General features: G+C 42.0%; 4 protein-coding genes and 1 long non-coding RNA gene across 10 annotated transcripts; 2 read left to right on the top strand and 3 right to left on the bottom strand.

Moving 5' to 3' along the window:
• Positions 1-17,911: 17,911 nt before the first annotated feature.
• Positions 17,912-51,199, bottom strand: LOC144728870 (uncharacterized). Of its 3 annotated transcripts, XM_078608581.1 has the most exons (23): positions 51,067-51,199; positions 47,807-47,922; positions 46,205-46,337; positions 44,989-45,670; positions 43,780-43,925; positions 42,162-42,313; positions 41,485-41,639; positions 41,265-41,338; positions 39,460-39,590; positions 38,543-39,287; positions 36,528-36,629; positions 34,489-34,602; positions 34,220-34,385; positions 33,189-33,284; positions 31,053-31,145; positions 30,092-30,426; positions 29,618-29,659; positions 28,881-29,267; positions 27,925-28,092; positions 26,580-26,809; positions 23,912-24,063; positions 22,535-22,691; positions 17,912-18,598 (listed from the first exon to the last, which is right to left on the bottom strand). In XM_078608581.1, exons 1-23 carry the CDS (start codon positions 51,092-51,094, stop codon positions 18,521-18,523), a joined length of 4,482 nt encoding a protein of 1,493 aa, XP_078464707.1. In that variant the 5' UTR covers positions 51,095-51,199; the 3' UTR covers positions 17,912-18,520. The 3 variants fall into 3 exon arrangements, with proteins under 3 accessions (XP_078464707.1, XP_078464698.1, XP_078464714.1); XM_078608572.1 differs by lacking the exon at positions 17,912-18,598 and having other exon boundaries at positions 18,663-22,691; XM_078608588.1 differs by lacking the exons at positions 17,912-18,598; positions 29,618-29,659 and having other exon boundaries at positions 18,663-22,691.
• Positions 51,200-53,250: 2,051 nt separating this feature from the next.
• Positions 53,251-61,020, top strand: LOC144724149 (leucine-rich repeat-containing protein 72-like). The gene is made up of 8 exons (XM_078603069.1): positions 53,251-53,294; positions 54,877-54,950; positions 55,434-55,503; positions 57,836-57,917; positions 58,183-58,296; positions 59,191-59,280; positions 60,103-60,246; positions 60,980-61,020. The coding sequence occupies exons 1-8, from the start codon at positions 53,280-53,282 to the stop codon at positions 61,018-61,020; spliced, it is 630 nt and encodes a 209-aa protein (XP_078459195.1). The 5' UTR covers positions 53,251-53,279.
• Positions 61,021-62,143: 1,123 nt separating this feature from the next.
• On the bottom strand, positions 62,144-79,796 carry LOC144728863 (uncharacterized). Its single transcript, XM_078608560.1, has 4 exons — positions 79,740-79,796; positions 73,932-74,010; positions 73,580-73,687; positions 62,144-63,997 (listed from the first exon to the last, which is right to left on the bottom strand). Exons 3-4 carry the CDS (start codon positions 73,645-73,647, stop codon positions 62,836-62,838), a joined length of 1,230 nt encoding a protein of 409 aa, XP_078464686.1. The 5' UTR covers positions 73,648-73,687; positions 73,932-74,010; positions 79,740-79,796; the 3' UTR covers positions 62,144-62,835.
• Positions 79,797-105,645: 25,849 nt separating this feature from the next.
• Positions 105,646-254,609, bottom strand: LOC144728829 (RNA-binding motif, single-stranded-interacting protein 3-like). 4 transcript variants are annotated; one of them, XM_078608516.1, is made up of 16 exons: positions 254,403-254,609; positions 253,477-253,573; positions 223,223-223,369; positions 145,859-146,016; positions 134,079-134,137; positions 130,220-130,311; positions 117,943-118,100; positions 117,072-117,151; positions 113,566-113,681; positions 113,300-113,346; positions 112,534-112,630; positions 111,408-111,458; positions 110,757-110,867; positions 109,908-109,976; positions 108,344-108,427; positions 105,646-108,197 (listed from the first exon to the last, which is right to left on the bottom strand). In XM_078608516.1, the coding sequence occupies exons 1-15, from the start codon at positions 254,471-254,473 to the stop codon at positions 108,350-108,352; spliced, it is 1,431 nt and encodes a 476-aa protein (XP_078464642.1). In that variant the 5' UTR covers positions 254,474-254,609; the 3' UTR covers positions 105,646-108,197; positions 108,344-108,349. The 4 variants fall into 4 exon arrangements, with proteins under 4 accessions (XP_078464642.1, XP_078464651.1, XP_078464666.1 ...); XM_078608525.1 differs by lacking the exon at positions 254,403-254,609 and having other exon boundaries at positions 130,208-130,311; positions 253,477-253,989; XM_078608540.1 differs by lacking the exons at positions 223,223-223,369; positions 253,477-253,573; positions 254,403-254,609 and adding an exon at positions 159,804-159,899.
• LOC144728858 (uncharacterized) lies at positions 253,215-256,780 on the top strand. Its single transcript, XR_013587573.1, has 2 exons — positions 253,215-254,229; positions 255,472-256,780. It is a non-coding gene; the product is annotated as an uncharacterized LOC144728858 (long non-coding RNA).
• Positions 256,781-288,358: the final 31,578 nt, after the last annotated feature.

The following is a 288,358-nucleotide window of genomic DNA, read 5'->3' as shown; positions in this document are numbered from 1 at the left end:
CCCGGCTGGGGTGTCCGTCTCGACTCTGGGTCCCACAGCCTCGTCCCACATGGACGTCAGACCACGGGTCCCACAGTCTCGCCTCCGAGCCACACAGGGTCCCGGCCCTTACAAGGACAGCGGGACTAGGGGTCTCAGGGCCCTACCTCTTTAACTCCGTCTTCGATCTTCAACTGGTTATCAACTCCCCGAGTGCTCCCGCGCGTCCCCCTTTATAGTCCTTCATGCGGACGTCGCTGAGAGCACCCACCCCAGTTGACCAATCACTGCGCGCTGCCCACGATCCTATTTCCCACCTTGTGTCAGCGCGCATAACCACGCACCCCGCGCCGCCCCGTGATCTATCACTGTCGGCGCGCGTCAACACCACCACTACACAGGCCCCACACCCTGACTGTTAAATGTACACCAGTAGACCATTAATGAGATTTTTCATAAATATGAAATCATAATTAATTCATGGATATGTACAGCATGCTACATATTGGATACATGTCATGTTTTTTTCATGAAAACTTAAGTTATATGCAATAAATTTGTTTCCCAAAGATTTTGGATCATTTTTTCCCCCCTCCACGAAATGTATCTGGCTGCGCCACTGAAAATGTCGTCCACAACTGTCAACATAACAACGTTAATAACGAACGATTCGTTTTAATTGTTTTACAGTGTAATTAATTTACAATACCATATGTACTTTTTTTACTCCATATGACAGAAGAAATAAGCAGACATTGTTTCCATCACATATTCCTGTCTCCACATAAAAATGTTTTTAAAGGTATTTCCAACACAAGTGGCCGATGATGACTTGTGTAAGACATACTTTTATTTTTATACGGAGAGACGGACATATAAAGGAGACACATTGCCTCCTTATTTATTTTGCTATTTTTATACGGCTATAGTATTACAATATGGTGCCATCATATTCAGACGTTGGACATGTCCCAGTGCACCAAAAGGCCAAGAACTGTACAGGGCTTTTAACAACACAGCTGGTTTGAAACGTGCAGCCCTACATCACTGCTGCTTTGCTAGTGTGGCCTGAGAGACGGTCGCGGCTGAGATAGATGAGATGGCATTAAGGGGACAACGATTGAATGGAAACCAAAGCAGATTGCATTTCAATTTTCGGGATCTGTTACATTGCCTGTCACACGCTATTCCCAAGAGCCGTTCACACCCTTCATGGGGTTATAACCAGCGATGCGTTGCCATGCACCGCAACACTGTATTCAGGGGATATGCCATCTAAGTGAGCGATAACCTAACGTACATTGCAACAAGGTGTGTGTTTTCCGTGCAATGCTTTTAATGAATCGCATCATAGGACAACACTGCGTCAAATATAAACTGACGTGCATTGGAGACAAAAAAGGGCGTTTTCGTCACACACGTATTTGTTATCAGATCCAAATATCTATCTGTGGATCAGAGCTGGGTCATGTTATTGTTTAGCTTCTTGGTTATAGTACCGTACTGATTATTAGCACGGTTGACTATGCACGGTGCGAAATTAAGTTCAACATGCATACATACGAATAGCTTCAATTACTGGACTAATCAGAAAACATGCAAACTGTTAAGAAGGCCTCTCAGTCTGTGCTCGCGTGCGCTGTTGGACGCGAGGTGATTGGCGTTGCTCGATTCAGCTCTCGGCATCTTCAGCCGCGATGGCCGTGGCTTGCAAGGGGGCTTCTTGACTTGGGCAGGCAGAATGTTGAGGTGGCCACCATACTTAAAGCGGCCAGAGCAGTTGACCGCATAGAAGCGGTCGATTACAATTTGTAGTCGATAAATAGACGGGAACGTGTAATTGACTATTGTTTTGTTTTCTATCATGCCCACGGGGTAATTTTCACCGTGAGATTTGTTCACGTCCATATCTCACCACCCGAACTTAAGTGACGCCTTACTTTATCCAATGTTTCTCCAAGGCTCTTACAATATTGTTCATTTGTAAATATATATTCCTATTTTATTAGTACGGTATTATTCAACCGCACCTCCGATTAGAACGGTTGGCAATGTACGGTGCTAAAGAAGTTCAACATGCATACATAAATCCATGTTAGCAAACACATCTCAGGTGAATGGATGTTATAAAACCTGAACGGGAAATATTATTGTAAATCGACCTCTCTTCACTCGCAAAGGTACAAAGCAGCGCAAGGTCACGGGACGCTCGGTGCAGAGAGGAACTTTGTTGGGAACCGCTCGTGTTTTACGCAGCAGTGGAGTTTCTGCAATGAGGGCGAGTGTTGTATCTGGCCCTGTTTTGGAAACTGGAGTGTGTCAGGAAAAAGGAAGAACAACAAATACACATCAGATGAGAATGTGGCGTTATACCCACGAGGAGCTTGTTCAACGATAACGAAATTTCCACATCACTGCCAATTGCGGAATAGATTTAGATGTTGGGGTTAACCATTTTTCAACATTATGAAGTAAATCACTTGATACATTACTCACCTTACAAGACAGTAATGGAGAATTTATACAACTATACTTTTTTGTGAAGAATATTTGGGCCGGTTAACTCGTTCACTGTTTTCATCAATGAGCTCGATTGCGCTAAGAAGCTTGAAGAGATGCATGCTGAGAATTACACTGAGAGACCAAAATAGGAACGCGTGGATAATAGAACATTACGCAGCTTAATGGTATCCTTCATATTTTGAGGAAAAGTAGAGTGGACTTGGGCAGAACATTTCACGAGAAGAGATTATGGCTCATGATAAAGAATAATAACAGTGGCAGTCAAGGGAAAACGCATATTGAGGAGATTGAGGAATGAAATCAGCTCATGTGCAGGTGCTACGTAATTACTGAACATCGCAGCCTGGGAAGGCCTTAATTCAGCAATTGATTGATCATGGCTGATGATGATGATGATCATCCAGATCGCATTGAATGTGCAATTAAAAATAGGCCATCTCAGCTTAGTGTCAGTAGCTTTATGAAATGAATAAGCTGTCATTTGTTAGGTGTATGATGTGCTACTCTTTTTATACATACAGTAGGATTTGTACTTATTATGTGGAAGTAGAAATAAACTGTCACAGATTACGCTGAAATCATGGGTAATCCGATCACGAGGAAGTGCACATTAATCGTAATGTGATAGGTAATCCAAAATGCCACGAAAATAAATTACATTGAGATGAAGGGTGCATTATCAGAACACATTAAAACTGCATATGTGGCCTTGGCAATACATGTCAGCTGGAGTTTTATATCAGAGTAAAGTCAAGAATGGTCTTCAGAGATTGTTGCAGGCTCTAGCATGAGTCACTGGTGATATTCCCAGCATACAAATTATACATAAGCATCTGTTCTTTTTTTAATTAAAAATTTTCCATTTCAGCTTCAATCATAGAATAATATTTCATATAATGGCCACAATTTAAACAATGCGAGCAGCTGATAGACTGTTACTGATGGGATGTGAGAGGGAGTATGCTCACATTTAAAACGTTTCACTGCCATTTCTGAATATCCAGGAAGCAAGAAAAATGTGTTGAAAAAAACTGGAAAAATTTAAATTCGTTAACACAACAGTTTAAATTGAGTGCTTCTAAATATGACTTTGAAAAATTTCTTAAAAATTGGTTGTGAAATAACACATTTCAAAATAACACACTAAATAAGCATTCAAGTTGACGACCAATTGTGGAATGAAAATCGATATTTTGCTAAAGTGCCCCAGAATGAACATCTGTGCTGCCCTTTGGAAAGTCACGTCAAACCTGAGGGACAACACAGTATCTACAAATATCTGCAAAGCTTGAGGGCGGAGCTAATCCTCTGATTATTTTTAGAAACATGGCCTCAATTTATTATCAACTGCTCAATGTCATGAAAGGTTTCCCAGGGAACGATGACATCAGACTGTGTGCTCCCCTCTCTGCAAGTTTTACAGTCGACTAGTTTGCCCTCACGTTGCAGCCAAGCGTTGCCCACGCGTTGTGCCTTGCCACGTTTACCGTACGAGCAGCAGGCTCGTGAGACATGGGAATGTGTCATAACAACTTTGGAAGAATGCATCTGTAATCGAGTTTGCTTTATCAGCGTAATGGGGTTGTATATTTTGCCGTGTGTACTGAAGGGTGAAAAAACTTGGAAATGGGAAGAAATTTTTTTTCGTATCATTTAAAGCTTTCGTGACTGCAAGGATTCATACTCTTTGGGTTTTTTCGGTAAAGTCACGTAGGTAAAAAATTAAATAAATGAAAACTACATTAAATTAGTGATTTAATTTAGTTGTTTTCATTTATTTACCGACAAAACCAACGAGTATTATCCACTGTTGTATGAAGACCTCCTGCAGCCGTCACCATCTCTCACATTCTCTTGATGCAACAATCTATGAAGGTCCTGCACCACCAGCTAATATCGTTTAATCTCCTCTCGGGTGCGTTCCCTCCTTTGCAGAGGTCGCAACCGGGTACCCGATACCCATACCCTACCCGATACCCGGCTACCCGTACCCTGCCGGGTACGGGTACCCGTTTGCGACCCTGGTGCGGCCGGGTACAGGTACGGGTAGACCATGAGTCACTGGTGAGTAACCGTTTGTCACTCATTTCGGGTAGGGTACGGGTACCCATTTGCGACCCTGGTGCGGCCGGGTACGGGTACGGGTAAGGAATCAAAACCCTTCTTAGGTTTTTTCGGTAAAGTCACGTAGGTAAAACATGAAAATTTTGATGTTTTACCTACGTGACTTTACCGAAAAAACCTAAGAAGATGATTCCTTGCAGTCACGAAAGCTTCAAATCTAGAATCAAAACCCGTTTGCGACCTCTGCTCCTTTGGCTGCCATTCTGATATTAGTCTCGACCACTGGGCGTCATCACTTCTACTGACATGTCCTGCCCAACTCCACTTGTTTTTTTTTTAACGGTCATTACGATGCCTCGAATTTGTGCATAGTCTCTGATCCAAGTGTTCCTCTTTCAATCTCTGAGTGGAATTCCAAGCATCCACTTCTCCATGCTTCTTTTCACACTTTTCGTTGTTTTCCATTTCCTTTGACATTGTCCATGTTTCTGATTCATGTTATGGCAGGTAATGTAATAACTATGTCATCGGCAAATCTGACACGGTTAACGTATTTCTTTCCCGTTATGTCCACTCTTTTATTTCTCAACCAAATTATTGGAATTTTGTGAATCACTTTGGTGAAAAAGTGTCTGCTTGTCTAACTCCCATGCCAATACATATATTGAGACTGCAAATGGTTTTATTATTTCGATGGGGCCCTTTTTGCTGGTATCAAAGTTATGAAAAACAGAAAAGGCTCTTGCCCTTTCCAGCAATAATACAGGTGTTATTATTCAAATGTTTTTATGTAGGCCTTGCTTTGTGGAAGCTTGGATGACTCTGCCACTTTCAACTGAGTCAAATTACTTTTCGTAGACTACAAAGGCCAGGCATAATGGTATTTTCTGTTCATTTTAGCTTTTTTTGTTATCTATGCATACGTTCGATAAACTAGTTTCGGTATAGCGAACATTGCATTTTGTATCATTATTTTACAAAGAAATATAAAAAATAAATACACTGAAATCGATAAAAATGTAAACATCGATCTATGGTGCTATTTTAATGAGAATAAAGTTATGTTTCTTCACTATGTTTCTTTTATTTGTCAGTTTTCAATTGTATTACTGTGCAGTATAAAATATATTATTTTCAATATAAATTGTCTTTGTTTACAATATGAATGTAAGTTATGAAGGATGTATAGTATGAAATGGTACTAATGTACTCCGGTGGCGAGGTGTTAACTTTCTTGCCTAGTATACAGGAGGACATGGGTTCCATCCCAATCCTGACGCCTGTATCTTTGGAGTTTGCATGTCTCTCTCCCTGTGGTCGTGTGGATTTTTCTCCGGCTCATCCCGCAACATTTAGAAACATGCGTTTCGAGTATTTGGCTGCTATACATTTCCACTTGATAAGCCACTTCGAGGGACTATCATTTGTGGCCAGATCGCTTCTGAAAAGAGCTATATAACTCAGTGGGCCTCACCTGGCAAAATAAAAAAGTAGTTAAATAGTTTAGTTCTAAGTTATTCAATATACGAAATTTCAATACATGAACGAAGCTGTAGGAACTTCGAATATCGGGGTATTACTGTACTGTACATGGTCAATGGTAAAGGCAAAGTTCCCGTAAACTTACCTAGTCCATGGAGCTGGTTGTCATCTGCGTTTTTCCATTATTCCGTTCAAATTGATCATCATAAACAACTGTTATGTACACGCGTTAAGAGGCTGACGCAACCGCATTTCTTCAAGCCAGTTCCATCACCCTTTTTTGATCCAGCGAGTAAGATATTGTTACATGATTGAGGCTTTTCATTTCTGTGTCAGCATTTAAAATAAGTCTCATATTTGAGTTCAACATCTGGTCCCACTTTTCCGATTGTCGACTCTATTGCCATCTCATTCGTTCAGCGAAAAGCAGTCTTAACTTCTTCGAGTGTAAAAGTAGGAGCTTACTCTTCTTCATCTGAGAAATGGCTTCAATCCTTAGATGTATACATTTTTCTCCACCGATATCCAGAACATTCCGCCCACTCATTTTAATATTCTGTCTCTATAATGAGTTTTAGTTCCACCTTTCTCTGATCGGGTTCCCATTTGTGAATTGACAACCATTAACCTCCTTGTTGCTGCTGCTGCTTTTCTGCTCTCATTGTTTGCTATGATGTCTTCAATCATGGTTGTGTTCTCTGATTACTTTCTCATTCTTTAGCCAATATTTTACAGGGTTTTGTATGTTCAATCTTTTGTTTAGCTCCTCTGTCAATTTCATATCTCCTTTTCCACAATGTCTTTTGTGCTTGCAGATAATACGTTCTCCGCTTATTAACAGATAAGAATTAATGGAATGAAAATCGTATTGTTTACACTGTATCCATTATAACGACAGCTATTACAATACCGAGGTGTTTGAATCGACACCACTGGTATGAATAATGATATCTCTATATGCAATATGTTCAATCAACATTTTAGTGACAGTACAATTCTATTTCCAGCCATGTCCCCCAGGCCTGATTTACCTTGACAGAGCAAGGTGCAGAGACATTGTTAGAAGCTTCATATCCCCACCGGATTTCTCTAATTTTCCCAACTCGCAAAGGAAATTACAATTTCTTTCCTTGTCTGCATCACGTTGAAAACAAGGCTTCCCGTCGTTATGGCATCACGCCATCAAAAGCAGTTAATGCTCATTGTGAAAAAAATTCGGGGCTATATTTAACATGTAAATATATATTTTTTTATGGCCAGCTGCAGTTTCCTTTATACAAAATTGCATTGAATACAATACCCCTTCCATTACACTATGCAATCAGATGTGTGGAGGAAATGCAAGGAATTCCATTGGCTGCTTACTCCTAGGGGTCCCCAGTAAGGGTATTAATGTGTTTTTTTAAGGAATGGCGTAACGGAAACTGGGCGAGCTACGTTAAGTAAACCTTGAATACCAATAAAATTGGCCAGTCGAGTGTTCAGATATTCTGCTCAGCATCATAATAGACATAAAAAGGTTGGTGATAAATCTTGTACGTGCACCAAGTTTTTTTTTCTTCTGAAGAAAACTTTTAATGGCTTGAGACCACTCTGTTCCTGGCCAAATGGTCACCTCCCAAAAGCACAGTTAGAGCACCACTCGCAGTCGTTGAGATGCCGTCTAGAATTTCCCCAATTATTCATGAAAACAAAAACAAACATGGGCGCAAATAAACACTTGTGTAATTTCCAAAGCAAAAATGAGCAGCATTTAAAAATACACAATTTTCCATTCAGCGTGGCGAGCGCATTCGTCTTAAATAACCATTCACACAGAGCTTAGCGATGTGTGTGTGTAGCTGCACGCCATGGAATCCTATGGGGAAGCCCGCGCGCCTTCAGGGGGAAGAAAGTGGCACGTCAAAGGTCAAGTTCATTAGTGACCAGCAGGAGAGGGCCCGGGTCAGATCCAACCTGCTGAGGAGCCCTGGCAGCACACGCAAATGATAACACTTTATTTTTACACCTTGCCCTCATGTGACATTTAACCAATCAACTTGCCGTTCAACAACACATTCATTACAACCAAGAGTTATATTACATGTACAAAAAAAACAAGCATTTAGATGTGTGTAATGAGTACTTCCAAATGAACATGTTATCACATATTCTTGGTTCTTTCGGTAAAGTCACGTAGAAGGGAAATAATAATAAAATAAAAATTATTTTATTGCCTTATTTTTTTTTATTTCCCTTCTACGTGACTTTACCGAAAGAACCAAGAATATGAATCCCTGCAGTCACGAAAGCTTTAAATCGAAATGTTATCACATATTTTATATCGCCGGTTCCTTTCAGGTCCGTTTGGCTGAAGACCGTTGAGTATATTAAGGTGTCCAATGAGCTCATTGCACTCGACTATGATGCCACGATTCGAGTACACAATACCGTAATAAATGTACCTCTGTAGCTGGACGGCACCATCTGGATGAGATAATGTAAGGGCTGTGGTGTCCTTGGCCAAAGCTTTTTTCAAAACAGTAATTGAAAGGTTCTGTTGTGTTACGTGCACTGGCAGCACACCGTAAAAACACATTAATAGGGTAAATTAATATGAGGAACAAATATTAAAAAGAAAAATAAGCCGCGATGTCCAAGTAATTTTTCTGGTAAAAACTTTTTTTTTTTTACATTTTCAGCGTTGCTTATTTGAAATGATTTTTTGGGTGTAAGATTAAGTGTTTTTCTAATTGTTTTTAACAAAATAAAATTGTAAACATCTGGACTATCAATTAGAGTTGAGAAATTGCCCACATTTTACATACCATATATCTTCTGGCACATCTGTTGTTATAAACTGTGCAAACATAATACTCACTCACGAACTGATATTTAATGTATACTTTTCACGACTTCATTCCTCTAGAGACTCAAATCTAATGGAGTTTAACAAAAAGATTCAAACAATTCTATAGGAAAAATAATACAATACAGTGTAATGAATACGTTTCACTGTTGATTGATTCTATTTTCTTTGCACATTTATGCTTGGAATTTTTGCATTTTGGGTCCTCCAATGACCTGTAATACATTAACAGCAAGCTGTGTGGAATGTTTCCTGTTCAGCACACATGGACAAAAGCATTACAAATAAATAGTGTTCGCGTTGTAAAACCCAATTCAAGCAGTGAATTTTTGGTTCTTAGCTAATCTTCAAATAAACATACCTGAATAGAATTTGCCACAAAAAGACAGACACTTAATCCCACAGAAATGCACAAAATACAAAGGCGGTATCTTCGTGCATTAAACCATTTCCAATTATCGCACACTGCACAACAGCAAGTTTATTGAAATTATTGAAACATTAGTTGCACAACCGAAATGTGTGCAGTATTGTCACCCACAGCAAAGCAATACCAGCTTCTAGTGCCATTGTATTCTCGAAGTGTTCCATTTAAATTTGCAGATAACCCCATGGTTTATTGGATGTGACAATTGAACCTTATGGCGGTACCCCGGGGTACCACATAGTACCACAGTACTCTCATTTAATGTTCGTGATGCAGTCATTTTTAGTCTGTTGATGGTCGACGATGCGGCAATCGACTCATCTCGACGAGCTGTACACGATGCACCGCTACGGTGCGTACGGGCGTTCAGGGTTTCAGCGCAATCGTCTTCGCTGCGTTTCGACATCGTGGAGTAGCACCACCGAATTCGGATTGATTGGTACCCCAGTCGCGGAATGAAGTAACACCCCTGGATAAAAATAGTGTCCCAGAAATAAAATATTTAATTGCCTCGGCTATTTTGTATTATTTGGTAACCCGGGGTACCGCCATAAGGATCATTTGTTTCCTACATCACTGCAGATAAGAAGAGTTCCCTTCTGTACATTCCGAGTATAAATCTTACATTCCCTAGTTTTTTTTGTACGTAAGATAGATATATGAAAACATCCCGGTAGTAAACACGTACTTGACAAAATGCCTTTAGGCCATGGTGTTGACACTTGCATTTCTGTCGATGTTAAACGCATATGGCTGGAATGTGCAGTTTTTCTTTTGTGCTGGATGGGCAATACATGAAATAATAAAATTATTTTTTTTAATTGCCTAATTTTTTTTTATTCCACTGCCTGCATAGTATTGGGGCGCCACGGTGGCGAGGTGTTAATGACCTTGCCTGGTATACAGGAGGTCGTGCGTTCGATCACGACCCTGGCGCCTGCTGTATATTTGGAGTTTGTGTGTTCTCCCCGTGGGCGCGTGGATTTTTATCCGGGTTCTCCGGTTTTCCCTCCATATTTAAAAACATGCATTTAGAGTATTTGGCTGCTATACATTTCCACGTGATAAGCCACTTTGTTGAGCTATCATTTGTAGCCAGGTCCCTTTCTGAAAAAGAGATGTACAGCTCTGTGGGCCTTACCTGGTAAAATAAACAAACAAAAAATTTGTATCTCACAATTCTATGACTTCAGTAAAAAGGTGAATTGGACAAACTTGCAGGCTGCAGTTTCAGCAAAAACAACAACACATGCAAAGACTGTTCCATAGTTAGCCATGTTTTAATTTTATAACTCAAACGAATGCTAGAATTTTCACACATCACCAATTTCCAGTTTTTAAAAGCTGATCTTTTTCGGATAACATATCCTCTGGATTCCACAGCTTTGCATGCCTGTGTTGTATGCATCGAGGTTAACATTTGAGTCACAGCTACAGTTGCAGAGGTCGTCAAGAGATTTTATTCTGTTGTTGCAGCAAAATTGCCTAAGTGCGGAACTAAATATTGGTTTCCAATATTTATTCTGATACCTCCTGATTGTGTTTGCTCATTAGAGCCTTTTATATGATATAAGCAAATTACGAAAATGGAGGAACATTTAATAACCCATTAAATTATTACAAAGAATCACCAACACGATTGTAGTAGAATTTAATGTCAACATTGAAAGCCAGGATACAATATGCAACCCATCCTCACATAAACTCTTTATACAAATAAAGTATGCATTATATGGGGCGATCCATTTATTGATAACCCATTTAAAGGGGGCATTATAGAAAAAACATAATTGTATTTAAAATCCCCTGCACGTCTCCCACCAATCTCAAGACACATGTTATAAGTTTTACCACTCTCCTCTGTCGTATATGGAGCCATCATTTTTACAAAACAGTCTTCACTCAGCTGTTGAGAAGAGAGTATGAGGGTCATTGTAAATCAGTGGGGTGCCTACAAATGGACCACCTAAAATATCGTTGTAACTGTTCGAACTTCGGATACACCGACTGTTCATTCAAATTACTGACTCAACCCTTTGGGTCAGAGACAAATGACACGATTGGTCCAAGAGCCCAGGCCAACATCACTACCACATTTAGGTGGCATAACTTTAGCGGTTCCAATTTCATCGTGGTCAATGACAGTTCAATATGTGATATAATTCACAATTATTAGCCAAATAAATAAATGTGTATGACTCGTGTTTGCTCTGGCCCATGGACTCTATGTCGAATGGAAGTTATAATTGCCATGCAGACAACATGAATCACATATTTGTCAACGCACATTTATTTTCCTGCTCCTCCCTCTTCAGAGGCTGTGGTAGGTTTAGATGGGAGAATCATGCGCTACACCAATGCAACACACACACATGACAGAAGCATTATCACGTGCGCTATTCCGTCCCTTGCTCCATCCTACTTTCTCTTCCTATCTCTGCACATTGTAATTTCCTAAGGGCAACGCTGGATGATTATCTGGCAGTATGGAGAGACAGCATCTTCTATCCATCACAAACAAGGGATATCAGCGATAACCCTACGACCTCTGCAGACCGGTTACACACACACACATAGAAACCGGGTAGTTCGATTGTAATCGTCCAATTCCAGTATTCCATAGGTTCCCACAAAACAACCATTTGTGACAAGATTAATGCGTCCTTCATCAACATTTTGGAGCAGCGGTGTTGTACAGTAGTTCCAACAATTTGAAAACAAACCCGGCTACCTGATTAAATTCCTGGCCAAGACCGACAAGGTGTGGAAAGGCCTTCAATCCAGCAGTGGCTTGAGAGAGGGCTGTTAATAATTACACTTTGAATTAAAAATGATGGACCAGAAGGAAATGTAAAAAATGGGACACCTTCAATTCCAATGACCGAATAAGTAGATTTATTTGTATGAAGTTGAGTGTGCTTTTACACAAATGCATCACTGCGTTTATAGTCGCACATATCCTTTGGCAGTTGTAAACTGGCACAATTTTGTCTCTTTTTTAATTGTGTTTCAACTTCATAAATCCCTAAACGACAGCACGGAGGAGAAGCGTGAGTAAATGCACCTTGTTGTGAGCGCGATTAGCTTTGAGGATGTTCTTAATTAATCTGCAAGTTCTGCTTCGTGGAGACCTCGTAAATTCAATACAAATTCTCTGAAAGGGCCACTTTAACAACCGATTCTTGTCTATTTCTACAGCAGACAAACAGCTGTGCAGGTGGTTTTAGCTTCATTCGTCGAGACATAACAAGGCATTTCTCAAATCGTGACTGCCCTTGGATGAGTCATGCAATCTGAAAACCACTCTGCATGGATGGCTCAAAATATTCAACTCAAAATGGATGATAAATATTTCAAAGGAGGGACATTCGCGGCAGGTGCAGAGATATGCAATCGTGCGCCAATTTTGATAACAGTTTACACTTTCATCGTAAACATACACCTTTCAGTTTTGTGACAGGTTAACAGGACACATTGTTTTTGTCTCGTGAAAAGGAGGAATTGCAAAAAAGGACTCCGTGCATTCCTATATTACACACAAATGTGGCCCTTCACATGAACAAGATGTTTCTGCTTTCCTCCAGAGGAAACCATTCCACCTCAATATAGAATTCCTCCCTCTTTAAATCACTTGTAAGTCTGATTGAGGTGCGTCTTGCAGGCCCTGTATAGCTAATGTGCTGTTTGCCTTTGCTTCTATCCAGTATATTAACATTGAGCTCAGGCATTTTTTTTTCAAAGGCATCCAAGTCATTCGTGCATTTGTTACAGCATTGTGGATAATGTATAAATTTCATTTGTATTGTTACCCCTTAACTACAATATCATATTAGGGCTTAAAAGAAATCCAATTTGATTTTCATCTGTTCCATCAATAACCCTTTTAGTTATGTAGTACATTGCATTTCTTGTTTCCAATTAAGTGGGCTTGTGGCGATATGAATTATATCTGGAAAATCACTTCATGTTTATACTCTTTGGTTCTTTCGGTAAAGTCACGTAGGAATAAAATAAATCACGACGTTTCGGGTGCAACACAAGCGTCCATCATCAGGTGGGGCTTTCCCACCTGATGGACGCTTGTGTTGCGCCCGAAACGTCGTGATTCATTTTGTTATACCTACGTGACTTTACCGAAAGAACCAAAGAGTATGGATTCCTGCAGTCACGAAAGCTTCAAATCACTTCATGTTTACTCACATCTTATATTAAATTACTGTGTATGGCTAAGATGTGTATATTCATGTTCACGTGACCGGTGACACGCACCTTTAATCGAGTAACTTGGAGACCAGGTTGGTAGATCACGTGGGAATGTTGAGTCCTAAATCAGCAGAATCATCTTCCAGAAGATACTCTTACAAAAGATGATTCTGCAATATACTCGCCACTGGACAGAAGGCACCACCATTTTCAGAAGCCACCTCTCCACATTTTAAAGCGGAGCATTCATAATCGTCTTCTGGAAGACGCCTACCGTAGTACCTTTTTTCTCACAATCATAATACACCCTTTTTTTGCAAATTGACCGCAGATTTTGGGGTACATATTACTTTACGGAGAATTATATATAATCCGGGGATTAGTCTGCATCCCCCCACCCGCATATTTCAATTTTCCACACTCAAAAATGAATTGCCACATCTCATTCAGCATCCTGCTTACAAAACCAAGGCTTTAATTGCAGAGCAAAACTAAAAAAAAAAATCTCTTTTTTCTTTTCAAGACAATAAAATAATGTCTGCTTGCTTGCATTCATCTGTAGACAAAACTGAAATAACTTTCATTGTCATAGTTACTATTTTAAATTATGCTACCATATACATCAGTTGATTTGACACATGTCTTACACAGAGTGTTCCAAATGATGATACAATTATATATGCCAAAATACTCATCTTATTTATACAATGGTTTTCCCTTTCCCCCATAACTAAACACATCCATTGAGAAAGTGCTTGCTTTGGCAACAGTCATGCGATGCACAACATAAAACATGTTACCATAATACTTTTGGTTTCCAAAATATACACCAGAAGTTAACTGTATTATACAAAATGTATGTTTCACCTTATCAACAAAAGTCTGTGTATGAGCGATGCTACGGGAAGAAATTCGTCATCTTTTTAAGCCGAACATTTATTTTGAAACAGGCGGGATAGAATACACTCCTTAGCAATTTGTTTTGGTCTTACATCCAGTGGCGGCTCCTGCAAAATCTCTCAGGGGGGGCAAATGTCTGGATGATTGATAAGGATAAGGTCCACCCATGCAAAGGATAAATTAACAGCTTAAGCATGTAAAGGCAACTTCACTTATTTAATATTAATGAAAAATAAAGTGACTCTTACAATACATCTTGTTTGTTTCTATACTCACTATTAATACAATCCACTCAAGTTTCTTTTATTAAAGATTCCACTAGGTGGCGACAAATAATATTGTTGGATGCAATATGATGACGTAAGCACGTTAGTGCGAGCCTTCCCGGAAGCCATAGAGAATGCATTGCAGCGCCCCCCGTTCGAAAAAAAACATCTTTGAATGTAAGTCTATGGGACCACTCGGGGCGATTCTCAGCCGGAGGGAAATCGCCCAAAAAGAGGCGGTACTCCACAGAACGTAGCATGACGCTGATTGGACTATATCCAGAGGCACAGTGACGGCTAGCGTGACTCTGTGGTTGAATGACATTGGTGGTGCGTCGCCCAATCGCCCTAATGAAGAAACCGCCCCTGCTTACATCCAAAATAAAACCACCACTACAAAGTAAAAAAACAACGGTGATTTCAACAAAACTTAACAGACGTACTACATTGACTATAAATGCATACTCTGCTTTTTCACAATCGCAAACACGCGGCAGTGCATCACTCAAATAAACACAAGTTATCGGATTATAAAATATTACAACATAAAGTGCCGTAAATTGCACAAGGTTATCTAGTTTTTATTATGCGCGCTGGCGTAAATTTACTTGCCCTACTTTGAAGGCGAGAATGAGGTTCTCTATAAGTGCTCGTCAATTAACAACGGCGACAAGCCACTGCTTGTGTATCCACACCTTAAAGAAACTGCGCCAAAGTGACAACAGCTGGCACCGGGACACAGCAATTCTGCCATCTGGTGGCCATATAGCTACTGCGTGTACATTGAACTTCTTTTGCACCCTACGTTGCCAACCGTGCTACTCGGAGGTGCGGAGGGATGGACAACAAACTCAAGACACAAATCCGTCCTAAAGAAATTTGTTTTCAATCTAGATTTAAAAAAGCATAAGCTCCAGTTGCTTCCTAATATCGGAACAGCGTTCCAGGCGGCCACACAATCGCATCTGAAAGCGCGCGATGCGGTGATGGCAAGCCAAACGACGCTGCGAGGATGACGAGTTCTCGTGATGTTTTATAGTGTATTGTTTTCCTTTTAAGGCAGTGTTATTGACTGTATTGATTTTTTGTATTTGTGCACCACTACCAACGCAACGGCATCACCCAAATAATGTGTTCACTACTCCTGCGTTTTACAGGAATAGAACATTCCAGTCGTCACAATATATAAACGCCTATGGAACATCGTTGGGTATAATGGGCATATAACTAAGTATAGTTTCGGCCTAAAGACGGCTCAGATTTAACCCAGACGCAGTGCCTATTAGTCTCATGTGTGGCAACAGCGCGATTACTCAAACCCTGATTCTCCCATGAGCACTCATTCCCAAAGGCAACGATGGAAAATTGGAAAGCAATACAGCTCAGTGGAGAGCAGCAAGGGCCCCCCCTCACACCTGCCTACTCTTATTCGCAATCTCTACGGTACACCCGATCGTGTTTGCCACTTTTCACCCTCCCTGCACTTCCGTTTCAGACTCGGGGTTTTAATCACATTTTTTGGTTGATAGTTTTTTTTTTATATAAACGAAACTTCACCTAAACATGTAGTCTGCACGATCTTACCTTGCCTAGAGAACTCAGGACTTGAATTGCCTGTGCTGAAGAAGTTAAACGCGGCACAGATTGCGGTTTAGAGACTTTGGGGCCATGACGGTAAATCCCCGTCTCATAACCAGCCATGAATAGCTTAAACCAGTGGTTCATAAACCTTGAATGCAGTCTTTGCACCCCTTTAGTTCTCAATCGTAAAAAATGTATGTTAATACGCAGGTTTGATAAAATAAAGTAGTTGTACTTACGTGCGCGTGCTTAATTTGTTTCGATGATTTACCTTCTAAAAAAATCCGCCATGCCTCGCACCCCCAGAAAGGGCATCTCTCTTATCCCCAGGGGAAGCGTGCACCCCAGGTTAAGAACCACCGCCCGAAACCGTTGTCCCAGTTTGCCTTCATCGGGTCTAGATTGCCATGAAAAGTTGTCGTCAGAAAGGAGGCTCTCCCCTCTTGATATTGCGTTTCATTATTCTGGTGACCAAACACGTGTGTACGAGCACACATTGTTCATTCACAATTGCCCATGCAAGACTGACACGAACCCCCCCTCCCGAGTGCCCCCCAAGGTGTTGGATAACTGGTGCAATAGTAATAACACGGCAGCCTTCCAAAACTATGTATTGTACAGCCTTGATGGGGTTTTTTCTCATTCTCTGCAGTCACAGGACTCCCTGACCTGGGGTCAACTTCCACGAGTCAATGGTGAATTCTGCAAGCCCACCCCTTGTGACTGCTGCACACGGCAGTGCGATGAAGAGCACGTGTGGTTTTATGATTTGAAGCATGCATCACGTTATATCTAAAATAGACAACAAAACCATCCTGAACAAAGCAATCGAGAATAGTGATCCCCGAGCTCTTGAGTATTGTATACTCAACGTAGTTTATAAACAGCTGCAACATCGGTGGCCTCTAGCATTTACAGCTTCATTAGGGTCATACATTTTTGTACTACCCGAGTACAACATAGATCGGGTAAAAATGGTCTCGGAAGTTTAGGTCCCGGTTAACAGTGTAAAAAATGGTAAATATTAAGCTAAATTGTAAGCTACTTTGCAGAGATGTTTGGAGATAATATACAATGTTTATTGGAATGCAGATTTTTTTCAATCACTTCAAACACGTATGTCTGTGTTGCAAGAAAGGATGAGACGGCTAAAAACGTAGATGCAAGAGTAGACATTCAGATAAACGGAGACCAGACAGTGGCACTGATTCGTTCATTTGTTTCCCAATCTGCTTGTCCTTGTAAGGGTCACACGGCAGCAGCATACCGAGTAGGGCGGTCCAGACCTCCCTTTCCCTGGCAAATAACTCCAGCTCTTCCTGGGGAATTCCCAGGCAGTCCCGCCAGTGTCCTGAGCCGGCCCTAGGGTCTTTGCCCAGTGGGACATGCCCGGTAGAGTTCCAGGGGGTGAGTCTACCGGGGGGCAACCTTACAAGGTGCCCGAACCACCTCCACTGGCTCCTCTCGATCTAGAGCAGCAGCTCGACTTTGAGGCTCTCCCGGATTACCGAGCTCCTCACCCAATCACGGAGTGAGCCCGGCAAGACTGCGGAGAAACCTCATTACGGGTCCTTCTGCCCGCAATCTTATCCTTTCGGTCATTACCCAAAGCTCATGGCCATAGGCGAGGGTGGTACAGTGCCCACATCACTGCAGATTGATGGAACTGCAAAACAATATTAAGCCTTCACTATTTTTATTTTAGCGCTAATTTTACCGATAAGATCGATAACGTATTCATATTTCGTCTATGCATTTTTGCAAACGCTAAAGTACATGTTCAATAATGCACACAAATCAATAAACGTTCAATATTGCAGTTTAGAAAATTTACTTTAATTCGTAATTGAATGTCTGTTGTCGGTAACAAGTTAACCCTTTTAAAATGTAAGTCAAATATGCAAAGTTTTTATCCAATGCAATAGTCACTCTCCAGATCGTCTTTAGTCGAGCTTCAGTGCGTCCACATCACGTGATCATCTTGTGCCAACTGCTGAGCAAAAGTTGTCTCGGTCAGGGGGGCTCGTGGCCATGTTTTACTTTTAACACCCCAGATATAAATTGCCACGTTTTTTGTCACTTTTCATTGCGGCAAAAAAACATTTTATTTGGTTTTCAGCTTCGATTCTAGAAAATTATCCGTTTGTCCCGATTGCCAGTTCTCTGTTCACAGACTAGAAACGTTCAAGTTAAATTTGTTTAACAAAACTAAGGCCCCTCCATGACCTGCACGGCGTGGAAATGTTCTTATCTTGAAGTGGTTGACGAGAAAAGGTCTGTGCATAAAAGGGCACCACCTACAATATGGCAACAAAAAACACGCTGCTGCAACACGATGGAGAATGTTGTACGTTAACATCACAAATGAGACAAAAGTGGATGTCAGCAGTCTATCCCACACTCACATTTTTATTTTTCCAAGATGAGCACAACAGCTCATTTAAGCCATTTAACTTGCTGTTTATAACACAGATTAACTGCAAACATACGCATAACAGTCTGCGCAAACAACCAAGTCCAATATCAATACCAGCTTCCCTAAAAAAAAGGTTCGCGTGGAGATTAAGATCCACTAAATTTACGATTGTAGAATTAAGCAAATTGCCCATTATATACAGGAATCCGTCGCCAACCGCGGGATTCATGTATACACGGTTTATTATCTGTGTAGGACTTGAAATATCACGCCACGCGTTCTGTTGCTATGCAAGCGAGCAGCGTACAGTGGGGGGCATCTGAGGACGGGGTTGTTGTTGTCGTGGCATTGAGGGAGACGTCGTTAAGAGACGCGACAGGTGTTAGGGGTAACCGAGGAAGCAGGCCGGTGATTGGTCAGGAGGGTGAGTGGCTAATGACCAGGCGCCGGCCTGGCAGCAATAACATGGTCACGTGAGGCTGGGGGCCTGGGGGCGAGGAGGGTGGGGGGTGAGATAATTGATTGGGACTGATTGGTGCGGGGATAAAGGGCACAGCGTAACGGAGAGACGACAGTCTTGGTTGGGGTTGGAGTTGGAGTGGTTGGTGCCCGGGACAGAGACGGAGCAGCAGTGAGCAGGCATAGATACGATAAGGGTAGACAGAGAGAATACAGAGTACGGTAGCAGTGGATAGAGAGAATACAGTGTACGGTAGCAGTGGATAGAGAGAATAGAGTGTACGGAGTGAGTACAGAGTAGGGTAGCAGCGGAGTAACGGACCATGGGAGAGAGGGATAGAGAGCGAGCGAAATCGCGGAGCGAGCGAATGGGGAGACATGGAGTGTTGTTGATGACGGGTGGTGCATCGGAGCGAATGTAGAGACACGGAGCGATGATGAGGAGGAGGTGTGAACTCTAAAGCGTGAATAAACGAGACGAGAAAGACAACGAGAGTACGAGTCCTACATCTGTATACCATATTATTTGATTCTTTCCGTAAAGTCACGTAGATAGAAAATAACAAAATAAAATATATTACTTATTTATTTTTCTGCCAGCATGACTTTACCGACAGAACCAGAGTATAAAATGTATATAATAAATAAAACCAAAAACTCACGACGTTTCTCGATCGCAAAACAAGCGGTTGTCATGAGGCGGACAGAAAAGGGGGGGTAAAGCCTCGAATGCAACTGTTTATAAAGGTTTAGAAGTGGGCGTAGCCCAAGTGTCAGAACTGAGTGGGCGGGGCACAAAAGTCTAGGCTAGCAGTGGATAGAGCAAGCTATAGCCAGTAGTCTAGTTTTAAGTCAAAATTTATCTGTATACCAATTTACCAAACGCAGCCTGGTCCGCAACAAGCTCCTGCGGAGGGCTTCTCAGCGCTTCACCCCCATTATGTCCTCTTCTCACCCCGCCCCCCCCCCCCTTGTGCACATACTACTGCCTCTATTATATATAGGGTGTGTAGGAATATATACCTACAAAATAAAAACAATTGGGGGGGGGGGGTCGACAATTGTTGTAAACATGTTGGATTAACTTTTTACCCCCACATCTGGTGGGGGTCCACTTTGTGTAACTTTTTGATTCAGGCCTTTTGAAAGGCTCTCATAATTTATTTGGACAAACGGAATGCCAGGCTTGTACAACAGATTTTGCGGGGCCGTGGTTCTCCTCCAACGCCACCGCACCACCCATGGCTCTGCGTAGCTCATCAGCCGTTCCGTTTGTTATGTTGCGATCGTCGCAGCGCATACACTGCGTCGCATCGCAACAATACAGAGGTGTTCCGAGACTTACACAAAAAAGGCTTCTGCCATCCATCCTTACTTTTGTTTCAAAACCAGCAACCACCAATACAGGCAGCAGCGCCACTGTGCCTGCCCCCCTCACCTGTCCACTTGTATGTCATTGATAACCCGGAGGACGAGGATGGGCTGAGCCTCTCCTCCTTCTAACAACCCCTTCCCCCATAATCTCAATGTCATTAACATCACAACCATGGATTTCTACCCTCAATATTAAAGGTATGTAAAGCGAACGTAATGTATATTTGTTATTGTGTAATGTACTGTATTAGTGTTTAGTGAACAGGCAACTTAGTTCAGCCATGACAAGTCTGACCACAGCCGTGGTTCCCCTCACCCCCAATATCTCCCATAGGCCCTGCACTTCACCAACCACGGATTTGCCTACCACAGCCCTTTTACATGAACCGTAACCCCCACGTATGGCAAGGGATTACTGTACCTTCTTCATATGACATACAAACATTTCTAGGGAGGAAGGGCGAAATTAATCGACAAGAGCCAAGATAATTTGAAATGGGACCTGTACCAGCTTTGACGTTCTGTGCTGGCGACCAGAATCCTGCATTCACAGGTCGAGTTCCTGCGGGTCACTCATAAAGCCGGCCCGGTTTCGGGTCGGTCCAAAAACTTAAGGATGGCGGTTTCCGGAACACGTCGGGGGTCACATTCATCGCGGGTCGGCGGTGACCCGCGGCTGAATTGGGCAGAGCGGTTTTCGTTCAGTGGGCGGAACCACGTGCTCAATTGAGGGACGGTGTAGGGCTTGTATGCCAGATTGTTGATATTAACAATGTCTTCCACAGTCATTTAACATTAACTTAATACAAGTGCATATTCCCTTTAGTTTTTGTGAAAATGTCTGTTTGTCTCATTGCTACATACACACACATAGACACCTACATACACACAGGTACAAAAACAGACACCGATACAGACACGCAAGTCGCCATGTAAGTAGCGGTGACATTACAGCGCTTGTGCCACGCTAGATGCACTTTGAGGTCATGCGATGTGGCGAAATCTCTCTGGCAAGAACCTTGGATACACGCACATAAGAAGAAGATTCCCCATATAGCCTTTACCAGACTTATGGAAAGTGCTGTTAAAGAGCAACTACGAAGGTTGGCACGGCGCACAAGGGGGTGGGTGGCAACACCAAGCCCGGCCGCCTTTGTCTCGCTCGTCGCAATTACACACAGTAGCAGGTACTCATTTGACGCCGAGTCGACCTAGGGGAGGACCAAGACAGGTTCAAATAATCACTGGTCTTGGCTATGAATCGAACTCGAGTTGCCGGGCTTGTAGCGCCGCAGCACGCACACAGCTACACTTTACACGGTTACAGGTGAACATCATCTACTGATGGACACTCACGAAGCTGCTGCACGTCACAGGTCCCAGAAGACGACCCCTGCATGACAGACCGCGTTCGTAGCACTGCGCTACCTCTCCCCTAAAGACACAGATACACATCGAGATACATACACCTAACAGACAGGATGTACTATTCGTAAAGTATGTGCGCCATGTGGTTAAATGTTTTTCATTCTTTATACTGTATTTCGATTTCATACAAATTCTGGAAAATTTAGATTTTATTAAAAAAAATCCAGTATTTGAACTCTGAGAACTTATCCTAATTTAAACAAATTGAGGTATTTGCAAGTTAGGGTCGTATGTCTAATGAAAACGGGATGGGTCGGGGGTGTAACTGCACCTCCGATTAGCACAGCTGGCTACGTGCAGTGCGAAATAAGTTCAACATACATAACAAGTGGACCCAGGTTGGGTCAAATTGGGGGTCTTATTAAAGCGGGTCGGGTTGCAGATAAGACAGCGATGTTGAGAAGAAGGTTGCGGGGTCGGGTTGGGTGAGGCAGTAGCGGGGGTGGGGGACAGGTCTCAAAGTTAGAGACCTGCGCAGGACTTGACCGGTGACTCGGGGAGGTTAGCTAGCCTGGAAGCCATTGATAGTCCAACGTGGTTCTAGGTGAGGTCATTGCCACCAGCCGCTCACTAGCCCAGCACACCTTCTGACACCAGCCCTGCTGCACCAGCCAGCAGTTGAGCTCCTGTTTGTGGCCGTCACACTCGATGTCTGCGGTGACGTACACGACGTGCAGGGGTGACACGCTTTCTACGCGGGCAACCAGTACTCTGTCAAGCACCATGTCCCTGAAGATTGACCTGTGCAAATAAACAAAAGAAAGCCGAAGTTAACACTTTCCTGTCCCAATGACGTACACAAAACTGGAAGAACTAAAATATAATCTGTACCGCGGCTCCCACAAGGCCATGCGGGACGGCGTGTGACAGTTTGGCGCCAGCTATCATAGGGTGCGGTTGTGTCGTTAGAGTTCTCTGCAGTGAGTACAATGTCTTTATAAACAATGGCGCAATGCCACTCTAAATAAAATTCATGTTAACCGCTTGCACGTTCCGAGATTCAGTGGTGAACGGGACACCCACACTGCAACTAGCAGATGTCTCGGAAAGGAAAGAGGTTTAGGTTTTTCTTTAATATATTGCAAAATACAACTGTGAAATCTTAAACCATCTCAGGATTTTACATTATTAAAGTGTTGCTTTTTAAACAAAGTTGAAAATATAAAGCCAAAGTCAAAGCTATCTTCCATGCTGAAGTGAGATGTAGTGAAATCTTCAATGGCCAATGAACCAATGGTGAGATGTTCAGATTTGTATTGTAATGACCATCTTGTACACAGCAGAGCCACTTGTGACCTCTAACTGGTAGTGTAATTACAAAAAGAGATAATTAACCATTTGTCAACCCATGACAACCTTTTTAAAAATGTTACGATATTTTAACCGTAAACACAATCCACGAATGCACAACAAATATAAATTCGTAGCTTAATTTTATATATTGATAAAAATGTATAAGTAATTTAGAAACATATTACAATGATACCAATAGAATTACTTAATGTTTATCTATAATATAAATATTTGTGTGGTCACCACAACTACGCCTCTATATAGTTAGACTTATCCACAAATCTGGCTGTCGCCTGATGAAGCTAGTTGTAATTACTGGCGAAACGTCGTACTCAGATTGTAAATGTTGTGGCTTGGCTCTCCAACACATCGGTGTGCTGTACTAGTGACAAATTGGCATGTTCTGTTTACGTGACAACTCTTACTAGTTGGCTGTCGGGTGGTGGTGAATTTTAGCGACACTTTTATATATTTACACCATCTAACCCAAAAAACCTCTTATGGATATTGGTCACGAAAGCCTACGTATTAAACTGACTAAGTGTTTAATTACATACAATGCAACATATATCCTTCACAACACGACTCATAAAAAATTAGTAATCTTTCTTTTCATCATTATTCGTTACAGCTTTATAACTCATCGGTGTAGTTCTGCTGCCATTTACTTAGCGAGATCGCTTGTCCCTTCGCGAGTCAGAGAAACACCGTGCAAGCTACATTCGAGTGCCTGGAAAGGCACGTGAAGGAACTCGGGCTTCATGGCGTGCACCTGCGACTCGAGGACGCATTCCATCCTGCCCTTGTCCACGAGGAACACCTCCAACGCAAACAACAGTTGCAGCAAGAAGATCACAATATGCTCCTCTGACACCACAACACATATGGAGGGGGGGGACACTCAACAGGGTCTGGGAGACTGCAAAGCAGAAAACTCACTGACTCCAGACAGCAGCATGTTGAACTTCTTTCGCACGGTACGTAGCCAACCACGCTAATAAGGGGTGCGGGGGAGGGGGTTGAGCTTGATAGAGAACCATCGCTGCATTTCCTATTTACATCGATTAAAACACGCATCATTACACCCTGACCAACTTAACTAGATACAGTGGTTTCCACTACAGGGGAAGTTCTTAATTTTAGAACTTTCGTGACTGCAGGAATTATTATTTGTTTCTTTCGGTTAAGTCACGTCTAAAGATAAAATAATAAATTAAATTAAATAATAGAATACGACGTTTCGATTGCAACACAAGCAATCATCATCAGGTATAATGAAATAGCGACATAAAATCTAACCGGAAAACTATAGACAGACATATTAGCAGACAGATATCACCAAGATACATAGAGAGAGCAACACAGGTAACAGAGAGAGGTGGTCGTCTCTGTGGGGTGGCCTTAAATAGACAGAGGAGGGCGGACGCAGAGAGAGGGAGGGGGGTTAGAGAAAAAATTAGCATATCAATGAGTGGACAACAAAACGTGGTGCTGCAAGTGCGATGACACGGCAAGCAAGCCTGAAAATCAGAAGGACACACTAAAATTAAATAACCTAGTAAAAAATCGAAATGTAATGTAATACAACACAGAGGGTCGGTCAACACACAATTAACGCATAGCCTGGTTGATTACGTATTTCAAAGATTGCTAAGTTAGAATTTAAGTGTGAACATTCCAAAGAGAGGACACAGGCAGAGAGAACAAGTAGTCAGAGAGAGAGAAAAAAGAAGATAAGTTTCAAACTTCCCCGTAGAAGTGGTTCAATCTTAATTTTAGAACTTTCGTGACTGCAGGAATTAGTATTTGTTTCTTTCGGTTAAGTCACGTCTAAAGATAAAATAATAAATTAAATTAAATAGAATACGACATTTCGATTGCAACACAAGCAATCATCATCAGGTATAATGAAATAGCGACATAAAATCTAACCAGAAAACTATAGACAGACATATTAGCAGACAGATATCACCAAGATACATAGAGAGAGCAACACAGGTAACAGAGAGAGGTGGTCGTCTCTGTGGGGTGGCCTTAAATAGACAGAGGAGGGCAGACGCAGAGAGAGGGAGGGGGGTTAGAGAAAAAATTAGCATATCAATGAGTGGACAACAAAACGTGGTGCTGCAAGTGCGATGACACGGCAAGCAAGCCTGAAAATCAGGAGGACACACTAAAATTAAATAACCTAGTAAAATATCAAAATGTAATGTAATACAACACAGAGGGTCGGTCAACACACAATTAACGCATAGCCTGGTTGATTACGTATTTCAAAGATTGCTAAGTTAGTTTGGAATGTTCACACTTAAATTCTAACTTAGCAATCTTTGAAATACGTAATCAACCAGGCTATGCGTTAATTGTGTGTTGACCGACCCTCTGTGTTGTATTACATTACATTTCGATATTTTACTAGGTTATTTAATTTTAGTGTGTCCTTCTCCTGATTTTCAGGCTTGCTTGCCGTGTCATCGCACTTGCAGCACCACGTTTTGTTGTCCACTCATTGATATGCTAATTTTTTCTCTAACCCCCCCTCCCTCTCTCTGCGTCCGCCCTCCTCTGTCTATTTAAGGCCACCCCACAGAGACGACCACCTCTCTCTGTTACCTGTGTTGCTCTCTCTATGTATCTTGGTGATATCTGTCTGCTAATGTCTGTCTATAGTTTTCTGGTTAGATTTTATGTCGCTATTTCATTATACCTGATGATGATTGCTTGTGTTGCAATCGAAACGTCGTATTCTATTATTTAATTTAATTTATTATTTTATCTTTAGACGTGACTTAACCGAAAGAAACAAATAATACTACAGGGGAAGGTTTACCTCTTGAAAGATAGGTCTCCAAAACGAAATGTCCCCATCCCACAAAGCACGATTATCTGGGCACACCATTACTAGGAGCAAATTTTACAAGTTCAAGTTCATTTATTAGGTATAGCCCTGTGAGCAATTCGGCTCTTGAATCGGGTGCTATCGCAACAAACAGAAAACAAAAACATGAACAAGAAAACATCTTAAAGTGACTATGTGCAAACAAAACTTCCAAGAAAAGACAGCAAAATATTGCAAGTGAATAATGACATATCAAAACCATCTTTAACCAGGCAAACAACCCACTGCAGGGGGTGAAAATGTACAAAGGCAAGCATGAAACATCAGGAATTAACAGGAAACAGTGCCAAAAAGACAAAAGTCCAAAAATGCTAACAAAAATAAATCACATTCAAAAATATACAGATTGTCCATAAAACACAATATCACTGGTAAATCAGTTTGGAGTTGCGATCACCAGTATGTGGAAGCACAGTGAGAAAGGCCCTACAACTTACCTTGACCTGAAAGGGCGCTGGGTGAAGCTCACACATGCGAGCGCGATAGAACTGGTTATTTGAGCTCAGGCGCACCACCACCAGCTCGCCCAACGCTGGCAGTGTCGTGGTGGCCTCGTGGAGGCTATACTTGCTGTAATGCTCTTGCAGGTCGGCTATCATCTCTTTGTACGTGTCTAGGTCATACTGGTGTGTGACCACAGCATCCACTGCGCCTTTGCTGTGCTCGTCTGCGCGAGTAAAATCAAGGCGTAAAAAAAAGGGGGGGAAACTATTAAGGTGCAGTCCAGCGGTTTCTTGGTCATGCTACTGTTGGCGAAGAGGCCCTCCCACCACTAGAGACACCTCCAGACGGAATATATTTCACACCTAATGCGAAAATGTATTTTATGGTGTACAGTAATATAAAGAAAACCCTTGGAATTAGATGGACAATATAATTCTGAACACTTAACTTTCAATTATTTTGAATTATTGCATGGAAACGTCTAAAATATGAGTGCATAGGCTCCTCAAACTTAAGTAGCATGAGTGAAACGTTGGTCTTTTTAAAGAACCCATTCAATCGTAACTTAAACAGACTCCCATGCATTTTTCTGACTGCCAATCCATTTGTACACCTCAGTATATTATCAATACAATTTATTAAAGAAATGCAATTCACCTTTCATCAAAAACCAACATCTCAACATAACTATTATCACCACTAATAAAAAAAGGCTGCCCCTCTTCAGAATTATGGGGTTCTCTCTTTTCCTTGCCGATAGCAACCGTCCCAATTTATGTCTCCAATTTGACAAAGTTTGAGTCTGTGTTGTGCGTAGGGATGGTCAAATCCAGGAATTCAGGTGTCTAATTCATATCGAGTGAAAATTAGCTCCCCTGGTCCTTTTCACCTGCCCAGATATTGTCGTGGCTGTTGAATCTAGATTCGCTGGGGACTTGAAAGCCGTGGTTTAGGTGCGTCGATCATGGCGGGAGGGTTGACCATACTTCACAATGCTGGTCAATGTGGGTTGGGTGAAGTGAACACATTTTGTCTCCCCGAGTATCTAACTGATACAGGTGCCCATATCCAGTAGAGCTACTCAGGCCTGATAGGTGCTCAAAGCATCATTGCACCAAGCAGTGGTTCAATGAAGTAGCTTCGAGTTTCTTTGGGCATTTCAATTCCCTCCCAAATGCAAAATGCTCCTCAGAAAGGAACTGACATTATGTCAAAACAAGACCCTCTTCAAAAAAAGGTCTTAAAAAGTGTCTAAAAAAGCAGTGAGGATTTCCTCAATAACCAAATAATATTTAATGCTATGTTTCAATAAACTTAGCACAGCATAGGAAAACTCACTTGTGACCATCGTTGTGTTGTGGGACACTTTTTCAGGCGTTAAGTAAGCCCAAAAGCGACACAGGTCCTGGATGTTAGTGATGAAAAGGGACACCACAGATCCTTCTTGGGGCAGCTGCACATTGAAGGGTTTGCAGTACACCTTCTCTGTGCCTTCCATCAGCGCATCTGCAGTTCAGGACGTGCAATGCAAATAACAGCAGTGCTGTTACACTCTTGTACAAATGGCAAAGAACCCTCTGTGGTCAGACTGTTGATGGTTGCTGTTCACAAGCGCCTGTTAAGTGTAACACAATACATGAAGGGGGTCGTGTGGCCAAGGACACATGCCTTTGTCTCCCAAGGGCCGGCATTTACACATTGCACCAGGTACTCATTTAAGGCCGAGTCAACCTAGGTAAGGCCCAGAACCAGGTCAGATATTCGCCACTGACGTTAGCCGTGGTTTATGAGGGCAGTGCGCGAACCACTTCTCCACCACTCCCTCAACTCTTACACAATCACTATTTTAACGACAATTCCAATTCGAAAAAGATCCGTCACATTCATCTCAAATCATCTTACAACCAAACGCTTTGTGCATTTTCACTGTAAGTAAAGCTTGTCCAAAAAACACACAAAGGGGGAAACTCTCATAACTGCACCAATGTAGACAACTGTTCTGGTTTGATAAAATGTGAAGAAAACCTCAATAGTTGAATCACAGCATTACTTCCTTAAATCATTCCTTTAGATATGAATAAAAATGTTGCACTTTTAACATTTAGACATTACGCACGATTCAACACAACTGCCATAAATATGCAAACTACGGAATATGGAAGACAGAAAACGCAAAAACTAAATTCGAAATATACAAAAGGGAACGGCTGTAGATAAGATACCCGCAAAAACGGTTTCCCCGACCAACTAAACCAAACTCTAATGCCCACAATGTCCCCTGGTGCGCCGCTCACCGCGTGACATCGGCGTGCAATGCAAGTAGCGGCAGGTAACCCCAAACGTGCACGCCCCTCGCCGCCACATTCGACAGAGCTCGGGGCTGGAGGAGGCTGCGTGGCTCGGCGAGCAATGCAAGTAGCGGCAGGTAACCCCAAACGTGCACGCTCCACGCCGCCACATTCGACAGAGCTCCCGGCTGAAGGAGGTTGCGTGTTGGCTCGTCATCGCCACACCAGGGTCGTCCGGCGACACGGCATAGCTGTTCCTTTTGGAGAGGAAATCCTGGGCGCGTGAATCCCAGCTGTCCAGTGCGTGGCGGTCGTCCGCGTCTCCCGCGTGCTCGTCGCCCGCTTGCACGGCTCCTTCCGTATTGAAGTGGGAGACCAAGGCCCTCTCCGATTCTAAACAACGGCAGAGTGGTGCAATTGCATAATTTTGTTGGCCCACCACCGCTGATTGGTGCGAATCATTAGACTCATCAATGCCTTCTATTTTTCGATTTAAAGCTTTCGTGACTGCAGAGATTCATCTTCTTGGTTCTTTCGGTAAAGTCACGTAGAAGGGAAATAATAAAATAATAAAAATAAAACATTATAAAATAATTCTCACGACGTTTCGGCCACAACGCAAGCAGCCGTCCTCAGGTGAAGAACAGGTCTGTCGGGAAGATACTGCCCTTCTATTTTGTTCCTCAATAAACTTATTTAATCAACTAATATAAATTTCGGATATTGGAAGGAATATCACGAACCTGTGACTGTTTTTGACAAACCCTCCATGCTCTTCTCTGCACCTGTGCCAATATAGAACAAGGATGAACATTTTATCGTGGAAAATGAATTCACCCGAGTTAGGTAACTTTACAAAACAGCAGTGCAAGTTTCATAATCACTCACATCTTTGCACAGAGCCAAACGGATGAAAATGTTGTGTAGATGTTGGATGTATGGCGAGTTTATTGCACAAGACATTCCATCCTCTATAACAGTATCAGATGTCCTCAGGCTCACGTGTGGTCGGATAGTCTTATTGGAGGACGTTTGCCATCTCATTATGTGGTCTATTTTCTGAATCTACACATTTTTTTATTTATGTGGCTCAAAAATGAATGAAAGCAATGTAAACTTGGTGCAAAAAATAACACTTTTCGATAGCCTTTGTAGATACATATTTGCATGCGATTTTAAGTCAAATGTCCAGTAAATAGACGACTTGCATCCCTTACCAGAGTGTGCAGTGTGAGGGGAGCCACTTCTCCTATGCTTCATTACTGTGCCACTTTTGTCAGGCACCTTTTGGATTCCTTCGGTTGGCTTTTCATCCGATGTTGCACCCTTACGGCTCGCTTCTCCAAGATTTCGGTGACTGTTGCACGCGTTATATTTTGACAAACCTCCTGAGAAGCTTGCGGGTGACCGTGTGTCTAAGGAGTTGCTTGAATTCCCTGTGGTTGGTGGTACAATGTATGTAGCATACCCTGAGAGAACCATAAACTCATTCACATTGATGAATTGGGTTTCTGAGCTTTCCAGCAGCACAATGTCAAGTCCTGTTGAAGCACTAGTGCACGAGAACAATAACAAAGATTAGCCACATGCAATGCCACACACACCGATCTAGATTTGTCCAAGCCTAGCTTCCAAGGGATGCATTGTGTCAATGGATTATCAAATGATTCAAGTAAAAACTATATTTGAAAATGAGTAAATATTGTGCTTTACTAAAACCACGTGAAAACATGCAAGTGAATACTGAAAAACAAACAGATCACAAGTCACGGCAGTGCATAAGCAAACATTAACGAGTAGACAATTGCCAAGCCTGAGATTATCGAGTTCAGCAGAGAAGACAGACAGTAAGACCCTGGCTTAAACAGAGTTCAACACATGCTCAACACAATGAGTATCATTTTATAGATTTAGTGTAAAATTTCAAGTTACACAGCATATCCACGTACCACCGTACAACACCCGGGGGGTCCTTAACTTAACAATCAGCACGACTGGACAATTAAGAGTGGCTCGTGCGGAAATACTTCATGATGGGCAATTCATGTGAATGAATTTCATTTTACAGGGCAGGGGCGCCATAGTTAGTATCTGAAAATGTTTAGTGTAAACATCACGGGGTAATTGTGTGCCTATGAGAAGCATTGTTAATGAAGAGGGTAAACTTTCTGTACTCACTTTCTGTTGCAGATTTTTCCCATGAAGCTTTTATTGTTGCTCGTTAGTTGGACAAAGTGGTATAGAGCTTCTTGGGACCACTTCCTGCCACTGCTGTAGAACGAGTGACCGTGAAACATTGCTTATGTGGACCTTTTGTGTTGCTTCCAACACTAATACGTTGGTAAACGTAAAGAAAACTTGCACAGCATAACACTAAATATCCACAATCATATCAATTAGAATATTATAAGCAGTCACGAACATTTCCATTGTATAACCACATTACATTACCCTTTGGTTCTTTAGGCAAAGTCACGTAGAAAGAAGTCACATTACATTACATTAGATCATAGCCATCGGAATAACCCACTCTTTTGCATTAAAGAAATGCACGTTATGTTTCACTAAATAAATCAAATGGCATGTTAGAAGTCAAATGTAAAATTAGCAAACAACTCAAAACACCAAATAACTCCTGTCTCACAGATACGTACACTAGGCTGTGTCCTGGGCTCTCCAACATAAGCTCGCGTGTCACTGTGATATCACTTGCAGAGTTTAATGCACCAAATAATAGTCACGTCGTTTCAGAGTACTATGGCAGAGACATTTTATGGCCATTTAAAGTGGATTTTCTCATCACTCAAGCTTAAAACTCCGAGTGACCCAAAACCAGGACACGCAGCCTTGTATCTGCAAGCGCCATTTGTATTTTGGGCTGAATATTGTATTTTTTTTATATCCATGTGCACGATTTAGTTTTATGGTAAGTGCTCATGTATGCAGGTCATTTAGCACACACGTAAAGCCACTGTGATGTAAAAGATAGCGCACAGGACTTGCTGGCATATTAAAACATTGGACACATTCTTTCCCACAGACTAAATACATGAAGCCAGCAAGCATGACGAAGGGAAACCTGGGACAAAAAATCTGTACTTAACCAACCACAATCATCATCATATTATTGAAGTATATAAACACTAAAAGAACAATTAAATAAAAAATAACAGCAGGCTAATAAAACAGTCACCAAGAGTAAAGCCAGTAAAATTGCTGGCTGATGATCGAGGACCGAATGTAAATACTCGACTTGGATTCCACAAGTGCTTCGTGTGGTCAAAGGGACTGTAACACGGATGAGAATTGTGGTTTTAAGAGGGCGTTGAGAACAGGACAAACTAACCAGTAAACCCGTGAAAACAAAGTTTTTCACTATAAATCCTTTATATGCGTGGCATCGGGGCGGCTAGAGTCCTCTCGTCCTCTGGCAGCATTAAATTGGTAATTCAATATTTAAAACATTTTCCCTAAACAGTGTAAAATTTTGGAAAAAAATTTCACGAAAATGCATTGTCACGCACAACGAGTCTGTGTGCAAAATGTCAGCTCGATTGGATCACGGGAAGTGGGTTAAAAAACGACCTAAAGATTTGCACGGTCCTAAGCAAGCAAGCAAGCGAACTTAATATAAAGGATTTAAAAATGGATGCAGTGCGAGGCTCACAGGGGTGCCCGACTGCCGTGCAGCCTCCTCGGAATAACCAAAGGCAGAACGGCAAGGAGGAAGCCAAAGGTGGCAGCGGATGTGAGAAGCATCGCAAAAGCCCGTGTTGAGAGTAAGTGCTGGCATATGTTGACCTCCGAACCCGCAGTTAACAACGATGAGCGAAGACAGAGACAGAAAACGACTACGATGGAGAAACTCGGAGAAACGGGTGTCATAGTTGACACAAAGTGTAAATGAAACCAGACAGAATACCAATTTGGTGCTACATATGAATCTTGATGGAACATGGAAAGCAATAAGTCAGAGAAACAGATCAAAGACATAGTAAGGACAGATCTGAAATAATAAAGTCTGGAGGAATCCTCTAAAGCAGCAAGACTGATTCAAGGCAGGAAAAAGTGTGAGGCATTCGTTACTGTGAAGCGGATGAAATGCAACTGAACAGAGGAAAGTGTGAGTGATCTTAGAGTGCAAGTTATCTTTTAATCCCTCAGTTAAGGCTGAAAAACAACAGTTCTTACATGCAATTAACTTGTTATTCTAAATATATTTACTGCAGCTGCTTGAGAACATATCATGTATTAAAACTATTTACAAATTCCTGTCCATAAAATAAAGCCTTCTTTACAACAGGCATCACTTACTCATTTTGTTCCGTGGGTTGGATGTTGAACATTGAGCATCTCTGAGCAAAAGCTGGATATTTCTCAAATTTCGGAAAAAGTATTTTCACTTCAAACCTGTAGAGATTAAATGGATTCATCTCAGAAAAGCATCAACACAAAAGCATAACAAAGCACAATAGTGCAACAAACTTGCATAGAACACCATTTCTTTCAATATTTTTTTACATTCAAAGCAATTTTAATAGTTTAGAAAATAACTATACAAGTGAATATGTTAACCATTATCTATTTAAATGTATTTAAAGACTGCTGTTAAAAACACTGCATAGTCTCACTCCGGTAATGTTTAAGTACAGTAAAACCTTGGATTGCGAGAAACTTGGTCTGCGAGTGTTTTGCAAGACGAGCAAACATTTTAAATAAATATTAATTTGATAAACGAGCTATGTCTTGCAATACGAGTACTATAGTACATACAGTATCTGCTTTGTCTGCCGAGCGTCACGTGATCACAACTGAGCCTTTGGTTCTTCTCTCTCTCGCTGCGGGATTGTGGGTAATCGTCTCCCATGCTCGGTCTCAGTCGGCGTGCCTCACTCGTATATAGTCAACATCCGTGCGAGCGTTTACTGTTTACTACAGTATAGTGTTGTGACCACGTGTGTGTGCGTAAAGCATTTTATTTATTTTGTATCCAAGTGTAGTGACTGTTCTTTAGTAACTGTACTGCAAGTGAAAGTCGTCCTACACAATAACCCTCCTCTCCTCTCGTCTCCCTCACACCAGCCACGATAAAATTTAATTAATTAGATTACTTTTTATTACATTTAAATAATAAAAATATAAAAAGGTATTTTGTATTAATCAATTTATATGAATACAGTATTTTGGGTTGTAGAACAAATAATCTGAGTTTCCATTATTTCTTATGGGGAAATTCGCTTTGATATACGAGTGCTTTGGATTACGAACACGTTTCCGGAACGAATTATGCTTGCAATCCAAGGTTTTACTGTCGCTTAGAAGTGCGCAAACGAAAAGAACGTTACCGTGGGAACCAATCGGCTTGGCCGACATCCACCAGTAGCACCTGCACCTGCTCTGGGGAGTACTCATTCTGCAAGCTGATCATGGTGACCAGGCCTCGGAACCAGCACTGCCCTGGGGAAATGCACACGCAGCAACTTTTCCCAATAAGATCCTCCGTCGCACCACCTGAAAGGACAATCCCAAACACGGGGTAAACGTTAATCCACACATGGCTGGCTCGCCATGGGCACAAGCTAAAACGCATTGTCGCAAGATAATCTTGACTCACCCAATTCCAGGTTATCTGTTGAAGTGCTGTAGGTTTGCTGAAGATCTTTAAACACCTGCTCCATATCAGAGGCCCAGTCGTTTTTGATGTGCACGTAAAATTCTTTTGGCGAGACTGAAAATGGTGTTAAATAGTTAGAGGTTTTTTTTTTAAGGAAAAATCATAAATGCACTTTAATGAAACTGAGTGAATTAAACGAAGGTTAAACATTGCTTTTTTATGGAACGATGACAAATTAACCTTACATTTGGATATTAAAATACTGAAATACAGTGCAGGCCTCCCTCGCTTAACACGCACCCCCTCCCCCTCCCCAATAGCGCGCATTTGCAATTACGAGATTAAGCTTTTCGGGACATACGTCACACTTACGCTATGCGTTTCACAGTTATATAAAAAATAGCAATGATACATTTTTGTAAATAAGAAAAGAAAAATATATATTTGTGGTGGTGCTCAGTGTCACGGGCTGGGCATATGGACACGAGGCAGTCAGTGGCACCTGAACCCTTGCTGTGCAAGCATCATGGGGCCAAAGACCACCCAACCTCCACACGTATAGCCTGAACAGACTTGGGGCGAGTGCGATTAGCGAGCAGCTATGAAGGCCGGCACGGCACACGAGGGGTGGGTGGCTCGCATCCCGCGCGGCCACCTTTGTTTCTCTAGTGGCGATGTTTACACATCACATCAGTTACTCATTAGAGGCCGAGTCGACCTAAGAGAGGCCCAGGACCGATTCAAATAATCATCACTGGTGTTGGGCGTGAGCGGGAATCGAACTCGGGTTGCTGGGTTTGTAGCGCAATGCGCTGCACACTATCGCTCCCTACTTGCGGGCAAACGCGCACACACACACACACCTGCTTTTTATCATCGGGAAATTTAACATTTATACTACTAGTTATTGTCTAAAAATGTTTTCTGAATAGGGTTTGTACATGTTTATTCAAATTATTTTGTTTTTAGTTTATTTTGCATACAGTACTTATTTGAATTGTGATGTCTATTTTTGGTTGCCATGTATCTAACCCCGTTATTTAGCTAAGGTCGTAAGCTTATTGCAGTTTTGGCTTTCGCGGTACTTTTCAAGAACGTAATCCCCGCGATATTCAAGAGTCTCCTGTATATGTACATTTTGGAGGAAACCTGATTACTCAAGACACCTAGACAAGTAGCTAACACTCAAAACCACATACAAATAAGATGGTAATTGAAAAACACAATTTCAAAGCTTCGTGTTGTTATTAATGGAAGCTATCAGGTGCGAATAAAGGAAATATAGGCCTAATCAAGAAGTTAAAATTCACAACCATTACCATCCATTGCTTAAGCAACTGTATACAGCCATGTGACCCAGACCGAATGACCAGAGTTCACGCAAACTCCGATCATCCTCGCAGCGGCTTTTGACTAGCCATTGAACAATTACCATCACTGCATCGCTCGCTTTCAGATGCGCTTCTGCGGCCATCTGGAATGCTCTTTCTTCCGATGTTAGGACGCCGTTGGAGCTATGTACTTTTAAATCGACATGTAAAAATAATTTCGTTCAAGCTGCTTTTTGTGTTTCATGTTGTCCTTCCCCCCCACCCTCGGTTAGCACGGTTGGCTACGTACACAGTGCGAAAGAAGTTCAACATATGTAGAGGTGTAGCACTGAAACAAGCGTATCCACATTAATTGCTAAACAACATGCAACCACTGGAACATGCCTCTCACAAATTAATCTTTGCAGAGTATATCACATATTCGTTCTGATCACTTGACGATCTACAACTGGTGGAGTACTTATGCATGGAGCAACTATCATTTTCTACAGATGTTCACAAATGCGACTTTCCCACGCAATGCATTCGTTTAATCTCGTGTACATTCGCTTGCTTCTAAAGTACAGTAAAAGCAGTTTTCATGTTTAAAGCGGACCATGCTTTAATATTTGTCTAGTGACCTCTTTGACCTTTTCACACATCTTGCCTTCAAACCCAAGTATCCCCTGCGAATTGGACGTGCGAAATTGCACCCTGGTATTAACTCACCTACACAGATCAAGGTGCACAGGAAGTATTCCTGTGAGGGGGAAACAAGCTCCACTTCTGGATACACAGGAGTGTCATGACCTCCACCTGCCGCGGACGGCTCTGTTAATAGACAATTACTCACAACGTGTTATTACGCACAGGGAAACGACATTGTAATGCAACTCTTCCCCAATGATTAATTGAACATTTCATGGTCACGATTTAACGAGGTTTTTTTGGTATTTACAGTCTAGACTGCATTGGTTTTCTTTTTTAGTTTCATTTGTAGTTTTATTTGCTTTCTTAACTTAAAAAAATCCGAAGCCTATTACATTTGCAGAAAATTTAAGTGTGCTTCGAGAAAATACATTTCAATTAAAACATGCAATAATACTGACAGAGTGAAACATATTGGGCCGTTTTCACTAAACATTGTAATACTAACACCATACAAAAATGCTCTCAGTAGCCCCGAGGGAAGAGATTGGCCAGGAAGCCTACAGGCCTGCACCATCCCCTTGGAAAATTCAAGGAATGGGCAGGTCTCAAGGATTCATATTCTTGGGTTTTTTCGGTAAAAGCAAAAAAGCAGGTCTACATGGCAGGGGCTTGGTCCCATTAGCAGCAGTTGCACTTTAACAACTCTGGCACCGCCCCCCCCCTCTCAGCCAGTCTACATAACAAAGGCTCAGTCTTTTGTTATGTAGACTAGCCGTAGTTTCAGCCGCACCAACCTTACCAAAATAATAAAAAGGAGGCCTGTCCTGGCACCTCCCCCCTCAACCAGTATATATACGGGGTAGGATCCTCTTGGAATTTCTCATTTACTTGATACAGCAAGCGTGCTGTGACGGTTCCACCTGAAGACGGAAGCTTGTGTTGCCTCCGAAACATCGTGATTTTTATTTTATTAATTTTAATTTAAAAATTTTACCTACGTGACTTTACCGAAAAAAACCCAAGAATATGAATCCTTGCAGTCACGAAAGCTTCAAATCTAGGTGTCAAGGAGGGTATGACGCAGGCCCCGTCTCTCTTCTTGTTACAGCCGGCAAGTTAAATCTATATATATAAAAGGGAAATTTGTGAATGTGTGTCTGTTCGAAATGTTTAGCATACTTTCCAACATGCAACAAACTTGAAATTTGGCATGTGGGCAGCTTCCAGACTGTACACAATGCAAAAAGTATAAAAATAGACTTTTTAATTTTGGGGGGGGGGGCGCAATGGATATATTTTGCACGGCAAGTGAGCGGTGACGTCACATCTGTGATGTAACCCGCATGCGGCAGCGTTACGCAGCGTGCCTGCTGACGTCACTCACCCCCCCAACCCTCCGCGTAGGCCCTGTATTAATCCAAGACAAGAATCCAAGTCTCGGGCGAAGCCGGGTAGTATAAAGCTAGTAGTAAATAAAGTTGTATTCTATTAACATGGTATTTATGTTCTTTGGGTCTTTCGATAAAGCCACGTAGATAGAAAAAAAATTATAAAAATATCACGTTTCAATCGCAACACAATCGTAATTTTTTTTCCACTAGATGACGATTGCTTGTGTTGCGATCGAAACGTCGTGATATTTTTGTTACAATTTTTTTCTATTCTACGTGGCTTTACCGAAAGACCCAAAGAATATTAATTCCTGCAGTCACGAAAGCTTTAAGTCAAGAATGGTATTTATGGGTGGGAGACCATTTAGTAAACCACTGTAGTCTGATGCACTCCTTCAACAGTCGCACAACTACACGATCTCTCTCCTAAAGACCTCATGTGACTAGCTCACACTGACAATGGTATTTAGCTCTTGAATATATTGCCTAGGCAGGAATGGAACATGTATTGATACCGTCTGTCGACTGCAAATAACAATTTGCATGGCGACAGAAATTCGTGCAGTGTAACTAACAGTCGGTTGAAAGGCACCATAAATTACATTTTATCTTAAGTAGAAATTAACTTCTTAGTCAATCTATGACTGACCTTTAAACATCTTTATCATAAGCGTAAGCAAGTGTTCATATTAGATGCAATACCTTGGTCTCCAGTGTACTGTTTAAGGAACTGATCAAGTTCTACTGCTACTTTTTCATCGATATCTTCTGAAAGCCTGATGCTGTCCTCAGAATCCATTCTTTTCGGATTGCTCAGTGCCCCCGGAGAGGTGTCCGTTGCAGACTCCGCTTGAAGTTGACCACCTTGTTGACAAATGCTGTTGATGCTACTTTTATGTATATCCATAGCGACCACTCTTCCTGAACTCTGCTGTTGGACTTGCATACAACTACTTTCTGACGATGGCAACCCATATTCTTTGGTCGTAGACTTGCGATCTTGAGCTAGCTCGTGCTCATCAGCAACACCTCTTTCCAAGTGGCTGTCACGAGGACTGCATGGATATTTGAAACTGAATTCAGACTCCAAGCCAACAGGGGCAGGCCTTGTGCTTTCCGCGCATTTGAACTTGCCATTGAAACCGGTAAAATTGTAACAATGTGCAATATCTGCATTATCCTGCGACGCTTGCCTCTCGCCATTAAAATGATGACCTCTTTTGATTTTAGGAACATCAGAACAACCGCCAGGCTTGTTCCCTGTCAGCGGCTCGCTGTCCTCCAAGTTGTGTGATTTTCTCACTGCTTTAGTGGCATCTGGGTCACCGACAGGCATGTAATGGTTGTTCCTGTCCTTGTCTTTACCTGCTGTCAATAAATGCTTAGCTTTTCTCTCCACTTCCAAGTCATTTTGGCAAGGCATCCCTGCAGGCACTTGCCCTTCATCCTTGTAAAAAACAACATAAACATTGTTAGTTACAAAAGAGTGCATTATTCAACTCTATTTCATGAAGGAAATACATTATAATAAATATGCTAAAGATTCACAGGCACAAAGCTAGGGGTTAAAAACGCCCCATGTAATGCATGTAATAATGCAGTGTGTAGTGGGGTATCACCTTTCCAGGGAAGATGGTACGGCGACATTTTTCCTTCATGAAACTATTTTTGCTGCTTTGCTGCAAGTGATTCAGATACTTAATAAAAGTACGACTGACTTTAGTCCTGCTTGGATGACACTGAGAGAGACCTGTGAGCAATTTGTTAATTAAAGTTCACAATCAAGTTAGTAACACTTCAGGATGTTATTGCTTACACTTTGATAGACAGCCCCACTATCTGCTTGGAAAAATACATTTTTCGAAACGTAACGAAATCACCAATAAACGGCTGATCTAAAATGTTGAGAAGGTATAGACATGAAATGACCTAAGGTACTTCCCAAAATAATGTATATTTTCAAATTCTACATGGCTCCATAGTAGATAAAAAAAACATTCTTAAAGATATATACAAGGCGAGTCCTCGCTTAATGCGTATTCACACAACGCGTGTTCGCTATTATGCGGTTCTACCATCAGGTAACACTTTTCGCACAATGCGGAACGGATCTGTTACAACACGGAACGCGCACCGTTATACCGCGGTATCCGAGCGGTTGATGACCAACTAATTTCTTGAGCTGCGCACCTGAGCGGTATGATAAGAGTATGGGGAATGCTACAGTAAGGCGGCGGCATTTCCCAAGTGTATGACTTCAATATGCTAGCCACTGACGTGCACGCCCTCACCTGTTCCACCTAGGCCTCGGCAAGGTAAGGTAAAAGTTAAAAAGTAAAAACGAGCCTACCTTCAACTTACCTTTTACCTTACCACAATACAATCACTCTACCCTACCTTTTACCCTTTAGCAGGTAAGGTAAAAGGTAAAAAGCAACGAGCCTACCTTTACCCTACCTTTTACCCTTACCTCATACAAATTACCTGATTACAGGGCAATTACTAGGGAACTACACATGAAAAAGGTTTATAACGGTAAATGCTAGGTAGAGCGCTTTATTCATATAGAATACTCTCGATGATTCCAATTTTATACGCTTGTTGTCATTGTTGTTGTCGTCGTATCCTCAAATCTTGTAACTCAATTTTAACCCACTTCCCAATGTGGTATCAACTGCAAACTTGGTATACTTATGTCATACTGATGACAATACTATATTCTTGGCTGTAATTGGCCACTGTCCCTTACGTTATGGCAATCTTCGGGGCCACTTCCTGGAGTCGTGGCGTTCTGCCATTACTAGTACATTTAATAAAAGCGTGTTTAAAAAAGTTTTTAAAATATTACTTGTTAAATGGAGGCCACGGACTGCGCCACGGAGCTTTTAGCAGTAAACAAGGTACCGTATTTACCGGGTAATACTTCACACTACCTTTACCCTACCGGGTAATTCTTCTGAGCTACCTTTACCCTACCCTTTACCTTACCCCTTGGCATGTCGAAACCTTTACCTTTTTACCCAGTCAAAAGGGTAAATTACCTTACCTTGCCGAGGCCTAGTTCCACCTCACACTTGCATTAGAGCTCCCTCTACCGGATCCTTTAGAAAATAGCAATACCAACTGCCAACCATATATTTACAGAACCAATAATCGATTTATTTCTTGGTTCATTATGTATAAAACATCGAGGCACATCAGTGACATGAATGCCGATACCTATGTTTTTTTAAAAAGCCGAATATCGGCCGATAAATCAGTTAAACCGTTGTATCAGTTGGGCTCTTAGATATTACTTCTAAACACATTCTCTACAGCCAATATATATTCATAAAAATGACTAACGAAAAACGAAAAGCATTATATAATATCCGGTAGTGTGTATTTTACTACAAGCCAAAATCACAAATGTAGGATGCACCACCTGATGATCCATGCAGTCCGTTTCTGCTTGCTATTCCATCACAAAGCATCATGTCAGATATGCTCGTTCCATGTCTGCAACATTAACAAGGACATTTCTTTCCATGACACCTTGCTTACAACACAGAGCAATATACAAACAATAACGACTTGCGCAATATGCCACAAGATTATTTTCAGATGACACCAGTAATGCCCAAAGCTGACTGACACCAACTCACTTGTACTTCCCGTTCACCTTGGGCGCAGTATAGAGTTCGACAGAGGTACGTCCTTCGCTGTGATGGAGGAGAGCATGAAAGGTCTTATTTTCCACTTGCTCAGCAAACCAGGTTATCTGTGACTTTGTCCACATCACCTCTTCTACTGGAGACACCTGTAGAGAAAACACAGAAGCCACTTTAATATACTCGAATCGTAAAGAAATGCATGCCGCGGATGATATGAATTAGGCTACTGAAAAGAACAGCTTTTGAAAGTTACTACGAATCCCATTGACAGCACGCTTAACAACTTTCAGCTACCATTATACAAAGAAAATTGCAGTCCTTTGGCAATATCAATAGATCCGGAAAACTATCTAAAACCATCCTACAAGGCACCAGGTGAGGGGACTAGACAAATCGGGCATCCAAGACACATGCCCCTTCACCACTCGCAGAGAGGTTCGCAATTCAATGATTCATACTGTGGCCGTTAAAGATCCCTTGACATTATTATAAAAGTAAATGATTGTGTGTCGGTGTCATGGTCCAACATTTGAAAAATGAATTGCAAATTACTTAATTGCATAGCAGATTTCTTTCCCCGACCGAGACAAAATAGCAAGACCATCCTGAAAATAGGCGTGCAACTTAAGTTAGGCTTTCCTGGGTAAAGAAGTGTATAAATAACGTACGTAGGCTAGAGACACACGGATGGATTGCTGTGGCAGCTGGCAGAACTCGGACTTGAGGTGGCGAATCCTCGACACTGGCAAACGCTCACGATTCCCGTAGTCGACAAACAGCACATGCACCATCAGCTTCTCCAAATTCAGCGGGTGTATATCTTGCGTGGAAAGAGACAAAAATCAAATGTTTATTCTTCAGTATGGTTTCTCAATTACAATGCGCCATGTTTGATTTACAAAGCAAGTTTACTATGAATTCTTAAGATCCTGGACAGTTAAGGTTTTTTTCACTTTCTTGATTTTACACAAGCCGTTATTAAACCAAGTACTATCCTTCAATCTGCTCACATCATACTTAAAGCTGCGACAGCAGAGGGAGTACAGCCAAATGCAGTTGTACTGTTTCTGTGCTCCTCACATTCACCATCCCACTGACCAGCATGAAGTGCCCCCCCCCCCCCATTAACTCCCATGACCCACACGGCACGGAGAGACCAATGGGCTGCACCTCACACCTCCAATTAGCACGGTTGGCTACGTAGTCTGAACTAAGTTAAACATACAAACAAAAATTACTACGGCACTTGTTTTAATTTTTTGTGACTTATCTTTCCTATATTTTGCGCTATCGGTTTTCGTAGTTTTCTCCTGCGACTTTCTGACCTGCACCTACTGGACATGTAGGCTCAGTCAACCATTCTACACAACAAAGACTAATTTCCTGGCAGTGATTTCAGCCGCATCATCTCTACATAACAAAAAAAGGCTCAGACCCTTTTACACGCACCTTCACATCATCCGCACCTAGTTTACACAACAAAGGTTAATTCCTAACAGCGTGCTTCAGCCGCACCGAACCTCACAAAAATAATATTCAGGGCCTACCTTGGCTCCTCCCACCCTCAACCAGTATATATATATAAAAATACGGTTTTTCTTGGAATTTCTCTCACTTGATACAGCTATCGTACTGTGACTGTTCCACCTGAAGACGGAAGCTTGTGTTGCGCCTCCGAAACGTCGTGATTTTTATTTTATTTTATTCATTTTAATTTTTTACCTACATGACTTTACCGAAAATACCTAAGAATATGTGAAAGAGAGCTTCAGAGCTCATTGGATTCCTCCAGGAATATTCTGATTCATAAAGACTGAACTGACGTACTGCTTGGTGAAAATTACTAACCGTTATTAAACATTAATCATATTTCTCCTGCCTCAGCAGTTCGCCTGCTGTATTTTTTCACCTCAAGACGATTTGCTCGTGTTGCCATCGAAACGTTGTGATTTTGTATTTTTCTATCTACGTGACTTTACCGAAAGACCAAAGAGTAAGAGTATTAATCATAGCATTAGGTTAGCCACATTCACAATCAATTAAAACACTTTAATGAACCGTGAATCACACTTCCAACATTTCGCCAACATCAAAAAATGTTTCCTCTCAAAATAGTTCTCCGCTCAAGCGAAGTGCAGTGTTGGTGGTGTCGGCTAGTGGCCCTCGCCACCGCTGCAAATTCTACTTGTAGCAGGGACCCCATTTCTCATGAGAACCACCTTGCCAGACTTAAAATAAAATCACAAAATTTTACCCATCAACAAAGGATGACACTCGTCGCCTTACCCAACACAGAGACGTTCTGCATGTCAGTCACGCTCATGATGCGAGCCCTGTACCAATAGTCATCTTCGGAGTATTTTGCCAAAACGTACAACCCGACAGATGGGTAGATGCCCCCTCCAAGGTGTTCATTCTGCTGGATTTCCCAACTAACAAAACACACACATGTACATCAATATCTTCATGACCTTGTAAATCCTATAATAGTAAATAATTCCGCAATACATTTGCACTTTTACAACATGCTTAATAAGTTACAGAAAATACAACAGGAAACACTAAACACTTGTGCATTACAAAATTGTTACTAAATATCCATTAGAGAGGAAATGTACATTTTTCCATCCGCTCATGCATCTACTAACCAGTTATACGATTGGCTGTGTGATTGTCTGCTTGCATGTATATATGTATGTGTTTTTGTGCATCTGTGTTTGTACACAAGGAATTCAAGGTCAGTTGAACAATAGACTCGCCCACTCAGAGCAGACAGGAGGTACGAATTTCCTTTTGGAGTAATTAAACTGAAATGAGTCGTATATTAGCGAAGTACACATCTAAACCACTGTCGTTAGATTATATATTTCACAAATACATCTCGCAAAATGTTTGAAATGGTATAGGTTAAATACTTATCCCATCATTATTTACTTCAAAACCATCATTATTTACTTCAACAATCCCAGAATATTTGCACAGTAGAAAACAAGATCTGGAATGTTATATTATAAACTGTTTCTATTTTTGGAAGAATGTTTACAAATGTGTAACCTGCCAACAGAAACAGGGGTAAAAAGTGGTCTTTACAGTAATAAACTAGGCTAGTTTATCGTCTCCTTCATTTAACTGCTTTTACAACAGTGAGACTGTGAGACTGCTTTCAACGTAGCCTCACTCATGCTCCACCCACAATTAAACTAAGTTACAAATCATCACTATATAAATGTCTTGTGTTCTGCATTGCTATGAGGGGAAAATACTAATTATATGGTAAAAGATTTGTCTCTATGAAATGGATTTACAGGGGGTGAAACAATAACAATGAATTAACATAATTTAACTCGCGATACATGCATCGCATTGGACTTATAATAATTAATCAATGTCTTTTTTTCCCCTAGGTTACATACAATGGGTTAATGTGACCGCTGCAGCCACAAGAGGTGCTACACCATTCAGTTTATGGGTAGAAATGCTGAAAATTGCACGCACTTGAAGGCTTCCATCATCTGGTAGAGTTGGGATCCACAGGGCTGGATGTAGAAGAAGGATGGGTTCACGAGGTAGCACACCGTGACCTCCATCTCGAACTCATCCTTTAGGAGAAGAGGCTGGATTTCTGCTCTGTGTTGAGTGTTGGAAAGCAATGACCTTTCTTCCCATATAACACCTGGCCTGTCCAGATCCAATTTGTCCATGCTGGCCGCAGCATTGCCAAAACATTCGCTAGTGACACTGCTGTCAATGTTGCTTTCGATGCTTTGATGCTTCACCATTTCACTTGTGTACCGATCACTGCTGTTATGTTGAACTGCATTTCGTTTGCAGGAATCCAATCCTGAAACACTCTGAAATCCCATAGAGCCATTCTCATCATTGAACACCATTTCCCTTGAGGATGAGCCTGTCGCAAAGCCTCTTTCACCACAATTTGCATCACTGTTTTTAACATAACTTTGAGGACAAATATCATGTTTCCCTTTTGATGAAATTGTCTTGCAAATTACATAATCATCCCAAATCTCGCAATAATCAGAAACTGTACACTCTACGCTATCTGAAGATGAATTGCTCTCGATCAAAACATTTGAATGTTCATTGCACTGATTTGCAGTCTTAAGGGATAATGCTTTATGAGGTTTCTTTTTCACAGGGTTGGATGCACCAATTCCTTCTGCAGATATAAAATTCAGTAAAAACACAAATCATGCAGATGAGTCACGAGCACCACACGTAGACTGCACATACCCACAAATGTTGCACATGTGCATACACACACTAAATACAAACAGCTCCAACACAAAATGAAAAACTATTGATACAAGCATATCATTTTGATTTAAAGCTTTCGTGACTGCAGGGATTCATATTCTTGATTCTTTCGGTAAAGTCACGTAGAAGAGAAATAAAAAAAATATTAAACAATACAAATTCTCACGACGCTTCGACAGCAACACAAGCAATCATCACAGGTGTGAATCCACACCAATAAAAAATTTAAATATTTCTATTATGTCCCTTCTCCGTGACTTTACCGAAAGAACCAAGAATATAAGCATATCATGTTCATAATTTGCAAGAGCTTCATTACTCTTAGTGCCAATGTGTGCGTGGACAAGTTTTAGGCTAAAAGGGATACGACTCTTAGTTAACTTTGGTAATGGGGTGCATAAATCCATTTGGGGTGTGAATTGCGTCAAGTTCTTACCCGTTTGTCCATCAAGCCACTTCAAAATCTGCTTGAATATTTCAGAGCTTCTCTGCAAATTCTGAATTATAGCAGGATACTGTTGCCTGAAGCGGAAAAGTTCCTTCATTGGCAGAGAAACTTCGTCCATCACCTACAAAATAGTTACGTAAAACAAACGTATTGTACTGAAAAACATTAATCTCTAATGACCACAAGCAAAAATGTTTTCTTGGCACAAGAGCCATGGTTCTCAACTTTCCAGAATAATTCTACATGGTCAAGGTTCAAAGGTGAAAATGCATCATCGCCTGAATAGTGTGCAGTGTCAACATCATCAAATGATGGCACTGGCTAATTTGTTTTGGCATAGATTAAGTGAGATCATTCACAAAAAAATATGACTTTGGCTCTGGGCTTTCCGCAGTTGAGGGTGGTTTGGATTCACTATGAAGAAACTACACTTTCCTTCCTAGCAGTCCTAACATTGATTGTATGTACCACACCATGAGCAATATTCATAATTACCATATCTGCACTGCGGCACACCTAGCTCATGCACAGGAGCTGATTTCATTGCTTGACATCACCAAGGGCATGTTACATCCTTTTAATGCCACTACTGTCATTTGTTTCAACCACCGGTCATCATCCCTTTTAGCAACAGGTTCTGCCCAAGCCTCTGAATTGCCTTTGCTCTCTGGTCCACATTCTTTCTGCCTCTCAGTGAAATTACAAATGGAGGAATGAAGCTGTTCATGATTGTCTACGTACTTTTGTGTGTGCTAATTTTTATGTTTAGGATGCATCCTATTCACATGACCGTTCCGTGCAAGACACATTTCGCATGTTCACGGTGATTGTCGGAGCCATGCTGCTGTGACAAAACACACACTAATACACAACATCAAATAAGCCTTACTAACCTCGCATTGATGACTATAGATGTGGACACGTAACGTCTCCCTGTCATGTGGCCTGAGTAACCCAAGTTGTTTTGGCGGCTGGGAGGATGGCACAAGGACCAGTGGGCTTGATTTGAGGTTGGGAACCACTGCACTCCTACATACTGTACCCTCTCGACTCCAGGTCTCTTCATCGCTGGTTTACCTTCCTTTCATCTCAATAATCATGTCTCACAGCAGGCCACTCGAAGAGCCTTCAAAGTTAAAATATGTCCCGTACTCTGCCAGCTTAAGAACCCTGATATATTCTAGATTTGAAGCTTTCGTGACTGCAAGGATTCATATTCTTAGGTTTTTTCGGTAAAGTCACGTAGGTAAAAAATTAAAATTAATAAAAGTAAAATAAAATAAAAATCACGACGTTTCGGAGGCAACACACGGAAGCTTGTTTTGCCTCCGAAACGTCGTGATTTTAATTTTATTTTACTTTCAATAATTTTAATTTTTTACCTACGTGACTTTACCGAAAAAACCTAAGAATATGAACCCTGATATACATCGTGTATAACGTAGGCCGTCATGTTCAGTATTGCAGCAAATTTAACTGCGAAATTTTACGACAGTATTACAACACGCTAAAAGCTCATGCAATGGAGATGTTTACTAGGCGGTCCAGTTACTGAAAAACAAAATCCACCACGTATATGTAAACACTCACAGGCTGCAGGATATTGCAGAGTCTTGCAACGATTGCCGTTTGTAGCTCCTCAGCCTGCTCCAGGTTTGAGAGGACGTGTTGTACCATGCCTTCCAGATCACCTTCACGGCACAAAGCTAAACAAACATGGCACATAAATCATTCTAGGCCCAATGCGGTTGAGTGCAAAAAGCCAAAACACAAAAACAGTCATATATATATCAATAATGATTGCATTAATAATAGCAAATATACTATCGGCTCGTATTTAGTGGTAGTATAATAATAACGTGCCTTTTAACAAAATCACATCATGGTAGGAGGCCCTCATCAACGATTTAATAAAACAATGGGCTGACCATGTTCATAGTCCTGTACAGTAAACCATATTAACAATTAATCGAAGCTGTAATGATTACACGAAATCAGATCAGTTCCGCACACATTTCTACGTAAATTTTAATTGTGTCCAGTTGGGCACTGGTATTGTCTATTATTTTTGTACTTTTTCCTGCAGCATACCTTACTAATCGAGTTGTTTAATGTGATTACACACTGGGGGTGGCCTCACGTGACGATAAATACTGGACATCTGTGAAAAAGAGCTTTATAGCTCATCGGATTTAATCTTAATTTTAGAACTTTCGTGACTGCAGGAATTATTATTTGTTTCTTTCGGTTAAGTCACGTCTAAAGATAAAATAATAAATTAAATTAAATAGCATACGACGTTTCGATTGCAACACAAGCAATCATCATCAGGTATAATGAAATAGCGACATAAAATCTAACCAGAAAACTATAGACAGACATATTAGCAGACAGATATCACCAAGATAAATAGCGAGAGCAACACAGGTAACAGAGAGGGGTGATCGTCTCTGTGGGGTGGCCTTAAATAGACAGAGGGGGGGGGCGGAGGCAGAGAGAGGGAGGAGGGTTAGAGAAAAAATTAGCATATCAATGAGTGGTCAACAGACGTGGTGCTGCGAATGCGATGGCACGGCAAGCAAGCCTGAAAATCAGAAGGACACACTAAAATTAAATAACCTAGTAAAATATCGAAATGTAATGTAATACAACACAGAGGGTCGGTCAACACACAATTAACGCATAACAAATAATAACTCATCGGATTTGTCCAGTATAAATACTCGGATTCTGAAATAAGCAAATAAAAAACAGTAAACGGCTCTTGAACAATAAGTGTTTACTAAACGACTTGGGGAGCCACAACAAAACGCTACCCCGTCCAGTAGCCGATCAGCACTATTGGCTACGTACGATGCGAAATAAGTTCAACATACCATACATATTTATTCTAGATTTGAAGCTTTCGTGACTGCAAGGATTCATACTCTTAGTTCTTTCGGTAAAGTCACGTAGGTAAAATTAATAAAAATAAAACAATAAAAATCACGTTTCGGAGGCAACACAAGTCTTCACCTAAAGACGGAAGCTTGTGTTGCCTCCGAAACGTCGTGATTTTTATTGTTTTATTTGTATTAATTTTACCTACGTGACTTTACCGAAAGAACTAAGAGTATATACCATACATAACCGTATCTCGTCTTCGCGTGGCTGACGTCGATGTAGAGTAGTCCAGATGTCTGATGACCCCCAATTAATTGACCCCTATTCTTTTTCCTTTGCGCATTCATTTCGGGGTTTTTTTAGATACATTACTTTAAAACAATATTACATTTCAGATAATTAAATTGGGGGGGCGAGGGGGGGTCATAAGACATCTGGACCACCCTGTAGATTGCAGAACTGTGATCTTCATCTCTCTATTGTGGAACGTGCGCGTCCTACTACAGCGTCCAAGCGAACGCGACCAATGCACGAACACATGTTATGTTGTACGAATGTATGGAGGTTCATGAAGGACGCTACTGGTCAGTTGGGAGGCAGTCGCCCTCCAACAACAACGGAGGAGGGCAGAGGAGCGACGCCCTCACAACAACGAGCGGAGGGCCGGGCGGATAAAATTCAGCAAGTTGGCACAGTAAGGGGGGGGGGGCACAGCTGTTGCACCTGCCAGTCATCTCAGTCAGTCAACCAATGGCACCTCCTGGGTCTGTCCCGTGACCTCCTCCAGCTGGGTGCCTTCCGACACTTCACGTGGCCTCACGTGCACTTGGCCTGGCACAGGCGCCGTGGCGACGTCACCGTCACTTAAGTGGCGAATGGCGTGTGTGTATGTACGTGCAGTGTGTTGAACTTCCTTTGCACCCGTAGTACGTAAGCCAACCCGTGTTAATCGGAGGTAACCGTGTGACAGTCACACGGTTAACTTCAGATGACGGCCCGCGAGAGAGCCGTGGAGAGCCAAAGCGGCCACATTTCAAACGGGAGTCATTTTCGTTACCTCCACTTCAACGCGCCCCTACAACAACGTGGCGAGACAAAAAATCGCAGCGGATTTCCAAAGCCCGATGAGCTCACCCGTCCCGTGCCATCCCGGGCACCGTCCCGGGCGCCCCCCCCCTAATTCCGAGATTCAAAGACGAAATTAAAACCAATTTACAATGCGCGTCCAGAACTGTCCCGACCACGAGCTTGCAGATTACGGCGCCAAACACGACAGTGACCAGAGCATCCCCCCCGTGTAATGTAGGAGACCTTGTCAGTGGTTCCGTCACTCACGTCCCGTTCTTCTACCTCGATCTCCACGAGAGTGAGCGAACACTGCGTGGCGTGTTACACGTTGGCATGAGTAAGACGCGGAGCTTGTTGTTGTACTAACATTGTTGTTATACTAACATTGTTGTTGTACTAACATTAAACCAACGTTCAAACCCGATTACTGTAAATGCGGCCTTTCCGGAAAAAATATCCCAACGTTGGCATTTGTGGTTGTAAACTTCGGCTCCCACGTTCTTCAGTGGGTTACGTCTTCCTTATCAAAGGGCAGCGTTCACAACGCGGTGGCGAAATGTCAACAACCTCGCCAGGAATACAGGAGGTCGTGTGGGTCCAATCTCGACCCCGACGACCGCCGTATATTGTGGTGTCTCTCGCCCCGTGGTGGCGTGGATTTTGTCTCCGGGTCCTCCGGTTTCTTTCCCCCCCTCAACATTTGCGAGTCAACAAACGCATATCACGTAGGTGGTGATAATAAACCACGACGCCGAGCTATAATTTGCTTTCGCCAGGTCGCTTCTGAAAAAATTGCTTTATAGCAGCTCAGTGGGCCTTACCTTGGTGAAATAAACGATAGTTATTGCGTGGTATTTGTATTTTTATACATATACAAAGTGCGTGCGTGTGCGCTGTACCCGTCGCTGCCTTGCCGCCAGAATCCATCGCCGCTCACACCGCCCGCCACGTGGTCGTGCGCGCCACGTGTGTGCCGGGTCCCGCCACGCGCATGCGCAGCCGCGACAAGCGATCACGTGCTGTCCCGTGCGCAGGGTGGGAGGGGGGAGGTCACGTGGCAACACACGCAAGGGGGGGGGTCACGTGGCAACGCGCGCTCGCGCCCGCCCTTCCGAGCACGCGGTCTTCCACGTCGACAAAAATAACAAATCGAGGCAGTGGAGGCGGAGGGGATTCGAATCGGAATATGTATTTATGACTGGAGGAGGAATACGATGAGCTATGAAGTTATTTTTCAGAGACGTCCGGGTCAGAACGTTCCAACAACAAACGATACGAAAACACAATAGGGGTGCACAGTATAGGAAAGGTAATCAAATTGCTTAAAGATATACAAATACAACTTAAACTATATATTTTTTTTATCTTACCAGGTAAAGCCCACAGGTATGAACTTATTGTTCAGAAGCGACCAAGCCACGAATGATAACTCAGAAAAATTAATGTTTCTTCAACGTTCTGACCCGCCTCTAAAGAGCTTTACAGCTCATCGAATTCCTCCAGTATAAATAAATATTCTGATTATGAATATGTATTAAGACTGGAGGAGGAAGCATCTGATGAGCTATGGGGGAAAAAACTTTATAACAGATTTCTAGTAAGTGGCGGGTCAGCAAAGTACATCGATTCAAAAATACAATAAAGGAAGCTAGAGCAAGATAGAGAAAAGTTAAACGAGTAATTTAAAGAAATAAATACAATAGAAATTACACATGGAAGTACAAATTGCACGAGTACGTACATTCCAAGTGCAAGACTGGGCAAGGCAGCAAGACAACAAGAAAGTTGCCCAGAGGTCGCCGTTTCTATGGAATCGAAACGCCGACCTGGATTGCAAGTGCAGCGTGCTAACCATGACACAACTGTAGAAGCTCCATTTGTTTCTTAGGGGAGGGGGGTTAAGGTTAAATTGTTATATTTATTGCTATGCGGTTACCGGTATTGAAAAAAAATCGATTTTAACAACCCGGATTCACAACACAGTGACGTGGCTTAGCGGTATCTTTGCGTGTTGCAAGAGGCTCACGGTGTGAATCCATTGACCTCCCTGAATAATAATGTGGGTGGATTCACGGTAAAAATACGTACCATCTGCTTCACAATGGACGTTAAAGATCCAGTTACATTATGGTTCAAAATTGCTACATTTGAGAGAGAAAATGTCATGCAAATTACTCAATTGGAATACCGTACGCGAATACAGTACATAGCAAACACGATGTCCCCCTATTGACAGAAGAATGCTCGTTTGTCGGCAATGTGCTGCTGTCTATGACCCCAGCTGCCACTGGGGGTGCCCTATCAAAAGTGTTGAGATGCCGTGTGATGCAGAGCACGCTGAGACGCTTATAAGGCGCTGTATTAAACAAATCGTTAACCATGCAAGAGCTATTTTAACTAATGATGCCAACACTCCCAGTATTCACTCAGTCTCGAGGACAGAGGACTACTCAAGAGGCGCGAAGAGGAACCACAGACGAGTAAAAAGGAAAGCCACGTGGTGAGCCGACGACAATAATTATCCAAGCTCTGCGGTCCTCTATATATGAAGGTGTTATAGGCAAATTCGTGTTTTTAATGTGGGAGGAAACCAGAGCACCCGGAGAAATCCACACGTGCGAAATCCACACCATCCTGCACAGACGGAACAGGTGGAGTCCACTTTGTGGCTGTACCCACATCTCCTGGCAAGCCAGGGGTTATGGCACCTCCTCGAAGCCCACGGGAGGTTGAGTTTCACAACGTGTGCGTGTGTGCGATAAACCACCAACCCTATAACATTGCTGCTGTAAATATCCACACGATGAGCCACTTCGTTGAGCTATCGTTAATGGCCAGGTCGCTTCTGAAAAAGAAACTAAAATTATTGGTTCTTTCGGTAAAGTCACGTAGAAGGGAAATATTTTATTATTATTCTTTCGGTGAAGTCCCGTAGAAGGGAAATATTTTATTATTATTTTATTATTTCCCTTCTACGTGACTTTACCGAAAGACCCAAGAATACGTTCAGCCCGAGTTATGTGTGTGGTTGTTTTGCGGCGTTCGACCCCCCCCTTCTCTCTGAGTCATCGCTGTCACTGTGGGCAACCGAACCCATCACAAACCAGCCAGCATGGCAGAGGACAAGGTGCGTCGCTTGGCTTCGCTTGGAACAGAGCGGCTTCCCTTGGTCGCCAATGCAGTCGATTTAAGCTCGAGCCTCGCGTTAACGTGGCCAAGGGGTTGAACGCACGAGACGAGACAAAGCACGACGCTTAATCGCGATGAGTATCCACTTACACACGGAACCACTGGCGAATTGTCAAACGAAGCCCAGGAATTATGGGCTGGGGGGAGCGGTGGCGCAGCGGTTAGCGCCTTGCGCTACGAACTTGTGGATCCGAGGTTGATCCGCGCTCACGAGCCATAACTGGCGAATATTTGATTGAACCCGTCCTGGGCCGACCTCTAGGTCGACTCAGCCTGAAACGGGTACTTGGCGCGGTGCCTAAACATGAGTACAGGGGAGGTAAAGGCGGCCGGGCGTGTTGCCATGATGGCCTTCATAGGTGCTCTAAACTTGCTCCAACAGTCTGTTAAGGCTATAATAGGGGAGGGGGGGGTTCTTTTTCTACATTATAACCACGTGCGAAGCCGGTCAGCTGAGTTCGACTAACGGCCACGACGCACATCAACAGCGAGTGGTATCAGAACGTGTCTTTGGTGTCATCTCGGTCGACTCAAGACTTTTAAATAAGCGCGGTGTGTAAACACCGCTGGGGAGACGAAACTTCACCACGATGGTCAGTGCAGGGTGCTAAAGGAAGGGAGGCGGTTATGCAGGACCGTCTCAGATATCATTCGCAAGAGGTTAGCCGTGGCTGGGAATCGAACTTTGGTGGCCAGCGTAATTGTTCAGTGCGCTACCCGCTGCGCCATTGCTCTGTGTGCGTATGGTATACGGATTTGTGTACATTACGTGTGCATGTTGCACTGCATCTTCAAGAAATACGTGATATGGGTGGTGGAGTCAATTCAGACACGATTTAGGAAAAACTCAACACCGCCAATAGCTTGACTTCAAGCTTTCGTGACTGCAGGAATTCATATTCTTTGGGTCTTTCGGTAAAGTCATATAGATGGTTCAAAGAAAATCACGTAGATGGTTTAAAGAAAAGAACAAAAAACTACGACGTTTCGATCACAACAACAGTCCATGTAGGTTTGTGGAGCAGGTTGTACGTATTTAATTCCAATTGTAGGATACAAGATACTGTTGCATTGAGATTCGATGTGCAGATTTATTGTACGGCTAAACATATCAATTGTCAATGCAATCTTAAAAAGTTTCTGTATATTCAGTACGAGCATTAACTATACGTACACCGCATGTTTTGAGTGAATAAAGTATGTCATGGGCTATGAAAGCCATGCAAGCCTTAGCAGTGCAATTGGAGGCTTGGACATGGCAGTTATCATGGAGACAAAGGTGATTTGTATCGAGTGTGCCATACAAGGCCGCGCAGAAGTACCTGATGATAACGCATTTAGAGTACATGTAATGCAATTGCAGTCTGAAATTCATGCAAAAATGTGACAGTGTCAGCCAATTATAAAGTGAGTTACAGTATTGTTTCGAACAATAATTGCTATACTGCACAGTAGATATCACAAAATGACATTATAAGATTACAGTAGAGTATGTAATTTTAACAATCTTTCCTTTGTAGGAAATTGGTGATGAACTGAAGAGACAGGGGTTTAAAAAGGTGGCAGATGTGAATGAACTTTGTCTGTCGCACAAGTAAGTGAAAGCGTGAGACATTTCCCCTCTTAATGAGTGTGTGATTGACAGTTACTTTTGCAATAGGTCTGGAGCAAGCTCAAGTGTCAAAATGAGGTTTTTAGCTGAGTAGCTAAGCGGTGCCAGTTCAGCTCAGTTGACACTCACCATGAAGCAATATTTAAACATGAATGAAATGGATATTAATTCTAGATTTGAAGTTTTCGTGACTGCAAACCAAAGAGAAATGGATATTACACTTCGTTGAGCTGTCATTTCTTCTGGAAAGAGCTATACTGTATACATCAGTGGGCTTCGCCTGGTAAAATATATTTTTTATAGTATTGCAATGGTACATGCTAAATATGGTGATTGGGGTTGAGTTGGAAGTAGCATTGGCCTGCCCCATGGTTTATTAACTTACTGTTATGTAATATCGATATCATACTTTTGAGTTTCGAGCATGGAACAATGGAACTCATTAAATGTGTATTGTCTGCGCAGAAGTTTGACGCATTTATCTGATCTATCAAGATTCCACAATTTAAACTATTTGTGGCTGAATGGAAATAAGGTAAGATATACTTACTTATTATCAGTTCAGTTTTCTAAAGCATTTGAAACTGATCTCATGTATTTCATAATTTTGATTATTTACCATCTTAATTGCCCTAAACATATATATGGCTATTCTTTGGGTCTTTCGGTAAAGTCACGTAGATAGGTTCAAAGAAAATAACAAAAAAATAACAAAAACTACGACGTTTCGATCGCAACGCAAGCGGTCATCATCAGGAGGAAAAAATTAACCCGTAAAAACAAAGTTTTTCACTATAAATCCTTTATATGCGTGGCATCGATTTCATTTTATTATTCATTTCTGTTTGTCTTGAGTAAGCAAGCAAGCAAGTGAAGTTAATATAAAGGATTTAAAAATGAAAGATCACCTCTTGACATGCCCCGTATATTCCCGAGGGCACTAGCGTTGACCCGTTTTACCACTTTCAAGAACCTGGCGGCTTCAATTTAACTGCTCTACAAGTAAACCCGTAAAAACAAAGTTTTTCACTATAAATCCTTTATATGCGTGGCGGCTAGAGTCTTCTCGTCCTCTGGCTTGAGATGGCTGCCACCTATGGGTCAGATGATTGTCTGCCAGTATTAAGCAATTGGTAATTAAATATTTAATTTGTTTTCCCTAAACAGTGTAAAATTTTGGAAAAAAAATTTCACGAAAATAAATTGTCACGCACAACGAGTCTGTGTGCAAAATGTCAACTCGATTGGATCACGGGAAGTGGGTTAAAAAACGACCGAAAGATTTGCATGGTCGTAAGCAAGCAAGCAAGCACGCAAGCACGCAAGCAAGCGAACTTAATATAAATGATAAAAAAAGATAGGAAAGCTGCTGAGGCAGACTGTTTTAAAGGTTTGAAATGGGTGTAGCCCAAGGGTCATAAACGAAGTGGGCGGGGCTAATAATGTTAATGTTAGAAATTAGCATGTTAATGGTAGATCCGAGGACGACCTCCACGACAAGCGCACGGAGGTGGCTCTGTTAATGTGAGAGAAATTAGCATGTAATGTAAGATCGCAGAGCCGCAGCCACATTGGCGCACGAGGTGGCTGAGAAATGTAACCTGTTAATGTAAAATCAGAGAGCCGCAAATAAATAACATCGGAAGGCGGTAGGATGGAAACATCACAGCCAGTTATGACTTAAACTGGTTAATGACGTCCTTCCAATGATTGTTCAGTTTGTACCCATCTTCTCGGTTGAAATTGTGTCGGTGTCTATAAACATGGATGGCTTTATCAACGAATCTTTGTTGATAGCCAGTGGGTTTGCAAAGTACCTTCGTATTGGAGAAATGAATTTCGTGTGAGGCCACCCCATTAAAACAATGATCAGCCATGGCCGATGTGTTGGTCCTACCGTGTTTCAGATCTGCCTTATGTTCACGAACACGGTCCGAGACATGTCGCTTAGTTTCCCCAATGAATCTACTGCCACAGACACAGCTTAGTTTGTAGACGCTGGGGTATTGCACATCCTTCACAGATGGGATCAGATCACGAATTTTACGTAGTGTTAAATCGCACCTGGATCTTGTGTTTGCTCATGATTTTGGAAATCCATACAATCTGGGTGGTATAGTAGCAGTGGGTTTTAAGGAAAACCGCTTGGTTGGTTCGATTAAAGATGTCGAATCAGTGATGATATTGTTGGTTTTCGTAACGAGGCGGTTGGTGGGATCTCTTTTAATGTTGGTATAGCTACCATCATTAAGTAAGTCCTGAATTTGTTTATGGTACACAGGTTACCCAGTCCACTGCTCTGAATGACCTCTTCACTCCCTCTAAAGACCCATATTTTGTGAGCTTCCTATGTCCTCCAGTTCACCTCCGATTAGCACGGTTCGCTACGTACGGTACGAAAGAAGTTAACCATAGATACATATACATTTGTAGCATTTATATTTCCTAACTTCGTGCATGGCGCACTAAGATCCGTGGATGAATTGCGCCTTAAAAATGCGAATTATTATTCACACCTACCCTCCGCGAACCAAACGTGACTGGTAACAGGCTCGATTAGACAATGGAAGATACCCAGCTTAGATATTCATTACATTAACTGTACAGCATCTTGAGATGCGGGAGCATGTAGGCACTGTTTTATTTCAAATGTGTAACAAGAGATCGAGAGCTCAAGGCCAGTGGTGACTCCAGTGTTGAGTCCATTCTTTTCGAGTCGATCAGCGTTTAGGGAAAACACACTTGAGCTGATCTCTTTATGAAAGTGGATAGTTTTCTGTAAGTTTTTGCAATGTTTAGTAATGAAAAATGACAATAACTGTCCGTTTGTCTACACATTCATTAATAAACACGTGTTTATTTCACAGCTGAAAACTGCCAACTTCTTGAAAACGAATTACAGACTTACTGAACTCTATTTGAATAATAACAAGCTGAAAGATATAACAGGTAATACATTTCAAAGTTGCAAGTACAATCGTGTACAGTACATTCAGCACGCAATACATTTTCATCATTGCAATAACAATTGATCATTGATATCTATCAATTATGCTAAATTGTATAATTTCAGCTACAATGGCACAAGGCATTTACTTAACAACAGATACAGCATTGTGATTTGTTGCCAACAACATACCAAGCAACAGTGGTGATACAAGATCTGACTCAATGACACTAACCACCACGTCTTTATTGTGTTTCCTGGGAGCAGGATGTTTGTTCCACCTTTCTTGCTTGCAAACTCTGTTCCTGAACAACAACCAGCTGACAAGCCTGGAGAACACGCTGATGGAATTCCGCAGGATGACCTGCCTTTTAACACTTAGTAAGTATCATGCAACAAAGCAATATTCTGGCAGAAGTGTTATCAATGACAATACTGTAATTCAGGGCTATGGCCATTTTCATATTTGAAGGAGCATTGCTACTGGGGATAAAATAGAATACTGGGAATATACCAGTGACGTGCGGTGAGGTCAATGGCTGGGGAGGCACTGGCTCGTGTCAGAGCCAGATTCACACACTGAGGAGGCGTGGCCTCACTGATGGGGGGCGTGTTAGACACGTCCCCCTCAGTGAGGCAGATGTGATAGCTGCCTCCCCTGGTGCTTTTTCATTGCAGTTTCATGACGAGACCAGCGAGCCTAAATATCTTTATACACATACGTGAAATAAGTTACATGGAGTATGAAAGGCGAGGACATGAAGTGAAGGGGTCTACAAACATTACATTGGTGACATACTGAGATAGTAACAGGCACGCGCTTATTGCCCGTGCTCCATCCAGTTACTGAGGGGTTGCGCAATCAGAGGGGAGGCTGAGCTTGTCGCTGCCTCACCTCTCGTCTCTTCCTGTATTTGCAGCGGAGCTCCGCAAATTTCATTTTGACCATAAACATGATTGGAATCGTACAGAAATGACATTTATAACACAAATCAGTGGAAAAATCTTAATATTTATTTTATTTTTTTATCCTTTTTTTTTACTTTTCGTAACAGCTATTTTCATTGGAGTATGATAGGTGTGAGGCTCTGCCTCCCCTGACCGCACGTCCCTGGAATATACCATGTGCATTTAATAAATAGCAATTTAAGCTGAAATATATATTATCTAAGTATTACAACTCTTCTCCAGCCGTTTCTACAAACAGCAGTACTATGCATACTAACTCGTACTTTCTTGCTCGTAAACGCTGTCAATTAACTTTGACTCCTATAGATCTATTTCACAATCCACTTTCCCAAGAGCTGACCTATCGGACAACCGTAATTCACCACGTACAATCCCTTCAGCTCCTGGACAGATGCGGTAAGATGGGTGTACAATTTTATTATTTACATTTGTACTGCATACTGATTTTGACAAACTGGTCTTTCAAATAACAAATTGTTCTCTTGTTCTAGATTTGAAGCTTTCGTGACTGCAAGGATTCATACTCTTAGTTTTTTCGGTAAAGTCACGTAGGTAAAAAAATTTAATTAAAATTAATAAAAGTAATCATAGAAATAAAATAATAATAAGTATAACCCGTAAAAACAAAGTTTTTCACTATAAATCCTTTATATGCGTGGCGGCTAGAGTCCTCTCGTCCTCTGGCTTGAGATGGATGCCACCTATGGGTCAGATGATTGCATTGCACCATTAAGCAATTGGTAATTAAATATATTTTGCCCCATAAAGTGTAACATTTTTGAATTTTTTTTTTCACGAACATTAATTGTCACGCACAACGAGTCTGTGTGGAAAATGTCAGCTCGATTGGATCACGGGAAGTGGGTTGAAAAACGACCGAAAGATTTGCACGGTCCTAAGCAAGCAAGCGAACTTAAAATAAAGGATTTAAAAATCACGACGTTTCGGAGGCAACACAAATCTCCGTCATCAGGTGGGACCGTCAGTTAGATTTGCTGTATCAAGTGATAAAGCAAATCTCACCTGATACAGCAAATCTAGCTGACGGTCCCACCTGATGACGGAGACTTGTGTTGCCTCCGAAACGTCGTGATTTGTATTATTTTATTTCTATTATTACTTTTATTAATTTAATTTTTTTTACCTACGTGACTTTACCGAAAAAACTACGAGTATGTTCTCTTGTTTTATATGAACGCATGGTGCTGCATCTCCCAGAGGTTAAAGAGGAAGAGAGGGCTGAGGGCAGCAGGCACTTCGAGGGAGAGAGAGAACGAGTGAGACTGTCGGTGGCGTTCGGCCGACGGGCAGAGTTGCCCCCCACTCCGTGTTGGCCGGCCAAGGCAGCCTCGACCGCACCAAGTGAGAATATGCGAGGGTTGCTTATCATTAGCGTTAAATGGGCACCATCTTGTTCCGGCATCCTTGTAGTTTTAGCAAAAGATGTTCACTCCCTCCCCTGGCAAACAGGAGCGTGTGGGTTCAATCCCAACCCTAATAATGCGTGTATATTTGGAGTTTGCATGTTCTCTCTCTCCGTGGTCGTGGACTTTTCTCCAAGTCCTCCGGGTTTTCCCTCGACATTTTGAAACCTGCATTTAAAGTAATTTAGCTGTAATGTTTCCATGTGATAAGTCACTTATTTGAGCTATCATTTGTGGCTAGGTTGCTTCTGAAAGAGCTATATAGCTCAGTGGGCCTTACCTGTCAAAATAAAAATTTAGTTGTATAGTTTAATGAAGTGAATTTCCTGGTCCACTTTCTGGACGTCCTGTTGTACACTATCTCAGGATGCAGTTGTTTTTGGATACATTACAATGCACGTTGTATAATAATTTGGTTTAGCAGCTGGTTGGGTATTAAGTGACATCATACAATTTCTTTGTCATTTACTCAATGTTAATTGTACCTGCACAACTATGAGAACATATGGATCTCAATATCATGGCAATAAAAAGCACAAGGAAAGCCAATAAATCTATCCTTTAGTTAAGGATCATATAAGTGTATTGCGAGTTATAAAAGTTATTATTAAATTATATGCTAGATTTGTGTACATTAAAAAATATTCTAATTCAACTTTTTGTTGTTGTAGGTTATGAGGTTGCTAACCACTATAAAAGGCAAGTAAAATAATATCAAGTGCTGTACGGTTAGCGCATTTTCACTTTTCAAGCACTCAGGCTCGATGTTTTTTCATACCATGTTCTACTTGTCAATCGCTTTGCTTGTTTTCAAGTGATACTGCAATTAAATGTAGTCGTAAACTTGTCCCAAAGTATGCTGCAAGTAGATGTGTTTTACCAAAAAGGTGTTGCATTGTAAAAGCAGGACATGACCTCTGACTACTATATATATGTACAGCATTAAAGTAATGCTGCACAAAAAAACTACTGTACGATATTCAAGGAAGAGTTTGTGCCTTCTTCCACATCTCTCGGCCCTGTACAGTAGATAACGAAATCAGAAGTCGAATCCCTCAAAATAAAAAATGCGATGCCCCAAAATTTCCAGCAATTCCCATAATACACAGGGTGCAAAAATCATAAAATCCACAAGTTTAGATTGTTGGTTTTTGTTGGAGGGCTGCTAGAAAAATAAAACACCCAAGTTTGCCAAAAATGTGTGGATTGTAGCAACTAATTCCCCCTAATTTTGCGAGACTCCACGATGGGATTTATTTTTAAGCACTCCAAGATGAAGACACTGCAATACAGACAACGGGGCACAGACAAATACCTTATCTATCTACTGCTCGATAAAGGCCTCCACAACCCAGCAATGCAAGTCGCGTTCCCTGGCTTTTTGGTTAAAGCACGATTGCATAACACAGCATGCAAATGTTAATTACCGCATGTTTTAAACAGATCTCCACGTGAACATCCAGAGGAAGCTGTTGTGGAGCGAGTCACCCAACGCTCATTGATGGAGCTCTCCCTGTTTGACTGGATTAATGTGCCCACAACTGAACAAAGGCGCCGTGATGAAAAGAAAGACCAGCCTCCACGCCTCATCGCAATACACTTTCGCTAAACACAATCAGCGTCCGCAGTGAACACATTAGCTGTACAGCACTTTCCACCTTCAAATATGTTCATCTGTAGCTATGGAGGTGAGTTCAAGTCACAAATTGATGTGGGCTGCAGAATTGAATTTCAAGGACCATGTTTTAGAGATTAAAACACCTCAATGTTTCTGAATGAACTGTCATGGGGTATCGACACTGATTGCTGACAATTTCGAAAAGGCATTACGTGTATTTAATTATTAAAACAAGAGTAACTTTATTTCACATATTTTAAGTCAGTATATACATGGTGGCACACAAAACAACATGTACAATAGTTTAATTAGATGTGAATACAATTTCAAGCACATATAAAAAAACAACTGCTTTTTGTGTTTAGTTCGTGGTCCTTCCCCTAGCAAAGTTGGCTCCGTATGTTGTTGGACTGCTTTGAAACCGTACATAGCCAACCGTGCTATTCGGAGGTGCGGGGAAGGACAACAAACTAAACATAAAAAAAATAGTTCTAAAGAAATGCGTTTTCACTTACGGTGCGAAAGTTGAACATGCATACAAAACAAAGCAAAACGTATGCAATGCACGTGGGAACATATCAAATAATCACTGTCCTTTTGATGAAATCCCAATATAATATAGGTCTCAAAGCTTTTGTTTAAAGGCAAAATGAATTGCAACTACATCACAGCGTATTTAACATCTATTTCAAACAACACATTGATCAAAGCCAATGTAAACAAATATTGTCACTTTCTCTACAATGTCAAATTTATCATAAAATATTGTTTTATAACAACTATTCTTCCTGAATAAAATGTTTGAATGAGACAGGAGTCTAGTCAAATGTTAGAACGTCAGGAACATTTAAAAAAAGATTTCCACTAAAATTATCCAAATAAATTGCACAACACTGAAGAATACAAGTATCAGTTTTCATTCACAAAAGACCACATTGTACTTCTTCTGGAATCAATGGCCCTAAAAAATAAAGAACGAAATGGTCCTGCAACAATTGGTTGCTGGGAGAGGGAAAATGCTTCATCCTCATCCTGGAAATGAGACGTACTGTTAACTTTCACTTGCCTAGACGCAGAGATTGCATCTGCTTCATCATCCCCATTTTCTTGGGTATCCATTTTGGACCCATTGTTTTGTAAAATAGGGCTGTCATCTTCATTGGCAAGAATATAGTCGACAGGCACACTCTGCTTCAGGGGTGAGATATTCTTTGGTAAACCATACAAGCTTTTGATACTCTGTATAGAAATGCTGCTTGACTGCGGCTGTGCATCTAGTTCTGTGTGGGAACGTAGCTTGTACCGTTTTGCAGACTGTGTGTTATCGGGTGTCTGGAAATCAATTGCTCCTCTGATTGAATTATCTGGATTGAGGTGTTTACCATGGAAACTTTGATCACCACTAAGCCCACTGTCATTTGGTCTTTTTCTTAGTCGCGAACTAATGTTATTCGAAGTTTCATTTTGAATTACTGTGTCAGCTATTTCAGAATCTTTTGGTAACTCATCAAGTGTTTGCTTTACATCACAATCCAAAGTTGTACCTGTTGACGTCTTCAACACATCAAGATTTGGAGGCGAGACATTTTTCATTTTCCTAGAAAGCAAATTTTTTCTCGATAAAGGAGCATTATTGTTCAACTGCTCTGCATGTGTGCTACATTTTGAAGGATCCAATGCTGACGACCTGATATCTAAGGCTACCTTGAGTATCTGCTGCCCCTCCAACTCTGATACATGCTGTCGTTGACAACTGTGCTCAGGCTGTATATTTGTGTCATTCTCAACTGAACATGGATCATTAGCCGAGATGTTTAACAGAAAATCTTCCTTCAAAGGTGCATTGGCAGTTGCCATTGACTCTCCAACAGCAATTGCAATGCCACTGACAGAAGTGTTCTGCTTGGATTTTTCTGCGCACTTTTTTTCTTCATCTGTTGTATCTTGTGACACTTCTTGGGCGAGTGTGCTCCGTTTTGGTGAATCTTCATGCTGCTGTTGACCGTGGATTTTGATTGAGATATTCTCATTCAAAAACCTCTGCACAGTCTTTTCTCCCAATTTCAGATTTCTGTGAACAGGAATTGAAACAAAATTTACTTCAATTAATTGACAACTGAACATATTCAATAATCTCTAGATGACTGAGTGGTAAGAGGGAGCGGCTCGCAATAAGATGGTTGCAAGTTCAAATCCTGATTTGGGGGTCGACTCAGCTTTATCCCTCCAGGGTGAATAAAATCAGTAGCCCTTTATGGCAGCCATAAGAATATGGAATTTCCACCACTGGTTCAGGGCTGTAAATAGATGAGCACCTGCTCCATGCTCATTAGAGCAGGAAATCAGACCTTTTTTGTATAAAAAAAAATTGAAGGTTCAAACAGTTTGTGCAAGCCCATCATTAAAAATGCACGTATTAAATATTTTGCTGTTAAAAAAATTAACATAAACAGTACCATTTAGTTACAAAATCTCATTACCAACGTTAGGTTGCTTTTCAAATAAAACTAAAGTTTTGCGTAAATATCAATCAGTACCATTTGATAAAATGAAGATGAAACCCCCCAAAAAACAGCTCTTGCGTCCCATACTATCTGGCACGTGTCAAACATTGTAGAAAAAAAAGTTGACCGTAGTTTAAAAGTTTATTTTTGCTTGTGAACGAAGTTCAAAACGTGTGTCATGTGGAAAAAGCACCCTCGGTACATATGTAGTGGTGATACGCGCTGGGTGTATATGTCGTGTGCCAGCGCGTATGTACGGGTGTGTGTGTGGTGACGCGCGCTGACGGGGAGGAGCAGGCGTCAGTGCGCGGGTGGGGGTAGTGCTGCTGATTGGCTGTGTGCCGGTGACGCGCCCAGAGGGAGTGATCGGGTAGCAGCGCGGTGTGATTGGTCGGGGAGTGGAAACACGCGCTGAGCGGAACCGGATCGTAGGGATAGCGCGTGGGGATTGGGTAACTGAGGAGCGGTGCCGACGTTGAGGTCCGCATCCGCTCCGTCTCCCGGGAAGAAGGGGTATATAAGGTGATGCACAGAGGAGCAGAGGGAGAAGTGGAACCATCTAAGAATGAAGACGAAGGTGCAGAGATAGAGCCCGGAGAGGAGAGTAATGGAGAGTAGAGGAGAGTAAGGTATAAGTGTGTAGCCAGCGAGAGAGAACGGTCTACACGAGCTGAGTAATGTATAGTGTGTAGCCAGCGAGAGAGAACGGTCTACACGAGCTGAGTAATGTATAGTGTGTAGCCAGCGAGAGAGAACGGTCTACACGAGCTGAGTAATGTATAGTGTGTAGCCAGCGAGAGAGAACGGTCTACACGAGCTGAGTAATGTATAGTGTGTAGCCAGCGAGAGAGAAAGGTCTACACGAGCCGAGTATGCATACGGTGTAGCCAGAGAGAGAGATGCAAAGTCTACACGAGGCGAGTGGAGAGTGTAGCAGAGGCGCAGAGTCTACACGAGGCGAGAGAGGAGTGTAGCCGAGGCGCGGAGTCTACACGAGGCACAGAGAGCCAGCAGCACAGAATCCAGAGTCAAGAGAAGCGCATTGTGAAGAAGAGAGGCCACGCGTTGTATTGTTACAAGTCAAGATTTAATAAAAGAAGTGTGTTCCCGTCAAGGAGTTTCCTGCCGTCATTTTCCAATACTTCATCTGGCGTCAGAAGTGAAACGGGCTTCCAAGTATGGAGACGAGGAAGACCCGTAGGACCCACGGGTTGACCGCGAGGAAGACCTGGACGACTCGGGGCCGCTGGTGGCGGGGGGTGAGGAAGAGGACTTGCCCACGCTGCAGGGTCCGTCGACGGCGCCGGCCGAGCGACCGGGGACAGACGCCGGGCTTCGTGAGGCGCACTCCCGACTGGCGGAGCTGCTGCTCGCCGCCGCGTCCATCTTGGCGGAGATCAGCTCGTCGGGAGGAGCGGGGACGGTGGGGGACATTTTACAAGGTCGCCCCGCAGATTCCCGCCAAAACGAATGGGGGATTCCCGCCATTGCGCCTGGGCCTACTTTTGGCGGGAACGGCGAGCGCCACGTGGTGGTGGGTTCCCAAGCGCGCGCATCGACGTCATCAGCGCGCGAGGGGGTCCGCCATCTTACGTCTGCTGCTGGAGCCGCCATCTTAGACACCGACGGACAGGCGGAGAGGAACCACGAGGCGGATGACTTCATTTTTCAGCAGCGCCTGCCCACGTTGTCAGCCTTCAAGGCGGAAGGCGGAGACTGGGGCCAATTTCAGCGAAGGTTTTTGGCGCATCAAGAGATGTCAGCGTGGTCCGATGCTACGGCGCTGCGGGCATTGCCCGCCATGCTGGACGACGATGCGCTCGCGGCCTTCAGGGCTGCACGGAAGTCGGACCGCTCCACGCTGAAGGATGCGCTGGGTTTGTTGGCTAGGGTCTACGGGCCTCCCTCTACGTGCCGCCATCAGTTCTACGCAAGACGGAAAGCGGCCACGGAGACCGCGCTGGCCTATCGCACGGCGTTGCTGGCTCTTGCTGATGCTGCGTTCCCTCGGATGGACGAGGAGGGCCAAGACGCGATGGTTTTGGAGCAGCTGCTCAAGTTGGCGCAGGACCTGGGGGTCCCTATCAACACAGCTGACGAGATTGATATTTCTTCTTTGAGAGTCGCCACGAGTATTCAAGCGCACGAGGCCCTACAACGGAAGCAAGGCGTTGGTTGCAACGCTGCTGTCGTCGCAGCCCCGGGTTTGGTGGTCGCCGAACCCCAAGTCGTCAGCCCACGAGAGGAGGCGTTCGCCACGGGACGACCAGGGGACTGGAGGCCGGGGGCCCGGTCGCCTCTGCGATCGGGCCGAAAGTCGGAGCAACCAAGATCTACTCCGACCCTCGTCACGTGCTATAACTGCGGCCTCCGGGGCCACGTGGCGTCCGGGTGCCGCGCTCCGCGGCAGCGCGCCATGGGAGCTCGGCTGGACGACGACCGAGAGCCCAAGTCATCTCTACAATCCCCGGCAAGTCGCGGCACCTCACACGCTCGGCCTGTTTATTCGGCACACATGGGACGCCGCGTTGCGGCGGAGGAGGGCCGGTTAAGGTTCGGGGATTCGGTTCGGCGAGGGGGGTTCGGCCGGGACCAGGGAGACATTGAATGGGCGGAATTGGGGCATAGAATTGTGGCTGCTTCGGCGGGTTCGTCCGTTGTTACGGGATCTATTGATGGGGTTGAGATTAGGGTGTTAGTGGACACGGGGGCATCGGCAACTATTATATCGGACCTCATTTATAATATTCTTCCGGTCCAATGTCGTCCGCTGCTTCCAGTGGATGTGCCATTTTACGCCGCTAATGGGGGATCGTTGGGCATTATCGGTCAGGTTAGGGCGTCCATTTGCATTGGAGATATCAAATTGTCGGGACCCGTTTTCGTTTCGTCTTCTTTGGCAGTTCCGTGTCTTTTGGGCACTGACTTTTTGGCTAAAATGCCCATTAAAATTCTTATCGATCAACGATGCATTGAACTGCCATCGGGTCGCCGGATTTCATTTTTGACGGGCCCTACTGACATTCGGACGGCGTGCGCTACGATACAAGCGGTGGCGACGCAGACAGTGCAAGTGCCCCCGGGTTCACAGATGTTGATTCCCCTCCGGTTGCGGAAACCATGGGTGAGGGAGGCTTCGGGACAGAGTATGCTTTTGGGTCCTTCTAACAAGGCTGTCGGGGGTCTTGATTTATCGGTGGCTCACACTTTGGTGCGGGCTGACAGGGATCCGTTTGTGATGGTTTTGAACGCGGGGTCGCGACCAGCTGTCATTCCGCAGGGCACCGTGCTGGCTCACGCGGCGCAGGTCCCTGGGGATGATGGGTTGGTTGCACAGGTGGGCTCGAGCCCCGCGCGGAACGTTGAGCCAAGGGAAGACCTTGAGTGGGTCCATTCGTTATGTGCCGCCTCGGACGATTTGTCGGCGGCGCAGTTGGGTGCGCTGCGCGAGTTGCTCATTGAATTCTCTGATGTATTCAGTAAACATAAGTATGACATTGGGTGCACGGATTTGTTGCACCATCACATTGAAACGGGCGATGCGGCGCCGGTCAGGCTAAATCCCTTCCGACTGAGTCCCGTGGAGAAGGAACATGTTCAGTCGGCTGTTAACGATATGCTAGAAGCCGATATTATTTCGCCCTCCTCTAGCCCGTGGGGAGCGCCTATTGTGCTGGTTAAGAAGCAGGACGGGTCCCTGCGATTCTGCGTTGATTTCCGTCGCCTGAATAAGATCTCTGTGGCTGACGCGTATCCGCTCCCCAGGATGGATGAGTCCCTCGATGCATTGTCTGGTGCGCGATATTTTTCGACTCTTGATTTGTTATCGGGGTTTTGGCAGTTGCCGCTCGACGAAGAGTCGAAACCTAAGACAGCATTTCGGACTCCAGGGGGGCTGTTCCAGTTTAACCGGTTACCCATGGGACTTCACTCCTCTCCAGCGACGTTTCAGCGACTTATGGAGCTGGTTTTGTCGGGCTTGCAGTGGGATACATGCTTGATTTATATGGACGATGTCATTGTTTTCAGTAAAACGTTTGAGGAACACCTCCGGCGATTGAGAGGGGTGTTCTTGCGAATGCGATCGGCTAAGTTGAAATTTAAACCGGCCAAATGTCACCTCCTTCGTAGGTCCGTTAGATACTTGGGTCACATTGTCGATTCTTCGGGGATCTCCACCGATCCCGCGAAGACGGATTGTGTCGGTTCGTGGCCGACACCTACGTCCGTTTCCGACGTGCGTAGTTTCATCGGGTTTGCTTCTTATTATCGGCGGTTCGTTGAGCACTTCGCCACTATTGCAAAACCCTTGCACGCTCTAACGGCGAAGGGAGTGAAGTTCAAATGGGGACCGGAGGAGGAGGCCGCGTTTCGCTCCCTCCGGGACGCCTTGGTGGGTGCCCCACCCTTGTGTTATCCCGATTTTGCCAGTCCCTTTTTGCTGGACACGGATGCTGGCAACACGGGCATTGGGGGGGTGCTATCCCAAGTCGTTGGGGGTGTCGAAAGAGTTGTCGCCTACGGTAGTAGGGTGTTGTCTCCGGCGGAGCAGCGCTACTGTGTCACCCGTCGCGAGCTGCTTGCCATTGTTTTTTTTGTGCAGCAGTTTAGGCCATATCTTTATGGTCGTCACTTTACAGTCCGAACGGACCACGCGGCGCTACAGTATTCATTGAGGGTCGCCCAGCCCTCGGGCCAGTTGTCGCGTTGGTTGGAAGTCCTCCAGGACTATCAGTTTACGACTACGTACCGTAAGGGGTTGCGACACACGAATGCCGATTGCTTGTCGCGGTTGTTGCCTTGTGATGAATGCGCGTGTTTGTCGGGATCGGCGCGCTGTAAACCGACGCTTGCGGGGGAGATGGGGGCACTGGCTGCGACAGCGGGCGCACCGATCGGGGATGATTCCACTGCCTCTCAGGGTCGGGACTCGCTGCTCTCGCTGTCGCTCAGCGAATGGGGCCGCCTCCAGATGGCGGACAGCTCGCTGCTAGCATTGCGCCGCAAGGTTGGGGGTCCCGAGGGGGACCAGGAGCGTACCGGCTCCTATGTACTTGAGCGGGGCGTGTTATTGAAATGGGACAGTTTGTCCCGGCGGAACGCACTCGTGGTGCCTTCCGCTGTGAGGGGGAGGGTTGTCTTGGCGGCACACGAACGCCTCTTGCACTTGGGAGTTAACAAGACGCTTGCCCTGCTTCAGCGTGACTATTACTGGCCGGGAATGGGAAGTGATGTGGTGCATATTCTGAAGGGGTGCGTTGAGTGCGCCAGGCGTAAACCACCGGCCGTGGCAGCTAATCCACCGCTGCAATCTATTCAGGTCTCGCGTACCAACGAGCTCGTTGCACTCGATATTTTGGGGCCCTTCCCAGTCACGCCGAGAGGGAATAAATATTTGTTAGTGGGGGTCGAATACTTTACCCGATGGCCTATGGCGTGGCCTCTCGCTAACCAGTCGGCAGCGGCTGTGACGGATGCCTTCGTCCAGGGCTATGTCCTGGACAAGGGGGCTCCCGAACGCCTGCTGACCGACCAAGGTAAAAATTTTTCGAGTAAATTGTTGCAAGAGGTGTGCGATCTGTTGGGTACCAAGAAGGTGCGTACCTCCCCGTACCACCCGCAGACTGACGGGATGGTGGAGAGACTCCACAAAACCTTGACTTCCATGCTGTGCCAGCAGGTGTGCGAGGCACATGTAGATTGGGACCTGCAGGTCCCGGGAGTCCTTGCCGCGTATAGAATGGCCCCCCATGCAGCTACGGGGTTTTCCCCATTCTATTTGATGTACGGTCGGGAAGCTGACCCGCCAATAGAAACGCAACTTGGCCTGTCCGCTCCACGAACTAATTCTAATTTGGCAGAACATATTAAGTTTAATATTCACAAGCTGACAGAGGCGAGGGAGGCCGCGCGGCTTAATTCGCGGGCTCGCCAAATTGCTAATGAACGGTTGCGGGCACGGAAGGCGTCCATGCACGAATGGAAACCAGGTGACAGGGCCTGGCTGCATTGCCCTCAGGCACCCTTGGCTACGTCGCCTAAATTGTTGAGACCGTGGAGGGGACCCGTGGAGGTCATGCGCGTTGCACGGCCCCAGTGCGTTCAGATAAAGTGGGGAAAGCGCCGGTGGTACGTTCACCCCTCCCGACTGAAACCGTTCTCGCCTCCATATGGCCTCCCCTTGTGTCGTGATGGCCGGGCGTGTGACGTGACCGGCGACCCAGAGGGGGAAATGTCTCTGCCTGATCCACACGTATTTTCGCCTGATCTGCTCCCAGGTGTCTCGGAACTGACAGCTGCCGATCACCGGCGGCCGGATCTCCGCGGCGGGGCCGGCCCTTTCAGGCCCGTTCCGCGCCGTCTGGAGCAGCCGGAACCGCCGGACGGTCGTCAGTGTCCCGCCCCATACGATGGACCAGCCAGACGGACTCGCGCCAGGTCGTGCTACTTTGCATGACCTGCCTCGTGAGGAGTCGGGGCAGTTGGAGCGCCTCGTCACTGCGTGTAGTCGCAGGGACGTGGGGCGCGTTCGTTTCGAATTTGCTCGTATCGTGTTATTGTTGACTTTTCGGGTTCATTGTCAATCTGTACATAGTTATTCTTGTTGTTGTTGTTGTGTTATGTTACGGGGCACACTCGGGGGGCTACGGGGTTTTTTTTGTTGGTTGTCGTTTTATCGTCGCGGTTGGTTGTTGTTAGCAGCCGGGCCGGCTGCGAGCTATGTGGGAGGGGGTGATGTAGTGGTGATACGCGCTGGGTGTATATGTCGTGTGCCAGCGCGTATGTACGGGTGTGTGTGGTGACGCGCGCTGACGGGGAGGAGCAGGCGTCAGTGCGCGGGTGGGGGTAGTGCTGCTGATTGGCTGTGTGCCGGTGACGCGCCCAGAGGGAGTGATCGGGTAGCAGCGCGGTGTGATTGGTCGGGGAGTGGAAACACGCGCTGAGCGGAACCGGATCGTAGGGATAGCGCGTGGGGATTGGGTAACTGAGGAGCGGTGCCGACGTTGAGGTCCGCATCCGCTCCGTCTCCCGGGAAGAAGGGGTATATAAGGTGATGCACAGAGGAGCAGAGGGAGAAGTGGAACCATCTAAGAATGAAGACGAAGGTGCAGAGATAGAGCCCGGAGAGGAGAGTAATGGAGAGTAGAGGAGAGTAAGGTATAAGTGTGTAGCCAGCGAGAGAGAACGGTCTACACGAGCTGAGTAATGTATAGTGTGTAGCCAGCGAGAGAGAACGGTCTACACGAGCTGAGTAATGTATAGTGTGTAGCCAGCGAGAGAGAACGGTCTACACGAGCTGAGTAATGTATAGTGTGTAGCCAGCGAGAGAGAACGGTCTACACGAGCTGAGTAATGTATAGTGTGTAGCCAGCGAGAGAGAAAGGTCTACACGAGCCGAGTATGCATACGGTGTAGCCAGAGAGAGAGATGCAAAGTCTACACGAGGCGAGTGGAGAGTGTAGCAGAGGCGCAGAGTCTACACGAGGCGAGAGAGGAGTGTAGCCGAGGCGCGGAGTCTACACGAGGCACAGAGAGCCAGCAGCACAGAATCCAGAGTCAAGAGAAGCGCATTGTGAAGAAGAGAGGCCACGCGTTGTATTGTTACAAGTCAAGATTTAATAAAAGAAGTGTGTTCCCGTCAAGGAGTTTCCTGCCGTCATTTTCCAATACTTCACATATATAGAACGACTTGGTTTTTTTCGGATGGAACCATCTTTAACGTTAACAGCACCTGATTACGTTTCATATAACTGCGATTTAGTTGTCATATTTTTACATTCACAGACGGCATCACAGAATCTTACAAAGGGTTATCTACAAATTATACACAAAATAGTAAATTCAGATTTATGAAGTGAATTTGTCTGCTCTGAAGTCAGATTTAACTTCATGCCATATATCACAAACAGGTGCTGTTACATCTGCAGATGATTTGAAGGTAACCACAGAAAATTGTACAATTGCAGAAAACACTTTGATATTGACAATACAGTTAGTATCCTCATATCTGTGATGGTTTGGGAGGACCCCCATCATGGGTTAACACATTCTTATAAAATAGCAATTTTCTTCCTGTCTGATGAAAAAAAACTGTATCGTCTGAAATTATCTGTTAAAATCACAGATAAAGGGGATAGGATGCAGCAACTTACAAATGCAGTTGCATACGCAGTAACTTGGAAAACGTTGTGAAGATGACATCCTCAACGTTTTTAAATATACAAAATCATAATAATCTTCATCAACATTACCATAACCACTTTCATCCATTGTCTTCACCACCATCTCAGACCGGTGGCAATTGGCACTCCTAATTGTAATCCTTATCCAGGCTGTAACTGACCACAGCGACATAATATAAAGTAGTATTGTATTTGAATCATGTGTGGTCACTAACCTCTCTGGGTGCCCTTCTAACACTTGTCCCAGTATACTGTCATAGCAGCAGTGACGTGAAAGCAGTGGAAATGATAAACCACCAGTAACTTACAACAAGTATTAATGCCAGCAACGACATTAGAGGATGGTGGCTATGGTAGTGACAATGTCTAATAAAGTGTTCTTCACTCAATTTCAGAGAGGGGGGGGCACTTTTGCCGATAAGACATCAGTGTGAGGGCTGCTAGACATTTGAAACTATTGGGTTTGACGGCACGAGGGGGTGTTTTTAAATGTGTGTATTGTTGGAGGCCGCATATCAGGGACCCCACTGAAGGCCACCAGGGGGCGTCAGTGGCCCGTGGGCCTGGCAATTAAGAACTATGGTCTATAATCTTCATCTTTGTCTTTAATTATCCAGTTGCCATCATTTATATTATCCACAAATAACTATAAAAAGGAATGTTAGCTGCTGTTTGATGCTTTCATTATCTATGGAAACGGTTAATGGGGGGAATCTTGCAGTTGTCAAAGGTTCTTGTTGGCAAAAATTCAAATGAAAACTCATTGGTAAGCAATAGGAAAGATTGTGGTTCAGCCCCACTAATAGGAAATGCAGATAAGGTTGTGCACAAGACAAATTTTACTCTATTTAGAAAATCGACCAGTTTAAAACATAACCAAGTTAAATAAAATATTACACGTGACGGCAAAATTACTTTGTTCAATGGACTTTACCTAAAATTAACAACGCAGAGAACAATGCATACCTCTTCAGGAAGACAGCACGACTAATCAAATGTATCCTTTTGTGCCTTTCCTTCAGCTGGATGGACATGGATGTATCCCGCAGTCTCTTTGACACCTCATCCACACTTCTATTACGAATAAAAGTTACAAAGCAATAATGCAAAGGAGATAAATATTAATATGGTATGCAGAACATTTTAAATAAATGTTAATACGAGTGCATGCACAATTTGCATTTAAATCGTTAAATAAAACAAACTTACTGCAGTATTTCAATTGTGTGACATAGATAATTAACAAAAATGCGGTTAAATTAAAGGAACAGGAGACAGTTTAAATCAAAACTTAAATGACATTGTTTTTTAGACTTACCTTCCAGAATATTTCTGTCCAGAATAAGGAAGTTTGGGTTTAATCAACACCCACTGATCACAAGATAAATCACTGGGATCTGCAAGGTCAAAGGTTCATAAAGAGTCACAAGACACTGAGCTGGAGCTGAAATTCACATTTAGGAAACTCCAAATTGTTCTTGAAATTGAAATGATAAAGAGATAGCCCACAAATTAAATCCCTTATGTGAAACATTTGAAGATTTTGTTGCATTTGCTTTGATATTACTTAAGGGTGCACCAAATAAAAAAGATTCGATTGAATACTGAACATCTTAATTTGGTGTCAACATGGTTCTTAAGTCAAATACGAATAGTAAACCTTTAAAAGGCAGACTCAAGATACACATTTTCATTAATGTCAAACAATTCCACGCATTAAACCAAATAAAACTAAACACTGATTATAATTGAAGGGTGAGATGCACAGGTATATATATTCCTTTTTCAAAAAATTCCACAACTAAATTAACATTAAATCTTGACTTAAAGCTTTCGTGACGGCAGGAATTCATATTCTTTGGGTCTTTCGGTAAAGTCACATAGACAGGTTCAAAGAAAATAACAAAAATATGGTATTATTTGTTGTTTTGTATGTAATAAATCTACAAAAGGTTAAACAATTTACTGAAACCACCAAAAATCACGAGCCAATTCTGGAAAGCACAACCCAATGGTCACAGTACAGGTATCCCTAGATTTACAAACGTTCATTCAACGAATTGTGGACGAAATCGAATTTCCAGGTAAACGAAATTTCGCATGGCACGCCCCATGAAACAAAACAAGAAGACCCAGGAGGGTGTATATACCTACTATAATCACCAAGGAATGTCCTTAACGCTCGTGACGTCACTCCACATCGACCATCCCCCCCTCATTAATATTCATGAGCAGGTGACGTCATCCAAATGGACCCCCCCCCCCCCACCATTAATCATAATTAGCAGGTGACGTCACTCCACATGGGGGGGCCGGGGCGCCTCCTCCCCTCTCCTCGGCGTCAACTTACAACCCTCACTACAAAAGCAGAACCCTCACGTCACGCGATCTCCGTAACGCTGTTGACACATCAAAGTAAAAAGGACGTCATGATGAACAAGGGATTATAACCTTAAAATTAATTAGGTCTGTGTCACCGCACTCTTATAAATTGCACACGCATTAATGCAATGAATATCAGGTCGCGTTCTGCTTTTCGCTTGCAAGTTTCAGATTTACTGCAATACACCCGTCCTTGGACGGGCAAAAGGCTAGTTATCCAAAAGCGACAGCGTTACGGTATCCCTTCACCATTGCAATCATTCCAACATGTAGATCTTTTGCGAGTTCCCCGTTTTAAATTATTATTCAATCCTTTAAATATTTGTTCTATGTTATATTTTGTATTGTGAAAAGTCATATCCGTATATTCTTAATTGAGTAGAGCTGTGAAAACTGTCCGAAACGCATCTCTAAATTTAAAGTCTTAAATTAATGGGGAAAGCCATTTCGATGTATGAAAATCTCGTTTTATGCATGTTTTTGTTTCACGCATCCCTTCTGTAAATCGAAGGATACCTGTAGTGACATCCCACCAAGCAGTCAAATTGCTCGGTCAAACTGTCCGGTCAAATGTACTATCCTGGTAGAGTATATTATATTTCTGAGCATCATGGAGACAATTCTGCATTGCTTTGCATACTGCGATTTTCTTTTTGAGGTCATCCCCCACCCCCAAAAAAAATCCCTATTAGTGTGGTATGTGGTTTATCGCCGACGTGATTTAGAGGACACGCTCTACCGGAAATCAATTAAAAACAAAAGTGGACATCTGGTACACCCCTAATATAATGTCAACTTTTATGGCACAACTCCAGTTGGAAGTGTTCATGATTGTACGCACGACAAATTAACATTATTTTACTTCAGATGATGCAACCTGTATGAGAGACCATACCATAACTGCTTGCTGTTGAACCATCACTGCTTGGACGAGGTGCAATTTTATCTTGATTTGTTTTCAAAGGGGATCCATGCTGTTTTTTTAAATGTTCTTGTTTGGTCACCTTTTTCAATATTCTAATCTTTTTTTCTTTAGGAGATTCAAAATCTTCATCTGAACTAAACTTCTCAATGTAGTCTACAGTTTTCAAACATCTCTTCGATCTCAGAGAAAAGCTAAACAGTTTATCAATTGCATTTTTCACAGTAGAACTCCTTAAATTAGTTTGTTTTCCAGTGGATTGCTTTCCAGGTTTTATTTCAAACTCCCGTGACACAGACCTTTGAGTAAACTTCCTACGGGGTGATGCATCGATCTTGCTATTAAGCCTCTTTGCCGATATTTTTGCATGCATTTCTGCATACAAATCGATATTATGCTTTGTTATATGCCTAGCAATGGCAGATACTCCGGTAAATATGGTGTATTTAAAATATATGCAGCTCCCAAATTAAATGTTTAAATTAGAAACTGCAAAACTGTCTCTGCAGCCTTTGATCCTTTTTGTAGAATATATGTGCACTCGTATTAACTTTTTCACCAGCCAATTATTTTCTGAAAAAACTTAGCACATTAACAAGTTCTTGTACGAGTAAAACATTGGGTTTCCTCAAATAAAAAGTATTTTGAACATGTCAAAATCTTATGAATGGACATGTACAATCTTCCAAAAAAAGGTTTCCCGTTTTCGTAAATTACTTCAAATCAATCTTCTCGGCATCAACGCCCAGCCTTGTGCTTGTCTAGTAGAAGTCTCTTATATTTGCACTTAATACGCTGCTTTTTTTGCTGGATTACAGTTTTGTTAAAATGCACCCATTGTCTCTCGACGCGTTGACGAAAAGCGGTCTGTTCGTGCAGCTCTTGCAATCTGCTTCAGATGCCAACTCCTCTTTGCAACTGTTGAAGGATCTGGAAAGTAAAAAGGCCATAATGTATTAGAATTGTGAACAATTTAAGAATAGTGACAAATGTTGGTCCCACACGTTGTTTGTATCCTCTCATACAATGGTATCAGAGTGCGAGCTGCACTGCACGTAAAGTCCCTTGTCTACGTTTAATAGCGTCACTTTATCACGAAAGCACACGATGCAAATGCATTGTATCTACAGATACAATGGGAGGCTGATCGATGCCCGGGTGCGGTCAAGGGATGGCTCCCTATTGCTCAACTATGTTATGTATGCCGATGATCTGGTAATTGCTGCTCACTCGGAGGAGGAGTTGGAGGCGCTGCTGTAGAACCTGGAGCTTGCCACGGAGAGGTGGGGCCTTATCATCAGCCCCACCAAAACTAAGCACCTGCCTGGGTATTTTGTACCATCGAACACTCCACAACTCCCAATTAGTGATAGGGCAGTTCTGGAGAGAGTAGAGAGTTTCCCATACCTGGGCAGTGTGGTCATGACCGGTTCCGGTTTAACAGTGGAGGTCTCACTCCGAATCAGTCGAGCGGCATTATATTTTCATCGGTTGCATAACGCTGTGTGGAAGCTACCTGGTCTGTCGCTCCGCACGAAGCTTCAGGTCTTCTCGGCCACGGTCATTAACGCTGTGTGGAAGCTACCTGGTCTGTTGCTCCGCACGAAGCTTCAGGTCTTCTCGGCCACGGTCATTCCCTCACTTCTCTATACTTGTGTAACGGGTTCCGGAGACACTTGTAGAGGTAACTTCTTTATTACAATCCAACAGCACTCCAACAGTCCAACAGTCCCAATCCTCTGTAACAACTCCCAGGTACACAGCCTAGGTACACAGCCTAGGTACACAGCCTAGATACACTACTCTGGCTACGCTCTGGAACTCGCCCTCACAAGGTCGTAGAGTCGGGAGTTCCAGAGTCCCACCACTGGCTCTCACAGCATCCCAGGGTCCTCACATGGCGGGTCTTGGGTCTTGGGTCTTGAGCTACAACTGGCCCTGATCGTCCAGGGAGATCCCCTTTTATGCCTAGTCCCCAACGAGGGGTGGGGCCGTGTGCGCCCCCAGATATCCCACAGAGCACACACAGCCCCCCCCTTTGGCGGCGCCAAGGGGCTTAAGCGCCTGGGAACCCAACGCCTGGCGCCAAGAGGCTTAAGCGTCTGACCCACCTGGGAACCCACGCCTGGCGCCAAGAGGCTTAAGCGCCTGGCCCGCCCAGGGTCCCAGAGCCCCCAGCAGCCCCTCCCTTCTTATGTCACTACACTTGTGAAACGTGGACCCCCCTAAGGGGCCGTCCATAAATGACGTCACGCACCTTGGGGGGGGGGCGGTCTGACTTTTTGTGACGCCGTGTGACGAAGGGGGGGGTCAAAAATCGTCCAAAATCGCGTGACGTCATTGATAGACGGCCCCTAATGGAACATCTTCGCCGGTTGGAAACATTTAGGCTGGCCTGCCTACGATCCATCCTGGGTTTAACCAGGCTGGATTGTGTGAGGAGCTCACAAATCCTTGAAAGAAGTGGACAAAGTCCCATCGGTGAGCTCCTCCGGCAGGCAAGGCTGCGCTGACTGGGTCATGTAGCTCGCATGCCCAGCCACCGCATGCCCAGCCACCGCATGCCCAGCCACCGCATGCCCAGCCACCGCATGCCCAGCCACCGCATGCCCAGCCACCGCATGCCCAGCCACCGCATGCCCAGCCACCGCATGCCCAGCCACCGCATGCCCAGCCACCGCATTCCCAGCCACCGCATGCCCAGCCACCGCATGCCCAGCCACCGCATGCCCAGCCACCGCATGCCCAGCCACCGCATGCCCAGCCACCGCATGCCCAGCCACCGCATGCCCAGCCACCGCATGCCCAGCCACCGCATGCCCAGCCACCGCATGCCCAGCCACCGCATGCCCAGCCACCGCATGCCCAGCCACCGCATGCCCAGCCACCGCATGCCTAAACAGCTTTTGTTCGGCCGGATCGAGGGGGCTAAACAGGCGCAGCACGGGCTAGAGAAGAGATGGAGTGATGTGGTACAGGAGGACGTGGAGCTGAGTGGACTTGCCGATGACTGGGAGCAGTGGTGTCAAGATCGGCCTCTGTGGAGGAGGCTGGTGAAGGACGCTACTGGGCAGTTGGAGGCAGTCGCCCTCCAACAACAACGGAGGGCGGAGGAGCGACGCTCACAACGAGCGGAGTGCCGGGTGCCAAAAGCACAGCAAGTGGACACAGTAGGGGGCACAGGTGGTGCATCAGCCAGTCATCTCAGTCAGTCGACCTGTGACATCTGGGTCTGCCCCGTGATCTCCTGCCAGCGAGCGTTCGACACTTCACGTGGCCTCAAGGTGCACCTAGCCTGGCACAAGCGTCGTGGTGACGTCACCGCCACTTAGTGGCGAATGGCGGTTGTTGTTGTTGTATGTCGACAGTTTCCTTGCACGTGTTAACGCAAGCTATTACTGTATAAACATGGCCTAATCGACAATGTCCGAGCAAAGTTTAACGTTAATTTGCTTCTTTGGGTAAAGTGACGTAGTTAGATAAATAGATCACGACGTTTCGATCGCAACACAAGCAATCGTCTTCAAGTGAAAAAGACGATTGCTTTTATTGCGATCTAAACGTGGTGATCTATTAGTTTATCTACCTACGTGACTTTACCGAAAGAACCAAAGAGTATTGATTTATGCAGTCACGAAAGCTTCAAACGAAAACTGCCAATTAAGTGACAATCGGAAATCCGTGGTGCGTGAGCTCGGAGATAACGCGTCGACCTTACACAGAGACACGAGCACAATGTTCCTCGAGCAACACTAGGACGATACAGATGAGCACACGCGCTCGTTAGTAATATTTTGCCACAGTTAAACGAACGTACTGTACCTTGTTTAACTTGCGATGTTGCGATGTTGAGTCTCTCTGTCCCCTCACGGCTCCAGCTCTCTGTTCAAACTGGCGGGAGAGACGCCCGCTACGGATCGCGCGCAGGCGCGGGTGTTGGTGGGGGTAGGTCAAACAAAACGCGATTTTTAAATAGAAAATTCGAGATTTGAAGCTTTCATGACTGCAAGGATTCATACTCTTGGGTTTTTTCGGTAAGGTCACATAGGTAAAAAAAAAATAGAAATAATAATAGAAATAAATTGAATATTAACGCGATATTTATATACTCTTGGGTTTTTTCGGTAAGGTCACATAGGTAAAAAACAATAGAAATAATAGAAATAAATTGAATATTAACGCGATATTTATATTGGTTATTTCGGTAAAGTCACGTAGAAGGGAAATAATAAAATAATTAAAATACAACAATGACATTCTCACGGCGTTTCTTTTATTTTATTATTTCCCTTCTACGTGACTTTACCGAAGGAACCAAGAATAAAAGCATATCATGTTCATAATTTGCAAGAGCTTCATTACTCTTCGCGTAAATTGTTTTATTATTTTATTATTTACCTTCTACGTTACTTTACCGAAAGAACCAAGAATATGAATCCCTGCAGTCACGAAAGCTTTAAATCGAAATATAATAACGCGATATTTCTATAACGCGGTGCTCCTCGGGAACGCAATTATCACGTTCTATGAGAACAGACTGGGTCCTGTCCCAGTCGTCTTTCTCACGGCCGATGGAGATCCAAAGCAACAACTGCACTTTCACATTCTCGACTAAACTAAGGGACCGTCCATAAATGACGTCACGCACATGGAGGGGGGGTGAGAAATGTGACGTCACATCAAATGCTCAACTTTAAATAAATATAGACAACACGTTCTACTTATATTCTTGGTTCTTTCGGTAAAGTCACGTAGAAGGGAAATATTAAAATTATCACGACTTAATTAAATAGACTTTTTCATAAATGTTTATTCATCAGAGTGCAGCGGCACATTAAATACGCACTACAATGACAATAGTTTCAAGAAATTTGAAGCATCTTTTTTTTTGGGGGGGGGGGGGGCAGAGCTTTGTGACGTCATATTTGAGGGGGGTTCTGACTTTTTGTGACGCCGTGTGACGAGGGGGGGGGGGTAAAAAATCGTCCAAAATCGCGTGACATCATTTATGGACAAAACAAAAAATAGCATTTGTATTTGTTACAGTATTGATTTAAAATAGATGACAAAAATTCGCGGGAAATGTGCATCACGCTCAAGTAAACCATTATTATTTAGATTATTTTCGCTGCTATAAATGTCCACATGATAAGCCACGTATCATTGAGCTACCATTGTAGCCAGGTCGCTGCTGAAGAAGAAGCTAATAGCTGCTATCGTGTTTGTGTATTTATTGTTTTAACGATTTGACCCGCCCCTACTGGACATCTGTGAAAAAGGGCTTTATAGCTCATCGGATTCCTCCAGTAAAATATTCAGATTTCGATTGAAAGTGCGCAGATCTAAGCAGGAAAGTCCATCAACGTTCTGCATAGTGTTAGCCACCAGGTAGCAGTGTTTCCCCTTGTGGGAATGTAACGTTTGCTCTTCGGGGCCATCCATAAATGACGTCACGCTCATAGGGGGGGGTTTGAGAAATGTGACGTCACATCAAAATGCGCAACATTAAATAAATATAGACAACACGTTCTACTTAATTAAATAGACTTTTAGTAAACGTTTTCTCCTACAACATCAGAGTAGCAGCGCCACATTAAATACGCACTACAATGACAATAGTTTAAAGCGATTTGAAGCATGTTTAATTTTTTTTTGGGGAGGGGGCAGAGCTTTTTGATGTCATATTTGAGGGGGGGTCTGACTTTTTGTGACGCCGTGTGATAAGTGGGGGGGGGGGTCAAAAATCGTCAAAAATCGCGTGACGTCATTTATGGACGGCCCCTTACTCTAAAACACTGCGCAGTTCCAAAATACAAAAAAACTGTGACAATTGTTTTTGCTATGATTTATATTTAATTAATTTGCTGGACTGTTTTAATTTTGATGACCCATGTCCCTCGTACAATGTAAATGAGATTATCATGGTTTCTTGGGTTCTCATCACCTGGTTAAACAAAATCAACTTGAAACTTGGGAGTTAATCTTGGCTCGCGTTTCAAATTAGGGAGATTTGGAAGACCACCGCGGTGCCTCTGAAGGAACCCACCGGCCCAGACAACACAGTGTAAACTAAACTATTTTATTTACCAGGTAAGGACTACTGAGCTACATAGCTCAACGAAGTGGCTTATCATGTGGAAATGTATAGCAGCCAAATACTCTAAACGCGGAAAGATAAGCCAGAGGACCCCGAGAAAAATCCATGCGACCACGGGGAGAGAGACCTCCAGATTACAAATATACAAGCGTCAGGGTCAGGATTGAACCCACTACCTCCTGTATCCCTGGCGAGAGAGTTAACATCTCACAACCGTGGCGCCCAATCACTGTCACTGACTGTGTCTTCCTAGAATCTGCATTGAATCCTCAGCACTCTCTCGATGAAATCTACTCAAAGCCGTAATTATAAAAAACAAAATTGTGGGACACACATCCCCCCCAATATTCAAATACTGTATCCTCAAAATGTCCCAATATATTGCTATAAAATGTATTTCTGTTTAAATGATTGTGGTTATGGTTGTATCTTCTTGGTTCTTTCGGTAAAGTCACGTAGAATGGAAATAGAGTCTTCAGACTCTGTCTCGTCGACAGACCTGTTTTCCACCTGAGGACGGATACTTGCTTTGTGGCCGAAACGTCGTGAGAATTATTTTATTATGTTTTATTTTTATTATTTTATTATTTTTCGATTTAAAGCTTTCGTGACTGCAGGGATTCATCTATTTTATTATTTCCATTCTACGTGACTTTACCGAAAGAACCGAGAAGATGAATCCCTGCAGTCACGAAAGCTTTAAATCGAAAGTTATGGTTGTACTTTATTAATCCCGAATCTCTGCCATTACATACAATGAAACAAGAAAAGGTAAAAAAGAAAAAACAGAAATGTAATACAATACACTATTAGACATTATTGTAAAAAATAAATAAAAAGGCCATCCTATGTGTTAGTGAATTTTTTTTTATATTTTAGGCAGGAAATGAGTTTTCAAATTTATATTTTTTTTCTGGGGGGGGACCCCCCGACCCCCTGGAAGATTTGGTCCTCCCAAATGTTGACTCCATGGCTACGCCTTGAATCTACTTGATAAATAAGATTGATTACGAATATGCATGTATATCTGCTTTTAATATGTAACTCACGATAAACCTGTCAAAACAATACAGTGCTTAGGGCAATCATCAAGGTAAATATAATCAACAAGCCGAGAGCCCGTCCAAGGACGGGTGTATTGCAGTACATCTGAAACTTGCAAGTGAAAAGCAGACCGCGACATGATATTCATCGCATCAATTCGTGTGCAATTTGTAAGGGCGCGGTGACACAGACTATTTCATTTAAATGTTATAATCCCTTGTTCATCATGACGTCCTTTTTACTTTGATGTCTCAACAGCGTTACGGAGATCGCGTGACGTGAGGGTTCTGCCTTTGTAGTGAGGGTTGTAAGTTGACGCCGAGGAGGGGGGAGGAGGCGACTCGGCCCCCCATGTGGAGTGACGTCAGCCGCTAATTATTTTTAATGGTGGGGGGGGGGGGGTCCATTTGGAAGACGTCACCTCTTCATGATTATTAATGAGGGGGGCTGTTCGATGTGGAGTGACGTCACCTGCTCATGATTATTAATAAGGGGGGGTGTTACATGTGGAGTGACGTCACCCGCTCATGATTATTAATGCAGGGGGTCCATGTGGAGGACGTCACCTGTTCATGATTATTAATGAGTGGGGCTGGCCGACGTTGAGTGACGTCACGTGCGGGACACAGACATTCTTGACTCATTATAGAAGTACATTATATTCTTTGGGTCTTTCGGTAAAGCCACGTACGTAGATAGAACAAATAATACAAAATAATAATATCACGTTTCGATCGCAACACGAGCAATCGTCATCAGGTGAAAAATATAGCGGGACAGCTGCTGAGAATATATGGTGGGAGCACTGCTAAGGCAGGGAGTTATAAAGGTTTGAGATGGGTGTAGCCCAAGGGTCAGTGGGCGGGGCTTAATTTCATTCTCTAGCCCCGCCCACTGACCCTTGGGCTAGTTATTTTTTATTTTATTCTTTTTATGTTCACCTACGTGACTTTACCGAAAGAACCAAAGAGTAGTAATCACGAATTGAAACATAATTCGGAGGAAACAGTCATGTCAAATGTATATATTCGGTTCTAGCAAAGTAATTTCAACCATGTTTAACATTTCCTGTCCCAGTAACCCTGATACCCACATTTGCCAGCTAAGTAGCCCAAGGGAACAACGTGATAACATGTTCGAAGAGATGCAAACAAAGTAGTTAAAGTAAAATGCTAAATACTGTTCAGGAATCAAGGAAATCAAACAGGCTCTCTCTTGAGCAAAGACACTTCTGGTAACACTGAAACCCATTTAAGAGTTAAACTATAGTGCTGTTCAAGGCTTGGAGAAATCAAGCAAAGTTTATCATAGGCAAGGGAGCAGCACTGACAGATAAATTCCCAGACAGTGATGGGGAGGTGGTAGGGTTGAGGAGTGAGGATGTAGATGAGAGGTTGGGCAAGGGCCAGGAGGCAGCATGGGGGTTAGGTACAGCGATGGTGGGTGGAACAAAAATAAACGAGGTTGAGAACAAAATAACAAAAATGTGAGTGGCAGAGACGTAGAGGGGGTGACTCTTGAAGCTTTGGGTAGGGCAGCTGCAACCTCATTGGACATATCAACCCAAGGTGAAGTCGGCAGTGCTCGATATGCACCATAAATGATCCGTACACTAGCTAACACTAGCTACTATCTCTAACCAATGAGAAAACCATCCATGAGTTAAACAGTGCTTCGCAACCAGTGTGCCGCAGCACACCAGAATGTAAGGTGTGTCACGGCAATATTGAAATGATCAACGCAAACAAAATAAACGCATAGACCCCCAGTCATCAATGTACAACAATTACATCAACACAACACCGACATTGGAATGGACACAGTAAACGGGCATCCAAATAAAACCACGAAATAGACGGAACAGATGGCCATCCTAACAATTACGAATTAAACACAAGACACGCACAAAACACACAACTCCCCCCCCCACCCCCACTTGATTGGCTGAGCAGGGTGAGTGATGAAACCCGAGCATCAAGTGTCTGCAGTTGTAATTGAGTAGCGTCGAGGCATGGTGGAACACGCGGTCATTGAGGGCAGAGCGATGTGTGTGGAAATTCCACACTTCCATGACGTGTGCACGTACACATCATCAGCCATGACCAATGCACTGCTGGATGAAGGGCCCACGATGATGTTTGCTTGTTTGGTGTGCCGCGAAGATCGAGCAAGCTCGAGAGAGGTCGGTGGAATGGAAAATGCTGAGAAGCACTGCACCAGTACCAGCCCTGCCACTGAATCTCAACGTGTAAACTATAAACCCACATCTGGCATGATGCCAAACTCCCTATTCATTCTTGTAAACTTTTCTAGATACAGTTCCTTTCACATGCTACCTGTCCCGTTGCTCTCAGTTGTAAATTACTGCAAAATGTAACTTTTTATTTTCTTTAATTTGGAAAATAATGCACAATGACTCTTTACTTATTTTATTTTTATTTCCTTACCATAACAAGGATTTCGCAATGATAAAGTTTCAGCAAACGTACAGTCATTCCTACATAATAAGGGTATGCAATCTAACGTCCCATGCATTTTTGGGGCGTTCCCAGTGGAAAGGTGAAGCAGGCTTCGTTAATGCAGATGTAACCGGCCCGCCCTATCCCTCTCCTCCCGTGTTCGTTACGAGGGGAAAGACCGGTTAATAAGTACAAAAAAAACCAACAACAATAATAGATGAGTTCGGAGGCGTTGAGTGGATACTCTGGGTTGTGTTCTGCCCTCCTGAGAATAGGATGACTCCACCACCAAGGGACACCAGAGGATTGTGTGACTGAAACTCTTTATTTCAAAGTGTTCTTCTGATGAGCATTCGTGCATCCGTAATTATGACCAGACGCACAACAATCAACCCCAATTCACACCATCTCACTGCTCAACCCCTGTACTGTACAGCGTCCACCCGAATCTGAATCGGTGCTCTGTACCCTGAATTGATTACTCTACTGGTGGGCGTGGCCTACTGTGCACTCACGTGACCCTATGGGCCTTATCCATGGTCATTATAACTTTAATTCACAATTATACTTGTGGTTAATTTACATTAAGCCCATACTGGCTGCACAGTCAAGAGCTAGAATATTGAATTCATCACTATCTTTAAGACAAAATTTATTGGAAGTGTATTAGTTATGCCAGAGCACAGCTCAAGTTTAAACAGGTACACCGATTGTGCAAATTTGCAGTTAATGGACAATCGTGGACACAAGGAAACAAATATAACTAACCAATCAACTTGATAATGAACAAAAGTGTTGACTCAGGTGCTGTTTGCCACGAATATGCATGTACTTTAAAGATGAACTAAAATCACGGAACCTAATAACATCCAGTTCAAATTAATAGTTATTTAACCTTCATAATATATATTTTAAACATATATTTTTCACATTGCAAGAAAATCATCCAAACAGTGCAATACAGTAGTTTAAAATCTGTCAACTTTCAAAACATACATACATGTAACATCTATAACAGAGCAAGCAACGATCAAGCAGGTTTCTGAATAATGCATTTACCATCACGATGACTCAGAGTATTGCTTCTTTGTGCAATACTCCGAGAAGTCAAAAGGTTCCACTTTGAAGGGAATCTCTGTCCACTTCTTGCAAAAAAGTGGGCGTCCATTGGAAATCTTCAGCAGAAAGTTTTCAACCGACAGACAAGGAAATAACTCCCCCACAAACAACATCAAAGATGTCCAAGGCTGTTGGGGCATTACACACAAAGCAGCGCAACCATTGGTCAAGCAACAAATACTGTATTATCATGATCATCATCACTTAATATGTACATCGTGTTGCCCATGCAGTAATCTTGAGGGGTACCCTGTGGCAAGGGATCCCTGGTGCTGTCTCTGAGGCACACGGAGAACAGAGCACGAGCCAGCAAGTGGGCATTACTCTGCCAGTAAGGGCAATGCTGCTATGTATCTTCCCAATTAAGCAATTTGTCAAATTTTGCAATTTGGACCACAGCGCCAGTAGATGTGGCCTACTCTTTTACAATGACGTCATGGGATCTATAGCGTCTACTATGAAGCAGACGGCGGCGTATTTTAATGGTTAACCAGGGCAGTGACTGGGCTTGATTTGCAACCTCTGCAACGAGTTGCAAACACACCAGTGCTGGGCCCTGTCACCGCTGGCCCGAGTACATACTTAGATATTGATCCCTGACGAGCTCTGCGCATGCCCAAGTCTCATTGACAGCGGCAGGAGGGGAGTCATTGGCGAATTGATGTAGCCGGGGTAGTAAGGATGACTGCAAGGTCTGACCAGGCTAATGAGGGAACATCTGCTTTGTTTTGACGTCGATGACGAGAGCCTAGGGGCTTTAAGAGCGGGGGTGGCTTCATCCAAGGGTGCAACATGTTCAAGGCACCCTGAGGTCCTCGTGGGAATTTCTGATCGCTATGACAGGGCCAATCTAAATTTGATTTCATCACCACATAGCACGCATGCATTTACTGACATTTCAGGCACAATAGGTTAGTTTCTGAGAGATTGCATGATATTGCACTTAAATACCCAATGTTTTACTAACTAACCTATATTCTGGCTTATCATCACAATAGTTAATGAGACAATAATATTATTTTTGAACATAATTTGAATATTATCCAGTGAATAACATGGGATTAGGCAGAGTCAAAATAATAATGTTTTAAAGTGAGAGCGACACACTCACAGATTTGCAGTTGGGGCATAAGATTTGTCCACCGATGTAATTATCTCCATCGCTTAGCAAAGATGCCTTGTTTGCACATGTGCCATTCCTGAGGAGAGAAATTGTTTGACATCAATTACCAATAAATCAGCATTTACTATCAGACAGCAAGTATAGCATATATGCATATGAATTACAAAACATTTGCCAATAAAACTTACTTAAAGTTTTCCTGGACATTCACATGGTGCATGTCATTGATGATCCTGATGTCTGTGGCACAGCAAACTTTTCCATTGCAGTGTCGGCAATGAAATATCACATCTCTCGCCTGGATGGTCTTACTCTTGATCTTCTTCTGTCTTTCCTTTGTTCCTCGTTCATGAATTGTCTCTGCAGATCTTTGACCTATAGGATTTCCCAAATAATAAATGAAAGCAAAAAAGTTATGTTTGTATTGAGGAAATACACGAAAAAAAAGTCTCTAAATTTTATGCTAACATGATTATAACCCAATTTTATGGATAAAACAAGCCATGCTTGTCCCCACACTGCCACGTGTAATATAACGTCATATTTCTAAATATTACATTTGTCTGACTGCATACATATATGACAATGTCTAATGCTTAACATCCACATTACTCTACGGAAAAGGATATTATATTAACGATTAGGAATGAATATTTAACTAAGTTCTACCTGAATGCCTTTGTGAAGCTATTACTATTATAAGGTATATAAACTGTGAAGTGTGCAATGCAGGTTGCCTATGCCTCGCGACTCCACATTTACCTTTTTAAGATAATCGTCGCGTTTCATAGACTGAACGGTCTCAATGGCTTTGTGCATCATCGTCTCACGGCAAATGTTGGTGTTTTCACGGTAAATGTTGGTGTTTTCACGGTAAATGTTGGTGTTTTCACGGTAAATGTTGGTGTTTTCACGGTAAATGTTGGTGTTTTCACGGTAAATGTTGGTGTTTTCACTGTAAATGTTGGTGTTTTCACGGTAAATGTTGTTTTTTTTACGGTAAATGTTGGTGTTTTCACGGTAAATGTTGCTGTTTTCACGGTAAATGTTGCTGTTTTCACGGTAAATGTTGGTGTTTTCACGGTAAATGTTGGTGTTTTCACGGTAAATGTTGGTGTTTTAACGGTAAATGTTGGTGTTTTCACGGTAAATGTTGGTGTTTTCACGGTAAATGTTGGTGTTTTCACTGTAAATGTTGGTGTTTTCACAGTAAATGTTGGTGTTTTCACGGTAAATGTTGCTGTTTCCACGGTAAATGTTGGTGTTTTCACGGTAAATGTTGGTGTTTTCACGGTAAATGTTGGTGTTTTCACGGTAAATGTTGGTGTTTTCACGGTAAATGTTGGTGTTTTCACGGTAAATGTTGGTGTTTTCACGGTAAATGTTGGTGTTTTCACGGTAAATGTTGGTGTTTTCACGGTAAATGTTGGTGTTTTCACGGTAAATGTTGGTTCTTAATTTAGGAGCTTTCGTGACTGCAGGAATTATTCTTTGGTTCTTTTCGGTTAAGTCACGTCTAAAAATAAAATAATAAATTAAAATAACATATTACGACGTTTCGATTGCAACACAAGCAATCATCATCAGGTATAAAAGAAATAGCAACAAAAATCTAACTAGAAAACTATAGACAGACATACAAGCAGACATACATCACAACGGCACACAGCAAGAGGACACACATCGGCACAAAGAGAGGGGTCGTTTCTGTGACGGTCCCTTAAATATAGAGAGGGGGGGGCGGGGATGGAGAGAGGGAGGGGGCAGAGAGAATTAGCATATCAATGAGTGTACGGCCACGTACTCCTGTTGCAAGTAAGATGACAATGTGGAAGGGGCACGCAAAATTGAAAATTAGGAGACAGGCACACGAAAATTAAATAACCTAGCAAAATATCGAAATGTGATGTAATACAACACAGAGAGTCGGTTAACACACAATTAACGCATAGCCTGGTTGATTACGTGTTTCAAAATTTGCTAAGTTAGAATTTTAAGTGTGAAAATTCCGAAGAGAGGACACAGGCAGAGAGAACAAATAGCCAGAAAGAAAAAGGATAAGCTTAAAACTTCCCCGTAGAAGTGGTTCAATCTTAATTTAGGAGCTTTCGTGACTGCAGGAATTATTCTTTGGTTCTTTTCGGTTAAGTCACGTCTAAAAATAAAATAATAAATTAAAATAACATATTACGACGTTTCGATTGCAACACAAGCAATCATCATCAGGTATAAAAGAAATAGCAACAAAAATCTAACTAGAAAACTATAGACATACATACAAGCAGACAGACATCACAACGGCACACAGCAAGAGGACACACATCGGCACAAAGAGAGGGGTCGTTTCTGTGACGGTCCCTTAAATATAGAGAGGGGGGGCGGGGATGGAGAGAGGGAGGGCGCAGAGAGAATTAGCATATCAATGAGTGTACGGCCACGTACTCCTGTTGCAAGTAAGATGACAATGTGGAAGGGGCACGCAAAATTGAAAATTAGGGTAAATGTTGGTGTTTTCACGCTCCACGACACCTGTGCCCTCCATGGCCACGAGGGCCCGAGCTCTCCCACGTGCCTGCCAGACAACAAACACACGTACCGACTTCTGTCACCAGGTGCAGTTGGATATCCTCAGTGGCTGTCAATATATTGTGCCTTCACTGATTATACGATAAGGTGGTAAATGCAGTTGTTGATACTCAAAAGCACATATGACAAACAAACGTAGTTTTTAGAATTTTTATTATTTTATTATTTCCCTTCTACGTGACTTTACCGAAAGAACCAAGAATATGAATCCCTGCAGTCACGAAAGCTTTAAATCGAAATTTAAACGTTGTGAACTCGTTCTCAAATTCAGATACAGCACATTTGCTCGCCTTTACAATAGGCATAGCACTAAGAAAATTTGCACCTTTATAATAAAAAGTTATTACTTCTGATATTTAAAAAAAAATGCTTCAAAACGATGTTATCATAAGCAATCATTTCGATTTAAAGCTTTCGTGACTGCAGGGATTCATCTTCTTGGTTCTTTCGGTAAAGTCACGTAGAAGGGAAGTAATAAAATAATAAAAATAAAACATAATAAAACAATTCTCACGACGTTTCGGCCACAACGCAAGCAGCCGTCCTCAGGCGAAGAATGAGAACATTATCAAGCTAGGAGCTTATGTAGGTGTAGCGAGGAGGAGCGCCTTAACAAAAGAATGTGCATATGAAGAGGAATTTAGCATACCAATGGGCAATGAGTAGGAGGTGGGCGGAGGGGTTTCAAAGTCCCATTATGCCCATGCATTATGCAGGATAAACAGCACCACGGGGGGGCGCAAGGAACAGCGTTAATAAAGGAAAGGAATGTTAATGATATGTAGCTGCATTTACCCAACAACCACGTAGAAAACCAAAGTAAAAACTACATAAAAAACTAAAATATAAACTGATACTTACTATACTCTACAATAAGCTGAGTTGCTAACAACAAATAATAACTTACAATTCTACGTCGTAAGAAGTATATAATATACTTCCATCTAAACTTTATTCTCTTAGCATATACAGTACTATATACTGCCATAGATAAACCCAACATTAAATTATATACTGTATTGCTGTAAACCACCCTATACTTTATACATTCTCTTCGTCCCATTGTCTCTACTATCAACTCCCCCACTTACAAACTGGCTCGTTTTTTGTCCGAAATCCTACGGCCTTTCACTGGAAAAACCACCTCTGCAGTACTAAACTCTACTGACCTGGTATCGACAATCAAGGGGATTGCCCTGTCCCCAGACGACCTGCTTGTCAGTTTTGATGTGGTTTCCTTGTTCACCAAGGTGCCTGTGCCTGACACCATCGCAATCATTGAAGACTTGGTTCATCAAGGACTAAATGCTGGGGTACCCCCCCTGGTGAGACACTGCTTAACCAATACATACTTCACCTGGAATGGAACCTTCTACAAGCAAATTGAGGGCACCCCAATGGGCTCCCCCCTATCTCCGGTTGTAGCCAACATCTTCATGGAGAAATTTTAGACGGACGCCATCCAGACTGCCACTCTACGCCCGACCTTATGGAAGAGGTACGTAGACGACACTTTTGTCATCTGGCCACATGGCCGGCCTGCTCTAGACCAATTTCTCGACCACATCAATTCCATACACCCAGCCATCAGATTCACCATGGAAGTCGAAAATGATGGCAAGCTACCCTTTTTGGATGTCCTAATCAAAAGGAGACCTGATGGTTCAATGAGCCACTCTGTCTACAGGAAAGCCACCCACACGGATGCTTATCTAAAACCGGATTCCCACCACCATCCATCCCAGAAGAATTCCCTCATCAAGACTCTATATCATAGAGCCCAATGCATCTCCGACCATGAACACATTTCCAGTGAACTCAAACACGTACGCCAAGCTCTTAAGGCTAATGGTTACTCCGACTACACAATCCGCAAAGCCATCACTCCAACCATCAAGAAAGATCCTGTTGAGGAGCCTTTCAAGACCATCACCTTACCCTACATTGCTGGGGTCACAAAAAAGATCTCCAAAATCCTGATTAAACACAAGATCCAGGTCCGATTCAACACAGTACATAAAATCCGTGATCTGGTACCGTCTGTAAAAGATGTGATTCCAGACATACAGTACCCTGGCGTCTACAAACTAAGTTGCCTCTGTGGTAGCAGTTACATTGGGGAAACCAAACGACACGTCTCAGACCGCATTCGTGAACATAAAGCTGATCTAAAACACGGTAGGACAAACACCTCAGCCGTGGCAGACCACTGTTACAACTCAGTGGGCTCACATGACATTGACTTCTCCAAGACGGAGGTTCTCTGCAAGCCATCTGGCTATCATGAGAGATTCGTTCATGAGGCGATCCACATATACAAACACAGAGACAATTTTAACCGAGAAGATGGATTCAGGCTTAGCAATCATTGGAAGGACGTAATAAACCATTTCGATACACATTAGGGTGAGTTGAATAATACATAGTGTTATATTAAAATGTATAAAGTATAGGGTGGTTTACAGCAATACAGTATGTAATTTTATGTTGGGTTTATCTATGGCAGTATATAGTACTGTATATGCTAAGAGAATAAAGTTTAGATGGAAGTATATTATATACTTCTTACGACGTAGAATTGTAAGTTATTATTTGTTGTTAGCAACTCAGCTTATTGTAGAGTATAGTAAGTATCCGTTTATATTTTAGTTTTTTATGTAGTTTTTACTTTGGTTTTCTACGTGGTTGTTGGGTAAATGCAGCTACATATCATTAACATTCCTTTCCTTTATTAACGTTGTTCCTTGCGCCCCCCCGTGGTGCTGTTTATCCTGCATAATGCATGGGCATAATGGGACTTTGAAACCCCTCCGCCCACCTCCTACTCATTGCCCATTGGTATGCTAAATTCCTCTTCATATGCACATTCTTTTGTTAAGGCGCTCCTCCTCGCTACACCTACATAAGCTCCTAGCTTGATAATGTTCTCATTCTTCGCCTGAGGACGGCTGCTTGCGTTGTGGCCGAAACGTCGTGAGAATTGTTTTATTATGTTTTATTTTTATTATTTTATTACTTCCCTTCTACGTGACTTTACCGAAAGAACCAAGAAGAAGCAATCATTTGTTTTCAACCACAATCTACTTTTAATATTACTATTCCATACCTTGTGTTTTAACAAAATATCCATTCATAATTCGTGTCCATCCTATGAAATGTATAATGTTATCTCCTCCCACAACTATCACAAAGTTAATATTTTCTATTCTATAACACATTTTACAAACCCATTAATGCCAGTAATTTGCAAATGTGTTAGCCTGTGTGTGACAAAGGCATTTCGTACCTGTACCATAGCCGTTTCGTTTGTGACCAAGCTGTAACGAATAACAAAATTGCATTATTTGATGTCCAGGCCTTCCTCAGCCACAGCGGTGGACACCAGCAGATTCAGTTGACCCATCCGGAATATTTGTTTTATGACATCTTGTTGTTCACTCTATTAAATATGACAATGAAATAAAAAAAGAGTAGCCAACTCAATTCAAAAACTATGTATAGGCTTTTTTATCTAAAAATGTAACAATAAAAGCACAGTATAATAAAGTATGCAATGCAGAATACCTGTGTACCAGCCGACAGGATTGTATGTTACAAAGATGTACATATTAAAAAAATAACGGTCGCAAAATAATTTTGAGTCATATATCTGGTAAACCAACAACATGCAAGTAATGTGGTTTTACACACTATTGTATGCCACATCACCTTTGGCCGTATATATTCAGGTGGTGGTACATGCCATATGACTGTGTACCCTGCTGAGTATACGACTTACTAACCTTGAGGATATGGGTCAAAGCCTGTTTTTGTTTCTTGGCCCCCAACAACGCCAGGAGAGAATGTGAGGCCCAAAATCTGCGGAAGATTCTTCTTCTGGTGTTTGAGTTTATCCCCCAAGTAGCGATACAACATCTGGTACTGGTAGGAACCTCCTGGTTACACCAGCCCACAGGAGATTATTGTGTCCGTCCGTCGTGCATCCAAAAATCGGAGGGGTGGGGCTGGGTGGAGAGGGGAGGGTGGGGAGGGGCTGGGTGGGGAGGGTGGGGAGGGGCTTGGTGAGGAGGGGCTGGGTGGGGGGTGGGGGGGGGTGGGGCTGGTTGGGGAGGGGAGGGTGGGGAGGGGCTGGGTGGGGCTGGGTGGGGAGGGGAGGGTGGGGAGGGGCTTGGTGGGGAGGGTGGGGCTGGGTGGGGGGTGGGAGGGGTGGAGCTGGGTGGGGAGGGGCTGGTCACCCCGTGGTGCCCTTATAAAACTCAACGTTTAACCTACTCACGCCGGCTTGTGCCCGCCCTCACAGTCGGGCATATTTGCGGAATACACCACGCCGCCGTTGACCCTGGCCATTGACCGAGCAACCCAACGTTTCTACCAGCTCCCTCCGCAGGAATGTGTTTATACACAGCCTCCTTTTGTGTGTGGTGGCACTCGACAATGATGAGCAGGGTAAACACTGTAGAAAGAGAACACTACATTTGTAAAGCTCAAGCATATAGTCGCTTCTGTCTACAGACCAATGCTATCCAGCAACATTAGCTTAATCAAATGCTGCTGAATAATATTGGTCTGGAAAGCCAAATGGCCAATTAACTTAAATATATTTATATTTGGACACAGAGAATAGAGTTTTGCTTATAGGTTTTTACCAAGATTTGTCCACAACAACACCTAATGCGTTTTTATACAATAAAGCATGTGGTAATTTTAATATACAAGTGTATGAAAAATAGCTACTAGTTACAGTACATATAATGTACAGACTATTGACAGGCAGATGCATACCTGATATAGAGCTTTCATGTATCCGTAACTTCAAATCACAGAATTTTGATTTAAAATACCGACGTTACAATACTGCCAAGCAATACCCACAACACATCCGCCTAACACAAGGTCTTGCTGATGAGTGAATATATGTTCCACTGATGTCGATTCCATCATTTTCCTCATTGTCCAATTTGCAAAGGGAATTTTCCAGGGTCTGAGCAGTGTAGACGAGCACGTCATGTTGCCTCACTATGTTATCCAGTGGTTCCTTGAGTGGAGGGTCCCCTCTCGTGGCTTGCACAGTGTAGCCTTTCAGCGGGGGCTTGAACTCATTTTTTGACAGCTGGTCCACCAGTGCCACCTGAACAACACCATCATGAAAGTGAAACGTACAATCTTCGTACAATAAAGAATAAAGTATAACAATGCATCAATGCATTAACTAATATGGACCCTTAAGCTCACAATATTACGTTAAATAACATACACAAAAATAGTGCAGGTCAAAGCACTTATCTTTCTCCGTCTTTCCTCGCACTGCTCGACTTTGAAATGCCCTCCCATTGTCTTTTTTTTTTACCAAGCTCCTGTAACCTCGCTGAAATCAAGAGACGTTTTAAATGTTATCGATGTCAACTGTCGTGCTGTTGCCAGCCATTTGATGTTTTTGAGCCTTTGGGCCTGTGCTCGGGAATTGTGTAATGGGTTTAAGTAACAGCTGCAACCACTAGCTTCAATCGAATCGCGACCCTGAATCCTAACAATTTTTATGAAATTGCCAAAAGGTCAATCGTTTCACCTCTGATCAGTACAGTATTATGACACATCATAAGTCATAACTTAACACGTAAGTATGAATGACCCTACAAGCATCATAGATAGTTTTAAGAACGGTGCTTCATTCAGATTGTAATGCATCTCTCAATAAAACCAACAACAGTTTACTTTTGTAATATGTACTGAATGTTCAATGCCCACTGATAATTACCCTGTTCACGAGGACGACGACTTTCCCTTTGCCCTGCAGTTTGTTCAAGTGATATTGAGTGATGTACACATCCACCCTGGTTTTCCCACTACCCGTCGGGACGCAGATGATAACATTTTCACCATGAAGTGCCAGTTGCGCCACCTCTCAGGGTTATCGCATTGGATGACGAGCCGGCACCTTGTTCATCCTCTTTTAATTCTGAAAAGGAAACACCGTATCACAATGCAATATGGCCTTTAGTCTCTATCTGATGCTTTCCCAATGCAAACTGCTCTTCCTTACCGATATTACACGATTTTGATCCCAGTTTGCCTTAAATACGTTGTGTCCCTCCAACAATTATAATATTATCTTCCGTGAACTTTGTTGTGTATGAATGTTGTTTTGCTATATTTTATCTTTAGCCAAACCCTGAAGCCTATCTTTATTAAAATAAAAGACTCAAACATATTATTCAATAATGCTGCCTTAATATGAAAACTACATATGATAGGCGAAGTTTCTGGCATTTTGTTGTTGTTAATTGTGCTTTTGCACCACTGCCTTCGCAGGATCACTAAATAATTTAAGACGAGACGAAATATCTGTGGATACCATTAAATAAACTGGACCAGCTGTTGGACCAACATTTACAGACCTGCTTACAGTATTAATTGTTTCCACAGAAATTAAATACCTGACATGGGACGATCTGTACCTCAATTGATAACCTATTCAAACTGGGAAATAAGACTGATAATTATAATAAGAATGACAGCACTATTAGCATTTTATCACACGTACTCCCCATACATTAATGATGTATTTGCAATAAGAGGATACAGTTGTTGCACTTAAAAGGCATGCTATTGTTTTCCAGTAACAAACACAATAACAATAATTGTACAGTAGTTGCAATAACAAAAACATCAACAAAAGTTTCGATTTAAAGCTTTCGTGACTGCAGGGATTCATCTTCTTGGTTCTTTCGGTAAAGTCACGTAGAAGGGAAGTAATAAAATAATAAAAATAAAACATATTTTTATATTTTTATTATTTTATTACTTCCCTTCTACGTGACTTTACCGAAAGAACCAAGAAGATCAACAAAAGTATTTTACTACAAGTATTTTTTGACATGAATGGCAGGCATCTGGTGCTTACATCCTCTACTAGGACAGCCTCTGATCAGCTATGGAAGTTGAAACGAAAAAAAGTGATAAACGTGCAACATTTACGGCCTATGCACTCGTCTGATTAAAAACGATACAGTAGTTATTATACTCACGGGATGGATTGCACGTTGGTCCAACACGGTCTTTCACGCTACATTCCAATGTATTGTTTGAGGCGGCATCCACGATCGAATTAATTCTAGATTTGAAGCTTTCGTGACTGCAAGGAATCATCTTCTTAGGTTTTTTTCGGTAAAGTCACGTAGAAAGTAAAATAAAATAAAAACAAAAATCACGACGTTTCGGAGGCAACACAAGTCTCCGTCATCAGGTGGGACCGTCACAGCCAGATTAGCTGTATCAAGTTACAGCTAATCTGGCTGTGATACAGCTAATCTGGCTGTGACGGTCCCACCTGATGACGGAGACTTGTGTTGCCTCCGAAACGTCGTGATTTTTGTTTTTATTTTATTTTACTTTCTACGTGACTTTACCGAAAAAACCTAAGAACACGATCGAATTCTCCGCAGAGTCACTGTTACCGATGCCAGTGCCAGTGTTTCGTGCTTCTGGATTTCCGTGTGCTTCCAATGCTGGAACTACAGGTTCACATTCTTTTTCAGGCTTTTTGGTCAGTTGTATTAGAACCTAAAGAAATAAGAGACGTAAACAAAAATGTACATCATTACCATGATAGAGCTCATAAATGCTGTGCCCACCAAAATTGGACTTTTCTTGGCTGGAGCTTTATTGCCTGAAAATATTTGTTGGTTTTAAAACAATGACAAGTAACAATGTATGTGATTATAACATATTCATAAAAGTGAAGACTCGTTTAAACATACCTGAGTCACTTCCCAGCAGATATATGGCGAGTTCTCCGTGGCAGTTACGGTGCAGCGCATTGATAAATTTGTCAAACCATCCTGGTGGCTTGCGCACTAAAATTGCCAGAAACTTCCTTTTTGGCCCTCGTCTCGGGTTCAGCCAGAATCTGCGGAGACAAAGAGCTATCAGCAGCAATTATACTGGTAGGAACCTCCTGGTTACACCAGCCCACAGGGGATTATTCTGTCCGTCCGTCGTGCAGGGAGGGGCTGGGTGGGGAGGGAGGGGCTGGGTGGGGAGGGGCTGGGTGGGGAGGGTGGGGAGGGGCTGGGTGGGGAGGGGAGGGGAGGGTGGGGAGGGTGGGGAGGGGCTGGGTGGGGAGGGTTGGGAGGGGCTGGGTGGGGCTGGGTGGGGAGGGGAGGGTGGGGAGGGGCTGAGTGGGGAGGGTGGGGAGGGGCTGGGTGGGGAGGGTGGGGCTTGATGGGGGTGGGAGGGGTGGGGCTGGGTGGGGAGGGGCTGGTCACCCCGTGGTGCCCTTATAAAACTCAACGTTTAACCTACTCACGCCGGCTTGTGCCCGCCCTTACAGTCGGGCATATTTGCGGAATACACCACGCCGCCGTTGACCCTGGCCATTGACCGAGCAACCCAACGTTCCTACCAGCTCCCTCCACAGGAATGTGTTTATTCATTAGGTATCGGCAACCAAAACAAGATAAAAAAAACATTTATTCGGTGTAAAAAAACAACAACAATATTTCAAGAGCCGCAGGCTGCCGTTCCCTGCGCTCGTATCTCGAATGGCCACGGAGGCTGTTTGGGGCAGAGCATCCCACGCCTGGGCAGCCCTCTCAGAGTCGAGTGTGATACATTACGTTTAAAAACACATTCCTGCGGAGGGAGCTGGTAGGAACGTTGGGTTGCTCGGTCAATGGCCAGGGTCAACGGCGGCGTGGTGTATTCCGCAAATATGGCCGACTGTGAGGACGGGCACAAGCCGGCGTGAGTAGGTTAAACGTTGAGTTTTATAAGGGCACCACGGGGTGACCAACCCCTCCCCACCCAGCCCCACCCCTCCCACCGCCCACCCAGCCCCACCCTCCCCACCCAGCCCCTCCCCACCCTCCCCACCCAGCCCCTCCCCACCCTCCCCTCTCCACCCAGCCCCAACCCTCCCATTTTTGGATGCACGACGGTCGGACGGACACAATAATCCCCTGTGGGCTGGTGTAACCAGGAGGTTCCTACCAGAAAAAAAGTAGTCTAAAGGCTGCAGCAGGCCTTTAATTGTAAGATTGGAGTGATGCCGTGGGCTACATTTAATGTGTCGTTGGGCCATTGTCATGGCCAGAGTGCCTGATTGTTATCGCTGAAGCTGTGATCAAGTCACGGCGTTGTCCGCTGCAACAAGGGGTAAACACAACCGTTTAGACCCCGTGGAAATGTCTGACAAAAGGAGCCAGGATATAGTGGCGTCAAAAATAGGAAAGGGCATCAATTAAAATGTCTTCGCAAGGACCATGTGAAAAATAACACTGAAGCTAACAAGAGATTTTAATACACCAACAGCAATAAATTCTAGAGGTGCACTAAAATATGCCACCAGCCGCAACCTATTAAATATTTCATTAAAACACACCTGCACATCATTATAGAGTGAATTATCTATGAGCTTGCGATGTGCACAATTAAATTATGTATTTACTTCTTTATTTACATGTCTGGATGTGATATTCATTGCATAAATGTAAACCGTGTTCTGAACAGATCTAAAATGTTTGTCATTACGTGCTTGCTATGTATGTCAATCGACACCCTTGCAAATGAGATCTTCCACCTCAAGGGATTTTTCATGTCAATTTTAATTGACTAAAACAATAGTGTTGCAATAAGTTGCGTGTTGAAATTAAAATATTTGCAATCCATACATCGTATTTAAACACCAGAACTAAAATAAACATGGTACCTATCAAATTAGTGTTTGGCTTTGGGTATGGGTTAACAGCAAAACAGTCCCAGGGAATTACATTATTATCCTGTACTGCACAAAGAGGGCATCCACAATTACAACAGCACTCAGCCCTCAAACACTTAATCCAGTGCCGGCCGTAGTCTGTGCCAGACAAAACACAAAATATTTTTTTTCTGCAAGCCATTCTTAAGCAACCTATTGTAAAAATAGTGATTGTTTACTGCACTGAAGTGAAAACTTGAAAAGTGGCTTTGTTCATTGGCAGCCTCACAAGCCGTAGACCATGACAAGATGCACAGCCTATACGTGACAAATTAATACCTGACGGATGTCTTCTTCATCGAACACATCATACATATCCATCATCACTTCATAGTACTTAATTTGTTTTATGATCATCGGAGCCAAAAGATTAATGAGCTCGACTTCCATCTCATAAACGTTCTCCTCCTCGGGTAGAGGAAGGTCGACACAACCATTCGAGTCGTCAGAAATATATGCCGCCACGTGCAATTGATTCGTTACTCGCAGGCAGAGTCGGCCCAGCCACTAAGCGACCCTTGCAATTGCAAAGGGCCCCGTGGCCAGCAGAGGGCCCCCTAGAGTCACTGCTAGCTCGTGGGTGAAAAAAATCATACATCAAAGGGGCCTCCAACCAAATTTTGCTTAGGGCCCCCAACGGTCTAGGGCCGGCTCTGCTCGCAGGGGCATCAGGAGCTCGGCAAAGCAGCGATGTTCTCCGACTTTCATCTTAATCTTGTCAAAGAGAAGCTTCGCGGCTTTGTTCTTACATGTTTTCTCCACGCTCTCGACCTGCTGGCGTTCTTACTCGCTCAATGTGACAATTAAAAGAGGCAACACAGGATGAGGCTGCACGAGCTTTTGTATTTCTGGCATAAAGCACTCGATCAGGTAGCGACGAGACTCTGGCGAGCATCCCTCCAGCTCCATTGCTTACGACGGAGGCATGGAAACGCAGGTACATCAACGCGCACGATTTGTAAACACATTGTCGGAAACAAATATTGTTGGCAGCTCAAATGCTCTCTACATCTGGTTGCAAACCCGATCGTTATCCCACAATGACAAATGACTGGCTCACATTTACGACATTCATTGCTGCTCTGTTTCGAACGGCGGTGTGCAGAGCCGGCCCAGCCACTAAGCGACCCTTGCAATTGCAAAGGGCCCCGTGGCCAGCAGAGGGCACCCTAGAGTCTCTGCTAGCTAGTGGGTGAAAAAAATTATACATCAAAGGGGCCTCCAACCAAATTTTGCTTAGGGCCCCCAAAGGTCTAGGGCCGGTTCTGGCGGTGTGCATGCTTGGGGTTACACTGGGAGACGAAAAGCGGAGCACATTAATGAGAGAGAACCCGCAAGGTTAGAGACAATTTGTACTGCTAGGAAAAGTAAGTCCGTGGGCGTGGCCAGGGAACAAGGCGAGAAGTGACGATGGCCGGCGGTGAAGACAAACCACAGCGTGGCAGCCACGTTAGGGAACATTGACCCTGTGCAAGATGGACCTTTGAATGAGCATGGCTGCTGCTGATGATAAAGCCAGACAGGTGACAGCTATGAGTCAGCTGTAGCTACACAGGTGACAGCTATGAGTCAGCTGTAGCGAGACAGGTGGCAGCTATGAGTCAGATATAGCCACACAGGTGACAGCTATGAGTCAGCTATAGCCACACAGGTGACAGCTATGAGTCAGCTATAGCCAGACAGGTGACAGCTATGAGTCAGCTATAGCCACACAGGTGACAGCTATGAGTCAGCTATAGCCAGACAGGTGACAGCTATGAGTCAGCTATAGCCAGACAGGTGACAGCTATGAGTCAGCTATAGCCAGACAGGTGACAGCTATGAGTCAGCTATAGCCAGACAGGTGACAGCTATGAGTCAGCTGTAGCCAGGCAGGTGACAGCTATGAGCCAGCTATAGCCAGACAGGTGACAGCTATGAGTCAGCTATAGCCAGACAGGTGACAGCTATGAGTCAGCTATAGCCAGACAGGTGACAGCTATGAGTCAGCTATAGCCAGACAGGTGACAGCTATGAGTCAGCTGTAGCCAGGCAGGTGACAGCTATGAGTCAGCTGTAGCCAGACAGGTAACAGCTATGAGTCAGCTATAGACACACAGGTGACAGCTATGAGTCAGCTATAGCGAGACAGGTGACAGCTATGGGTCAGCTATAGCCAGACAGGTGACAGCTATGAGTCAGCCGTAGCCAGAAAGGAAACAGCTATGAGTCAGCTATAGACACACAGGTGACAGCTATGAGTCAGCTATAGCGAGACAGGTGACAGCTATGGATCAGCTATAGCCAGACAGGTGACAGCTATGAGTCAGCTATAGCCAGACAGGTGACAGCTATGAGTCAGCTGTAGCTAGACAGGTGATGGCTATGAGTCAGCTATAGCCAGACAGGTGACAGCTATGAGTCAGCTATAGCCAGACAGGTGACAGCTATGAGTCAGCTATAGCCAGACAGGTGACAGCTATGGGTCAGCTATAGCCAGACAGGTAACAGCTATGAGTCAGCTATAGCCAGGCAGGTGACAGCTATGGGTCAGCTATAGCCAGACAGGTAACAGCTATGAGTCAGCTATAGCCAGGCAGGTGACAGCTATGGGTCAGCTATAGCCACACAGGTGACACATATGAGTCAGCTATGAGTCAGCTGTTAGTGATCTCCCGGCACAATGGATAGACAGTAGTAAAATCTACCCGACGAGTCTTATTCTCAGAACAAGGGCCACGTCGTTTCTCACACACACACGCATGCACGTGCGTCTGTCTGTCTGCTCTATACACCATCGCGATTGCTACTTTCGGGACTCGTGTTTAGTGTCCTACGAGTGTTTCTGGGGGCGATGGTGATGAGTGCATGACGTGGAAGACGACGAGCTGCTTCTCCTGCTGTCTGTCTGTCTGCGCCGGGGTTTCCCAGCAATGACCCCTTCCTCCTCCTCCTCCATCGCGCCGTCAATTTCTGGGCGGCTCGGTTGTCACAGTCATCAATTCGCTACAACGCAGCAAACGGATGGGGGTCACCGTGGGCTGTGCCACCACCAGAGGTCGCAATCGGGTACCCGATACCCGTACCCTACCCGATACCCGGCTACCCGTACCCGGCCAGGTACGGGTACGGGTACCCGTTTGCGACTCTGGTGCGGCCGGGTACGGGTAGGCCGTGCGTCACTGGTGAGTAACCGTTTGTCACTCATTTCGGGTAGGGTATGGGTAGGGAACGGGTACCCCTGGTGCGGCCGGGTACGGGTAAGGAATCAAAACCCCATTGGAACCTCATTTGCCAGTAGCAAAATATGATTATTGGTTGTTTACCCTTTTATCTGGCAACAAAACTGACACCTTTTTTACAAGGAGTCATGTTTGCATAGACCACAATACCTGCAGTCATAATGCGTCATCTGGTCCAACACCATGTGAGACTAGGCTCTAAGGAAAGCTGTCTCGGGTGTGGACCAATCAACTTCAAGGACAGTGCATACATTTTCAGAGTTGTGTTTTTTGTTTGCATTATGACTGCAGGTATTGTGGTCTATGCAAACATGACTCCTTGCAAAAAAAGGTGTCAGTTTTGTTGCCAGATAAAACGGTAAAAAACCAATAATCAAATCAAAACCCGTTTGCGACCTCTGGCCACCACCAGCACCGGCTACTTCGCGGGTCACGTCAGTGGCGAGTAATGATGATGATGTCGGTGGTTGGTGGTGGTTGGTGGTGGTTGGTGTATAGCTGTGGACCCATACGGGTTACCCCGTATTCTTGTACAGGGGAAATTGGGTTTTCAGGTCTATGCGGAGGTACAGCCCGTATCAATACGGGCAACATTTTTGTTGTCTATTTGTGTTTTTCCCTTGTGATGGGACTTTGTAGGATGGACGCTGAGATTTATAAGGGCACGAAGTGACCAATAAGCTCTGAATTGGTCTGTAATAAGGTAGGCAGTGATAAGGGGTTGACAGGTATCAGTGATGCAGTATGGTAATGACTTTTAAGGCCTATTGCCTATTATAGTACAGAATTCCTACTGTTATTTGGCAGTGTTGATTATGACACTACCAATGCAGTCCATTGATCAGTATCACTGAAACTGTACTACATGTAGCCTTGGCAATAAGTCGAAGATTTTCAATATTTCACGAATAAACGAAACCTCTTTGCTCTTATCTGTGACCTCCATGTTCTTCTTGAGCTCCTTCACTGGGTTGACAGGTGTGGTGATATTTGAACCGGTTTTTAGATTTGAGGGGCTCAATAGGTCAGAGTGCTGAGCTTGCACGACCGAGCTACGTGGGTTAAAATCCAGGCCAAGCTGCTTGTGATGTAAACTGGGTTCTCAAGTGTGGCGAGTTAATGGTCTCAGACTGGTCACACTGCACGAATACAAAAAAAAAACTCAATTACATTAAAGTTTGGACTTCACTTGATGTGGATAAATGCCAGCTCTGAGAACTAAAATATCGGGTTGACTGTCCAGTGACGAACTCTATTTTTGCATGCAGGGCGGAGAGGGGAGGTGCTTCCCCCGACTGAATCCAAGGGATAGAGTTACCTCTGTGGTGTTAGTTTCATTGGGTCGTCACCTGACGAAGCCTCACAATGCTCTCAGATCTGATGGACATTTCATCTAATGACATGATGCTCCGATTAGCACGGTTGAATACGTTTCGTGCGACAAAAGTTCAAAATGCAGTGCATACCAGTTGACGTGCGGTGAGGTCAATGGCTGGGGAGGCACTGGCTCGTGTCAGAGCCAGATTCACACACTGAGGGGGGCGTGGCCTCAGAGGGGCGTGGCCTCAATGAGGGGGGCATGTTAGACACATCCCCCTCAGTGAGGCAGATGTGATAGCTGCCTCCCCTGGTGTTTTTTCATTGCAGTTTCATGACGAGACCAGCGAGCCTAAATATCTTTATACACATACGTGAAATAGGTTACCTGGAGTATGGAAGGCGAGGACATGAAGTGAATGGGTCTACAAACATTACATTGGTGACATACTGAGATAGTGACAGGCACGCGCTTATTGCCTACGCTCCATCCAGTTACTGAGGGGTTGCGCAATCAGAGGGGAGGCTGAGCTCGTCGCTGCCTCACCTCTCTTCTCTTCCTGTATTTGCAACGGAGTTTCCGCAAATTTGGCAATTTTTACTATAAAAATGATTGGATATCGTACAGAAATAACATTTATAACAGATCAGTGGAAAAATCTTAATATTTATTTTGATTCTTTTTTTTTACTTTTCGTAACAGCTATTTTAATTGGAGTATGTCAGGTGAGGCTCTGCCTCCCCTGCCTCCCCTGACCGTACGTCCCTGGTATATACATACTGATAGCACATTTGTAAAATTTGGGTTCAAGAAAAATTTGTAACTATTAGTTTAAGTGATATGTAAAGAAGCAGTTTATTTTTTTTGCAGACATCACACTCATGTGGTGTGTGGACAGTCACGTGCTAAAATCTATCCGCACAATGTTACTACACAAAACAATCACTCGACGCAATGAAACACAGTACGGTACTACAATTGCAAAAAAAAACATCCACCACAACCAATGAAATATTCTTTTTATTCGTTTTTTTTTGTTGGCACAGAGCATTTCACTCTGAGCTCCAAACAGCATTAACCCCCACAATTCTACAGCAAAGTCATTTACCATCAGCGTGAAAATTCAAAAAATCATCCAAAAGGGGCACTGATACAATTCCCACTGGCAAGTCCAGGCAGCACAAACACAAATTAAAAAAACAAATCATTCACTCTTGTGATCATATACACGTATCTCATTCTGTACAAAAGGCCTTTCTTATAAATTATACTTTTGATAATTTAACATCTGTCTACATACGACAGTGGAAGCTGCTCTATGTACATAAAACAAGACATGGTGGAAATGGTGTATTGTTCGTAAACAACAAAGTCGCATAATTTAAAGCAGCATCAATGGGTATGTTAAAATATTTCTAATAATTACTTTAGTCAATGTATTTTAAACTGCATATATCCAATATCAATTAATCTATTCCACATTGCAAACGCGGTGAATGTGGCTATGGTGTTGCGTTTATTCGAATCGGCCAGCTTAACCAATCGATCTGTGACTAACTGGCCATTGAAAATATAGCAGCATAAATTGTAGAGCTTTAAAAAGGTAATTTGACATTTACAATCGAACACAATGAGCAGGACAATTTTCCCATTCTTTAAAGAACAGGGCAATGCTATCTGGATAGGCAGCCACACGAGAAGCACTTTTCAGTAAAAGCACACCTTGCAGACTCTCCACAAGTTGTATTACCATCATTGCTCCTTGGGATATACTCTTTTCTGTGCAACAACATCAGGCTTGCTTTAAAGACGTGCCCACATACACAACTTCAAACTCATGAATGCAGCGCTTACAACACGTGCCCATTGTGACCACGCAAGCTGCCGACATTGAAGAAACAATCTGAGGTAGATATCATCATCTGCATCTCCTGGTACAAAGCAGGAGGTATCCCCACTGGAAGACTTAATTCCCAGTAACCCTTCCAGCTTGAAGCATGATGGAAGCCTTTGCATATTCCAAGGGAACAAACCTGGGAGAGACTGCCCTTTAACTTTCAATAACTATGGTGCACACACCAGTTTTTTTATTTGTTTTAAGCCTTCATTTAAATGCACCTAGAAAAACAAAAGCGCACACTTGCCCTGCACATTCATGCCAAAACAAAACCAAAGATTTTACTTAGCTACGAGAACATCCAAGTCTTTGGTTAATGACCCAACCTGACCAAAGCATGTTCCACAACTGCAACTCACACAAGTGCTATTTTCTCCTCTTCTGGCTGAACAATCCTAATAATCGTGTCCTCATTGTTGTTTTCCAGAAACAAGTGACAGTCTGATTCCATGCCAGCACACAGCCCTTACACGTTCAAAACTAATATATATTATTACCATTACTGTAACGTTTTTTTTTAATGCATTGTTAAAAACATCATTATTTTGAAATCAACTAAAGTTTGTTGACCGTCTTCTTGCTGTGAAGGTTTAGGAAGTATTCAACACAAAGATAAACCTTATTTCTATTAAAACTAGTCTATGATTGGTTCAAAATAACTTCTCAAAAACATTCTCACTTAGATTATCAGCACTCATATCTAAACATACAGATTTCCACTCCAAATCCCGCTTCACAAAGGTATTTTTAGGTTTTTTTGTTTTGCTTTTTTGTTGTTTTTGTCATTTTATTTAAATAGCAGTATCTCTTTTTCATAAAATCTATCCTACAAGATTTCAGAATTAGTTTTCCCATTTAAAACAAGTATCAAACGTTAAATCAGAAAAATCCATAAATTTACTTTTGTAACAAAAACAATGAAGGAAAACATCTTCTAAGAATGAAGACCGCAATGACGTAACATACTATTACATCGAAAACATTACCTACAGCACGGCAAGAATATACACCAATCACCAGCAATTCGCATGTCCTACAGTCTCAATGACAGAAATTTTAATTGCAATCAATATTTCAGAGGACACACAAAAGCCAAAACTATAAAATAAGGCGAAAACAACTGCTGATCATTTTCTTTGAACATTCTTTGAAAGATTTACAACACCAATGACAAAATAAATAAATACAAATCACAAACACCATTGCCTTAAAGCCCCACCAGTTCCCACAAACAAAATGACCCAGAAAAGTTCTGATTATGCTATAAATGGATGTAGCAAAGCCAAAGACTGTGCTGTAAATGTTCCAGGATGTTTAGGAAATCCTGGCAGAGTCAATGTAACACTGATTTAAAAAAAAAATCAGTTATCACGGTAATATAAGCACCATCAGAACCCACAAAACAAAGATTTTATAAAATATATCTTTTGATAATTTCAAGTTTTTTTCTTTAAATGACTTTTGGTAAAATAAACATATTACAAGTACAGATGGTGTGAAAGTAGGGATGTGGAAAAGTTATTTGAATTGACATTTCGTGGATATTAAAATTTAACCTTTCCGTAGTGAACAATAATAATAAAATTGCATCCATGCCAAAAGCACTTCAGGTTGAAGGCAACTTTGATCTCTTCATCAGCCAGTTTTCAAGTCAGGCTTCATCTGAAAAAAAATACCGTACTTTTAATAGAAAAAAAGCAATCACGCTCAATATCAAAAAGAAACAGCTATGTTCAAACAGTTTAATTCCAAATTTCGGGAGTGTGCGATGTGGTACAATATCTCAATACAACAGTATATATTCATACCTTGCATCACTTTGCTTGTTGGTATGAGTACTGGGTATGCTCTGTGGCCTCCATAGAGACTCCTTGTTGCTGCCCGCTAGAGTCCTAAAAGAGAGAATTCCAATGTAAAGAAATGCATAAAATGTTATTTTATTTTCTACCTACGTGACATTACCGAAACAACCAAGAATATGGATTCCTGCAGTAACGAAAGCTTCAAATCAAGATTGAAATGCATATTGTTATAAAGAAAACAAATCCGAAAGGAACTCAGAATCTAAAGAGGCTTAAACAGGCACAGCCCTCTTCTTGGTTCTTTCGGTAAAGTCACGTAGAAGGGAAATAATAAAATAATAAAAATAAAACATAATAAAATAATTCTCACGACGTTTCGGCCACAACGCAAGCAGCCGTCCTCAGGTGAAGAATCCTTCTTGTGGCCGAAACGTCGTGAGAATTATTTTATTATGTGTTATTTTTATTATTTTATTACTTCCCTTCTACGTGACTTTACCGAAAGAACCAAGAAGATGAATCCCTGCAGTCACGAAAGCTTTAAATCGAAATTTAGGCACAGCCCTGCAAATGCTTGCTCCCACCACTGCTGGCGGAAGGCCTCCACTAGATGGAGCTTTATAGAGAGCCTCTCCTGAGGGCATTTTGAAAATTCTAAAGTTCACATTTTGGGGAGGGTGGCGAATTCTTCGTAAAATTCGGGAGACACTGTGATGGGAATGAGATGACGGGATATTTTCTACATTTAGGTTTTGGAAATAAATAGTGAAAATCCTACAATTTGTAATATTCTCACGACATTTGGAGTCATCTTCTTGGTTCTTTCGGTAAAGTCACGTAGAAGGGAAGTAATAAAATAATAAAAATAAAACATAATAAAATACGTATAAAAAAATAATTATTTTATTATATTATTTTATTATGTTTTATTTTTATTATTTTATTACTTCCCTTCTACGTGACTTTACCGAAAGAACCAAGAAGATGAATCACTGCAGTCACGAAAGCTTTAAATCGAGACATTTGGAGTGTTTATTAGTCACATTCCATGCAGTTCCTTTAATCTGCAAATGTTAAAATTTTGACTTAAAACTTTCGTGACTGCAGGAATTAATATTCTATGTATCTTTTGGTAAAGTCATGTAGATAGAAAATAACAACAATAAAATTTTAATTAAAAATAAAGTGAATTCACTTTATTTTTTATTTTTATTGAATTCACTTTATTTGTATTTTTATTATTTTATTGTTATTATTTTCTCTATCTACGTCCCTGCAAATATTTGTTGTGGATTTTTGGAGTAATTATTAGTTTGTCGCAGATTACAGGTTCCACTAAAAAACCATCCCCATATGGCCGCAGAGTTCAACTGTATAACTAAGTACATTTGAGATGGTTTTTTGAGTAGATGGCAAGCAACCTCCCAGAGAATATCACAATGTTATGATTTTGTAAAAGACAATAAGTACACAGTAGTTAGTGTACTTAATGATTCTGATAGGCAATGTCAGCACATGTGTATTATTAAAGGCCATATCAAATAATCTAAGAGTCAAAGGTAAAACTTACATCGATTGATGAGGCATTGATAGGGGTGTACTGGGGGATGTAAGTGCCCTGGTGTCCGGTTGTCATGTACTGTCAAAAAAAACAACATGGGTAAATATTTAATCCACAACAGCCCACCTTAATCATACAAAACTCTCCATATAGTCTATTACTTATGTAGCTATACCTGCAACCACAGAGCCGTGGTTCTCAACTGTCACAACCTTGTTGATGACCTTTGTCTCTGACCAGCATATCTCTACAGGTGCTGTATTAAGATGGTGCACCAGGTGGCAGTCTTTGATACAGGTGTCAAAGACATGTCTTCCAGCTTTCAAAAAAAGTCAATTTAACCCACTCAAATGTGAAGCCATTAGATAAATTCCAGCATGCATAAATTATTGATTAGGCTGTGTGCCTAATAATTAGAGAACAGAATTAATTACTTGGTTAATGTATAATTAGCTTAAATAGATACATGGATTTGCTTATGCTGTATGATGGAATTGTTAGAAATAACATGTAGTGTGGGAAAGGGAGATCACAGGGATTTTTAAAGATACTGCACGTTAAATTAGTACTGCATAGTAATGCATTCACAGTGTGTTATTAATTGTAAAAACGAAATAATATTTTCACAGGTAATATGGAAAAAGTAAAAAAAAATAAAGGTATATTTTGTTGCATCTTTTCAAATTAGATGTCAACTGCAGAAAAACGAAACATTATTTGTGATATGTGACCAATAAACATAACAAGAAAATGAATAAAGGGTAGCTTTTATTCATGAAAGGTTTTTTTTTTGTTATCCGAGCTCAACGCTGGCTTTCTTAAGGCCATCCGCGTCTGTGCTTTTATCACGATACTTACGGTGGGTGTGCTGCCCAATGACAGGTGACTCATCTGCTGGGCGAGGGGTCCCATCATTCCCGCCTGCTGCAAGGACATGGTGTGATCCAAGGAAGGAGATATCACAGCGCCCTGGAGGCCATACAAGCCACACAGTGCAGTGTTACGCTATCATGACAGGAAGATGGAAAACATGTTTGCGTGTAGCAGTATGCACAGGAGATGTTACTGTCCTTGATTAATTTATGAGGACACGAGAAATGACTCTTCCATGACCAACCTTGATTTTATTATTAAAATAGTATCAATAAATTATGTATCGACAGCTTGAAAGCTGTAGATAAATACAACATATACGTGGAGAAATTAATTTAAGGACATGTAGTGGAAAAGAAAATGTCCAGCAAAATAAACATAATTCGATCAAATAAACTATTTCCACACAATTACTTTTCATGCAAAACATATTACTTTGACTGATATGCTGTAAACAAAAGTATACCCACTGGCGTTACATTTAAGGGATAACTTGGCCTAGTTTAGTGAATGTCACCTGTGATGTTAATCCATTAAGAAATGCCAGTGTGCCTGAAGGAGGGCTGGTTTGGCTCTGTGTGCCTGCTCCCTAATTGAGGGAATTATTGCACCTCTGTTCCTGCTGATATGGCTTACCGCTGGTGGCATTACATACTGCTGCTGGGGCATCCAGGACGTGCTGTGAACCTGCAGAGCACATTCACCCACCATGTACATGCACATTAAAATACTCGCAGTCACACACCATGTATGTAAACATTGCAATGCTTGCGAGAGAGTCACGTACGTACACATTCGTTTGGCTATTTCGATGCCTTGCTTCCCACTTACCTCACTGTGAGTATGAACATTTCATGAAAAGCATGCATCCCAGAATTCCCAATGTGCTAATTAATGGTTCGTGTTGCTAAGCTTAGAGCGTTGGTATATTCTACTCATCATTTCACCTTTGGGTAATGTCCAACATCGTGTTGAATACTACTCGAATTGAAGTGTATATGCAGGTTTTTTTTTAATGGGGAAACAAATACTGTACATTTTTAATTATGAGTGTGTAATGAATTTGATTTGGAATTATTTGTATTGTAGTTATGTAAACCTTTGTTTAGTAAACATTTGTCTTATTTTAGCTTTTTAAAACACCGATCAATAAATTAATCGTTTTCAAGCAGACCACATTACCCACACCTATTAGCACACTTGTACCCTGTGTCCATGGAACAACCAACTCAAGTAACCCTGCGTTGGACTGGGTTGACCTTACTTCTCCCAGAACTAAAGTCGAGTGACAACTCAAGTTAGCAAATAAAGATTGGCGTTTTCATGATTTGCTGAGCAGGTCGAGTTATCACCAGTTGGGGAAATCTTTCCCAGAAACACTCCCAGATTAAGACTTCCCACAGGAAAAATGTCAAGACCATATCACTGACAAAATTAAACGTCAATTGTTTGATGTTAAAATCAATGTAAAATTATTATTCTTATTATCCCACCGCTTACAGCCTTTTTGTCTTAAAACATGTTTCGTGGTGTGTGTTCCCGTTCAGTTAGAATTCCGACTTCGGGAATTCAAGCCAGACCCTGAAAAAACCGTGGCCAAAGAGAATTCTGACCACGCCCTAATTAACAGCCAACTCCAGTTGACACAAACAAATTGCAACGTGCTGGCAGGATACAATATTTTTTTAATTCGAACTCGATTTACATGGCTCCTGGAAATGAGAATTGCGTAATGCAGTCTCGAGTGTAGGTGTTGTGGTACCTGATATGTGGAGATGGGGCTAGCAGCCAGGTACGGTGCCATCTGAGTGTGGGACACCATGCGGTTAGCTGCCATGCTGTACGGTGTAGAATAAAACCTATGACACGCAACAAAGTGTAACAACTCCAATCAGGGTTATGATTATACCAAGAGTAAAGCTGTTTTCTTGGTTCTTTCGGTAAAGTCACGTAGAAGGGAAGTAATAAAATAATAAAAATAATACATAATAAAATAATTCTCACGACGTTTCGGCCACAAGAAGAATTCTTCACCTGAGGACGGCTGCTTGCGTTGTGGCCGAAACGTCGTGAGAATAATTGTATTATGTTTTATTTTTATTATTTTATTACTTCCCTTCTACGTGACTTTACTGAAAGAACCAAGAAGATGAATCCCTGCAGTCACGAAAGCTTTAAATCGAGAAAGTAAAGCTGTTGTTTAGCATTTTCAAGTTTTCATTTTACTTGTTTTTGTTGAGTCGGGATTTGTCATCAATTTAACTTCACTTTCAGAAATAAGAATTGACAATGGCATGATAAAGTTTTGTTTACAATGATTTTATATATTTTACACCATATTCAACACGATATTCAACACCAGTAGTAAAAATTAGGATTAAGAAATTTAATTAAATGAAAAGACTGCTAAATTAGAGGTAGGCACAGAATTTCAAATATGTTAACATTTGGTAAAAAAAAACTGAATTTGCATGAACCACAAGGGCATAATTTCATAAAATGTGCACAATTGGTGCAATTAAGCTTACCCATTATGTAAAGCAGCTGCAGGATCATACGTTAAGGTCATCCCAGTCTGTGGTTTAAAAAAGAGGGCATCAATACAATTTTATTAAAAATCTCAGATAAAACAATACAAGTTAATTATTAGACAAATGGCAGCAGTATAAGATAGTAATGTGTTCCTTACTTGCTTTAATGACACTAATGCATTTTACGTTCCATTTCACTCTCAACGTTAGCTCATTTGATGTGTTGCAATCGTTGCGTGTGGGCATGAGAAGTGAAAGCTTACGATGCGGCCCTCAGCTTCGCGCTGCCATGCCCGTCCATTCTGCAGGTATTTGTTATGGCTTAGCCTCTTTTTTTGACCCCCGTCTGCAAACTTGCACAGCAGAGGTTCACTGGGCACTGTAAGAGGGAACAGAATACATACATTTCGATTTAAAGCTTTCGTGACTGCAGGGATTCATCTTCTTGGTTCTTTCGGCAAAGTCACATAGAAGGGAAATAATAAAATAATAACAATAAAACATAATAAAATACAATTCTCACGACGTTTTGGCCACAACGCAAGCAGCCGTCCCCAGGTGAAGAACAGGTCTGTCGGAAAAACAGCGTTCGATTATGTTTTATTTTTATTATTTTATTATTTCCCTTCTACGTGACTTTACCGAAAGAACCAAGAAGAAGGATACATACACTGAATTTGCATGAATCTAAATCTTTTCTGCAGTTGTTTTTGCCTGTATCCTACAATGGTTAAGTTAGTCGTCACTATCACTGTTAATCTCACGGTAAAGCTCTTACAGCATGTGACCTTGGTCCACACTCATGTAACCACTTCACCAGACTCTTTGGTTGCTCCTTGGCTGAACTCCTCAACCGTAACCCCAATTTCATCCAGCCTCCAGCATGCCTATGTATCTGGCAAGAAGTTTCGATGTACAATGGTGCAGGGATGAGGTGGAGTTGCTCCCTGCCTTAAAGAACCTTGCTTAATTGTAACACTGAAGAACATTGCCCGATCACCCGAGGAGTGGGCTATAACAATACAATGTTCTTAAATACCAGTGGGAGTACAACCTTGAGATTTATATATCTGTCATAAGTTTCTACGTGGTTATATATATTATGTAAATGTAATCCTACCCTGGGATACTGCATAAATGTAGGTATTTTAATATCGTACTAAAGCCCACAAACATTATGTAAATGCATAGTAAGAACAGGCTGAAGAAAGAAAATTAATGTATATACTGAATGGGATTTTTTTTTATTGCTGCACTCAGAGCACTGTTCACCTCAAAATCATTACTTCTCATGCTGCCGAATGCCGTAATAAATCAAAAAACAATTCAATATTGATGCCAAGTAGTTTAATTAAGTATACAACCATCATTAATAACAGTAGTAACATCAATATATTAACGGCCTAATAACAAACTTTTCAGCATTACTATTCTAAAATGTTCCAGTTAAGAGGCGGAATTATTATAGCATACATGCACTGTACATTATTGAAGCACATATTTGCTAACATTATTTGACAATGGCCGTAGATGACACGCAAACAATACGATTGTTCATAGACCAGCACAATATTCACTGCAGTGGCCGCATAGTCAAATTGTATGTGAATATATTCAGATAGATGCACATTGTGTTTTTTCATATTTTTATTTCTACACTTTATCACCAATGTACATTTATAAAATTACCACGATCAAAATGTTTGTATTTTGCTTATTTTGAATGTTATGCAATATGGTGTTTAATTGTTCAAATTTAGATACCACAACTATCCCATGCATATGGTGGCAAGAGGTGGGTAAAGCATAAAAGGTAATGCGAGAGGTGGAGCGTAATAGTTTGGTTGGAGATTAAGCAAATGCATCCTCATTTATTCCAGGTCAAGCCACAAGGGCCAGGATGTGGTTACCTCAATTTCCTGGCAACTGGAATATCCAGAGCCCCAAGGGAGAGTTGCAATCATTAATGTGCATTTCCATACACTAACTCTGCATTCCCTATACATATGTGCTTGATGTAATCTAAACAAAAATACACACTGGCGAAATATGCAATAAACCATATACAATATGACCAAGAAATATGTCACTGAAGACATGCATGAAGTTACAATAATAATAATGATCTACAGCCCATTGTCAATCCACTGCTGGATGGATGCTGTGTCAGCCCTGGAGGTTGTTTGAGCATATTTCACCGTGCAGGTCACTGCTGGTTGATGCAGGAGGAGGGTTTGCTCGAAATTATTCAGACATCACTTGCCACCCATGTCAGCCGTGGCCAGGAATCGAACTTAGGTGCCCATGTGTGCGAACCACTGCACCACCACTCTAGTGATATTTTAATATACGCAGTAGCCTTACTATGAGTGTATATTTATTTAATACTTAAATTTGTAATGCCATTATGTGCAGTATTTATAAGTAATATTACAGAAGGATTATTCGCATGGGAAACTAGGCACTATTCTTCTATATGCTCGCTAACCAGTGGAGCACAAGTATTGACTGAGCTCTACATTGCCTCAAGGTAGAGATCCATGCATGTGTTAATGCTTTTATCTGCTATGCCTTATCCTGTGCTGTAAATAGTAACAGAGAGGAGCACATAATTGATCCAATCAAATTAATTCTGGAAGGAGAGATTTTAATGGGAAGTAGGTCAGTAACATGCATACGAGTACGTCTGGTAACCAAATAAGTAAAACATAAAAAAATAAAGGTATACAGTATTTCATTAAACAGGCCTATCACTGTCAATGTGCCATTCAGCACAGCAGAAGGCAACTAAATATTCTAACAAAGATATTAAACAATAACTTTTTTTACATTTTAGGTTGCAAAAATAGTTACGTATTGTATATGTTGCAAATATGCAGAACACTGGGGGCATTTTTCTCTTACCCTTGCTAAGGCACAATTCTCTCTCTGATTCCGGCATCACTGATCAAACTATCTAAAACGGAAATACATCAATTTTGTATGTACATATGTTGAACTTCTTTCACAACATATGTAGCCAACCGTGCTAATCGGAGGTGTAGTGGAAGGACAACAAACTAAGCACCAAAAGCAGTTCTAAAGAAATGAGTTTTCAATCTCGATTTAAAAGTGCATAGCACTCTAGTCAGGCAACATCGACCAGTTCCAGTCCATAAAGCTGCCGCTGACCTTATGCAGCCGTTTCTGCAGCGAGACTGCCATGTTATGGATGCCAATTGCTTGCTTTTGCATGGCCTGGCGACCACTCTCATAGGGGTGTTACGGGCTGTCAAGGCATCGTTTTACAGACCTACTGGCTCCTCCACCCAACATTGGAGCCAGACGAGTGCGGGTTTTAAGCATGTGCTGTGTTTGGTGCACAAGTAGATGCCTGCTAATGTTTTACTATTAAGTGCTTTCTTGTATTCAGGTTATTATACTGGTAGGAACCTCCTGGTTACACCAGGAGGGGATTATTGTGTCTGTCCGTCCGTCGTGCAGGGAGGGGCTGGGTGGGGAGGGGTTGGGTGGGGACGGTGAGGCTGGGTGGGGAGGAGCTGGGTGGGGAAGGTGGGAAGGGGCTGGTCACCCCGTGGTGCCCTTATAAAACTCAACGTTTAACCTACTCACGCCGGCTTGTGCCCGCCCTCACAGTCGGGCATATTTGCGGAATACACCACGCCACCGTTGACCCTGGCCATTGACTGAGCAACCCAACGTTCCTACCAGCTCCCTCCGCAGGAATGTGTTTCTGTAAAACCATTATTAAGTGGCAAGCAGAACCCACCTGGTACCCCAGGAGGGGAGGTGAGAAACTTTCCATTAAACCGCTGAATGACAGCCTCACACTTTTCAGTAGACTCCATTCTGCAGAGATATATGCCGGACATAGAACGTCGCACATTGTGTTAACAAGTTGTCATCCAAACATTCTGATGTTAAGTACGCAGATATACGCGTGTCAAAGTGGTCAAGTTGGTAACCATGAGCTTGAATCTCAAACTAAATTCCAAACAGCAACATCACAGTATTCTATATCTAGTAGTTTTTTAAATGATTGCGTTGACTTTATCATCAGCTATATCCTCCCAATTGTCCACAGAAACACCAGAAGTGGCAAAAATATCAAGAATAAGGAGATATTGATAACATTGATAGGGAACCACTCCTGTGTCCATTGGTCATATATTTCAATGGCATTTCTGGTGAATAGGCCTTGAATGCCATGTCAGTTTCCACACAGCCCGGCATCCCCATGATTCGATGATGTTGCCGATTCCACAATCCGACTGGGAATCATATTAGATTCTGACCATAGAATTGTGATTCCAAGCTAGGAGTAATGAGACTTTCCCAGTTCTACAGGCCAAGCAACGTAACTTATTTGTCACGATTTCCACATTATTACTCTACCCACACCGCAACATGGCACTGACGCTTTGCACTATCTTAATTCCCACTGAATAAAGCTGTTAAACACGTAGGCTTTCCTGACAAGCCTTATACTAATAGGTTGTCGGGTGGTGGTGGGTATAATGACACATTCACATTTACGCGATCGAACACGAAAACAAAAACCTCCATTTATGGATGAATAAAGCTGGTTGCGGTTTTATTTTCCTTTTCCAAAACAGAGACGAAGCCTCCACACGGCTCACCTGGCAAAGCCAACTCCCCGGCTGGTGCCCACGATGTCACGCAGGATACGAGTGGAGATGACGTGGCCAAACTGCTTGAGCATCCCTTCCAGCTCCTGTTCATCGATGGTCACTGGCAGGTTGGAGATGTACAGGTTTGTTGGATCCTGTTCCTGTTGCTGCAAAGAATGTGGAAGAAAGGGATAAGGGGTGGGGTGGAAACAACCCAACAATCTCAGAATCTTTATTTAGAGTGGAGCAATCTGATGAGCTATGAAACTCTTCGTCACCGTTGAGACACGACACTTGAGCTCTGTGACAGCGTGATACCGCGTCGATGTTGGCGGTCGTGCTGCATTGCTCTCCAAGGTGCTTTCAGACTGCACCGCGTGTTGTTTCAGCACCATGCCGAACAACACACGGGACAACCCAAAATGACATCACAGAGCTAACCCCGGTATATAATTCTCCATCTTCAATGATAGTATTTAGTTCAAGTTCATTTATTAGGTATAGCCCTGTGAGCCATTCGGCTCTTGAATCGGGTGCAACCGCAACAAACAAAAAACATGAACAAAAAACATCTTAAAGTGAATATGTGACTAAGTGCAAACAGAAAATCCAAGAAAAGACAGCAAAATATTGCAGAAAAAAACACCGTACACCAACGCTGTCATGTCTACGTGGCTTTACCGAAAGAACCAAGAATATGAATCCCTGCAGTCACGAAAGCTTTAAATCGAAATAAAATTCATGTCTAAGAACTTTAATAATTGTATAAAATGGTTATACTTAACAATGTGCAAATAGTACCACAACATTTGCAGTCATTCTAGCAATCCATTGTACTTCTCCATGCTGGTCAGTGTCGGTTGGCAAAGGTGGGGAGCAAAGACATGGGAGCATAGTACAGTACAACGGTGGTTTACGTCGCATGGTCCTCTGCTGCCCAAAAGGAAGCCCAGCAGTGGAACACAACATGATTTTGTTCACGGCGCTTGCCCATTCCAAGTACTACGCAAGCTCAAACAATGCCTAGCTCTGAAAATCTGACACAACTGGGCGCATTCCACGTGCTATGCTCATGGCCAGTACCATAGCCATTTATAATAACACGTGTGAACATTTCCTTCAGCGTCTTGGCATAAAAAATGGAAGCGATCCTCAGCAATGAGATCACTAAAACGTCTCATTATTGCCTCGTTATTTCCATGCACAATTGTTTTTGTATCTTCTCATTGCTTTGGTCTCTGTTGTTGAGAGCCAGAATTACACTTTCAATTAAATTTCTTTACTTCAAGATTTGTGTTTCTTTCATTTTTATTTAGTTTTCTGTTCTGCTGTTATGTTTGACCTTCTACAATTTATATTATTTTATTATTATTATCTGATGCAACATTAATAATTGCTGTAATCTACAATTGTTATGCTTGACGTAGTTTGACTCAAGCCTCCCTTGAAAAAGTCTCAATGGATTCTCACCTGGTTATAAATTGCATTGTTACTGTAGATGACATTCATAGTATAAAATATTGGCCGAGTGTTCCATGTGCTCAGAACTTCCGTTGCTAGGTTACTTTAAAGGTTATACACATTTTAAGAGTATGTATATATTCACGTCTATAATGCATTTTACAAAAATAAATTTATCACACAATTTACAGCACATTTGTCAGGTCAAATATGTGAATAGAATAAAGTCCACCTTTCAAAGAGAATGAAACTAAAATTCACCCACACATCATGCATTCCTGAATGTACGAAAGCATTTTTCACCATTAACAATGTTATTAAATTATGTTGTATAGTGATTAAAAATAACCATAAATGTTCACCATAACTAAAACAATGTAAAATATCTGCTTTTTCTCCCACTGATCTGTCTGCAATTTGGAATCGTACTCGCCACAGTGGTTGGAGTGGTGGTAGAGTGGTTTGTGCACTGTGCTATGAATCCAGCAACCCGAAATCAATTCATGCACTGACCAGCGTGGTGAAATATGGTCTAATCAAATTATCCCCCCTGACCGGAATGGCACAGAAAAGTCCCTTAACCCATTTGCCGATTGATAATGGCTGGATTTATGAAAATATAATTTTCTATTGGCATCTAATTGCACTGAACCTTAATTTGGAGTTATGCTAATCAGGAAAAAAAAACATATGTTATGAAGAAGGGTTATTACCCAAAAACTATTATGTGCGTATCCTTTTAAGGCAGCGTCATTGATTAGTGTGTTGACGTTTTAGGATATCCATAGCAGAGCTAGGCACACACAGTAGGGAGAATTTTGCTCAACAACATATCACTCCGATGGCAAATGACAGCTCTGGAAATTGTTGTCTAGCCATCTTGGTTTCACGGAACAGTGTGCCCCTTGTGAATGGTAAATTCTCAGAAAGGTCAGAATAATAGCTTCTTAAGATTTGTGGTATATAAAACCCATGTCCCTGTGGACCTTCATGGCATATTTACATCTATGCCTTAAATTCTCGACCAAATGTCCCTCCCATCCTCACGCCTAATTTGAAATGGGTCCAAAAATGTTCTTAGAACACGCAATAAATTGTATTCAACAGTAAATGTTACATATTAATTCTGTTGAAAATAATGTAATATTTTAATATACTGCAGGTATGTATGTTTGTCTTCTGCGTGTACACATTATGCATACAGTACGTAATGTGTATGTTATAAATAAGTGTGATTCTATAATTGTAGAGCATAACCTGTACGTTATGGGGCATAAATTGTTACTCGTTAAGTAACCCACTTGCTCGATAGTAATGCGAGATCAACTGTGTTAGAAGTCGTTATGGTGTGCTTGATTTTTTTCAAAGTGTCCTCTAGCATAGGAGTATGATCTGTCGGGGCACACCAGATTTAAATAGGATGAAGGAAACGAATATCAAATAAGCAGTAGGCAATAACAGTTGAAGTCTAACACGCGAGTCGCAACCTCCCTTCAAAGAGATGAGAGTGAGGGCAGAGGAGTGACACTCAATATATAATTTTCTCATCATGCCGAAAGGTACCTTTTGGTCGAAGGATAACAGGTGATTATTTGGCCTCTTTTTTTTGTTTAAACATGTTACAGACAACACTATGCCAGCAATAAAAAAGCATCACTCGTGCTTATCACAAACAACATGCACAACTGGGGATATTAGTTTGTAAGGAAAAATATAACAAAATTAACTTATACTAATGTGAGTACTGTGCCTATTTGTAACAGGGTGTGGTTTCCATGAAGAGTATTTACCATATTTATTTTCAGTGTGAGTTTTATATTTCGTTGGCATGACATTTAAGCAAACAGCAGAGTATTTCTTCAATTATTTAGAATTCCCTTGGGTACTTCTAACATTTAGTTTTAGTAGAAGAGAGCTGTGTTCAACTGTAAATAAACAGGTACTGCACTCTCCTTTGATGCAAGGAGCAGAAATGTATGGTTTCCATGATTGCCTAAGTTTGATGATTAACTACATTGGTGTTCATCAGTTTAGAGAGATTTAGTTAATTTATTTTCAACAATAAAAATGTCAAACTACACAATGACACGTTGAAGCTCTTTGAACGTATATTTAATCTTGGAATCCTCTCTACACCTTATTTTTTGACGCAGCATTTCAATTGCATTACAATTGATGTTTCCCCATTGCCGTTTGCATTAAATGAAAAGCAACACCAGTGGCGGTTTGTGCCACAATGGTCATTTCCTTCTTTCACCGAATGGCAGGTATTAGTCAGAGTGTGTTAAATTGCCTCTCTTCTTATTCTTTGGTTCTTTCGGTTAAGTCACGTCTAAAGATAAAATAATAAATTAAAATAATAGCGACGTTTCGATTGCAACACAAGCAATCATCATCAGGCATAAAAGAAATAGCAATAACAATCTAACTAGAAAACTATAGACAGACATACAAGCAGACAGACATCACAAGGACACACACACTCTCTCTGTGTGTCCTTGTGATGTCTGTCTGCTTGTATGTCTGTCTATAGTTTTCTAGTTAGATTTTTATTGCTATTTCTTTTATGCCTGATGATGATTGCTTGTGTTGCAATCGAAACGTCGCTATTATTTTAATTTATTATTTTATCTTGAGACGTGACTTAACCGAAAGAACCAAAGAATAATTCCTGCAGTCACGAAAGCTCCAAAATTAAGATTGCCTCTCTTCTCTTGACCGCTGGAGAGCGTGAAATAAAAAGGGGGGTGGGTGAAAGGACATACGATAGAGTGGGCAGAGGCTGCCCATATTTAGAGGCAAAGATATCGGACTTAAATTTCGATTTAAAGCTTTCGTGACTGCAGGGATTCATCTTCTTGGTTCTTTCGGTAAAGTCACGTAGAAGGGAAATAATAAAATAATACAAATAGAACATAATAAAATACAATTCTCACGACGTTTCGGCCACAACGCAAGCAGCCGTTCTCCGGTGAAGAACAGGTCTGTCGGGAAGACCTGAATTCAGACTGAATTCAGACGCTGTCTTCCCGACAGACCTGTTCTTCACCTGAGGACGGCTGCTTGCGTTGTGGCCGAAACGTCGTGAGAATTATTTTATTATGTTTTATTTCTATTATTTTATTATTTCCCTTCTACGTGACTTTACCGAAAGAACCAAGAAGATATCGGACTTGTATGAAACAAAGATGGTCTCTGCCAGAGCTCAGACACAGATAATTATCTCTCCGTTATGATGCAGCTGTTAAGAACATTCAAAACGTGATGAAGCTCAAGATCTGGTAGTTTTCAAGGAGCCATGCAAAAATCTAACTTTTTCGCAAAGGGTCCTTTACAAGAAATTGGGAAATGTGGATGACAGCTGACACAAGCAAACATTTCACTAATCATTCAATATTACATTACACACATGTGCACAATACTGCAATGGTCCACGTAAATGCATTCTAAATTCTTAAGTCTGCTGCATTGTCCAACACATGCACAGAGGCCTGCAGAGGAGATAGCTCGGAAGCACCTGCAGAGTATTTGACATGTTCCCTTGGACCTACAATGTATGCATTCACAGGAAGCTATACTGGCTTCAAGGCTGGATTGTCCACTGTGGGGTCCATGCTCAGCCTGCTCCCAACCCCAGCCATCAGGAGAAGGCTGTGGACGTAAACACATTGCCCTGGTCATCCTTGTAAAGAGCACTTCAGCTCAATGGGCCTCAACAACTGAAATAAAGTCTACGTGAGTTTGGCCTCGAACGCAGGCAGACTGGATAGCAGAAGCCTTGATAACAACTCACTGAACACGCTGCATGAGAGCTCCATGGGATAGATATTTTCCTAGGTGGATTTTACCGAAAGAACCAAAGAATATTATCAACCATTCTTCATTGCGTGCACGTGTGAAATGTAATGCTGCTGTATGCTAAGCAATGTGTTATAGGTTGTATGAGGCAAGTATATGATGCTGTTAATACAGTGGGACATTTTTTTAAAATTCACTTCTTTCTTGAACACTTTTCCTTATTTTGCATGACATCACAGCACTATGCAAATTGTGTCCAGTACTAAAATACTTACATTTGTTACCAGCATTGGTGCTTTTATCACGTAAAAAACATCTTTAAAACAGCATTTGAAAAATAATTAATTAAAATTAACAGTCAAGTACTTTGCACAAAAAATAAAAAATGTCTACCTTGCCCAGCGAGTCTCGAAGTAATCTCAACCTGAAATCAGTTGGATGAAGATATTAATACTATGCAATTCAGTAGTCTAGATCACTGTGTGTGATGCATGAAACTCTCTTAAAATACACATGTTACAGCCTGGCATATAACAAACTATATGGGGCTTGCTTGTCTGCATTGATTCCAGTTATAGCATAGGCCTAACCAGATCATTGTGATGTACTGGTTATGCCTTCTAAAAAAGGCTCTGATGTACATGCTATGAATTGTTTTGCAATCAAAGCGTTGACGAAAATAGTTGTATGAGAAGAGAATGCACCACAATTACCTCGAACATTTTATTACTAACTAACTTGTGAGCCCTATGAAACGTATTAATACGTTTCTCTGAATAATGGCACTCACATATTAAAACCGTGCTTTAGTTTAAACGTTTCTCAAAGTTGAATACAGTACTGCAAAAACACACAAGTAGAATGTTATAAATGCACTTCCATAAACCATTTTTCCCAAACCAAGATTGTCATTTTTACGGCACAACAGTGACGATGACCTTCTCAATAAAGCATTTAAGCATTCATTCTTTTCAAAAATAATCCGAGCGTGAATGCAGCAGTTAAAGTAAAAAAAAACTGCAGTAAAAGGAGCCTGGGACGGAGGTAAGAACAATGTCAAAGGTATAGGTGTGGCGAGGCGCGTCGTGGAACCGAGACTTGGGGGAGGTGTCCGGTCACTGTCTGCCTGGGCGCACTCGAGCGGCTTCTAATCACATTTCCCTGCATTCCTTGCGAGCCTCAATAGTGCTCTGTTCCTATATGCTACAGGGCTTTGTCCCTGGCAAGGCAAATGTTTGCTCAGCCCCTCGTCTAATCCACATGCATTTGAAAGCCCAGTGTGTTGGTTTCCTCTCCCACACAAAGCTTTGTGTTTCTGCCATTGAAAATAAGGTTTCTAACGACTACCACCCACCCCCACCGTACCTCAAGCTGTAATTTGTTTATACAAACTGTTTAGGAGTTCGGAGCACAATTGACTGGTTAGCCTGAATAGGTAAAGCAGTGAAAATAGATTTAGGACATGAATTCAACTGGACATAATGACAAATGACTGCTCGGCTGCAGCCAGGCAGAGGAGGCTTCAAATCGACAGCAGTCGAGCTAAGGTGTGGCCCACTGCATTTCATTTTACTGCATGAATAAAGGACACGGTGCAACACTATCCTATTTTCGCGTGCTTTGTTCGTTACGAGAACAATAACATGGCATTGTATAGCTATCCGGACACAATGGCATCTTAAGGAAATACGACTAGAATATAGGCATTCATTTTACCATTATAATAATCATCATCAATCATGGTTAATACACTGCTGGATGAAAGCCTCCCCAAGCCATTGCAATCTCTCGTGATCCCACAATGCAACAAAGCACTCATTTAAAGTATATTATGTGAAATATTTTCAACGATAATGTTTCACGGAACAATGTTGGCTAGGCACTGTAATAAGCAGAGGGTTTAGGTCACCCACATGCAATAGTAAATAAAAGGCAAATACATAGCCAATGTATTTGATGTATCTTCTTTTGTACTGGATAAACAGGTTGATATTCCGCACATGCTTGAGACACAATTTAATGGCCCAATGGAAACGATGTTGGAAATGTATCACCCGCCCAGATAGGCTGACCGTGATGAGAGTCAAATCAGATTTGACCAAATGTGTACAAATCATTTGGTGGCTCAAGGGAGAAATGAGTTTGAGTTTAAACTTTTGGAGAAAAAGATTGCAGATCTAATGGCATATGCATAATCTTTGGGCGATTATAAAAGCACTGACATGTGAGTAATCATTTCTACATGATAGCATATCTGGATGTCTTTGTGATGCAAAGGTTGCTTTCAGCAGGCAGCAATTAATAGTACATTTTTCGGGCATCGAAAGTGGTCATTACAGCACTGTTACAGCTCCACATTTAAGTGTTATAGATTGGAAAGTGAAGCATCGAAGTACATTGTGGATAGTTTCCAATCAGCAGACGGTAAGATGGTATTGTGAGCTAGGCTGTGTTAATATCCGTCATGAAAGATACCATTTATGTAGGTTTTCACAATATTAGGTGCATATGCAGAAAAAAACTAATGAATAGCTCCAGCTGAATCTGGCACTAAAATATATTTAAATAACAGTGGTGGAGTAGGAAGTTGCATGCAAGTAAATGGAAGCAATGCCTAATTCCAAGTTCACATTTGGGAGTCTGATTGAAGGGCATTGCTATGGGGCTTGATTATTTATGAACTAGACCCAATTATGGGTTGGGAAATCATGAATGTTGCAAAAAAATCGTTGCAAAGGACTTTCTTGAAAAACAACAAAATGAGAGCATGGCATGGCTGCACGAGACTGACAACATGTGTGTGCATGTGTAAAAATAAACACAGCACAATGTATATTTACGTATTAATATCAAAGGACACTGTCATGAGCAAACATTTATTAGTTTAAGGAACGTAGAATAAACGAAATCACTGAAATATCCACATTGGTATTCTAAGCAGTCGCGGTGATCACATTTTATCGTTGAAAATCCATTCAGGTTTGGGTGTGGTTTACATTCTTACAGGGCTATGCAAGAGAAATAACACCACAGTACAACTGACGTTGGAATGTGATTATTGCACGCACACACGTACACATGCACACACGAACATAATCCACAACTGTCACCTAAGTAATCTCCACCACCAACCACAGAATGACAACAAACTACAGGGGCATGTTATTCAGAAGTATTATGGAAAAAAAACTGGTTTTTAATGTGCAAAACATTCTTCTGCACACGAATATGATGGATTCTGTATGACGATCCATTGGTTATATCTTTCAAAACATCTATCAACCACTTGTGAAAACAAGTGTCTGATTTTGTTTGAGAACAAGGGGGGGGGGGGGGAAATATCCAACTGTAAGGCTAATCAAAACTCTGCCAGCTTGGCTCATACCAAGAAGCATGCAACTGAAACAAGTATTCACAGGCAAGTCACTAACTGCATAAATACCGTAGGATAATATCTGATAATGCACTGGCGGGCTTTGTACATTCGTAATGGAAAAGTGTGTCTTGATCTGTGCGCAAGTTGCTGTGAATGCAGTTTTATTAATTGAGGTAGGGGGGAGCTGGGCAAGATTTCATTAATAATTTTTTGTTACATTTTAAAATGCTTCTATGGCTTCTTTTGATTCTGTGTGACGGAAGTGATGTTCCATTCATCCCTCGGATGTATTTAGTTACACCTCAGTACACTAGCAAATGCCAAGAAAATAATCTCACTATATGCTCATGTATTGATATGGAGGATATTTTATTCTGATTATACATTAATGGTGACCTAAAACTGTGGTGTTTGAAAAATATGGCAGTGTGCAACATATGTATCACGTTCACGTGTTCTTGGACAGAGTCCATGTTCCTGACACAGATGTCTCAAGATGTTTGGCCAATTCCAATGCCATGAGAGTTTGGTTAAGTGTAGAAGGAACTCGGAGAAAAGCCACCACACACACACGAGGGGGTCACATTCAAAGCCTCGCAAACACTTTTAAGAATCCATTGCTGCTGCTCTTGACCACCTCCCAAGCCTGCTCCAACCCTACAGCAAGCAACCTGTTCTTCCCAAGCAGTGTCCTACTATTCAAGTACAGTTACTGACTGAGCACAACCATGTGAATTAAAAATTATTTCACCTGGGGAGGGATTAAATGTATGTATCCCCCTCTAGATTTGAAGCTTTCGTGACTGCAAGGATTCATATTCTTAGGTTTTTTCGGTAAAGTCACGTAGGTAAAAAATTAAAGTTAATAAAAGTAAAATAAAAATAAAATAAAAATCACGACGTTTCGGAAGCAACACAAGCTTCCGTCTTCAGGTGGAACAGTCACAGCACGATAGCTGTATCTACCTACGTGACTTTACCGAAAAAAACCTAAGAATATGTATCCCCCTCCCCAGGGATGACAACTGAACGTGCAGTCCCAGGCGTGAAAAGAGCCAAGTCAGTTGCATCCCACACATCCCTAACCCATCAAATCACTCCGAGATCTGGATAAACGGTCGGCGATTTGTGCAAATAAAAATAAATAATATCACCTAATAAACTTAAATAGCAGTGCAGTGGCTTATTAAAAATTAAAGGAGACAGAATCGAATTTCTGATACATTGATATTTTGCAAGTAGAGTAAATTGTGATGATTTATGAAGGACCTAATCATTCCTGACTTGCCGTCTGCTCAGTTAGTGAGATCAATGCATGGAGAGCTGGAAGGAGCGTAATGTAGGTGGCTGGTTAATTACACTTCTCCACTACTGTGACTGGGAGACACTGAACCAATGCAACGTTAAACAAGGCTGTACATACTGTATAACACATTTTCCATTGAGGTGTCGTCAGCCAACCGAAATTATGCAAGCAAACTTGGCAAGATGTTGCACGTAATCTAATGGAAGTGACCGTTTAAGATAAATTTGGCGATTGGTTACATTTCCAAGGAAACTTGCTGAACATTTAGATTCTGAAATGAGGCAATTAGTTTGGCATATATGGTTAAACGTATATATCGTATTTATTTACTTTAATGGAATTACAGAAGTAAAAAGTTCATACATCTTCTTGGTTCTTTCGGTAAAGTCACGTAGAATGGAAATAATAAAATAATAAAAATAAAACATAATAAAATAATTCTCACGACGTTTCGGCCACAACGCAAGCAGCCGTCCTCAGGTGGAGAACAGGTCTGTCGAAACGTCGTGAGAATTATTTAATTATGTTTTATTTTTATTATTTTATTATTTCCATTCTACGTGACTTTACCGAAAGAACCAAGAAGATGAATCCCTGCAGTCACGAAAGCTTTAAATCGAAAGTTCATACAGTTTTAACTTGATGTTTTTCCATTTTAAAGATGATGGAGCGATGAAATCAGCTGTTGGGTGGATTTTGACATCTCAGGAGAACCCCAAAGGATGGCGGCACCTTGGGAACACCTTCATCCAGCAGTGAACTGATCATGGCTGATGACTGTAAATATTTTTTCCCAATAGCTCAATTTCTGTCTCTTCCTGTGCTGAACTATCAGAAACGCAGGCGGACTCTAAAACTATGAGAGTATACCTGTGATTTTATGTATCATCTTTGAATGTTACCATATAATGTTATCCGCATCGCAAGTAAAAATGTGAAAAACAAATGGTCTATGTTCGGTGCTTGTACCACTGCAGATGGAGATTGTCCCCGTTAATTTTAAGGTCTTTCCCCGATGTCTTACAAACATTTCATAGCATGTGTGCGAGGACAGTCTAATTTATTGAAAATGCGTAAAGATGTACGTATTATCAGAGAAATAAAAACACTGGCGTTCCTCATTAACTCCCCCGAAAAAAAAAAAGTCACGTGACTTTTCGGGCAATGGTCCTTCCTAATTTGTACATGTTATTATAATCATGCGTAAATATGTGCGCATGCGCATAGCGCCATGCATCACAAATGTTGTACTGCGGTAGCACGCACGCATTCGGCTCTCTTGCCAAAGTTTAATACTTTGGACTGAATACTCCATGGACCCTTTCATAATTTAATTCAGCAACGCTTCAGTGATATTGCTATGATCGTTTAGATTTCAATGTCTCCGTTCAAGTTGACGATATTAAATTTTCACTGACACACCATCTTTCGCAATTAATAACCGTTAATAAAAAAAACGCGTAGTCACAAGGGCGACGGCACCTGATTCGCAGCAGAGAAAACCTCATTATCACAGAAGCGCATGAGTGCTTCACCCACTGACGTCCAAAATTATATTTCAACACTTTGCACAGAGTTCAAAACTCAATTATGCCTTAGCATCGTATTATACTTAGCAAAGTTAAAATAACACATGATACAAAAAAAAACCACGTGTTATACAGTACGGCAACATATCTACGTGCGGTAACTTTCATGGTGCAATAAAAAAATGGGTATAATTTGTTCACATTGCGTCTATGTTTAATTTATTAACTTAATTTATATAAGTATTCTACGAAGTAAATCCTTATGATGTGATTATGAAATGTATTTTTGTTGTAGGGAAGTTTTCACACAGTATTTATATATACTGCATCTGCTGATACTGATTTAATGACCAAGCAATATTAACTTGCACACCACCAAAAGGTATGCCTAAAGAAGATATTCCTAATGAATTAAGAAATACATGTGATGCACAATATCTAATGGTAAATAATTAACTTATAGTGTTTAACATTTTCTAATATAGATATTCAGTAAATATATATATGAAAACACTCATGTGACGTTACAATATATTTCAAACTCTCAAAATGCAAAATATTATCAATCATAAATGTCACGCACCACGAGCACCACCATATATAGATGAAATTAAACATCTCACAAATAACACGCCTATCAAAATTCCTCATTTTACTGCCTCTGGCATGGCAAATCAAAGTGGGCCAGGCTTTTGACCGATTACCGCCATTGAAATCATATCTGATGCTTACGCGGCCCTGGTAAGTGTGTATGGATGTCTGCAATCTCTATGTAAAAAATCCAGTAAGTATTTAAATGCTCACCGCATCACTCACCTTGGCCATCTGCGCCTGGATCCCACTGGCCTTGAGGGCTGCCACAGCCTTCTGTGCCGCAGATGGGCCGTCAAAATCCACAAACCCATAGCCTGGAAAAGAGGAATGGCAGGACATGAAATCTCCTTTACATAAAGTCAAGTGACTTGATGTTATTGATAATACTGAACTCTAGAAACTGGAACCTAGACCTTGAAAGAAAATACATCGGAAGTGAATAAAATGATATTTTGGTAAGCGTTCAGAAAATAATTCACACATCCTGACGAGGTGCAAAAAGGTCAGGGCTGAAGGGCATGCAACTGTTGTGGCATTCACTTATTATTCTCGATCAGCAAAGGAGATGGCAGTGACTAAGCAGCCACCTTTGAGGTTCCGGGAGTGTGTGACGATAATAATATACACGGGCAATGTTCTTGGGTAACTGGCAGAGTAGCACTGGATTTTGGCAAATACAACTGTACAGTATTCCCCATTGAGTATGGGGGTGAGAGCAAAAACGTGTTATTGTTCTGCTATTTCACTTAATAACATTATATATTTTGAGTAAATACGAAATGTTATACTTATGGTCATGCAAGTTAATAAAATGAAGTCTAATTAAATGCTCGTTTTCCACAAGGCACTATTAGAAAGTTGTTGGTTTGTAATAAGGCACACAAATAAGTGGTATATTCTCAATTGCAGTTGCTATGAAGCTTTGTGTATCATACAAAGGTCAAACTATGTCATAAAACATTTCCACCTAAATACAATTTTAAGTGGACATAATAATAATAATGACTCGAATATAAATGTAGGCCATTAAATACTTAGGCTTCCATCTCATGAACGAAAGGCGGTCCTGAGTTTGTACCACTGTACGTACAATATAACAATACTACACCATGCAATGCATCAGTAAACATGAGCAGGCTAAACCAAACGTTGACAAAACATTAAATCATGACCAAAGGTTGGTTAATGTTGCAAAACATTTGACGAATATCAACGTAAAACTCATGAAACTAAACTGATCTCACTTGCAGTAGAGTATTTCATGAACACAACCGCCTATCAGTTTTGATAATAATTATGTGTCTTGACAAGTACAGATTGCATTAGTATTGTTAAGCTTCACCTTAATTCCTATCACAAAAGTGAAAGTAACAGAGGTGGGACAAAGTCATTGTTATGCAAGTCCAAGTCGAGTCGCAAGTCATCAAATTCATGACTCGAGTCTGACTCGAGTCCAAGTCACATGACTCGAGTCCACATCTCAGAGGTGGGACAAAGTCATTGTTATGCAAGTCCAAGTCGAGTCGCAAGTCATCAAATTCATGACTCGAGTCTGACTCGAGTCCAAGTCACATGACTCGAGTCCACACCTCTGGAAAGTAAAACTTGAAACATTTTACGAACGTATAATTTTCATAGTGGTGGCTTTGAGGTACACCGTTTAATTTCAACGCAAACTATGACAGCAATTAAGCATCGATACAATATGTACATTAAAATTAAGTGTCAATAAAACTGTGCCCATAGAGACTGTTTCTAACGGTTACCAGCATTATTAGTCGATAGAAATAACTCGATACAATGTTATAGCATGTATGCAACATAAATATTGTTTAGTGTCATTCAATTTGTTGACGCAATTATGCCCTTCCCTACTCTGTATTCTTCACATTTCAAAGCTGGCGAGAGAAATGTGAAAGTACATTTAACAAAAATGTCCTTCAATTCACATACGGCACTCTTGGGCCTACGCCAATCAATTGTGCCATTTCACATGCAGTTCCAGTACCATCAGCCTGCCAAAGACTTAATTGCCGGATCAAAAATAAGTGACTAACAGTGTTCCTTCCACTTGCACCTACCACCCATTGCATAATGTTAGTTTTTGAAGGCCATCAGTAGTACAACGACCACTTTCCAGCCAGTTTTGTGCAACCGCAAGTGACCGGTCTTAAACCACGTTAGCCACGTAAATAAATTACTTTGAACCAAGGAAACGTTTGTGCTTGGGCTCTCGAACCAGTGGTCTGAAGCCAGAGGTGAAGAAGAAAGGCTCGGTGTTAGTATACAGCACAGTAGATCCCAACAAGGTATCGAGATACCATCTTGATATTTGTGTTTTGGTGGCAATTTATAATCATAAAATAAATTCCATGCAGTGTTAATTTAAATACGATCTGAGAATTCCAGGCATTCGTATATAAAATACAGATATTAACATACCCGGGACAATTGACCTGCCACATCACAAGCGGAGAGATAGCAGAGACAGGAGTAGAAAGAAGGGAGCAGGCAGGATGGGTGTACAGCAGCGAGGGTGTTGGCATGTCGAGGGCTTTATTAATTTACATTAGTGAGGCCTGACTCCACCGAGCAGGGATATCGATTCTTAATTGTTAAACTTCTTTAAAACATAATAATTGTTATCAAGGCCTGTGAAAAGAGGTAAAACGATGAAATATTTACAACAGATGATCTGCCGACTATTTTGACACATGCTGGTAGGAACATGCAAAATAAAAGTACGACTGAAATTCTGTGTCAAAGATAGTGGTGCATCAGAGAGTGAAGGAAATAAAGGATATCCTCAGAAACAAAAGGAGTGACAGATAAGAAAAGGTTGTGACAGCTAAAATATGGCTTTTGTGAGTACCCTGCTATCAGTGCATGTCATGGCAGAGCCAAGCCTTGCTCACACGATCAGCCATGGCCATTGCACTCAGACACACCAGCAGAGCAGAAGCTATTGTAGAACAGAAAGGAACGATTGTGATAATGGTGAAAGACACTTATAAGGGGTACCATGCACAGATAACCCATGTTTGTGCTGATATATTGGGGAACCATATTGTCACAAGTACAATAAGGGCTATTCGCATAACCACGTAACATCGATAGGTGGCTATTCATATTTGGTATTGAGTTTAAAGCAGTGTTTCTAAAAACTGTTTTGTGCCCGAGGAACACTCAGCCGATGCAAACATTTCCCTGGACCACCCAGCCCCCCCCCCCCACCGCTGGTGACAAAACGCATTAACTTATCTCTAAATGCCAGTTATACAAAATAAATTAATATTACCAACATATAAAAAACACAGATATAAGGTTTTTTTTTTTAGGAGGAGGCATGTAGATCTTAGGGTAGTTTAATCAGGGTAGTTTACCTACATTTGTTTTATTACATATCATGAATACAATATAAATTAATGTCCAAAACGTTAAGATTATTTCCAGATCGACCTGTGTTTGCATCACAGCCCCACGGCCCACATGGAGGACCGTCGAGTACCACTGGTGGTCCCAGGACCACACTTTGAGAACCACTGTGTTTGCATCACAGCCCCACGGCCCACCTGGAGGACCGTCGAGTACCACTGGTGGTCCCAGCACCACACTTTGAGAACCACTGGTTTAGGATTATTGTATAAGCAGAAACTAGATGTAAGCACACATCTTGAGAGCAAGTCTATGCGTGTTTAAATCTTAAGTAGTGTGCTTGTAACAGAAGTTGCCCTCTGCATACCCCCCCCACCCCCATGAGTGGAATGTAAGTGATAACTGTTCTTATAACAGTTGATTTGGTGATACTGCATTGGCAGTGGTGCACAAATAACAAAGCAAGATTGTATGTCCTATGGAAAAGGGCCACTGCTCGAAATGAATGCCTATGTTCTTACAAGCAACTTCAACTGTATCCATTTTCAAAATGGTTGTAATTTATTTTTAAATGCATGTTATCCAAGTAAATGTCATCTGCAATGTAATATTAAATTTGTAATTAATTGTGCCTTGATTTAAAGGGCACATTAAAATAATCAAGTAAATTGAAATGGTTTACTTTCATAGACGTGTGAAAACTCACCTTTGCACTGATTGGTAGTTTTATCCAGGATGGCCTTAGTGGATACAATTTTTCCATATCTGAGAACATAAATGTGGTTAATGCAATGTAGTGTTGTATTAAAACACATTACAGTACTAATACACACAATAGTCGAAACCCATTTGGACCGACATGGAAACTGCGTTATTGCTGCCCTTGCCTTGCAATAGAAAGTTCATGTAAAAGCTTTCCAGATACAAATGTCCTGTTTTCTCACAATACTAATTCTTGCAAGGGCTGGCTTGTTCCACGTTTAAAAAGGATTGAAAAATTACAAACAAGAATTCAACAAGACAAATTAAAAAATGCATATAACATTAATGGCAAATCTACCTGGTGCAAGTTATGGTTTGTAATTTGGCAGATATTCGTGTTATATGTCATGAAAATCAAAGTAAATTAAATATGCATGCATAAAGCAAATGTCAATTTAAAAATGTAGAATCAGAAATGCTAATTTAGAATTCCGAGCTGAAAAAAAACACAAAAGTAGAATAAAATCCATTCGCCATTGTAAAATTTGTAATTTTTCAAGCCTTTTAAAACGTGGAACCTCGTGGGTCTTTTTGCTTAGATTTTTTATTCATTTTTAGTTTGATTTTATTTTATATCTACGTGACTTTACCGAAAGAACCAAGAATATTTATGACTATTTGGAAAGGTTTAAATTTTTGCATTTCAAAAAGTGACACATCAGGGTACATTTTTTTCTTAATGACACACAGTGCTGCCTCCGCTAACTGTATGCACAGCTATTCTTGTATTGATTACATATGCATTTATCATTCTGAGTCAAGTCATCACAGATATTCCAGAAATAGTTGTACGAGTGAAGCCAAGAATGGATTGGAATGGACAAATCTGCTGAGCACTTGAAATGGTCACGATGACCCACGTAAAAACAAACCCATATTATAAAAAAATGCATCACGCGCTCTTATTACCAATACCAAATCCAAGGTAGTAAAATAGGTATGCTTTGTTTAAGTATTAAACTAAAAAAACATAGGACGCTTCATTATTTAATCTGCCCAGTCTTCTAGTTGAACATATATATTTTAACAGTTTCTTACAATGTTGAAGCCAGAGAAAACATGTGGTAGATCAGGTAGAATAATAAAATATTAAACAGTATTTCAATGTGACATCAAAACTGCGCTCTTCAGTTTTTGTTGAAATGTGGCGACTGTCTAATGAATGTATTAATCATATCAACGATTACCTTTCCTATTTATTTAGATATTTGCATTGATTTTTGCATTTCAGAGATGAAAATATCCTGATTGAGATATTTAACAGACTGTATATACAAACGCAACTGCTTTATTTTCCAGGATTGGCATATGGTACTGTGCAATCTAGTTTATGGGGGAGCTAGTCAACTGGCAGGTCACATGTGGTGGGGTAAAGTTTGGGAACTCCCATCTCTTCCACGACATCTGGCCAGCATGGAAGAGTAGGCCAAATACTCTCTAGCGAGGCTCTCTACACCTCTCTCTAGTGTAGGCCTTTCCGTCAGCAGGGGCAATTAGCGGGCAATTTCAAGGCAACACAATCACCTAATCGTTTTATTTCCGCGTTCATACGTCAAGAGGTAGAAATTAAAATATCCACTAAGTTGTTTTGGGATGGCCTTTCGTTGATACTGAAATGTGTAGAAAAGTATAGATGCACTTGGGCCAATGCCAACACCGTTTCAGCAGAAGCCGAGATCGCGGAATCGTTTTGCACGCGAATCACGTGCATCCACAAAAAGCCGCAACTTTCTGTGCCCCCAAACAGAATACCTGTTTGTATCACCTTTTAGACCTTTGTCTGGCTTAGCGTCGGCCTTGTCGTGAGAGGCAATCCCTTCATTCAAGGGGCTCAAGGTACTATCAGGTTTCAGGGATGAACTAAGAAAGACTTGGCATTCAGCTTGGCCATACTGAGGTAGGGCGCTAGGGGCACGATGCAAATGAGGGACAGTTTGACCTCCAGTCTTACAGTAGGTGTGCAGATCACAAGCTGCTGCCCAAACGAGGGACAGTTTGACCTCCAGTCTTACAGTAGTTGTGCAGATCACAAGCTGCTGCCCAAGAGAATGATTTGTCAACGTTGCTTGCTTTAAAAATACATTACTTGTGTGAATTGACAATTTTTAAAAACGTGTTTAGTTCCAGTGTGCGAATGTGTAGCTTTACTTGCTTGTGTCTGTGTAGATCTTGTTTACGGATAATTTGCAGACGTCCATGAACAAAACTTTAATTTAAACAAGCCTAGAATTCTGCAAGCTTTTACACAGCTCCAAATACCTTTTGATTAAAATGTCAAGTACAGTTTCACTGGAATGGGGTCCATTTATAACAATCTAAAGTGCTCTAATAGCGAGCATAATGTGATTGCACAATGTTTTGTATAACGTTGGCTTGGTGGGTCATTCACCGTAAATCCCATTTCCCTTCCACACGTGTACCCTTTCCCCCTCGCTCCTTCTGCTCGCTGGCGATTCACCCGTGATAATGTGCCTCTCGGGACAGGCTGTGTGTTGGCGAGCAGATCAATTGATGGATCTCATCAAATGACATGGCATAATGTTGGCGGATCATCCCCAAGAACTTACGCCACATTGATATATTCACAACATTCATTCACGTGACTTCTCTGAATTTGTAATGACAATTTGTTTCTGCAAACTATTGGTTTTTAACTCAACGAAAATTTATGAAATTTTACTTTGATTTAATTACGTGCAGATTGTTTTAAATTGTTAATTTACAATTCAGCTCTTTAGAAAATGTCCTCCATTCTTCACACGATTTCAGACATTTTATCAATATCAGTCAATATAGTGTAAATAGTACTACAAGTCGCATATTCGTACCTTAAAAACATGCAAAGGCGATGCAAAACGAATTTATAAATCTATTTAACCAGAGTCACTTTATTCCAACGCCAAATGAAAATTATTCTCTTTGAAAAGTAATCACCGTGCACGCACCTCGATTGATTTTGCGTGCGTGTGTCACCACTTATGAGTGTATGCTGGCTGCACACATGTTTTGTTACCCTAAACGTGCAGAGGGAACACAGCTTGCGCTGGCGCAACGTATCCTTGAGTGTCGTGCACGCGCCCCGGGTCTCGTGAGTATCAACCACACGCAGTCAATCACGACCCATACACATCTGCTCAGGGACAATAATCCCCAACACAAGCAAGCAATTAAAGTCTCAACAAAATAGGAGGGGAAAAAATTACTTTCGTAGCAACACGCCTTGCTTCTTAACAAGCAAGAATTAATGAGAAAAAACACATTTATTATTGCGTATTAACTTATCAGTTGCGGGAAAATGTTCTCGAGTCAAAAAATAACGCGCGCAAATTGTGCAGTCTGCTTTGCACACAAAGGCATGAAATAATCACAAAGCAGTGGACCATGGCCTTCAGATAGCACGCATATGACTGAAAACTACCATTCACCCTGGTAGGTATATTCATGGAATAACAATTTTTTTTTAACGTGCAAGAATGTATCAGACAATTGTGTTCTAGATTTCCTATATGAAAATCTATTCAAATTGGCGAAAACTTAAGTGAGGTTATAAAATGTTGCAGTATTAAGATAGAGCTAACACTTTGGTCAGTAGATGTATGGGCCAACGTCAATTTGACAATACTGTACATAATACCAGTGCACAGTAAGTCCTCCTTTAACGCGGTAGATGCATTCCTTCAAAGTGTCTTGTTAAGTGAAAACAATTTCCACATGAATAATGTCACGATAACGTTTGGCAAGATACGATGGACGCACACACAGACGGCGGGACAAATAACTGAGGGTATATGCCACCGTGTTACTGTGTCATTCCGCATACTGTCTCATACTGCTCAGCTGCACAGCTCAAGAAAATACAGGTAGTCCTCTACTTACGATGGAGATGCGTTACGACGACCCCATCGTAAGTCAAAAATGTAACCCGTAAAAACAAAGTTTTTCACTATAAATCCTTTATATGCGTGGCATCGGTTTTATTTTATTATTCATTTCTGTTTTTCTTGAGTAAGAGTTTCATTTTTATCACATTGGTATTTTAAATTAAATATGAAAAAAAAATTCCCTAAAAAGTGCAAAATTTTGGAAAAACATTTTCACGAAAATAAATTGTCACGCACAACGAGTCTGTGTGCAAAATGTCAGCTCGATTGGATCACGGGAAGTGGGTTAAAAAACGACCGAAAAATTTGCACGGTCGTAAGCGCGCAAGCAAGCAAGTGAACTTAATATAAAAGATTTAAAAATATCGTAAGTGGAAGATGGCCTAGCCTACCCAGGAGTCTTAAAGAATGGTGATAGTTTAGCAAAACAGAACAATCTACAGTACCGTACTGTATAAACTATATACTGTATGTATTTATTAATTACAATACTGTATTGCACAGTAAAATGTAAAGTAAAAAGAACAAGGTAAATTCTTAGCCTACCTATATGAACTGCAATTTAATAGAACGTTTTTTGAGGAAACAATCCTATCTGATATAAAAACGTTTAACATGCATTGAACGTATCGTATCGTGGTAACCCTAAAATGAAATCGCTAAAGCTACGTATCATACATACAATTTTGTCGTATCGCCATCGTAAGATCGAAATATCGTAAGTCGGACCATCGTAACTCGGGGACTATCTGTAGTTAATCGTCAACCGCTCAGAAACTGCGTTATAACGGTGTGCGTTCCGCGTTGTGTGAAGCATTCCATGATGGAATAACTGCGTTATAGCGAAAATGCACTGTGTGAACACGCGTTAAGTGAGGACTTGCCCTACTTTAAGGATGTTTTATTATATAAAAGACTTAAAATGTAATTAATTTTACATTTATATATTTCACATCAAATCTCTCTTTTCAACTCAATTATATCTGTAAATGATCCATTGCACGGTTGCTACATTTCTGGTCACAGAATTACTGCAATACATAATTAAAATTGTAACTATTGTAGCGAAAAATCAATATATTATTTTTTATTGTTTTAGATTTATGTATGCATTTTAAAATTCCTGTCCATACTGGGCAAACTGTTTCACTGGTGAGATTACCACTCAGTTTTAATTAGAATTTCCAAACAAATTTCATCCAATGGATCAGGAAAGCAAACAACAGTCATCAGTTGGCTATAGCTATTTTGCAGCCATCATCATCCATGTAGGAACTGATAACTTGGTAAAAATACAACATAAGTCATTCTGGAATTTAAAATATTTCATACGCAAAACATGTTAATTCAACTCCTGTATGCAAGTGATACAATAATTTAAATAAATACTGTGAACATCAATTCCTGTATTACTAGTCCAAATTTCTTCTTGGCACTCGCATGCAATTTCTGGTATGCAAGAGAAGCTACGAGTCATATCATCTCACAACGCTTAACCCTGCTCATTACAGAATGCATTTGGTGACCAAGACGAATGGCATTATTGTAGTTTACACATTAAAACACGCAAACGCAGTACCGTAACTGTGCGGTAAATAGTATTTCGTGCATTTTTAAAAAAAATCATTACACGCGACTAATTAATGTGTTCAGTTAGTAAAACTGGTGCCCGTGAAAGGTCGCTCGAATAAAAATGTCACCTCAGCATTATAACAAGCAAAGGTACTGCGGTAGAAATATTACTTCACTAAATATTCCCATAGTCCTAGAATGGCCAAAGCACTCTCACTTGATAGGAATGTTTATTGTGGACTTCAAAGTGACCGTTGCCAAAAAGGTGAACCTTTTATTTGAAAAATAAAGTGTCTGATAAAGAAACGAGAGTGGCGGTGGGGGGGCTTCCAGATGAGGGGAAGAGATGAATAGTGGCTCTATAAGTTGACAGCTTAACAGGGATGGTGGTGGGAAGGCAGTGTTGGTTCTGTGCACTCATGTACGTATTCCAAAAATGCACCATTGGCACTAAGTTACTCTCACATTAATACTGGTAGGAACCTCCTGGTTACACCAGCCCACAGGGGATTATTGTGTCCGTCCGTCCATCGTGCAGGGAGGGGCTGGGTGGGGAGGGGCTGGGTGGGGAGGGGAGCGTGGGGAGGGGCTGGGTGGGGAGGGTGGGAGGGTCTGGGTGGGGAGGGGCTGGGTGGGGAGGGTGGGAGGGGCTGGGTGGGGAGGGTGGGGCTAGGTGGGCTGGGTGGGGAGGGTGGGGAGGGTGGGGCTGGGTGGGTGGTGGGAGGGGCTGGGTGGGGAGTGGGAGGGATGGGGGTGGGGGTGGGAGGGGTGGGGCTGGGTAGGAGGGGTGGGGCTGTGTGGGGGGTGGGAGGGGTGGGGCTGGGTGGGGAGGGGCTGGTCACCCCGTGGTGCCCTTATAAAACTCAACGTTTAACCTACTCACGCCGCTGCCCTCACAGTCGGGCATATTTGCGGAATACACCATGCCGCCGTTGACCCTGGCCATTGACCGAGCAACCCAACGTTCCTACCAGCTCCCTCCGCAGGAATGTGTTTCACAGAGCCTGCAGTCATTTAATCACAACCAACCACCATCAGCTATAATTTATCAAGTATAAAAATGTATATATATATATTTCATTGGAATAATCCATTGCATTGATATTTATCCTGTAAACCTGCATTGTGATTAGCACGAGCAGCCATGATCTATCCACTACTGGATGAAGATCTACCCCAGCCTGCACCGCTTCTTATGGCGTTGCAATATAACAAATCCATCGAGCTGCTGAACACGACCGGTATTACTCTTTGGTTCTTTCGGTAAAGTCACGTAGATGAAAAAAATGAAAATAACTAAATTAAATCACGACGTTTCGGAGGCAACACAAGCTTCCGTAATTTTGCTGTGGCTGTTCCACCTGATGACGGAAGCTTGTGTTGCCTCCGAAACGTCGCGATTGAATTTAGTTATTTTCATTTTTTTTATCTACGTGACTTTACCGAAAGAACCAAAGAGAGTATGGATCCTAGCAGTCACGAAAACTTCAAATCTAGAACCGACCGGTATTCATCGATAGACCTCCCTTGCGGACATCCCTGCCAGCGTGTTCCCTCCTTTGGCAGTCACTCAGTCGTTAGTGTCACCCACCTGCCCATCATGCCTTATAGTGACGAGTCCTGCCAAAGTCCACCTATTTTTCTTCGCAGACAAATCGTGTATTTAACTTTCTTGTGTTCTCTACTTCATTGTAATACAAGCAAGCGTGCACCCTTTCCATGCTTCTTTGCACACTTTCCAGTTTTTGTTTCATTTTCTTTGTCAATGTCCGTGTTTCGGATCCAACGTTATTTTTTTAAAGAAAACTGTTAGGTTTCTTTCATTACCGATTGCACTTTTTCAAAAGCACCAGCACCCACTCTCATCTGCCTCTCATCGTAGTTCCCACTCTGCCATCTACAACGAGATATGCGTACTCTGATGTGGCCGTTTAACTGTCCCTCTTACTTATATATTAAATTACTTCTTATTCTACATTTTTTTTGTCAACAAAATTAACACTTTTTTGTTTTAGACAAAAGAATAATCGCCTATGGTATTAAAGTTGGCCACCTGTCCAAAACGTCCAGGTTTATATTTCCTCTAAAGAAAAATAAACATATCCCTGTGCTGTTTTCACAACATCAAACTGCATATATATGACTTCTAAAGTTGCAACGTATTAATGATACATCGGTAATTATTCATTTTATTGAAAAAAATAACGAATTGTTCATCTCAAACATTGTACATAGTGCATATAATTATTTTATTTATGGGAGAAAACCTTTAGAAATGTGTTAAAATTGTACACTTAAACCAAAATGCTAAAACCACTTCATATGTCTGTGCAGGCAAGGGAATCAGTGACGTGTGCTAAATCTCTCGAATGCCTCTCATGCTTGCCCTTTGCATGCACGAATGAGGTGCACTGACCCATGTGCTCTAGAATTCTAATAACAAAGTCTGCTCCTAGACACACTGAGCACAGCTCTTTTAGACTGACTTATGGCATGAAGGGGAAAACCACCCCGAGGTAACTCTGAGACTAATTTGTTATCGTATCCATTACAACGTTTTTCAGATGCATAGCAGGCCTACTCGCCTTTTTAAGCGCGTATATATATATGCCACACATACACCGGGGGCTATGCAATATTTGAAAAGATAATAAATAAAAGCAATTCGAGAAAAAAGCCAATGCAGTTGTTTATTTAAACTGTCAATTCATTTATTTGATTTAGAACTGAGTGATGGGTCTTTAAAAGGAATGGACTTCATTGTGAGGAAGATCTGTGCGCACGTGGATAAATACTAGATTTACTTCAAAGCTCAAAACTTATGCAAAAATTTGGAATTAAAAAAATTATGACCAAAAATATGTATTCCGGATGTGTTATTTTTCTTTCCCCACAGGCATTTTGCACAACTGTTTCTCAAATGAGGGATTTTATTTCGATGCCGTTTCTGTGCATTTCCTTTCGACCAGTTTCATCTATAATAGTACCTCCAGGGATTTCTGTGACATCGCTTACATGTAGAGTATGTGCGTTTAATGTTCTATTCCATTTTCAAATGTGAAAAAGCGGGAAAACGGATAAAGATTAAAGTAAATGCTGTATGTTTTTTTTACTGTACTATAATGATGGAAAAAAAACATTACTGAACACACAATGTCAAACTTATCCTAACCGACTCAATCACAATCTAATCTTCAGACACATCCTTTCTAAAAAGCATCTTTTTGGAATGTTTTTTTTTCATGATGAAGTGGCTTTGTGTAATACATTTTCTAAACTCATGGAAATGAATTGTCCTACATTGGAGGAACAGGAACTTATTTATATTCATAGTCAAATTCTGAACGTGCATCCTTTTTATTATTTTTGTCATATGAAATGAAACCAATTTTTTTCAGTCATGCTCAGATAAGGTAAACAGCTGTAACATAGTGCTCGACTTCAAGGAACAAAATGTACTGTTGCTGCCGAGTTAAGACAAAGCGACCTGGAAGGAAGCGTGGGTTTATACTGCAGAGTCAGCGTCCAATGAGGTTAGCGCAAGCATGACAAAACAGGTGACCTTGTGCTGTACATTTGTTTTGTGTTTGGTACATATTTAAAGTAAACTGCAGACTTGACTAAAGTGCATACCCGAATAAAAGGTAAAGGTCAGCCATGGACTTGGTACACATGCCAATCCAGAGGCAAACAAAAGGAAAGCCGTGACCAGTGCCGGCATGAGTAGGATATGGACCTATCGCTGATGATAGCCATACCTATCACCGAACTAAACTATGTACGGACTAGTGGCGCGATTCGTTGTGTTCCACCTTTCCCACTTGCTGGCAAGCTGGAGAGCTTTCTGCACGGTTGGCGCCAAGGGAATTAGGTACTGCGACACACGCAAACTTAGCATGCGCTCCATTAGTCAAACTAATAATTATGGATTCCTTCCGAGTATGGATTTGTGCAGCAACTCATAAGTCCATGTCCAGGTTCGGTAGCTCTGAAATAGCCTCGGGGGAAGCTGAATGGATGGCTTGGCCAATATGATGACATTAGTTTGCACTTAAGAAACAATCATTCTGCTTCAGTTGTGAGTGTCTCTTTTGTAGACGTAATTCTAATTTCCTTTATGCATCCAAGTCATTGGATATGTTTGCGTGAATCCTTTCATTTATATGTCTGCCGGACGTTAACAAATACCATCATTATTAATGTATTGAATTAAGTCCACATACATCATAAAGAAAATAGATGATTTGATATTAGTGGCAATAGTTTTTATGTTCCTAGTTTAAGTAATACAAACTATTCCAAAATCTACTGAATTTACATGAATGGCCTTTATATTGATACAATTCAATCACGAGCTTTCTGAAATTAGTCAAATAGTAGTCTACATTGGTCCACAGTCGAGCATACCACCAACGATTAAACAAATGTCTGCAACACAAACCTTATATGCTTATGTTGTACTATAAATATGATGCATTCAAAAACATAGGACATCATAAAACAATAAACGTAATGATGAAAATGGTGAACACATTGTGTAAATACTGTCATAAAATAATAATAGAAGAAAAAAATCATATCAATATCATTGAATGCAGTAAAATCAAGCCAAAAATAAAAAAAATATACAGGCCCGAGAAATGTCTTAAATGGGTAATTCCTGGATACTCATAGAAGATGCAACAGAGAGGCGAGACTTGATTTCTTGATGGTTTACAGTTCAGTGGGGACAATTGGCACAGACAGTTTATGGTAAAATCTGCATACTTCATGAAAAAACATTTAACTTGATTGCGTGGGCAGCTGAGATTAGAGTACAGGGTTGAGAACACAACCATAAACACAAAGAGAGAGTATACTGAAGGTAGATTGGGGATATTTAGTCTCAAATTTTACTAAATGTGTCTAACTGCACCCATTAAAATACATTCAGTGTACTGCTTTTTCAGTAAAATAAACGGTAATTACATTTTTAAACTGAGCTCAGTTTTAAAGTCATGTTTTAATGGTATTTAAGGACCATGAAACCCCCACCATAGGCGATTTGAGGTATGTGGGTTTAGAACACCACCACCATGTGCACGAGACATGCCAACAATTGCTCCTGCTGACAATGTACTGACTTGTCAAGATTCAAGGTAATGTTTTTTTTTATTCAAGAACCGATCTGTTTTTTTGTCTTGCTTGTAGCATCTAATTCACATTTTCAAACTCCTACACAGCCCCAAAACATGTCGCCACAATATTTAACGCCACACTTTTTAGTTTTCAACCCTACCTCGTATACATATTGGCTGAGAGGTGGAGCAGAGTGCATCATACTACAAAAATCAGGTCATGGCATTACCCATTAACACTGCTTTAAAGATCGTTTCACACGGACTGTGCCGTGCCCTGCCTGAATTTTTTTTCTTGGCCGCCACCTTTAGTCAAGCTCATGCTGCGGGGTTGCTCATATTTCTCCAGGATCATTTTTCTTTATTGCCTTGATATTACTGCATTAATTAATTGCTCTGTTTACATGAGTGTTTTCTATTAGATTATGATTGTATGAAAGTGTTTACACAATTTGTTCACCATTTACATAATTACATAGATTGCTTTACCATGTCCTATGTTTTAGAATTTCTCCAGGGTAAATAACAATTCCGATTCTGATATTTATCGTCATTTGTTGTCTTGATCGTTCTATTCACCTTACGGAGCACACTAGTGATAGTGCACTATGCAGTATAAGAGCAATTTGCATTAATCAGAAGTATTTCTAAGATGCACTATTGCACGCATATGTCAAGAGCTTACAAAACTGTTTTATTTGGTGAATCGTTACTTGCCTAAAGCAAACAACGTTTTTCGAATTGCTTTAAATGTGCATTCCAAGTACAACCATACAGTGGATATAGCTATATGACACAGCAGATTATATTCGTTAGTTAAAATTAATTTAATTGTGTTGGTCTGGAGAAGCTATGCACTGCAACTATCGAATGGATATGGCTAATAGTACATTTGCATTTGGTTCCTTACTGAAGGTAAATACTCAAAATTACTTACATTTAGAGTCAGCAAAGGGAGCCACTAGGAATATCCTCTGCAGCATGAGCCGTCCCATCATATTTAACACGGGAACCTTGTGTGTAGGTAGCTAATGCAAATCATTAAAAGTATCAAAGCGGATCGTGCATTACGTGTGTGTAAACTATCATGGAAAACAATAACGTACAAATAAATTATTGAAAACAAAGAGTCTTTAATAAAGTAAAACACTCACGGCTGGCAGAGCTTGACAAGATCCTGGTCGGTTGTGCCGGGTGGAAGCCCCCGTATGTACAGGTTTGTCTTGCTCAGCTGCTCACCACTGGTGCTGTTAGCACTGCTGTGTGTACTGGGGCTTGGAGCCATTTGATTGGAAGTTTGTGTGTACGACTGCTGCAACAACAACAACAACAAAAGACAAGCAAATATTGTGATTAAAATACATTCCTATGCAAATCTCTGAAAGTGTTTTTTTTTATCACAGCAAAGAAGAATTCTGATTGGAATTACTGCACGAGATGCAAACTTATTTCTCCAGGCACCATCTTCTTTTCCACTGGAATTCTGAGCCTTGCCAGCACAGGGACCCCGTCGTACACTTGGTTTTCCACTGGCTATTTCCCGTGCCAAATAGGAAACACAACCGTGATATTCTGGCCTCACAGTCAAACTAGGCCAACGGCGGGCCTAGCGACAAGTACATTGCATGTGACATCAGTCGGTAAAGTGTGAGGACACCGCGTTACCCCGTCCGTCGTCTACGTGCAACTGAACTCGTTCAATGCACGCGACGTCAGCAGCACGCTTCGGGTCCTGCAGTGGAAAAACAACCTGGCTCAGTTGTACAGTAGATAAGGGAAACGTGGTTCCCTATTCAAACCACGAAATGGTCGATGTCACTCTCACGGTCGAGGGCCAGTCCCAGAATAAAATAACTTATCACAATCTTATGCTCATTATCAACTCCCAAGATCGATTTGAACCCATCGGGGATTTGACCTCACAATATTCTAATAGAGTTGCTCAAATCCATCTATAAATGCTTAAAAATAGTACTCATAACTCACAAAGACAAAGGTCCCCCAAGTCTTTTGGGGCAAGTGTTGTTGATATATGAGGGGATGGGTGGAAAACTCCACGCCGGTCGCCTTTGTCTCCCCATTGCTGATGTTTACTCCAAATATCACCTGGTACTCATTTAAAGCTCAGCCGACCTAGGTAAGGGAGGGTACAGGACAGGTTCTGGCATTTGCTGTCACTAATATTGGTCATGAGCGGGAATCCAACTCAAGTCTTTGCTAGGTTTGTAGTGAAGTGCTGTGCAAACCGCCGTGCCACTGCTCCCTGCAGAACAGGGGAAGAATATACAAACGCCACACTTACACACTCACACTTAGAATACTATCCACAAAGAACCACTGTTGGTCACAAAACCTCGTTTAACTACAATGGATAAGCAGCACCACCTCAGCAATAACGGCCTCAACATCACTTGCCTAGCACATTCATCAAGGGTGCCCTTGTCGATAAATGAGTATAAGCATGAAAACTTCTTTGAATGTTGAAATGACTCTGAGGAATTACGCTCCTCAGGGCTAGAGATATGCGACTCATCATCTTTGATCATTTTGCACAAACACCAAGAGCATATTTCTGGTCTAAATGAGCCGAATGCATGAATATGAGCTACTGTACTGGAGCTATATTTGCCATTCACAGTTATGTCTGTGAAACAATGGCTCTATATGTTTTATATTGCTGTATAAAATACATATTTACATTTCACTGTATAATATTGCTTCATTTTGTTTAATACGATATACAAGCCAAATTCAACGTTGGGATGTCTGGTATATCAGTCATGTTTGGACGCATTAACTCAGTTCCATTAATGAGTCATCAATTGTGTTTCATTTGAAGAACAACTCTCAAAATATGTGCACATACAAGTGCAGAAGTGTAATGATGTGTATAGCTTATACTGGCATGCTGGCATGCTTGCTTTTTCACAGTACAATCCTTCCCATGGGCTTCTGGCTCATTAATATGTGCTGATTTTATAAAAACAAGTATAATGGATTTCTTGCAGTTATTTTACATCAACAAAGCATCGTTGCAATGCATTCTTTGAATATGATTATCCCCAGAATAATTGATAATGCAAAGTCATTGAATTTAATACATGCACATATTGGTGTAATATTTGAGCAAGCAAAGATGTATTTAGTTGTGGAATGCTGACAGAGTTTCAGATGTTGTACTTTGCTGCCTCCAGAGAGCTTTATTTGTGCGTGTATCTGTGCATGTCTTCATTTGGTCAAATAATCCTTAAATTACATTATTTAAGCAAAGTCCCCCTTCCAATTATTCAGCAGCAAAACTTAAATAATTATTATGACAGTTCAGCCTCACAACAAGCAATGGCTCGTTGACATATCAGTTTTCTGGTATCACACATTTCTAACCATCGGCTACCGTGGAAACCATCAAAAAACCTTCATCACCTCCGTAATGCACGAGGTGCAAGGATAAAGGAAGCGTAGAGAATTCCCATGGCCCCTCCACACAGACATGGTGCCATCTCACTCGGTCTGTGAACTTCTTGGATCCATTATCAGATCGGACAGTTCTACCACATTGAAGCATTATCCCAATTCATATATTTTACGGCAGAAATCAGGTCAATGCCACGCACATTTAACGTGGTTTATAGACAACATGAGTATCAGTTAAAATATGCAAAGCCTTAATTCTATGCAGTTTAATTATGAGTTACAATTTTGTTACAGTACTACATTTTTAAATTATATGTTGTGTTAAATTCAGAATATAAATAAAACATTCAACCAGTCAGTCTGTTTCCTCATTCTCATTGATCCTCTCTATCAAGCCAAGATAAGACCAGTAATTGTGCTATGTGAATTTTCCAAACTGTTTGAAATGGAAATGGGGTTATTTCATGTTTGCTCTGTTGTACAGGGGACTCGTTGCTCCTGCACGCTCTTGTTTTCGCATGCGCCATTTGGCCAGCAAACGCAAAGGCATTGTTGTCAGTTCCAGCAGTGTACTGACGCGAGGTCTGACAATTTTCCGTGCAACGGTGGCATTCGGAAATGTTATCCGTGACGAAGGATGTGGTGGTTTTCATACCGTCTGATTCTAAAGCACGTTATCCTTCCAGCGCACGTAAGTTAAATAATCCCATTTGATAGACCTCTGTTGTTCCAAGTGTTGCCAGTGCATGCCTTGCAAACACATGAACGTGGTTGTGCCAGGACGTGCCAAACATTTATGTCTTTGTGATGTTGGTTTCAGGTTGTATCGCGCGCATATTGTTCAGATCATGTCCAACGTTCTGCTTCTTCAGGAGCTGAAATTAAATTTGCTCCACATTGGATATGATGCTGAATTACACGTGGTATAATGAGAAAACATATCCGAGAGCTTTGCATTTTAACCGTGAAAAGCTACACAGTAACCTTCAGAACATTCAGCGTTTCAACCAAACTAGATTCTCCTACACCAAAAGTCTGTCTTCTCAACCTCAGGAGCGGTCACTCTGTCTCCAAAACGTCCAAACGTCAGTGGAGACAGCTACAGATTCACTGTGCCACACTGTGAGAGGCTCGCAGCTTTAAACGATCAGGAACAGCATATTATGCTGACAACTGCACATGGGGATTAATAAATAAGATGTACTGTACAATGCAGCTGCAACTGGAACCCCTGGGATCTGCCATAAGTGGAGGAGACAGATACATTTAGGAGGGTATGGGAGCGCTTCTTGCACACACACACACACATCGCTTGATAGACTCGACCACATGGAGCGCAGTGTAACAACACCGCTGTTGTCCATCACTGTTGAGTAACACCGAGAATCCCTTTGATTTGTTCTCCCCCCCCTCCCCTTTTTCATTCCCCTCCCTTTTTTGTCAATTATTTTTTTACCTTGGACGTGAACGGAATGTTGTGATTTGTTTTATGTTGAACTTCTTTCGCACCGTGTGTAGCCGACGTGCTAACGGGCGGTGCGGTAGTTTTTGTTGTTGAAAAATAAAGTTGAAGAAAATAAATAAAGTACTTTATATGCGGTACAGCAGCTAATTTACATATATAAGTTTATAGAGTTGAAAGCCACGAATTAACTTTGCCAAATTTAAAAAAACATCCATGAGCTAGCTAATAAAACACCACTTACAATTACCACTTAAAATTAATATCACTTCACATTACTGTGTTAATTAAAATAATTCAAAAGCTTTTAACATTTTTAAGACTGCCCGATCTGTTGCTTAGTCATAATACAGATTAATAAAGCCGTAAACAATAAATATACGGTATCATCTTTCCGTGCTTAATATCAATATATCTTATAGTTTAATCAACTTATAAAATACTCACGTGGGCAATACAGCAAATCACCCATATCCAGTAGCATAACTCATGTCATTGAGGCAGTTATCACATCATTAAATTTGTGTGGGTGCTTTCGTAATTTTTACATCTTAATTTTAATCTTCAATATTAATTTAATGTGGCAGGTATCAATTTTTATTGTCTATTTCGAAGATATTTCTCATGATACGTTGACTAAAATAGCATAAAAAAGAAAGTCCCTATTGTTATTAACCGTATCTCCGCTGCATCTTTGAGGCAATCTCAAAGGAATTTCAGTAGTGGAACTGTGCTGCCTTTGATCCATTCTTGGAGACAAACACACGTTGAAGAAGTAATGAAAGCTGACACATGCTACGCCATGAAAACTGCGCACCAGGCTGACTTTAGCATCTGATTCACCAGGGCAGAATCATTTTCTCCCCACAGATTGACAGTTTCTTGCTTCCCCCTCACTTGCCATATGCTGACCCAGATGAACACCATCTTACGAAAAACAAGAATGCCTGGCTTTCCCAATGCGGTGCCTGGATGAAGCAACCTGCAAATCGGCTGCCTCTTGCCCTGTAATTACAGACACAGGTTCACTCAAAACCAAGCCACCCTTTCCCACCATTGGGAGGACATTGCAATCTATATATTTTGCACTCTTGCACAAGTGACAAAAGTGTAAAGATACGCATCTGAAAGGTGCCTCTAAAAAGCCGCGAACACCATTGGTATACGTGTGTATGTGTGTGAATGTATGTAGGTGTGTGTGAGTCATCTCGGTCATCTCAGTCAGTCGACCCGTAGCACCTGGGTCTGCCCCGTGACCTCGTGCCAGCGGGCGTTCGACACTGCACGTGGCCTCAAGGTGCACATGGCCTGGCACAAGCGTCGTGGTGAAGTCACCGCCACTTAGTGGCGAATGGTGGTTGTTGTTCCGTGCTGTTTGATGAGAACACAGTCTACGTAGTGAGAGCAAAGTGAGTGTATGTCTCCCAATAAAGTGGAAAAGCCCTCTCGTTTTCACACAAGACTTCTTGACTATCACCAAAGCACGAGGCTCCTCCCTCGGCCAAACAAGTGCTCCTCTGTGAGCCATTAAGAAAGTCGCCATTGTTTTGCCAGGCCCCTCCCTGCTATTAGGTCTCTTAATGGCTGGCATTTGCACGCGGTCATTACAGGCAAGCAGGGCAAGAAAGAGGGCTCAGATCGGGCTCAGATCGGTCGGAAGCCAAACAGCACAAAGCCACAATTCAAGGTTTCCCTTATCACAACACACGCATGCTCACACGTACAACAGACACACACTGACATGTGCAAGCTTGTAAATATACAATTGTACAGTGCCATATTTCTTAGACACCATCTCCTTAGCCGTGGAGTTAGATGTTGAAGAAGTATGGTAAGTTTTCCTCATTAATTAACTTGCCTTACAATATTAAAAATAAGCTTCAGAAAAGTGCTAGTCACACAAGTCAGCACGTGTCGCCAATTCTCAAATGAGCATTGAGCAGTACTCATTTCCAATGGTTATCCTGACCTATAGATGGAAATTCCACCATTCATATGGAAGGTTGTCAGTCTTGCCATATGAAAATCTTTTGACTCCCTCCAAAATGTTACCCACTTGACTCTGGACCAGGATTTAAATTGACAGCATTTCTATACTTTGGGCTGCGTAGGTTTTTGTGGCTGTGCTGCATACACACTCCGATGCGGTTTTCACGTCGGTGTACCGCATGTGGAGAGAATCGTTGGACCCTGTGCCGAACGGCACGTGGTCACGACCCCGAAAACACATTGGAGAGCACTTGGTACACTGCCACAGCACCACCCGGTCAGATCAATGTCCTACGTTGTATTCTAGAAGTGCACTCCTTGTTCAAAATTAGGCATTCATCTGATAGTTTATATAATACTGGTAGGAACCTCCTGGTTACACCAGCCCACAGGGGATTATTGTGTCCGTCCATCGTGCAGGGAGGGGCTGGGTGGGGAGGGGTGGGGAGGGGCTGGGTGGGGAGGGGCTGGGTGGGGAGGGGCTGGTCACCCCGTGGTGCCCTTATAAAACTCAACGTTTAACCTACTCACGCCGGCTTGTGCCCGCCCTCACAGTCGGGAATATTTGCGGAATACACCACGCCGCCGCTGGCCCTGCAGGCCATTGACCGAGCAACCCAACGTTCCTACCAGCTCCCTCCGCAGGACAATGTGTTTGTGCCCGAGCATCTTTGATGGCAGCATTCACCAGGGGGCTCTTTTGTTTAGGCCGGCCTCACAACTGAAGTGAGCACCTCGCCCAGCCACGGCCTTGCAGGCCAGTCACATGGCCGCGTTGAACGCATCTATACACAAGGAAGCAAGCATGTGATCTTCCGAAAATGTGCGTCGCAGTCATCGCGCTTCCAGCTACAATTATTATCACTGTCGTTCACAAACTTAGCCGCTCAATTACACTGTCAACTGCATGTCATAACGAACGTGTATATTTCCAAGTACTTTTACATTTCGTCATAAATTACTGAAAGCCATTCGAAAGTTTTATTGATATAGATATTCTCCTTGAAAGCAATCCCCATGCACAAAAAACAGGGTGTATCATGCTCTAGGATTTGCCGTGTATTGCCCGATAAATTTAGCCATGTCTACCCTTGAATATTAACCATGCTTTGGCACGCTTTAATAAACGCATCTCAACATCAGTTGTCCCGGCCTTAAAACCACAATGCAGCGCGATGAGACCAGTGTCCTGACGAAATGCTTCCCCTGTGAGGAACGTACAACTCATTATATATAACATGTAAGCATCTTAGTCTACATACGGTAGTAATACAATCTAAAATGTACAGCCCTTTGTCAATCCACTGGCGGATGAAGGCTCCTCACATCGTGTCGGTGAAGAGAATTGTCTGACCACACTTTTCTGTGCTGATGTGTGGGTTGGAGAATATGGTTCAGATATCACTACTCATCTTAGCCTTGGCTGGGGTCGGTTATTAGTGCACCATCGGTCCCCGCCGCCTCTGGGAATACAGCCCCACATTATGGGAATGTTTGAAATAAGAGCAAGGGAATAATACAGCAGTGTCATGATGATTCATGTGTTGTTTAAATCTTGTACTTGCATTTATTAAATAACAGTACTGGCTATGAAGCATAGCTAAACGCGATAGATCAGAAATGAAGAGGTCAGAGGCCAATGTTTTTGTGATATCAAAAAAATACATGCACGTGTACAGTGTATTCTACTTGTGTCCTGCTCATAATGGATATTCAGATAAAATAAATACATGTCATCTAAACCACAGTGTTTGAAAATGCAAACGTTTGCTGAAAGTGGGATATTAAAACAGACTTATACATTTTCATAAAACCCCAAAATAATGTTTTAAACTTGTTTACTTAATGTCCTGCAGCATTGGAGTTTACACAAAAGTATCCTTTTGGGAATACAGAAAATGTATTGAAATGTATCATAAGAGTTCACTATGTTACCTCTTTAGGTAATTCGTAGCCATGTGCTACTCAGCCATCTCTATAATTAGTAATTTAAAAGGGCGGCAATCTGCATTTATATTTTACCTGCATAATATATGTTTAAAAATAGTATTAACTTGAAAGGAACACACAAGTAGTCAGAGATGAAACGCTGAAGATTATATTATATTAACTTCCATTTTAGTCTTGCGCATCCATTCCACTGTCGTTTATATTATTCAACTGAATTGGGATCATGCAGAGTAATCCCTGTCCCCTCCTGCAAAAAAGACATGACAGGATCCTCCCAAACAGAGTCGTGAGACTCCGGGAGGCATTCCTGGATAAACACAAGTGTAGTGATAATATAAATACACGTTGCCAAACAGCGTTCATACAAACACCACATTCGTAAACAGCAATCACAATTGACATTTACCGTCACATAATGCGTGATTAAATACAGTCTATATTTGCTATAATCTTAAATATGAACGTATTCCACCCACCATGACAACAGCATACCCTTGCAATAGCGTATGAACTTGATAATCGCAGGGCCAGCGTGGTAAACAGGGCTACAGGTTAAGCTGTAACTCAGAGAACACATGCCGTTACCATTTCACCTACAACGTTTCTTTTTTTTATCTCCTCTCCGTGAAAGGAAGAGAATCGCGTGGCACAAACCGCTGCCAGCAATCTTCACCCTGGCTAACTGCATCGCAGTAACTGAGTACCAATTCCAATTAGCACTGCTGTAGCAGACACTCCACGGAGAGTGGCTGAACCCCCCCCCCCGTGTTCAGTAAGCACTTCACTCCCTCCCTGCCGTACGCACACGAGGTTTTTTTTTTGCATCTCACGTGCTAGGTTCAAATTTGTCCTCCAATAGCTGCTTGTGCAATGTGCTCATCACAGTTTTCATGACCCGAGTTTCATCGTGGGAAGTACAAAACAATATTTTCAAAATTATTACAGCGCAAATACAATCCAAAGCCAGTCAATTAGTGAGTTGTGTTTCGCAATTACAGGAAAAAGGCGATTAGTTGCGCTTTTAATTTTTTTGTTATTCGCACATCGTTCAGCATAATTTTAAGGAAAGCGTGCAAGAAATTTTAGTTTTTGAATGCAAAGGCTACGTATGATATTGTTCTAATTGTACTCGCCAATTTACACAACTAAGACTAATCGTCAAGTCAACAGCCAACGTATTCCCATCGAACGTAAACGAAGTGTAGTTGGGTTTAAACCTGCACCTAGGGTTGGCAGCTGTAAATGCAGAACATAGGTCTGAATAATGGAACGTCCAACTTATAGAGACATCCATTAGTCTCTAATTGTCACAGCACTAACATGCAGACACAATAATTAGTACCTAAACAGTAAATACAAAATAACATCTGTACTTGCATATTACAAACATTAACTCTTAACATCAGAAGCATATGGAATACAAGGGTATGGTGTCACATTTATTTAAAATGTGTTCTAACAGTGAACGTTTGAAATGTTGTTCGTAGATGTTCCCTGTTTACCAAGTAAATGACAATTACACACAGAGTTTAGCACCAGCATACGAAGCAATGGAACTTTGGGCATTAATCATCATCATATTTCTATCACAAGCCCAGCATTATATTTAATTCATAGTAACTTAGTATATTTGGTATTCGCACCACTCTCATAGCATAAGGCTATCACACGAAGGCGCTGTGTTTCACAGTAGGGGCGAATGTTGTTATGTGTAATCCCAATTGAGTAATTTGCAGATAATTTTTTCAAATGTAGAACAGTTTGACACAGGGACACAAATTGCCTACTCACAATTTCCCATTCTCTATACAGTACTGTTTTTTTTTCCTTCAAACAAAGCATAAATACGCAAATCCAAGCAAAGCGTGTATTTGGAGCTGAGGATTGCAGCGCCGGGTATGGGGTGGTGCAAATCCTGCACTCCGGTGCATTGTTGGATTGCAGATTTGTGCAACTCTCAAATCCACTGGGCTGCAGCACGCTGACCCGGCGGGAGTTGGCAGTACAGCAAACGGGTTTCGCCAACCTCTCTGCGCACACCTTCGAGTGCGTCCCAATAATATGCACGAGAGCTTTGTGCAGGCATTCCAGTTTCCTTCCACATGCAAAATAACTCCCCTAAAAATGGAATTTTACAAACATCCGAATGCCACCACCCTCCAGACAATGAGTCCCAAGACTCGGTGAGACTTATCTTGATGAATTAAAATTGCATTATTACCGAAACAATAATAATTCAACGATACATTCATTTATTTATGACTGCTTTTTGTGTTCCCTTTGTTGTGCTTTTCTGCCGCACCTCTGATTAGCGACGGTCGGGGCGATGTACGGTGCGCGAAATAAGTTCATCGCACGTACATCAGAAAACACAAGCACAACGTTGCCCGTGGGTTCAAATGTTAAAACGACGTACGCTGACCTTTAACAACCGTGCAAAAGAGTGCCCACCGCACACTTTCACCACCGTACTTGCCCCGAGGGGGGGGGGAGCGCATTGAAGATCGGCATCAAGCGCCGTCTCAGTGCGCTCCTCACTGGGAGCAGCAGCAGCAGCACTCAACACGGATGAGGCTCAGGGTGTTTTCATTGCACCCCCCCCCCCTTTTCCTGTCACGCAAAGCTGAATGTAGGCAGCTGTGGCAGACACTGAAGCATTGTATGGAGGAAGGCCTTGGGGGGGGGGGGGTGGCTTGTTGCACTTATCTGAATGTGTCCGGTGCCAGCCAAGACACAAAGACAAAGATCCCCCGTGTAGCCTTAACAGACTGTTGGGGCAAGTGCCGTTAGCGAGGAGCACCTATGAAAGCCGGCACGGCGCACGAAGGCGTGGGTGGCCAGGACCACGCCCAGCCGCCTTTGTCTCCGCAGTGGCGATGTTTACACACCGCAACCAGGTAATCATTTGAGGCTGAGTCGACCTAGGGGAGGTCCTAGACCTGTTTAGATAATCGTCACCGGGTCGAACTCGAGTCGCCGAGTTTGTAGCGCAGCACCCCAATCGCTACACTACACCCACACGCACCTCCCTTTCCCCGTAAAGGATCCTTGTAAATGTGTCAATTGGCAACGTTGTTGGCTGCTGCTGATGACACGGCAAACTCAATGTTGCACACATGGCACATAGAGTACACATTACACAAAGGCCACAAATGGCACATCAGGGCACACATTGCACATCAGGGCACACCAGGGCACACTTTGAACAACAGGGCACACTTTGCACAACAGGGCACATCATGGCACACCAGGGCACACATTGCACACCAGGGCACACCAGGGCACACATTGCACACCAGGGCACACATTGCACACCAGGGCACACATTGCACACCAGGGCACACATGGCACACCAGGGCACACAGGGCACACATTACACACCAGGGCACACATTACACACCAGGGCACACATTGCACACGAGGGCACACATTGCACACCAGGGCACACCAGGGCACACATTGCACACGAGGGCACACATTGCACACCAGGGCACACATTACACACATTGCACACCAGGGCACACCAGGGCACACATTGCACACCAGAGCACACATTGCACACCAGGGCACACATTGCACACCAGAGCACACCAGGGCACACATGGCACACCAGGGCACACATTGCACACCAGGGCACACCAGGGCACACATTACACACCAGGGCACACATGGCACACCAGAGCACACCAGGGCACACATTGCACACCAAGGCACACATTGCACACCAGGGCACACATTGCACACCAGGGCACACATTGCACACCAGGGCACACATTGCACACCAGGGCACACATTGCACACCAGGGCACACATTACACACCAGGGCACACATTGCACACCAGGGCACACATTGCACACCAGAGCACACATTGCACACCAGGGCACACATTACACACCAGGGCACACATTGCACACCAGGGCACACATTGCACACCAGGGCACACATTTCACACCAGGGCACACATGGCACACCAGGGCACACCAGGGCACACCAGGGCACACATGGCACATCAGGGCACACCAGGGCACACCAGGGCACACATTACACACCAGGGCACACATTACACACCAGGGCACACATTGGACACCAGGGCACACCAGGGCACACCAGGGCACACATTGCACACCAAGGCACACCAGGGCACACCAGGGCACACATTACACACCAGGGCACACCAGGGCACACCAGGACACACCAGGGCACACATTACACACCAGGGCACACATTGCACACCAGGGCACACCAGGGCACACCAGGGCACACCAGGGCACACCAGGGCACACATTGCACACCAGGGCACACCAGGGCACACATTACACACCAGGGCACACATTGCACACCAGGGCACACCAGGGCACACATTACACACCAGGGCACACCAGGGCACACATTACACACCAGGGCACACATTACACACCAGGGCACACCAGGATTACACACCAGGGCACACATGGCGCACAGGGCACACATGGCACACCAGGGCACACATGGCACACCAGGGCACACATTACACACCAGGGCACACATTGCACACCAGGGCACACATTGCACACCAGGGCACACATGGCACACCAGGGCACACATTGCACACCAGTGCACACATGGCACACCAGGGCACACATGGCACACCAGGGCACACATGGCACACCAGGGCACACATTGCATACCAGGGCACACATTGCACACCAGGGCACACATTGCACACCAGGGCACACATTGCACACCAGGGCACACATTGCACACCAGGGCACACCAGGGCACACATTGCACACCAGGGCACACCAGGGCACACATTACACACCAGGGCACACCAGGGCACACATTACACACCAGGGCACACATTGCACACCAGGGCACACCAGGGCACACCAGGGCACACATGGCACACCAGGGCACACCAGGGCACACCAGGGCACACATTACACACCAGGGCACACATTGCACACCAGGGCACACCAGGGCACACATTACACACCAGGGCACACAAGGGCACACATTACACACCAGGGCACACATTACACACCAGGGCACACATTACACACCAGGGCACACATTACACACCAGGGCACACATGGCGCACAGGGCACACATGGCGCACAGGGCACACATGGCACACCAGGGCACACATGGCACACCAGGGCACACATGGCACACCAGGGCACACATTGCACACCAGGGCACACATTGCACACCAGGGCACACATGGCACACCAGGGCACACATTGCACACCAGGGCACACATGGCACACCAGGGCACACATGGCACACCAGGGCACACATGGCACACCAGGGCACACATGGCACACCAGGGCACACATGGCACACCAGGGCACACATGGCACACCAGGGCACACATTGCACACCAGGGCACACATTGCACACCAGGGCACACCAGGGCACACATTGCACACCAGGGCACACATTGCACACCAGGGCACACCAGGGCACACAGGGCACATCAGGGCACATCAAACGCTCAACGAGAGGTGCTGTGTCGGTGGTACTCCCGGCGTATAAAAAAGCCTATCTTGCCGTCTCTACTGCTTTAAGTGACACGAGCATGAGAAAAGCTTTCGAATGTTCTGCTGCTCATGAAAATGGTGTGCGGTAACTGGGCAGGGAATATCGCATCTGGAATGCTTTACAGTATTACAATCACGATTAATACCATTAAACGCAGGATACGTCTGGCTAAATGTAATACGGTATATTTAAAAAAACACCTAGTGAACAGATGACACGGAATAGAATTCGATAACTGTTATTAACAACATCTGCTAAATCAAGTTTCACAAGAAAGGGTAAACCTAAATTCGTTTTTAAAAGATTTCAGCGCAAAACTGCATTCAATACATTAATACTTTAACGCCCATCACTCACATAAGCGGTCGGTAACGTTAAAAACCAATGTTTCAAAGTCGTAAATAAAATAACATCACGTTACATTAAAGCACACCGAAACGTAAAGCGACGCCTTCGTCCTACCTGTTTACTGGCCGATGCCCTCTTAGGACTCTGTGGCAGGATCATCTTTGTGGCGACAGCGTGCGAGGGTGAGTGGCCTGTCAATAGGAGGTGGGCGCGCGGCGTCGGTCTAACGTCTACGAGCACCGTCCCCCCCCCCCAGCTGCTCAGCCTTCTCCTCGCAGCGCTAACCCCCCTCTCCACTCGAAGAAGCACAAAGAGAGGTGAGTGGTGGTGGTGGTGGGGCGATCGACAACATAAGCCAGTCGTGGGGGGTGCCTCCGATGTTGCGCTGCGCTCACGACGCAACTTTCATTACCGTGCCTTGCGACTCCCATTCACCCCTTCGAGGGTCTCTGCGAGTCGGAGCGGAGAAACTCGCGCACGTTTCTCAACCCCTCCCCTCTTCTCTCACCGCGGCCTCTACCAATAGCGGCCGCGAGAGAGAGAGAGGGGGGTGGTGGTGGTGCTGGAGGAATTCGTCCCAATGTTTTTAAAGTCCATCAAGTACGCGTGTTCGTGCCTGCCTAACGGTGCCACTCGATTTCGACGCAGCACGTTGATTTGTCAAATGAGCGTGGCAGTGATTATTTAAGAAACGAGTTGATATTTAAAGCGAAGGGGCTTTTCGCCACAGCCCTGTGTAAATATCAAGTGGTGGAATCCGAATGCATAGATGGAATTCCTATGGTCACATGACCTGCAATGGAATCATTAAAGCTTTGGCTGGGAGACTGTTTTTAGCGAGCTGGGAGTGAGTACATCGTAAACGTTAAAAATAAAACAATGCTCCGATTACATATGCACCAGTCAGAACACTGACATTTTCTTTAACAAATATAACTGTGTGTTTCGAACTTTAGGTTGTTAAGCATTGGTATTTCAGAGGACGATAACAATATGCGTAGTCTTCTGATATGATGAAATATTTTTTGTCATGAGCCAATGTGTTTCCACTGCTGGATGAAAGCTGAGCTAAATTGTTACAATTCCTCTGATGCCACAATCCATCCCACTCCTACACGGGCTGACCTCATCGCTCCGTCACCGCACTCACAACCACTTGTTTGGCTGCCATTCGACCATCATCCCATCTAGCGATGTGATTACTCAAATCCACGAGCTTTCCTGCAGAGCCATTATGCCTCTAATGTGTTGATCATGTGTCCCTTTCATCACCCAAACCTGTATATCTCTTTACTTCTTTGAGAACTTATCAAATGTTGTTCCATTGTTTTGCCAATGTCCATGTTCATGGTTCATTGTCATAGATGTCAATATACAATTATTGAAATACTAGCTTGTTTGCCCGTCCAAGGACGGGTGTATATTGCAGGAAATGTGAAATATTAAATACAAAATTGTTCAGCTCATTAATATTAATGAGGGGGGTGGGCCTCATGTGGAGTGACGTCACACGGGGTGGACCTCATGTTGAGTGACGTCAAGCACGGGACACACACATTCTTGGCTCATTATAGTAGTAATGCCTCTTCAGCCGCAATACTGTATTAATTCACTTTTCTAAAAGCAATCAGTCCTCCTCTTGTGTACCTCTATATTGCATTGTTTTAATCACAATCCACTTTCAACAATTGCCTTAGGTATATTTATTATGCTGCATTTTCCAGTTATATCCCTTCAAAATTTATTTTATTTATGCGAGAAAACTTGGTATGGATTGCTTTTGTTTGTGCTCACATTTATAGCGCCTTTGACAATGTATTTTCACATTTACGAGAGACACAATATTTATTTTGTATTTTAACTAATTGGTGCACATACTGGTGAAGGACTGTACAAACAAAATATTTGAGCCCGACGCCGATTAATAATCGGGTAAACCTTGAAATCATAATCAGTCCCCACCACACCTTTAGCTGTATCCTCGGTTGAACACTACACAATCTTCAACCACACGCTAGTTGCTTGCCTGTGAATGGAAGTCCAGGTTTCCAATTACCCCTAAGAGGGAGCCAGTGACACTCAACCCGGCCAAAGGGAACGGTGAAAGCTATTTGCAGGGCTTCAAGAGTCGCTTTACCGACTGGGTCGATAATGGGATGATGAGTGTCTCTGATCTGTCTGCCCACTGTGACCTACGTCAGCCCTATGCCAATATTATCGCTTCATCAGAGAGCATGCAAACCACTGCCCGTGCACATTCAATCAAGCCGTGGGTTTCTTACAAGGGTAAGCGGACCAGCTTTGAAAGATATATCGTAAATACAAGGAGTAATTTTAAGCCTCGTATTCTTTGCCGGTTCTTTCTTAGCTCATTTCGTTGTTTTGATGTGGTTTCATATTTGCCGGTTCTTTCTTAGCTCATTTCGTTGTTTTGATGTGGTTTCATATTTTCAGCGATACCGTCAATATCCATTTTCAACGTTTTCCAAGTAAGGTTGAAAGCATTCATACATTAGCTCTGTCGTCAGTCTGTCTGCGGAGGGTGGTCATGATAACTCTCATAATGATAACCCAATATGATCTCAATTTTATTCCATGACTATGCATTAATGAATTGTATCCCCTGTTATATAAATAGTTTTGACAAAGTTAAAGCCAGAGTGAAACCTGGAGAATGAGTATATGCTCTGTATCGTGAAAATATATCTACATAGTATCGAACCATTTCAGTTCAAATGGTCACCTGAATTTGCTAGAGATATAATTAGAGGGAACAGGGTATATGGAAGCCCCAACGTAGGTTCAGATTACGTAAGTTAACATGGAAAGGACCTCTTCCAGGCTTTCACATTCTCTACCTGGGCTCAAATATCCTGGGTGCTGATAGCTTTTGGAATGGAAAATATATATACGCACCAAATGTTAATATATTATTGGGATGGCAGCAAAAGTTGGTATTGCTATGGTTCGCACTTCTAATCGGTGACATAAGAGCTGTTTTCTGAAGTTTGCTAAAAAGGTGACTGCTGGATTTGAGTCTTCTTCACCAGCATCGGTATCTGTAGTTGACGAGGGTTATGATGTTTATACCAGGGCGAATGTCAAGTATTTAATCTGAACATCCACCACAGACATGTGGAATGTTCATCACCAGCTCAAGGTTGCCAATGTTAATAATTGTTGCCAAACGCTATATTGGACTTTCACTCATTTAACACTGTTTGCTAATAAGTATAACCCGTAAAAACAAAGTTTTTCACTATAAATCCTTTATATACGTGGCAGCGAACTTAATATAAAGGATTTAAAAATATATTCGCCTGTGGAGGACGCGGGGATCAATCCCGCGACCTTTGGCATGGGAAGCGAGGGTGCTACCAACTGCGCTACTCCGCCACGGCCTGTGGAGGGGTTACGCTCTGGGCTCATACTGTGAATGAGTTCTATTTGAATATATGTAAAATAATTTTTTTTTGCCTAAAAGTGTAAAATTTTGGGAATTTTTTTTCACGAACATTAATTGTCTCGCACAACGAGTCTGTGTGGAAAATGTCAGCTCGATTGGATCACGGGAAGTGGGTTAAAAAACGACCGAAAGATTTGCACGGTCGTAAGCAAGCACGCAAGCAAGCAAGCACGCAAGCAAGCAAGCAAACTTAATATAAAGGATTTAAAAATACAGTACCATCCCGTTATTCACAAAGGCTACTTTCTAGTATGGACTAATTTTTGAATTAAATATTCATTAAATCAATGCTGAACATAAAATACTGTAGGTGAATCAACTTCCTGATGATAATATGTTGACGTTCTATCTTGGATTTTACCGTATTTACGGTGATTGCAAACAACAGCCTTTACCAAAAAACAATATTCTAAGGACATATGAGTTCTTAACTGTGTCCACATACAACTGATTAAAAGAACAATTATTAGAAAAATTATTTGTCGTGCAAGCTTTATAAAAACACTCCAAGTATCGTGCAAAATAAAAATGCTTTGCAATTTAAACAACATTATTTTTTGGCGCTGTACATTCCAGCTATCACGAGAGCAGGCATGATACTCGCACACCCCTCTGAATCCCACAATGTCTTGAAATGAGATCAACACAAAATATGCTGAATGTAAAATTTCAAAAGTTATTGGACTGATGTTTAAATAACAAAAAACATAGGCGCATAACAACACACTGACTGCAATAGCATTGGAGATGCGGTAATTGTCTGCAGAAAAATGAGCCTACAATGTATTGTGCTTAATATGAGATCTTGGCACACAGCCAACGGTATTTACATGGCAATTTTTGTTATTAACCTAAGTGTAAGAATGTCTCATCTGTTGTGGCAACCACTGTGTATGTTATTATAATGATAACGGAAATATTTTGTAAAATTAATTTTAGTTTAAACTTGAGAACACGAAGTGTATTATTTTGCCAACACATTGCAGATTGTTAAAACATTTAACACAATTTTTCGAGATTAAATATTCATACTGCAATTAAAAACAAATCTTAACGCCCATATACGCTGCATTTCATATGTGCCTCCTTTCAAAACTGCACTACAGTAGTTTATAAATCACTATAATTAGACGTTTATCTTGAAGCATCACATTTCAACGTCACATGAAAATGTTACATCATGTGTACTCATTAGGAGCGAGTTCTTGGTTCTGTTTCGCACCCAAATTATTTGCCCTATTTATCGCCCCTTCTTCAGACAGTGGTGCTACATTACTAAGGCACCAATTTAAGAATGTGTGAATCGCGAAGATTGGAAGAATAAAACATATATTTGGCATAACAAAGCTGTAGAGGATGCTAATGAGCGGCCTTGCGGTGCAGAAGTAACGACTGCACCTGGCTTCTGAGGGCTGCCAGGGCATCACATGGGCAGCAGCTGCCGCTACGCAGTTCTAGGTCACTAGCAGCAAGCACACTGTCAGTCTCAGTGTGCACAGCAATGTTCCAAAAACGATACATGCAAATGTGTGGAAGTTTAGCACACACACACACTGCAGCTTATCCAGCAACAATATTGCATACGCCCACACACAGATGTGCAGCACACAAACACAGATTTTCCCAGGTAGTGCCGGTGGCATCAATCACCATTGTGGAGAGGTAAATTAACATACTTCTTACTTCTCTTTAGTATCACATGAGTACAGTACCTATAATTGTGTCAAATCCCTTGGCTTCATGATAATCTTAAAATATGATATTCACGTGGACTAATTCACCAGTCAAGTTAAGACCAGCATGCTGTACTGTAAGAGTAAAACATTAGTGCACGTGATCCTAATGAGGCATTCTTACTGAAAAGCGAACACAACCGTGAATGCTATCAGTTGCTGCTCACTTCCCCAAAGTTTGCCTCTGGAAACCATATATGTAGAGTGCCCACTTCCACAATATGGAGCCCATTAGCTTGGCTAATGCCAACAACAATCACATCTGTAGATGAGCATCGGTGATTCTCCTGTGCCGATGAGTCTTAATAAGAATAACAACTGGACCACCACAGGTGGCTATCGCTGCTGCTGCTGTCAGTTGGCACATTTGCTCAAATGTATTTTGATGGTGCCCAAAGACAACAGGAAGGACCACAATGCACTTCTTCAGAAAATCCTGATGTTTTTCTGCTGCAAATTCGCAGTGGCCGTGTGTTCTTGGCACATTTTAGTATGTTCTTTGATACTTGTGGCTTTCCAGCCTGCACTATTAATTCTGTCAGTTTAACACGTAGGCTTGCGCAACAAATATCATTAATAAAAAAATGTTTTATGGGTTATAGCGCGTAAATATGAATGTCGTTAACACACCACCAAACACAGCCAATTAGTTAAGGTTGTCACAGAAATGAAACGTGCCAATTAGTTACGACTAACTAAGTACTACTACTCTTTGCTTTTATCGGTAAAGTCACGTAGGTAAAACAATCAATAAAATAAAACAAATGAAAACAACTAAATTAAATCACGACGTTTCGGAGGCAACACAAGCCTCCCTCATCAGGTGTAAAAAAAGGCACAGCAAAATAACTGTCGTGAGAAAAAAAACGCTGTGCCTTTTTTACACCTGATGAGGGAGGCTTGTGTTGCCTCCGAAACGTCGTGATTTAATTTAGTTGTTTTCATTTAATTTATTTTATTGATTGTTTTACCTACGTGACTTTACCGAAAAATCTTCTTAGGTTTTTTCGGTAAAGTCACGTAGAAAGTAAAATAAAATAAAAAACAAAAATCACGACGTTTCGGAGGCAACACAAGTCTCCGTCATCAGGTGGGACCGTCACAGTCAGATTAGCTTGATACAGCTAATCTGACTGTGACGGTCCCACCTGATGACGGAGACTTGTGTTGCCTCCGAAACGTAGTGATTTTTGTTTTTTATTTTATTTTACTTTCTACGTGACTTTACCGAAAAAACCTAAGAAGATGATTCCTTGCAGTCACGAAAGCTTCAAATCTAGAATTTACCGAAAAAACCAAAGAGTATGAATCCTTGCAATCACGAAAGCTTCAAATATAGAATTAATTACTACTAATTGGCTGTGGGTGATGGTGGGTTAAGGGCACATTTCTATTTACACGATTTAACCCATAAAACCATTATTATGAATAGGATTACGTCATTTACAGATTTGATTATTCCAAAGGATTCTCGTTCAGATGTAACTTTGTAATAAGTCATTTCATACCATAATGAAATGGCATTGCTGCTAGAAACTGTAGTCTTCTTTTGGATTTGTTCTTTTTTGGTGGCTTGCTGACAAGACCAGTTCTTTTGTTAAATATTTTAACTGTTCGGATACAATGCTCCGAAGCAACTGGTTGAGCCAGGATTCATGAATAGTCCACCAAACAATAAATAGGAGTTTGGCCAGTGTAAAGTGTGCCAGCATTTGAAAAAAAGAGTGAGATATTCCTGCAGCAAAGCAATCTATTTCCATAAGCCTTTGGGGATAGCTACTTTTCATATGCTGCACAGTTCCATTATCTTAAAATAAAAATTATACTTTTAAAATGTCCATACCAGTAAAGGGAAAAATATATAATTACTTAATGTCGGCTCAATTCCCAACGAGCACATTTACTGGAGTTTGAACTTCATGGCAGAGACAGTTTACACTGACATGTGATGCATCGGTCTTGAGCCAGTTTTTCGCGGTTGCCAATCAACATCATGAATATGGCTGAAACGTCTTCAACGTTGGCTCAGGGGTCTGGGAGTGTATACTGCCTGTGCCGAGACAATTTAATCCACGGCAGATTTTTTAATTTACAGTATGCGGTCACAACATTAACTAAAATACTGTACAGCATCCTCACCTGAAGTTACGTAATGCACCCAAGGAAACAGCATACAAATTAATTTAACAGTGGTGGAAATTGGCCAGAATGCTCTGGAATTCCATGGTGGGCATGATATTTTGAACTTAACCGAGTTCTGGAAGGAATCAATGATTCATCTTCTTGTTTGGCCCACAGATAGACCCCTAGACTAAAAGAGAACCCCAGATAAATACACAGAGACCCACAGACACGCACGGAGACCTACAGACGCGCTCAGAGACCCACACACGGAGCAAAGCTCTTCCTCCTTAGACCGAGCGGAGGGTGTGGGGAATCATTTATGGGTTCCCCCAGTAATTTCTTCCCATTTCCAGCCCAGGAATTAATTAAAACAGAACCCTTTGTTACAGAGTCAAAGCTGCAATTTTTGTCCATGGTCGATATCAAAATACTGGAGACAGCACTAGCTGTGTAACAGTTTTACAAATGATGCAATTAATGTATAACAAGACAGTAATACAATACTGTATTGTATTGGTAAAATTAAGTAACGAGATACAGCACGTGTATCTGAAAGGGTATCAACAATGAAGTGTTATTAATCCAGTGTAATATAAGGCCAACATGGGAAAACAACAACAACAGTGATATACTACTCATTAGACAATAATATCATCTTTAAGCCAAATTCATCTTCAACGTAAATATGACAATGGCATATCTGTGTCTATAAGAAGAGACCATATCACGGATTCTATAATCCATGGCACGCCACAAAAGGTTAATCCGGAAATCCACAAAAATTCGCACCAGCGCAGTGCGCTGCGGATTACGAGAGGAATCAGCCGCTCCCGAAATATATAGAGAATTTCACATTTTGGTGGATTTCAGGATCAATGGTCCAGCGGATTTCTGGAGAAACCGCAATCTGCGGGTAATTCACGAATTTCATGAATTTGCAGATTATTGCAGCACGGATTTTTGGAGGAATATTGGCGTTTATTCTTACTTGCCTTCTTCAGGAATTACAATATTGATATTTACACAGAGATGGTCTTAAATAGTCTTGGTGAATGAAGTTGGATAGTGGGTTTTGTCAGATAATTTATTTAGTGTTGTGCAATGAGTAATTATTTTTAATGCATTCCAAAATGTAATGTTTAGATTGTTTGGCTGAAGTGAAATAAGCTGTCATTGTGTAGACTTCCCATTCAGTAGGAATAACAATTAGCCACATGTGAATAATTATTCCTGTTCTAATGAACATAATTGTGAATTTGAATTTGCCTTTTGAAATACAATAAATCTGCACAGTGTGCACTACATTCCTGCATGTGTGAATGGTGCTATGTGGAATGCTAACTGCTGTATTTTTTTTATTGATATTATGTCAAAGGTGTAGACGCACACACGGGTGACACGTGCACTCAACTTGCACGTGTGTATATGTAAAGGCATCAACGGTACAGGAAGTTAGCAGAGGTCAAGTCTTCCATTGAGCCCAGAATTCTTGCTGGGTCCAAGGCTCAATACAAGTCTTGCCTTCACCTCTGAGCTAAATAATGAATCGGTGAAGTTCAACAAAAGAGCAGATAATGGTCATGTCAGAAGCGATGCATCCAGTGCATATAAATTGTGTGTTCTTGTTTAACGGGGATGTTAAAAGGATATACATTGAACTATGCATCTGAAAAGAGCAGAAATTAAGGACAAAAATATTCCAAAAGATAAAATAGACTAACTTGTTTTACACTACAATATTTAAAAAGTATAAGGTGGACAAAATAGTGAGAGTTTCCTCAGTATATTGTGAACAATGCCTCAAAGGCACGATCGCACACATGTTAGAATGTCATCCCTCTTTTGTGGAATAAATATCACGGGTAAAATGCTCCCAAGGCTAAAACCTGCCAAAGAGAATGTTTAGGGGTATCAATATCCCCAGTTGAGAATTCCAGCTGAAGCTCAGAGATGAACGAGAAATAAAGTTAAACTTTTAAAATCCTCAGTGGAAGTATCAAATAACTGAAATGCTCTATTGGACTGCCCATCAGAACCAAAGTTGTCAAATCACGTGCCGATATTTCTCCATGAGCTTTTGGAGGCTTGGGATTCAGTCAAAGTGGCAAAGTGCAGTATACATCATATTTGGAGAGTAAACCACAGAGGAGCATCTGCTCCATGCTCTGCCCAAAACGTACATTGTGACTCTTAGTTTAAGTGAGAATAGAGTATTTGGTATACTTACAGGTTTAAACGGATTTTCACCCTCAGGCATTGTCAATTTTTACCAGTTATAACTTTAGAGAACATGTTATATTTAGAACCACTCTGCCATAAACATCAGTTAATGTTTACAGTAATTGGCTATCGTATATATAAAACATATCTATTGTATTGTATATACTGTAAAAATAATCACGTAAAAATTTGTAATGTGCTGCTTGGTATTCATTTACTCTCAAAGACAGATAATTATTCAGAGGCCCATGCAGTGAGCTGTCACCTAAGATTGCCCAAGCTCTGCAGTCCTCTATATGCTAAGATGTTATCGGGCAATTAATGAGTGTGTACACGTGGGAGGAAGCTGGAGCACCCGTAGAAAAGCCAAACTTGTGAGGGGAAAACTCTGTATTCCACGCAGACGACAGAACAGGTGGAGTCCAGATTTATTGCTGTACCGCATTCTCCTGGCTAGCCAGGGTATAGCACCTTGACGCGCACGGGAAGGGAGTTTCAAAACATGCAACAACCCTCGCCTCCACAATGCTGGATTACAGGCGTGTACCACCACATCCCAGCTATATATTTATGCATTAATGTTATATTATGTAAAAAAAGCCTGAGGTTTCATGTGTTTGCTCCATAACATTCCAACTTTAAATACCACAACAATGCAATGAACACCTCGATAAATTGAGGAGATAAGAGTGTGTGCGTGCTGAGGTGCACTGCTTGTGTGACAGTTCCGAGAAACAACTATTTCATAATCAACTTTTTGGGTTAGATCGCGTTATTTATAAATGTGTCGTAACCCTCCACCACCCGACATGGCCAATCAGTAAAGAAAGTGTCACGTTGACAAAAGACAAATAGTTCACTGCTTTAGCCCACCGGTGTGTTGAAGCGTGAAACCACAACATTTACAATTTTTGAGTACGACGTTTCGCTGGTAATTGCATCCAGCATCATCGGGCAATTCGCTTCAACACACCGGTGGGCTAAAGCAGTGAACTATTTGTCTTTTGTCAACGTGACACTTTTTACTGATTGGCCGTGTCGGGTGGTGGAGGGTTACGACACATTTATAAATAACGTGATCTAAACCCAAAAACGTTGATTATGAATATTGGTCGCGAAAGCCTACGTGTTAAACAAACAACTATTTCTCCTGTTTGGCTTGACAGTATTCTCCAGATGGGCAAAATCTCTTGGGCAAATACCTCAGAAATATGCTAACAATGCAAGTAAAGAGCGACTGGAGCTTGCTTGACCCCTAACCATGTCAGCGTGACTATATAATGCAATAATGTGAGCTGTCGTATGCACATGTACACCGCTGGAGGAGGGGCCTCCCCACGTCATACGGGTCGGGGTCACAGGGGTTATTTGACCCCAATGCAGGAGCAAAGATGTCGGAGCACAGGAGTACAATACAACTTTGGATTTTTGCTGTGCTGCCCTCTGCTACCAAATCACATTATTTTGGTATGTAAAGAACCAAAATAATGTAACAGTCATATTTATACCATCAGCAATGCCCTTCTCATAAAAAAATAAGGGATATTTCCCAATCATCCCCTTACCTCAAGCAACCCCTAAAAACACGCAGGATTAGGGAGACTCCAAATGACAAAAATGTGAAGATAATAGCAAGCGAAGACTAATCTGTGCCCAACCAAGGCAACACAACACTCCTGCCTGCCTGGGCCTGCTCCATGTGACCCTTGTTGAGCCTAGCAATATAATCTGCCAGCATGCGTCCCCACTAGAGGCCAGAGCTAGAGATTGCTATTTCTTGGCTCCCTCCAGCCCACCCAGTACAAAAACACATTTTTACACCCATACCTCAATGACCTTATGAATTCATACTCGGTCACATGAAGAAAATTACTGTGCATACAACTCACATCAGGGGATAGGGTAAATCTGCATTTTCTCATGGATTGGAAAATAATATAACGTTATAAACAGACGTATAGCCAATCTTCACATTTCAGTATTTCATTGGTTAATAAAGTGTGACTAATTCATGCCCTACAGTGGGATGTATACATATGTATTCCTCCCAGAGGGTGGTGTCCAATACGTTGGATTACTCATGAGCAACTAATAACATGTAAAATCAAAGACACTTAAACTTTCACAGCGTTTGTGGATGTACTGAATTTATCCAAAATAAAGGAAAGCCTATGTGTTAAACGTACTGAATTTATCTCATCTGTGAATGTTTTTACGAAACACCTTCAGTAAAAAAAATCCCTTTGTACTCACTCAACAGCAAAAATGTACTCCGAGGCTTAGTTAACCACCTTAAATGTAACATATACAGTGTTACCTAAACGCAAAATTTATTTAAACCAATATTATCAGCCCTTAAGGGTTTGGGACATTGCTGCAGATGTGACAATATCTGAAATCGCTGCAATCCTCAAAAGCGCCAAGATACCAGTCAGCAACATCAGTAAGGATAAACGTTTTGAGTTATCTCCATTGAAAAAGAGGGATGATATCGTCATCCTCTTAGCCGACAAGGGCAATGCCACGGTCATCATGGATAAAACTGTGTACAACAACAAAATTCAGGACCTACTTAATGATGGTAGCTACACAAAAACGTAAAAAGATCCTACCAACAGCCTCGTTACAAAAACGAACAGTATCATCACTGATTCAGCTTCATAAATTGAACAGAACAAACCGTTTTCCTTAAAACCTTCTGCTGCTAGACCACCCAGATTATATGGCTTACCAAGAAGGTACACCTCTTCGTGCCATCGTCTCCAACATTGGCTCACCCACCTACAAACTGGCCTGATATCTGTATGAGACCTTACAGCCATTCGCTGGTAAGACCACCTCTTCTGTACTTAACTCAGCTCACCTGGTATCGTCAATTAAAGACATCTCACTGTCCCCGGGTGATTTTCTCATTAGTTTCGATGTAGTTTCTTTGTTCACCAAAGTCCCTGTGCCAGATACCATTGCAATCATTGAAGATTTGGTCCAACAAGGATTGAATGCTGATGTACCAGCCCTGGTGAGACACTGCCTCACCAATACATACTTCACCTGGAATGGAACATTCTACAAACAAACTGAAGGCACCCCAACGGGTTCTCCCTTATCTCCGGTTGTTGCCAATATTTTCATGAAAAATTTTGAGACGCACGCCATCCAGGCATCCACTCTATGCCCGTCCTTGTGGAAGAGGTACGTGGATGACACGTTCGTCATCTTACCACATGGCTGACCGGCTCTGAACCAATTCCTCAACCACATCAATTCCATACATCCAGCCATCAAATTCACCATGGAGGTAGAAAAGGATGGCAAGCTACCTTTCTTGGATGTCCTAATCAAAAAGAGACCAGATGGCTCAATGAGCCATTCTGTCTACAGTAAAGCAACCCATACTGATGCCTACCTAAAACCTGACTCCCACCATCATCCATCCCAGAAGAATGCCCTCATCAAAACTCTACACCATAGAGCTCAATGTATATCCGACCATGAACACCTAACCAGTGAACTCAAACACGTACACCAAGTTCTCAAGGCGAATGAACACTCAGACTACACACTCCGCAAAGCCATCACCCCAACCGTGAGAAAGAAGCCATCTGATGATCCAATCAAAACCATCACCTTGCCATACATAGCAGGGGTAACCAAAAAGATTTCCAAAATCATGAACAAACACAAGATTCAGGTCCGATTTAACACAGTACATAAAATTCGTGATCTGATCCCATCTGTGAAGGACAAGATCCCTGACATGCAATATCCAGGCATCTACAAACTAAGTTGTATCTGCTACAGCAGTTACATTGGGGAAACTAAGCAACATGTCTCGGACAGCGTTTGTGAGTATAAGGCAGATTTGAAACACAGTAGGACCAATACTTCTGTCGTGGCTGATCATTATTTTAATGTGGCTGGTTCACACGAAATGTATTTCTCTAAGACGAAGGTACTTTGCAAGCCCACTGGATATCAACAAAGATTCGTTCATGAAGCAATCCATATATACAGACATAGACACAATTTCAACCTAGAACATGGGTACAAACTGAGCAATCATTGGAAGGACGTTATCAACCATTTCAAGTCATAACTGGCTATAATGTTTCCATTCTAGACCTGGCAGCCCTTTACTTGGTGGAAGCCTACCACCAGGACCATCACTGCCCACTACTACCATCACCACTAGCAGTAGCCCTTTATTGGTGGAAGCCCACCACCAGTACCATCATTACGCACTACTACCATCACCTCTAGCAGTAACCTCCAACGTCAACACTGTGTGTAAAGCGAGGTGCAATGATTACCTGGCAGCCCTTTAATTGCTGGAAACCCACCACCAGCGCCGCCGTTGCCCACTATGACCATCACTTATATCAACATTAGCTGCCCCGCCCATGCTGCTGATACTTGGGCTACGCCCATTTGAAACCTTTATAAACTATTTACCTTTAAAGGCTAACCCCCCTTTTCCTGATGACGGCCGCTTGTGTTGCGATCGAAACGTCGTAGTTTTTTCTTTTTTTATATCTATTTATTTATTTTTACTTTACCGAAAAAACCAAAGAATAAGTCTACATTATAGACTGCCAGTACGCTCACTCAGGTTAAAAACCAGGCTACAGTCTACATTATAAGACTGCCAGTATGCTCACTCAGTTTAATAATCATTGCTACAGTCTACGTTATAGACTTCCAATACGCTCACCAAGTTTAAAAACCAAGCTACAGTCTACATTATAGACTGCCAGTACACTCACCGAGGTTAAGAACCAGGCTACAGTCTCCATGAGTGTTTTTATTACTTTTATTCACTTTTTTTTCTCTACGTGACCTTACCGAAAGAACCAAAGAATATGAATTCCTGCAGTCACGAAAGTTTTAGGTCAAAATTTATTATCAACAGCTAATATTACCTTAACAAAAATAACGGTAAACCAAATACAACTGAATGGAATTGAAGTTACAAATAGCATCGAATGCAGGCGTGCACCACTACCACTGCAAGCAACAAACCCACCTCTCAAATGATGTGAAATAAATGTCATTTTTTCAGTTAAGAATAAAAACAGTAACGTAGCCATAACTCTCATGTTCACTTTTCACAAACTCATTAATTATATATCGAAGTATGTTGTGGGTGCTATGGCAACGGCCATTATGGAGCTCCCAAACAAAAATACCCATTAGCTTAATTAGTTGAGGCCAGTCCTTGTGGAAATTGGCTCTCCCCAGAGAACCATTGTCCTCTATGAGGGGGGGAGGAATCAACAGGGCCAAGGAGACTCCATCTCCAAAGGGCACGCAGGTGAGGATGGCTCGCCTCTGTTCATGGCGGAATAGCCATAAGGAGTTAATTCTGTGTTAAGATCACTGCCTTGTGTTTCTTCAGAGAGAGAGACTCGCTTTGTGCAGTCATAATGTCAATGTATGCTGCCGGAGAAGTAAAACGAATTAATATTGATGATGTGTATGCCATTTCAGCATGCAAATTCCGCTCTGTGCACAATTTGTTACATGGATGTTTAGAAAGCGTCTATTTTGACTTCCGATGATATAGAGTAAAACAATTTAAGACGGATAATACAGTAGTAATAATGAATTATTGGAATGCAATGTTTAAAACGCAACATATTTCATAGAGGTAAGTTACAGTGATTCCACAAGGTGAGCAACAGTGGGCAGTCGTGTAAAATCAATGTTAATGTACTTCCATGCTCCCTGCCTTCAAACGGGTGAAGTATGATTATTAAACCACATGAACTGCGCTGTGTAGGAAGGCTGTCATCCAGCAGTTGGTTTACAAATGACGATACACAATACAGTATAAGGCGTGCTGAATGACAGTATAAGCAAATGCTTTTAGGCCCTCATTTTAATAATTGTTGCTACTGTGTTGATAAATGGATCCAATGTGTGTTATATAACATAATGCTTCATAATATTGCGTGTATTTAAACACAGAAGTCTAAGCCACCAATGTGTCTTAATTACATGTATATACAGTGTTGTATATACATGTAGCATTACCAATGTACTTGAACAAAGTAACAGTTACAGGGTTATATGACGAAGACAAATGAGCAAAACAAGTTTGTGAAACAAAGCAAAAGAATGATAGTTCCACGGCTGAAAAACACAGCAAAATATGTATAGCAATGGAAATTATCGAGGGTGGATCGATATCAAAATTATGAAATAAAAATGCGAACGAGATAATAAAGAAGTGCTTTTGTAGAACTGAATTAGATTATTAAAGAGCAAAAATGGAATGTGCCTGAATAGGGAAGCTCTGAGTTGCTCCTTATTTCCAATTATAACTCGCGGATGAAATACATTGACACTTACAAACAAAAGTAACACAATCTCAAACGTGTGCCAAAAGGCTGAGAGCGATGCGTGCGCGGAATTACACTGCGAGACACAAAGGGGCACATATGATTCGGAGAACAAACACAAATTAGAGATGATACATTGACATTGGGCAGAATAGAAGGGATGAAGGCCGATGGACAAGACTGGTGATGGAATGGCAGCCAAAGGAGGTAATGGGTTCAAGAGGACAACCACCGTGGAAATGGATGGATAGAAATAATACAATTATAAAAATAAAACATAATAAAATAATTCTCACGACGTTTCGGCCACAACGCAAGCAGCCGTCCTCAGGTGAAGACCAGGTCTGTCGGGGAGACAGCGTCTGAAGTCGCTGTCTCCCCGACAGACCTGGTCTTCACCTGAGGAAGGCTGCTGTCTCCCCGACAGACCTGGTCTTCACCTGAGGACGGCTGCTTGCGTGAGAATGATTTCATTATGTTTTATTTTTATTATTTTATTATTTCCCTTCTACGTGACTTTACCGAAAGAACCAAGAAGATGAATCCCTGCAGTCACGAAAGCTTTAAATCGAAATTTAATGGATGGATAGTTTCGATTTGTATTGTAGAAGTCAGTTGGGATTCAGGAATCACAGGGGGCACCAAGAATGGTGATGGCATTGGAAGTGGCCTTCATCAGTGAAGATGACAATAGCTGATGATTATGATGATGAAACATTGAATCTCCATACAAATGTCATAACCACAACGTTAATTATCATTGTACTTATGGATTTAACCATGAACAGTGGACGACAACACCACAGCGATACACCTGTAATAAAACTAAACTAGCTGGGGCTCCGTCAAGCCGTTTTCACGTTTAGAAAGACCAATGTTGGCGAAACAATAAATAAATAAATATTCGCGCAAGCCTCCTGCATGGCCACCTCAAGCACATGGATGCAGTGCACGCACCTGCACAGTGGGTGGCCACGTGTTTAGTCTGTCTCCTGACCAGAGGTCGCAAACGGGTTTTGATTCCTTACCCGTACTCGGCCGCACCAGGGTCGCAAATGGGTACCCGTACCCGGCCGGGTACGGGTTCCCGTTCCCTACCCGAAATGAGTGACAAACGGTGACTCACCAGTGACTCACGGCCTACCCGTACCCGGCCGCACCAGGGTCGCAAACGGCTAGCCGTGCCCGTACCCGGCCGGGTACGGGTAGCCGGGTATCGGGTATCGGATACCCGGTTTCGACCTCTGCTCCTGACATTCCTCCATTTTCGTTCCTCTTGCTTTCTTTCACTCTGTTTGGGGTATATCTCACTTTCCTACATTCTCAGATGGAGTCAATGCTTCAATAGTGAATATATATAATTCTACATAACCATTTGGTGCATTACAAAGCACACAACTACTTTTATAGCGCAGTGCTTTTTTTGTTTGATATATGTATTACATGTTTAGCCTCGAGAGAATGATACATTTACTTTTGAAACAATTTTCATTAATTGTACGTGTGTTTTAAATGTGATTTATGATGTAAAGGGTTGTTTAAGTCTTATTATCTTTCTTTTCATTACATTTGTAGCAAGCCAGTCTTTCCAGCCATCCAAATGAGGGCTCTCCGCTATTAGTCTGGCTAGCCAGGATTTTACTGCATCTCCAAATGTCCCGCTCCTCCGATTAGCACGGTTGGCTACGTGCAGTGCGAAAGAAGTTCAACATACATACAATGAAGTATACTTTTAGTTGAAGCTATTTCATGCAGTAAACTGCACACAAACGCCATTAATAGTTAAATATGACGCCACCCGATGGACAGTGTTTTTATTGTCTTTGAATTTACTACCTTTAAAATTATCTTGGAATGCGTGGCTGCGTTACAGTTTCCAAGCAGTGGAATAAGTTAAAGAAGCTGACTGGAAATGCTGCTTATGGAGGGGAATGGCCAAAGCATAGAGAATGCTCCTCTTAGCCTTAGGGGCTGCCATATAAAATGTCAATTCTATTCAACCTGTGGCAATCTTTTTGTGAAACTTAAAGTAGGAATGTTCATCTTACAACCTTAACTGGTTCAGCCTTTAATGTACATCAATGAACGTATTTTGCTCCAAGTATATACAGTAGTTGATACTTGTCATTATCAAACATGAGCACAGCAATTGTATTTGCAGCATGATTACGTTCAACCAGCAAAATGTTCAATTGTAACCATATTAGGCAGGTTGGGGTAATGAAAATTCTGTCTTGCCATTTGCTGCCTTCGGCATGGTTTTCATGCAGCATGTGGTTACAAGATGCAATATTTGTAGCCTTTTATGGTCATTTACAAAAGGCTGCACCAAAGAGCATCTGATCTGAGTGGGGCAGAAGGAGGGATGGCGTATAATGGAGTCCAAGAGTGATGACAGTGCTAAGACAGTAAGCCTCCAAGCTGTCATTCCTCTGTGGTCTTACATTCACGAGAAAATCGTGCATTTTAAAAAATATATTCCAAGTGCTTTAATGTTGTTGCTTTTAAATTGTATTGAAAGAAACAAGTACATCTTCTTGGTTCTTTCGGTAAAGTCACGTATAAGGGAAATAATAAAATAATACAAATAAAACATAATACAATAATTCTCACGACGTTTCGGCCCTGCAGTCACGAAAGCTTTAAATAAAAAAAGAAACAAGTACAGTTTAATGAAGGCCTTGAACAATATATATCAAAACAAGAATGTGGCCTCGTCAAACTGAACACCAGCTCCCACACGGTGCACATGTTCACATCGTTACATTAATTGAAAATCTGTGATGTAAAAATACCAATTATTTGCTGATACAATACAGTACTACATTGGCAGTAGTGCACACAAAAAAGAAAAAAACAATAAAGTATGTAGTGGGTGATAATTCGGGCAAGCACACTTCTTCACAGGACAGAGGCCGTTTAGATACAGCCACTCAAACTGCCCATTTAGAGACACTGTCACTATTTCTCTTGCCTATTATACACTATTAATGATTTAGGCAGTGTTATTAATGAATGTGTTGAGTTTATGTGTGATGTAAATATATATTCATCCCTTCTGCAATAGGAAGCCCACAACTCTGTGTCCTCGAAGCTTTGCTTCTGCAGGTGGTTGGGAAAGCGGAATTAGAGCCATTGACAGTCCCACTATTGATTTAAGGCGTTGAATTGTGAGCAACTTTGCATCATCAATACATTTGATGTCAAACACAAACCTTGCACAAATATAGCATTCTACCTAATTAATCCCACAGGCATTGGGCGATTATGATCTTTACCATTTCTGCATTACAAATCGTGATTTTAAGCGTCTTCTTTTTAACCACCCATTTTTGTTAGGAAACACTGTGCAATCGGAATGATTTTAGCCTATTTGTGAACATGTTTATTAAATGTTATTTTGTTTTCCAGACAATTAACATTTCATATACAATTTGAGTTAATAAAATTACAGCCTCATTATAATCACAAGTACATTTTTTTTTTCCGTGTAATAGCAATCTCCCAAGTGCCCAGTTGCTGATGATGTTAGCTGGAATGTCACATGCACATGGGGTGTTGCTTCTAACTCCCCGTCCATGTTTTGGATAATTAGTTCACGAAATTGTGTGCATCAGAGTGCCTCTAAAACTGATTTCAACACTACTTGAGAAATGCAGGTTTATTGTAGGTACTTTGAATGGTGCCATAGGCAGGGAAAGATCCATCCCGAGTGGTTACTACATCATCTGCGGCACTATACATTCTCACAACCGTGACTGTGTGTATAACGTACTTCTTTAACCCACAATTGTATAACTTTATTCAGTTATGGATATGTAATATGTAGAGTAGAGCATCGCCCCTATACACAAACAGTATTTCAAACAACAAAACCACATAAATGAGTTGAACATATTAGATGGAGCACAGCAGGGTTTTTTTTTACTGCATCACCGATTAAATTTGGCAGGCACTTTTTTCATCGTCCGAGTTCCACATGTCAATGACAGTGCCACGGAAACGGGCTTATGCTGTTCTAACCTTCAGGGGGGAAAAAAACAAATTGAATGTTACCATCTGGGCCACAATCACGTCTCGCGTGCGAAGGAATGTATGGCAAACAGTGCGAGCTAAATATGGATTAAAACATCTCCACACTGGGCTTTTTCTCAGACAATAAGTGAGCCTCCCCGCACCAGGGCTGATCTGCATTTAATCCTTTTGGAAATTCTTTCGTTGTATTGTGAGCTGCTGCAGGCAATTCCATCGTAAAAAAAAACACTTCAGATTTTTTTAAAGGCTTTCCCAGTGCGCAACATTTTCCTGAGATTTCATTTCTTATATTATTGTACTGTCCAGTTGATGTATTTTTCAAACACTTTTTTTAGACATCTGTTTTAATCAATGTACCAGTGACTTCATTTGGTTTTTGTTGATCCATTTGACCCACTTAATAGAGCCATTAGAATTGTTTTATTCCAATCCGGAAAGTTTTTTGTTTTTGTTCATGTTTAACATGGCCATTCGGACCCTTCACAAACATTTCAAATAAATATGGCTTTGCTGGGTGAATACCTGAGACACAATGCACTTTAGTGCATAAATCAATCACAGATAAGATCACAACAAATGCCCCTATATGTCCATTGACTTGGCCACCTTTGTTGTTGGTGTTGGTAACAGCGTGAGGATGATTAACCTTATTGGGCGACGATCCTCATAGCAAACATCCACTTTTAACACCTCGGTGAGAGCCATGCTCTACAAGAGTCCTGCTGCTCTCATGAAACACGACTGTGGCCTCAATTTTTGCAGCATATTACCCAATCCTGAATAAACCCTGCAAATCACTCTATGGGGATTACACACTGCAACATCGCCCAATAATGGCAGGGGCCTTCTAAAACGATTCTTGAGACTCAGCGAGGCTTTCCTAGGTAAATTAGTGTAGCAGTAGTAATAACACGCACTGCCATGGAACAGCATGTGCATTTGATGTAATTCTGACTGTGAATTATTAGGTGGATCAATGTTTACCAATACTGCTTGTGTTTTGTTGCTTTAGGGAATTTATACAAAACCTTACGAGTCATATTGTAGCTTCTCTGAATGGCAATACAGGTGATTGACTTTAGGGAACACACAACAACCCAATATGAACTCCAATGAGGAATTATTAGTCACGGGAGGACTGTCCCATGCACAATAACCCAATTCTCCAAATTGACTAACCGCCAAAATCAATGTACAGCAAACAAGCTAACCAAGAACCCCAAATTCCCATGGCATTGACCCTGGACTCTGTTATTGTTCTGGGCTCAACGAGCACCAACTCAACCTCTATCATTTTTGGATCAAAGTTCGCGACGAGTTCCGATCGTGTTACCCCTAAATATGGCCAGGCATGCAGCTCGCCTGCAGATTTGTGTGACCATTAAACATCCTCACGGCAGTGCACTCACATTGCCCAATGGATTAGCTGTCCTCTTTTATTCTGGAACAGCGGTCATTTTTCCAAGATAAATGACTGAATGAGCATTATTATAAAAATGTATGGTTCCCTACAATGTATGTTGTTAACATTTGAAGAACATTCAGAAGACCAAATTAGGTCACGGTTAAATTTCTAAGCACGTCGTGCATTTTCTGAAACATGTTGAGACTGTGAAATTATTTTCTGTAATGAAAAGAGTATGACTAAACTAGGAGTTTAATCAACTGTAACGAAAGTTTCAGTTGATTAAAGACAGACAAATCACAATTTATATCGTAACCTTTCATATAAATGCAAGTCTTTGATGCACCGTCAATAAAGTTGTTCGTATTTACTTCATATTGAGCAATACATCACCATCGTTTATTATTACCACTAAAAGTTAGGAAGTTAAACTAGATCCATGAAATAAATTCAAGTGGTTTGCCTAACTTTAAAAGTCATTCAAAGTCGGCCAATAAAATAATTCCCGAAAGACTTGAACGTCATAGCATGTACCTGCCAATTAGGGACGAACTGATTTTATGGCAGAGAACAGAAGCGGTGTGTCTTGTGATCATTACACAGATCCAGTTAGCTGCAGTGATAAAAATCTATGGAAGTCGTCTGACTTAATAACCTTTCACCTCCAGCAAGCAATTTCTCTCTCTAAAAAGGTGTAGCTAATTAAAAGTGAAAATGCTCTAAATGCACTTTTGCCACCTTACCAAATGCCACCTAAAAAACTAAGAAAATGTATTAATGCTCACATGACATTAATTTTTCCAAGACAGAGGTTCTTTGCAAGCCATCTGGCTACCATGAGAGGTTCGTTCATGAGGCTATTCACATATACAAACAGAGACAATTTCAACCGAGAAGATGGATTCTGGCTTAGCAATCATTCGAAGGATTTAATCAACCATTTCGGGTCTTAATTGATTGTGTTCACGCTTACGGTGACTTTCAGACCGCATTCCATTCTCTGCTCCCCCCTCCTCTTTTCCGAACATAGATGGACTCGTCCATCTGGCCAACTGCCAAATCGCTGTCTGTGGTGCTGACGTTAAGAAAAACCGCCACTTTTTTCAAATTTTCTTTCTGTGGATTTCACACCTGATGATGATTGCTTGTGTTGCAGTCGAAACGTCGTGAGAATTTGTATTGTTTTATATAAATATTATTTTATTATTTCCCTTCTACGTGACTTTACCGAAAGAACTAAGAAAATGTATTAATGCTGTTGCTTAGCCACTCAAAATGGTATAGTGAATCGCTTCCTCGTGTTTTGCAGTTTGTTAGTTTTCTATGCCTCTTGTGAGGTTTTAAAGTCGACTCTGAAGAATTAAAATAAATAAAATCTTACAATACAGTACTATGAGTTTTATTTTCATTTCGGTGATTAGCACATGCTGTTTTAGTTGAAAATTATTAATTTCTAAAAGTAGCTTAGCATGCCTTCATTCTTATTAGTATTCCCCATCGCCAGAGGCACAATTAAAGTGAGGAGTGTAAAACATGGCGCGGTTGACTCTCTACACAAGATTGCAGTTCGAGTAACGAACACAAAAATACACTCTGCCAGTTTCTGTATGAAAAATAATTGCCATTCTTGTGTAATAGCAGAACAATTTGCAGTGAAATTCCCAGAAAACTAATATCTTGTACCATCTTTTTGTTTAACCTTGTAAAATTCAAATTTAATTTCTACAGTCAAAATAATTGATGTTGCGTTACCTAAAGTAATAAAAAGTATGTATTACACCACACATACACAATTTACATTGAGTACTTATCAAAATTACCAGATTCTATACAACTTGAAATGTGCTCTGGTTCAGTAGTCTTATAGAAAAATTATGGAGTATGCATTAACATATACTATAGTTTTGAAGTTTTGTGTGAATGAAAGTCATACTGGACACGTTCAGAAACTGGCAGTTTAGTTTAAAGGAGACAGTCCTGCATGAGCGAATTGAATAGTAATGTATTTGCATGTTTATCAGCGTACACAGGAATCTCAACACGAAAGCACATGCACTCACTCCCTGGTGGAAATATGCATATGAAGCACTATTCGCCGATGCCACTTCGACCCGACGTTACATTACTCACATAACAAGGCCAAGAAGAAACGGATGAGTCAAAGCCCTGCGAGTAACACCAATGTTAAAACCCAAAACCCAGTGGCAGCCCAAAAAACCAGCACCTCACAAGCAGCCGTGAAGCACACCCCCCCACCTCCCTATCCACCCTTGCTCCCTGTCACAATTGAACAACCGTGGGGAGGAAGAGTGGGAACAAAACGTGTCAACTGACGGCCACCTCACGAAAACGAGGCTGGACGTACGCACCGACGGCCCAGTTCACCTGCTGCTGCTGCTGCCCGTTGACACATTCCTCACAATATGAAGCCGTACCAAACTGACGTTAGTGGAGGAGGCACACAACCAAGCGATGATGGGTGGAAGTGACGTAGAGGCATAGCGATGCACAGTAAGTTGAACTTGTAACGCTCACCTCTCGAATCTAGAATGACTCGGAGGCACGAGGAATCACAGACAGACGGGAAAGGCAGCCAGCGCCTAATTCCCCCTCCCCTCTCCACCCCAAGCTCTGCGGTCCTCTATATATGAACGTATTGTCGGCCAATGAATGAGTGTTTACACATGGGAGGAAACTGGAGAACCCAGAGAAAACCCAAACGTGCGAGGGGGCAACACTCCATACCATACAGAAGAGGCAGGTGGAGTCACATTTGCTGTACCGCCTTCTCCTGGCAAGTCAAGGTACGGCAGCATGATGCCAATGTGAAAGAGATTTTGATGATATTTGTCGGATCTAGCAACCCTCGGCCTCCACAGTGCTGGATTATAGACGTGCGCCACCACCTCCTGGCTATTCTCACGGAGCACGTGTGTGTATTTGTGTGCCTATACTTCTGGAGTGGAGGGCCACTCGATGGCGTTTATATCTTGAGGAGCTTGTCAGAGGGCCACATACAGATAACTGGTTTAACAAATGTAGCAAGAAAAGACGACGGCCACTACTAATAACTGTTCTAATGACTTCAAACTGTCCACCGCATCAGATAATTATGCAAAAGCAGTAAATTCACCTATTATTTATGAAGCTGCCCCGCTTTCTAGTGTGCTTCTGTCAATCCCGCCTCTCCCATGCTTGCAGCCATTAATTATTAATAACACAAACACACCCTGTCAGCACATCGCAGGCAACGATAATCAGCGTTAGGCCCTGCCAACACGTTTTTACAAATTTGGCCGCTGAAATATTTATTTGAGAACCACGAGCACGGTCGAGCACACCATCGCTACGACCATCAGGGATGTCACAGATGGCAATCGGGGTCGCTCAAACAGACGTAAACAGCTTAACTGCTGCAAGCATGCCTCTCCGGGGACTGAGCAGACACCAATCGCAGTAGTGCTACAGTACATCTTTATCAACTTGCCTTTGCATAATGCCCAATGACTCCACCTCATACATGCAATTCCTGTAAAGACATTTTAAATTCTTTGAAAAAAAAAATCTGTTGTATTATTTGCACATGTTTTGTAAAAATCATACAGTACTGCAGTAATGCCCTGTGTATACGATATGAATATAAATATTTGATTTTACCAGGTAAGGCCCACTGAGCTATGTAGCTCTTTTCCAGAAGCGACCTTGCCACAAATGATAGCTCAACAAAGTGGCTTATCACGTGGAAATGTATAACAGCCAAATACTCTAAAAGCATGTTGATTCTAAATGTGGAGGGAAAACCCGGAGGACCAGGAGAAAAATCCACGCGGCCACGAGAAGAACATGTAAACTCCAAATATACAGGCATCAGGGTCGGGTTTGAACCCACGACCTCCTGGAAATCAGGTGAGGGAGTTAACATCTTACCACCGTGGCATCCCTCAAAAGTGAAAAACATAGTTCAGTGTAATTTAAGAATCAAGCTTGTTGTGGATGAAGTAAAAACTATTTGAACAAAGAAAAGTGTGAATATTTAAACAAACAGGCCATTCTAATGATGTAATCTACACACATATAGTCTTCATCATGATCATCAGAAGCCAGTGTCCATTCACTGCTTGTTGTATGAAGGCCATATTCCCGCAAGGTCCCAAAATGCCACGATTCAACCCACTCCCACAAATGAGCTGATCTCATCACTGCATCCCAGCGGTAGCCATCCTCACCTCACACGGCGCTGCTCGTATGATTTCACGTGTTTATTATGTGGCTTCACGAGCACCAAAAGGGCAGGATTTACGCAAGACAAACGCATTGATCATGTCAAGTAGAAGCTGATGTGCCAAAGAGAGGCCGCACAGCTCTCACAGTAATTGCACAGCTTGGGAATAGGCACGTTCCGCGAATTGAGTTAAATTATAAAATCAGGGATCTCTCTGCCATTTAATTCCCTGAATTAAAAGCCCCAATTAAGGCATCTTTAATCAAGGGTACTGCACTCATTTATATTTTAAAGTATCTATTCTGATTGAAACCAAAGCCAAGAATTGCTCCAATTTTTTGAATAAATGGGGAAATTGTAGAATACGCATTTTCAAATAATACCCTGGTAAAATATCCTTATTTCAAATAATTTGTTTTAATACGAGTTAGAAATTTCATAAAATAGCTGTTGAAAATTTGTGTTCGGAAAAAAAACGTTATCTGAAACAGAAATATGATTGGCAACCCTCACTCCACCAATAGCACATAGCATTTAAATTCACATTTGACAACACATTTAAAATGTGCTGTCAAAATAATATTTATGGCTTGCATCAAGGGTCACAGAGATGACAGGGGAGATATCTTACAAACACCTGGTGTCAACCATCGAATTTCACCAGCTGCTCTCTTCCAGGACAAGCTCAGCGAATGGTTTAGTGAAGGTGATAATGGCGACGCCTCACAAGTTGTTCCCCGAATCCATTCGCCGTCCTTCTCTACATTTGATTAACATTCCTAGCGAACGTTTCTGCACAAGACGCAGTACATCTCACTGGTCGTGGCTCGCGTGAACTCACGTCCGAGGTGGAAATGTTCCTTTGGCCTCTACACGAAGGTGGAGCTGATGATGTGTGTATGCGTTTTGCAGCAGCTGTGGTGGCAAAATCTTGTCCTGGGTTTTGTAATTCTGGAGAGAGAACTGTGAACCAATGACCTGTATGGCTTTGGTGGACAATGGAAGGAATATTATATTCTTGGTTCTTTCGGTAAAGTCACGTAGAAGGGAAACAATAACATAATAAAAATATAAAACAATAAAATTATCACGACGTTTCGACTGCAACACAAGCGATCATCATCAGATGTGAAATCCACAGCCGGAAAATTTAAAAAAAAAACACCACTTTTTCAAATTTGGTGTTCAAGCTGGCTGAGAAAAAGCGACAGGCCCACTCTCATCGGCTACAGCATCCCATGTCGGAGAATGAGGCTTACCGTAGTCTTCGCTCGGGGGTTCAGAGAGACAACGCCTCTGGGTCGAGGCCTTAAATAGAGAAATAGTTGCGTGGAATTCCTGCCCATAGCGGACGGAGGAGAGACAATGGACTTATAAAAAACAAGCATGGAGTTAGCATCTACATCATTAGGCCTCCTTTGCCAGTACCAAAATATAAGAATAGAGTTTTTCCCCTGAAAAAGGAAAAAAACCCTATTCTTAAGCACGGAGTGTTGTGGAGTTCCTGACCAGTGGCCGGAGGAGAGACAATGGACTTATAAACAAACAAGCACGGAACAATGAGAGAGTTGTGTGGAATTCCAGACCATAGGTTTGTTTTCTCATTCATTCATACCTGATGACGGTTGCTTGTGTATTGTATTATTATTAAATGTATTTTCTTTCCCCGTGATTTTACCGAAAGAACCAAAGAGTAATTCTTGCAGTCACGAAAGCTTCTAATCTAGTTTCAGTAGATACTGCTGCAGAGTTAGTAGGTACTACTATAGTCAGTGGATACTACTATAGAGTCAGCAGATACTACTATACAGTTAGTCGTTACTACTGTAGAGTCGGTAGATACTACTGTAGGGCCAGTAGATACTACTACGGTCAGTAGATACTATAGTCAGTAAATACTACTACACAGTCAGTGGCTACTATTGGCTCAGTAGATACAACTCTACAGTCAGTAGATACAACTACAGAGTCAATAGATACTACTTATTCCGTTGTATGTAGGGTGTGTAGGTATATATACCTACGCGGGGATACATATTTTTTTGAGGGGCGGGGTCGACAATTTTCGGAAAATTTTAGATCAACTATTTACCCCCCACCTTCTATAACTTTTTGGACTTCTGCAAGCCTCTTATAATTTTGTTGGTGGAGAAATGGACAAACGGCTCACCAGGCTTTCACAATAGCTTAGTATCTGTGTTTGTATATGTAATGTTTTTAAGAGAAGTTTTTACAAAATGAAAAGTATGCTTTTTAAATAAGTGTAACCGAGGATCATTCTGTTTTAATTATTGATAATCAAATGAACTATGCAATTTGACAGATGATGGTTATCTCAGAGGCAATATTTTAGAGCAATCGAAAAAATTGTTGACATCCATGCACTCTTCCAGCAAACTTAGAACAGCTCATAGAATAAGAAAAAAATCTTCCTGTGAAAGTTATTGTTTAATTCATTGTTCTCCCTCTCAAAGTAATTTAGCAAACTGCCAGTCTTCCATATCGAGCACATTCACAGTGCAGCAGGGCATGTTAATGAGACTGTTATCAATAGCACAGGCACAATCAGCTAATTGTAATAAGGGTGAAAGCGGAGTCAAGTGGTTCTGACAGTCTGAAATTAAATGGAATAATTTCAGAATTTTTATCTACTTTTTCGTACTGAAGGAATTCTTTATGTATTTAAACTACCACGAGTGATAAACATACAGTACAGTATTCCCTCCTTATTCACGAACTTGCTATCAGCGATTTTGGCTATCTGTGAATCGCATCTGGAACTCTACACGGCTGCATCAAGAGAAATAAAATTATTAGATAAAGTGATGAGATAATTTAAGGTAAACTCATTTATAAACTATTATTTCATACTTTAACGCTTATTATAACACATTTTTATTTGTGTGTTATTATGATAATGTTCATGTATTGAATAGCTTGTTTATGTATTTATTTAAGGTAAGTCATTAAAAGATAAGCTTTTGTAGACCAATATCATAATCCACGAAATTTGCTATTCACAAGCATCTCAGGAACACATCTCTCGCAAATAACGACGGAATGCTCTCCATCAAAATACACACCACAGGTTAGAGTGATGCCTTTTTGAAAGTGTATTTGTGGGCGTCTGTGCACCACGTCTTCATAACTTGCTTTAGCGGTCACCAAGTTGTGCGTGGCACAATTCGTTTACCTGAAGCCGCCGACAAACATGCAGAGCTTAGTCAATCTAGTTTTGGCACATCAAGGTTACCGAACAAAATGTTAATTTCATCCTGGCGTCCGAAAATGGGGCAGTAACATGATACGCGATGTAGAGTTCATACTCAGTATAAATGCACAACCTCTTTTAGCCTGGAGCAAGGGCTGTTCGTGATCACCTATGGCCTTTGGTGTTCACTAATAGCCAGTCTGCACAAGAAACAGCTGGGCATGATGCCAGCATCACGCTTTTTTTCCTTTGTCTCCATGGTGCTGGTTTTGACACATACAAGGTACTAATTTTCAGTCAAGAGAGGCTGTCCACACCAGGTGTGGATACATTACTATTTGTTACAGATGTACATGACCAGAAAATCTGGAATCGGATGCGTTATTGAGGTCGGAGGGCATGCGCACACAAATCAAAACCCATGCACAAATGAGCATTGGGGCGCCGCTTGTCGCTGTTGGTTGCCCTGAGCCAGCAGCAGAAACGTGACATTGTTATGGCAGGGATCCGTCTCTCCATAGGACAACCACTGCTGACCTCCCACAAAGTAGCAAGGCAATCATGGATCCACCTCTGGCCGAATTTAAACTCACAATATCCAATGCCACAAAAACCTGATAAATGCAAGACCACACAGAACATGGAATTGTCCTCGTAAAGATGGTTTTGCAGTTTTCTAAGCCAAACAAGTTTGCTGTAACTGGAAAACAAAAGATTAATCTTCAAACATATCAACAATTTCAAATGTATTAAAACACATTAAGAGACAATGCTGTCGATGGGGAAAACAAAGCTTCGATTTAAAGCTTTCGTGACTGCGGGGATTCATCTTCTTGGTTCTTTTGGTAAAGTCACATAGAAGGGAAATAATAAAATAATAAAAATAAAACATAATAAAATTATTTTCACGACGTTTCGGCCACAACGCAAGCAGCCGTCCTCAGGTGAAGAACAGGTCTGTCGGAAAGACAGCACCTGAGGACGGCTGCTTGCGTTGTGGCCGAAACGTCGTGAAAATTATTTTATTATGTTTTATTTTTATTATTTTATTATTTCCCTTCTACGTGACTTTACCGAAAGAACCAAGAAGAGAAAACAAAGCTCTTTGCACAAAAGGCTGCAATGAGCATTAACCCTTTCCCATTCCGAGATGTCTGCAAGTTGCAGGGTAGGTCCCTTTCACTGCTGAATCTCGGAATGCCCAAGTGGTTCAGCGTTATTTTTATTTAGAGGAGGCCTAGCACCGTTGTTTTTAAAGACATTGTAATCACCGCAGAGAACTGTAGCGACACAACCCAACTCTCAGATAGCTGGCGCCAAACCGTGCCACAAGCTCTCCCCCCCATGGCCTTCTTCCAAATCCGTTCCAATAACGTACATGTTCGAACACATACGTACGTCATCGGAATGGGTTAAGAGTGAGTTTACGTGTAGAACAGCGCAGTCTTAGCAGGCTGGCCACTTGCTTATGATTATGGTTGTCAAGAATCTGGGACCATTTCAAAATAGTATTTTTATTCTTTGCAAAGACACCACATCCTACTTCACCAATGTGGCCAAAGTTTCCTTCAATCCTCCTGCTTCTGTCGGTTTCCTACTCACCCTCTCTACCATCGCCTGAATCCTGCACTGAGCTAAAATAAAAACAAAAGATGGTGTTATCGGATGCCTTCCTAAGCCCACAAGTATCCTCAGTTTCTTCTGCTTTGCCAGGATACTCTTTTTTTAAAACATCTTTAACAACACCATCTGTGTCTACATTAAAACATACACCCAAATCAACACAAGCTAAATTATTAAATGACAGTTTAATATAATTAACACTGGTGTAAAAAAGTGTTAAATTTTTGGAATTTTTTTTGACGTAAAAATGCATCGTAACAATGGATGAGCATGTTGAGATATAATGGGGAATCAAGGCTTACATCTGATGTGATTCGAATGGTGGAAAGTGCTTACAGTATCTACATATGTTACGTATTATTTTTCCCTCACATTCCATTAAGTCTCTGTTGAAGCATTCATCAAAATAACTCTGCTGATTATCACCGAAAAACCTGCCATGCGGTAATAGTTCCCAGATGAGTTTCTATCACACATTTTTACGTTTGCTCACTCTACTGGGAAGCTTTCTGTGGGGTCAAGTCACAGGCGGTGGCGTGACCTGAAATGGAATCACAAGTCTCCCCACATCCTTCACAAAAACATTCCAGGAAAATACACAAGTGGTGGAACCAGGCAGTTGCGCCCAAACCTTGTGGAGAAGGCAATGGGAATAGCAGTAAAAGTGTTGTGGAAACAATGACGCCTTATTCCACAGTCCATCACTGGCGATATGACAACAACAACAAACATCTTTTGAGTTTGTTTCAAGATGTCCTCCCCCCATCCCCCCCAAAGAAACTCTTGAAAGAGAGCCAGACCACATCGCCTTCTTCTATTCCATTCCCATGGATATCACCAAATGACAGAGAGGTAAGAACAACCTCTCTATTCCATGGAGTTTGCTGCACACACGAACGAAGCCCATTTTGGGCACATTGACCAGCTACAGCAAAAATGGAGGCTGGGCCATCTACACCGGGCATGTCACGGACATACATTGTAATTAACGGCTCCTTAATTGCAACAATTTCCATACAAAACCCTACAGGGATATTACAATCAGGCAGCGGAGCCCGCGTGTATGTAAATTGCTTTTAGTGTCTCAGGTGACGCGATCGCTGGTTTTAAATTTCCTCCTTTCAAATCCTGCTTTTGAATATTTCGCTGCAAGTGTAAGCAAAGCCATACAACTATACAAAAAAGCCCTCTGAGTGTTTGGATGGCCTCCAGGAGGGTCAGCAGCTTCCCATCGTCAGCAACAGTGAATGGGGGAAGGGGAGTGCGCAGACAGAGTTTCATCCACAACACACGCGCAACCCTTCTCGCTGGAAGGGCCGCTCAGGGACAAACGGAGGGCTCGGACAGATTTGCATGAACGTGTTCATACACGCCCCAATTAACGAGCACGTGCGAGCAGAACGTGCACGGGCGCGCACACAGGAATATGCTTAGATGCACATGCACGCGCAATCGCAAATAAACTATCAGCAGGACCAAAAGTTATTTACTGTAGATCAAGTACAATTCAATCGACGCATTTTTAATTATTTTCTATAAATATACCGTCGATAATTCAGAATTGTCCTTAATAATATTCAATATTCATAATGCTCCATTTCTAAAGTACCATATCCTGAAAAATCACGTGACCATTTCTTCGTGTGTGACCAGCTCCTGCCTTCCCAAGACGTCATGATGATTTGAGAAATGTAAATGTACCAAACATAGGTAATGGGTGACAAGCATGAGAACAGGAACATCAATAAGGGGTAGCCAGCCATGACGAAACCAATGTCAAATGATTGAGCAAAAAGACAATGATCCTCCGTATAGCCTCAGATCATTGGAGCAAGTGCAGTACCGAAGCTGCTAGCTCGCTGCGCTACGAACCTGGCCACCCGAGTTCGATTCCTGCTTATGGCCAACGCTAGTGACAATTATCTGAACCAGTCCTTGGCCTCCTCTAGGTCGACCCAGCCTCAAATTAATACCTGGTGCAGTGTGCAAATATTGCCACGAGGGAGACGAGGGCAGGCTGGGCGTGGTGCTGTCTACCCACCCCCTCGTGTGCCACACCGGCCTTCATCGGTGCTGCTCACTAATAGCACTTGCTCCTATGATTGAACAGGGCAGTGTAGTCATTCACACACCCCTAGCCACTAAAAAACACATTCCTGCGGAGGGAGCTGGTAGGAACGTTGGGTTGCTCGGTCAATGGCCAGGGTCAACGGCGGCGTGGTGTATTCCGCAAATATGGCCGACTGTGAGGGCGGGCACAAGCCGGCGTGAGTAGGTTAAACGTTGAGTTTTATAAGGGCACCACGGGGTGACCAGCCCCTCCCCACCCAGCCCTACCCCTCCCACCCCCCACCCAGCCCCACCCTCCCCACCCTCCCCTCCCCACCCAGCCCCTCCCCACCCTCCCCACCCAGCCCCTCCCCACCCTCCCCACCCAGCCCCTCCCCACCCTCCCCTCTCCACCCAGCCCCACCCATTGTTGGATGGACGATGGACGGACACAATAATCCCTGTGGGCTGGTGTAACCAGGAGGTTCCTACCAGTAACAACCTTTGTTACCGAGGACAATAGGTGACGCCGAGGTCGCCGGGTGGCTCAGAGGTCACAGTGCTGAGACAGCTCTGCGGAGATCCTGGGTTTGAATCCAGACAGCAGCATGTAAATTAAACAAGTGCAGTGGGTCGTTAAGTGTAGTGAGTTGATGCTGTCAATCTGGTCACCAATGCCTGAACAAACAAACCCATTTACATGAAGTTTGGTTCTTCATTTCATTTGGCTAAATTCGAAGCAATAATATTGGTTGGACCGTCGAGCAACTCACATCACTCTTTGTAGCAGCTTGGGTGGGAAAGTGCTGCCCCCTACGATGTAAACCAGAGGTCAATTAAAAGAATATCAGAGGTAGCTCTGTGACATCCGCTTATGTGGGCCGATCTCTAACGGGAAGGGTTGCACTGCCCTGGGAGATTCTGAATAAATTCTTTGTCAAGACATGACTGACACAAGAGCACAATTGGGATAACATTTGGAAAACATTTCCATATTTTTCATCACCAAGCATTTATGACTGAATATAACCTTAAAACCCATATCAGAAACTGATAATAAATGCCCGTGTTAACTATTTTATACGGTAGTTCAATGTATACACTATAAACAAAATACTGCACTGCATTTAAAAATACTTCACATTATAGGGGTCCCTCGCAAGACGTGCGACATGCATTCCTGAAAAACAGCGCGCAAGGTGAATTGCGCTGCATGAAGCATATGTTCCCATAGACAGACGTGTTATAAGGGTCGGTGCATTGCCAAAGAAAATGTAAGTATCATTTCATTGCATTAGTTTAGCCCTGCATTTACAAAATATGTATAAATACTTCATAATATTAACAGAATACGAACTAACAAGGAGTTTAATAACAAATAATAATTGATATTAAAAAATATTACTACTTACAAAGATTCCTTAATAATGAGTAACTTCAGGGTTTCTTGACCGATTCCGTGAGCTGCTTGCAGCAGCAGCACACGTGATACAAACAAAGGTAGCAGATCTACAATGGCTACGCCCAGACCGTGACACTGGGCACTGCCAAGACAAAACGATGACATAAAAAAATGCTGTACTTTTTATAAGTTAAGATTATTTAAAATTTCGAAAATGTTAAATTTTCAACCTTTTTTTTGAGCGCGTAACTGAAACGCAGAGCGTAGGTGTAGTATGAAGTACGTCCCCAAATAATGAATCTGGTAACTGCGAATCCACGTTATGGGAGGTGGGGTGTGCTTTACGCGAGGGACGCCTGTACTTTATATGGAATTTACACCAAGGGTTGCCAACCTTTGAGGTATAAAAAAAAATGGAACATGAGAAGAAAAATTATATCTTGCAACATCAGAAAAGGGTAATTGACAAAAACGGAGGTTTCACGTCCTGGGAAGACTTACGGACTTACAGATTCCCAGGGCAGCAACTACCTCACAAATATGGTCCTGGAAAAACATTGGATAGGTGGCAACTATATGTGTGGCACATGTCATGGATGTATCGTGAGTATATACAGTAATTTGGTTGTGGTGCAATGAAGGATTATTTTTGGGTCAAGACAAATGATCAATTCAAGCACAGTTTATATCCCACTGGCTGCCCCAGTGCCTTCCTGTAGTGCAGAGGTCACATGGCATGGGTTTCCCTGCATTATACAATGATATTACAGCAAAAATCCAATCATCTGCGTTGATATGGGGTGGACCATATCGTGAATCCTGTAATCCGCGGTACACCATGGAGGTGAGGTATTACCTTAAAAATCATTATCAATTTGCATTCACATTAATATTATTATCATATATTGCATTATTAAATATGCTCTACTAATGCATTTCTCAGTATTTCCATTTTTACTCAAAGCCATAATGAAACCCATGACAACACATTTGTATTAATGATATCATACTGCACTACATTTCCTATTATGCTGTAAACCTATCAAGTTATACTTTTCTAACTGCTCAAGAACGATTGCTTATTTTTGTTATGTTTTTATTTCCTGTAATTATATCATTTGCATATGACTTACATCACGCAGAAATGTGTAAATATATTACCATCTTGCTGTTGTGGCATCCGTATTACATTTTACTTCCTCTATGGCTTGAAAAAGTTCCACCCAACATATACATTATTTTGTATGCACCGCAGGTTGTTAAATATTATGCAGCACTGGCATGTATTCATAGAATCAATTACGTTATTGGGCAGACTTATTCAGCCCAGCCTTCTCCTTGGAAGTAGGATATCTGAGCCACTTCTCATTGTTATAACTGAGTGGCATGACTCACTACATCAGCTACTGCATGCTAAAGTGTATCACAAGCCACAGAGAATTTAAAGCATCACTGCCACGCCATGAAATGTAAAGTGGAATTTTATACATTAATACATTTGCTTGATGCAACTGACAGAATTACCAATATATGACTGCTCACACAATATATATGTGCCCAATATTTAAGACTATGTGCAAATGCAAAATTCAGGAATAATGAAACATGCAGCAATACCCATGAGAAAGCAATGTGGTTTCGTCATATCTCATGTGTTACATGATTAAACGCTCTCATTGTAACACCAACATATGTGCGCGGCTTTTAGAACAATTTGTCTTTGACGACACTCTAATGAGAAGAAAAAGGTTGCGTGTTCATTTTTTGGAAGTGTCTCATCGAAATGACCCATGGACACTTACAGAAGAATTTTATATCTCCATTTCTGCCTTTGTAAAGGTAGCTAGGGACATCATTAGCTCATTATAAATACCAGGCACTATCAGCAAACAACATTTCTACCAACCTTGAAAATTATTGGCTTTTATATGCTGCATACACCTCGCTGCCTGATTGCAATAACGCTGCAGTAATTAGGAATGATATTGGCACACAACCATTCATTGTTGTATTTTAAATCAACTTATTAATGCATGTTGTTAATAGAAATGGTAAGTTAAACCAGTACCAGTATTTTTTTGTTATCAAACAGTACTGCGTATTCTAAAATGTAACAGGAAATAATGAATTATGCCAATATCATTAAACTGTATTACACACAAGTAAAAAGACATGTCCATCCTTAATTGAAGAGTTTTTTCATTACCTTAATTAGCCACTTACAGAGCACTTAAAATTCTGACCAACTATGATTTTAAAAGCATAAACCATCAATTGTATTACCCACTGCATAGTAGGAGCGCTAATAATAATAATATACTCGAGAAACACACACTTACCACATAGGTCCTGCGCACGAACTCTCATGCAGAGAATGAAATGCTGCATAGCACGAAATGCAAGGCTATGTTGTTACCTTGCGGAACTCATGCATTGTTTATGTGGCACAGGAAGTAGAATTACATATTTCTTCTCATAGATATTCGTATTCATATTCTTAGGTTTTTTCTGTAAAGTCACGTAGGTAAAAAATGCAAATTAATAAAAGTAAAATAAAATAAAAAATAAAAAAATAAAAATCACGACGTTTCGGAAGCAACACAAGCCTCCGTCTTCAGGTGGAACCGTCACAGCCACGACAGCTGTATCAAGTAAATGAGAGATCACAAGAAATACCACCCCGTATATATAATGGTTGAGGGGGTGGTATTTCTTGTGATCTCTCATTTACTTGATACAGCTGTCGTGGCTGTGACGGTTCCACCTGAAGACGGAGGCTTGTGTTGCTTCCGAAACGTCGTGATTTTTATTTTGTTTTATTTTACTTTTATTAATTTACATTTTTTACCTACGTGACTTTACCGAAAAAACATAAGAATATGAATCCTTGCAGTCACGAAAGCTTCAAATCTAGAATGTTCTCATAGATTTCCTTTCCATAATCACCTCTCCCACCATTTATATTTTCACTGCAACTGGCCCAGCAAGAAATTGAAAGCAAATATGCAAGAGGTGCAAACAAGCATTTAGAGATGAAATAAGGATTTTATCTTTTTCCATTTCATAAGTTGTGCGATTTTTTGAGCAACAAGAAAAAAGTGACGAGTAAAGCCACGTTGATGAGCATCATTTTGTATACATGTGGAGCAAACTAGCATCCCCGTATTCTCAAGAGTACAGTATAACATGTTCTGCAAGGACGCATCCCATATTTTGTGGACATTTTGGAAAAAAAAACCGGTGCGTTTTATATTCGGCAGAATAGGACATTGCGATGGACAGCCATCCTCCGGAGGAAAATTAGATATATATTGCTTTAAAAACGGGAGAGGGGTTTTCTGGAAAATTTGTCTAAATGGCTGGTGTCTTCTATCCTCTAGGTAGTAATGTATTGCTATGAAGATGAATTTGAACAATTATATTAAAATACGTCTTCCAGAAGGCAACGTTTTATCCAGATTATAATACGCACTCCCATATGATGCTTTATAATAGAGGGTAAAACGTACATATTATAATCTGGAGAATAGAGTAACATGCACAATAAAAGCATACTTTTACACTGCAACTTTACCTAATATAATGAGCCAAGTGTTGTTGGGCACAAAGTCATAGAAATGATCATTATTTTCATCACCATCATCATCATCACCCATGGTCTATACATTGCTGGATGATGGCCTCATCAAGATTCCATCGCTCACAGTTGAGTGATGTCACAATTCATCTCGCTCCTGCACATGAGCTAATCTCATTGCTCTGTATGGCGGTTGTCCTCTTAGGTGTGCTCCCTCCTTTGACTACCATTACATCTCGATTTAAAGCTTTCGTGACTGCAGGGATTCATATTCTTGGATCTTTCGGTAAAGTCACGCAGAAGGGAAATAATAAAATAATAATAAATAAAACAATTAAATTCTCACGACGTTTTGGCCACAACACAAGCAGCCGTCCTCAGGTGAAGAACAGAGCTGTCGGAAATACAGCGTCCTAATGAACACTGCTAAGCATGGCAGCGTATTTTAAGCTGGGTGGGAGTAGCAGAGCGCCTTGACAAAGGAGTTTACATATCAACAGAGGAATTACATCACCAATGTCGTCCTTTGGCCAAAGTCCCTTCGAGAAAAGTGCCCTACCAAGCTAATTTACATTCCTGATTTGAAGCTTTCGTGACTGCAGGAATCCATACTCTTTGGTTCTTTCGGTAAAGTCACGTAGGTAGAAATAAAATATCCAAATCAATTAACATTTTTCAACATTCAATAGTAATTCATAATCAACGTTTTTGGGTTTCGATCGCGTTATTTATAAATGTGTCGTAGCCCTTCACCACCCGACACGGCCAATCAGTAAAAAAGTGTCACGTTGACAAAAGACAAATAGTTCACTGCTTTAGCCCACCGGTGTGTTGAAGCGTGAAACCACAACAAAAAAATTGTAAATGTTGTGGTTTCACGCTTCAACACACCGGTGGTGGAGGGTTACGACACATTTATAAATAACGCGATCTAAACCCAAAAACGTTGATTATGAATAATATTGGTCGCGAAAGCCTCACACGTGTTAAACATTCAATAGTAAGTTGATATGTTGTGTTTGTTCTCTAATCCATGTGTTCCTCTTATGGAGAAATTGTTAACCACGTCAGATTTTATGATGGCAGTTATCATGACAAGCAATGGACATGAATGGCAGAACGTTACTGAAGAACTTAGCAAAGGAGGATGTATAGTTTGGTGAGAGATAACACGAGAAAAGCAAAAGTCATGCAGTGTACATTTACGTATTTAAAAAAATACTTTGTCAATGAAAACAACTGGAAATCACACCTATAACTATTATTGAAATTGGACAAGGAGCAAAATAGAGAAATAAACACGCCATTAGAAGCAGGTTGGGAGCATTTTGGGAAAACTGAACTTGATATCGAAGACCAACAGTCCACTGTGCCCAAAGAAGAGAGTGTTCCATCGATGCATATTATCTGCTTTGACACATGGGTCAGAAATGATGACACTGTCAAATAAAATGAAGCAATATCTGAGAGACAGGAGGAAGAACACAGGTATCAGAGAACAAATACACATTAGATGCATCATATGAACTGTTAATAAATAACAGTGGACTTGGATATGCATTGCTGGAAGAGATGATGGCTGATGATCAGCAGTGATGTTGGAGTAGCAGCCAAAGGACAAAACATCTCTGAGACTACGATGAGCACAGAGGTGGAGCAAGGAGACCAGCTCATGCGCAGGAGATAAATGAATTACCACGTGTGATGATACATCCATAAAATGACCAAAAATGTTAATTGCGAATTAATGTAATGTTTCTATTTACATAACCATTTATTCGTTGGTCATACCATTGCAAAAAAAAAAACCTGTTACCTGTTCCAGTATATTATAGCTACTGTTTTTAATTTACAGAAAATATACAATAAGCATTGAATGAATGAATGGACGATTTAATGTGAAAGTCTTGAACATTAGATGCCACATATTTCAGGCCATATGAATTTCAGTGCAAATTCAATGTCACTTTCCTTTTTTGGCATCATTAAAGTAGCATAGAGCATGTAAATACAATATGTGTAACATTTGGCTCTTATTCGACAAGCCTATTTTTTTTAGTCACGCTTACTCTTGAGAGATTTATGGGACTGTTAAACTGGCCCACACAATAATGTGCAAGCTAAACAGGGCACAGCTACAAAAAACAAAATCAGTTTCACAGAGTCACTGTTTAAAACGAATGAATACCTGTTTCATCTTTGAGATGTGGCGAGGGATGACAAGAAACTTTAATTTTTTTTGTGAACTACAATTGTGACTGATTTCTCACACTTGCAACCTCGTAAATATAGACAACATTGGCTACTCTTAATGTTGTGATTCACAGAAGTAATGGTTATGTTACCTCCCAAGTTATGTGATGTGCAGTGGAATAATGAAGACAATTAAAGTGTGTCAGTGATGGGATACTTATCAGATGTCACCACAGTTTTGGCTCAGATTTTGAAACATTAATGACAAGAGCAAAGTGTAATACAACCATACTTTTTAGAGCCAACCCTTTATTATGAACACGATAACGCCACTGTGTTCACAGATCATTGCTCTTGTAAAAACAGCAATGCAGACAAAGGGCTCAATATGGAAACACAAACCCATTGAATGAAAGCTCATCTTCTTATAGAAATGGATGATTGGCTCTAACAAGTGTGTCAGGGCTCAGCTACCCATCACAACAGATCGTAAATTGAGACTCACCCAAGCAGGGCTCTGTAAATGCTTGGTCCTGTCAAGTGAGTGTGGAACTATTAACAAGAAAGGGCTCAGTGTCAAAACGGTTATTATGGGTAGATCATGAAAATGGTTATAATACTTAATCAAGTATCGTGGTAATTGATGATTTATGTTGAAAAATACTCGAGCTAATAACCATTAAATAACATTACATTTTATGTTAGGTGTGTAATTAAGCATTACATGCCTATCGTCAAGATTGTGATATCTTTTTTAACCCTGATGGAATAATTATTTTTATTACATGGTAATCATGTTGTGTTTTTTTCGTGAGCACTGTAATGTCTAAGTAGGTCTTCGAGATTGATTCAGTGATCAGTGACTCCTATTTAAATACACATATAATCAACAGCTTACCGACCCTGGTGTCCATAAGCCATATCCAAAACAAATCCACTCCCAAGCACGGATTGTCCACTGGTGCTCCATCTCCAAGCCCTTATAATTTGGGCAATAGGGATGCGAATGTGGTGATGCCCTTGGTAATACATCTCGTGGGCATGGATTTACTGCCACATTTTATGGCCTGTGAATTAGGGTCCTTTAAAAAAAATACACCCCGTCTGCTTCACAGTAGACTCTAAAGATCCCAGTGTCATTTGCAAGAGTAGGCCATTGTGTGCCGGCATCATGGTCCAAAGTTGCAATTTTTCTTTTTAAAATACCCACAATTTTCTCAATTGGGATTATACGTAGCAACCATTGCTGCCCTATTGCGAAAATCTTAAAGGAACCATCTGCAAAAGAGTTACGAGACTCAGTGAGGCTTTCCTGGGTAAATAAGTGTAATACTAATGTAAGAATGTATAATCATACAATGTGCACAGTGAAGGGGGAGGTAAGGGAATGACTGCCACGGAATGTTTTGGATGATGATCATAGGAATATACTTTCATTTTTTGCTCACATGCCAGGCCACATGACCCTTCACAACATTAACTCGACTCATAAAACAAAGCCCCCCAATGTCATTTCATAGCCTGACATTTATACAGCAAGACATGCATTTGAGAGAATGGTTAAGTAATTTTAAAACGGTGCTGCAAAAAATTAATAAACCACACAACCTTTTATTTCCCATGTAACAGCACATAAAGCGGGCCAGTATTAACTTCCATACATGCAGCAGCAAGGGCTGTAAATAATCTATAAATCCATATGCAATTAAAACAATGATCATTCAATGTCATCTTAAAACCCTCAGCTGTTGTAACCCTTAGCCACTCTTTGTGAATCATGGTTAACTCCAGCTGACCTATTGCACTCAGTATGGGAGCCAGAATGGGGCGCTTAGTCACAGGCCCTAAAGGAGGCTGACAAGAGGCAATTCCTAATCATGTGAACACAGCTTGTCCGTACTAGGGGATAAAACATTCTCAACCTTTTAAGACCAATCTCTTCGTGACTTTTTGCGTTAAATATATATTTTTGATAAACATGATGTCAGCATGGTCATATACTATGAATGGGTTAACTGTAAATATGCTTGTAAGGGCTTGAATTTAGTGACGTTCAAACAATTGGGACATGTAACCATTGTTTGTTTGTTACCTATCAAGATCAAGATGTCATCATGACCGAAGTCTTGGATGCCACCACATCTCGCCAACTTTTCTACCCCTCTGCCGGATCCTGCAGCTGCGGCACAGTAGACATGTGACCTCCCAGATCTTACCTGACAATATCCCACCATCTGGACTTAGGTCTTCTTCTGGATGTGCCATGTCCAAGCCCACTATTTACTTTTTGTAAATCGGACTTGCCCATGTAGTTGGTTGGCCTCTAAATTGACCATAAATCTGTTCCCAATGATCTTCGTGAACAATTTATATACGTGTAATACTAGGCCTATCAGTGTGTCATTATTTAAACCAGTTGTTCCTTTTGTTTACAAAGATAAGCGAGGAATCGTTCAACGATTGAGATCATTTCTATGCATACATTTAGAAAAATGCATTTGTTAATTTTGTTTCAACAGCTAGCTTCTTCAAGTGTGACATCTACAACCATTTCTTGTTAATTTGAAACAAACATGTGTTTCCTGGGTTGTGTGCATTTCACCATATACCATATTAGAAAACTGGTTTTGCTGGCTGGCTTCCTGCCTGGATTCAGTCCTGCCTGCCTGGCTGTCGCGCAAGTGTGTGGACGCGGCAGTAATGGAACCGCGCACATCTGCGTGATGATGTCACCCGCCTCCCACAGCATGGAGCTGGGTTCATGCGTGCTGATGTCACACGCCTTCACTCACCCAAGATATGGATCCCACGCACGCAAATGCAGGAGGGGAGGGGGTTACGTCCATGGTATATGCAGAATTCTAGTTTATGATTAAAATTATTTATTGGACTGGGATAAAATTCCCTTAAAATTCCCTTAAAATCCACACTAATATTCTAATGTGGTCCTGGAAAAACGGCAGCAGCACGTAACCGATACAGTGAGGAAAAAAAGTATTTGATCCCCTGCCAACAAGGGTTTTGCTACCAATTACTAAGTCATGTTTTGCAGAGGGGTCAAATACTTATTTCCCTCATTAAAATGCAAATCAATTTATAACATTTTTGACATGCGTTTTTCTGGATTTTGTTGTTGTTATTCTGTCTCTCACTGTTCAAATAAACCTACCATTAAAATTATAGACTGATCATTTCTTTGTCAGTGGGCAAACGTACAAAATCAGCAGGGAATCAAATACTTTTTTCCCTCACTGTACATATCAGACCAAAATAAAATAGAATACATTAATGAAAGAAATCAACAAAAATCAACAAGTGTTACAACATGATGAAAGAAATGTCAGAAATGTTTATAAACTAAAGTGCATGGAAGGAAGCCAAATGGGGCACTAGTGGGTACATTTTTAATCTTGTCGTAACGTGATCTTTAACCTTCGTTGTAAAGACATGAACTGACTCAATCAAGTCTCACACTGGGATTTCACCAGTCGCAGTTGGATGGTGCTCAGTAAACGAAAGCTGGATAGTTCCAGACAGAGCTGCCAGAGGGGGTCTTGCGTGTGCGAGACGCCGTCGAGCTAAGAGCCATGGAGGGCGGCGGGGGGGGGAGACGTCAGGCGGGCCAGACATGAAGGCAATTTGCCATGAACACTTTCAGGGATATAACTTGCCCCTGGAATCAACCACGACTTTCCAAATTCACCCAGAGACTGCAAACATGAATGTTGCCTTTGGCACTGAAGATGCATAAATCCAACTACAATTTACTTTGCTGCTCAGTCATTGATCGGTGATTAATGTTGTGTCACCTTCACAGTAGTGATAACTTTAAAACTTCAATAACTTTCGTGAAAACTTTTGCTATCGAGATCTGCATTCAATTATTTTTTACGATGGTGTCCCCATCATGCATTGCAGTGCCTGCTTGCTCTCTAAGGGCTCCCAATTTGTGATTTTCCAGTCATCGACCTTCTTTTTGCTGCTTGCATGCTCCTGTTTATTATGAAATATTAAATCACTTTTGTGTTGTCTTCTCTCATCTCGGTTCTCATTCCTTGTTTAGTTTTCCATTATCACCTCGTTGCATACCCCTTATTCTGTTCGCCACACTGTTTGGGGTTACAGAAGTTTGTTCTCGGCTTGCTTTATTACCTTTGCCCATGGGTAAACATAATATATACACATCATAAAAATAACATAACCACTAAACGTAACATGTACAGTACTTAGCAAAAGTAAATAAACTAATGAATGCGCTGCAAGATCCCGTGCTAAATCATAGTTGGTGCTTGCTACATGCATGTACTGTAATTATTTCTTTACAGCACTGCAGGAGGGCAATGTTCAGCCGTGCATGGGAACAATGAATTAAGTGCAACACTCTTTTCAGGGGAAAAAAGATACTTTCAACAATGAATAATGCTTGGCCACAACATCAGCATAAGGTGGCCTACGCCTACAGAGAGTAATTAAAGATCCTGAAATATTTCAAGTGAATAGTACCACGTCTTTTCACGTGCGTTAGGAAGGTTACGGAGGGCACATTGAGCTGTTTCGGTTGATGTCACAAACACAACCGGCGTTTGGTTGTGGATATTTTAAGTAGTGGCTTTTGAGCTCGGAGTCAGCCACTTCCATTAAATCCACTATTTTTCTAGCCAAATCTAAAAATACGTTATTTTGGCTTAACTTCATGGATGTCTTCTTCGCGTTTAAAGTCTTGAAAGAGGATGAGCTCAATAGATATGAGTCTAGCTGTACACACATACTTTTCAGTGAATAAACAATGCAATTTTTTCATCTTCACATAACACTTTTTAACTTTCGCTGGGTGACATTGTAATGAATAACTTATTCGTTTATATATCAACATAATGGCTTGTTTGCGCTCAGCAGTAAAAGCACATTGTGGTCACACTTTATCTTACAATTAACACGAGTAATCTCATTTATCCCTATGCAACAGATACATGTACAATGCAAAACAACGTTATTACCATCTATTTTTACATATGTGGACTTGATGTTACATGTCTCTAAATTATTTTTCCATTACGTTTAAGACGTGGTCTCAGGTCGATTCCACTCTTACCACAAACAGTGGTGACCCCATGCTAAGCACAGTTGCCCTTGCGAGCTGCCCGGTTGCATATCTCCACACCGCTGCACCGATGCTTGTGGAACACTGTGTGCGCTGCGGGACATCAACTGGCTTTGGCAGACTTTCAAGGGTAACCCATTCCTCACTTGGCTTAACCGAGCTGCCTTCATCTTCTTGGTTCTATCGGTAAAGTCACGTAGAAGGGAAGTAATAAAATAATAAAAATAAAACATAATAAAACAATTCTCACGACGTTTCGGCCACAACGCAAGCAGCCGTCCTCAGGTCAAAACCAGGTCTGTCGAGGCGACAGCGTCTGAATGACGCAAGCAGGCGTCCTCAGGTCTGTCGAGGCGACATCGCCTCGACAGACCTGGTTTTCACCTGAGGACGGCTGCTTGCGTTGTGGCCGAAACGTCGTGAGAATTGTTTAATTATGTTTTATTTTTATTATTTTATTACTCCCCTTCTACGTGACTTTACCGAAAGAACCAAGAAGATGAATCCCTGCAGTCACGAAAGCTTTAACTGAGCTGCCTTCCACACATGGTGGGAGGCGAATTAAGATAGGGTGCTTCCCTCTCACTCTACCTCTCCATTTGCTCGGTTATTTTAAAGTTCGTAAGTGTACGTTTTTGTGAACAGTTTAGCTAAAGGCTACCAAGATATCACCAAATATATGTCACGGTGTAAAAACATATAATCGTGCTCCTCTCCAATAAGATCGGTACGAAATGAAAGGCAAACATTAAATAATATAGAAATACATGATATTGGACAAAATGCAGTAGTTTTTGTATAAATTTAACACAAATTAATAAACGTTTGATTTAAAACTAAAATATGTAATTTGCCAACTTCCCTTCAGCTTTAATGATGATCTGGCAGCTAAAGCATCGAATTGTTCCTTTCAAATAAAGGTGTTTCATTTAACAATTTACATTATCGTTCACGGTGCATTTCTAAGCGTACATAAGTATAGTTCTTCACAGTTAAGCTTGGATGAAATGTATTACCAAAAAGATGTACTCTAAAAACATAATTATAACAATATAATACAAAACCAGTGGGGTAGCGATGAGAGCTCATCTAAAGAGCAAACACTGTCAATCGTGCACACGCTGGCATTTGCTGCTGAGCAGCACACAGCCCATTCACAGGCAGCGTGGGCAAATTATAGCAAAAATCCGTTATTTTACATGAAGGTTACACAGTTCAAGTAAATTGAAACAGAAAAGGCTAAAAAGGAATAAATCTGTGATTTCCTGGTATTGCTTTAGGCTCATAGAAAGCATGCACGTAAGAATCCACGCCCCCCCCACGATGCAATGCATTGTCACAATAATTATTTTGGCGCATTGTGATGCATATAGAATCCCCAGCAATTTCAACATTTCCATGAACCCACCAGGTTTCCACGCGCCAATTAACAGCCAAGGTTCATTCAACGTTGTACTTTGGTCGTGCGTACAATACAGCATTGAATTGCACCAATAGGCGGTGAATATGTGAGCGATGAATAATTGAGTCTGTGCAAGCTTTGAGGCATATATTGTGAGTGCAATGGAAAACCTCTGGGACCCACAAAGTCACTTGCCCTTTAATTTGATGGGAGAGCCCTGTGATAAGCTCTACAGAGGTGCACTGTGAGCTTCCACTAGTGAAGCTCTTCTCCCGGCAGGGGCATGAGCAAAGCTATTGGAAGGGCTGCACCTTTACCTAATATGTAAAATAAAAAAGTTTAGACTTTGTAATGACTCAATTTTACAAAGTAAAGTATTTCATCATGAGGATAAAAAAGTTAACAAATAACAATTATCATTAAAGGCAAGCTTACGTATTATTAATTACTTTAGTTATTTAGCTGTGTGTGATTGTCATCCCTTCTTGAAACTATGCCCCCAGCACATAACAGTCGACATTTGTGAATCATATTACATGGTCTGTAAGGTCTTCTTTATCGCATCATTACATGCATACTTTCACACCGCAGCCCAGCATTACCAAGGACAGTTGCGGCAATCAAAGTGTCTATCCCATTCAGACAGACCGAGTGACAAAGTATGCTGCATTACATAGATTTTGATTGACATGCACGCTTACATTGTAACATTGTTATTAAATTAACGAACTACTGGGTCTGGAAATTGCCACCTCGGTTATGTAACCTTTCCTGAGACCTTGGTGAAAACTGGAGGCCAGGGTGAAATTAGAAATGTTAAAATTATCAATTTGAGCGCAGTCCTGCATTTCAATGCTATATAACGTAACTAGATGTAAAATATGATCAGCAATTGTTAAATCCTTTATTACATAACAATAACGTATCGAATGCAACGTTAGTAACAAGTCTCATCATCAGAGATTTTCGACTTGTGTGTTTTACCTCCATACAATATGTTCCACTCATTGGCTGCTACTCTGTTATTATTCGACACCATTGGTCATCATCTCGTGATGCGTTGTGCCACAAGCCCACTAACTTTTCTGAACAGTTTGAATTCTTTCATTAACCTGCGTTTGTTCTCTACTCCACGTGTTCCTCTTGTTGTCTCCAAATAATAATTCAAACCGTGCACCTACTCCATGCTTTTTGATGCACTCTTAATATTTTTTTCATATTTTTTGTTTTTCTTTAACTACCATGTTTCAGAAGCATACGCCATAGCAGTTAGCACACACCAATTAAAAAACAATATTCTTTTTAGGCACAGCGGTATGCTAGTTTTCATTATTCTCCAGTAAATATCATTTGGGAGCACCACGGTATTACCAACATATATTAACCATTTTTTAATAAGGTCATTTTAATTTTATATCATGAATTTAGAAATTTGCCTACAATTAATTGATATCCCAGTCGTGCTAATGGAGTGGAGGCATGCGGTAGAGGAGCATTCACGAGTAACTCCACACAGCTCGCAGTTATGGTCAAGTTAGGATTTTTTTATTTTTTAAAGGGGTGGCACTCCTTGGTCTGTCAAACATACCTTTCACCACAACTTCAAGATGCCACTGCCCCACACAAAAAAACACACTGGCATTAGTAAACATCCAATTTATTTACTGGTGCCATATTTACATCAACCAGGTCTCATTAAGCTGCATGCAGCCCGTATGTTTGTAAAACTTGTCGACATACGGTGAGGGGGAAGGACAAGTACCTGGGGATAAAGTAAACCTCTTTTTGTAAAGTTATTGTACCATCAATGTGGAATATGCGGTTACTGTATTGGTAAAACATCCGAAAAACGTGACAGCATTTGCAAGCCTGTAGGTGCCTCAATGAAACAGACAAGGTGACCCATCAATGTGCAATTTTTTTAATAACTTTGCGTAATTTCCAGTTATTAATTAAGCCAAGCTATTTTTGTCTTCTATTTTGTGTGTAATGGTTGAGATTCTATTCCACACAAAAAATCCCACAGCCAATTAGTAGCCAGGGCATTACCAGCTAACACGTGAACCATAGTAATGTGACCTTCATCAGGAAAAAATACATCGATCGCGTAGATTTTTAAGTGTTGCTTTTGTCTAGGTACTCAAGATTTCTACCACATTAAAAAAAAATATTGGTCAGACATCCCAATGTGGGACCCTGCTGAAAAATAATTTGTGAACTCACCAAGCCTTTCCCGAATGAAGGAATCTCATCAAATACTTATTTTAAGCACAATTTTAGGCTGCGCCAAAACACACAGCAGATATAAAATTAAACAAGCACTGATGTGCATTGTCAGGACTTGGGATACTGTAATTATTGCACATTATCTATCTAGCAAGAAGTCAGCATGTGCTCAACGTTAACCTGCTCATCAGGTGATGACACCCATTAATAATTATACTAAATATGTTCGTCTTATGTTTATGTTGCAAAAAATATCTTTACTGCCAGTTAAAAAAAACTGTGCTCTATACAATAAAACTCTTTCAACCAGCATGTATACAAGAAAATGAACTCGCATACCACACAAATATCAAAATGAAAAGTAGTTGCAAAGCACTGCTATAAAATACATCGGACATCAGAGGCAGAATTTTCCTTAATATGCTGCCAATGGGTCTTTTTACATCCACCATGCTAAGCATTGCTTTGTGCTCCATAACATTGATGTATCAGATAACGAATGAGTGTCAAAAACAATCTCTTGTAATTTCTCAGCACAACTACTGGATGAGTTGATTTAATTGTAGGCCTTAAAGCTGTGTAGTTGCAGTGCAATCAAACAAATCAATTGCTGCGGGCAAGGCAATGAAAAAAGCTCAGAATACTTAATGTCTACTTGGCGGCGTTGATGTTGTAACCACACACAGGGAACACTGCAGACTGCCACTTTGATTGGCGTAACGCCCTGCAGATTTACCACACTGTATATCCCCTGACGAAGAAAGTGATACTTTTATTTTGAAGTGCTTTACAAGTGAGATATAAGTAACTTGCTTTCAAAGTTTGGAGACTTAAGAATCTGCGTTAATTCCAACCTGATACTTTCTATGAGTTGGGCTCAGGCAATATACATTCAAATGACAAGATACTGGTATCATGTAATGTTTATACAAATCACAAAGTAACCGTTTCTCGTGTAATAACTTAGTGACAAATTGCCAATTACATCACAAATGTAATGCCATTATATGTTAAAATTACATATCATTTGGATACTGCCCATCTCTTGACTACGTACAAAGCGATTCAATGATGCGATCTTCTAAAGTACTTTATAAAATAAAAACGATTGCAGTGATTTTGATAAACTTACCATAAACACATTGGTGTGAATTGGTACTGCTGAGTTTAAGTAGATTAACACAATAGGTAGAAGTTATGAAACATCAGTCTAGGTTAAGGGACACTGCACCACAAGGTCAAGCCAGTGATTAGTGACTCATTCTCATATATGAGAGTGAGGAATGAACTCTCGCGAACTACACAGCTGCCCTATAAGTATATTGTGGCAAATTTTTACGCTGATACCAGGACACAATAGCCTCCTCTTGCGAATCACGTCACAGGATCATTAGCGTCCACTGTGAAGCAAACGGCGAGTATAATGACGGTATTCTTAGGATTTTTCGGTAAAGTCACGTAGGTAAAAAATTAAAATTAATAAAAGTAAAATAAAAAATACAAATAAAAAATCACGATGTTTCGGAGGCAACACAAGCTTCCGTCTTCCTCCGAAACGTCGTGATTTTTATTTTTTATTTTACTTTTATTAATTTTAATTTTTTACCTATGTGACTTTACCGAAAAAACCTAAGAATATGAATCCTTGCAGTCACAAAAGCTTCAAATCTAGAATATAATGACGGTTATTACACATGCAGTAATAATAACCGGGGGCAGGCTGTACGATTCGAACCGTGATCCTCTGCAACAAGCGGTGAACGCGCAACCGCTGGGCCGTGGCACCACCCAATGGATGGAAGCGCTGGTGAGAGTGGCGGCCACAGGAGAGAAGAAGCCCGAGAGGTTGACCAGCACAGGGATGGAGGAGCGATGAGACCGTGTCATGTGACAAATTGCACTGGCATGGGGGAGGCCTTTATCCAGCAGTAGATGTACGTACGTTGAACTTCTGTGCTAAATCGGAGGTGCTGATGATGAATGTAATGCACCAAGTCAGCTGAATACTGGGTAGTTATTAGATACAAGGGCAAAGAATATGATTGAAGACGTAAAAAACAACCACAGACACCAAGAAATAGGTTATGCTTGCAGACTACACATCGAAGCAAATACTGTTTAGCTAAACATACTTATACAGAAACACATAAACACAAGTAGAAATTTGAATTAATGTCAACCTGGCACATCATTATACCTCTGCACTTACACTAACGTCTTTTTTCCAAATGAAGTGGTTTTGAATATTAAAAGCAAATATAATTAAAAAATCACTTATATTATCGAAGGTGTAACTGTGACCTTCGGACAAGGTGTTAAATATACCCTGCTTTATTTTATTATCTTTTTTTAAAATACATACATTCTCGGAAATATTCAAAGTAGACGTGTGCAATATGTTATGGAAAGCTCATGCATATTCACACAGCATGCAGTAGCATGCCGCTAACTCAAGTAAATTTCAAAGTGCCGGGCAAATGAAAGTCAGGGTCGTAGAAAGCAGGTTCCATAATCATGGCTACAGGAGGAATGTATCGGAGGAGGTGGGAGGGGTTGTGTCTAACACAGCATGTCTTCTTACAAAGGTCATCGACTAATGTAAAATCTGTTAACTCTTCACTTCACTTATCGCCATCGTCACGCTCATTATGTGACAACCTAACAGGCCTTCTAGTTTAGCGCCATAAAATGTTTACTATATTTCATCATTAAATAGGGGGGGGGGGGGGGGGGAGTAGGGAATCAAAGTCTGACGACGAACGACAAATGCTTATCATTTAACGTGAGAGTAAACAATGTTTTAAAGGTGGTTTTCTGTCTTTTTAAGATAAGCAATTTGTATAAAGGAAAGGATTTTCGAAACTGATATATTTATTTATCAATTATTAAAAGCTGATTACACATTCTGTGTAGAGAGAGAAATGTACATTTTCTTTCCTTTAATTTTCCTAAAGTACAAGACAACATATACTGTATATGGATCTTTATTTATAAAGCATACATGTGTAATGACAGGGTGACACCTGCTGGCCTGGAAAGGGAATCACGGGTACCGGCACAGTTAAGGAGGTGTATCTGGGGCAAAAGTAACAGGTGACCGAACCGAGATACTCCGGGAACCTGCTCGAAAGTTCCACAAGAGGGCGTGGCTGGAGGCGGGGCCTAGCCACGCCTGGGGGGATATAAGGGGGAGCGGACCCGGGGCTCGTGTGTGGGGTCCTGGGTCCTGGCTGCGTCGCTGCTCGCCGACATCTCTCTCCGTCGTCTGGCCACGTAGAAGATCTCCTGCGTGGTTTCTATCGCCGTCATCATCACGCTGCCAGCCAGCGGCGTGGCTGAGTGAGGGCGATGGGAGCACATCGAGTGATCGGCTGTGTGTGTAGCCAGTAGAGGTGTTAATACCTAGAGTTATACTCGGTGTGAGGAAGAACAAGTGTTAGCCTGTGTTGTGCCCAGTGTGAGTAATAAAGAAGAAGTCGCTCATTACACATGCTTGAATGCAAATGAACACTGTAATCTTCATTGTTTTGGCCGGTAAGCATTCATCGAGAAATGTATGTAATCTGAAACACAGCTATTCATGTTTACGTAGTAAATACATAGCCTAAAATAGCACTGAAAATCTACGTTATTTTGTACTTGTTTTTATTTCATGGCAGTTTATCCTAAATAAATTACTAAATGGCTTCAGTTATTTGACCTTGAATCCTAAAGCTTAACACAGTATTTGTGAAGCAATAATATTTTATGCCAATGTAAGGGATGTCAGGGGAAGGATTCCCACCAAAAGGAGGGGGGCAGTGGGACGGTGATGAACCCCCTGCAACCTTGAGTCGGCTCTCCTTTACATCTGGTGGCAGTGGTAGGATCGACAATGGCTACAAGGAAGAACCTCCGTGGAGCCAACAGAAGAGCCAACAGAAGAGGAAGCAGGGTCCGGGGATCCCCGACGTCCAGGACAACAAGGGGGCCTGCTACCAGGAGCAGCAGCAGGGGGCCCGCACCCCATGGAGGACCCCATGGAGGACCGCATGGCCCACGTGGAGAGGGCGCTCCAGGAGCTACTGCCTTGGCTCCCTATGGGGGGCCCGCCCGTGCCGGGACCCCCTCTCTCACTCGTAATACGGGAGGTGCCACGAGACCCGGCGGCCGACCAGCCAGCCAGCCGGGCACGAGCCGCAACCAGCCCCGTCACGCAAGACGCCTCCGCCGCTCCCGCCAAAGCCGCCAGGGCTAAACACCCAACAGGGGGAGCAGGTGGCAGGACGGGCGCGCCGGCTTGGGCCCGTCGAAAAATGTGCGGCCAAGGGAGGTGATTGGGAGGCGTTCATCCGCCGATTCGAGGCTGCCTTCCACGCTCTCGAATGGTCAGATGAAGAGGCGCTACGAGCGCTGCCATCCGTTCTGGACGACGATGCGCTTTCCACTCAAGAACCTCGTGGTCGAGCACCTCGTCGCCTACGCTTGCCGCGCCGGCATCGTAATGCCGGTGGTGACGCCGGATGAACGTACCTCGCTGTGGGCCGCCTGGATCATACAAGCCCATGAACAGGTGATGGGCCGGGCGCTACCTGTGGGCCAGGTGGCTGGCGTGGCGGGGGGGAGCAGCCGGGCCGTTATCGCGGTGCTACCAGGGCCAGCGACGCCAATCGCCGGACCTGCACTGTCGCCGCATGCTGTCTACGTGGCAGCTGGGAATGGACCTCCAGCATCTGAGCCGGAGCAATCGCTGCGGGAAGTCTACGCGGCGATCCGGGGGCTGGTGAAGCAGAGAGACTACCGCCGGTTCGTACCCAACTTTGCAACCATTGCGAAGCCCTTACACGTGTTGATGGCAAAGAACCAGAGGTTTTATTGGGGACCCCTGGAGGAGGCATTCCAGCAGTTGTGCTCGTGTCTGACAGACGCACCACCATTGGCCTTTCCGGATTTCGGCCTCCCCTTCATCCTGCACACGGACGTCAACGATGTCGGCATCGGCAGCATCTTGTCACATATCCAGCAGGGTCGGGAGGTGGTTATCGCCTGTCATCAGCGGAGCAGAGGTACTGTGTCACATGTAGGGTGCTCTTGGCGGTCGTCCACTTCGTGCAGCAATTTCGACCCTACCTGTATGATCGCAAATTTATCGTCCGCACTGACCACGCGGCCTTGCAGTATTCGCTTCGTATCGACCTGCCTTCGGGCCAGCTGGCCAGGTGGATAGAGCACCTGCAAGAGTACAGGTACCAGGTGGTGCTTCGCAAGGGGACAAGACATACCAACGTGGACGCATTGTCCCGGCTGGCGCCCCAGGGCCCTTGTGCATGCACCACAGGCGCGGCATGCTGCAAAGAGGCAATGCCGAAGGGAATGGTTATCGCTCCCGTAAACACGGCAGAGGGCGCACAGGGTGAGGTCCAGCTGACCAACCACAACCTGGGGCTAACCTCGGATTGGAGACGTCTACAGCAGGAGACCCCCCTGCGAGTGCTACGCGCCTCAGCGGGGGTAGGGGGGGAGGAGTATGTCATATGAGAGGACCTCCTCATGCGATTGGACACGGCGGGACGCCAGCGATGCCTGGTGGTTCCGGAGTCGCTGCATTGACAATTGGTCATGGACGTTCACTGCCGCCAGCTGATACACCTGGCTGGGCAGAAGACACTGTCCACATTACAGGGTCGGTACTTCTGACGTGCACCGATGGGTCGCAACCTGCGTCGAATGTGCGCCGGAAGGCACCATCCCGGGTAACCCGGGCGCACCTGCAGCCTATCATGGTGACCAGGGTCAACGAATTAGTCGCGTTGGACATCCTGGGACCGCTGCCGGTCACGCCACGGGGAAATAAATACCTGTTGGTTGGAGTCAAGTACTGCACGAGGTGGCCGATGGCGTGGGCCCTCCTGGATCAAACGGCACAGACCATTGCCGATGCCTTCATGGGGAGCTATGTTCTTGATAAGGGGGCACCGAAGTGGTTGCTCATGGATCAAGGCAGGAATTTCTCCTCACAGCTACTAAAGGACGTTTGCTCTATCCTGGGCACTAAAAAGGTCCGAACATCTCCGTATCATCCCCAGACCGATGGGAAGGTGGAGCGGCTTAACTGCACCAGAGCGGCCATGCTGTACGAAGTGGTGGATGAGAACCACTCTGATTGGGAACTCCACATCCCATCGGTCTTTGCGGCGTACAGGGTGACCCCGCAAGCAGCGACAGGGTTCTCGCCATTTGTCCTGATGTACGGACGAGATCCCATCCTGCCTATTGAGGTACAGCTGACTGACATTCCCGCGAGAGCCGACGCATGGCCAAAGGCACTAAAGACCTCCCTCATTTATTTGAGGGAGGCTCACCAAGCAGCCGAGGCCGCATCGGCCACCAGCCAAGGGAGCAATGTATGGATATGGGAGAGGACAGCGACAGCCAAGCCCTTCAAAGTCGGGGACCAGGCATGACTACACTATCCTCAGGTGCCGGTCGGCCTCTCACCAAAACTGCACCGACCCTGGAAAGGGCCGGTCAAGGTCGTTAAAGCACTCCGACCTCAGTGCGTACAGGTCCAACTGGGTAAGCGACAATGGTTTGCGCACCCCACCCGCCTTAAGCCATACATCTCTCCACCTCCATCACCGCAATCGTCATCGCCATCGTCATCACCCCTACCTGGGCCAAGGTCGCCAGCCACCACTCGCCGACCTGCAGGAGGTTCGGTGCCCTGTGTTCCCTTGTCACCTACAGCGCCCCATGTGAGGCCTGACGGAAAGGCGGCATGACCGGGGGTCGCAGGGGCTGGAGAGACAGCAGCACCGGACAAGGCGACACCGGCGCCACTGAACCGGGGACCGCGACCAGAGGGCCTCCGACGGAGGGAGCCGCCGCGGTCATCTGCAGCCTGTGGATACCCGGGCTGTTACAGGGCTCTGGCTGGAGACTGAAATGGTTGATGTATGGTTGTGGGGGGTTAAGGGCTGTTGTAACTGTAAGTGGGGGGGGGCTCATGGGGAGACTGAAATGGTCGATGAGGTAGGCAGAACTGAGGACTTTTATCCGGTGGGGGGGGGGGGGGTGTAAGGGATGTCAGGGGAAGGATTCCCACCAAAAGGAGGGGGACAGTGGGACGGTGACAGTGGAAGGTGGAGGAGCAGGTGAGGAGAGATAAGAGAGAGGACTGGCTGGGGACGGGTGCGGACTGGGGGAAGCAATAAAAGACGAACCCCCTGTAACCTTGTGTTGGCTCTCCTTTACACCTATAACCAAATAAGGCAATTTGACCTCAGATCTTGGGTAGTGCTTGGATGGGCGACCACACAGCACAAACAGGTTGTCATCATAGGGCTTGTGGGGCCTTACTTGGTGGGCGGTAAAGCAACATCTATTATCGCACTGTGTTGTGCTTCCATGCTCCCTGCCTTCACCAGCCTGCACTGAACGTGGGAAAGTATAGTCACCTCCACCCCCACAGATTATATGGCATAGGGAGGCCCTCATCTAGCAGTGTATTGGATAAATAACTGGACATGCACTGTTTCATGGCTGAATACGGATTAAATTTGATGCCTGAACCTGAAGAAATGCATTTACCCCAGGCAAGCAAAACCTATTTGACTTTCTTCAGGATAGCATCTCAGGATAGCATCTCAAGCTATTAGGGTTTGACACTCCATCAAATGTCCTTTCAATTACTTTTAAATGTTTACTTTTTAGACCATGATAAACAATGCGAATAGTATATTTTTCTCTGCTTGCATTTATGTATATATGCATAAACTGTATATAATTATCACGAAAGCCCTTTTTCAGAGGTCATGATAAATTTGTTTCATTTTTGCTAATTAGTTCTGGTTTGATTGTAATTGTATTCAAGGGAGTAGTGCCCACTTCATGATCACAGAAAGTCTTTCTTTCTGCATGCGATTAATAATCATCATCTGCCATGTTCAATCCACTCCTGGATGAAGGCCATATAACTTGTAGAGCCTTTGCAGTCTCTAGCATATTATACACCAATAAAAGCTGCTGTCCTCAATGAAAGTGCTTTCAATTTGATGAATAACAGAAATTGGCTGCCAGGTTATGTTGGAAGGCTGTAATTAGCGGAGATGGAGCAGTAGTAGTAATGATAATATTGCTGAGAAATTAATTCCCCGAGGCCACTGGTCTCGAGGTAGTGGTGTGAGCAGTGGGGTTTTGCATACATATGCAACACTTAATGTGGGTGGCAATTAAAACACAGTTGCTACCACATTTGTGAGGCATGTACATTGATTAACCACTTCATTACACATTCCAGCAGTATTGTTTAGCACTGGTATAATACAGCCTAATCTGTGCAAACACACAGTGTGGTAACTTGTGCTATACACGAAGTCAATTGCAATTAAATAAGTATATTTTATTCAATTAAAGTGCAGCAGATCATAAAGTATATATACACCATCACATTTAAGCCTCAACATTGAAGGTAAAACAACTATGCATAATGCATTTGTGTATACTAACACAAACAAGCATTTATATAGTACACACCAGGTGAGTGTGCCTTGAAATGGTTATATTATTCACCATTTTTCTCAATAAAAAATAATCATTTGTAATTTGCAGCACATAACTGCATTGTAATCTGCATTATCATTCACACTAATTAAGCCTCCTTTGAACATCCTGGTTATGCCATATGTTCACCTATGATTGTACAGTAAATCCCAAAAGTACTTGCAAGTTAATAAAATACCTTTACAAAATTACGGCGTTTAGAATAAATACTGCATGCACACTATATGCAGTGCTGTACTGGGAACTAAACAAAACACCACCACAACACTTGCATCATGTAATTGGCCCTTTCAGTTGAGGTTTCCAAAAAAGGGCCACAATATTAGCTGAGAGAATTAAAAAAAATATTTGCAGTTTATTTTTACTTAAAATATATTTGGACCACGAGGAAATGCAATGAAAGGTAAAGAAGTCGTCACACTGAAGAATATGAAATTACTTATGCTAATTATACAAGAGCAACGGACCGTCCATTTACTATCGAGCTGTCCTTTTGCTCAAATGAATTTTTTTTTAGATTCCACTTCAAAGATTTGTCTTTTGGCTAACGTAGTAATATCCTACTTTAATTTAAATTCGGTATTCGTCATACTGGCTTCCGACGCATCTTCTCACATTACGGATGCCGTGACAATACTTGCAAATGAACTTCATCGTGTACGAGTTTAATTAAAAGTAAAAATATATTACGTAATCGGTTTCTCCCTGATCTACGAGTTCCTCTCCAAGCTTCTTTGTGCACTTTTCAATGTCCATGTCTCTGATCCATGTCACATCAGGTCATATAAACTGATTGAAAACGTGATAATTGGTTTTTTGACCCTCTTATCTGGCAAAAAAACTGACACTTTTTTTACAAGGAGTCATGTTTGCATTTACCACAATACCTGCGGTCGGAATGTAAACTAAAAACACAACTCAGATAATGCATGCACTGTCCTTGAAATTGATTGGTCCACACCCGAGACAGCTTTCTTAGAGCCTAGTCTCACATGGTGCGCCTTTTGGCGTCATCTGGTCCAACACCATGTGAGACTAGGCTCTAAGAAAAGCTGTCAATTTCAAGGACAGTGCATACATTATCAGAGTTGTGTTTTTTGTTTGCATTCCGACCGCAGGTATTGTGATCAATGCAAACATGACTCCTTGTAAAAAAAGGTGTCAGGTTTGTTGCCAGATAAAAGGATAAAAAACCAATTATAATATTATGGTACTTTCATTCAAAAGAATTCACGTTCAAAGAGTACAGTACTTCAATAGTATTACAAGACAGGGGCTGTTAACTACGAGTGTTAGATATATGCAGTATTTTTATCCTAAAACAACTATGTTCATGAACATTGCAGTATTAATGCAATTCCATCACAACGTTGTATTTAATCAGAAACTCGTTAATATATTAAAATTAGTACTCATTGTTAAAGTTGGAGAATAAAATCCCCAAAAAATCATTTATGACAAAAGCTTTTCTTAAAACAACAAGGACCAATACCGAAAGCAGTGGCAAATGGTTTAACCTAAGATGATGGGAATTTGCTGATTAATGTCCCACTAGGAGGGTTTTTAATCCCTCTACTAAATTACCCCCTTTGTGCTGAGCGGTACTTCTAGGCATTTAATGGGTTGCCACATCACAGGAAAAGTAAGTGCTAAAAAATGACAAGGACACCTAAAAGGACATTTCATATCAAAAATTGTTCAAGTTAAAACTTTTACTCTCACACATCTGACATTTCATTTCACTGCAGAATTGAAATGAGTCATCGCAGCTCTCTTGGAAAATCCCCAACCAATAGCATCCCCATTTGTCGCACGAGATAACGTTGCTGGCAGGACCTCACACTTGGCATGTGTTCACGCATACGTGCAATGGCAGAGATCCCATAAAATCACGATCTTTACAAAAGTAATGGATTGAAAATGTTTGCCAAAGATAGACACGTAAACATAACTCGCTTTTTAGGATAAGTTCAGCCTGGATTGGGTGTGGAGCAGTGGCACAGTCGTTCGTGCACTGTCCTTTGAAGGCAGTTACCCGAGTTCTTGGCTAGTTATTGTCAGTGGCGAGTTGTCTGAAACGGTCCTGGGCCTCTCCCTCCTTCACCAACCCACACTGACCACCTTGGTGCAGTATGGTGAAAACAACTCGAGTGACTGACAAAATGGAGAGTCCTTCATCCAGTGGAAGGATTGTAAATCATCTTCCTGTTATTACAATTTCAGTAAAACAAATGTTAATGGACTGCAACTCTCCTGTGCTTTCACACCGATAACACAATAATGCACGGACATCTGTGCAATGAGCAGACGTAATAGTGAACGCAAAGCAGTCCGTATGTTGAACTTCTTTCACACCGTATGTACTCAACCATGCTAATCGGAGGTGTAGTGTTGAGTCTATCGGCAGTGTTGAGTCTATGGGCAGTGTTGCGTCTATGGGCAGTACGTATGGTATGTTGAACTATTTTGCACCATACGTAGTCAACCGTGCTAATCGGATTGATGATCGAGCACTCACTCATTCACTCCAACCCTTCGCTCATTCACGAGCAGCCTGTGGCTTCCTTGTCACTCTTCTACTGCTGCTACCATGGGTTACGATTACCGTGAACTTCACTCATCGATTCCTCTACCTATGTTGAGGACTTGGTCTACCAGACTGACAGTTTCGTCCGATCCACACTGTGTCCAATTACCACACTGCAAGTCAAAACTCTTCTATTTATGCTATGAGACCTCCTTTACCAGTGACAAAATATAGTAGTAGGGTTTTACCCTTTCAACTGGTACAAAACTGACACCTTTATACAAGGTACGCCTTTTGGCGTCATCTGGTCCAACACCAATGGAGACTAGGCTCTAAGAAAAGCTGTCTCGGGTGTGGACCAATCAACTTCAAGGACAGTGCATATCATTATCAGAGTTGTTTCTTTTTGTTTGCATTTGACTGCTTGTGTTGTGGTTATTGCAAACATGATCCCTTGTATAATGGTGTCAGTTTTGTACCAGTTGAAAGGGTAAAAACCTACTACTATACTCTTCTATTTATGCTTCTTCCCTCACACTGCTGTACTTTGGAATTCCCCTTGCTCAATTCAAGACATGTGGTTACTGTGACCTCTTTAAACTTTGATAACACTGTTTGTTGCTGGCCGTTTAACATTTTGTACCTATGCTCAGCACAATTTTGTAAACATAACTATGGGCAACATTTTGTGGGTTCTATTTATTTATTTATGATGGACCCACTTATCCCTGTGGGCAATCAGGGTCCACGTTTGGGTTCGTTAGCCGTAACTTTTTTCGTAATGAAATTATTGTTTTCTCCAAAAAGACCCCATTCTGCTCTTTTGTTTTATTTTTTTATTCGAGGCCACCTTAAATAGCTACTCTAGATATAATGATATGTTGTGCTTTAGATACGAGTTCCTCAGACAATTATTTTATTTAGTTGAGAAAAGTGAGGTTGTAGACCATGACTCAAACAGTGTTCATTTTCAGCCACACTTTTCAGCCTTTGTATTTGGGTTCTTCTATAATTTCCTGTAATGCATTGCCATTTGTTGTTCTACTGCGATGATGTGGTTATCAGAACATCTGATATGGTTAATACTTTTTAAAAAAATTGGTTTATTATATTTCAGTTGAAGCCCAATACAGTGCACAAACCATGACGTCAGGAGGATAGGGGGGAGATTGGGCTTTCAATGTGGTGAATACTTTTACTAGTTATATTTAAGTCTTTGTTTCTCCCATCTTTTTTTTGGAAAGTATCATCTCGTGTCACCGTGAATTGCCTTGCTGAGAGCACATCTCCTTTGCCTGACTCCTCTGATAACTATTTCTTAACTTTCTACATGCAATTTCATTTCAGCTGTTCCATCTTTATAAATGGCTTCAAACGAAAAGCCAAGTACCAATGAGCCTAAATAATAACTTCTTCAATCACGCGTATCACCCGCTGAGAGACATACGGATCGGCAAACATGCACGGTTACAAAGAACACGGAGCAAGAGCTAACACGTCTGCATTGCATGGATAAATGCACATTAGGAATTACACTAAAATGACATAAACAAGGAAACAGAGATCAGAAAAAGAATGTAGCTTGTTCAAGTAAAGTATAAGCAATGTAGATTAGTTGTATTGTGAAGAAAGTGGGATCGGGCAAAAAAGGTTGACAGCCGATCCGATGTATGAGGCTGGTGATGGAGTGGCAGAAACACGTTCCTTCGGAGTGGGCAGGTAGGAACTTGGTTGGACAGTGCATTCGTGCACGACAGAAAGCTTGCGGTCACGTGACGCACTTCAACCAATCCGGGAGCGTACTACATGTTTGGGAGGGGCTATGCACGACAGACAAATAATCCCTGGTGGGCAGTGTGGAACTGTTGTTCCTACCTGTAAAAGGAGGTCATAGACCTGAGAGGACCGGCCACCAGAGGTCGCAAACGGGTTTTGATTCCTTACACGTACCCGGCCGCACCAGGGTCGCAAACGGGTACCCGTACCCGTACCCGGCCGTATCTGTATCCTACCCGTACCCGGCCGGGTACGGGTAGGGTACGGGTATCGGGTACCTGATTGCGACCTCTGGGATGAAGCCATGTTGCAGGCGCGGGTGGGTTGATTCTAGGAACTTGAATTGTGAGAAGAGACAAGACGTTGGGAAATGAGTGACAAACAGTTACTCACCAGTGACTCACGGTCTACCCGTACCCGTACCCGGCCGCACCAGGGTCGCAAACGGCTACCCGTACCCGTACCCGGCCAGGTATGGGTAGCCGGGTATCGGGTAGGGTACGGGTATCGGGTACCTGATTGCGACCTCTGGGATGAAGCCATGTTGCAGGTGCGGGTGGGTTGATTCTAGGAACTTGAATTGTGAGAAGAGACAAGACGTTGGGAAATGAGTGACAAACAGTTACTCACCAGTGACTCATGGTCTACCCGTAACCGTACCCGGCCGCACCAGGGTCGCAAACGGCTACCCGTACCCGGCCGGGTACGGGTAGCCGGGTATCGGGTAGGGTACGGGTATCGGGTACCCGGTTGCGACCTCTGGCAGCCACTGCAGTGATAAAGCGACGATACGAGCTCGAGTGCAGGACGGAGATGGATTGATAAACCCCTCCCCTCCCTCCCCCCTTAACTGGTACTTAAGAGCTTACATCTTGAATCCCTCCCCACTTGATGCAGCAAATCTGGCTGTGACGGTCCCACCTGATGACGGAGACTTGTGTTGCCTCCGAAACGTCGTGATTTTTATTGTTTTATTTTTATTAATTTTAATTTCATTTTTTACCTACGTGACTTTACCGAAATAACTAAGAGTATGAATCCTTGCAGTCACGAAAGCTTCAAATCTAGAATGGATTGTGGCATCGCAGCTCTGTGAGGGATAACTCTGGTCAACACACTTTTTTTGGCATAAGGTATTCCAACGGTTTTGAGGTAATTTTGGGGTGCTGATTCCAAATCTGGCATCAGTTTTTGGGTATCACATCAGGTTTTTGAGATATCAAATATTGCATTTTCAATAAAAACTCCAGAAGAAAAATATTAAATGAATGTGGATATCTACATAAAATGATATTATAAACACACTATCCTAAAAATACAGCACCACATTTTAACACTAAAGCAGTCACTGACTCGCAACAACTTGCAATCATAAGTGACAGAGTTAATTTCGGGTAAAATCAATGAAAATGGGGTATGCCGATAGCATAAAAATGAGATGTGATAGAGCAAATCTGAGATCAGATTTGGAATCAGCACCCTGAAATTAGTCTAAAACAGCTGCAAAAGTCCAGGCCAGATTTTTTTTTGTTGACCAGTGTAATGACAATGTGCTGAGCTGTGCCTTTATCGAGCAGTGGATAGATAGCTAGTTGATAATGATGTGCAAGGTAGCTTAAAGGCGTTACATTTTCAGCAGCAACTGTGACTGGGATTCTCTTACAGAAAACACTTAGTGAGATCATAGTGATGTGGCAGATGGCACAGCACACAATCGAGGATATGCCATCAGGGCTGCTTACTGCTGTGTTGGTGATATACATGTTTGATTAGAGTGGTCGAATTTATGGTTCAGATGGCACCGATTCAAGTTGCATAATGAACACAGTTGTATGGCACTGGGAGGGTGTTTTCCCAGATATTAACAAATAAATATCAAGATCCCTTTTATATATTTTGTAAAAGCGCATTGAAACATTGAAAAGTCTCTCAAAATCTGAGAACTGAAACCATTTATATTTGGAAACGTTTTGGATTCGTACGGTAGTAAGAACAGCATAAGAGGAAATGGGCTGGGATTACAGTAAGCAAGATGGGTGATGAACCAGAGGTGATGACAAAATTACGGGGTTTTCTAGTTGGATTGAGTTAATCTCCGAAACAAGTTGGTCCTTAGAAACAAATATTAATCAACACAGTTCTGGTTATATTGTGCAATACAATGTGCAGTTTTATGAAATAATAAACAGATATGCATTTACATTTATGAATACTCCACTTTATTTTGAGTTAGGCCACATTAATTAACGATCAATTATTAGTGGCAATATTGTTGAGTAACAAAAATTTACATGTTAAGTTAACACATGCACATTGTTTATCACACATCATCATTGTGCCTGGGTAACAGCTATCAAAGCCAATGTTGATGTCAGCTTTCATTCCATTGGTTCACCATAATCAAATTAACTTTAGTGGTTGCCCTATGAATAGACTGGCCTCTGCCATGGGAATAAAGAATATCCATGGCTAGCTTAGGTCTGCAAATGGAAATTCATTTTGTTTACGAACAATCACATTTCCCACCAAATATGAAGAAAAAGCCAAACATTGTAACGTTTCGAAAAGACAGCAGATTAATTGTAACAGAATCACACATCTTCATAGGTGCGGTCACACAGAGAAGGGGTTAATGGTGCCGAGTGGCATGCACTGACCGTGGCATTGGTGTGCGTGTGTACGTAGCCGTGGTGCTGCTGCTGCGTGCCACCCCTGTAAGACCCCGTGCCCGTCGCACCCCAGGAGGTCTCCATACCGTGCCTGGGGCCAGCCAGTGTCCGCCCTCCACGCACAGTGCCTCCTGGCTGTGTACACACAGGCCAACGCAAATAGACATTCGTACGCCACGGGGAATTAATTAGACCCCACTTTTATACCAAAATAAAATTAGCCAACACAGCTATTCCAGAGTGATAACTGTGAGTTGCTTATACATTTTATTTTTTTCTTTAACAGTGTTACCACATTGTGATGGTTATCACCCTGGATCTACAATCCAGAGGTCGCAAGTTCGATTCAATTTCCCAGTGCGGCAGTTTAAATAATGGTGCAAGTTTATATTTTACAAAAGACCTGCCTCTGTCCACTCAGCAGTAGCACGGGAAGACCAGTCAGGAATCAGCAAGTGGACTAGTAAAGTGTGGGCACGTCCACCACTCCCGAGGCATCTAATAAGTATGTGAGAGTAGGCCAAATACCATCCCGCCACACAGTTATGACTGTATTAACAAATGAGAGCACTTTGTCAAATTCGAGCTGGCTCATTTTGTTTCACGAGCCAGCTTAGATATATACAAATTAAAATAAGTTCGCTTTTCAATGTGCATAATTAGTTGCAGCCTTGTTTCTATGAGGCCGTTTTGACAGTATAAAGATGATGGGGGAAAAATGATAGGCTTTACCCTTTCTGGCAACAGTATAGGAATTAAGATGTTGAAACACAAACGAGACAACTGTTACAAGGCATCCAGCGTGCGTAAACACCACACACACTTGTGGTAAAACATGCATAGATCGGCCACTGCATCGCGTGCTTTTAGATGCCCTTCAGCTGGCCGTCTCGAGTGCTCCTACTGATATTAGGAAGCCAGTGGAGCTATGCAATTTTAAAACATCTAAATTGACCAACTTATTTCTTTAGAACTGCTTTTTGTCTTTAGTTTGCTGTCCTTCTACATCACCTCCTATGAGCACGGTTGGCTACGTATGGTGCGAAATAAGTTCAACATACTAACAAATATGGTTTGATAATGTATGCATTTTTTTCAGTTTTATTAGTTTGTTTAAATATTTGTTTATTATACACTTAGCATTTATTGCTACATCCATGTGAAAACTGCAGAGGAAGGGGAAACAGGCTTATTGTTCTCGTGCTGAAAAGAAAACTGGAATATTCTACAACACAGCACCACTCAGGCCTGTGTTAGGTCACGGACTTGTTGGGCTCAAATGTGAGAGCGTTGAGCTTTTAAGCTTCCAATACCAATCACATAATCATCAACACAGGTTAATGCAGCACTCATCATCAGTAGAGTATAGATTAGCAACCATTTGTTGATATTTTGTACTTGGCAAATTCTGCTGGAGGCCAGCTGTCAAAACACGCAGCGTAACACTCCGTCAAATGGTAACGTGAGCACAGTCTGTAGGCTTGTAAAATAAATAAATATGAACTATTTGTCTACAGGATCTACATCTCGTTGACGTGTAAGAAATGTAAAAGTGCAAAACAGGCTGCAAAGCATTGTGGAATCATCTCCAGACGCCAGCATATCTCACGACTCGATGTTGATCTGGAATGTTTGCCACGTAAAATCATACATTGCTGACATAACCTTTTCAAGTAATTTGAACCCACCGTATACAATAACCCCTTCTTTGAGTATTAGCTCATTGTATAAGTTAACTCTCTGTGTGTACATTTGTCGATAATTATCAATCCAAGGGACGAATCACAACTGTCATCACGATTTTTTCTTGTTAAAATAAAACTCAATGCAGGAAAGTCCAACTAAATAAAACAAATACTGTACTTGTTTTTCCATTCAGCATGTACATTGAATAATTATTTAATTGTGCATGCGCATACTTTATCAATTATAAGCATGACTTCATGTTTTCAATTAAATGACACATCGTCCTTGTCTGAAGGTCACCATCATGGAACAAATTGGAAGACTTGGGTGGCTAATGTGAATCTCACGACCTTCAGCAAGTGCAAATTTAACTGCCAATGGGAAATCAGAGGCAGAGGCATACTCGTTTTTAATCCAGCTTCAGTGGGTTATCAGCAAGCCACGCAAGTTTGTCAGGGCTACTGTGATGCCCATCACACAGTTCACCTGTGTAGCCGGGTGTGAGCTTACCTGGTAAAGAACCGCACTTAGAATTGTGCCCTCTGCTACACGTTGCTGTAATTGGTACGGAGAGCCACGTGCGTTTTTTTTCATTATAAGTGAAGTCAATGATGATTAGAAAATTGATCCCAAGCCTTGCGTGCACAGCAGGGCACGCCCCGCTGTGTGTAGACTTTTGGGAGTAGAGAGCGCACCAATTTTAGATTTGGGGTGGACGACGTGCCGAGGGACTGAGCCGAGGTGTTGCGTAACGTGGAGGTTGACGAGGGTCTGTCTGGTCATGAATTTCAGATGATGCAAATGCCCCTTGGAAGAACACTTTGAAATAAACCTTTGCCGTTTCACGAACCTCTTGTGCGCTCATTGTTCGTGGCGTCGCCCACGTCTCATGAGGACAAAACACAACGCAGAACATCTACTCATCGTCACCGAAACTTTATTATTTTTGTTGTTGTCTATTTAGCCGACCTGTCCCCCCCTTTGTTTTGATTCACGGGAGGAGAGGGGGGGGAAGGGCGGACCGGCTACGCCTGCAAATCTGTACAAAGCAGTGACCCGCCAAAAGATACACGACGAACGCGCACAGTGCCAGAGCTGCCGAGTCACAGCACATCTTGCCCAACTCCACACCGCTCAGCTGTAGCTATTACCACGTGGTAATTGAAACTGTATGCTTGTAAAAAGATAATGGTATGATTTTTCTCCAAGACAGTTAAACCGTGTCACAATTTCGATTATATGTTCATGTTTTCATCACAATGCTGTGAATATTATTTTCGGGATCCCTCATCAGTAATGGAATGTCAGCTGGCCTTTGACATATCGCCCTGTATGGCCTGGGCAATACCCATAAAGTCGTTTTTGCATAACACAACGATCGTAACTTTTAGAGACAATAAATGAATTTAATTAAACATGACCTACATAATGTGGTAAATATCCATAAAAATTCACCAAACAGGAAAACGGAGGGTCTTTTATGAAGCAAGAATTATATTACAATATACTTACTGCTGTGCACTTTCGCTTGATGTGGGATGGGATTTTGCTGGCATAATACACTAAAGCACTCAGTTTTGCTTTCTTTATGTAATAAATATCGTGGGCACATTTTAATTTCACCGAATACATTAATTTTGTATACAACGCAGAGACGGTTTCAATCAATGAGATTTCCCCAGCAGTAAAGTGCACAACTGCCACTATACAATAATGATTAATCCTGCATTTAATTAGTCAAGAAAGAATACCAATCGTAGCGCCATAAATGGCAATTATGGTCATAAGGTTGGGTACGCTACATAAGATGCCCATGTAGCGTGCCCAAATCAATTCTGCATCTGCATACAGCAAAGGCACATCCTATTGAAATGGAGCCAGCCAGCTTCGCAGCTGTGAGCATTTATTAGTTGCTACTCTATAAAAAAAAATACTGTACAAAGCAAATGCAATTACACTAAATGAGCAGAGAGGAAACTAATTACTTATATAGCTAAAAGGCTTTCTCATAAGTATTCAGTTTCTGCTCTTTGATTGTGATTCAAATAACTTGTTACACTGAGCAAGTAGCTCAATAGGTATTGACTGGTGGATAATGCAGACCAGCCAAGGTTACACGAGTATAGAGGCAGGCAGTAAATGTAAAGCGTTAAAAAGGTGCCAAGAAAAGTTACTAAATTAGCATTTTCTGCCAAAGGGTTTAACAAAAATAATGAACCGTTACATTTTTTTTTACACAGCCTTTCATGTCACGAATGTGTCACTGCATCGTACATTAGAGTCTCCTACCCAGAGTACTTGTGATTTGTATATCTTACAATATAAAGTAGTTGCTTCTGGCAATAAAATAGTTTGTAAGCATAAATATTGCATACTATAGATTTAGTGATTCGTTATGGTGTCTAGGTTAAATCATCGGTCATGATCCATCTACTGCTGGATAAAAGATGGCTTGGCAATAGATTGAACACACTCTGTAATTGGGAAAAGGATGAGAAAAATCGAAGAACAAAAATGATGGAAGACGTCATAGCAAACATGAGGGCAATAAAGCAGCAACAATTGTAGACAATTAGCAATAAAAAAAATGGTCGTAGCCATTTTGGGAAAAATATGGAACCATAAATTATGATAGAGACAAAATTGGAAATTCACAATTTTATGCTCGTCCTTACGGAGAAACATGGAATCGTTGCACGTGACAAGAGATATAATCTTGAAATTTGTATAGAAATGTGACACTTTTTTGTTATTGTAAAAAAGAAAATCTACAAATATCCCAGGAATAAAATCATTTTTCAAATTAAAAGAAGGAAGTTCCAATGTAAAACTTGAAGTAAACACGCGGCCCTTCACAGTATAAAACAATGGAAAGTTCCTGGACTGGATGGTATAACTTTGGCCATCAAAGGTGTGACATGAGTTTGAGCCAGAATTTGGGGATGTATTTATAAAATATGTATAAGTAAATAAAATAAATTCCTCAATCATATAATGACGCCTCAAACGTTTATCTGTAAAAAAAAAAGTTGATGGAAGTGATTTGAAGAATTACGGAACTATTCGCCTATAAATCAGTTTCTAATAAACACATTTATTAGAAACTGTTTGTGGTCATTGGGAGCAATAATGTAAAATTGAGAGGCCAAAAAAACTACTTGAGCAAGCCGAGTTTAGGAAAGGTTCCTGTACCATGGATCACGCACAGTACTATTAATCAGATTTTACAAAAGACAAATTATGTAAATTATCATTATGCCTTGCCTTGAGAAGGTATTGATTCAGTGTACATCCAGGCTTTCACAGACGCCCAAATAAAATATTCAGGAATCACAATAATAATTTATAATAATAAATGGAACAGCTGCAATGAGATTACATAAAGAAAACAACAAATCACATATTAGAGATGGGATCAGACAAGAAGACATGCTTTTGCCTATATCATGCACAGTGACAGTTTTTTGTAAATAAAATTGCACAGTAGTTAACAAATAAAAATGGATAACTGTAAATACTTAACATGTCATCCATGTCAGATGTATTGATGGCATTAAAATAACCAATGGAAGTCAGGTGCAGAAAATTAAATAACGGATTGAGAAAAGCTGCAAAGTTGGGCTCATATTAGCAAAACAAGTTAAGTGATGTTTAAAAAAATATATTTTTTGTTATTCAAATGCCACAAAGATAAACGTAATGCGATGTTTATCTGGCTTAGATCTATGACTTACGATAAATACAATCATAAAATGTACAGTGTTGTTGTTAACTAGTACGCCCAACGACAGCAAAGTTATTTTTTGAAAGGGAATGTTCCTTTTCCACCTACAAATGTTTGTTTTTTCTTCCAATTTTGGGCATTCCATCCTGTCCATGTAAAAACCTACATTTTTTATCTGCTGTTTTGTACTGTACTGAAATTCTGAGAACGATAAACTCATTTGCATAACAGTTTTAACTTAGACTTAATCTGTAATAAAGAAAAAAGTATTGCAGCCATCAATATCGGAATTTCACACTGAATTACAGGACATTACACAATTACATTTGGAGCGATTTGCAGTATGGTGGAGTTTAAGCATTTTAGTTTCGGTTATTTAAAAAAAAACTATTACAAAATGCAGTATTGCAGTATGATGCCTAAAAATATATGAATAATCACAATTAGGGTGATTCCTTTAAGGCAACATATAGTTTCAATTATTGTATATACAGTATTAGAATGGCATTTAAATTAATTTGCAAAACTTGTAAAACGCACATATTTAGGTTATACTTGTAATGTGACAAAAATGCGAATGTATGTTTGGTATGCAAATTTATTTATATTTACAACATTTAGTCATGGAATTGATAAAGACTAGTAGAAGAGTCGACAGCATGCTGGATTCACAATTCGGATTGCAAATCAATATACACGCGAAACTGTATTTACTCTATCAAGCTGTGATGCAGGTCTGAAATCCAGTGCTTTGGAGGCAAAGGTTGGTAGATCGCATGAATTTTTTTGAGTGACAATGCCAAAACTGCTGGGCTGTCAGGTGGTCAGGAGGTGTTGGTACAAAAGTGGGTTCATGGACCCATGTGTGAACCTTTGAGTTATACCCAAGTATAATAATAATAATAAACTCCGTTTTATCAAGCGCCTTTCAAATTGTAATCTCAAAGTGCCGTATATCAGAGGTAAAACTATTTTAAAATGAAACACTGATACACCAGTAAAACCCCAATCATAATACAATAAAACCAAAGATAAGACAAAAATAGAAACATGGGCAACTGATAATAGGTGGAACCCAGCCAAGCTATTTAAAAAACTGATTTAAAATGTCACAATCTCGATAAAATCCAATCAACCAGCAAGGAAAGCCATTGAATAAAACATATTTTATAACACTTAGACTTTCGCGACCAATATTATCCTTAAGAGGTTTTTGGGTTAGATCGCGTAAATATAAATGTGCTAACGGCGGGTTTAACGACACATTTATATTTACGCAATCTAACCCAAAAACCTCTATTATGAATACAAATATTTTTTAAGCTTTATTTAAAAGTCCTGAAGTGAATGGAAATAGTGTTCCAGAGACTTGGCGCACAGCGGCAAAAGAGCATAGTCCCCTCGTGTACAACGCCTCTTGGAGACTAGGATAGTATGTATGATTTAGAAAACGTTTTTTGGTTTGGCCATGTTTGTTTGTTGTAGTACGGAGTTAGAATGATGGCTTTAATCTAAGATGTCTTGTGGTGGTTGTTGTTGTTTGACTTGCATCCCACTGGGATTTTTGCACAGCGTTGGTGTACGGTGCTTTTTTTTCTGGAAGACTTTGCTGTTTTTTCCTGGATTTTTCTGTTTGCACAAAGTCACTTTAAGATGTTTTCTTGTTCATGCTTTTGTTTTTTGTTTGTTGCGGTTGCACCCGATTCAAGAGCCGACAGGCTCACAGGGCTATACCAAATAAATAAAACTGAAACTGTTTAATTACTCTGGGTACTCCAGGCTTCCTCCCACAGGAGAAAAATACTCACGAAAGGAATTTGTCAAACATCCCAATGCAAGACTCTCTTGCATTAAAGAGTATTAAAACTTATTGAGACTTTCTTGGGTAAATAAAATCACTTTTTTTTTACACTTCACAAAATTGTATCTTAAAACTATTTATGTTCTCATTCAAATCTAAAAGAATTGCGCGACACATCATTGAGCAACACATGTCCTATCCCAATTGATCGCGGTCAGATTGGATTGTGTGGGATTGGATAAGGGCCCAATCTGAACTGCATCATTCGGTCCAAAGAGACTCAATAACTATATACACACTTAATATGAGAAGATATTACAAGAGAAAACCCATAAATCTGATATTATTAACTTTATGACTGCTGACAATTTAACGGTGCAAAATACATGCACATTTTTGGTGATGTCTCTTGTTTGAAAATGTTATTTGTGACATAAACAATTTCGTGTTTTTGTAACCTTTTCACTGAATGTAGTAATGTGTGAAAATGTTACATTTTCCCATAAAAAAATTCCTCCACCAGAAAAAAATAATCGAAGTCATTATTCTTGCCATTCAGAAATGTTTAGGACTTAATCTCTGGGTTTACAACGTGACAAATTAGACAGATTTGTTGTAATTGCATGTGTAAACCGAATGTTTGTTTTCCAGGTATATAAATATGAATTATATTTTTAAAATGTCAGCAGATCAGAAAGGGCTGCATGACTGTAATAGTGTACAGTATATCTGGAAATTTCACAGGGACATACAGTACATATAAAGGGCATTATTGGCACCAGCTTAGAGCACAAAAAAACAACGTTTTGCTGGTCACATTTTTATTGCTTTGAAAAATGAATGTTTTGCATGCCCCAAGATGCCTCAAACTTCAGCGGAATCTAAACTTTAGATGCCAAGGCAAGGGGCAGATACGTGTCTCTGATTTATGGTCAACGCTGCCTCCAATAATTAATTCTCTACGAGCTGTCTGGTGAGAATATAGTGGAGCTGACTGTTAAAGGCTTTATTACTACAAATACCAACATCAGCACTAAACGGACTGAACTCTTTAATAGGTAAGACAGAGTTCTTTGCTTATCCAGCGGTGGATTGTTTACAGCTAATGATGATGTAAACCCAGTTAACATAGAATATTGGGTCACCACTGGTCCAACGTTGGTTCACAACACATGCCAACATTGACCCAATGTTGACATGTTTACTGTGAAGGTTCTGGAATATATGTGTTGTTGTTGCATTAGGTGGAATGGCCATGTGTACATGGAATAAGAATACCTCGTTTTAGACTTAGTGTTCCAATTTGTTTGCATGTGTGGCAGTTGTGTAGAATTAAATGATTCACACGCTTTCTTATGTATGTAGTAAGACACAAAAGAACACGTTATGTAAACAGCCACAGACAGGTGTGTTCACATATGCACGTATCATATTCAAAACCTGAACGATATTTCCTGAAAGCGATCAGTTGGAAAGGACTCAATGTAAAACAAATTCTTAAAAATGTGACTGTGGCAGACAACTCAATGTTATGTATGTTGAATTTAGTTTGCACCATATGTAGCCAACCATGCAAATCATTTTCAAACCTGAGCAATGAGCATATTGTAAGTAATATAAAATGCAATTTCATGCAGCCTCCATTTCAGAGTTTGCTAGGGCCCCCTGAACCTTACACCCAGGGATAATAATTACTGTTAGAAATGGCCTACTAGGTTCCTGGCTATTAAGTGCTTAGATCACATCACATTGTATGCTATGCTTCAATGTGGTTTTGGTCTTTGATAACCACAATATCAGCAGCACATGGTCAGCAATGGGGGTTGACAAATTACATGGATATATAATTGCATTTGAGACTGAGAATTAAATATTGGCTTGAGGAGGTCCTAGGATGATTTGTTTTGTAGTAGTGATACCTGACGAAGCCACAGTCATTGAAGGGGAGGGTTTTTTCTGGTTATGGAGGATGTCCAACATATGGAGAATGATTTAGCAAATAGATAATTACGAATGTGTAATCAGCCAGTCAGTTTATTTGGGGTAAGGCTCACTGAGCTAAGAAGCCCTTTTTAATGATGACCTGGCCAAAGTGGTGAGCACGTTACATTGAAAGGGAAGGTTTCCAGGGGTTGCATCGTACAGTACTATAGCACGAAAATGTTATAAACATTATCTATGAAAAATAGCAAGAATTAATAACCAACCATAAATATGTAAAATGGAAAAGTATTCATCAATACAAAATAACATTATACATGACACTAGTGAGAGGAACTCACATATGGCATTTACACATTTTAATCAAATTTACAGGTCATACATTTAATTAATACTTAACTGATAACTGTTGGCAATTCAATATTTACAACTTAATAACACTTCAATATTTCGATTTAAAGCTTTCGTGACTGCAGGGATTCATCTTCTTGGTTATTTCGGTAAAGTCACGTAGAATGGACCTGTTCTCCACCTGAGGACGGCTGCTTGCGTTGTGGCCGAAACGTCGTGAGAATTATTTTATTGTTTTATTTTTATTATTTTATTATTTCCATTCTACGTGACTTTACCGAAAGAACCAAGAAGATCTATTTAGTTCTGTTGTAAAACAAGTCTCAAATAAGATAATTGTTTTTTTACCCTTCTATCTGGCAACAAAACTGACACCTTTTTTACAAGGAGTCATGTTTGCAGACCACAATACCTGCAGTCATAATGCAAACAAAAAACATAACTATGATAATGTATGCACTGTCCTTGAAGTTGATTGGTCCACACCCGAGACAGCTTTCCTTAGAGCCTAGTCTCACATGGGTTGGACCAGATGACGCCAAAAGGCGCACAAGTCTCAAATAAATGTGAGAAATGGGTTCACCGAATTTCATGCAACAGATAAGTGCCGCGTGTGCATGCAGCTTTAGAATGTCTAGTCCACATACACGCATTGTCTTTGACTGAGCAACGCTAATTAATTAGTACGCGAACAGTGTTGCGGTTTGAGGTTCAACATTTTGGAGTTATATTTATTCATTTATTTTGGTTGGCTTTCTGGCTTGCCTTGAATTTCACTTTACAGTCCAGCTTTGAGAGATTTCTTGGTTTTAAAATTTTCTAATTTCCATACTATATATGATTTAAAAAAACATCCGAGCAGCATGCGACAGTCAGCCAAAATACCCGATAGAGCTCAATTTCGTGGAAAACTCTCATCCAGCAGTGGCATAAGCAAACAATTGCAGGCTGCACATTTATATGTTATATTCAAAGGAGCACAAAATGTACAGTGATATACGCAGAGAAAACTGCATTACTGAAGTAAGTAAATAAGAGTGTTAATCCAGCAGCTTCCTAATTGTCAGCACAGCATAGGAATGTTCGTTGGCCCAACGACCATCGCAAGAAGGGAGGGGGCCTTGCAAACGTGTGCAGGGCTGACATTTCCATTTACAAACCATATTTATATGCAATATATTAAATGCATAACCTGCGGGAAGCAATCTCAAACACTGTCATGTCACGAAGGTGGAGTGTACATGTATATATTAATGAAAGCACGGCATTTTGGGAACATTTTTTTTTGATGTATTTGCATACTTCACGTAAATGTGCATGGTAAAACATATATATATATGCGCGAGTTACATCTCGATATGTGCGTGCACATTTACAATATGTATAAATATGCTTGTACATTAATTTTATATTAACAAAATAACATTTTAATGTCATAATCTGTCAACCCACTTACTTTAAAGCAATGAATGCAATCTATGTATCTGTCAGCCTGGCAGTCGGAACATCTGGAAGAAGGAACGTGCCTGTGGGTGTAGTGCATGGTGCTTCCCCTCGTGTGTGCTCGTGTGCTAGGATTAGAGGCAGATCCTTTCATATCAATGACCTGACATTTCAGCCATCTTCATCTGCGTGAGCCCGAGGGTGGGAAAGCCTGCCACGGTCGTCATCTCCACCAGTGATGGCTGTGGTGTCATGTTTGGCCTTTCCCAAAGTTTTTGTCCTTGTCCAGCTTCCATGCCGTTTAATTTGATGTGTGTCAAAGCTCTTCATTTGAAAGAAGCTCTGTAAGTTTACACCGTACGATGTGCGAACACTGCACACTCAATTTTACTTTCACAGATAAGAGATTAGGGGCCCGATTTACGTAGAATTTGGTTTCATGCTTTTTGCAGAATTACGTTGATAGGTGAAAATCGATTGGCACAGACACATTCATGTACAAGAAGATTCAGGCCGAGTTCACAAAGCAGAAGTTGTGAAGTCTCATTCCGCACAAAATCCTGCAGCCAATCACTTGGCGAGGGATTGTGAACGGAGACTCAAGGCTGTGCATGCTGATGCCATCACGCTCGCTCTGTTGATGAACCAAGTTCGTTCAATTAGGCTTCTTCCACCTCTCACACACTTGCTATGCATGTGTGAGTGGCTCTGCCATCCATTAAGGTGTGGTGTTGTAGCTCCATGACAAGAAAAATACTGTGCTGTTGAAAAATCATTCACGATGATAATGAATCATGATCATAGTGATGATTATCACGATGAGGACGAGGATAAAGAATTAATATTATGCAAATGCTGACAGTGATTACAATGATATTGCTTCTGACAACAGGAGTTGATGGCAATCATATTGCAATGACGATGATAACTATGATGACAAAGGTCCTACTGCTCTTGCTGCTGCTTCAGCTGACGATGATACGTCAACTCCCAGTCTATCGACCCACACCAAGCCCTATCTCATGGCAATTCACCAATTCTCGTCTCCAAAGTGTCGGATTACCAATGTGTACCTACAATTTATGCGCACTACCTATTTAAGGCCGACTTGTGAGCCACCTTCAAGAGGCTCAATACAGGAGCCACTGATGTTTCCCAAAATCAAATCAACATCGTTGAGTTGCGAGCACAGTGCCGCACACAGCACCCCAGCCCGTGACTTATGTCAACAGCCTGAAATACTACACTTGGGATTTGTGGCTTCGCACGTGTGCCAATGTTACCTGAATTAATGGGTGTATATATGTAATGGAGAGCGGTGGCACAGTAGTTAGCGCACTGCACTACGAACCCGGTGAACAGAGTTCGATTCCCGTTCATGGCCAACACCAGCGGCGATTCACTTAACTGGTCCTGGGCCTCCCCTGGGTCGGCTCAGCGTCCAATGAGTACCTGGTGTGGTCTGTAAACATCGTCACTGGGGAGACAAAGGCGGTCGGCAGTGGTGCTGGCCTCCCACCTCCTTGTGCACAATACCGGCCTTCATAGGTGCTTACTAACAACAGCACTTGCCCCAACAGTCTGTTAAGGTTATAAGGGGGATCTTTGTATTTGTAAATGTGCTTGTGTGTTTTTGTGAATGGCTGTGTGTATGAAATGTGAGGAGTGTAGTGCTTCATACACTCTGGCATGAACCCAACGACTTGTTTAAATCCAGGTCCACTGCAATAATTAGCGAGTGGTCCGTGAACCTGCCCTGAGCCTCTCCCAGGTCGACTCAGCCTCAAATGCGTGCCTGGTGCAGTGTACAACGGTCATTTGCAACTCATTACTTTGAAAGCAAAGTTACGTGGATTGAGTCATGATTTATGAAACTCTCATAGCCACTGGGCTACCAGATAGCCAGAATACAGTACGGCAAGTGGATTATTGAGTTTATTTGTGCAGATGATTGGGAGTTATCCCCTTTAAGATTGGGTTTTCTCTGGATACTCCAATTTACACCCACATGCAAACCCTTCAAAAGAGAATACTGTATTCAGACTCAGGGAATCCTGGGGACACTACCTCTTCCGCATCATCACCATCATCGTCCAACGTAGCAGAAGTAACAGTGATAACAGGAACATTGTCCTTTTTTCCCATCTTCTTAATCTTTATCATCAGTTGTATTCTTTATGTGCATGCATGGATGCCTTCATCCCACTACTGCAACATCACTGACTTTTCAATATGCACAACGGGTCAGATTCGATCTCAAAATATCTAATTGTGTGATTTAATTATACACATTGTTTAGAGATAGTGACTTAAGAACATTGAGTTATAGTGGTGGAGGTAGCTGCTGCAGCACAAGATAATGTAAAAATATATATATGAATTACGAATATTCTTATATAATAATTTAAATGTTCTGTGCATCCGAACAGATTTGTTATGTATATTCTTAGGTTTTTTTCGGTAAAGTCATGTAGGTAAAACATCAAAATTAATGAAAATAAAATAAAAACAAAAATCACGACGTTTCGGAGGCAACACAAGTCTCCGTCATCAGGTGGGACCGTCACAGCTGCATCAAGTGAGGCAATGATTCAAGATGTAATCCCTTAAAAGCGAGTTGAGGGGGGAGGAGAGGGAGGGGGGAGCTCATCAGAATATGGTAGCCAATGAATGGAACGTATCGGGAGGGAGAGGGGGGCCAAAAGGGTGGGCGACGGCGTGGAAGCGATTGTGCGCAAGCGACAAACTACTGCACACGCCAACACAATGGACAGAGAGGGGGAGGGGAGGTCTGATACACATGATAGAACAAAGGGACGAAAATGACCATGTTTATACCAATGCTGGCTGAACAATGAAGAGAGTACTGTTAAAAATAACTGGGGATGTTAACACTCGGTAAAGTAAAGTAAAATAGTGCCTGTCAGGTAAGATGGTCCAAAAAATTGTAATTAAGTCTTTTTTGCGTGGTTGATAACATCTTTCCAATGATTACTAAGTTTGTACCCATCATCACGGTTGAAATTATGTCTGTGTTTGTATATTTGTATGGCTTCGTGTACAAACCTTTGATGGTAGCCGGGAGGTTTGCAGAGAACCTTGGTCTCGGAAAAGACAATTTCATGAGAGCCCACCGAGTTGTAGCAATGATCGGCAACGGCAGAAGAATCAGTTCTGCCGTGTTTCAGATCTGACTTGTGCTCGCGGACACGATCAGAAACATGACATTTCGTTTCTCCAATGTAGCAATCACCACAAATGCAACTCAATTTGTAGACTCCAGGATACTGTAAGTCAGGAACGACATCCTTCACAGATGGAATCAGATCACGGATTTTATGCACTGTACTGAATCGGACTTGGATCTTATGTTTGTTTAGAATTTTTGAGATCTTTTTGGTCACGCCAGCTATGTATGGTAACGTGATGGTTTTGGTCGGAGTTTCATGTGGCTGTTTTTGTGTGGTGGGAGAGACAGCTTGGCGGATAGTACGGTTATGTATGTATGTACAAGTATGTTGAACTTCTTTCGCACCATACATAGCCAACCATGCTAATCGGAGGTGCAGGGGAAGGACAACAAAATAAACACAAAAAGCAGTTCTAAATAAATAAACTACATGTAAACAGAAGTTCTCAAAATTAAGCCCAGAAACAATTTTAAATAAATATACTATCAACATGTCGTATAAACTCATATATGGTAGTGTCATTCGCCATATAATTACAGAGTTTGAGGCTGTTATATGCAGACTCAACTGTGAATACCAAGTAGAATGTGTCAAGTTTGTCTTTATTGCCTTATTCATGCACACAGATGATGTCTTGTACTCGCACTACAAAATCACTTGCACCTCCGGGCACAAAATTGCATCGTAAAATTTGATGTCCCGATTCTATCTTTCCAGTCATTTCTCCCGATTGCATCACAACAGGAAGAAAGAGTTAACACTGTTGCAAAGGTCCACACTAACCAATTTGCATTCAACTGTAATAGGTATCATTACAGAGACATCAGAGACACACACAACGGCTTGTTGTCCTGGTTGATTTGTTAAAGTATAGCGGTGGTTTTCTGGCTCATAGAATGCTAGCAATTGATTTTGAATTCTCACCAAGCTCAAGGTTGATTCAAGGTAATTTGGATAAGTGACATTATATTTGTGACTGGAAACATGCCTAATCTGAATGAGCAAATGTCGATCACACGATCCCGTGTTGAAAATGCTAATACAAAATTAAATGTGCTGGGACACTGTAACACGGCTGCAGCTTTTTCAGTCACACAGGAAGATGCTGCCAGAAGTGAGTTTTCCCTGACCTTGGTCCCAAAAATAATCTTGCTAAAGCAGGCCATTAACATGCATAGGGAAAGCAGGCTCAAGGCTGAGCTATTCCCATCACAGGCGGATTAGTGTGAAGCTACAGTATCACGACCGCTAGCAGGCTACAATAAATGCAGAAATTGATTCCAGAATGGGTGCAGCACCGGGTTCTGTGGTCAAGCACACGAAATACCATGAAGGAAATATTACTAAAAGGCACTGCAGGGAATTCATATCGGTTTCCGGAAATAATCCCTACAATTCATATATGCAGCACTCTCATACAACGTATGCAATTAAATACAATTTTGATCGTCACGCCATTGTTTATGGCCCAATATAACTTGCGGATTGTACACGCCCTTATTTATTAACTCCACAGCCCTGTTCGAGAAATATGTTCAAAACCAAGTTGACGGTGTATGGAGAAAGCATATTTGAAAAAGTGACATGTACCTAATCACATTCTCTGTTTATGATGCAACCACATGTGCCTTACCATTACCAAGAGGGGCACCTCTAAAGACCACCAAAAAAAACACATCTGTCACGCACAAGCAGATTTTAGAATTGCATTGCAATGACTCATTACACATAACTTTCTCCACACCAGAAATGTAAAATGGGCAAAGTAATTGAAAAACATTTGCATTGAAAATACAAGCAACGGTTACAAAAATGGAATGCCGGGAAAAAAAATGTACAGTAAAATTTAAGAATAAAAAATATGCGACGAACGCTAAAACCTTATTTTAAATGCGTAGAAATGTATTTTAGTACGACTGTATATTACTGTAGAGTACTTTAAACATACAAATCTGAGCAAAAAATCCCAAGTGACAACCTCTTGGTATTAGTCCACTCAATAACACTTCTCTGCGGGTATGAGATTCCGCGAGAGAAATCGGTGTCATTTCCATGCTGTATTCTCATACAGATGGCCCCACAAAAATACACTGAATTTGCTCAGCTTCATAAAACTACCAAAACTGTATTAAAAAACGGTTTAAAATGTATAGAGATACAGCAAGTAATAACCAGTCTGTTACAGATGCCTAAATCTAATAATATATTTTGAATACATATTATGTATAGTATCAGCATTCGCATCATCATTCATTTGGTCAGGCATTACATTGAGGTGTATTGGCCAGGGAGGCAATTGATCTGACTTAGGTCATAAGATTATGGAAAGACATAAATATAACCAGTTTTTTCTAGTAATTCTTTTAAAAAAATTCTGGGACATAGGAATATAATAAAGTATTCTGCGCTTTAAAATTACTGGATATTGGAGTACATTATGAAGAGGTTAAACATCATTTACATCGGATCAAAAACCGGAGTTGTACAAGTAAATATGCTCTCACCAAGGCTATTAACAGGAATTTGAGAATATGTTTTTTATTAAAAGTTTGATCGGAGAAAATGGATGAATTACTTATCATCTCAGAGTTACGGATGGTATAGTCATTATAACAAATGATGATGGGCCGACGTTAGTCCAACGGTTTCATTCACATGCGAACGTAGGTCCAACGTAGGCATGGTTACTGGGTTAATAAAATCTGAAATGTTGGGCTCACGATGAATGAGAAAAAGCAATGTACTCTATAGCAAGTTCTCTTTACAAAATGAAATATTATTTGGAGTGACACCATTTGATATCACAGGGTACAGAGTACTGTGTGTACATATAACTAGAACAATTATATATTTGAGGCAGCTCAGAAAGCTGAAAGATGTACAAAAGAACAAATGTAAATGAAAAGACTTAAGAAAAGTGGGCTTGGGCAGGACACATCTAAAGAAGGGATAATGGCTGGTGGTTGAGATTGACGATGAAATGGCAGCCCAAGAGGAATTCATTCATGGAAATGGAGCTATGAAATAAACTTATTTATTAGAGTAAGATCCATTGTGGCATCAGAGACCAGCAGATAAACCATTGGCTAATGATGACAGAATTTGCAAACATCGCATTCAATTGATACAATACACTGTAAAAGACTACGATGCATTTGTGACAAGTTCGAAAACAGCGCAAACCTTTCAGAAACAGTTCAAAGAAGACATATTACCCCCAGGAATATGTCGAACGCAGACTTGTTATATATTTTTTTACTGTCGGTGATTTAAGTGAATTGTAATTTTTAAATTGGCTTTTGAAATTAAATTAAATCGTTTCGTAAAGGGTAGTACACATTTTGATGAAAAATGCTCCACCTGAAATATCCCAGTCAAAATTGCATTACGTTTAAAAATATATACACGTAATGTACAGTCGGTTCACAAAAAGCAATGGCTACATATGTATCGTCATAGTAATTTATGTTTACAATATGGCATTTTGTGATTCACATCTCCAATATGCACCTCATACTTGAAATATATGCAACCATTTTACAATTATACCTCTCAGGACACGGATTGTTTTTTTTTAAAGTTATTGATTGTGGTTGTTGCAGTTATCAAACCCTGGCTTAGTGGCATGGTGACCACGAGTACATCTACAGCATTTGTATAGACAGTGTGCTGTTTCTCTGGTTACATATACAGCCTTTATTTAATAAAGGCAAATCACATTTTCAGAACATAAATATTGGTATACAACCTTTAACCCATCTTCTTGTGATAATAATAACTCTGTCTACTTGACAGACCTGTTCTCCACCTGAAGACGGCTGCTTGCGTTGTGGCCGAAACGTCGTGAGAATTATTTTATTATGTTTTAGTTTTATTATTTTATTATTTTCCTTCTACGTGACTTTACCGAAAGAACCAAGAAGATGAATCCCTGCAGTCACGAAAGCTTTAAATCAAAATATAATAATAATAGTTCAATTTGCAGAGGTGTGGACTCGAGTCATGTGACTTGGACTCGAGTCAGACTCGAGTCATGAATTTGATGACTTGCGACTCGACTTGGACTTGCATAACAATGACTTTGTCCCACCTATGAGATGTGGACTCGAGTCATGTGACTTGGACTCGAGTCAGACTCGAGTCATGAATTTGATGACTTGCGACTCGACTTGGACTTGCATAACAATGACTTTGTCCCACCTCTGTCAATTTGTAACGCGCGCAAATTTGCAGACGTAGTGGCCGCAACTCAGAGGCGCGGAGCCAAGCTCAGAGTCGCTCAAAAGCATAATTGTAGAGGTGAGTTTTTAAGTGATATAACCTCGTATGTTGTCCCTACAGTGGTTAGAATAAGCGCGTCCTGGGAAGTGGCCAGGCGACTCCGGGGTCAGAGCACAGAGCCGGCAACGCTCAGATCTTGGGTTCACGTCTAGGCAGCTGCCTTCCACAATCTCACGTGCGTGCAATTGACGGGCTCACCCCAATCACCAATGACAATACAGTATTGCATTTGGGTGTTCACTTCATTTGGCAAAAAAAAATACAGCTCTGAGAATGATAATTATTTAGTTTGACTGTTACGTGACGAACAGCTCTGTTATAGAAGTGTGTGGAAAAGTGCATTGCCTTGGTGTGGATAAGGGGTTACATGAAGGGCTTTCAGAAGCAGTCTTCTTGCACAATGTGATGAGCTGCTTTGTGAGGTCTCAAGAGTTGTGATTCAACATTTATTCATCTCAAATATGATGCTTGGCAATACAATCGGGGGTAAAAGTAAACACTCTAAACATGCTGATGTCTTAATTTTCTCTTGAACATATTTTGTTAAGTGAACCAGCAGACGGCACTAGCAGTTTCTATGCTAATGCCCAGCAGGATGTGACATATCAATGACTGCTGAAAGCAGAAATTTGCCAATAAGCACACACATACAAAAGGCTCCGTCAACATTTCTACATGTTGAACTTCTTTTGAACACGTCGGCTTTTCACGACCAATATTATCCGTAAAATAAAAAAAATTGTTAGCTCGCGTACATATAAAGGCGTTGTTAAACCCACCACCACCCGACATAGCCAATTGGTAAGGTTTGTCACGTAAACAAAATGTGACCATTCGTTACTACTACTTCAGCACACCGATGTGTGTTAGAGCGTAAACTCACAACATTTGCAATTCGAGTACGACGTTTCGCTGTTGATTATAGCCAGCTTCATCAGGCGATTAGCCAGAATTGTGAAGAAGTCTTCCTGTTTTGGCTGTAAATAGAATACCTAGTGACCGTCTTTGTACAGATCTCCTCAAAGGAAGACGCAAGTCCCCCCAGGTGATATTCATGCAACAGTACAAAGGCAAGTCAGTTGTCCAACAACTACGGGGAATAAGAAGCGATTCAAATTCAAGACACTTTGAAGTCTATCGCTTACGTCAATTGCATGAGCAAACATTGTATAACATACAAAAAAATTCAACAGCACCAATTTAACTCCAGCGTATTGGGAATGCATATTGAAGGCTAGACTAAGACCAAAATAAATTAGTATTCCTAAATCCTGACACAAGCTTCCAATGAATTTGCAATCGAGTACTCATTAGATAATGGCATAACCAGCCAGCAATGTCCTGAAACTCTATGTGATTTCGTCTACGTGTTGTTTATAAGCACAATTAGGGTTTAATGAGATGTGTGCAGCTGTTTGAGATTTAAAATTTAGTTCATCTTGGATGCTGCCTTGTCCTTGTTGTGGCTGCCTTTGTCAATGCGCACACATTGATGAGATGTACAGAATGTGCACACAATATTGAAATCCGCTGCATTGGTGGCACACTGGCTCAGAACATTAATTTAATCAAGACTGGGATAATCAAACTCATTGCAATTATTAAGTAAAAAAAAGCTTGGCCCATGCCATTGTTGTATATTAAAAAAATTACATCCGCAGGCAAACATTTATAATACTTTTGTAATATTGTATGCGTGTTTAGAATTAAATTAAATAGCCATGGGATTAAGCTCTTTGCAATGAGCATGCATTACTTTTAACTGAATGCATACTTTAAATGCAAAAGCAGGATCCTTGTGTAACAAATGTCAAAATATTCCATGAATTTCCAAGTATGAATCCCAAAATGACGAAGTAGTAAAAATGTTCACTTATACAAGGATCATCATCCTTACAAGAGAAAAGTTTGAAAGCAGAAACTTATTTTCCTGTACCAGTATTAATAGTAGTAAAATTATGAGGGAACGGTAGTTTATCTAACTTAACCATGAAGTAACATTGTGCTGTAAGTTGAAAATCCACGCATATTTAAACATGAAAAATGTCCATAATCAACGTTTTTGGGTTTAGATCGCGTTATTTATAAATGTGTCGTAACCCTCCACCACCCGACACGGCCAATCGTGTCGGGTGGTGGAGGGTTACGACACATTTATAAATAACGCGATCTAAACCCAAAAACGTTGATTATGAATAATATTGGTCGCGAAAGCCTACATGAAAAATGTCACTAAATGTTATGTATTTGTTGTGAGCTACGGCTTGTGGTTATGATGTAGAGAATGTAAAAACAAGATTCTTGCTCTTGCGTGACAGCAGAATTTGTTTTTGGAAATGGTATGCACTGTGTACAGCCACTAATTGTAGTTAAAGTGTAAAATTACATTGCATTAAACCAACAGCAAATGTATACCCAGTGGTCTCATTACATGACGGTAAACATGTAGAAATGTAAGATTGATTATGCTTCCTCCACAAAATATCCTTTTCACACATACAACGGTCAAAATGTTGAGTGATGTAAATTAACAAATAAGTAATAAATGCACAGACAAATGATAATAACGCTGGTACTGTACCGTAGTCATGCCAATAATAGTCACGCCACGATAGAATGGTCAAGACATTTGATTTGCCAATCCGGAGGTCACCAATTTGATCTCCCGGTGTGGCACTTGAAACAACTGTGCAGATTCCTTAACTGCCCCCCCACCCCACCCACCTCTGTCCACCCAGCAGTATAAACGGATACACCACAGTTAATGCATTGTGTGGTGGAGTCAAGTGTGGGTACTCAAACCTCTCTTAAGATGCCTGGCCAGCGTGCGTGGAAGAGTAGACCAAGTATCCTCGCCGCTTGAGCTTCCTGTCGGAGATTCTTTCGCCAGCAGTGGCTTGACCAAAGAATCGCAGAGCTGCGCCGTTACATTACAGCCACGACATTCATCTTTCACAGCAACGTGTTTGGCTTTGCCCTGTACTGTGGTATCCAGGAAGGGGAGTGCTCGCCTCCCAGGACGCCGCCGGGAGGGGGCCGTCACACCTGTGCGGCAGAACAAGGTGTACGGAGCGCTCCGTCTCTCGTGGCGTGGCGATCGGCAGGTGCCCCCAGCCTGGATACGTCTTGCACCACCGCCGCTACCAGGCAGCTCGCGAGCGAGCTCTCTCTCTCTCGGCACTGCTTACTTCAACTTTGAATATCACAATGCAATCTAAATCGTGTACAAACCCACCAAGAGTAAAGGTTATAATGAATCACATTTCAAATACGGAATAAAAACGCGAAAGTAAATACTTCTAAAACAAAAAATAAATAAAGTGTCCGTATGTAAAGTACGTAGTGCAGTGCACTGCATAATTTACGAGGTATACAATTCGGTTTTTGCTCCCGTTAGCCACAATTTCTTCGTGGATAAGGAGTCACGCATACAATTAATCCTATTATTCATGGGCTTTATTCATGCTTGTTACCCCGTGGATAACAGGAGTCAAATTTCGGATAACCCTGTGGATAGGACCTACAACATTGGTCCCCCATATCACCGCGAACAAGACAAGTTATCATGTATCACGTCAATGTACAACGGTATCCGTGAGATACTGTCCAGCCCTATGCAACTGACATCATCACTGCTCCCTCTTCAATAGTCAACACATGGGGAGTGGAAAAGTAACCATTCACCCTCGCTCCCCTTAGCAATGATCTGATGAGTCGCCATGATTCAGTTGTAATTTCTCATTTGCTCTGTCTGACCTGTACAATCTCATTTATCCCATTAGCCTAAAGGTAACATTTGCATTTCATCTGCATAACTCAGAAATAATCCGTTTTTACATGCATGATTCAATATATTTATCATGAGCGTAAGAACCGAATTAATACATTAATCAATGAACAGTTACATTCTAAAGAGGCAAGGCACATATGCTATGAGAACATCTTTTATTTGATTTATTGTCTTACTGTTTAACTGAATCAGCACCAACATTTTTTATGCACGGAAATTTTTCTTCAAAACAGATTTATTTTATCCGTTTCCAAAAATGCACTGCATTAATACAATTATACATTTTATTCAAATGAGAATTTAAGTCACAACTCTATTAATGTTTAGCGCCCTAGGAATCCTTTCAAATACCACTGTTTTGCTTATTATGTGTTCTCAGGTGCTTTGAAATTATGGTTTATTTCAACATTAAAATTTTGTCACCATGGCAATAATGCCACACAACCCTCCAACCATGTATGTCATTTTCAAGATCACGCTGAAAATGCAAACATTTTCAATAACTATATTTACATTGAGTTAAACGTATCCATTCCTCTACGATAACATTCAAATTTTCCTCTACGAAATATTCTCCTATTCAAGCAAGTTTTGTTTCCCTTTCCGAAATGATGACTGATTGAGGCATAATCCACGATTGAGGTTATTGGATTTCATTTCTGTGCAAACAATTGTAAATAGGTTTGTTAATGTTGTTCCAAAAACAATCAGACCCAGTAGCCTCGTATGGCATGTATATACATGTTCACAGATTGATAGAAAATGCAGGTGACAAGCAACCACATGAGCAAACAGTGTTTAAGTAGGGTTTCTCAAAAATCTATAACATACAGACAGTTCTCACAATCCAATTCTGAGACTCATAAATATCAAATACCTTTTGTGGACTATAAAAATGATATTTGACTTGGTGTAAATTGATGCAGTAACTCTCTAAAACCAAGGTCGAATTATAAAACACTTTGAAATAATACAAATGCCTCGCCGAATGCAGAGGTTACTTTTCTGGAAAATACAGTGTTGAGCAAAACCTCGTTTGACAAATAAGATCTTACGGGGAAAATAAGGTTGCGTTCCTGGGTCCGAAATTATCAACCACCTCTCTCGTTCTTTAACCAATTCTACAAGATTTCCCCCCACTTGGTATCCCGTACCAATAGACGCAGAATACATGGGAGTAGAATAAAATGACATATATTAAAGTCAGTTTACTGGACACCTGTGAAAAAGAGCATCATCGGATTCCTCACGATGTGTCCTACCCCAAGTTGGCTTGGGGCAGGATATATCATGCGAAAGAATGATGGCCAGTGGTCGAGACTAACGACCAAAGTGGTAGTCAAATGAGAAAACGTGCCCAGGCGACGTTCATCAGCTCGTGTGCAGGGGCTCGATGGATTGTGACATCGTCGGTCCGTAAGAGATGGCAATGGCTTGGGTCGGCATGGCTGATGGAAATGAAAGATGTTCTTCCAAACCCTCAATGCCAAAGATCAACATACAGTGTTCTTTCTTTCCTAAGTACATGTCCTTACATCGAAGCATAAAAACATAACATTTAAGAGTTTAGCAATCTGATGTTACAGCAGAGGTCGCAAACGGGTTTTGATTCCTTACCCGTACCCGGCCGCACCAGGGTCGCAAACGGGTACCCGTACCTGGCCGGGTATGGGTAGCCGGGTATCGGGTAGGGTACAGGTATCGGGTACCCGGTTGCGACCTCTGTGTTACAGTGACCGGCATCAGTTAATGTGGTGAGTTGTAGCCAGACTGCCTCTATTACAGTGTGTTCGTAGACTCCTCTAAGGTGACCCTGTGTTCACACACTGTGTATTGACCATTTACTTACCGTCCCTATAAATGCATTTTGTCAGTTTCTTCAACAAGACATGAATCATTAGTTAGGACTTAATAATGTGTGGCTACACATATGACAAAATATTGTTGGTTACATCTATATTTATGATCATTACTTTACGTGGCTGATGCTATTGGATGTGACAAACATATATTTTTCTCCATGAATGTTACATTAGCCTTCATAAGAATCTATGTTTTTGAGGTTAGACACGAATGCAATGGGTATTGAGAAGGATGACTTTAGACCACAATCTGTTAACAATTGCACGCAAAAAATATGGTAGTAATTATGAATTGCGTCATATTATCCAAAATCTATCCGCTGTTAGACAGAAGCATCCATGCATATTTACCACCCCGTGCAACAACCCTTCTTGCTTCTGCAAATTAGTGAATCTCATCACTCCATCTCCATGGTGATCACCTTTTCAGACATCTTTCCTCGGTTGGCTACCATTTCCCCATCACTCATCCAACGGCCATCATCTTCCTATAGCAGTGTGTACTGCCAAAGCCCACATATACTACTGTTCTTAACAGCCAACATGATGTCTGTATTTTCACTCTGTCTCCAAGTGAAATTCCAAGCAGGCATCTATGCACGGCTTAATTTTTGCAAACTCTTAAGCCTTTGTTCGATTTGTAATTACCCATTCTTTTGGGGCCAGTGTATATAACAATTTACGGCATGGTAGCAATGTTGTAAGTTTTGTTCAAGATACGATTTCTTGTAACTTACGAATGTTCAGGACCACTCATAAGTCAATTGTAACAAATAAGTGGATAAATAGCGTAATGGATGACAATTAGTGACATTGATAATAACACAAGCTAGCTGAAGCTCACAGAGTGATGTCATGCCAGCCACGTGACATGGGGGTTGTCTTCCTAACAGGTGGTTGACTGGTGCAATGGGAGTGATGATGTAATCCATAGGAAGAGCCTTACAAGAGGCACAACCTCACTAAAAGCACCCATATGTACTCTGCCTTACAATACATTTTCTCTTACAGCATTCAGGATTGTACAGCAATCATAGCTTGCCGGACTTAACAAAATACGTAAGAGAACTTTAGCAGATGCTAGGCACCGATTTAAAACTTTCTTCTTCATATACATGTATGTTGCTGTTCAGTGTGAAGTACATACATCCAAAAAAGCACTCCAACATGTTCTCGCTTGCCTCCTTAGTTTCAGAATGTCCATCCGTGTCTACCTTCAATAATTGCCGGAGGTAGACATACTTTACTTTGTTTTACAGATGTCTCCAACATTTGATTTCCATTTGTTCAAGAAGCTTCTTATAGACATACGATATATTTTGTTTTTCTCAACTTTGCTTTATTGCGAAACTATGCCATCAACACATCTGAAATGGTTAATACTTTTTCGATTATGTTTAAACTGCACCTCTATTTCTCCAATACATTTTTGGAGAGAAAAACACATCTAACATTGTGTTTAGATCTCGAAAGCAAACTATTTCGTACAGCATAGTAAAAAAGAAAATCGGATGAAGAGGAGGATGCTCTACGTGTTACACTTTAAGTCGTCAACTCTGCCCTTCACAATATGAAAATTAAAATAAAAAGATTCGGCATCAGATGTAATCACTTTAGACTTCAAATGAGCAGGACCAGCTCTTGGATTAAAATTCGGGAACTTATTTATCAAATTATTCGTGCAATGACGCTTCAGCCATTAAGTTGAAATCAGAAGGATATTTCGTGACAGACGATTTTTCCCCTCAAAATTGGAGTGAGATAAGTATTATTAATTGGAAAGCAAATTAATTCCTATTGCAGCTACATGGCAGATGTAGTCTTATGTGATAAAGACTACATCTGTGCGAATCTGATCAACATAAGACTGAATCTGACTGAATCTGTAGTGTTCACACGAGTCTCATTTAACAAGTAGTTTGGTATTCTTGGTTCTTTCGGTAAAGTCACGTAGATCACACCTGATGATTGCTTGTGTTGCAGTCGAAACGTCGTGAGAATTTTATTGTTTTTGAATTTTTATTATTTTATGATTTCCCTTCTACGTGACTTTACCGAAAGAACCAAGAACATGAATCCCTGCAGTCACGAAAGCTTTAAATCAAAAGTAGTTTAGTGTTAAAAATATTACTAGCACGCATTTGTGTGTGGGACTGGCACGTTAAATTGCAGCTGCTTGTCAATATCAGAGACAGTGCCATATTCCACATGACAACCTTTAAATATTTCCTAGGTCCGATGAGTGCATTAAATGCAATGTCTTTACCTCCCCCCGAGATTGTATACACTTCGGAGAACTATTAAATGAACAATTACAAGTGCTATATTTTTTAAGTTGTTGTTCATAAGTGTATTGAGGTTATTATCATTAGGATATTAGATTGTACAGAGTTACTGCAAATGTGTCAAAACATGGTTATGAGCTGTTACCAATCATGCATCCCACATAGGTATTGTAAGTGTGCGGTTCACTTTTAAATTGTATTTAAAACAATGAGTAAAGATTGCCAAAATACAGTACAGGCAAGATGTATAAAATACAAGTAGTGTACAGTATAAATGCCGGGCCAATAAATAAATTCCTTATCAACTTGTACCCAAATACTGCTGGATGACCACCACAACACGAATGCGACTGAATATCTAGGAGCCAATAGACATGACTAACAACTGCACACCAGTAAATAAAGACAAATGAATGCACAAAATAGTTAGCATCGAGTGTATACGGGTCTGTGGCACAGTGATACAATACAGTTCAACAAAACCTGAGTATAAGAATATGCACACTCATCTCTGACCTAATCGGTGACCGTGAAGATTCCTGAGCTACGTACAACGTGTTACTACCACCACCGCATGCCATCTGACAGGCACGAGGGATTGGCTGTGACATCATTCACTAAAATACACACACACAACACTGTAAATTGAAAAAGTACCCAACCAAATGATAAAAAGTACTGTACCATGAAAACTTTATTGTATCCACATAAACGCACTTTCCTGGTCTACTTCATAAAGGAGCGAGGTTCGTGCTGTGAAACCTCATGTGGTTGACTATGGATATTATTTGGGTCTTTCGGTAAAGCCACGTAGATAGAACAGATTATACAAATAATAACAATATCACTGTGATATTGTGTGATATAAATGTGATTGTTATTATTTGTATTATTTGTTCTATTTACGTGGCTTTACCTAAAGCTTTAAGTCAAGATTTTAGACTATGGATGGTAAAAACGAATTTAATTCGTAAAAAAGAAGTGGCACCCGAAAAAAAACCAGCCATACAAGGCCAGGGTTTAACCGTGATTATATTACCAATGGTTTTACTACAATGACAATTGAACAATAAAACAGCTGTTGAAATATTGCAGTCGCTTTCTTTGATTTTACAACAAACACTGGGTGATTCCGGTTTGAACTTTACTGCAACATACTCTTTGGTTCTTTCGGTAAAGTCACGTAGGTATAAAATAAAATAAGCAGATACGTTAGAAAAAAAACTGTTCTAGATTATAAATTACTTGTTGGCAAGCAAATAATAACTTTGTGTTACATCTTTTTTGGTCAATCGACAGATGGATCAAGGCCTCCTCAAGCCACATACTTCACACTGGTCAGTACGAGTTGGTGGAGGAGGGGGGAAGGAATCGTGGCCTGGTTTAGATGTAATTCCCCACTGATGCAAGCCATAATCGGAAAACAGAACTCCAGAGAGCCAACCACTCAGTCACAGCTCCATCCCATATGTATATAAAAACAGTTTTTATCATTATATAATTTATTTATTTAGAAATTACTAGATTATATTAGCGGATATGGTGCTGCCATGGTATAATAATTGCTAATAAGTGTGCTTTTTTATCTGTAATTGTAGAATGCTTTCATGTTGTCTGCCGGCCGAGTTGCCCTTGATAGAAAGCTTTTTGGCTCAATGAGCTTTACTCGAGAAACAAACTTCCGATTTGATTCCGATTCTGAAATTAGAATCACACACTGGACTTCCAATCCAGAGGTCGGCAGTTCCATTCGATCGCCCAGTGCGACAGATGAAACAACGGGTACATTTCCATAATCCCACTGCCTATCCAGCTACAACAGTATAAATTGGTACACCGTGGTTAGTTGATGGGCATGTGTGGTGGGGTAAAGAGTGAGTACTGGACTCTTCCAAGACATCTGGCCAATGTAAAATGTGGTGCACGCTACAATCAGTAAAATACCTTCGTGAATGTTGGCACACGCTCTCTAGCAAATTCAAATTATTCTTTCCACATTTTATCAATGTATAAATTGCCAACATTAATAGGTAGAGTTTGAATGAGCAATATCATGGCTTCACTCGAAACCCTGCAATTGGCCACTTTGGTGGCAAGCGTGTCAATTACTCTGGTATATATACACACACTTGACCAAATCAACCAAAATGCATCGGATATAACCAGATCTCAGAAGCCGAGCAAGTGTATGGCCAGGCTAGTACTGCAATATGCGATTCATAAAATAGGTGCTGGTAGAGGCTCTTGCTGCATCACGGGCTATGTTGCCAGCAGTGTTGGTGGTGGTGCTATGCTCTAACCGTATATTTTACCCGACTTTACAACCTGCACTGACACAACGCAGTGCGGGTCAAATAACATCCATGACCCGAGTGGCGAGGGGAGGGCCCTCATCCAGCAGTGGAGTGGCAAATGTGATGTACATACACACAGTACTGTGTCCAAACACTGCCTATATGGGTGTAGGTTGAAATTATAATGAATGTTTCCAACACCTCAAGCGTATAAAGAAGAACTCTTTGAATCAGGATACAATGTTATGAATATCTACAGCACGTTTCCTTTCCATGACGGTTTACGTATTCCAGCAGTGACCGATTTATTCAGAAGACACATCTGTGTTTCACAGAATATTTGGTGATGATGCTGCTGCTGGGTTAGCAGTGGTGCACAAGCATAATGCATAAAAAAACACTCAACAACAATGTGGCCTTAAAAGAAAAAATATGATCGGCGATGTTTCGGGCAATGGACCTTCTTCATTGCACATTAAATTCGATCGCAGACGTAATACATTAACTGTAGTAAAAAAAATTCAACCAATAGTTATTTCTCAGAGGTGACTTCAGAAATAATTCCGTGAACATTTTAACTCATTTTTTTTTATAAGCATTGCTAAAAAAAGTTATATTTCGTGCTTATTTATATATATTGCGTATACATGCACTGCTTTAGCCAATAATGCAACACATTACCTGTTACATCACTCCCACAAGATGCGCAGTGTGCAATTTGCATCGTGTATAAAATAGCATTTCCAAACCACGAACTTTATCGTCACGCCATCCAATTATTTTTATGTAGTAAGCACGATGAAAATAAACAATTCATTTGGTGGACCGCTTGCCTAAAAACACAGCAGTAGTTGGGTATTATCGTGTGGATCGTTTATACGATCCACACAATGTTAAAATGGAATGACATTTTTCACTCCAAATAGAGATAAGACAGTAAAAAAAATGTAATAAAATAATATGGATATTCATGTATGGGCGTTCCATTATTTTAAAAAAATTGGCAATCCTTAAACGCACATCTTGGCTGTTATCACAGAGGGCTCAAAAGACGGGGACACCCAACGAACACCGACTGGACGTCTGTAAAAAAAAGAGCTTTCAAGCTCATCGGATTCCTCCAGTATAAATACATATTCTGATTCTGAACTCCTCCTAACACAAACCAAGAGGATTGATGGACGAGTCACTCATTCCTTATTCGCCCGGTGTAGTTGGGTAACAACCACAACCACCACCACCATCACGATCAATAGAATTCCATGTCGTGCGAAGCCGGTTAAACAAGTTCACGGTAACAAACAAACACAAAAACACCCCACAAAGCCGAGCTTCCTCATTCACGTGCCGGACAGCACGACAAACCCAGGTACAAGAAGCGGCGTCTAAAACTGCAGGAGGGCTGCGTGGGGAGCCGGTTACCGATTTCGGAGGGCGAGACGAGAAACCTCGAACATGGGAAGACGCCACGAACCGCAAAAGTTGAAGCAAGCAAGCAACCAACAACAACAATCGATGGGGGGACGTCACAACAACAACAACAAGGGACACACAAACATCCCAGGTCCAGAACTGGGACGTGTTGCAACGTACCATGGCCAGAGTGCAGTGGTGACCGCGGGGTGACCGTGGCGTGGCCGCTGCTGCTGGATGAGAGCGGTGGAGGAGGCAGCTCTGCTGGGGCTTTGCGCTGTATGCATCCAGAGAAGGAGCTCACCCACCCACTCTCTCTCTCAAGCCCGTCTCTGCCTGCTGCCACGACTCCTCTCGTCCCTCCCTACCCCGAAAACCTTAGAGGCTGGCGGCTGGCTTCAGTGGCTTTTTGATGCTGACCGGTCGAGGCTTCTCCTCCGCCCACTCCCGTTCACACACCCCCGTCCACAACGCACAACCAGACAACACACCCACCTACACCCACACACAACACCCCCACCTACACCCACACACAACACAACACTCCCCACAAGACACCCACCCACACATACACCCACAACGCACACCCACAACGCGCACACACACACACAACACACCAACACACCCACCCACAATACACCCACACAAACCCAACACACCCACCCACAAGACACACACACACCCACAGCACACTCACGCCCCCCCCCCCCCCACACAAAGCACTCACCCACACACACCCCCACACACACACACCCACGCCACTCACACCCACCCACAACACACACCCACCACTCACTCACACCCACAACGCACCCAGGACCCCACCCCGGGCTAGAGAACAGCGCACTGCCTACGACGACAACGACGACAACGGCACCACGCGCAGCAGCCCTGGGCTTGAAGCGCGCCGAGCTTGGCAACAGACCACAAGCGGTGTGTGAGCAGGAGGTGGTGACTTCGGTGGCGATGGGTTTGGTGTGGGGTGGGGGGGTGGAGTGTGTTGGAAGAACACAAACCCAGCGAGACTCTCGTGGGTAGAGAGAGAGAGGGGAGAGCGCTTGGAGGTGCAGTGGAGGGGTGGGGGGATGGAACGCGCGGGGCTTTACTTGATCAGCGGAGCTCTGTGCTGCTGGTGGTTGTGGTTGCTGGTGGTGGAAGGGGTGGAGGGGGAGACCATGAGGCACCCTGCAACGGGCAACCGAGACCCGCCGACGCCGACGAACGAGAAGAGCAACAAGAAGGCGACCGCTTCCAATGACGCCAAAGCGTCTGTCACGCACGCCCGAGGGTGACCCGGTTTGGAGGGAGGGAGGGGCGCGCCGGCGACGGATAAAACATTCGGAGTGTAATTGAACACTTCCGATTTATCATTAACCGCGGTATATAAAGCGGGGAGTTACAAATGGCAGGTGGGGTGGGTTGGGGGGTGGTGGTGGTGGTGGGGGAATTGCAGCGCGCGTTGTGCGCGAAAGCCCCCCCAGTGGTGCCCCGTGCCTGTGAGATCTGTCACCTTGAGTTGCGTGAAGGTCAGTGCCGCACGTACAGTGCCTCTACTCTTAACCATGGAGCTGCTGATGCTGCTGCTGATGGTGGTGGTGGTGGCGGTGGTGCACGCCTCTTTCCCCAATAAACAAAGCGAACCCGCTTCACTGCCACCTCCTAAATATAGTGCCACTGTGATGACGCGGAATGCGGCCGGTAGCAGTGTCACCACCACCACCCTCCTCCACCCTCTTCCTGCTGCTCGTGTCACGCTGGGCTAGGTGATGTCCTTGCTCTGTCATCCACCGTACGACCACCCGCCTTTGTGATCCCATTATCTACTTACTCGTGCATCTACTACGGCACTATTATTAGGGTGATGATGCGATTGGTTTAGATAGCGGACTGTCCACAGCTGTCGCTGATGTTGCACGTTGTTGTAAAAGCCTCTGCCGCAGTGAAATGCGCGTTCGATAACAGTAGGAACTTTGTGTGCGTGTGTGGAGAGGTTATGTTTCGAGGGGGGGGGGGGTCTTAAAAGTTTGACTTCCATTGTGCTAACGCAGGTGTCTGAGAGGAGAGAAAGTGTTGGTTGAATTCTTTCAGGAGTGGCATTTGTGTGGAAAATCTTGGCACTTACCACGAGGCATGATTGTGAAATATAACTTTAACGTCTTGTTCGTATCTCTACAGGGCCAGGAATCATCATCTGTGATCTGTGTGCTGCTTCTGTGGCGGGGACGTCTTTATCTCATCGACTCCCTGAAGACTTACAAACTTTATTTTGGGATTCGCTGTTGCTCACTCAGTTGGCAACAGTGTGCGTTGATGCCAACAATGTGACCTCTGAGAAATTTAAGAGTGTGATTGCATGGGGACAATTTCACGTTTGATACGCATTTCCTTTAATTATGAAATGCATATTAATTTACATGTAATAAATACCGTGTTATATATAAGGAAACGGAATAAAGGATTATTTTTTGGATATAGTTCGAGTTAAATTATTAATATGCCTCGACGTTGAAATAATGTATTTGTGTCGGTTAAAACCATATTTCGTTAACCTGGGAATGTTATCTTTATTAAAATTACATTTGTGCTGCTGAGGTATTTTTCTTGCATATGAAGATGTCACGGACATTTTTAAAAATGCAAGAAGAGCTTTTAATGCTTTGTGGAAAAAAATTGGAGATGCTGGATCCAAAATCCGATATGACATTGATAATTATCCTTCAGAATATACAATTACTGTAATGTCATTCAGAGTGAGAGTAGAATGTGTTAGAACAGTCTTGCAAGCAAGATTTTTTTAATTTGATCGTGATATTTTTTTATTAACTGCCAACGTAATGAAATTTAAAACACAAACATTGTGTTTATAAAACACATGCACAAATGACAGTACAGAACTGCATAAAAATGAGCAGCAAGTACTGTAATGATGACTATGACACCCCTTATTTAGCAAAAATGTATGAAGTCAACCCCATTATAGTTTCCGAGACAAACCCTTACACATTTCACACTAAACAGAGTTGATTTATGTAACTGAAACGAATACGGTGGAATATTTGTAAGGACAAAAATGTAAACTTGTGTATACAGTATATATATATATTTTTTACACAGTTGCTGAGCACATGTCCAAAACAACAAGCGGAGGCAACAAACAGCAATATAAAAGTTGTAAAGTAATAAGTAAGCGCTAGCATGTTTCTTGAATTGAGTAAGATTATAAGAGCTTGGGAAAAGTTGAACTAAGGGAAGAATCGGAGAAGTGTTTGACCTGCGGTATGGTCGTTGAACACAGCATGCATGAGATGAAAGTCTGGTTTAGATGTAAGTCATAACCCTTTGAAAACTACTCTGATTATTTTAGTATCTGCAGTAATTTATATTTGCAACATGAAACTTACACATGCGACCATTACTTAATATCATATTCATATTTTTACATGGTAAAATAAAGTTTTCCCTTCAAGGTTTGGCCAATTTTGTATCTAAGTTTGACATGAAGAATTTATTTCGTCCATGAATACAAATCATTCAGAAAATGAGATGCTTTAATTGCTCATTCATCGTACATCGTTAGATTTTCAGCCAGCATACTCATTAAATCCAGGTTTTATGACATTTAATAATCACTAGATGTCACCTGGAGGGGGTAAATTAAGGTTTACATTTGACATCAGATTCAATACGAATGAAGCCTTTTCAAACAAGGATGTCAATGTGAAAACCTACAGCTCTAATATGCTATTTTTAGTGTTTCATCATACTTCTTAGAGCCATTTGGCGTCTTTAAATCAAGTACTGCACATTTGTATGCAGGCGTGTTCGCATACTGTATAAAGTATACTAATTCATAGCTTTGTCAATTCACTCCTGTATGAATACTTCACACCGTTTCAATGATGGCGGTTGTTTGACCATACTTCACGATGCCAGTCAGTATAGATTGGTGAAGGGGGTTCCAGGACCGGTTAAATATCACTCGACAATGATATCAGCCCTGGTCAGTAATTTAACTTAAGTCGGCGGATTCATAGCAAAGTGCACTAACCACTGCCCCACCGCTATAAATGCGATATGAAACAGAAAACCAGCATTACATTTGTTTACTGGTCTTAACCATTACAACATTGTTTTATAGCGTGCTTTTTCCAAGGCGCTTTACAGCAATTGTGCATAAGATAGCGGTTGAGATAAATTGGGGTTATTAAAAGTGGTGGTGTAGTTATGGTGACGGTAGAACAGGTGGGAGAGGTTATTGATGGGTTGGGGTACGCCTGGTCATAGCTTGGGGGCAGGGACAGGGACGAGCAGTAAGATTGGCTCTGGAGAAGAAATGCCTTGCAGCTGGGGCGTTAAATGTGACAATAACTGCAATCCTTCGGCCAATTTTAATTGTTATAGTTATCGCCTAGGATGCTAGAGGGCGTGTTAGCCGTGGTGGCTCCGTGTCTTGGTTAGATAACTTGTGCATGGAGCTCATCACTCAGCAGTGGACACAAAAATGACAAGAATACTATAATACTATAAGGTGAGATGGCTACACTCAGACACCGCTAAAGACATGCATACAGGCGAGTCTCGTTTAACGCGCGTTCTTTCTGCGAGAATTCCCTATAACAATCTATTTTAATTGAGACTAATCTGTTCCTAAAACGAGCAAAATGTTCTCTTAGCAAGGAGACTGATCGAGCAATATCCGTTCTGTGGCGGTATGGGGCATACGGAGGCCCGCAACTGTTTACCAGATGGGCTGTCCTGAATGTCCACGTGTTTCGTCGTGTGGTGGAGGGAACCTCGTGTCGGCATGAATGAATTGCAGACGCTGAGGACAGGAAATTGCTGGGTTCATAGTGGCGACGAACCCAGCAAGCCTGGTTCGATTGCCAGCCACGGCAAACATCGGTAACGAGTGATGTTTGAACCAGCGGTCCTGCATGGTCCCTGCTGCTCCCTCCACCCACTAACACCTTACCCTTCAAATTACAAATGCCAGGCACCTGCAATCACGGTGGCTCTTCATGTGTAGTAAGTGTTAAATTTAATACTTTATTTTTTAAAGTTCATTATTATTTCTCATGTTAAAAAAATAGTTAAAGAGTGGAACATTTTGGGGCTGAAACGTATCTCAGCTATTAACATGGGAGTCCATTACGACTATAATGAGCCAATAATGTCTGTGTGTAACGCGCGTGACGTCACTCCACATGCCGCACCCCCATCATTAATATTCATGAGCGGGTGGATTTTTACACTCACGCAGAAGAAGGTCGAACGGAAATAAAAAAAATTCGCAAATTTGCTTTAAGTTGGACGTTTCTTTATTGAAAGTGAATCTAATAAATAATTATACGCAACAACAAAGTGGATTTGGTGTCTTTATTTATTTCTTCAGCACTTCAGACAAAAGCAAAGTCAAATGTATGCTTCTACATTATGGTAAAATAGACATTTCTCGATGATTTTTCAGATATTGTATGGAATTCCAATTTGTTTCAACCCCGGGGACAGAAAGCAGAAGAGAATAAAGTATCAGAGCAGTGAATTTGAACATCGAAGGTCAGTTATATACAATGCTACAGTGACATGAAGTGAGGTGTTTTATGACATAGTTTTCGTGCAAGATTCACTGCCATTAAATGTACACAAGATACAATTATACTCTGCTAAATATTTTAGTAAATATTACAGCTTCCGTCCTCGGACAGTCAAACAAGCTCGTGGGAAAATAATGATCATCTCACGAGTATTCACGTAACGAGCAATTTTCGCGGAACGTATCTCGCTCGTTAAGCGAGACAAGCTTGTAGGTACAAAAGACATTCACAAGAACAGACGGATAGAGCCACCAGTTATTGCTAATTTTATCAAATATATTTTCTCACCATTATTTGACATGCATATATCTTTTTTTTATTTTAAGGGGTGAACTGTACAATTATCAACAAAATAATATAGGGAACAAAGTAGGCTTGTTAAGCACTGCAATGTGTATTGATTTGCATGTGAAAAATTGTATGTACAGTACTATACTTTAGCACGTGCATTAATGCGTTCACCGTAAGCAATCTAATCAGGAAATACACATTGCAACAGCATTATTCAAATATGCTTTAATCCGTGCACGAATTATTATGTTGTAGGAAACGATACATTTAACCCCTACGATGAAAAAAATAAATTCCTGTGAAATTTTATTTTTCATCTTTTCCGTTTGTTTATATAATACAGGACAGCCTTAAATATCGTGGGAGTTACGTTCTTTGAAAGTTCCGCGAAAAGTCAATACCGCGATATTCAGAACTGTATCTCCATTTTCTATGCAGTTCTCATTGCCTCTTTTGTTGCTGTGCATCTCTGTATGTTGCCACACAGACATTGCACAATAGCAATGCCTACAATGTAAGCTGCTGCTAGGAGATCTTTTGTTTGTTGTTTGTTTGCTCATATTGTACAGTATGCAAAGTTGAACCGGTTTAAACTGTTCTTTACCAAATGGATATCTTGTACCGAATATTTAGAGACCGTTTTGAACCGATTTACCCAGCGTAATCGAGTCAATATGGTTTGGTTAACCCTGTTTCCGACAATAAGTTCGACTCTCTCTAGCGTTGTATTGCATTCAAATGCAACTTTTCTGGTGTGTTTTTGTATAAAATATATATTAATAATATAATGAGCCAAGAATGTTTGTGTGTAACGCGCGTGACGTCACTCTACATGCCGCACCCCCCTCCCGTTATTATTATTCATGAGCGGGTGGATTTTTACACTCAAGCAGAAAAAGGTCGAGCGGAAAGAATTTTTTTTTTCGCAAATTCGCTTTAAGTTTCATGTTTCTTATTGAAAGTGAATCTAATACATAATTCTACGCAGCAACAAAGTGGATTTGGTGTCTTGATTTATTTCTTCAGCACTTGAGACAAAAGGAAAGTCTAATTTATGCTTGTACATTATGGTAAAATAGACATTTCTCGGTGATTTTCCAGATATTGTATCGAATTAAAATTTATTTAAACCCCAGCGACCGAAAGCAGAAGAGAATAAAGTATCAGAGCAGTGAATTTGAACACGGTTGCTTGTGTTGCGATCGAAACGTCGTGATATTTTTCTTGTTTTTATATCTACGTGGCTTTACCGAAAGACCCATAGAATATAATTGAAGGTCAGTTATATACAATGCTACAGTGACATGAAGTTAGGAGTTTTATGACATACAGTATTTTTGTGCAGATGTAGATACGTAAATAGCATATGCCGACTACAACTACAAATGCTAAAGTTGTGTGCACGTACCTCTCGAAGGAACCAAGGGAGACGTGGCGGAGAAGCAGGCTCTACAGAGCAGGGTCCCGTCACAGAGAGAGAGAGGGGGGACGTGCCAACTCAGGGGAGTGAAGGGGGCCCGGAAACGGGAGCCCCGAAGGACATGTGACGCTGGCTCCAGTTCCGTCTCGAGAGACCGAGGAGGGGGCGTGGCCGGAGGCGGAGCGAGGCCACGCTCGGGAGGATAAGAGGGATGGGGGTGGAGCGATTGTGGTGGTCTGGCGGGGGAGCTGACCGTGCGACGTTGCTTCGGGGTTCTGAGAGCGTCAGTCATCAGGGACTCAGTTTAACACAGAGACCCCTTGGGGGTCAAGAGTAACCCCGAGTATTGTTAACCCGTAGCCCTGTTCAGTTGTTAATCAATCGTGGTGCCTCCAGACTTCTGTGTGTGCCTCGTGAGACATACACTACATATGGTGCCAGAAGTGAAAATACTTCATAACTAGGTGATGGCGGAGGCTTAAAATGTACACGAGAAGATGTCAACCCACGAGGGCTTCTTCAGAGGAAGAAGATGAACAGGGGGTGATCCCCCAGACAGCCCTGAGAGAGGCGGCCCCAGAGACGGACCGCGAGGGGTTTTTGGGCCTGCGGAGCAGTGCCAGGAGCGTGACCTCGCCACGCCGCCAACGGCGGGAAGAGACAGGCGGGCGCGTGGCCAGCGCTTGGCCGACCTACTGTCTGCTGCAGCGGTGCTCATCGCGGAGATGGACCTGGACGAGCCGGCTGAACGGGCCGCGGGGCGACGACTCCGCCGCTGCTACGTCCCGCGCGCAGGAAACGCGGGAAGCGTGGGAAACGCAGCCCGCGCAAGCGGCCGCCATTTTGGGACGAGGTTCCCGCCATTGCAAGCGTCCCGCCAAAAATGCAAACGGAGGGGCCTGCTCTGAAGAGGCGCCTTCCCTTTGTGAAGGAATTCATCGCTGGGGGACTGGGTGGCCTTCAGCCGCCACTTCACTGCTACATGCGACCTGGTGGGATAGACAGAAGGGGATGCACTACGAGCTCTCCCAACTGTCTTGGATGACGCCGCCTTGGGAGCGTTCTACTCCATACCAGCTGAGGATCAGGTGACGTTGGCACAAGCTCTTACACAGATTTTCGACCCACCATCTAGCATGCACCATAAGTTTGCTGCATACCCAAAGATGGACAAAGACGGCCTGGACGCTTTGGTCCTGGATCGCATGCTTGGTCTGACCCAGGACCTCGACGTTGTGCTACCAGCCTCCGACGAAGATGACTTGACGTCGATGAAAGTCGCGAGGTGCCTTCAGCCCCACCTCAACATCAAGCGCCGCTCAATAGTGGTAGCGGAGGGAGCAGCACCCAATGAGGTCGACTCGTCCCAGGCCTTCGTATCGCTCGATGCCAGCAGGTGGAGGCGGGCCGAGAGGGGACAGAGGGATGACCGGGATTGACAGACGGGGGCCTCCTCCAGACCCGGATTTTCTCCCGTCGTTTGCTTCAAGTGCAGCCTTCGGGGCCACATCTCCAAAGGGTGCCGGACCGAGCGTGGGAGACCCTCCAGGACGTCGTCTTCCTTCGGCCGACCGTCGTCCGCTCCACAGGGCCCTCAGGCGAGTCGGGCTACACCGCACACCCGGCCCTCGCACTTACCTCACTCATCCGATTCGTGCATCGGTCTTGGTTTGCATGTGGGGCTGTCCGCTCGGGGCACAGGGCGGGTAGCTCAGAATTTGGCGGCCGACAGATGGCCGCGGCGACCTGGTCAGTGGTCAGCGTTGGGCCAATGCATTGTGGCCGCAGCCGCGGCATCATCGGCCATTATTGACACCGTGCAAGATGTGGAGGTGCGGATGCTAATTGACACGGGGGCATCTGCCACCATCATATCTGAAATGATTTTTGACTGTTTACCTGCTAAATTGGCTAACCTCCGTCCGGTAGATGTCCCGTGCTTTGCGGCCAACGGCGGCTCATTGGGCATTATGGGGCAAATGTCGGCGACCGTGGCCATTGGCAATATTCAAATAATTGGCCCGGTATTAGTTTTCAAATCGTTGGCCGTGCCCTGCCTGTTGGGAACGGATTTTCTGGGGAATATGTCCATTAAAATACTAGTTGACCAGGGCTGCCTGGAGTTGCCGTTGGGCCGTAGAATGGCCTTTTTGCCCTCCCCAACTCGGCTGTGTAAAGCGAACGCCGTGATCCAGGCTCTCACTCGGAAAATGGTTAATGTTCTCCCTGGAGTGCAAATGCTGGTGCCTTTGCGCCTCAGGAAGCAGCTCGATCGGGATGCCACTGGGGGAGGTGTTCTTCTAACACAATCCAACAAAGTCAGCCATGGCCTTATGTTGGTAGGGACCCAAACAATTATCAGGAACGATCAGCAGCCTTTTATTCAAATTTTAAACGCTGGTCTTGGGCCCACGGTCATACAGGCAGACATGGTCCTAGCTCACGCATCGCCAGCAGATGGCGATGTGGTAGGGATGGACCCCGTCAAGATGGTCGCAGCTGCAGAGGGGGGGAGAGTTACGATGACGCGTGGTTGGACGCACTCTGCGCCGAGAGCCCTGACTTGTCCGAGGTGCAGAGGTTCGCAATGCGTGCACTTATTCAGGAAATTTTCGGACGTTTTCAGCAAATCCAATACGACATTGGCCGCACGTCATTGGTACACTATCATATCGACACGGGCGATGCGGCCACCCTTCGGCAGAACCCATACAGGCTGAGCCCGACTGAGAAAGAGCATGTCCGCCATGCAGTCGGGGAGATGCTAGCTGCGGATATTATCGCCCCTTCCAACAGCCCATGGGGGGCTCCAATTGTCCTTGTCAAAAAGAAGGATGGCTCCTTGCGATTTTGTGTGGATTTCCAGAAGTTAAACAAAGTATCAGTTGCTGATGCGTACCTACTTCCGTGGATGGATGATTCCCTGGATGCCTTGTCAGGGGCGCAGTTCTTTTCAACCCTTAACTTGCTTTCCAGCTTTTGGCAGTTGTTCTTTGACGATAGCTCTAATCCCAAATCGGCCTTTCGTACTCCCCAGGGCTTGTTTGAGTTTAATCAGCTTCCCATGGGACTCCATTCCAGCCCAGCCACATTCCAACGGCTTATGGAATTGGTTTTAGCAGGGTTCCAGTGGGACTCGTGCCTCATCTATCTCGATGACGTCATTGTCTTTGCACGTACATTCGAGGAACATGGTTGTGGGCAGACAATTTTAAATTCAAACCGCAAAAATGCCATTTTCTTCAGAGGTCGGTCCGATATCTCAGCCACATTGTGAGTTAATCCGGAATAGCGATGGACCCCGACAAAACGGCATATGGTGGGTGAAGTGCGAAGGTTTTTCGGGTTTGCCTCCTATAACTGTTGATTTGTGCCCGGCTTTGCGACTATCGCAAAACCCCTGCATGTCCTTACTGCCAAGGGCCGGAAATTTCGTTGGGGGATGGAAGAGGAGGCGGCATTTGTCGCACTGCAGGAAGGTTTAGTCAAGGCACCTCCTCTCCGCTATCCTGACTTCTCCCGACCCTTTCTCCTCGACACGGACGCAAGTGACACTGGAATTGGCGCAATGCTGTCCCAGGTTGTGGACGGGGTTGAAAGGGTCGTGGCTTATGGGAATCGGGTGTTGTCCCCTGCAGAACAGTGGTACTGCGTGACGCAACAATAATTGTTGGCCATCGTCTATTTCATCCAATTGTATCATCCGTACCTCTATGGTAGGGCGTTTGAGGTGCAGTTAGATCACGCGGCCCTTCAGTACGCGCTACGTGTGGAACAACCATCCGGGCAGCTCTCGCGGTGGCTAGAGGTCCTTCAGGACTATACCTTTAAAGTTTCGTAGAGAAAGGGCGTTCGCCATAGTAACGCCGACGTACTCTCGAGACTGCCACCTTGAGACTCATGTGCGTGCCTCTCGGGGGCGGGACGCTGCAAACCCCATGCTGGGGAGTTGCCTCTGGCTATGGCGGCGTCCATGGACGCTCTGCCTCCGGACACGGTTCACATGCGTGATAGGACGCTTGGTCTCACGCATGATGAATTGGGGCGACTCCAGATGGAGGACGCCTCCCTGCTCAAGTTGCGGCACCGTATCGGTAAAGCAGGGGGCTAGGGTAACAGACAAGGTGTTGTGTCGGTCATCCTAGATGGGGGCTTGCTGATGAAATGGGATGAGAAATCCCATCAATACGCCATGGTGGTGCCATTTGTTCTGCGGGGGAAGGTTATACGGGCGGAGCACGAGTGGTTAATGCACCTTGGAAGGTTATACGGGCGGAGCACGAATAACCTTCTGGCCGGGCATGGCCCACGACATTTATAATGTGTTGCAAGGTTGCACGGAATGCGCTCGCCGCAAACCTCTGCCGAGAGCAGATCACCCACCGCTAAAATCCATCTGCATTTCCCGGGTGAACGAACTCGTCGCGCTCGATGTTCTCGGTCCATTCCCCACCACTCCGCAGGGGAATAAATACTTATTGGTGGGGGTGGAGTATTTGTCGCGTTGGCCAATGGCCTGGCCGTTACCAAACCAGTCATCTGAGACCATCACAGACGCATTTCTTCATGGCTACATCTATATATATAAAATCGCAAATCTGTCTGTCTGTCTGTCTGTGTGTGTGTCTGTGTGTCGCAGGACCATACGCAGTTTCATTGGACGGCAGTTGCCCCTGGCAACGGGTAGCGACGCATTCGCTGCCGGGTGGACGCCATTTTTAATTCCCGTTAAAAATATGCGCACGCATTTGTGGTATAAACTCGATATACCCAGCGTTGCCCGGGGGGAAAATACATTTAAAATCTTATGAAAACTTTCAAACATTACATACCAATGAAAAAACAACTGTGTAATTACTTTTAAACCCGACGCGCCAAGAATCGATTCTCTGAATCGCGAAAAGGAATCGAAGCTTGTAGATTCCTTTAGATTAGGACGATTCCCGTTTACTATAAGTTGGTTAAAGTCGATATAAACTGCTACGAACGGGAAATATCCGGCGTTGACCGGGGCAAAAATGTAATTAAAAACTCCTGAAAAAATAAAAAAATTACATAACAATGAAAATGAAACTCTATCATTCAAAATGTAAACCCCCAACATGCCAGGAATCGATTCTTTGAATCGCACAAAGGACTAATCCTGTTTAATATAAGTTGCTTATAGAGTTGATATAAACTGCTACGAATGGGAAATATCCGGCGTTGACTGGGGAAAAAATATAATGGTGAGGGCGGTTGTGAGTGGCGATTGTGAGTGGTGATTAGTGAGTGGTGAGGGGAGGTTGAGTGGTGAGGGTGAGTGGTGAGGGTGAGTGGTGAGGGTGAGTGTTGAGGGTGAGTGGTGAGTGGTGATTGGTGAGGGTGTGATTGGTGAGGATGAGTGGTGAGGGAGAGTGGTGAGGGAGAGTGGTGAGGGTGAATGGTGAGGGTGAGTGGTGAGGGTGAGTGTTGAGGGTGAGTGGTGAGTGGTGATTGGTGAGCGTGTCATTGGTGAGGATGAGTGGTGAGGGAGAGTGGTGAGGGAGAGTGGTGAGGGTGAATGGTGAGGGTGAGTGGTGAGTGGTGAGGGTGAGTGTTGAGGGTGAGTGGTGAGTGGTGATTGGTGAGGGTGTGATTGGTGAGGATGAGTGGTGAGGGAGAGTGGTGAGGGAGAGTGGTGAGGGTGAATGGTGAGGGTGAGTGGTGAGTGGTGAGGGTGCGTATATATGTAAGGTTATTAAGAAATATATTTTTCACCCGGGCAACGCCGGGTACTTATGCTAGTATTAGATAAAGGCGCCCCTGAACGTCTCTTGACAGACCACGGCAAAACATTTTCGTCCAAGCTGTTGAAGGAGGTTTGCAAGCAATTGAGTACCAAAAAGGTGCGCACATCACCTTATCACCCCCAGACGGACGGTATGGTGGAGAGGTTACACAGAACCCTGACTTCAATGTTGTGCCAACGTGTTAATGAAGCCCAGTCGGACTGGGACTTACACGTTCCAGGCGTGCTCGCAGCATACAATTCCGCCCTGCACCCTTCTACCAGGTTTTTCCCGTTCTTTTAAATGTATGGAATGGAGCGTGACCCACCAATTGATGTGCAGCTCAAACCAAAGGAGAAGTGCACTAGGATATCGGACCCCATGCGGCTTACCCTATAGCGATTGGCTGAAGCTAGGGAGGCGTCTCGGGGGAACTCGGTCTTGCGGCAGGCGGCTAACGAACGGCTCGTCAAGCCTCGCCAGTCCACTACCGTATGAATTCCAGGAGACAAGGCGTGGCTCCACTGCCTCTATGTCCCGATGGGTACCTCCCCAAAATGACATAAGCCATGGCAGTGGCCGGTCGAAGTGGTGAAAGTGAGGAGTCCACAGTGCGTGCGGATTCAGTGTGGTCGCCGCCGCTGGTTTGTGTACCTGTCGCAGCTAAAAGTTTTTTTCCACCTGCCATTAGTCTTTCATCTACACTTCCCAAGGGCCGGGTGTTTGGTCAGCCCAATGAGCTGGGGCGCGCATCGGCTGACGTCCTTCCTCAGGACAGTTCTATTATTCCGCCCGCAGGGTCCAAGCGCCTAACGAGACCATCGTCACTAGTCAGATCGGCCCGGGGGGAACGGGAGAGTCCTGAGCCACCATCACCCGACCCCCTACCATATGGGGGTTCTTCGGCTCAGGAGGTGCCGTGCTTGTCGAGCCATCTTGCGGCTGGCCCTGATGCCTCCAGAGGACCCGCACCATCCTCGCTTGACGGGCCGACATCAAGGACTCGGGCAAAGATGGCTCGATTTAAATGACCATCCTCCGGCGTCAAAGTTCACCTACACCCGTAGTCCGCGGCCGCCACTCGAGCCAGATGGGTCAATGGCTGACCCGGGCTCATCTTGTGCTCGAGTGCGGTGTTGCATGTGCGAGGTGTAGTCGTAGCCTCTCCGGGGGGTGGCTCGTCTATTGTAAATAGTTGCAACTAAGTTTTTTTTTTTAATTGGAGGCCCAAACGTTATATTGGTTATATGTCAGTCAGCCGAGATGGCTGAGTTTCATAAAGTGGGGGGGGGGGGGGTGATGGAGAGACGTAAATAGCGTCTCTACGGCGTATATGCCGACTACAACTACAAATGGTAAAGGAGTGTGCACGTACCTCTCGAAGGAGCCGAGGGAGACGTGGCGGAGAAGCAGGCCCTACAGAGCAGGGTCCCGTCGCAGAGAGAGAGAGAGGGGACGTGCCAACTCAGGGGAGTGAAGGGGGCCCGAAAACGGGGGCCCCGGAGGACATGTGACGCTGGCTCCGGTTCCGTCTCGAGAGACCGAGGAGGGGGCGTGGCCGGAGGCGGAGCGAGGCCACGCTCGGGAGGATAAGAGTGACGGGGCGGAGCGATCGTGGTTGTTGTCAGGCGGGGGAGCTGACCGTGCGGCGTTGCTTCGGGGGTCTGAGAGCATCGGTCGTCGGGGACTCAGTTTGACATAGAGACCCCTTGGGGGTCTAGAGTAACCCCCAGTATTGTTAACCCGTAGCCCTGTTCAGTTGTTAATCAATCGTGGTGCCTCCAGACTTCTGTGTGTGCCTCGTGAGACATACACTACACAAGAATCACTGCCATTAATACAGTGCTACGGTGAACTGCAGTGAAGTGTTTGATGACATACTTTCGTGCAAGATTCACTGCCATTAAATTTACACAAGATACAATTGTACTCTGCTCAATTTTTTCGTAAATATTACAGCTTCTGTCCTAGGACTGGCAAACAAGCTAGTATATAATAACTGCATTGTTTAAATATGGGTAATACAGAATTTCAGTCATCGAAATGTGGAGAAAGTCATTGTTGAGGAATATTTACAGTATTTTCAGTGCTTAATTTAGTGGCAGTGCCTTACATCCACAACCCCTACTCTAAGCCTGCCAAGCAGCTTGCTGGAATATCTATTGAGATATTAAATCCTAAATATTCGTATGGGCCATACAAACTACACAGAATCTAGTACGAATTACTGTACTAAACATATGGTTGCTGTGTGAGTAAATATTCAGAACATAATTGCAGGTTTATACACGATATTATATTCGTTTTAATACATGTTCTGTATATTTAAAATACATTTCTGACGAACACAAACATTATAATACTTATATTATTGGTTCTTTCGGTAAAGTCACGACTTTACTTTCGTCGTGACTTTACCGAAAGTTTTGAGTGAAAAATTGCAGTACTTAACAAATATTTTAAGAGTGGAAAAAATCGCAAAGCCTGTCTGGAAATGTATTTCGTTTCTTTTTCATCAAAAAAGGGGGAAAACATGTCTTCCTATGTTGGGATCATATCCAAAAATGCACAGTGCATTGTGCATGTGTGTGTGGATTGAATGGTTTTGCCAAGACTCAGTGACCCAAGCTATGGAAAATTGCCAAACAAGGCACATTTCTGTTGTGTCCTGCTTAACAATTCAAAAATTCATGAAACTGGCGAAGCTTGAAACTAACTTTGCAACAACTGTCAGGTACTTATTTGCAACGCAATTACTACATCCCCTTAAAGACAGCCTCTCAATGCAACCTTTTTTACATCTACCTGTTAAAAACTCAGATACCATTACGATACTCATACAGATAACACGTAAATGCTTGTTTAGTTTTGTATGAATATTTGTTAGCGTCAGCATTAAAGATTATTTCTCGACACAATCACCCGATACTGAAACACAATTGTCCGAACAGCCCGCAAGCTTCTTAATGCAAGCAGCAAATTAACCTTTGGTTGGTCTTTAAGCCATGACCACACCACTACTTTCACAGCCTCCTGTAACCCATTATCGATATAAGACACTTTCAGATGTCCACACAGATGGGAGTCCCAGGAGGAATAGGTCTGGGCTGGATTGTTGAATTAACTGTCCCCACATATCTCTATGACAGCTGAAATACTTAGATATTTAATTATTATTCCCATGCCATAAAAAATCACCTGCCAGACGAGCAATGTTTATTGAAGTTGAAGAATCAGCTGGCCTATTACTTTTTCCTGCAGCTCTTTCACCCATTTGTCAACATTACCGCATCATACACAGTTGTCACCATGTTGCAGCTTAATACTTCTATAAATTTCACTTGTCTTTACACTTTTAGAGGATATAAAGTAACACATAACAGCTTACTGCTCTTGTAAATGTAAGTTCATTCCATCTTTGATCACATAATACATCTGCCATCTAGCAGCACAATCTGGAACATATAGCACATGAGTACAAGGGTCATGCCCGATTCTCAATTGACATTTTTTTTACAAATGTGCACTGATTCGGGTTACAGTTTAGCATTGTATGTACACGTAGAAACACTTTTTTTTATCTGCGTGCTTTCATGAGTGAATAAACTGTGATGCTGATCCCTGCAGATACACAAACAAGATCCCCCACAATAGCCTGAACAGGCTGCTGAGACAGGATCTGTTTTACGTTGTGCCTATGAAGACCAGCACAGCTGATGTTTTCACAGCACAACAGATACGCATTTAAGACTGAATCGACCTGGGGGAGACTTAGGACAGGTTCATACTTTCGCCACTGATGTTGACCATGAGCGGAAAATTTATTCAGGTGGTCAGGCAAAGCGCAGTGTAATAACCACTGTGCCACCACCTCGTTATTCTGATGCTAAATTCTGGACTAAACCAAGCCTCTGAAACAAAAACTTCACTACTGCTCCCCACAGCTACAACAACAACCGCCATTCGCCACTAAGTGGCGGTGACGTCACCACGACGCTTGTGCCAGGCCATGTGCACCTTGAGGCCACGTGAAGTGTCGAACGCCCGCTGGCACGAGGTCACGGGGCAGACCCAGGTGCCACGGGTCGACTGACTGAGCTGACCACAGCTACACTTACATACATACACACGCACGTGCACGCATACGCACACTCACATCGTGTAGGTCACCAACAGATTAGGCAGACTGGATGTAAGAAAGTGCCTCTTTTCACATTTTGGTAAGAGGACATCTCTGGGCAAATTAATCAATGGGTGAGCACACACTACAAGGATGAGTTCTGTTGTATTTATGGGACTTCATGAATGGCATACACAAGCATTTTGGAAACAGGAAAATACATTTGTTGTAGTCGATACACATTTAAAAATGTAAATCGGACGGATAGACACTTTGTATTCAAATATATGTGGCAGCTGAAGAGTAGAGTGGCTTGTGACTGACTAGTGCCTGATGACAACAAAGTGAGTTTTGCAATGTTCCACAGTTGTACAGCAAGTTGCTAAACATTCAGTGCAATAAAGATGAAGCTCCATTGAATGTTTTTAAGTGCTTATTTTTGCCAGTTTTGCTGCATCAGAGTGCACTACACATGTGTAATGTATTGTAACTACTGCACAGGTAATTAACTATAATTGTTTATGTTTGAGTTGCTTATTTATAATTTTCAGTCATTGATTCCACATAATCAGTTTAGTAATCTACAACTATTAACATGTATGACACATTCAGCCCTTTGTCGCGTATTCCACTGATTTCACAAATTTCACTTCATTTAATAAACTGATCATATCACCACTGGCCCATACAAATGCGGATCAGATTTTCCAATTATCGACATTGTACAAACGTGCATGGCAGCCACGTCTTAAATTTAAAATCCATTGTTAAGCATAAACTCCCTCACAAAACAGTATGTATACATTGATGCAAGAATATAGGAGGAGTAGTGGCACAGTGATTAGTCCACTACACTATAAAACTGGCCACTTGGGTTCGATTCCAACCATGGCTAGTACTACTTGAGTGATAACTTAACTGGGCGTGGCTCGAACACCCCCCCCCCCCGCCCCCCCTTAATCAACCTGCACTGACTACCGTGGAGAAGTGTGGGTAATTAAAGTCCAATGACTTACAGCATATTGGGCCTTCACCTGGCAGTGGATTGACAAAGGGGTGAAGATTATGATTATTGTAAAGAATTTATGTAGTGTCTGCACGCAAGATTGTTTGGTCTTACCTACCAAATTACAATGTGTACATGAGTTGTATTTTTTTTTTATATCAGTGGGTCTTGGTCCCGGCGGAAGTCAATAACAATAAAAGAATGGATGCATGTTGCAGTGAGGTCTGAGTAGTCTTGTCAATAGCCCAAATTCCTTGTACCTTCCAATCAGGCACCAATCGCATGCACACCCATTCCGCAATCCTCATCATCAACCTCCCTATCTCCCAGGTATCACAAATGGAACACAGTTAATTATCGATCCAATGGATTGTCTGAATCCATACCATTCAAATTACGCGTTATTATTCCAATGGCAGCTTCCCATTTTAGCGTGGCTTGAAATGAATAACTTTATGGCACGAACAATATGATACATTACATTGTACACATACAGCCTGTTTGTCGATCAACTGCTGGGTGAGGGTCTCCGCATGCCATGCAGGCAGTGAGGGTGATTTCACTAAAGCTCACCACGCTAGTCAGTGCAGGTTGGTGAAGGTGGGGGCGGGGGGGAACAGGACAATGGATGTTGCTGCATTTCCCTCTGCTGCCCACAGCACCTACTACAGCTGTTTTGTGTACTTGGTGGTCACCTATACAAGGACTATCCAGGCTCAAACCCGACTTATCTTCTGAGAACTGACGGGATTCGGCCACATTTTCGGTGATCCGGTCATCCTCTCAGCGGGTTTTGGCGAGCCATCGAACATTTTCAAATAACCTGGGCATGACTGTAGCACTGTAATATATCACTTATAATTCTTGTTCAAATTAAAAGTGTGACTTTATCTGAGCCACGAAAGAAGTAAAAAGCTCATTTTAGCAATTGAATTTATGACCAAATGGGTAGATTGCTATTGCAACATTCTTACTAGTTTTACTGCAATATCTTGTTGAAATGATTGCTTTTCAATTCATTGATGAGACACGTAATTTATATAGTAATGTACAGCACTGTGTCAATCCAAACTTGACATGTTGGTCATAGCAGGTGTTTGACCATACATTACCATTCTGGTCAATTCAGGTTTGTGAAGTAGGAGGCCCGGACTATTTCAAATATCACTCACCGCTGATGTCAGCTATGGCCAGGAATCAAATTCAGGCAACAAGGCTTTTATTGCAGTGGAAAAACCACTATGCCACTTGCCCCCTACATATCAAATTCATACGTTCTTTCTGTCAGCTCATTCATCAACGATAATAGGGCCGAATGATTTACTCTACGTGTCTCATTCGCGAGACAACGTCCTTGCTTCATTCATTCTCACTCATTTTCCTCTCAATCTCTTGCTCCGTCATGTCTCCATTTGCTTCTCTTCCCCTGCTCCTGTTTCCTTCTGCGTGTGTATGTGGCATCGCTAAGTGCAGAATCTAATCCCAGTTCATTATTGTAACATGTACGGACCACTTTAGTCTTATTTCCATCCGTCTGTCCGAGGTTGTTTTCACTTCCAGCCATTTTGTTATTTCAAAATTTGTCAGTCTCTGCAGTGTAGAAATTCCCACATCCTTCTTAAACGGTCCATCGACTCGTACACCTTGACCTTGCTCCTTATCGATGTGTTTTTGTCTTTCCAGATATTGTTAATCTGTCAACAGTCACGGCAGTCAGACCGATCCTCTTTTTATATCATTCTCGCATATTTCTGCCCACCATATCAGGCCTCTCAAGCATTCACATTTCAAGTACTTGCAGTTCACTATTTCCTTGCACTTAATCATGATTCTGTTCTTCCTTTGCCACAGACACCACCTTTATTTTGTCTGGATTGATTCTCAGGCTTCTGCCTTATCTGTCCACCTTGTCTGTTATTTCTTGCAAGTTTTTTTCGGCCGCAATATTTATGTCACATCAAATTACCATTGTTAAAGTGTTCATGTAGAGGGATGACTTCTTGAAATAGTCACACAGTGATGTCTTGATAGCCTTTCTACGCAGACACTGTTATTGCACTGTGCAGAATGCGTAAAAAAGTTCACATTCATTGCCTTAATTACCTTTCATGGTCCATTCGTTTTAGAAGGGCGCCCTTCAACAAGACTGCACTGGAAGTGGCGCCACATTATTAAAGATTTTAAATGTTAAAATTCTCATTGATCTTGTAATCCAGCCATTCTCAATCCAATTAGTTAATTGTTTTTTACAAAGTGGAACAATTGATATAGCATCTTTCCAACAGTACAACATAAACATGGCCTCTGCTAGTGATTTTGATGTTTCCCAAAATTGTGAGTTATTTTCACCATTACATCTATTTTCAACCACATATAGCCTCCACAATTCATGTATTGCACAATCCATAACATGACACCACTGACATTTTCGATCGCAATGTTTATTATGGTTATTTTTTTGTCATGTGATCATGGTTTAATAATTAAAACGTGTGTAAAGCTCTTGCTAAATTAGATACATTTTTACTATTATTTCACAGGTCCTGACAATCACAAATCAAAGAGGTATTGTAAGGGAGTGTTTACTATTATCCAAAATTGTGAAGCACACAATAAATACGGTAACATGCCAACATCCATTTTTGTAGGTCGGTGCCTTATGCACTAATATAAAATAGAGTAAAAAGCAACTCCCCAGTAAACATGCAATGGTTAGTCAACATTAATCATTGGTCCAATCCTTGTATGTGTACTGGACCTGTAGTGTGACCTTATTTTAAAGAGGGGCATACAAAAAATCAAGGGGGGCACGACACAAGCAATGTTAAACAAACATTAAAGAAATGTTAAACAGATATAATCTGCCTTTGTCTATCTTGCATTCATGCCCTAGCCCTCGCCACCCCCATATGTATGAGAATAATCTGCCACTGGTGTTAAATATTGTACCAACTTTTTTGACTTGACTACGGCATAAGAATTTGTAAAGGGGCCTGAGCCTTCAGCAGGAGGGGGGCGTCGTCCCTTTGAACCCCCCCCCCCCCGGGATGGTACAGGATTGGTAAAGCAAGAGTGAAATCTTACATTAAAACTACATCTGCATTCAGACGCTGTCTTTCCGACGCACCTGTTTTTCACCTGATGACGGCTGCTTGCGTTGTGGCCGAAACGTCGTGAGAATTATTTATTTAATTATGTTTTATTATTTTATTATTTTAATTCCCTTCTACGTGACTTTACCGAAAGAACCAAAAAGATACATCTGTTCTCATCACCTAAAACCAAGAATTTGCATCCGTAATTTAACTGGCATAGTCCGGAGAGATTAAAGTTGTATTTTGATTGTGCATAACACAATAACATGAAAAGCATTGTTAAATATTGTTACAAGAGTCCGTTTGTATTGATCCCTAAGGCAGGACAACCCAAAAATGGGGTTTCTCGTAAGCCTGGGAAGCAAGGGGCCACGTGAGCAAATCACACCGCCCAGTACCCACACTGCAGTACAGCAGCAGGACCACATTTACCCGATAAGCACATTTTGATAACAACTATTTAAATGACGGTGTCCACCAACAAGCATTGGGATAGTAGTGGGCATCTCCGTTAACGTCCCTGAACCGGCGGTATAAATTCCATATTTTTTGTATTGTGAGGACCATTACCCCCTTCAAGATGTTGCTGTGTATATTGTGTTAGTCATGCTATATCCAGAGATATATGTGTTTTTTAGTACCTTGCCAATGTTGTTCATGGATATGCAGTAAAACGAATGTCAGTATTGCCAGAAATCTATAAACGAAATCAATCTAATCTCCTCAAAATATATTAAAACAGAGGAAACGAATGGCAATGCACAAGTAATAATGTTGATCTTGTCAATCGAACACAATGTACATTTTACCAGTTATCGTTTAACTGGTCAAATATGATTGTGCATGCCGTAATTTTAAATCGCAGTATCGTAATATTTGTAGATGTATTGGCCTCCCTGAAAAACTTGGGCACCTCAGTTACAATAACTATTTCTGTAATTTCATGAAGTCATTATTTTGTGTTGTTGTTTTTACACCAATGATTAATGACCCTATTAGATACATGATCATATGCATAACAATTATTGTATATGTATAAATGTTGAGTCGGATGATTAATTTTATGGTTCATGTAATGAAATACATTTAACATAGACAGTATTTGTATAACAGTAATTGCTTAGCAGAGTGTATAAAGCTACCATTCCAGTGCTACAAAGTAGAACTACATACATCGGGAAGTATATGTTTTCTACAGTGTTTACATATCCATAATACACATAGCTATAATCAATGACCTGCAGCACAAACTCATAAAATTTTCATACATATATTGAACATACTACTTTCATGCACTTACTTGAACTCTGAGGCCAGGTACTGTAGTGTGTACCATTGCTTTCAATTTAGAACTGTTAATTATTTACTTACAACTCTGGTAAACAATTAACTACTGTATTTTAAAACCATACATTGTACTCATTGTCCTATCTCTACACTGCACCGCTGCCTCCACACCACAATGCGTGATGACCACGAAACCTGAGTTCGAAACTTGGACACGTGTGCAGAGCGTCGCATTGAAACCGGTCCTGGGCATTAACCACGTTGGTGAAATCCATCCATTATTATGCTCAAAATCAGCCGTGATCAATGCATTGGTGAATGAAGGCATTTTACTCAAATCTCCACAATCCTATTCTTAGGTTTTTTTTCGGTAAAGTCACGTAGGTAAAACTTACAGTATCCTGGAGTCTACAAATTGAGTTGCATTTGTGGTGATTGCTACATTGGAGAAACGAAACGTCATGTTTCTGATCGTGTCCGCGAGCACAAGTCAGATCTGAAACACGGCAGAACTGATTCTTCTGCCGTTGCCGATCATTGCTACAACTCGGTGGGCTCTCATGAAATTGTCTTTTCCGAGACCAAGGTTCTCTGCAAACCTCCCGGCTACCATCAAAGGTTTGTACACGAAGCCATACAAATATACAAACACAGACATAATTTCAACCGTGATGATGGGTACAAACTTAGTAATCATTGGAAAGATGTTATCAACCACGCAAAAAAGACTTAATTACAATTTTTTGGACCATCTTACCTGACAGGCACTATTTTACTTTACTTTACCGAGTGTTAACATCCCCAGTTATTTTTTAACAGTACTCTCTTCATTGTTCAGCCAGCATTGGTATAAACATGGGCATTTTCGTTCTTTTGTCTATCATGTGTATCAGACCTCCCCTCCCCCTCTCTGTCCATTGTGTTGGCGTGTGCAGTAGTTTGTCGCTTGCGCACAATCGCTTCCACGCCGTCGCCAACCCTTTTGGCCCTGCCCCCCCTCCCTTCCGATACGTTCCATTCATTGGCTACCATATTCTGATGAGCTCCCCCCTCCCTCTCCTCCCCCCTCAACTCGCTTTTAAGGGATTACATCTTGAATCATTGCCTCACTTGATGCAGCTAATCTGGCTGTGACGGTCCCACCTGATGACGGAGACTTGTGTTGCCTCCGAAACGTCGTGATTTTTGTTTTTATTTTATTTTATTTTCATTAATTTTGATGTTTTACCTACGTGACTTTACCGAAAAAAAACCTAAGAATATGATTCCTTGCAGTCACGAAAGCTTCAAATCTAGAATTCTCCACAATCCTACAATGCAGTAAGTGAAATATTCCGGGTGCATTTTTCACAAACTTGCGTATCGAAATATATATTTCCTCTGAACCTACAAGGGGTAGTTTTATCAGATGTATCCTTATAAAACATCCCCTATACAAAAATCATGTAAGTGGTGTTTATCCAATAAATACTCCAATAAACACCATAAATGGGTTCCTCGTTTCATTAGACATTATTCCAGAATTTATTAAATGATTGTATGAGAATTTATTTGATGCAATAAAGAGTTGAGCCGGAGGAAGTTGAAGTGCTTTCTTAAAACTGAAATAAATTATGGTTACCTAGGAACATATCAATGTGCCTAAAGACGAAAGTTTTCACTTAGTCTGCATTACCTGTTATGAATAAAGATAACCCTGGACAATTAGAAATAAACTGGGACTAAAGCTTAACAGTACGCAAAAGCACACGAATAGGTGCACTCTTGAAAGTACGTTGAAAGAACGAGGAACACCTGACACCATGTTTAGTCTTGACTTAAAGCTTTAGTGACTGTAGGAATTCATATGCTTTGGGTCTTTCGCTAAAGTCACGTAGATAGGTTCAAAGAAAATAATAACTACGACGTTTCGATCGCAACACAAGCGTTCGTGTTGTTATTTTTGTTATTTTCTTTGAACCTATCTACGTGACTAACCGAAAGACCCAAAGAATACCATGTTTAGTATTAAAAAAAGCATGCATGGCCGGGACACATCAATGCTAGAAGAGATGATGGCTAATTATCAACACTGGTTATGAAATGGCAGACAGAGGAACGAACACATCCATCAGCTCGCGCATAGAAACCAGACTGCTTGTTGCTGCATTGCCTAACCATGATAAACGATGACAGATTGTGGAAGACTTTCATCCAGTAGTGCACAGTTCGTCGACAACATTTTTTCAAAATCATGAAATAACTGATTTTATAGGGACTATAAGCTTAAACATGTACAGGGATTCCTCTACTTACGAACTTTCAGAGATACGAACAAACCTGTCCGTATGTCCAGTTGCCTGTTCGGACCGAGAGTCATAAGTTCAACCGCCACGTAATAGACGGCCGTGGTGGCATCTACATCTTCAGAAAAATAAGAACCACTGGCATCTACATCTGCATGATAGTATACAACTTTTAAAGCCATTCCCCGTGTTTAGTGTACATGCTGTACAACATGTTCGGAATCGACGGGAGTAAAGTAGGATTTACGAACAAATCGACTTACGAACAGACTTCTAGAACCGAACTCTTTCATAAGTAGAGGACAACATGTGTCCCTTTGCATGATATGAAAAGTGAAAGCACGACAAGCCCCTGATTTGTAGACATATACAGAGAAGAGTCGAAAACTTCAAATACACTGAACATTTACATAAACACCGAAAATTCAGAAGCTCTATGTATAGTGTTCATTTTTCGATTTAAAGCTTTCGTGACTGCAGGGATTCATCTTCTTGGTTCTTTAGGTAAAGTCACGTAGAAGGGAAATAATAAAATAATAAAACATAATAAAATAATTCTCACGACGTTTCGGCCACAACGCAAGCAGCCGTCCTCAGGTGAAGAACAGGTCTGTCGGAAAGACAGCGTCTGAATGAACACCACCATGCTTGGCAGCGTATATTTAAGTCAAGGCGCTCTTCCCCCTCCAACCGAGCTTAAATATACGCTGCCAAGCGTGGTGGTGTTCATTCAGACGCTGTCTTTCCGACAGACCTGTTTAATTTTTATTATTTTATTATTTCCCTTCTACGTGACTTTACCGAAAGAACCAAGAAGATAAAGTGTTCATGTCTGAGGTGTGATTGTGATACAGTGCAGTTCTTCATTACTGAGGAAGTTTATAGTAGAACTTCATTTTCAGATTTACAACGCAACCTCTTATACTCGGTCTGGAGTTTCCTGGCAATTCATTGGCAGTTTCATAATCTGTGTTAAGACTTTTCAGTTTAAGCCATTAACTATTGTGTTTGCGCTAAAATATTAATATTATTATTGAAGTGATTTTTAAAATGCTGGATTTATGCTAACACCCGACGTATATACGAGAGAGCCCCCTGTTGATAAAATAAACCAATAACAAGCGAAGAGATTAAAACCTCATCCACCAGTTCTGCAAATGTCAAAGTATTGTATGGAAAAATATATTTGACCCTCACATGATTAATCGGTATGAGTCTTTGGCTGTGTCTGTGTGGACATAATCACTATCACGTAGTGTTAATCATGGTGAAGATGATTATTCAAGGGAAAGTGGAATGGAAGAGGAAAGAAACGGATCAGTCGGTGGGATAATGTTAGCAGTTGGACGTCACTCTCCATGAGAGACACTGAAGATCACGATGTATATGAATGCATCCGTCATGGACATCAACCCTGAGTTATGAGGATTACACTACGTAGATAAAAAGTGGTAATTTATAAGTAAAATTTCGATTTAAAGCTTTCGTGACTGCAGGGATTCATATTCTTGGTTCTTTCAGTAAAGTCACGTAGAAGGGAAATAATAAAAGAATAAATAGAAAACAATAAAATTCTCACGACGTTTCGAAAATTTTCTTGCTGTGGTTTTCACACCTAATGATGATTGCTTGTGTTGCAATTGAAACGTCGTGATAATTTAATTGTTATATATTTATTTATTTCCCTTCTACGTGACTTTACTGAAAGAACCAAGAATATAATTTATAAGTCGTACTTATTATTCGTGAATTTTTCCATACAAACGATTACTACGTGTTAAAGTACCTGTTATATTACACTGTAATATATTTTTTTTAACTTGAAGCCTTCATCAGTCAATCAACAAAAGCAAAATAAAACTATCACGTGCGTGCTTACATTTATGACACACAGGCACACCACTAAAGATCTGCTGTAACACGCATTAATATGCACGAGACAATGTCAGTAAAAAAAAGTTACTCGTTACTTTTTTACTTGTGGTATTTTAGTATTTTAGAAAAGACACTGTACAATGTAATATAATTCCGTACATTAAAGTACATGTATGATGATGTTTCAAAAATATGTTTAATAATTCTGTAACCTAAATTTTTTTTAAAGGCTAGTAAATGGAGCATTGTCCTAGATGTCACCTGCTCAAAGATGGCCATGTCCTTGCACAGCTGCCTATAGCAGAGCGACAAGCCATTCTATTTTATCATCCGTCGTTGTAGAGACAAGTTAGATTTAACAAAGAATGTGATGTAGTGGCGACTGCATACTTAAGACATTTAAACTATGTGGGACATCTACAATCAGGATGTGAAGAATGGCATCGTTGTTATCATGACAAAAATGTAGATAGATGAGTGCACGCCTCAAAGCCATCTCACTCTGCTCATGGTGAGAGGTTTCATTTAAATAATAGTCGGGTAAGAATTAATCACTTATCAGCAGTCACATGGGTTAGTATGGTGACAGTGTACTCAATAATCCATGTTTTTTTATTGTTTAATTTTTTTTATTGTTTAAATTTTTTTATTGTTAAAATTGTTTTCCCTTCTACGTGACTTTACCGAAAGAACCAAGAATATGAATCCCTGCATTCACGAATGCTTTAAATCAAAATCCATGATGAGTTGAATTTCTGAAAAGTTTGTGTCTTTTGGGTGCTAAAATGTTAATGGCAGACAATAAAGTAAACATAATTTGCACGCGCAACAATGGAATTCATGGGAAACCTTTTTTCTATAATATCCAACATAGTGCCCAGACCTAGCCTCTTCAGATTTCCATCACTGCCGACCTCTGGAAAATCTGTACAGTGATGAGGCTGTGCATTCTTGGCTTAAAGACAAAGTTAAAGTAGAAAACTGGTCAGGTGACCCAACAGTAGAGTGAATGGCTTGCCATTGGAAGCTTGCGAGTTAAAAAAAACTTTACTCATTCGATCATTCCTCTGGGATTGCTAAAATAAGTGTCACTTTTGTAGGGAAGTCAACAGACATAATAATCTTGATTTGAAGCTTTCGCGACTGCAGGAATCCATACTCTTTGGTTCTTTCGGTAAAGTCATGTAGGTATAAAATTTTATAATGTTGAATTTCTATCACTGGCTCAGACCTGTAAACAGGAGAGCAAGACATATTTTTGACTTTGACATTAGGACGGTTGTGGGCAGTTGGGACACAGGTATTAGAAATGCATTACTGTTTGGAGAAAGTCGTGTTATGTTGATGCTAACTAAGGTTTTCTGAGTAATAGATGTTGTTTAGTTATTGAAACTCAACATAATTACCATACACGATCGTCTATATATGCAGGATGTAGCTAAATATATTTAACGACCATATGTTTAACTTAATTAACAAACTTTATTATGAAATGTAATCTACCACATACAAGTTCACCCACTGGAATTCTAGTTACTACAGTACATTGGTTCTAAAGTGACAACTATCAAAATAAAAAACAGTTATACAACATCTTGGCTGATTTTGTCTCGAGCAGCAAACCTTGGAGGACAACCAGCTTCCAAGGCAAAGGTTCAAGGCAAAGTAAAGTTATGCAATGAACAATACAATAAAGTATGCAATGGTCTCTGATAACATGCCAGTGGGTACTTTTTCGTTGGTAAACAGATAAAGTAAACAGAACGTGATCGAGCACGCATATCTGTGGGGTGTGTAAGCAAATACCACTCATTTCTGAAAAACCTTCCAAGCAACAACATTTCCAGCCTATGATAATATTCCACCAATAGAATGAAGATCAATTGAACACAAACTGAAAACAACATCTAAATCACTGCAACGTGTGCCACAAATGAATGCCATGAAACCTCATGTGTTGTAAATATATATAATCAGTTCTTAAATAACCTGCCTAGAAAAAACAAGTGTGCTGTTGAACACATTTACCGATAACTATCTACGATTGCATGTGCAGAGCTGTGATGTAACACAGCACGCACACTGCCATTGCCAGCTCTGGCCTGCAAGGGTTAGTCTGTGATATCACCTCTCGGAGGCTACATTTAAGCACCGACATAGGTCTCAGACCAAACTTCCTCTGAAAGGGCTTTCCACAGACAGACCAACAAGCCACCGTTATACACGAGACGTAGTCCAGTCACAACTTGTTTGTCTATGAATGTATTTTTACTCGAAACTCATAGATTACTATAATGGAAATTAATACAAAATAGAAACAGTTATATATAGTCTTGGCTGAATTTGTCTCAAGCAGCAGATCTCTCCAGAAAAAAAAAACTGATTCCAGGTCAAAGATACAAGGCAAGGAAAAAGTAACGCAAGGAACAATATAATTAAGTATGCAATGGTATCTGAGGGTTACTCAGCAATTACAAACACATGTTAAATCGACACAATCATAGCCAAACATACTTTGAGTTTGGATATAACAATATCAACAGGGCATGCAGGATAAACGACGAAAATCAAAAGGAGATCCAAGGTACGAAGAAACATATTAAGGCTACTCAAGGACAAGATCTTATCAGGGCAAAGGTACTTCTGGTAAAATTCCTAATCCTCTTCCAGTTAATCGAGGGCACAGCCTCGAGCTCCAGAGATGGCTATCAAAGTCTAAATCATGGGAAAGAGGCTTATAGTTATGGGGCCAAACTAGTCTATAGAACTAAAGGGGCTAAAGCATCTAAGGTACTTACACTACAAGGTAGCCAGGGAGGTTGGACAATCCTCGACGTTCAGGTCCAAGGCACTCTTTCTTGCACTTCAGGTGCTGGGTCACGGGATCAGACCCAGAGTCGCAGGTGCAGGGTGCTGGAGACAGGAGGTCGGGAATCAAATTCCTGTTGCCAGATTGAAAGTGCAGTGCACTCACCACTGTGGCACTGCTGGCCTTCAATACAAGTAGCTTGAATATAATATAATGAAGATGATGTTTTCTCAACACATGCTCTGTATCTTAATAAATATCATATATCCAAGATGATGGGAATAAAGTGTTGTGGTAGTACATTTCCACATGTGAAAGTGCCATTTTATTAAACATATTGAATTCTATTTTTTTTACTTGCAAGGAAATAAGATTCAGAAATAATAAGCCTCGTGTCAGTTTGTGGCATCTGATTTTACAGGAATATAAAATCTATGGCTGTTGTAAATCACAAAAAGGAAATGCCTTCTTGGCTTGTAGAGAATCTTTTCAAATCTTGACTGACAGAAAATTAATTGGAACAACTGTGTGAACAATAAGAAGAGGCCTTTTTATGTGGTTAGTATTCTAGGCAGGATATGGAGCACTGGTGCTCGAAGGCATGCTGTGATGCCATTTAAACATTTTTGGCAACACATTTGTCAATTCACTCCTGACCTATGTGCTTTGAAATAGGGCCATTACCCAAAACGTTGTCTCGTATATATTGTATCCTTTTAATGCAGTGTTATTGACGAATGTGTTGTCATTCATATTGTTTCACCATCCTGTGCGTGTAAATGTTTTTTTCTCTGTTTGATTTAAGTCATGTATTGTGTGAGCTATTTATCTTTACAGGGAAGCTTTAAATGACGGTAGTTTTTCTAAATGTGGGCTTGATATTTTCCTCTGCATGAATTGTGATTGCAAATTATGGTTAACCATTACCATATCATATTTATTTGTTTACATATTTATTATTATTTTTACTTTACTGAAATTCTAAATTTCGTGGTTTTGACATGTTGCCAAAATGTAGGAAGCTTGGCTTCTATGGTACATATGGCATCCATTTAACGTGCTTCGTATTTATATAATATACAGATACAGCACTGTACATGTATAGCACCTTTGTCAATCCACTGCTGAATGAGTGCCCCCCCCCATGTCGTGGGGGTTATTTTACCGTATTTCACCACGCTGACCATTTCATGTTGGTGAAAGCAAATAGCATAGATGTGGAACCAGCGAAGTAAAGTTTTTGGCTTTTATTTAAAATGTAATTTTTTGTTCTATCTACGTGACTTTCCCGAAAGAACCAAGAATATGTACAGCAATCAATTATTCTACACTGACCTCTGCTGGCCACCACACAGTCGCACAGTCAATAGCCTGCAACAACATGCATGTTGGTCGACCAATCTCCAGGCTCAACCTGCTTAGCTTCACCAGATATGTCGAGAGCAGGCGCGTTCTGGCTGCATCGGTCATAGGCAATTATATAAATACACAACTGCTATTGATCAAGCTGATTGAACTGCTGTAAGCAAAGTAAAAGGTGCAAAGACGAGAGAATGATTGGTGGAATTGGCATACCAGAGGGGAACATCTATCAGAGTTCACAGCCAGTAAGATGATAATGACGATGACGAGCATCACTTAAAAAAAAGTGTGACTAAAATATGGAGAGGTTAGATCGGGGGTCAGTAACCAACACAAAAATACTTCGAATTCGATCAAAAAACCCTCTCATAATCAACGTTTTTGGGTTTAGATCGCGTTATTTATAAATGTGTCGTAACCCTCCACCACCCGACACGGCCAATCAGTAAAAAAGTGTCACGTTGACAAAATACAAATAGTTCACTGCTTTAGCCCACCGGTGTGTTGAAGTGTGAAAACCCTCTATATTTCAAGAGCCGCATGCGGCTCCGGAGCCGCAGGTTGGCCGACCCCTGGGTTAGATGATCTCAAATATAGTTAGGGCAATACTGTAGAAGCTATTTGGCTTGAGTCAGTTTGAATTGTTTTCGCTAGGGTCAGTGTATTAGCATACAGAAGGTGGCTTCTTGCTCAAATGAGCATTGAGGTAGTGCTCATCCATATGAACGTGCAAATTCCACGTTCATATGGCGGGGGCGAGTCTGTCGACGGGACAACCACTGTTGACTTCCTCAAAAAGTGTTACTTGTTTTTTTTGACCCCGGAGGGATGATTGGCTGAGTTAAGATTTGCAACATTCTGATTCCAAGCAACTCAATACAATACGTGCCAACTACACTATTTGTTGCGATGGTTTTCATCAGGTTTCATTTCGAAAGTAAAACATACTGTGTACTGTAGTTATCCTTAAATTTGGTTACATTCTCAGGTTACAAACGGTTGCTCACGACGCAACCTCCTCTGCTTTTTGTTGTATTGGGTGCAATTGTGAACAATAGCATATCAGACATGAGTACATCTTAATCGGCACAATCATTGGTTCACTGCAGCTCGAAGAGTCAGTTCCTACAAGACGTGTGGTGAAGTTAGGCCTTTCGAGGCTTGGCTTTGTTTCCTGTAGCAATTGAGAGTAGGGTTCAAAGGTTGCTGACCCTTGACCCCAGGCGCACTTGAGCAGCGTGTTGGAGGTTATAACGCTGTAACATTGCCTGATCTGAAAGCATTAGAAGATTCTAGATTTGAAGTTTCGTGACTGCAAGGATCCATAACTCTTTGGTTTTTTCGGTAAAGTCACGTAGGTAATAAATTAAATACATTTAAAATTAAAACAACTAAATTAAATCACGACGTTTCGGGCGCAACACAAACGTCCGTCTTCAGGTGGGGACAACGCAGCGAAAGCACAACCGCTTAAGTGTGCCTAAAAAAAACAAAGAGTATGGAGCATTAGAAGACTCATTACAGATCAAGGTTGGGTTGAGCAGCGTTTTTGTTATACCCCAACTACCTCTGTACCAATGATGACGGAGACCCTGAGAATGTATACTTGCAGATTTAAATGAGTTATTCGCATACACCTCGACTCATGAAGATAGTCGTAGCAGCGTGAGGCAAAGTCTCCAAATAACAAATGACCAACGCGCAGGTCGACCTATAGATAACAGCAATTGGTCAGTCGTAATTGACGAGCAAAATAATTCACAGCGCTTGAGCATTTGCAATTATGTACGGTGACACCCCGTTTAACGTCTCCCCCGGTTTGCGTCGTTTTGTAAATACGTCGTCACTTTATGAACACCGCTACCCAATTTGCGTCGCCTCAAGCCCACACTTACGTCGCTGACAGCATCGTCCGTCCTCTCTCGTATCCGTCGTCTTGGCCTTCGCCTCCACCTACCCTGTAAACTGCTTTGATTTACGTCGTTTCGATATTCGTCGTCGCACATTTTGGGAACGCATCCCCAACGTAAACCGGGATATTGCTGTAATTGAAATCAATCCCATGTGAACAAAAATATTGACAGAATAATCCAATATATTTGAACGTAAATTCGTGAGTGCAACTCATACCAAATCCTGTAATATATTGTATCCACCAACTGGTGTATCAATGTTCTGTAGCAATTAACAATATCGTTTTCATAACTTTGTGTGTTGGCATGTTCGCTAACACTGCCATCCCCTCGCTCGTACGGCGGGGATGCATCACCCAAGCGACTTGACTAATGTGGAAATCTGTTAAGCTTTATAGCTCATCGGATTTCGTCCAGTATAAATATACTGATTCTGTCTGATTTAAATTTCGATTTAAAGCTTTCGTGACTGCAGGGATTCATCTTCTTGGTTCTTTCGGTAAAGTCACGTAGAATGGAAATAATAAAGTAATAAAAATAAAACATAATAAAATAATTCTCACGACGTTTCGGCCACAACGCAAGCAGCCGTCCTCAGGTGGAGAGCAGGTCTGTCGAGTAGACATTATTTATTATTTCCATTCTACGTGACTTTACCGAAAGAACCAAGAAGATGATTCTGTCTGCTTTCTGATCGCTGCTTTGCCGCGGCTATCACCCTCGCCGACGCCTCATCACGAACACAAACCAAAGTCGTCCATGTGTGTGTGAGACAGAATAACCAATAATATACAAAAAGATAGAATCCATGTGTCGTTTTAGTGTATAACGTGCATCCACTTTGAGAAATGATACCCTCAGATACTAACGACCAACAATAAAAATGCCGTATGCTGTCACCTTTATTTTGACCTGGAATCATTGCCAGAAAGGGTAAACGTATTTCGGTAAAGTCACGTGACTTTACCGAAAAAACCTAAGAATATGAATCCTTGCAGTCACGAAAGCTTCAAATCTAGAAGTAAACGCATTTTATTTTTTTCTCTCATAATTTTGATACTGCCAAAAAAAGTCCCATAGATATTACAGTAACGACAAACATTTGGTTAACCACAGAGAGTATTCTCGTCAGGTGTGGCAATAATACATGGGTAGGGCAGTTTGCTCATGTTAATAATACCTGCACGTGATGGAGGTAAAACAATAATGGCATACGTGTTGTCAACAGAAGCAGTCATGAAATGTACGGAATGGAGTTGGGGGTGAGGCGGTGAGCCGTGATGATCTGTGCTATCTTTTGAGCGGTTGCATTATCAAAGGGGTGTTGCTCAGACTGTCAGGCTCACTTTGTTTTCTGCCTTAAGATTGGTTTTCTGGAAATGGAAGTGGATGGTCTGAGTGTGTTCATGTTGGTGGATCTGTGGATATGTCTCAGTGTTATTGGTCTTTGCTGGTTGTTGGCCAAGTCCAGGCTCAAGACGTGAATTATCTCCTGTACCTAAACTTCTTCCTCTCTCCTCTATGTGTTTTCAGTCACACTTTTACAAGAGTACTGTAATCTAACATTTTCCTCACCTGTAATATTGTATCTCATTTTCCGCCCCTACATCCATTCCGTCAAAAAACAACATTTCCACGAATTCCTCTTCAATCTATTGAAATGCATCAATTCTAACACGTGTACAGTGAGGTTGTATGTAGAGCTTTTATAACAAAAAAAACATTTGTTAAAATACTGTTGTGTGGGAGTGTGTTCATGGTTCTGGGGTTGTAATTTCAAGGTGCTTTTCAGAGAGTGGTTGTCTAGGGATGGTTGTTTGAGTGGTGATGGCAGCCCAGCTATTTTAAATACTTAACATGTACAGGGATGATTGTGTGGTTGCTTCAGGAATTATCTACCATTATCAGCCATTGCCTATCCACTGCTGGACAAAGGCCTTCTACCCTAGCCGTTGCCAATGCCCTCGGGCATGCCGGGCAGTGGTGGCGCACACCTGTAATCCGCACTGTGGTTGGCAGCGAGGGTTGGTGGGTTATACATCTTGTTGCAAAACGACCTTGCTGGAGGTGTCGAAGTCGCCATAACCTGGCTTTGTCACGAGGTGGTTTCAGCAAAGTGTGGCCTAATGTCCATCTGTTTCATCCAATAAGGAAGGGTTTGCAGGTTTTTGTTGTTGTTAGGCTAAACATGCATTTTTATAATCTCTTTTAAACATTTAGAACTGTGTATACTATTGACTATTTTGTGTATTCCA

This window comes from Lampetra planeri, chromosome 2 (assembly GCF_965212315.1).
Source record: "Lampetra planeri chromosome 2, kcLamPlan1.2.h2, whole genome shotgun sequence".
Taxonomy (NCBI): domain Eukaryota; kingdom Metazoa; phylum Chordata; class Hyperoartia; order Petromyzontiformes; family Petromyzontidae; genus Lampetra; species Lampetra planeri.
The sequence above is the reverse complement of the archived record's forward strand: the minus strand, read 5'-3'. Positions and strand labels throughout refer to the sequence as shown.

Excerpts from the sequence above, each read along its gene's own strand:
- LOC144728870 (XM_078608581.1), bottom strand. The coding sequence starts at position 51,094 with ATGGATTCTGGCGGCAAGGCAGCGACGG. Across the intron at positions 41,640-42,161 it reads TCCGTGTGTCTCTAGCCTAC|GTGTCTCCAGTAGAAGAGGT; the intron begins GTACGTTATTTA and ends TTTTCTCTACAG. Across the intron at positions 24,064-26,579 it reads CAGCGCCCTTTCAGGTCAAG|GTGTTCCTCGTGGACAAGGG; the intron begins GTAAGTTGTAGG and ends TTTGCGTTGGAG.
- LOC144724149 (XM_078603069.1), top strand. Across the intron at positions 59,281-60,102 it reads TCAGCTCCTGGACAGATGCG|AGGTTAAAGAGGAAGAGAGG; the intron begins GTAAGATGGGTG and ends TGCATCTCCCAG. Across the intron at positions 60,247-60,979 it reads GGCAGCCTCGACCGCACCAA|GTTATGAGGTTGCTAACCAC; the intron begins GTGAGAATATGC and ends TTGTTGTTGTAG.
- LOC144728863 (XM_078608560.1), bottom strand. The coding sequence starts at position 73,647 with ATGTCCATCCAGCTGAAGGAAAGGCACAAAAGGATACATTTGATTAGT. Across the intron at positions 63,998-73,579 it reads CGTGCTGTCTTCCTGAAGAG|AAATCTGAAATTGGGAGAAA; the intron begins GTATGCATTGTT and ends TCCTGTTCACAG.
- LOC144728829 (XM_078608516.1), bottom strand. The coding sequence starts at position 254,473 with ATGGTCTCCCCCTCCACCCCTTCCACCACCAGCAACCACAACCACCAG. Across the intron at positions 146,017-223,222 it reads ACACGCACACCAATGCCACG|CAGTCGTACACACAAACTTC; the intron begins GTCAGTGCATGC and ends TTGTTGTTGCAG. Across the intron at positions 109,977-110,756 it reads CATTGGGCAGCACACCCACC|TACATGACAACCGGACACCA; the intron begins GTAAGTATCGTG and ends TTTTTTTGACAG.